The 288,358-nt window shown below is 42.0% G+C and overlaps 9 protein-coding genes across 11 annotated transcripts in view; 4 read left to right on the forward strand and 5 right to left on the reverse strand.

The window, feature by feature from the left end:
- The window catches only part of LOC308291267 (TOX high mobility group box family member 2-like), a gene marked incomplete at its 5' end in the record, with an annotated part of 113,437 nt that extends 87,614 nt beyond the window's left edge, over positions 1–25,823 (reverse strand). The window contains one exon of the mRNA XM_080733249.1: positions 25,719–25,823. Within this exon, the coding sequence (XP_080589375.1) occupies positions 25,719–25,823 (105 nt within the window). The remainder of the gene's footprint in view (positions 1–25,718) is intronic.
- Positions 25,824–109,279: 83,456 nt separating this feature from the next.
- On the forward strand, positions 109,280–109,588 carry LOC308291689 (ragulator complex protein LAMTOR4-like; the record flags this gene model as incomplete). The annotated part of the gene is made up of 1 exon (XM_080733798.1): positions 109,280–109,588. One exon carries the CDS (start codon positions 109,280–109,282, stop codon positions 109,586–109,588), a length of 309 nt encoding a protein of 102 aa, XP_080589924.1.
- Positions 109,589–112,338: 2,750 nt separating this feature from the next.
- On the forward strand, positions 112,339–114,428 carry wfdc2 (WAP four-disulfide core domain 2). Its single transcript, XM_080733733.1, has 4 exons — positions 112,339–112,452; positions 112,693–112,836; positions 113,089–113,226; positions 113,977–114,428. The coding sequence occupies exons 1-4, from the start codon at positions 112,350–112,352 to the stop codon at positions 114,108–114,110; spliced, it is 519 nt and encodes a 172-aa protein (XP_080589859.1). The 5' UTR covers positions 112,339–112,349; the 3' UTR covers positions 114,111–114,428.
- Positions 114,429–115,485: 1,057 nt separating this feature from the next.
- Positions 115,486–127,999, reverse strand: pigt (phosphatidylinositol glycan anchor biosynthesis, class T). 2 transcript variants are annotated; one of them, XR_013962306.1, is made up of 12 exons: positions 127,846–127,999; positions 126,233–126,410; positions 125,794–125,921; positions 124,305–124,405; positions 122,464–122,638; positions 122,196–122,293; positions 121,536–121,692; positions 119,802–120,002; positions 119,126–119,291; positions 118,624–118,707; positions 117,117–117,851; positions 115,486–117,030 (listed from the first exon to the last, which is right to left on the reverse strand). XR_013962306.1 is itself a non-coding variant. In XM_080732520.1 (11 exons), exons 1-11 carry the CDS (start codon positions 127,859–127,861, stop codon positions 117,602–117,604), a joined length of 1,554 nt encoding a protein of 517 aa, XP_080588646.1. In that variant the 5' UTR covers positions 127,862–127,999; the 3' UTR covers positions 115,486–117,601. The 2 variants fall into 2 exon arrangements, 1 of the variants encoding a protein (XP_080588646.1); XM_080732520.1 differs by having other exon boundaries at positions 115,486–117,851.
- A 1,434-nt stretch (positions 128,000–129,433) lies between these two features.
- Positions 129,434–177,809, forward strand: phactr3a (phosphatase and actin regulator 3a; the record flags this gene model as incomplete). Its single annotated transcript, XM_080732654.1, has 11 exons — positions 129,434–129,542; positions 159,141–159,305; positions 161,446–161,613; positions 163,189–163,413; positions 164,622–164,850; positions 165,337–165,581; positions 166,892–167,045; positions 176,290–176,345; positions 176,785–176,846; positions 177,107–177,247; positions 177,690–177,809. The coding sequence occupies 11 exons, from the start codon at positions 129,434–129,436 to the stop codon at positions 177,807–177,809; spliced, it is 1,674 nt and encodes a 557-aa protein (XP_080588780.1).
- Positions 177,810–179,281: 1,472 nt separating this feature from the next.
- sycp2 (synaptonemal complex protein 2) lies at positions 179,282–207,786 on the reverse strand (the record flags this gene model as incomplete). Its single annotated transcript, XM_080732655.1, has 29 exons — positions 179,282–179,456; positions 180,359–180,415; positions 180,938–181,016; positions 181,566–181,624; positions 182,276–182,375; positions 183,007–183,101; positions 184,606–184,790; positions 185,297–185,437; positions 185,581–185,638; positions 185,974–186,258; positions 188,592–188,738; positions 189,443–189,583; positions 191,033–191,161; positions 191,369–191,512; positions 191,698–191,762; positions 192,363–192,525; positions 192,979–193,042; positions 197,369–197,499; positions 198,007–198,446; positions 199,255–199,321; positions 199,754–199,887; positions 200,073–200,178; positions 202,272–202,376; positions 205,390–205,435; positions 205,573–205,625; positions 205,742–205,884; positions 207,348–207,382; positions 207,508–207,602; positions 207,685–207,786. The coding sequence occupies 29 exons, from the start codon at positions 207,784–207,786 to the stop codon at positions 179,385–179,387; spliced, it is 3,441 nt and encodes a 1,146-aa protein (XP_080588781.1). The 3' UTR covers positions 179,282–179,384.
- Positions 207,787–212,979: 5,193 nt separating this feature from the next.
- Positions 212,980–214,856, reverse strand: ppp1r3da (protein phosphatase 1, regulatory subunit 3Da). Its single transcript, XM_080733170.1, has 2 exons — positions 214,763–214,856; positions 212,980–214,450 (listed from the first exon to the last, which is right to left on the reverse strand). Exon 2 carries the CDS (start codon positions 214,415–214,417, stop codon positions 213,506–213,508), a length of 912 nt encoding a protein of 303 aa, XP_080589296.1. The 5' UTR covers positions 214,418–214,450; positions 214,763–214,856; the 3' UTR covers positions 212,980–213,505.
- A 651-nt stretch (positions 214,857–215,507) lies between these two features.
- On the forward strand, positions 215,508–219,628 carry fam217ba (family with sequence similarity 217 member Ba). 2 transcript variants are annotated; one of them, XM_080732490.1, is made up of 4 exons: positions 215,508–215,987; positions 216,079–216,178; positions 216,303–216,367; positions 216,466–219,628. In XM_080732490.1, exons 1-4 carry the CDS (start codon positions 215,878–215,880, stop codon positions 217,883–217,885), a joined length of 1,695 nt encoding a protein of 564 aa, XP_080588616.1. In that variant the 5' UTR covers positions 215,508–215,877; the 3' UTR covers positions 217,886–219,628. The 2 variants fall into 2 exon arrangements, with proteins under 2 accessions (XP_080588616.1, XP_080588617.1); XM_080732491.1 differs by lacking the exon at positions 216,303–216,367.
- A 147-nt stretch (positions 219,629–219,775) lies between these two features.
- On the reverse strand, positions 219,776–225,232 carry ttll9 (tubulin tyrosine ligase-like family, member 9; the record flags this gene model as incomplete). Its single annotated transcript, XM_080733709.1, has 14 exons — positions 219,776–219,846; positions 220,137–220,261; positions 220,772–220,885; positions 221,317–221,513; positions 221,604–221,662; positions 222,185–222,272; positions 222,381–222,421; positions 222,669–222,759; positions 223,683–223,751; positions 224,205–224,390; positions 224,551–224,662; positions 224,755–224,847; positions 224,948–224,994; positions 225,218–225,232. 14 exons carry the CDS (start codon positions 225,230–225,232, stop codon positions 219,776–219,778), a joined length of 1,308 nt encoding a protein of 435 aa, XP_080589835.1.
- Positions 225,233–288,358: the final 63,126 nt, after the last annotated feature.

Genomic DNA, 288,358 nt, shown 5'->3' on the forward strand with positions numbered 1-288,358 from the left:
AAAAATAACATCATACCGGCTCAAATGAAACCATTTCACGCAGACGGCCATGAAGCTGTGACAGTCATAAAACATGTTAATACGCCAATAAACCGATCGGCCTGAAATGTAAAGAAATCAGAAAACAAACAATGCATGTCGCCCGTCGGGTCTTGAACAAACAAACCCCTAGAAAATCAATTTCCTCCCCCACAGGACATCCACCGCATGCTAGCAGGTTTTACAGCCACCGCTGAAACGTATAAAAGCACACCGAATGTTTTGAATCTGCCCTGCTTGTCTCACAGCGCAGTCTGAGAAGAGTAATTGCATTAAGTTGTTGGAACTGTCTGGTCTGGTCTATGAAGGTTACTGGATATGTTACTTTACATCAGGAATTGATTCACCAAAGAGATATTTTGAGACGCCGGATTTTGTGAGACTGAGGTTCAAAGTTAAAATTGACAAACATGATTTCTTTTTTCTTTTAACGACGCAACACGTTTCTGGTGAGGAAACGTGTTTCAAATTCAAACCATATATGTCAGCTTATATCCCTTTCAGACTGACACGTTGCAGTGGACTGCACAGTGCGTTACTGTTAAAACTAAAACAATGAACTCCATCGTTCTAAGCCTCTGGTCTCTTCTTTCAGCTGTAGTGTAAACCAGATTCTGAAACACTACACTGTGGAATGGAGATCAATAATATTGGATGTAAACAGGCTTCTGTTTAGCTAGCAGTCATATAGTGGCCTACATATTACATAAGTCTCCTTTTTTATGGTGAAATCTATGACATTGGCAGCGTTTTATTTATGAAGCCCACGTAGCAACAGCAAATGGATTACAGTACAATACGTAGGTACCATCATGTACAAGAATGTACACGGTACCAAGGTACAGTAAGATGTTTTATACAATACACCGCATCTGCTCGGTTTGATTAACTAAACCCCCTCAGCCTCTCTGTAAAGTGTATAAGGGAGAAGCAGGAGAGAGAGAGAGAGAGAGAGAGAGAGAGAGAGAGAGAGAGAGAGAGAGAGAGAGAGACCACACTAATCTCATTACTCTCTCTTCCTGGCAGACAGAATATTCATTTCTCTGTGGCAATCGGCAAGAGGGAGGTGAAGGAGAAGAAAAAAAAATTCAATCACACATCCCACCATTTCATTTTCCATGTAATTAAATCAGTTAAACGTTATAAAAACATGTAAACTCCGTCAATGACTTTGAGCCATTTGCATTTTTAATCAGGCCAGATTAATTCTAATAAGCGAGTCTGGGGCTGAGGCGATGACGGAGAGGGCTTATTGTGTGTCTGTCACACTCGCTTAATTCTGCCATCACGTCCCACATCCTATTATGCTAATTGGCCTTTTTATTAGGCTTTATTTCTCAATCAACAACCAGCCATGGCTATTAAGTAATAATCTCTGATTAGTGCACTTTCCACCTTGAGCACTGTCGAAGTTTTCGACAACATTCGGCCGCGATTAGTTGAAAGATTGGGACCAAAGCTCTCATCACACCTGGCTATACCAGTGATTCTCAAATGTAATTCTTGAAGGTTCTCCGGTTTGATATGCATTATGCTGCACACATCCTCATTTGATTAAAATAAATGTCTTACTATAGTCAATCTATACTATAAAAATCCTCAGTGTTAATTTAAGTAAGAGTGTGCAACACTCTCAGGGTTACATACATAGTTAGTATCCATTTGGTTAACAACTATCATTTAGCTGGACCCCCTGGAACCCCCTCAAGGACCCCTGGGGGTCCCTGGACCTCACTTTGAGAACCACTGGGCCATGTGCTCAGAATAGCAAAGGGAAGGTCAAGAGGCCACTTATAATGAATGGTAAAACCTGGCAGCGAGAATAAAACAAACACCACAGTTTGTGGAAATGGATATTGTTGCTCGACATAGCCGATACATTCAGCCATTTCCTCTCCCCGTGTCTCTCGAGAGCCATCCGACAATTCAATCTCAGAAGAAACTAGGATTGTTATCTGGTAGGAAGATACCGCTACGAGCACGCAGAGGACGCGTCTACAGATCACATAGGGTACGTGTCACAGTCCAGAGACACCGCTAGCACCAATGAGAATGAGCATTTACATGTAGAGCTATTCTGATACACAGAGCGGGAGCCAGTGCCCTCGTGCTATTCCTCGCCATACACACTTGCACAGCCGATGTAGGTGTAGCATGCAGGCTACACAAATTACAGGAAGTATTATGAAACCAACATCAACCACAAATACCCTGCCGTATTCTGGGGCTGAACATTCGGCGAGAATCACAAGCCTACGAGCTTGTAGATCGGCCATTTCAGCGCAGGGATTTGGTGTAGAGGGAGGGGTCCAGTAGGGGGACTCTGGTCAATGACGTATATATGGGTTTAAGTGGTTAAGTGAATCCATCAGCCAATGAATTAAATTGGACTCTTTGAGTTCTGTGCCCAAGATAATCATGATAATCATATCATGACTGACTTTGTAATTATTTATGAACTACAGTACAGTTTCATTATTATGACATCAGTTCAAAGGAAATAAAAACTAATCTCCCACATCCTAAACCTCGCCGAGCGGCAAACAACAAGTACCTGACAACCTCAATCATGCCTCCAAAGTGCTGCCTAAGCAGCAGTGGTACCAAAGAGAGGCGCCCACATGTAAAACTCTGGCAATCACCATTATGTCCTCATTGCGGCTCATGCAAAGAACTAGGACAGAGAGAATGCCAGCCTCTCTCACCACTTGTCCCACTGCGGTGTCAACTGTGCGGTCAGGGACATTTTCAACCAAGTCACAATGCAGTAACTCTAATAGCCATGTGGTATTTCTTTGAAATAGTGTCTGTGTCAAACAGGAAACGTATCTTCAGCCTTTTAGAAACACTGCAACGACAGTTATCTTGCGGCCGCAATCTAAATGTAAAATAGGGTTAATATTTCTCAAAAGAGTGTAATCAAACTGAGTACCTGAGACGAAAAAGTCCATATTTTAAGATTTTGAATATAGATATTTTTTTGATTTACCAGACTGTAAACCACAAACTAGAAGTTCTTTTGTTAAATTATTAATGCACTCCCCCCTCACTTTGTTGATTTTTTTTTTTTTTACTATATTAGGAATTATAAGACATAATACTAGTTTGTGGCTTACGGTCTGGTAAATCAAAAAATATCTATATTCAAAAAAGGAAAAAAAATATGGACTTAGACTGTTATTCGTCTCAGGTATGTAACCATGAACACTGGCAGGAAAAGGTGAAATTGGAGAGAAAAGGTAGAACTCCTCTAGCCTTGACAGAGTGCATCACTATGCATGATATTTAAAGGGCTTCATTCAAAAAATAACTCAAGAACGTCAGACTTCCATTTGTTTGTTTTGGGGTTGGGGATGATTAGCAACATGGGTTCTAATCTTTCAGCAGCACAGTATCAACAATAACACAGCCTTGAGAAACAAGGACTAGAGATGAAACAATAACATCAACAACAATAATAAAAAAAAAATAATAATTTGGTTTATCGTCTTTTTAGAGTGTATTAATTTATTGTACCCAAATCTAACATGCAATATTGCTCCGACTTCCATATTTGCATACTTACAGTAATACTTTGCAAATTAAAAGGGGTTTTAACACTATGGACTCCCAACAGATTTAAATCCACCCTGGGAAAAAGAAGTGGGAAAAAACGATAAAAAATGCATATTAATATTATGCAATTTATTTTGTGTCTCTTTGTGTCTGGTTTGGAAATGTAATTTCTCCCCAGAGCAAGCAGACAGGCTCTATTAGCTCAGTGGTAAAACTTTCAGCACTTGCACAGGGGACCCTGGGTTCAAATCCGGGGTAGAACAGGGAAGTTGCATAGTGCAGCTTTAAAAGCAAAGCAAAGCAAAGCAATTGTCCTCTTTAAACAATCTCCCCATAAAACTTTACAAAAGGGCCTTATCACCCAGTACGACTCTTATCAATTAAACATTTAAATTGGCGTACGAGTGTGTGGCTTTTCACCAGGACAACACTGCTACAGTGCATAAACAGAACGAGAACAATTTAAAAATCTATCTAAAGATGTTTTTTGCAAATTTTGCCGATTGATAAATACATGAACGAGAATCTCTTTGCGCCTTGCTATGTAAAATCTATTTTCAACTGAACTCACTTTCAGACCTTCTGAACCACTTAAGGTGGTTGCACACTACTGCGTTTTCCGGGCCGAATATCGGAGTGAATTTCGGAGCACGCAAATAAAAAAATCACACCCGTGTGAACTGAGCGGTGGTTGTGGAGGCTACGCAACAGCACTACTGTGTGTCACAGTGTGTGTGTGTGTGTGTGTGTGTGTGTGTGTGTGTGTGTGTTTGAGAGAGGGTGTGTGTGTGTGTGTGTGTGTGTGTGTGTGTGTGTGTGTGTGTGTGTTGCTCACCCAGGGGTGTGCGTGCATGCGTGCGTGCGTGCGTGCGTGCGTGAGTGCGTGAGAGAGAGTGTGTGTAGGCCTATTGCAGTTGATGCTCAGGCTAGACTCAGCAGCACCCTCTCTGGCCACCAGTGGTATTAGGCTACATACACACATACATACACGGATACACGGATACACGGATACACACACGGCCATGCTATGGAGCGGTCTACCACCGCTCAAAAATCAACCTCACGTTATGTCAGTCACGTTTGCACACTGCCGCCCGTTTCGCGCACCACTCGGTCCCTTGCTCTCTCTATCTCTCTCTCTCTCCTTGCCCTGAAAAACGCATTTCGCAACGAAAAACGCCCTTTTTTTTTCATTTCTCCTTTTAAGGGATCTTAGATTTAGAATCTCTTCAAAAGTATAGTACATACGTGTACTGTACCTGTACATTTGCACTTTCTAATGTGAACACACATACACACAGACAGACATACACACAAACACCCTCAGTTTCACTTTGCTTAAATGTTCTGCATTACTGTGCAAGTGTGTCTATTTTATGTTCCTCTCTTGTCTTTAATTGTACCAGTCTTTGTAATACATCTCTTTGTTGAGTTGAGTAGTTTCTTCCAACTCCGTTGCAGTTCCTTCATTTCTGTGATCTAACAGTATTTTCTATGAACCCGCCTCTCCTTTCTTTTGTAATCGGACCTGTACTATCTGTTTTCCCCTCCATTTTATCATTTTTTAATGTATGCACATAAATTGAAGCAGAGTTAAAAGCACATTTTTGATTGACACAAAGCTTCCAACAAACAATACTCAATTGTTTACCAGTGCAAACAAATACTGTACAGCCTCTTCGTCTCAACACATGAAAAGCTCAAGTGTAGCTGTCATATCGTCGCTGTTGGCCAAGTAAACTCTTAAATCTTAAAAAGGTAAATTAATGCCCTACTTGATCATACTACAGTGTCTCTAAAAAAGTATCAAAAATAGCAGATCTACAATCTATAATGTGTCACATCATGATGCGTTCTGAGCTTGTCTCTGCTATATTTTTTTATTTGAACCCTGAAAGTAAGTTTTGGACATATGAGGTTTCCACCTGACAGCAAAGCTATTCTTCTGTTAATCTTTGTGTCATAAGAAGTACAATCAATGAATTTGTGAACTGTATATGCATGCAGGTGGGGAGTACACACTAAAAGGAATATAGTACCGTACCATGCAGCAATTATGGATTTGCTGTAGGTGTTTTCAGTACTCTAACATTAACATAACATACTGTACACTCGATTGTCATCTTAGCAACTTAAGCCCTATATACTTTGCTGTATGAATAACTGCAAAAAAATAACTGATTCTACAAGCTCACGATGTGTCACATTCCGTTTGTACGAGTTTGTAGATTGCAGATAGCTGCAGATCTGCTATTTTCACTATTTCTTTTTACAATTTGAATTTGGTTTTCGCCTATGCCGACATGTCCAGAATAAGGGAAGTCAGGTTGAAAGTGGTTAAGGTGTAATCAACTGTTGTGTTTTAATGTCTCCCTTCATTACACTATCATGAATGGACAGTGGACTTTGCAGTGATTCCAGTGGAATTACCAGAGGTGAGGTACTGGACTCAAATTGGAACGCCAAGCCTGGGTTAGATTTGAAAGGTCGGGGAAGAGGTATATAACCAAGGTTTAGTAATGAATGTGTGTGTGTGTGTGTGTGTGTGTTGGGAGGAGTGCAAATTATTTCAACAGGAGGCACCGTGCTGCAATCGTAGATTGGGACTTTAAGGCTTACAGTGGCTGGCTCTCCTCTCGACAAAGTGCTTCATCTCACTCATATTCTTGACTGTGAAAGGCATCGGCTAAATTTAGCCGTGGAGAGCGGTGGGCTGTCAATGCTGATTCAGCTGGACAGGTACAGGGAAAGTGTATTAATTTTCTCGTAAGAGAGGAAAGTGCTTTTCAACGTTTCACTACCCCCTCACATCGCTTATATTCCTGTACATTAACGCCTCTTTTTCAGAAGTCCCTATTTTTTTTATTGTTTTTTATATTGTATTTTCAGAGAGACAAATTGATTGATTTTCTCCAACCCAGACAGACAGCCACAGATCAGGCCAAACATTGAGGCTAGATAGATGAAACAAACTTGACATGTGTTCAGTAAGGATATCAAACAGAAAAAGCACGCAGTTTCTAATCTCTCACTCGTGTTTTATGTCACCAAGTTCTCAACAGTCAGTGCACAGTCATAAACAACCATAACACGTGCAATTTTCACCTACACCACACTTACAGTAATAAGTCAAGCTATTGTTAACCTCTTGCCTTTTTCAAGTGATGAGGCATCTCCATTTACATATTACTTGCTATATCTCTAATGGACTTAACCACATTTTTGATGAATTGAGTACACAGGACCCCAATGAAAACAAGCTTTCTTGGACTGTTAATAAAGTATTCAATCAATCAATCAAAAAACTTTAACCCTGTTTTGGGTGTGTCGTTGTAGGTGAAAGCTTTCACACATTTTCACAATAGTTTTGGGGAAATAGCAGATCTACAAGCATCACATTGTGATGGACGCACTTGAAGAGCTGCTGTTCTAAAGAAAAGAAAAATCTAAAATAGGGCTTAAGACGGTTGTAAACCTTTTCTGGATCAGGGCCCACTTGAAAATCTTGAAAGCGTTTACAGCCTACCCATTGGGGTCAGATGGGTGGGCCACGTGCATTTTCAGAGCAAGGTTATTTGAATGATTACTGTATGGAACTAACATAATATAGCCTACTTTCATTATTTATTTATTCATCACAATGAAAACACATTTCTCAATGTTTTAAAGAAATCATTACATAATATTTTTATATGTATGCTATATTATTACAAATAGTAGTGTTTTGCCAATTACTTGGGGGCCTACTTGCAATATCCTCAAGGCCCACCGGTTGAGAATGGCTGGCTTAAGTGGTTAATAATTTCCCTCTCATGCATATAGAAGGTGAGTGTTACTATGGGGATGCGGCACGTTTCACCGCTCCATTGTGGTGAGAGGGAACAGCTGTCTTTACCTTTGGCAGGCAAACACGCTCATTAAGGGCGGCCATGTTTGTTTTTGTGCCCGATACCTAGCCCTAAGCAAACACTGCCCTATCTCCTCTCAGCAGACCTCTCAGTCTCAACATTTCCTTCCCCATTGTGGAGGGAGGCCCTGGTGCATTGAGCCAACCGTGAGCTCCGGCCAAGATGCCAGTGGCTCCCAAAGAATGCGTGGTTAATTGGGAAATTTAGTCGAGGTTCAGGCTGCTGAAATGCCGAAATGTAGCTAGGGCATTGCAAAGATGCTATGAATGTTGTGTATGTGTTACATGCGTAATGTATGTCATTATGCCGTCTGATATCACATCTTGTGGTATGTTACAACAAAGCCTTCTTTGTTTCTTGTGTGGTGGAAAGTAATAAAGGGTTCATTCTTTTGGAGTGTTCATAGCGAACACTAAAATTGGGAGTGAAAGGTTTCATTCACATATTTTCTCCACTTACAGTGCTGTTCATGTTTTGAAATATAAGGCAGGTTGGATTCATAACAATTCAACAAAAAATCCTTTTAAGAGGCAAAATATTGAATGTCCTTCCATTATTGAAAACTGAATTTGTATGGCCACAAACCCAGAAGGCACTTAATACACAAAATGATAGAAACCCAATTTATTTATCTTTTTCGGGGGGGTTAATCTCTACCATTTTATTCATAGAGAGCATTTTTCAAGAAGAGTAGTAGCTGTCCTCTCCGAAATGCATTCACTTATTTGATTTCATCCCTTTTTACCGTTTGTCAGCCCCTAAGTCACAATGCATTGTGAAATGAGTCCCTAATGTGGAGTAATGAGGCTGTCATGGCAAAGCAATCTCTGCTTGTTTGAGTTTGACTCATGTCGTAGATTCAATTAAATCAGCTGAAGTCAAACTGGCCGCAGGCCAGATCGGTAATGGGTGACCTCATTCAAACAATGCTCTGACATATTGAAACAATAAGAGCAAGGGCCTTGAGCCAGTTGCAAAAGCAAACTCCACTCAACTCTAAAGGCGATATGCTAGAAAAATGACGGTGCGGTAACACAAGTGTTTGTGAAAAATTCATACGGTAACGTGTCTTTAGGGGTGCTTGTGCGCTCCGTCTCTCTCTCTCCGTCTTAGTGCCAATAATCAGTGCTTGTGTAACCCCTCATGGGGTTGTACTGTATGGGGCAATCTGTCACTTTTGGTCTAGGCGAACAAGCATCACAGTCAATTTTAATCTCAAATACTTAGCACAGTAGGCTATCATTTCTAGGTATAAATGCCTAAAAATGAACTTTGCTAAGCCAATCATCTGATATCTGATAGACGGAAGGTAAACAGCGCAGTCATTTATATGCCTAAGCGCATAAAAGCTCTCAAGGAAAGAATTTTGACGTTTCCTGTGTATATGTTAATTGCAAACAAAATCGCTGGAAGGGACGTGTTAAAACCATCTGACATATTTTAACACAGCTGGTCTACGTCTTTGCCTTTTCTTTTTTTGGAAAGGGTGGGGGGGTATTTGCCCACACAAGTCTAAACTGATTTATTTGGATGTTAAAATGCCTGGAATCTAAATCATGATACAAACACTCCCAAGGCTATGTAAACATAATCTCCCCAGCTCCAATCTACATCCATGTTCTGTAATATCTTTAATGCCAGGGAGGCAAAAGCACTTCTCACTTTAAGAAGGATCCCCACTTCCATTCAATTACTGGTGTAAGGCACAACTACTGCATGTCCAGGAGCTTACGCTGGATTTCTCACAACAACATTGACGATATGCTCCCTACTACACTATAAAATCCCATGTGTTCATTTAAAGATGCTGTAAGAGATATTCTTTTGTTAAATAGTTCTATATTCAGATATGTTGCTTTACAGTAATAAATACTTTTTCATGTTGGAATACCAAATTCATCCAAGGAGACCTCAGGAGAGATAACAGATACAGTATACAGTATAAACCAGTAAGACTCCCTAATCGGGAGATAAGCGACCGCCAGGTCACATACACAAACTTTAGAAGGCAATGGTAGGCAAGCAGGAGGGAATACAGGAAATGGGATCAACAGATCCATGTCATCAACATGGATCTGCCATGTTGATGACATGACTTTCGGCCTGATGGTGGTGCTAGATGGGACAGATGCATGTTGATGACATGACTGTAGAGATATGGTGTACCGCTTTGCATGATTTTAGGGCAAAATCTGTAGGAGCAGTGTACAAAAATGTGTTTTGCAAGAATCGGCCTCATGGTGGCACTAGAAGAGGGCCATGTGAGAAATTTGGAGGTTGTGGTTTGGCAGCCAAGGAGTGTGTGTGGAAAGTTTGGCATGGATCAGGGCAATGGTGGCGGAGCTATGAGTAGTGACGTGACGTGACGGACGGACGGACGGACTGACTGACTGACTGACTGACTGACTGACTGACTGACTGACTGACTGACTGACTGACAGACAGCCGGTGGAGGTTTTGACAGTAACTGCGACCTGAAGGTCGCAACAAGTGAAATAGAAAGTGATGACAATTAGCAGACAAAATTGGAACTGTAACAATTTAAACAGATGAATGGGTTCTCTCTCCTAATTGGTTGCAATTGGTTACCCAACTGAAAATGTGTTTTCTGTTTATTAATGCGCTTGAAAAAGGGAGACCCCTGTTGCTGAACAAACTCTGTTACTATCAGAATGTGGAGCTAAACATTTAATTAGTTTTAAGCAGCAAATATCACTTATAAGCATGTTTAACTCAAAGTTAAGATGATACTAAGGATTTGGCAATGGAGTCAGCCTACTTTCAGGTGTAGGCATTGTTGTGTTTTAACGCTTGACTATCATGGATTATGGACAGAGGATATCCCAGTGCTCTGTGGAATTACCAGATGTGAGAAGAGTGAAATCAAATTGAAACGCCATGCCTTAGTTAAAACTATTTTTCTATTTATAGGAGCTTTAGCTGCAGTTACTGTAAACAAAGAGCAGAGCAATGGAAAACACGTACACAAGCATGCACAGATGTGCATAGACACGCGTGCGCGCACGTACAGTAAATGTGTACATATGCATGCAAACACACACACATACACGCGAGTGCACGCGCGCGCGCCACACACACACACACACACACACACACACACACACACACACACACACACACACACACACACACACACACACACACACACACACACACACACACACACACAAGGAGACCGCACCTCATTAAGCAGCATTCCCTCTAGCCCTTATTCCATTAGAAATTAAAACTCAGAACAATTAAGAGGCAGATCGGTCGCAGCTCAGTGCACTGTTGTCCTGCTCTCAGGGCACTGAGATGACTTAATTACAGGCTCATCTGAAAGCTGTATAATGGTACCACTCTGGGGCAAACAGCAAATACCTGGCAACCCAGAATTAGCAACATTCAGCAATACCAATATTCAACATACGGTAGGACATGTCCTAACACCAGGCTGGGGGGAGGGGGGCACTGTAAACAAGGAATGGTAAACATTAAAAAAAAATACTGTTCGTTTTGTATTTATCATTTTTTTTTTTTTTTTTTAAACTTTGTTTTTTTTTATTTTTGTATATAGTAAAGCTTGTATTTATCATTTTAAAAATGAACAAAACTAGTGAAAATAGCAGGATCGGCTGTTTTCACTAGTTTTGTGCGATGGCCTTGTATGATGAAGCAGGGCTTTACTTAGCGAAAACCGGAAGAGGAGGGCTGAGGGCGGACCAAACGGGCCAACATCCTGTCATCCACATTCTATTGGGCGGTGCCCCCAGAGGCAAGTTCAAAAGGAAGAAAATAACAGCAGTGGGTGCAGTTTTTTCCTTTTTTTGCAGATGGGTTCCCAGATTGATATAGTGTATATATAATCTGCGACCATAGGTCGCAGATTAGTTTGTGAACGCTCACAGCTTGTCTGTATGTACTGTATGTATCTCTGTCTGTCTGTCACGCGAGGAGAGCTTTCCGTGCGGGAGGCGAAGGGAGACCTCTTGTGTAAAATAAAATAATAAACACTTCTTTGTTATTTAATGAAAATGTCGCTACACTAAAAACACAATTTTCGCTACAATAAATAAAATGATAACAAAGCCTATCCTTACCGAATGCAATTATTTTGCAGTGTTTTTTACGAGTTTAATACCATTATTTTGCATTGTGTTTTACGAGTTTGTCTTCTTTTTCTGCATAGTACAGTGTTTTTGTCTGTCATTCTATGTTATATATTTTTTAAAAGGACCCAGAAGGCTTTTTTGTAGTAACGGGCCACACGTAAATAAAATAAACACTATTTTCATAAAATAACAATTAAGGGTTTATTATTTTATTTTACGCATCGCCCGCTGCTACTGTGCTGTCTGCAGAGATGCGCTTGACACAAGAAGTCTCCCTTCGCCTCCCTTCTACATCGCGAGCCGTGACGTCATTCTTGGTCGCAACCCGCACGGAAAGCTCTCCTCGCGTCTGTCACGCCTGACACTGTGGTTCTAATGGGTTTGTCGCTCTGACATCATGCTCTGATGTCACTGTGATGTCAGGCGAACCACTCTTAACAGAATGGGTTTGCCGCTCTGACATCATGCTCTGGCTTCACTGTGATGTCACACTAACAAATCCTTTTTATACCCATATATGGAGTTACCTGATGTCATCAATGTTAAGCCCATATCTAACAGGACTTCATATGGGAATGCCCATATATGGAGGCCACATCGGCCACATACCACACTAACAGAATCCATATGGCCAAGACAGCCCATATCTGTGTGGCTGGTTCTACAGACAGGGATCTCCATGTATGGGCATAAAAGGGTATGATGTCAGATGTCATAGGACTTTCACATAATGAATAACTGAGTAAGCATTTTTGGGCTCTCACAGCATATCTCAATATACAGTACATGGATTTCCATATACAGTATGGGTACCAGGGGTCTACATATCAATGGGTAACTGGTCCGATATACATCACTGGCCGGATGGCCAAGACTTGGCGCCCTGAGGCGTCTTACTAGTATATCTATCAATTAGGGGGTCCTTGGCATGAAAAGGCGTGAGAACTAGCTGACTGGTTTAGAAGGCATTTTGTAGAATGGGCCTCAGGATTGTAATGGGTTAAGTGAAAAGTGGCTCAGTAGCGACCCCCTGCTGGCTACAGTGGGTTTAGTTCATCCATCACCCATCTGTAACTTCTCACCACCTTCCTCCTGTCACTTCTTTGCCCCGTCTAAATAAATGCACGACAATGCCATACATATACAAGTAAGCAAAGCAAAGCAGTAAGACGTGCTGTAAGGATAAAAGAATTAAGAGTAAAAGTAATATTTGTATTTGCTTCGTAGACTATGCCTGCCGATTGCCAGGGCACAAAGCACATTGTAGTTTATGTAACAATTGACAAATCTGCCCTTCAAGCTAGAGAAAGAAAGACGGGGGGGACAGAGAGTGAGACATAAGAGAGAGAGAGGTAGATGTGGTAGCTCTGTATACTTGCCGTGGTCACATGACACCATGTCCCATTATATTGTGATGTTGTCAGAGGGGGAGAGGAAATGAAATGCCTTGAAGCAATGTACTGTGTTTGTGCGTGTGTGTGTATGTGTGTGTGTGTGTGTGAGCAGCGAGCAAAAGCGTGTGCGTATGCGTGCATGTAACAGCATGCACACAGTTGCACACGCATCTCTGCGTAATTAACATACATTAAGGGTGTGTGTGTGTGCGTGCACAGGTGTTGTGCGTATGTGTGTGTGCACCAAAAATATTAAATGGTCACAAGCATGTAGATCGGCTATTTTCACAATTTCTGCCTCTAATATTTGACAATTTGGCCAATGTTTAATTTGTCATTTTAGAGGTATTAAAAGGTCCTTAAATTGTCAATTTAGAAATGTGCTACACACTTTATATTGGTTTGTTTACTGTTGAGTGAGAAAACAGTGTTGCACAAGTTAATCATCTGGGGACCCCCAAAATCATTTGGGGACCCCCCTGGGGGTCCCGACCCACAGGTTGAGAACCACTGACTTAAATGAACACTGAGTATTTTACTGTATCCACTGTGGTCCTACTGTACGTGGTCCTGGAGGGCTTCAGCATTTGTCTGAAACATCTAATTGGTCAACCAGGGAGTTCTTGCCATCATCTCTGTCCCATTGTAGCATCTGTTGGGCCCAAACAATAACTAGCCTCTGATACAACCTACACTCACGTTCAATATGGTGAGAAAACAAACGATCATGCCAAAGCACCATGTTGCTATTTGCTAAAATGCACACTAATATCGTCAGTGTTAACCGAACACTGGAAGTGCACAAATGTAACCAAAGAAAAATATTAACACTGAGGATTTTACTGTATGTGGCGACGGTCTGTGACTGTGCAATTTAAGTTAAAAATATGGCTTCCATGTCAACAATGAGCCATGATCTAAATTGTTAAAATGAGAGAATCTAATTATGTTACTTTGATCTTTCACGATTCATGGTGATTAAGAGAGAAGACTAGAATAGCTTAGCTGAAATAATTGAAGTAAAAATGTCTCTAAATGAATTGTGCACTTTTCACAAGTTTTGACACTTGCTTAACACTTTCCCCTGGCTGAGTGATTGTTTACTTTACTTTAAGTATTAACATCCAGCCTTCATAACTGATAGATTCACATAAACAACTGCAGGATACCAGATTGCTGGGAAGCAAGAATATTAAGGGAACATTCTTTTTCTGTCAACAAGTTGACAGCTTAATTAAATTATTGTCATAATCAGAGTAATAAAACAATTGCTTGTATGCAAACATGACTGTTGTTTTCTTGCAGTGTAGAACAGAATCTAGGTATTGTGACAAGATAGTACATGTTGTTTTGTTTTAATTTTTAAATAAGGGAAACCCTGCGGACAATGAATGCTGAAAGAAACCTTTATGTTTTCCACAAGTCATGATCTTAGTTGAGAATTTCCTTTGTGTGTGTGTGTGTGTGGTGTGTGTGTGTGTGTGTGTGTGTGTGTGTGTGTGTGTGTGTGTGTGTGTGTGTGTGTGTGTGTGTGTGTGTGTGTGTGTGTGTGTTTGTGTGTGTGTGTGTGTGTGTGTGTGTGTGTGTGTGTGTGTGTGTGTGTGTGTGTGTGTGTGTGTGTGAGTTAGAGTGTGTGTTAGAGGGGACCAAGCAGAGGGTGCTGCATGAATGGGCAGTCAGCATTTAGGGTTCAAAAGAAAACACCAGCCCAAGCTCCTGCCTGTGTGAAAACCAAGGCTATGGTGCTGTGTATCAAGTGCCATTGTTTTGGTAATAGTAAACCTGGGGCACTTGCCAGAAGGCATTAGTCATTCATCTAACAGGTTCCACAAAGCAAACCGCAAAGTGTGCCACTGCCAACTTCCTCTCATTGAATTTTGAGCACGTAAGCAAATTTGCAGATATTGCGCAGCAAACACTGATTAATAGCTACCTGAAGAATGGCCTGGACATGTTTATTTGTTGATTTGTTTTGGCTGGATATGGGAGTAGGGGGGGGGTCCTAACAGAATGATTGCCCGTGGTTGAACGAATGCGGGAGAGAATGGAGTGAGAGCAGGGGCGTCACAAGGGGGGAGTGGGACTGAGTAGATCTGCTATTTTTGAAAAGTAGTGAAAATGTGTGCAAATCGTTTGAATACATGTGTTTTTTAAGCGAACATTTGTACTGTAACTCAGATTTAGCTTCTGGGGGGTCCCTGGAACTAAATGTTTTGAGATGGGGGTCCGTGGCCAAATACATATCATTTTGGGGGTCCTTCACATGAAAAAGTTTGAGCACCACTGACATAGAAACATAGAAGGATTTGAAATATTCAAAGACTTGCGTTTTTCAAAAATAGCAGATTTACAAGCTGGCAGCGAGGCACTCAGTGCCGCTCTGTGAGCTTGTATATCTGCTATTGTTCAATAGTTAAAGCACAAAATGTGAGTGAATCCTTGTACCCAGGGCCCAGAATTTGGTGCGACACCCCTGGTGGAAGGTGGTTAGGAGGGGATTAAGGCGGAGTGCAATTTTTCAGCGGGGAACGCCATACGACATGATCTCTAATTACCCACAAAGCAGAGTGCAACCCGAGCCACAGATTAGGCGGTGTTATCTGGCTTAATAAAACATGACCATCTCCCACTGGTCCGTCCCGCAGAGTGTCTCTCCCTTTCACTGCCGCCGCCGAACCGCCTCAATGTGGCAACAGGTACAGAAGTCCAATAAGGAAGGGCTTCTCTCTGCTAAATAGAATCATAGCTAGTTGGAGTTGTTCCCCTTGATGAAATGTCAAAGTCAAACTCCCTGACAATGGCCCTCCTTTCCATTACCTGTGGGCTCTCTATTGAATCATTTGATTCTATCTTGAGCCGCACTGAAATAGAACGCCCATTACATTTTCAAAGGCTATTTTTAGGCTTTCTGACGTCACGCCAACCCTTTTCAGCCCTCCTCTCTTAACATGAACTTTTAGAAGCACTGTGAACTATGGCTGAAGGGCAGCTAATTGGCCGCCTGGCTAGTTCAGTTGATGTGGTGAGTTGCTGTAGGCCTGACAGGCAAGTCCTTTTCACTGCTCTGGATTTCCAGTCCCAAAACATTCCTCTTTTACCATCCTTCCTCTGCTGCCAGTGCTTGTTCATGTCCCCCATATTTGCACACATACTGCATGCATGTGCACACACACACATGTGCACGCACGCACGCACGCGCGCGCGCGCGCGCGCACGCACACACACACACACACACACACACACACACACACACACACACACACACACACACACACACACACACACACACACACACACACACACACACACACACACACACACACACACACACACTTCATGCCTTCGCACGCACACGCGTGTGCGCACACACACACAAACTCACTCACCTCATGCATGTGGGCTGTGCCAGTAAGTGCTGCTCGAGGCTATGGTTTTTCACTACTGTCTACTGTGTTATTAACAATTCTATAAAAAGATCTGCTCAAGTTTCCCTTTCCTGTGTGTTCGCGGTGTTAACAACCCCACCAAGTTGCTAGAGGATTGTTGAGGGCTAGTTAAAGAGAGACGGCCATCGATAGCAGAACTCTGATGGCATTGTCATAATTTCCAAAATCCCTACTTTTCTTTCCTCTGTTTGTTTTTCTATGCGACATCAGTCAGCAGTATGGCTCATGGCCAGCCCTGAGACTAAATAGGTCGACAACACAAAGAGAGGGCCTCCTCTCCTCTCTCTCATTCCCTATTTTTTCCACAATATCCATCACCTCCAACCTCTCTTTCCCTGTTTTTTCCTCTCTACAGTTCACCCCTCTTCTTTCTATTATTTTCTCTATCAGGCCCTCTCATGCCAACCCCTCCTTTCCTTCTTCAGTGCCTATTAATATTGCTGTGGTAAAAACATGGTGAACAACACTATGAGCTTCAACAGTGTGTTTATATACCACTTTCTCTCTCTGCCATTTCTCTCTATTCTCTCTCTCTCTTCCCATCCCTCCCTTTTCCTCTCTCCATTGCTATTCTTTTGCAATTCCATTGCAATGAGTAAAACATGGCGTCACCTCTCCCAACTATAAAAACTGGAACAGTCTCTCTCTCTACTGTGTCCATTGTGAATGAACGTGAAGCTCATCATTAGTGCTAAAAGAGGAAGAATGAGCCACAGATTGAAAACCTTGTCGCCTGCGTGGGCGCCTGCAGTCTCCGCTGACTGGATTGGACGCGTGCGATCATTGCCTCACACAGGCAATTATATCTGCCAGCTAAATATGTCACACATAATAAACACATGCTTCTGACAGACAAGGGACAAGGCAAGAAAGAGAGACGTGGCTCAAAAAAAAGAGGAAAGAGAGTAAATCAAGGTATCATTTGGATCTGTCTGCCCAGCTCTCTTCCTGAATGGAAAGCCCTATTAGTTACAATCACTGCCTGGCTTTTAAAAGTCATTGTGACACAATTGCATATTGCCATTCACAATCAAATAAACCTTCACTGTTCATGCCATAACACCTCAATACAATCACTTTTTTGGGCCTCCATAGATTTGAAGAGCTGGTGGAATTTTCAGAGCATTGGAGAGGCAACACCAACCAACCACCAGTTGTCTGTGCTGTTGTGACTTTAGATTTTTAATTGAACTTTTGTACGGGAACCGTCCCTTCAGGCCACAGAGCAAACATGGCACAGACACTGGGCTGATAATATTTGTAAAGGATATTCAGTAAAAACAAGGGAGGGAAAAGGGCCTTACAGTTCTGGCGAGGAGCTTGCCATGGCCCATGGTGTTTGCACAGGACATACCTCAGGAAGCCGAGACAACTGGGAATGTTTGTCCAGCTTCCAGCCTCTTCCAAACATACAGGGCTCAAAGAAGGAGCCCTGTGGCACTCCGGTCCCCATTATACTTTCCCCTCCATATTGGTCTGTTTGTTTGCCATGAGCTTGGGGTCTGGATGTGGGTTGCTTGGAGATATTAACATTATACAGTATGTGGTGTATTGGTTAGCCAGTGCTCCTTTGAGGATTTACTGCCATGATTTTTGCTTCAGAGAATAAAATTGCACTAGCGTCCATTGAATGCCTTGAATAGACAGAGCATCTGTCCGATAATCTGTAGCCTACTGAAGAAATGTAAAAAAGTGATAGGAAATCTGTATTGCAATTTGGAAGCACTTTTTTTTTGTTACTGTTTCCTCATCATCAAACCACAGTTTAATCAGATATATCATTAACATCCACACTTCTTATAATTGAATACAAGTCAACAGGTTCCAATTTTGCTTAGTTAATCTCTCTGGCCTGGAGCAAAACACAACAAAGAAAATACAAATACCCCTATTTCACTGCTGTGCAGTACTATTAGCACATCAGTTTTAACAAGCCGCTCTTTTGACTTCTTAGCACTCGCAACCATTAACAAACATAATCAACATTTAATAAAACACCCAGGGGCCCGTTTTTGCAGCAGGTGTTGGCACAGTTCTCTTTTTTCCCCTCCTCCTGCAGGTAGGATGAGAATGGCACAGGCCCGCCCCATGGGAAGGCCCAGGCTGACTAATGCAGCCATACCATAGAGGGTCTAGTAGTCTTAATTATGCTAACAGAAGCTATGGGGGATGCTCTACCTACCTACAGTACAAGCAGGCAGCTCAGGCTGCCAGGCCCGCTAATTAGCACATGGGAATCCCTCTCTCTCTCTCTCTCTCTCTGTTTTCACCTTTCCCTCTCTACCTCTTTGCCTCTGTCTCATGCTCCCTCTACTTTCGCTCTCACATTCAATTTCAAATACAAAAACTCAATTTAGTGGTCACACAAACCCAGACAAGAAAACGAAATGTTAGCTGTTATTTTGTATAGGCCTGTAAAGAAAAAACATCTATGTGCCTTTATCGATAACTGTACTGCTATATACGTACTATATGCTATATATGACACCGCTAAGTGGGTGGACAAGCTTGGGGGGGGGAAGGCAGCTATAATGAAATGATCCAATAATTATGAAATTAACATGTTGGTTTTCATCTTCATCATTCAACAGATTGAACGTTATGTTTTACTCTGAGTCACCTGGTCAAAAAATGTTAAAAATAAATAAACAAAATGTCTGCCATTATGCAGAGTCTGTGACACAGCCAATGTCAGAGGCAATTTCGTTTTTATTGAAATGATTTCAAACGGTCGGAATTCCCATTAAAAAAAATCTCCTCCGCGTGTCGGGGCAGGGGGAATATGATTTAGTGGCTGTTTTTGCTCTGCCCCTGCTCTCTGTGTGTCACTGCCCCTTACTGTGGTATGCATGGCCTTCCCCTGCACAGGGCTATGAAAGCAATTGTGATTGTGATTCCATAGTCAGCAAAACGCATGAATGGCCCTGAGTTAGAGTTGTGCGTGCTCGCGCACACACGCGCACACACACACACACACACACACACACACACACACACACACACACACACACACACACACACACACACACACACACACACACACACACACACAGACACACACACACACACACACACACACACACAGTCCCTGTACTGGGCCACTGATTACTTCAACCCATTTGACTCTCACTCATCCTTTCACTCTCTCTGTCTCTCTCTGATTCTCTCTGTCTTTTTCGCTCTTCCTCATGCTCTCTCTTTCACTCTCTCTTCGTTTCTCTCTCTCTCTCTCTCTCTCCCCCTCCCTCCCTGTTTCACTCTGCCTGTCAGATAGCACAGAGTTTGTCATTAGCTAATAGCAACAGCATCGCTAGGCCCTGGGACATCAACATATACACAGCGGCGTGCATTACTCAGAGTGCTTCAATTTCCAGACATAAAAGTGTTCTTTACAAAAGCCCTCCAGGTGCCGCGAATAACTCTTTATTTTAAGATGTATTTTTGGCATTTTTATGTTTTATTTCAGATAGGTCAGTGTAGAGCAGGGGTCTTCAACCGGGGGTTTGGGATCCCTAGGGGGTCCCCAGAGTTAATACAGGGGGTCCGCCAAATCTTTGTGTGATAGGATCATTATTTTAAATTAACAACTTTAACCCTCACATCACAACCACGGCCAGAGAGAGAGAGAGGATACATGCGAGACAAGATGGGGGTCAGTTTCGAACCCTCATGATCACAGGGAGCATACTGTAGGCCTGTGCACTAACTTGCTGAGCCGCCAGGCACGCCCACAAATAGATCTTTAGAATAAAGGTGTTGTAATGCAGAATACATATTAAAAACAATACATGAACAAGTCTGTTTCCTGTGCATGAGCTTGATTGAGATCAAAAGTAACCAGCAGATGAGCAATGAAACCTGACACGAGGTGATAAGGGAAATCTAATTGATTGACTATGTTAATTCAAAGTAATCGAACCTCCGCTGCTCAACATATACAAGGAGATCCAATAATAAAACAATGAGATACAGCATTCAAATAAAGCAGATCATTCCCCCGGACGGCCAGCTTATCTACGGTACAGGAGACCACCAAGAAACAAAGCCTGCTCTTCAGTCGTGCCCTATCTAAGCAGATATCAGTTGTTGGGAGGATATATGAGCTGGGTGGGGCCTGGGTGTACAAACACAGGCCCTGCTCTGAGCTCCATCCTATTGCCATGCTGTAGAAAGCATAGCGCATGAGCAGCGGCAGCCAGCACTGTTTGATTAAGGTATTCAAATAAAGCTGCAGACAGTGTGTACCCTTATTTCCCAGAGCAAACCGAAAGAGCTGGATGGACGAATGGAAGGGCCATGCTATAATTACAGTTGTAGCCTACATGTTGTTGTACGTGACAAAGAGCCAGTATAGGAGCCTGTACACTTTCATTTCATCTGTCCTCTGGTATTTCTAGAAACTGCTTTCTGTATTAAGTTGTAATTACCACGCTTGCTGCAGGGCACAGTGAGGTACGCTATAGTATGTAGTGTACTAGGTACCACAACTGTGTGCCATGTAGCATGTAAAGGTACTGTACAGCAGAGCGCAATAAAAAACGTGGCACAGTTTCATATTACCATCACTGCACAAAGCCATGTAGTAATGACAGTGTTTGATGTTATTTCTGGTCTGTGGGAGAGCACCACAGAGAAAGAGAGGGATGGAGGGAGAAAGAGTGAGTGAGAGACACACAGTCGTAGGGCATTGAAAGTATTGACGAGGTGTTTATGGGTCAGTTAATCGTCTCAATCAGCACTTAACGACTTTAACCCTGGCATTCTTATTTTGGGCATCTAATTATAGGGTACATTTTTTTAAATTCTTTGGAAACATTTAAAAAATATATACCGGTAGATATTTTTAATTTGAACACCGATAATATAGGGCTGAAGTGAAGCATCGGGGACTGCCCATAAGTCCGAAATCTCATTAGTCCTACATCTCATTAGTCCGAATTTAGTTAGGTTTAGGCATAGTTTTACTGAGGTTAGGTTTAGGCATAGTTTTACTGAGGTTAGGGTTAGGTTTAGGTTTAGGCATAGTATTTTTCACCAGGTTAACATCACCAGATTCTGACTAATGGGATGTAGGAACAATGAGATTTCAGACCAATGCCATGGCACCGAAGCATCTTCACTATTCTCTTTAACTGTCCCTCTTTTTGTTTTTATTCTCCAGACACAAGGTGGTCAGTGTAATTCTAAGCTAGTCGAGTGCAGTTTGCCTTCAAACGCTGACTGATTTAGACCCTGTGCAGTGTGCAGGCAAGCAGCTAGATTTGGACATTATTCAAAAATCAATGGCCAATATGTTATAGTGGGTATATTAAAATGAGACCTGGAAAATGGCCCATATATCCTGCATTCAAGATGTTTTCATCAATAAGTGAATGCACCGCCATCAGCTGAAGTTGTTCACATGGCTATTGATGATTGTACAGATAATGACCCCCTTAGATTCAATAAGGTGTGGAAAATTGAATCTTGCAAAGATAATGGTGATCATCTTAACACGCACATGTGCTTTGATGAAAGAACAAAAGGCCAGGTTCCAACTCCAAATGAGCAACTTAAATTTGACAAGGACTGAAAGTGGGGCATTGCCAAACATGTGTTCCCTGCCAGTGCAGCTAAACTTTCTAATTACTCTAAAAAGGTTTGCGACCACACATGGCCTTAATAATAAGCACACACAAGACTTATCATATAAAGACAGAAATAGAGGGAAATGCTCATGTTTTCCCATTAAGAGGTTACATACGAGTGTGCATGTGTGTGATTAACTCCCATTAGCATTGTTAATTTCTGAGCCATAAAGGGGAGATATGTTTTCTCAGTCTGCAAATTGCCTTTTATTTCTTTATGTTTTGCTACATACCGGAGAGAAGTAATTTCTCTAAGTTTCAAAGATAAAGTATGTTTTGGCTTGAGAGCAGGCAGAAAACCTCTTACCAAAACCTCTCTTTCTCATCATGCTGTGAAGCACGGTGTGATGCCTGTCAGTATGAAATGTGTTGTATGAATTAAATTACCTTAGGTACTCGAATGATGACTGTACCAACACGACATTCCCAAGTATGTTTGACCGAGAGCCACATCAACATTCACTGGTGACACACTAAACAAATTAACTAACAAGCCACGAACACTGACCAAAAGATGAAGAATTATTGTTGCTGAAGGGCAGAAACCTGACGTCTAAACTGTTACTTTTCAGAAACTATATTCCAATTGATCCAATGTAGTTATTATTTAGACACAGTTAAACAAGCTCTTGTAAACACGTTTCATTGGTTAAACAGATATAATATACATTTTACAGACTTAAGCGCTTAAAAATAGCAGATCTACCACTCACACTGCTTTGCAATGCAAAACATTGTGAGTTTGGAGTTGGTGAGAATAAAAAAATCGTTAAAATATGGAGATACAAGGTTTCTGACTTGTACAGCATCCATGCACAAAATATCGGTTGACCCTAAAACACTATAACTACTTATTTGCCTTGTTCCTGCTTCAAAAGCGAGGCATATGCGGAATATGAGCTGGGTGATCAGTGGCTTTCAGAGATGATTAGACGTGGTCTGATCTGATGGCCAGATATATTGCCTGGTGCCTACGTAAGAAATCAAATGCCCCTCTAATGTCAGCCAACCTGACAAGCAGTTGGAGGGGAGGAACTTGACTTAATGCTCCATGATAACAGGACACCACATGATCCCCCGTATCCCTCCAGTCTCATTTGCAATGCTAGCCAAGGTAGTTTGTGTTACACGTGTGATGATAGCAAATTATATCTCCCCTTGTGGGAAGAACACCATCCTAGTTCAGCAGTACATGCATTATTCTGTGCTCATTCCAACTTAAGTATTCTCAAATGAGTACGAGTCCCCCCCCCCCCCTTTACACAGTCACACCTGTCACCATACTGTATAGTACGTTCGCAGTTCACTTTCTCCCCGTAATAGCATCCTAATCATTTCATATCTAATTTCTTTTAGGATTGAGGCGCAGTGTGTGCGATATCAGCGTATTCTGGATTAAGTGCATGGATACTAATTCATTTGACCTACAAAAAGATATGCTATGTATGTACTTGTATGTGGAGAAGACAGCTACACAGGCTACTTTAACTCTGAGAGAATACACTATATGACAGGACCCTTAAACTAACATTCAAGATGTAACTGTGTTCGGTCCATTTGTGCATTTCATGTGCAAAAAGTAGCCTCTCAATACTCAGTCTGCATTATCAGAAATGGTCTATGAAGAAATATTTCATCTGTGATCTGTTGTGGCTTGCTGAGGACTGTGAACTGTTTTCCTTGTTCTAGCTCTTCACAGTAAACTCACCAGTGTTCATTAAACCCTGAGTGTAGCTACAAATGGTGCCAAACTCTGTCCACTCTCAGAGTTAAATTAACACTCAGGATAATAGTGTATTCCTTATTTGAATCTTAACCAGTTCTACAAAACCTGTCAAAAAAACAATTACAGACAAGCTTGCTTCATAAGAGGGACCTCAATTATTTTTCAAGAACTATGGGCTGATTACTGGAATTGCTTAATAGAGATTTTCCATTGCCCACGCTGTCTAAGATAAGCACATCATCAAGAGCATGCATTGTATCATTGCCTCATTGACACCAAGATGATCTTTGTCGGGGACAGCAAACCAACCTCTAAACTTCAGCAGAGAGCCTACTACATTTAAAGCCTGGTTGATTTGCAGATGTGCATTGTGCACATGGTAAGTGATGACAACAACATAACTCAATTCAAGGATCACACAGGCCAGAGGCAAAAGTCAGTGTAACAGAAAAAGACTGCTAATTGAACTGTTTTAGTCGTTTCAGTGTTTTTCAACATGTTTTCCTCATTTCAATGGACCTGACCTGCGCCACCTGCGCACTTTCAACAGAGTCAGAGCAGGTCACAAACCAAAAACCGCGGGGTGTCAAAAAAGAGAGTAAAAAAAGAGAAGGCATAAAGTGCTTATATCGGTTGGTCTGGGTTTTGTCCTTACAAAGTAATTAACACCACATTACTGGCACGCATCCATTTTTATCATTAAATTCGCAGTGGGACACCATGTTGGCTATAAGAAATCATTCAGCGGGAAGATGATGTTTGAGCACTGAGCGGTGTGGGGCAGTATGGATTCTATACAGCCCGTGGTATTCCACATAATAACCAGTGGCGGAAAGTAACTAAGTACATTTACTTAAGAACTGTACTTAAGTACAATTGAGGTATTGGTACTTGAGTATTTCCAATTTACAATACTTTTTACTTCTACTCCACTACATCTCGCATCTAAATATTGTACTTTTACTCCACTACATTTATTTGAAAACTAGTTACTTGTTACTTTGCAGATATCAATTATAATATTATAAAACATACATAAGCTTATAACGAATTTAGCCCTACACAACATGTGTTTGTAGATCTGCAATTTTAAAACATGTGATAGGCTACGATTACTTTTTGTACTTTAGGTAGCCTATATTTTAATGCCAACACTTTCATACTGTTACTCTTTACGTTTAAGTACTTTTTCCACCACTGCACATAACATAAGTCCCAGTCAAACATCGGGTGGGACCACTTATTGCCAGCTCGCTGCTACCACAACGGCACAGTATATGAAAGAGAAGAGAATAACATAATAACCACGTTGGTTAAAGAGGAAGAAAAGTTAGGCGGTGCATTTTCAAGAACAAAATGCAGCATGATTACAGGCTCCGGTCTAAACTCCAAAGTAATGACAATTGTGTTTTCGGGTCCAAACTAAATTAAAAAACAGGAAAACCTAGTTCATGTCATCTTGCTGGTTGACACTTGACACAGTAGTCCAGTGGTTCCCAAACTTTTTTAGCCTGTGACCCAAAAGATTTGTTTAATTGTTGTTTGCCTCTTTTTTTAATGTTTTGAAATAGTAATAGGCTAATAATTAAAAACAAAATGTAGAGACCCATCAAAAATATATCTACGACCCACAAATGGGTCCGGACTCAGTGTTTGGGACACAGTGTAGTTGTCTATTTTGGAAGAAACAGAACCTGTGCTTTTCTGAAACAAGTGCGCGCCTATGGATACACAATGTGTCAGACAGTCAGTCGGTCGGTCCGTGCATTTGCATTGCGTAAATGTTGAATGCTGTTGAATAAGATTCAGAGACAGGTGAGACAATAAGCCATGGGCAGCATTAGGCATTGTGCGTGCGTATTGAAATAAAAACACGCACCTCCTGCTACACAGGCTACTACTATTTACCTTGTTCGCGTGGTAATAGTCCAACGGGCTCAGACAACTTGGATCAGTCGGCAAAGAACATGAACCCACACTTGACGGGGGCGCAGGGTAAAATCTCACGTCCATCTCAGGATGAGCAAGTCTGAAGGCATGAAATCAGTTTCAGTGTCTTTGACTCGCTATTGTTTAACCATACGAAAAAGAAAAAAAAGAAAAAGAAAGACGGGGAGAGAAAGAAAGAAAGTGGGTTGAGTTTCTCAGCGCACTCTTCTCCCCTCACATCCGTTCGCGACCGAACTTCGGCACCAACTCTTGTGATGCAGTCCTTCTCAGAGCCGCCGGGCACCGCGACCACTTTCAGGATGCGAAACACTTGCACAGAAGCAAGAGTGCAAAATACACTGACGTGCACGTGTTAGCCAAACTAATCCTCTGTTCCGGAACAAATGTAAGCAAAACCTCCAACTTAAATCCTTGCTTATTTTTTGGGGTCTTTTTTTCACCTCCTTTCTTTCTTTTTGCAAACGCTCAACACGAGCCCATCAATTGTGAGCTTCTATTTCTCCCACTGGTTCTCAGTACTCCATAGGCTTTGTTATGGAGGTGCATGTTCTTGCATTGGTTCCAGTCAGGACAGAAGTGGGTGCACACTGTGCTTCCCTGTGCCATGCGACCTCTGCCGATAACAAACGGGAAAGAGGAGCGGAGGGAACAGGGAAAAAAGGGGGAGGGGAGAATGGTGGCTGCCTTGGCAACCGCTCTCCCCCTCTGCAACTGCGCGATTCTGATTAGCTGGAAATGTAGTAGTGCATGTGTGCACGGATGTGCATTATTATAAAGCGCACACTCTGCTTCTGCTGGCGCTTCCAAAAGGTTCCATTTGGCTTATTGTGCCAAGACGAACAGGAGGGAGGTTGGATAACTTGGATAGACACTCTCCCTGCAGTTAGAACATGTTTTTATGTGCTTTTTTATTTGCATATACATATAACTTAAACTTGTGTTTAATGCCGACAGCATCAGATTATGCAAAACCCATCCCAATCTACTGCACTGTCTGAACACACAGCCTAGGAATTTCAAGGCAGTGAGCAAAAATTACAGGTTTGGATAAGACTGTGTGCACTAGTCTCACTATAAAATTGTTTTACAGTATTAGCATATTCATATGCATATGCTAAACAACTCTGCAAGACAATTTTATGCTTTCAGTCCATACGCAGTAGATTTATGTCGTTGTTTCCTGTATTTTAATTCACTCAATTAGCCAGCTTGTAGGACTTGATTTCAATCACTCTAAAGTTGTTTTTGTTTTTCCAGTTGTGCTTGCATATAGCATTTTCAAATTATTTTTACACTAATACAGGCTTGTTTTGATCAAAATGGATTAAAAAAGGCTTAAAAACATGTACATTAAATCAGTAATAATGCATCCCCTAAGTAATTGCATTCAGTTCCATAAATACAACAATGTTATGAAATGCACAATCTTGTACATAAAAAAGTGTACAAAAATATGCCCTGGGTATACATGGAGGCTTAATCTTCTATTGTCACACAATTGCAAATGTGTAGGGATAGAGGCTGGGGTTGTGAGAGCTGCCTTTGACAGCTCACTGAATGTGATGGATAGCGCTCCCTTGCCCTGTGATGTGCATGCACATTTGATGTTGAAATGGCCTATCCATGGGACCATTGTCTTTCAATCATGTCAAAGCAAAGTAGAACAGAACAGAACACATTCTCTGCAGGTTGGCGTTATTACTATGCCACACTTTCAAGCACAGTCCATACAATCTTGCCTGCACACAAAAAAAGCTGTATTCTCCTAATGCACCATTTCAGGTGGCTAATTTGATCTCATCATCCTATGTGATAGTACACAAATATCAGTGGCTTCCTCTATTCATATGCTATATTCATAGTATGCTATATCAGGTCTTAAAGTGCTGCGTGCTTTTGCTGTTGTCAAGGAAGTGTGTATCTGAATAAAACAACACAATAACACAGAATGGGGTAATATTGCACCCTTATAAGATTGTAGCATCTGCCTGCTACTCTTTGCCTTGTAACTAGTCAAAAACAACAGAACGTGTTGCGATGTGACTAGCAACGCAGTAAGAGTTGAACATCAAAGTCATTAAACTAACCATTAGTGGTCTAACAATTTACTCCTTATAGGCCTATTACACTTAGAGGCAACATTGTGCATGAGCTTTCTTATGTTTTAGTACTGTATAGGGGTGCACCAGTTAAAGGGATAGTTCACACAACAAAATAACTTTTTTCCTATTTAATTCATGGATATTCTTTAGTTTTTGTCACACAACTAAGCCAATAATTTGATGACCAGCAGTGGTTCCCTATGGAGACACAAAGAGTCTCCTCAAATTATTGGCATAGGAATACGACAAAAACAAAAAAAGATATCCATGAATACAAATCTGCATGGGGTGACTGGGTGAGTATCATTTTGGGGGGTGAACTATCCCTTTAATGAAACACATTGATTTAATCCATTTCAAAAAATAAATGTAATTAAATAATTCATTTATGTAATTTATGTAAGTCGGGACTTGATCAACCCCGGCTGGGTCACCTGGGCGAGGGTGTATGATGTTGCGAGACCCGAAACACCCGTCGACCCCAGGCTACATCACTGATGATACGTCCCAGCTGCATCCTTGTGATGTTTTTTACACTATTAGTTCTATTTATAGTGGCTCATAGGAATAGACTATGTGACAACCAGGAATAGTTTGGTGACCACCGGAGACTCGGTTGACGGCCGGAATTTAGACGGCACCCGGGAGCAGTTGGGTTAGCGCCCCAGCCTGTGTCTTCCGTGAGGAAGAAGCCCAACAAATCCACGGTGAGGCCTTTAGGAGGGCCATTCAACTGCAGCAGCTGAATGGAATGTTTGGATTGGGGTCTGGTGCAACGCACAGGTTCTGAACCTGGTGAGAGCAGGAGAGGACCTGGTAAGACGTAGGAGGAGCCCGGCCAGGAGTCAACCCATAGAGCCTAGTTCTTCCACGCGCCAGAATGGCTCCCCAATCCTGGCAGAGTAGTTCCGGTGCTGCACATTGAGTGACCCTGTCTTTCCCTAATAGGACTGATCGTGGATAGCTACTGGGACGTAAGTCGGGACTTGATCAACCCCGGCTGGGTCACCTGGGCGAGGGTGTATGATGTTGCGAGACCCGAAACACCCGTCGACCCCAGGCTACATCACTGATGATACGTCCCAGCTGCATCCTTGTGATGTTTTTTACACTATTAGTTCTATTTATAGTGGCTCATAGGAATAGACTATGTGACAACCAGGAATAGTTTGGTGACCACCGGAGACTCGGTTGACGGCCGGAATTTAGACGGCACCCGGGAGCAGTTGGGTTAGCGCCCCAGCCTGTGTCTTCCGTGAGGAAGAAGCCCAACAAATCCACGGTGAGGCCTTTAGGAGGGCCATTCAACTGCAGCAGCTGAATGGAATGTTTGGATTGGGGTCTGGTGCAACGCACAGGTTCTGAACCTGGTGAGAGCAGGAGAGGACCTGGTAAGACGTAGGAGGAGCCCGGCCAGGAGTCAACCCATAGAGCCTAGTTCTTCCACGCGCCAGAATGGCTCCCCAATCCTGGCAGAGTAGTTCCGGTGCTGCACATTGAGTGACCCTGTCTTTCCCTAATAGGACTGATCGTGGATAGCTACTGGGACGTAAGTCGGGACTTGATCAACCCCGGCTGGGTCACCTGGGCGAGGGTGTATGATGTTGCGAGACCCGAAACACCCGTCGACCCCAGGCTACATCACTGATGATACGTCCCAGCTGCATCCTTGTGATGTTTTTTACACTATGTAAATTACAAACTTTTTTTTTTTTTCAATTAATCGAAAAATAATCTATAGAATAATCTAAAAGGATATAATTGATAGTTGCAGCCCTAGCATGGACCATGGTTGCTAGGTGTTCCCTGCAGCACACGGAGGGTTAACTGCATGGCTCAGTGCCATGGCTTCATGGGAATGGAATGTGGAGTGCTGTGTGTGCAGGGCTCCCTTCCCAGCATCCCTCAGTGCCCAGGCGCATGCTAATGATCAGTATTATTGAGGCACAATTGATGGGCTAGCAACCAAACAAGAGAAACTAATTACTGCTAAAGCTTTATTGTCCTTTAATTACAGAAGCTCTATGGCAATTAGCACCATACAAAGACACTACCCTACTTTAATCCTAAATAAATTTTACTGCAGATGGAAAAAAAAAAGAACAAGATGAAAGGTAGATAACATAATTTGTCTTTGGTTTCATTTGTCTGCTAGAGAAGAGGACAGGAATTATGATTAATGGGCTGGATGAGAGAGTCTTGGTACTGTACGTACAGTGCCACTTTGAAGGTACTAAAATCTACCCCAAAACAGAATCTAATTGTTAGTTCCATGGCTATCGAGAGCTAAGTCAATAGTTATGAACACAACAACTGTCGCTCATTGACCCCCTTCTCTCTCTCTCCTTCACACACACACACACACACACACACACACACACACACACACACACACACACACACACACACACACACACACACACACACACACACACACACACACACACACACACACACACTCTCTATCTCTCTCTCTCTGACCCACGGAATCGTGAAGATGTAAAGTAATTTAGAGCCCGTCTTTGGAGTTGCTTCAGTGACTGACAATGGATGGGAGGAGGATTGTTTGTTTCAGGTATTAACATAAGTGTAGTACAAACATTCGTGTCGTGTCGTGTCGTGTCTATGTCCATATCCCATGGTCAACAAAGTCATCATATTTATTAACAGTACATCTGTTACAAGTGCTACCAATAGTGGATAAGCTCTGATGTGATCCAGTTCTGACATTAGCATAACTTAGTTGTAACATTACATCTCTTGATTTAAGCATCATTAAAACATGAACATGCAGGTGCACCTAACTCCTCACTTGGTTGTGGGTCAGTGAAAAACTAAGTAAGCGTCTTGCAGTAGAAAAGCATTTGCAAAAGATGAAGTGACAGATTTGGCCTATTTCAGTAACTCTATGGCACTTTCTCATTGTCTCCACCAGCCGAAGGCTGAGGGAGAGTATGTTTTCCCCTCCGTCCGTCCGTCTGTCCGTGCGTCCGTCCGTCCGTGCGTCCTCGCAGTTTGTGAGCAGCTAATCTCAGTCACCGTTGGCCCGATCGCTGCCAAACTGAGCACACACACTCCCTGGATGCCAATCTAGAACCTCTGCCCCACATTTTTCAAATCAGCCTCATGGTGGCGCTATAACAGGCCGATTTGTGTGGCCTGGTTGTTACCAGCTAATCTCCGGCGCCGTTGGCCCGATCGCTGCCAAACTGAGCACACACACTCCCTGGATGCTAATTCAGAACCTCTGCCCCACATTTTTTAAATCAGCCTCATGGTGGCGCTATAACAGGCCGATTTGTGTGGCCTGGTTTTTGCGACCGTCAGGGAGCAGTTTACTATGAAAACCTCCACCGGCCGTCCGTCCGTCGGTCGGTCGGTCGGTCACACGTCACACGTCACACCTTTGCCCTGCTCATATCTCCGCATCAGTATATAGGGCTTGTTTGTTTATTGTATGACATCACGCCACATCATCAGCTGTGGACTCTGTGATGTCATCGTATCGCATCAGTATATAGGGCTTGTTTGTTTATTGTATGACATCACGCCACATCATCAGCTGTGGACTCTGTGATGTCATCGTATCTCCATATATGGCCATCTCCGTATATGGAGATATAAGTCGTCCATGCCCAAGTATGGGCTGGTGAGGTCAGACTTTGTGTGATGCGTAGGTTATCTCCATATATGGAGATTCAACATTCCAGGCAATGCTCTCTTCCCTGGTGAGAATTGCCCCTTTATATAGGGCTTGTTTGTGTATTGTATGACATCACGCCACATCATCAGCTGTGGACTCTGTGATGTCATCGTATCTCCATATATGGCCATCTCCGTATATGGAGATATAAGTCGTCCATGCCCAAGTATGGGCTGGTGAGGTCAGACTTTGTGTGATGCGTAGGTTATCTCCATATATGGAGATTCAACATTCCAGGTGTAACTATGGCTACCCGTATGACGTGAGAGGTGGAGGTTGTGATATTTGTGGAGATAAGCGACCAACGGTCGCTTATCTCCCGATTAGGGAGTCTTACTGGTGATATTGTTTTCTTAACGGTGTGTGTGTGTGTGTGTGTGTGTCTATGACTGGCCTCCATGTACTATGATAATGGCTACAGTACAACGCCCAGGATTTGAACCCAGGTCTCCCACGTGGAAGTCCAATATCTTAACCACTAGACCAGAGGGATACCCCTATGGTCCAGGGGAGATACATTTTGAGGCCACCAGGCTGAGGCAGTGAGTCACTCTGCTACATACAGAGTGTGTGTGTGTGTGTGTGTGTGTGTATATATATATATATATATATATATATACACTGTATATATTTGATACACACACACACACACACACACACACACACACACACACACACACACACACACACACACACACACACACACACACACACACACACACACACACACACCATACCCGACTTGCACTGTTCCAGACATTTCTGCATAGGCCTTCGCTCTAACTTCCGTCTACACAGACAGAAGTGGCTTAGGCTTTCACTGCAAACACTGTTATGAGCGAAGACCGGATGAAGTTAGCTAACAGTTAGCTATTAGCTTCTTTATTTTTTAGAAGCCCGATCTGAAGCTATTTTAGCCGCAAAAAAACGTTGCCGCTGCCCTGGGAACACAGTTCAGAGAAAAAGGTCTCTAAAGATGTGAGTTTGTATTGGAGTCGGCGGCGCGGGGCGGCGGCGTTAACCGATTACGGGCCGATGTAAACAGAATCGCAGCCCGGGGCATGGATGGAAAATTAGACCAGGGCTTCGTTGAGGCCTCCGATTAATTAATTCATTTTAATAAATATCCCGGACTAGATGGGATAGGCACCCCGGAATACGTCGCGCCGCCGACAGTATAGATTGAGTTTTTTTGGGGGGGCTCTAAATTTTATTCTAAACCATTTTCAATGGAATAAATCGTCGGACCATCTAGAATCACTCGTTGGAAAGCGTAGGACGAGCCAGGACCACCCACATCTCTACAAGCAGCTCAGGGTAAGTAAAATAGCAAAAAAAACATTGTATTGGATTGAAAAAATCCCGAACTTGTCCGGGATAGGCACAAAAAGGGTTAACATTATTAGTACTTTGGTAATGGGAACCAAATGGGTACAGCAAGTGCCCGAGTAGGAAGTCGGTCAGATCATCATTTTTGAGTGGTTCAAACAGCTCCTACATTTCACTTTGTGTGTATTAGTACGGATATGCATGTATGGATAGCCAAAATGTATTAGTATGGATCTCCATGTATGGAGATCCATGCTCATACACATAAAGTAACTGACGTCACTGACAGAATGGCCCATACAAGGAGATATGCACGTATGTCGTGTTTGCACCATTCACTTCACACTGGTGCAATTTTTATAAATCCCCATGGAGTACATTGATGTCATACTGACAGACATATAGACTGGCCTGGACTACATATTTGGACAATGGACACAGATAGACAGATGCAGAAATCTCCATTTTTGGGCACAGACAGATGGAGTTTACGGTACAATGGTTACCCTGATAACAGGTAAAATGCGTACAGTATAAGCAAAACCGGGTGGGGCATTGCATTCCCAACTTGCATTGTTGTAGACTGATCATTCCCGACTTGCATGGTCTCTGATTAGGTCTATATATGTCCAGTCCATCCAGTATTCGTTGTGTGAAAATCATATGACTCTATCACATCAGACATCATACATACAATCCCTCTTATGCCTATACATGGAGATCCCTGTCTGAACCTGTCACACAGATATGGGCTGTCTTCCTCCATATATGGGCATTTCCATATGAAGTCCTGTTAGATATGGGCTTAATATTGATGACATCAGGGATCTCCATATATGGGCATAAAAGAGATTCTGTTAGAGTGGTTCCCATGACATCACAACATACAATCCCTTTTATGCCCATACATAGAGATCCCTGTCTGAACCAGCCACACAGATATGGGCTGTCTTACTCCATATATGGGCATTCCCATAAGAAGTCCTGTTAGATATGGGCTTAGTATTGATGACATCAGGGATCTCCATATATGGGCATACAAGGGATTCTGTTAGAGTGGTTCCCATGACATCACAGTGATGTCAAAGCGTGATGTCAGAGCGGCAAACCCATAGACCACGCCTGACACTGTGGTTCCCCTGACACATCACTGTGACATCACAGGTGACATCACATGTCACAGCGATGTGTCAGGGGAACCACAATTATGCCCATATATGGGGATCCCGGCTCAGAGGATCTAACATCACTGATGTCACATGTGATGTCACAGTGATGTGTCAGGGGAACCACAGTGTCAGGCGCTAGAGACAAACAGAGATACAGTCAAGCTGTGACCGTTCACATACTAAACTGTGACCTACGGTCGCAATTAAAATGCACACCACACTTGCAATTTCCAATTGCATCTTTACTTGCGCAAGCATAGCGCGCAAGAACTGCGATCGGCTGGGTATGTATGTACAGTATGTATGTATGTACAGTATGTACTGTAATACTGTATGTATGTCGGTGTCCTCTCTTTTTTAAGACAAGCCCAATCAGGAACCAGCTGCCACATGTTCATTAGGTTGTCTGATTTCATGGAAGGAGCTTGAATATCAAATATTGTTAACACGGGTTTGTGCCGTCTGTAGATATTTTGGCTAGTTTTCATGGATAATGTTCACACAACACACAGCATGCTGTGCGCAGTTTGCGGTATAACACATGCTGTACTTATGCCATCTAGATAAAATCATGCTTTACATGGAAACTACATGCCTTTTGGGAGCTATAGTAAGATATGTTAATAGAACTCTCTCTCTCTCAAGGCAAAACACAAATTATAAAAACAAAACCTTTCATCCCATACACAACATAAACAATATTAGTATCGTAATTCTCAGGATATATACGTGATGAAAAACATACAATGCACTAAACATGACATTTCAGCTCTATTGTGTTTGTTTTCTTTAGCATACACACAGAGCTAGGGGTTTGTCACCTTCAGGCGGCTGCTACCCGTGACTTGTAAATAGACTAAGCCCCATGCTCCCCCCCACCCTTTTTTTTCTGCCTTTGTATTTGATGTTATGCCTTTTCTGCTTTTGAAATTGATATTATCCTAGATAAAGTACTATGTTCTATCCGTCTGTCTTTCAATGTTATATGAGATTCCTGTGGAAATAAGCCTCGGCTTTCTAAAATCTCCTTTTAGTTGACCTTGTACCAGTGATTTCTATTGCAATCTTCTAATAAATTCTTCAATCAATCAATCAAAGCTCCTCAGTCCTCACTGAGCAATTAGTCTGCAAAATCATCCTGGAGCCTGAGTTCTTTGTTTCCTCAATGCACTGGACTGTGCATTCACAGAGCATGCCGATCTCTCTTTAACAGGATGTCCCACTGAGTTCTGTATATAACACTAATCAGTATCAAGAAAAAAAATCACAAGATGCAGCAAAATATCAAACGAAAGAGCTTGTTGAGTCTGTGAAAGTGAATTCTTCAGAGTGCTTTCAAGTGTGAGGGCGAAATGAAGATGAACTTGTTCAAGGTTAAGTGTTCTTCATTGATTAAGAATCCACACGCCAAAGGTTTTATGACAAAAGTAAACAGAGTGACAGCAGGCCTCCTGAGTGGGTTGAATCGTTTGCATAAAAAATATAATTTGTCACTTATGCTGGTGGCACAATGGAGCATGAATCTCCCCAAAACAGAGACATGGAAACTTGTCATTACCTGAGGCGTTTTTCTGTCTGCAGGGTGGACTACCTGACCCTTGACCCATTAGCCAGGTCATGAGCGATTCCAACAGGGCATGGGAACCACTCATGTGGCTACAGTGAGTCAACATTCGGTTCCAAGAGGACAAACAGTGGTTAGATTTTGTTTTTGCCTTAGTATATTTCACTAGAGCATCGGACAATTGGCTGTGGTTCTAAATAATTTTTGGTAATGTACAGTATAGGCTATAACATGAACTATTAGAACCATCGTCTTTGTGTCTGTTTTCCCATTGGTAGCGACCTAATGTTTGGATGATGTCCTCAATACAGCTCTATTCACAAGGAGGCTGTGACCTACATTCCCCCAGGGGTCAACAGCAGCTCCCGTTCTCAATTGCAGGACATGTTGGCATAGGACTTTAAGCCTGTGACATATGAACCACTAAAAGATTATATCCATGTGTGGCGTCTCTCAATTTATCCCATACATGGAAAACACCGAGTCAAACAGAAGCCAGATATGTATACAATATTGTGTATCTGCCTGTTTGACCTAACATCGTGGAATGACCGAACATCCATGGATGATTTGGATGACACCATATAACATATGCTCATGTCATCCACCTTACAAAAACTAAAATCACCCTCAAGCATAATTAAGGCAAAACACCAAAAATAGTTAACGGTACACAAGATCAACCTATGATATGAAAATAATAATAATAATAGAAAACTGTCTGTGATACCCATTCATTCTGTACATCCATGAGAAACTAGAGCTGAAGAAAGAGTAGAAGCATGTGGAAAAAGAGACAGCTGATTTGTTAGTCTGACCACGTTTCATTTTGCACTTCATTTCAGGGAAATTCAAGAGACCACTCTAATTGCCTATAGCATTTCAGCTCTCATTTGAGGAAGAGTATATTACAGTCTGCCGGAGCTTAACTCAATGTTTTTACATCATTTAAAATACTAACACTGGCACATGGCGATAATGTCAAGCGAGATAAGGTTTCATGTTAATACGAACACCATTCATATAAAAACCCAAGAAAGATTGGTCTTCTGATAACTGGTGCTTGTTCGACTCGATCAAAAGAAAATAGGCTAAGATAGCGTATTGCTTTGGATCGTTTCGTTTTTGGGATATTAAGTATTTTTTTCTAATGCAAATAACTGTGGCCATGTTTTGTGTTTTTTCTACAAAGTTCAGTACATGCCATCATTTGACATTTGCTGCTGACAATTGTTTATCATTCATTCAAAGATGTGCCTCATTCCATAAAGAACCTAGAGCATCCAATCATGGCTCTTTTCATATGAGCAATTAGGAGTCTTTTTGAGGAGCTCAAATTATAGATGGTTTTACGCAGTGTGGTTCATACTTATCTATACTATAATTTTGCGAATGTCTGTCTGAGTGAGTGAGTGAGTGAGTGTCTGTCTGTCTGTCTGTATGAAACAGCGTTTCTCCTCGGTGGCTGGAGCAATTGATCTGAAATCGCATCACCATCAGCATATGAACACACCTGACATAACTGTGAAGCCCGTTTGTCACTTTCACAAATCGTATGCTGTATAATAGCATTTTTATGGTGTATCTATATCTATTTAGCCTACAGTACCTTTTGTGACCACACATGTTAAGGGAGGGGCGCTGTTGTTCAGGCCATGCACAATCACACACAAACCCACACACACACACACACACACACGGGGGGGGGGGGGGGGGGGGGGGGGAGGAGTGTGTGTGTGTGTGCAGGCGGGCAGGCGGGGGGGGGGGGGGGGGGTTAGCCATTAAACGAAACGGGTATTTCTTACATTGATGCTCCTACATATTATCATGCAAGCACCAGTTAAAGTTACTTTCCATCCCTCATATACTGTATGCACAGTGCACATCCCATAACCCACACACTGCACATCATTTTGGAGCTCATATCTTTGAACGGGTAAGGGCTAGTTATATTAATTATACTGATGTACTACTATCACTTTCTAGCATTTTCCCAGACACCTATGTTCCAGACGCGATCTACTCCTATGGAATCTCTATCATGCATGGTGGTGGAATGATGCATTCGTGTCTCGTGTTCCATCCACTGATTAAATGAAGCATGCTTGATTTTTATCTGGACGGAAGGACAATGCTTCTCCTGGCCTCTATCCAGATACTGGGGGTGCAAATAAATAAATAAATAAATTAAAAAAACAGAAAAAAGCTGAAAGATACAGGACAGATTTCATGCAACCGAGAAATGGTTTGAGGGCCACGTTTTGAGATATATTGTAAATCCAAATATACTGTGTATTGATCATAATACGGAACAGATGTTTGGTGATATTTCCTTGGGCTTGGTGTTCCATGTTGTGACTTTATTCTTCCCAATCCCCTCTTTTCATGGTGATTTGGAAGGGTTGGTTATATGGAAGCAGTTTACGAAAAGTCAATCGGTCAAGAAGGCTGGTTAGTAGACCACCTAGTGTTTACAATTCAGCCAAAAGTTAGCCTAAAACTTTATTTCGATTTCCAGACAAGTGAAACACAGAGGAAAAGCTGCAAGGTCAAGAGCCATGCAGCAGAAACAGAAATGAATTTCAAAACAATTCCTTAAAGATGTAGCCTACTTTAAATCTCAATGGTCTTTGTACATAAAACATTGCTTAGTTCGTGTGTACGCACGCACGCACACACACCAAAAAGATCTTCTATCTTATTGTGAAGGACAGCCAGTTGGATTGATGATTTCAGATGACAAAGCTCATTAAACTTGTCATAGAACCGGCTGTTATCCTTGTAGCTATCAATTGGAGCACCCTGTAAAGCCTGGATTCATTGAAGTTTTAATAAAAGGAGCTGAAATGAAACTTTGGCACAAGAGTCACTTGAGTTACAGATTGAATTCAGTATTGGATGACAAATAATCCAATTGAATGTACCCAAGTCACATTCACAGTTTAGACCTGCTGTTCACAGTTGTGTTATAATGAATATTCACTTTGTAATCTGAGTCCATAAGTGTGTTTGTGCGGACATGAGCAGCAGTGATTAGGCCTACAGCACAGGGTGGGGAAAAATGAAAAGAATGAATTGTATGTCAAATTTAATGTAAAACAGTTCTTGTGCTAGTTAAGTGGGGGACAAATTATTTGAAAATTCACACCATGCAAGCACCAAATCTCGTCATTACTGTTTAATGGCATATAATCCAGAGCTTTGTCATTTTTGCACACTCTAAATAGAGTATTAATGCCATTGGGCAAACGCTTAAGGGCCGTTCACACTGAGCTATAACTCACTAACTATAACACTAACTAAAATAATAAGAAAATATAGTTTTAAAAGTCGATCTAAGTCAAGTGGATGGCAGAGTTCACAACAACTATAAAAAATATATACAATAACAATATAGTTATAGTGTGAACGGCCCTGTGTAACATGCTGTACAAATCTGCCTTCCCCAGTATGTTTCCCCGATCAGAACCCAAACTACACTCAATATTTGCCCATGGTGTTGATTTCTTATGAACATCCTCACCTCTCTCTCTCTCTCTCTCTCTCTCCCAATCTTTGTGCCATCACCGCCATGAAACGGCTGGGAGATTTTTATAGAGGTGGTTACTGGTTATGCAATTTTTGTCCCATTAAAGGGAAGGTGTCATGAGGTCTGAGTGCCTTATGTAAGAACACTTACACTAACAGACTTTGGCTGTAGCATCATGGTATGCTAGACAAGAAAGAATACCTTCCCATTGTTGGTAGATTGAAGATTAAGGCTGCGTTGATGCCATCTTATAGCAGTCATTGTGGCAGGATCAGGACTTCCTCGTTGCGATGGGCCAAGTTGAACCAAAATGGATGTATATCTCTCTGTGTTGAACATGAATGCTGGAACACATAAATGCATAAATAAAATATGTGTGTCACGGGATGTGTTGCTCAACACTCTTTGAGAACAACAATATCCTTTTAAGGGTCATTTTACTGAGGCTGCACGTATCAAATTCGTTCATCCTTTCTTTCTTTCTTTCTTTCTTTCTTCACATATATCTTTATTCTTTACAATCACATTATCTTTCTTTTTCAATCACTCTTGCTAAGCATTAATGTGCATGAGCATACACATGAACACATGGTGTGTGGCTGCGTGCACGTGCACAACGATACACACAAAGCGTGCACACGCACGCACAAAGACACATTTTCAAGGGTGAGAGGGTGTTACAATGCCATTACCACTGAACACAGAGGCTGGGGAGGGGGGGGGGGGGGCAAATCCATCAGATTTGATGGCATGGTGATGTAGATAATGTTTTCTCTCTCCGCTCAGCTCAGAGAAAAGAAGCCAGATCAGAAACACTTTCTCCATCTTTTCTCTCACTGCATTTTGAATGATAAAAAGCAGCACAGTGTCTGACATGTCTCTTTGTGTACAAACAGTGTGCCCTTTACCTATAATACTGATTGGCCCATGCACCATTACACGATTTAATGGCAAAAGAATAATAAAAAAAGAAATACAATACTCTCTTCATGAGCTACACAATACCGGTACAGTAGCCATACTCAACGGAAAGGGACATGATTATTCAGTCGTATATCTGTTTGCGCAAATACGACAGACAAACCCTCAAAAACCGCTGAATGCTACGGTAATTTGCCACACAGAAACATCGGAAAACAAATGCGTTCAGGAAATGTAGATGGGTTTTTAAGGTCTGAAAGCCACAGCTGCTTGGCAAGCAGAAGCTGGTTTCTTTTGTCTTTTATCTTCTTCTGTAATGCGCACAGGTGCTGCTTAATTCAATTGGAGAACGTTGCCATGGTTTTACATTAATATATTTCCATGTTACCATTACGACTGTTGTCATGGAGATGATAGGACCTATTTGAACTGAAAGCAGAGATGGTTTGGATGGTTTGTATGGGGCTATTGCACTCTGCTTGTCTCTCGCTCTACCCTAGTCTCTCTCCATCTCTCTCTCTGCCCAGTCCCCCTCTCCTGTTCTCTCTCTCTCTCTCTCTCTCTCTCTCTCTCTCTCTCTCTCTCTCTCTCTGCTCCATCACAAGTCACATGGTATGCAACCAGATTTAAGGCTTGACTTCACCATTTGTTCCACCCCCCCCCCCCTTCTTTTTTTGTTCTAACTCAGCAGATGATGAATTTCAATCATACCAGGCAACCTTCACTTTGGGTTAATAAAAAACGAATCTTAAAAAAAAAGAAAAAAGAAACATGCATTGTGGCCTTGCACTATGATGCACATACCAAACCTCCCTCTCTCTCTCTCTATACATATATATACATACACATATAAAGAATGTGTGTGTGTGTGTGTGTGTGTGTGTGTGTGTGTGTGTGTGTGTGTGTGTGTGTGTGTGTGTGTATGTATATATATATATATATATATATCAATTTGATTGAATGTACTTTGAGTCTCCAGAGAAAATGTCTACAGCAGAAAATGAACCGTCTAATCAAGGTACAAAGGTTCTGCTGAACAGGAAATGGAAATTTGCTTGAGAAAAAAAAAATCCCCACTATGTAAAACACTCACATTTTTTTCCAACATACTACTACCAATGCCTAATCGAGACACGGTTATACCAATTAAAGTAATAGCATACTTTCGTAAAATCAATACCACTCCCCTGATCTGTAATTGCTTCTTTCAATCAATTTGATGCATTTTCTAGAACAAAAGGCAACGCAGGGGTATTCAATTTACTCAAGCAATGCAAAGTTGATGGAATGCTTGTATTGGCCATTAAGGCATTGGTTGTTTGCTTTATAAGAATGCCAGTGGAATATCTTCAGAGTCAGGTTCAAAGTCACCTTGTTATCTGTGGATTTTTGTTTACCACGCCACTGTAACTCATTAAATCAGGAAAGGGGTAGGAAGAGTGAACGTATTAGTACCCTGCTACATTACTGGGATTAGATGCAAAAATATATTGCTATGCGCGGTAACTTTGCTGAAAATCATTTTAGTGTCTGATAACGAGTGTGACTACAATAACATGATCTACTAGCAGCTAGAGGGGCACGAACACCCAGAAAACAGCACACAACTACAGTATAAATGTACACATACAGACATTACATGTCTGTACATGTACATTACAGGCACTTGAACATGCACGCACTCACACACGCACGCACGCGCGTGCACACACACACACACACACACACACACACACACACACACACACACACGTCTACAGAGTGTGCGCGCGCGTGTGTGTGTGTGTGTGTGTGTGTTATATACACACACTGTATATGTAGGGTAGTCAAACGATTACACATTTGTATCAGATTAATCAGTTTAGCTGTGATTAATTATGATTAATCCCCATTAAAAGAAATGCCAAAAATAGGCCCATTTTCTCTGTATATTGTTGTGGGAAAGGAAAGATAAATGAAGGCAAATATATTTATTTTATCTTTATAACAAATATAAAAACCAAGAGTGCACCATTGGTTGTGCTACTGTAGGAAAGAGTATATCGAGATATACGTAGCCTTACTTACTTACAGAAGTGAGAATGGAAGAGAGCAGGGAAGGGTGTGTGTGTGTGTGTGTGTGTGTGTGTGTGTGTGTGTGTGTGTGTGTGTGTGTGTGTTTGTGTGTGTGCGCGTGCGTGCGTGCGTGCGTGCGTAAGTGCATGCGTGTGTGTGTGTGTGTGTGTGTGTGTGTGTGTGTGTGTGTGTGTGTGTGTGCCTAAGTGCATGCGTGTGTGTGTGTTGTGTGTACATGTATATGAAAAATTGGGCTATTGTGGGAACTTTGATCCACCAGCAAGTGATTCAATGAGAAGTCAAACGTGACCTACTTTTCTTTGCATTAACACTTCTCTTTGCCAAATTCTTCAACATATTTTAGGCACATACTGTAACCCCTCAGAAGTATTCTAAAATAAAATAGTTTCATTAGAAATGGGATACACCCGGTTCTGTTCATCTCGCTCTCTCTCTCAAGCACACACACACCCGCACCCACACACCCACACACACACACACACACACACACACACACACACACACACACACACAAACCCATGTGTAGGCTGCCATCATTTTCCCTCTTTTTTTCCTTCTATTTTTCTGCTGATAATGAAAGAAAAAAAGTCTGATATGAAAACTCAGGACTCTACAGCACAGCGAACAGTATTCTGCTATTCTTACACAAACACAATTTGACAAGAGGGGTTACTCTTTCCACGCACTGACAGTTCATTTCGGACTAGGAAAAACGTCAAAAATGTTTAGTCACGGCCGAGTGGACTTAATTACCCTCCTCTAGGCTGGCTCAGAACTCAGTGCCACTAATGGTCCCGAGCTACAGATAAAATTCCATTTACAAGAATGTTGCAGCCACAGGATCTGATTTAGCCAATATGAAATATTTACTCAGATGTAATTAAAGTGACAATTGCTTAACGTCCTCACCTAGAGAAAAAAAAATCACACCTTGTTGTGAACTGAGTGGTGGTCAAATAAAAAGAGTCAAATACATGGATTGCAAGGTTGCTCATGCTCAACAGTGGCGGGAGACAGACGGACGGCCGGACGGACGGACGCATTGTGATCTTAAATCCAACTATTTCCAACTATTATTTGTTTATTATTATTTTGACCTGCTTTAAGAAACTCGGCTAATGATGGACGGGGTGGACGCATTGTGAGCTTGTAGATTAGAGCTGGGATCGGGCCAATTTTTTCTGTCAGTTCTGAACCCGTGTGGGCCGTGTCCGACAGTTTTTTGTCCGACCCGAATCGACGTCCGAGCATTAATCATTAAAATGCGTCCGACCCGCGCCGAGGCCCGAACCTTATGTTTCCAACGCTTTTTCCCCTCCTTTCTTTTTCTTTGAGGAAGCCACTGATTTACACTCACAAGCAAACTTGTTCTAATGTGCAGTGCATGGCATGCAGCGTACCTGCTTGTTACCCTTAATGTGAATATTAAGCCACAATGTGGCTTGTGAAAGTATTTAAATAGTAGGCTATGTTAGATTATTAAATAATACAAATAATAACGTGCGCTGCGCTGCAAGTTTCTGCGCGAGGCGTTGTGAGCTTGTAGATCAGCCACATTTTGTCACGGAACACGCCGTGATGAAGAAGTATAAACCAGGATTTACTTGGGTGATGTGTGTTGAACGGACGGACGGACGGAGCTGCAGTGCAGAGTGCACACAACAGCGCCGAAAAATAATAAAAATCCAATGCGAGGTAAAGTAGTGGGAACACAAGCAGGGAGCTCCATTCAGCGGCACGCCACTTCCAATCAGAGTTGTCTCCGGCTGCAACATTAGCGCGAGCAGCCACACACACACACACACACACACACACACACACACACACACACACACACACACACACACACACACACACACACACAGGAGTTGCACGCTGCGTGCATCAGAGACAGTGAAAAAACGTTGTGCGTGCTGTTGCAGCCACCCAGTCGCGGACATTTGTGTGTGTGTGTGTGTGTGTGTGTGTGTGTGTGTGTGTGACTGTGTGTGTGTGTGTGTGTCTGCGCGCGCGCGCCCTCCTTGCTACGTGTGTGTCTACAGTGTGTGTGTGTGTGTGTGTGTGTGAGAGAGAGAGAGAGAGAGAGAGAGAGAGAGAGAGAGAGAGAGAGGGTGTTGAGTCTGCCTGCTCAATAGCGCCCCTCCTTTAACGTGTGTGTGTGTGTGTGTGTGTGTGTGTGTGTGTGTGTTTGTGGTCTGTGTGTGTGGTCAGGAGAGGTATGGCTGGCGACAGACATACACGGCGACAGACATACACGGCCAGTAACATCGTGAAAGCGAATTACAGGAGTGGTGTGACCACCACTCAATAAAAGGCAGAGAGCTAGAGAGAGAGAGAGAGAGAGAGAGAGAGAGAGAGAGAGAGAGAGAGAGAGAGAATAATGCCTAATGTATGCACAGTCGCATGCCGGTGTCGCGCACCGAAAATAGCAGACCTACAAGCTCACAACGTGTTGTGGATGTGGTGCGTTGTGAACTTGTAAGTTGGCTATTTTTACAATGCAACGGCTTCGTGTGATGGACTATGAATCGGGCTCAAGGAAGAAAGACTATTTGGTTATGGGTGGAAAAGGATTATTAGACTTGCAGATAGGGTGAATGAGGTATGGTATAGATCAGTTGTCCCCAAACTTTTTAGCTCAAGACCCAATTGAGAAATAAAATTTGCCCGGGACCCAAACTAGTGAAAACAGCAGATGTACAAGCTCAAAACACGTCGCTTCGCGCCGTGTTGTGAGCTTGTAGATCGGCTATTTTCACTACTTCTTAAACATTTGTTTTCTAATTTATGGAATGTTTTTAAAATAACAATTCAAAACAAAATGTAGGAAACAAAAAATTAAGGGACCCATAAAAATGTGTCCGTCACCCACAAAAATGAATCTGTGACCCACAAATGGGTCCCGACCCAGTGTTTGGGAACCAGTGCTATAATGATGGATCAGGTACAGTAACCTTCAGTGTTAATTTAACAGTGTACAAATGTAACCAAATGAACTTTTACAGGTTTTACGTGGCCCTTCCATTTGTGCACTCTCGGATGTTAAATGAACACTGAGGTTTTACTGTGGTGCTGGGGGATGATTAATATTATGTTGTCATGAGTGACATTTTGCCAAGTCATTCTAGCTGAGTAGAGGTGATGATGAAAGGCAGCCTAATCTGCCAATATAGTATATGAATCTGTGATTTTGGTGCAAGACAGTTATTCATGGGTTGCATTTGTAGTCCTAAACGGCCATGTTGAGGACCAACACAGGTGTTTCTATTTGTCTGATTGGCATTGAACTAATGTTCTATGCCAATCAGAACACCTGTGTTGGTCCTCAACATGGCTGGTGTAGGACTACAAATACAACGCCCCACCCAGTTATGCAATACCCATTGTGCCTGTCTGTCTGTGTCCCTTTTATGCCCATACAGTATAGGGCAGGGGTCTTCAACGTTTTCAGGCCAAGGACCCCTTAGTTGAGAGAGAGATGAAGCAGGGACCCCGACAACCTTTTCATGGATTCCATATCGTTTAATCGTTTGACAGCACAATCATCAGTGTATTTTGGATTCATGTTAATTTGTGTTTTCAGATATTTAACCACTTGAACTGTCAATACTTAATAAACTTGACCTTTCACTTTGTACTTAGTCTGCTTTTTTCCCCCTCTACACCAAACCTCTTTGCCAAAAATAGCTGATCTACAAGCTCACTACGCCTCGCAGCGCGAGGCGTTGTGAGCTTGTAGATCTGCTATTTTTGGCTAAAGTTCTCCGAATATGGATGCTAGGGTTCAAGTAGTTCTAAAAAAGGAGGAAAAAAAGTTTCTATCACACAAAGATTTGGAGGATCCCTGTTGTAACTCTGAGGACCCCTTAGGGGTCCCGGACCCCCTGTTGAAGACCCATGGTATAGGGAGTTCCATATGTCCAAATATACCAGGATCCACGCCAGTCTATGATGAAATGACGTCAGTATATCGTGTTTGTATTCGACTTCCCACTCGGGGGAACACTCCTTCGGGTCCCTGGCGAAACGCACGTTTGAAGTAAATCGGTCTGGCTGTTTGAGGTGTGCTGGTGGCACATTCACTGTTGACAAATGTTGAGAATTTATAGATAGGATGTGTATTTGACCTGTGTAACTTTTTCAAATAAAGATAACGTATTTTCGATATTATGCTTCACTGGTATATTTTACACAATAACCATTACACATAAATATGTCCCCCCCCCCCCCGCCCCCAAATAAATAAATGAATGAAAAATAAGTATCGCCCCCCAAACTACCCACCCCTACCCCACATGGAGCCACATAACATATAGTGTTGCAGAGCCGAGACCAGTTTGTGTCATAAGTCATGCTGAAATTGAAATGGTCACATGACCATGATCTTTGTCAATAATGTATTTTTCCCCCCCGGAAAATAAATTAATAAATAAATGTAGGGTATTTCTCTACAATGAGACATCTGCTAGGATGAATGGCTGATGGCACAAAATGGAAACAATTTGCAATAAAGTTTAAATGATAGCATGGTAATTTACGTCCTTGGTTGACAAGATGACAGCATTATTCCAGAGTACTTATTATTTTAAAGATGATAATGAAGCACTGACCTTCAGGTAAAGATCTTTGTCTGAATATACAAAACAAGGCACTCTATGCAGTAAAATAAATAACTAAAATAACGTGCGCGAATGGACCATTATGGCTTTTTGTCTATTTCCATTTGTAAACTCTCCAAGTTAAATTAACATTCAGGATTTTACAGTGTAGGTAGGCCATGGTAAAACACAGTGAGCCCTGTGGATGTATGACGGTACTCACATACAGAGGATCATCAGGTTAGCAATGGACCATTGTCTGTTGAAGAACATTCCTAACTGCAGAATCCATCACAGGAAAATAAGTTCATATGCATCGCTGCTAACATAATGGCCTTGAGAGCCAAAGAGAAAGGTTCGCCTAACATACGACAAGGGCCAACAGAAAAGAGTCCGTTGACATTAATGAAAATGTATGCCATTAAAAACTGGTAGGAACAAGGGTTGAGTGGAAGAAGGGGCATTATTTATTAACAGGAAATGGCTAAGTGACTGGCTGTTGGTGGTGTGGGCTATTTTCATACCTTTTCCATGCATACACACAATGTTCTTCCTCTCTGACTGTGCTTTACCTCCTGAAGCAGAATGTAAATATTTTCTATTCCAGTTCATTTTTTAACTCTTTAGCATTGTTATTTGCAATAATGTCATGATTATTTTCTTTTTAACTGAGGCTCATATGAAAAAACAACAAACAAAACATATAGTACTGATCTGCTTGTGGATCTGTCACAGATGTTACAGGGACTTATCTGTCCATAGTTACTCATGTATACAGTATTCTGTTCACAAATGAATGCCAGGTACATCATGGGCTCAAGAAACACAGCAAGCCAAATGGCGAGTACAGTGGCCGTTCCTCCTCAGCTCAAGTCCATATTCACCTCAGTGGGACTAACATACCCCCCACCCCCCCGACACACACGCACGCACGCGCGCACACACACACACACACACACACACACACACACACACACACACACACACACACACACACACACACACACACACACACACACACACACACACACACACACACACACACACACACACACACACACACACACACACACACACACACACACACAGCACTGGCCCCATCATCCTGCCTCCCTCCCCCCTCTGCTCATCTCCCTTTGCTTGTAACCTGAATTCACTACTGCAGCCGACCAATCGATCACTGGGAGTTCTTTTTTTTTCATCCCGGCAATTTTCCTCTGAGGAAAGAGGGAATAATGTGAGCTAACAGTGTGGAAAATCAATGCTCCACTGGCATAGAATAACTTGGGAGTCTGGCTAGCAGAGAGTGCTGGGCTCCATGAGGCCTCTTTTGGAGATAAAGCCACCCTGCGTCCCTTTCTCTCAACTGGTATGATAGCAGCCACCCCTGCCGGGCCAACTCGGTTGCAATAGTAGGTTAACATCGTTTTATTCCTCAAATCCTGTGGCTTTATGAGGTGGGGGGTGTATCAGGCTGTGTGTGTGCGCACATGCGTGCGTCAATGTCTGTGTGTACTGTACTGTATGTAGGTATGTTTATCTCAGTATCACACCGTATCAGAAGCAAAGTCCTCATGTTGTGTCCTCTGTAAAAACAAGAATATGTTCTTATGCTCAATCGGAATGATAGGCAGTGACCCGATTAGTTAACATAAGGCGTATACAACACCTGATAATGTAGAGTCCCCGTTTGATTCCCAGACAGATCAGATCATCACCATTTTCTGCAGGTCACTCCCATACTCCATTGTGTATTCCTTGTCTCTCTCTCCACTCTAACTATTCAATGAAGGCTAAATAAAAAAAAGAAAGAAGAAGAAATGTAAGAATGACAGACACTCAAACTCACCAAAGTTAGTCCACAACTGCAAGGATTGCATATTTGTAGAACAAGATGTTTGCTGCCACTCAAGTTATAAGCCACAGGCGCATGCAAGATTACGCAAAGTCGGATTTTGAGAGTGTGAAGTAGGTTTCATAAGCAACGAGATGAAGCTTGACACTCTATCATTTCTATCATAACGGTATTGTCACAGGTACGCCACAAAGTGTGCATTTGTGTGGGTGTGTATGTGTGTCTTTCAATAGCATGCAATTTTTTCTTCCACACCACCTACAGCACACCAGTGGTGCTCAAACTTTTTGTGCTCAAGGCACACCAGTGGGCAAGTCAAAATCTCAAGGCACGCCTGTGTTCATAGCAAAACAATTGCCGATCTACAACCTCACAGCATGATTCATGGTAACACGTTGTGAGCTTGCGTAGATCTTCCATTTTCACTATTTTAGATAATTAGTGGGGGAGATTTCTGTTTTTTTAAATGTATTATTTGCACTTATAATGACATCTTCAAAGGTTCAAAGTGGTTATAAAGGGGTATAGAATTGGACTGATTGGGAAATGAGTGAGCACAAAGCACAGATATACACTAGTAAATCTAAAAAAAAGAAAAAACTTTGTTAATCTAACTATTAATTTACCGAATGTAAAAGTACGTCTGACCGTCTGTCCCCGCAATGGTAACAGCCGCAAGCTGAAACAATGCCCAAAATACTAAACAGTGTTGCCACCATGGTAACAGCCTCAAGCTGAAACAATGCCCAAATTTGGAGATGAGCATGCTGACATCACTGATACTAAACAGTGTCGCCACCATGGTAACAGGTATTGCACAACTGGACGTCAATGGTGACTGTTCTGCCCAACAGGCACCGGTCTGGGTTCTCCAACATTACTTCTGAGACTCCTACATTCAATCCCTCATTTACTGTGCATACCCCCCGGGCACAGGACTAGTATTATGTAATTGTCACAATAATACATAAGGCACACGGTCGGACAGGTCACACAGCACACTAGTGTGCTTCAGTACACCCTTTGGGAACCACTCCCCTACTCTGCCTACTTACTGTATGCTGTACACTGACCCACTGATGGCCTCAAAACGGTAACAGGAAAAGCCGACCTAAAACAAAGTCGACCCAAACTCGTTTCCCAACGGGTCTGTGGCCTTAAGCTAGATGCAGAATAGAATCTTTGCTTCTGGGGGTCCCTGGAACAAAATATTTTCGATGGGGGTCCGTGGCCAAATACATATCATTATGGGGGTCCTTGACATGACAAAGTCTGAGAAACAATGATAGCAACATACGTTTTTTCAGGAAAACTGTTAGGATAGAACTGTTAGGACCACTATCAGTGGTTAAGGACCCCCAAAATGTGTTTTTGGCCGCGGACCCCCATCTCAAAATATTTTGTTCCACGGATGGACCCCTATCGCAAAATATTTTGTTCCACGGATGGACCCCTATCGCAAAATATTTTGTCAGGGACCCCCAGAAGCAAAGATTAGATTTCGGTCTATTCTGCATCTAGCTTAAGGCCAAAGACCCGTTGGGAAACGAGTTTGGGTCGACTTTGCTTTAGGTCAACCTTTCATGTATTCCTCAAAACTTACTGATCATCACTTTCAGCTGAAGTAAACACACAACTTGTATACACAAACAAGATGTCAGAAAGTAAATAAATAAAATTCATACTCTGAAACTCCACCCCAACGGTACGAATACTGTAGGCCAGTGGCTAAATGTACTAAAGATGTCAAATTTCAATGAAGTTTTATGTGGTATTATTTTGACAGTGGTGGAAGGTCCAGCATTTTCTTTTTTTTCCTGCTAAACCACAATAAAAATCAAGCTAGCTGTCAGTCTCTTCATTAAGAACTTCATGTACTAACAAAGCACAGATCCGCCAGGGAGCTACCAGTCACATTGCGTCTCGCCAATTACACTTTGCATGATTCTTTCTCCAAATTAGGATGAGCCAAGATGGAAAATTATTCTTGGCATGTCAGAGGACCCTAATTATACATCGAACAAATGGAAATATCATTAATGTTGTGTTCTTAATCCACCGCTATACAGAGAAAGACAAAACACACCGACAGCTATTTGGCCTGTGAAATGAGTGCCCAACAGTTTTCCATAATGAACTAATCATAAACTCTATACACACATACTGTAAATGTGCCTGTTCATTGAAGTATTTTTGTGTCTGGGGCCCCAACATTGTCACATACTTAGGACAGGACAACAAAGTGGCCTATTTAATCATGCGTGATACAATAATGACATCATGGTCACTACCTAGCCTCTTGGGGGTCCATAAGAATAAACACCATTGTGTTGCAGGAAGTTGCCAATTGTGTTGTATACGCTTTGAAGAGCATAACTCAACCAACTCGCTGTTAAAATAGGAAAAATACAACCAAAAGAGACTGGAAAGGGGAAAATATTGCCCGTCACCCCTTTTAAGCGTCAATGTTTTGTTGAAACCAAAATACAAACATCTGCCAGCACCTACTTCCATATGCACTGCTTGATATTCACAAATGCATGACACAATGAGACAAATATAATTTTAAAGGTAACTTTAGATATGTTGTGCATCCACAAATTTGACTTTATTGGAAAAGCAGTAAAATAACATTACCATAAGCTTGGTGCAATGCATGCATAATAGATTGTTGTTTTCACTCTGCATATGGTAGGAGCTGGATTCGCTTCAAAGTGCACCATATTTGCATGATTCGATGTGAGGGATTCTGGGATTAGAGAACACCACTTCCACCCCCCATTCACTCAGTAACAGAAAGGTATCACATTCCCACAGATGGTGGGGGAACATTGTGAAAATATTGCCATTACTGTACAAAAGAGTAAACACGTGAAATTGAGAAAACATTGCAAGAAGAACATTTTTTTCTCTTTTTCTTCTTTTACCATTTGTTCTGATGCTTCAACAGGGGAAATGTTAAATGTCAAAAACCTGAATTTTCAACACATTATGTGTGTTGACAGTTTGGTTAACTTTAAAATGCACAGTTAGATAATGACAATGTGTTACAGAGTGGACAAAATGTTGACTGCAGTAAAATGTTTTTTTTTGGCTCAGTATTAAAGCACTCTTGTCTAACTGAAAGTAAAAGTTGCAGCTTATATATATATATATATATATATATATATATATATATATATATATATAGTGTGAGTGTTTTCATTTACTGCTTTCTATTGTTTTAGCAATTTTGGTATTTTTATTTCAGTGGGTGGGGGCATGCGTACAAGTGGCTAAATATGTCTTTTTAGACACAATAAGACTGCACTTTCTTTGTTACTATTTACACCAGCATCTTGGGAATGGGCTTATTGTGTCTAAAAAGACATATTTAGCCACTTGCATGCAAATCTAAATAGTTAAAATCACTAAAACAATAGAAAGAAGTAAATGAAAACATTTTAACACTCATCCTTTCTTTTCTCTAATGACCATCTAAAATATGAACCCTTGTTGTAAAAAAAAAAAGTTTTCCTTTAAGTACTTCTAATGGAGAGAAAACAAAAAGACGAAACAGAAGGCAGTTTTACAGAGAGAGAAGGCATTACAGACTGCAACAGCATTGGGTGCTATATATACTACCTATCAATGAGTATCTGATTCACTAAGCCGAATAGGGGTGAAAGGTTAGGAAAGCTTTGGGCTGAATGGCACCCTCAGATATGGTAACGTCTTTGACTGACTGATTGATTAATTGATAGATGACTTTATTAACAGTTTGAAAAAGGTACAGAGGTACAGTTATACAATAATGCTAAAAGCCATGGGGGCTTAATTGTTTCCAGTGCACTGTGGTCCTATCCACCTCTTTCCGTGGGAATTTACTGGAGAATGTTTTGCACCACACTGCACCACACTTCCGGTTAACAGCAGACATACAAGCTCACATCGCGTCGCAGATGCAGCCGTTGTGAGCTTGTAGATCACACTCGGCTGCGGCGCCGGAAGCTCCGTCCAATTTCTGCGCAATGCACGATGGGATGTTGGAAACTTGTGGATACAGTATGTATTCAATTTGTCAAGACATATAAATAATACAGTACATACAATACAATCCAGTACAAGAAATCAACATTACTATGTAGATTGCAATGTTTAATTCATAGATTCAAACCATGATCCAGCCCTACAACCCCTCCCGCTCACTCAGATCAGCCAACACAGGGAAACTGGAAGAACCTTCACTAAAACATCCGGGCAAAGCTCCACACATCCCAGACTCTTCTCCTTTCTGGCTCCCAAACTATGGAATGGACTCCCCATTGCAATTAGAACTTCAGACTCACTCCCAATCTTCCGCCGTAATCTGAAGACTCACTCCTTCAGACTCCACCTTAGCCCGTAGCACTTGCCGTCGCACTTACCCCAGCCTCCTTGCAGGCTTACACAAAGGCAAAATGTAATGATACTGTAGCATGTTATGTTGATACATTAGATGTGTGTCATTGCTCTGCTGACCTGGCACCCTATAGTTTCAATGTGCAGATTTCTTCTTCTACTGTTAGACTGATGATAGGCGCTTGGTTTACTTATCCTAGATAACTATCAGCATTTCATGTTTTACCTTGTATTATCCTTGCTTACTGTTAATCGATCTGAATTACGAGCGTCTGCTAAATGCCGAAATTGTAAATTGTAATTCTCCAACCTTTTGAATTTCTAGGACCCCCAGTTTGACAGGCATTGGCCATTAGATACCATTTGTTATCTCTGGGACCACAATTTACACTGTGAAATCAGATTAACTGATCAGTTACAGATCCAAAGGGTCCATTTGGACCCATGGTGTGATAAGCTGTTCTGATAGAAATGGAATAAAACAAAATGGCACACAAAGCCATTTGTACCACTGTAAGCACAGAAAATTTCCAATCTACGTTGTGAAACTGTAGATCTACAATAGAGCCAATACGACACCGCCATACGAGAGAGTATAAATTAAGCACGATCCAGTCTCGCGTCACCTCCTTATTTTTGGCAGCATGCAATCTGAGAGGAAGTGAGTTGAAGGCATATGTCTCAGGCAATGGGATTTTCACATCAGTGTGTACTTTCATGCAAATTACATGCCCATCAATGATGAGCTGTCCCTCTTCTCATTGGATAACCAGATTATAATTTAGATCGGGTCGTCCATCTGTTAGGCACTCGCCCACGCACAGCACCAAGCATATAGGAGGAATGAGGCTGCCTCATCGTTTTTCCCAGACATCTCACAAGAAACAATATCAGGGGACGCGGTCAAAAAAGCGCTTTTTTGTGTATGCCTGTCTCTGGCAGTTATGCCATCTATTTGTGTTCATTTGTGCTGTTTCTTCCCCAAAATGAAAGGATTTGCAGTGAGAAGACACCGGGTGAAAACAACACAGGCCTGTGAAATATTGCCCAAGAACAGGCCCCATAACAAGTCCAAATTTGATGGTGAATCAGGGTGTTTGACGGAAAAGACCCTGATTCAGAATGTCACAGAAGATAACAAGGGATATGATCTTGTGAATACAATTTGTTAACACAATAGATAAAGCATCGGGCTGTGTCAGTTGCATATGTATGACATACTGTATGTAATCTCAAATAACCAAAATCCAGGACTGTGTCAAGGAAAAAGGTTATTAATCTCACATGGAGAAATTCATTTTCACCCTGCAGATGGCTCCTACGATGGTCATGATAAGCCTCTATACAATATTAAAGTATTAGTGTTATTACTGTATGGTCATTTTAGCTTGGAATAGGAGGACTAATGTTCATCGAGTCTGAGTACACCATGCTTTAATGGAAGAACTATTCTCCATAAAATATTTTCTACACAACATAGTTTAAGGTGTATTTGTTTAATTTGATCCACAAATAAATGTTCTATAGTAACTCTTTTCTTGAAGTTGTTAGCAATGGCAGTTTTGTTGTGTGTACTTCAACACTGCAGCATTAGCATAGCATTTACAATGTATTAAGAAAGATGCCAACACAAAGATCATCTCCCATCGTACAACAGCTACCACCGAAGGTGCATTTGAACATGGTATTTAACTTTCCATAGACACCGGAATTTCCCATGGGGATAAATAAAGGTTTATCTCATCTATCGGATCTTGCGACTGCGATTGTGCAGGACAGCTCACAGACATGAATAATATCCCTACAGTTACAGTTACAAGTACAAGTCTAACTGTATGAATGTATGCAAAATGTTACTAAAATAGAACAGATCAACCATCCCTGAAAGAAAATGAAGGTTTAAAATAGTTTAAAACTACAATCACTACATCTAATCATTATCATAATGATTATATTGTTTCTGTCAGGAACATTGTATTTCCAAATTTCTATTTATATTATTGTTGTCTCCGCCAGGCCGAAAGATGTTTTGCACCCTGTCCTTTCGTATGTCCGTCCTTCCGTTTGTGGACAGTTAATCTCTGGAACCGTTGGCACGATGGCGGAAACTGTGCATGCACACTCCCTAGGTGCCAGAGCAGAACTTCTGCCCCAGATTTTTCACATGGGCCTGTTATAGCGCCACCAGGAGGCAGATTTGTGCAAAACACATTTTTGGACAGTACTACTACAGATTTTGTCAAAAATATCTCTTTGGTCATTACAGGGGAATACCACTCATTTTCAACATTGAACTTGTCATTTATACCTTGTTGTTGTGTGGAAATAAGAAAAAAGTCCCCCCCCCCCTTCTGTGTTGCCTAGAACTGGAGGATTGGGGACATGTACACTGCAAGCCAAAGAGTACATCTTCATGATGTCACTGATAACATCTTCATGATGTCACTGATCACATGAACCCCCAAACAATCCTCCAGTTCTAGGCAACACAGAAGGTGGGGGAGGGGGGAATTTTTCATTGATAGGACAGTAGACAGGAAATGGGGAGAGAGATGGGGAGTGACACGCAGCAAAGGTCGCCGGGCACGGGACCCAAACCTGCGACACGCTGCCAGACATCAGAGCCTACTGTATGTGGTATGCGCCTGGACCGCTAGGCCAGCAGGCACCCGCACCATGCGCTTTCTGCGAAATATTGCATACACATCTATCTATCTATCTATCTATACTATCTGTTATAACGCCTCCTGCAGGTCGACTTTTGTAAAACCCAATTTTTTGGCACAAAATGCCTCAAATCGTGAATGCAGCGTTTGATTGCCGTGAAAGGCCTGGCCACAATCTGACCTGGCTTCGAAGAGCACTGCTTCTAGTTTAATTTCTTTTAATTCATGCTCTGCTTTGACGTACAAGAGTGTTAAATAAAAGTAGCGAAAATAGCTGATCTACAAAGTCACAACATGTCACAATTCGCTATATTTTGGAAAAATTCTGAAAGGTAAAGTAGTTAAGTCTAGGTTTTATAAAATATTTAACCAATGAAACGTATTAACAAGAAATTGTGACTTAACTACAGTGTTGGGTGTAACTTACGGCGTTACGTAGCGCCGTTAGGTTTGGTGGTAACGGAGTAGCGAGTTACTTTTACAACATAGCAGCAGGATCGTTACCAGTTACATTTTCCAAAAATAGCGGCGTTATTTAGTTACATTTAAGACCTATATTTTCCTGTCCTTTCTGTTGCCACAAAGGGAAAGTAATCCACCTGACACATTTGTGCTGTTTCCTGAATGAATGCGCTCCTCAGTCCACTCTGTCAAAGGAGACATGCACAGGTCCCACTCGCCACTGACTGTTAAAAAAGGTGACCGACCAGAAATGTGTTGCAGTCTGTGGTGGTTGCGTAGTCAGTCTACAGTTTTATATAGGTTGCCACTTTTGGTGTAACACCGGGTGGCGACAAGGGAGAACTATCTGTGCTCGTGTCTTGTTTACATTAATTTACAGTCGTGCATGGCAGGGTTTGAGAGACAGAGGGGTTGCCTTTTAGTAAGGCTGAGGAAGTATTCATACTATTTTTGGATTTACTGGTGAAAGGGGGTTCAACGTCAATGAAAATCGCCATGGTGAAGTATAGCAGTTCCCGGTAGGCTGTTTTATGTTTACCAAACGTGGGTTTTAATTGTCGGTAACGGAAAAGTAAACTAACAAGTTACTTTTCTCATTTGGTAACGGAGTAACGTAATTAGTTACTTTTTAATGGCAATAACGATGTAACTTAACGAGTTACTTCAAAAAGTAATGATACCCAACACTGCTTAACTACTAATAACTATCCATTATCCGTTATTTTCTCAGTTTTACAGAACACAGGGTCTGCACATACAGTTTCTGCCAGAGAGCAACGATATGATTCAGTGCAAAACATCTGCATTCTAACCAGAGAGAAATGAACGACAGACATGACGTAACTGCTGCAGTAGTCATGTTGGCAGGGTGGTAGTGGATGGAACATGAGGTCTTGTGATGTTCTTGACCTAACATGGTCAGGACAGGGTCATCAGCTGACAATCAGGTGCTAGCTAAATATTTAGAAGGATGAAGACTTCCTGCTGGGCTGAGGCTTAGGGCTACATCTTCCCTCAGTATCTGTCTGCTTGTCTTTTTTTATCTCTTTACCACCACCACCACCCCAACACGCACACACACAGACGCACGCACGCACACACACACGCGCACGCACACACACAGTACTGTACATACAGTGATGCTTTCTGTCCTGCACATTCCTCTGATGCACCACAGTTGTTCTCTCATGTGCAAATTATCTCGAAGCATCTAAGGATTTTTTATAGAATGTAAGAAGTTGTACAGTGAAGAGAAATGTGTTCCTGCTGCACCTTTTAGGTTTCATTTAAATGTGACAATTGTTACTTTTAGAAACAGAGGTTTTGCACATGTTTCACTTTGACAAGAGTCCTATTGTTCAGTTACTTTCCTACAGCTTTGAGTAATGAAACCAGGCTCCTCTCTACACATTCTAAATGAAACCTCTCATATAATAATTGCACATATTCAAATGACTGTTGGCCTGAACATAGTGTGTAGCAGAATCCTTGCAGAATAAATTCCACGATCAATTATTATGCTTAATGAAATGCAAGCAATTAAAGTAAAAGCCTGATCAAATTGTCCCTGACTGTCAGTCAAATACGTTGACATGCAATTGAAAAAGTCTTTCTCTTACACTCCGCGGCCCCTGTAATTTGAATCCATTTAAAAACAGATCAAGTTTCCGGTGACAACGGGGGGGAGTAGATGATACTTAATCAACTAATTGACACAACAAAGACCTTTTCTAATGTGTGCCTTCAATAACATCTGGCTATCTCATGTTTAATGTTAAATTATTCACAGCGGCAACTTCTTTTTTTACAAGCAAACTAGCCGTAACGTAACATTATGGACAGCTTATAATTGGGTTGAGAAAGTCTTCAAGTGGCAAAGGTTAAAGGTCATCAACAGTCAACTTCAGGTTAATGCTATCCACAGTGGTCACATAAAAAAATAAGATAAGCTAGTGTATGTATACTAATATAAACTGAACACAACACAACTCCATTAAATTAAACTGAAATTAAGAGTACAGAACCAAACTGGATCAAACAAACTATAAGCTACATTATATAAACTATAAGATACAATTTACATCAAATCAAACTGAAATACATTAAATTTAACATATCCAGTGAACGGAATGGAGGTTACTGTATTTGTTATACAGTAGAAATTGTGGCTGTTTTTATTGTTGTCAGGTTGAAACGGTCAGCTTCAGTGTTAGATAGATAGATAGATTGGCTATAAAATTTGATGCTATTACGCACCCATCTTCCAGGATCAAAGGTGATACAAAAACAACAGAGAGAATTGAATACAATTTAATGGATTGTAATTTTTTCCTGTGCTGCATGACACAATGCCACAATTTCCTCAAAGCTTTTTTCGAAGGAGCAGACAAGAGAAAAGATTGGGTAACAGAAAAAGGGTGTGGTATAATATGCTCTCTTTTATTTGAATGTGACAAACGTATACAGGCTTAAGGTGTAACCATGAACCCCTTTCTACTATTATTGTACAGCAGAGAGTGGGGAGGGTCTTGCATACTATAGCTACAGGTCATTATTGCCCCACAGATGAACTAAGTGACAATAATTGAGTTAAGAGGGGAAACAAATGATGTCACGAGTGCATGAAGTGGAAGGGGCCCACTGATTTATTTTCCAAAACAATACATGCCAGAGCAAATCAGTTTTAATAAAAGGAGGTGGAGGTGGGGGGGGGGGGGGCAAACCACTGCCCTGATTCTCTAGGCTGTACTGGGAGGGTGACTGTGCACGGATGATCACTACACGTCCCAGTGCCCAAGTATGACGTAAGAGAAAAAATGGCCATCATCACTTTCATTCGTGATTACTGGTGAAACAGTTATCGCAAAGGCTGGGAATACATTAACTTGGGTTACATGTAAAACCCCTTATCATGTATCAAAGCAGTATGTTGTAATTTGGAAAAGATCAAACCCTTTTTTTAACATAACATTACAACATACATTCTGAGTGATATGCTCTCTTATCTACTCATCGTAAAAATCTGTGTGTCCTGAACTTTCCATTGCCAATTAAACATAGTATTGACTTACTCTTTATTGTTTTTCTAACCCACTTTATATCAAAAGACTTCATAGCCTTATCTGACGAGTCCTTTCATTGCGTATTCCCTCATACTGTGTGACAATAAATACGTAATTAACTACAGTATAATGTATATAATTACTCCAATTTAATCATGTACTGTGCAAACTAAAATAATGAGTAATAAAAATGTAAGTACAAAAGTTATTTCTGCTTGGTCAAAGGCCAGCAATGGAGATTATGTTTTTGGAGCTGTGTGGAGCTCCCTATACGTGGCCGTGTGTGTGGGTCTGTCTGTTTGTCTGTTTGTCTCCGGGTATGTAGCCTGCAGTAACCTTTTCTGGCCACACATGTTAAGGGAGGGGCGCTGTTGCACACACACACACACACACACACACACACACACACACACACACACACACACACACACACACACACACACACACACACACACACACACACACACACACACACACACACACACACACACACACACACACACAGCTCCACTTCGAACAGAGGTTCGATTTTTTCCTGTCTGTGTGGCTGTATGTCTGTCTGTCTGTGTGTGTTAGTGTCCACAGCTATTCTGGCAAACAACTACACTGATCAGTGCCAACTTTCTTATGCAAACTACCAGTAGCCAAAGTCAATCTCTGCATATTTATCAAATCAGCCTCATGGTGGCGCTATATCTGCCCAGTCTCTAAGAACCATAGGCCACGCTCATCTCTGCCTAACTACATTTCCTGCCACTTTTTGCTACTCCTCCTACAGGCTTTATCCAAAACTGGTAGACAGACACATGCATTCATCGTATTCCAACAGCCGGACGGAGGATGGACAGGGTGCAAAACATACTCTCTCACCATGCCTTCGGCCCGGCAGAGACAATGAGTATGAAGGTGCCAGCCATGACAATCCAGACAGGAGTTTTCAACATTATCTTCTTTGGGACAACTTATTTGGGAAGTGCTGGATGGACCGACCAACATTGCTGCCCTTAAAGCTCTGCCACTAGCTAGTGGAGCTAAAAATGTGACACAAATGTGATGAATTGTCCCAAAACTATACATTATTTTTAGGAGAGAATGCAGCTCCTGCTAGGCTACCAGTGCATACAGCACTGAGCTGCCATGGTGAATACAGTAGTATAATAATTACAAAAACAGGCCTGAGTTGTTGACATTCAACTATTCGATACTCAGTACCTCCTATCCCGGAAAAAAATAAATAAAGGAGAAATGATTACATTGACAAAGGTTCTGTCTGCTCTTGTCCATTATCTGACGAAAGACTTCACAGAAGAGAGACTAATTGCGCTGGGGATGAAAGTGGCCACAATTATTTCCCTATAATGGCACAGATGCATCCATTTCAAAGAGAGGCTACAAGTTTACTTGATTAAGCTTGAGTTGAGTGTCTTTGTGTGTGTGTGTGTGTGTGTGTGTGTGTGTGTGTGTGTGTGTGTGTGTGTGTGTGTGTGTGTGTGTGTGTGTGTGCGCGTACGCGTATTTGTGTTGGAATGAGCCATTATCTTTAATCTTTAAACTGGGAGTTTGTGAGTGTACTGTACTTATATTTAAGCGTGACTGTTTTTATGATTTTGTAATGAAATGTCTAAGGCAATTATGTAGAATCTGTACTCTGTACTAATATGTACTCTTCTTGAATGATGATCATAGATACTACAACAGCTACAACTACATCTACAACTGATTATAACAATGCTCCACAGAGCAGGGGGCTTGCTGGCAAAAGCCCAATCAGTTTTAGTTTCGATTCCACACTGCAGTACAGCCAGAGGGTCTGTGCCCAATGATATTGGGCTGTGCTCCAGCTTATGCAAGTTTGAAAAGTCTAGTATGCCAACATGAAGCAAACTGTGTCTTGAAATAAGCAGTAAAATGTTCAGAACAATCAGAACAACTGAGCCGGCCGATAAGTCAGCCCAGCCAAAAGGTTTTACAACATGAACTACAATATCTCAACATAATTGCTTTTACCCCAGCCCATTCAGGCCATGTTGTCTAGCACAGGGTTTGTCTGTGTGTCCTTATTATGCACATGATATCACAAAATGGAACCACTGTGCCAGCCATGAAAGCTTGAAATGCCCGGTGAAGTCAAAGTGAAACTTGGATCATAGTTGAAAATGTATTCATGTAAAACATTTTATTTAAATGTTTTAAACATTATTCTTGTGAAGCCTTTTCATTAAAGTATTTATAAAAATCACAACTTCCATTTGGCCAATAAGGCCGTCACCACACTAGGACATACAGTAGGTTTGATACTGAACGCCGCATTTGATTTGTTCAATTTTGTTCACTAACTGAAGATAATACATTTTCTGCTTCCTTTCACCCGACAGCCAGGAGAGCTTAACACACACAGAGGTTCATGCTACCGTGCCAAGTTCAGCTATCAGCTGAATGGACGACCTGATCAACAAGTAGGACGGCACCAATTGTGTTCCTGACCAAGCCAAAGACACCACTGCCGGGAAGCGAACCCGGGCATCAATGGTGGTGGACAGACAGCTTGGCCTCTATGCCACCCGCCCTCACTCGCTTTTTAAATCTGATCTCGCCACATCAGGTTTAAACTTAACTTTGGGCTGCATAACAAAAAAGAAGGTGTCCTACTTTTACTGTATTGTACTGCAGACCTGCTGAGGCAGTAGCTTTCAGTTGGTGAAAAGTTTCCCAGTCTGTAGGTGTGTGGTAAAATGTGGCTCATGTTGAATAATAAGGTTACAAAATGACTCATAATCCCATATGACTCATGTGGCGTCTTGAAGCCATGGTGAGGTTCTCAATGTACCCCGATCCCAATGCTGATTCTGAATCAATTCAGTGTCGTTGAGTTTTGGAAGTTCAGATCCTTCCAGTACAATCAATCAATGAAAATGTATTTATATATATATTTATTTATATATTTATTATTTATTTCATACTTAAATGCATTACCATGCATGCAACTTGGAACAAAGGATCCGCCATGAGAATAGTCACACCAAACAAATATATATTTTGCACACATATGGGGTGCTACAGCAATCTTACATCTGTGTTTAACACTTAGCACACTGGCTGCCTAACCCGGCTTAAGTCGTGTTAACTAAAATCCAACGCTGGATGGCGCTGTTCGCTAGCCTATGGTCACGAATATTTTTGATTCGGGGACATCATGAAGTAATTGGCACCAGAAATGCCTCTCTTTTTTTAGGATTTAAAAAATGCAGGGTGCAGTGAGATTTGCTGTATCTTTCACAGGCATGCTCGCATCGGATAAGGAATATTTTCAGATTCTAGCAGACCCGTGGCACAGATGTGTGCAACAGAGAATATTCAGTGATTTTTCAAACATAGGTGAGAAGAAAAAAAAGCGCTCTAAATCCCCAGCAGTCAACGTTTTTAACTTGATGATTGCTCTGATCAGCAAAATATAGGACTATAATCAGGCATGCCTAACTGTTCAGATAGTTTGCTTAAAAATAAGGAATATGCCCACATGGTACTGTACATTCACATCATGAATAACATTTATTTGAGAAATCATAGCAAAACATACATACTGTATGCACTGCAGACTGCCAGACACACAAAGCTATAAACATTGATAAGTTCATCAATATCTTAAAACTATAAGATCAGGCCACCACATCAGTCATCTTCCTCCAACTTCATCATTATCGTCATTTTTAGTTGATAACATGGTCAATCGATAGTATCCTGTTTATCCATTGTCAGTGTTTTAAAGCCTGAAACACCCCCCAACAAAACGCGTGAGAGCCCGCTTTGTTCTCCTTGAAACCATATATCATAGAAAGCCTAGTGTAAAATAATATGTTTTTAAATTAGTCTTCAAACATTGAAAACAACTTGCTAAATGCCACAGTAACTTAATCTCCTAAAGTAGATAGAGCAGGATGTAATATACAGAATCAGGTTAGTCACTTAAACCCTTTATACTTTGTAAAGTAATACTTATTTGACTTGGGCTGGCTCTGTACTTGGACCGCTATTTTTTTCACACCACACCCAATCTCTTCACCGAAAATGAATGCACAGCCCCAGAAGAAGGATGCTAGGGTTCGAATGGTTAGATTTAGTTATGTAGCTAGGAGCCATACCCATCTGTGCTTTAAAAGTAATCAATAACATTTTTAATCGATTCCAAAATGCACAGGAGGCCAGGGTCAGTGTGATGTTTTCATGTTTTAGTGCCAGTTAAAACTCCAGTTGCTTCATTGTTGCAAACGGGCAGATCTCCACATTTTTATTTAATATACATTATTTATTTACTGTTTTTTTTCCCATAAATGAATTAACTACATCATACACATCGCATTGATGCGTTATGAGCTTGTAGATCAGGTATTTTCAAAATAATAAAAAAGGAACTGTTTTGGACATGGTTTCCACCCGACAGCAATGTCATTCTGGCTCATCTGAAGGGCATTGCAGGGCTATTTTTTTGCCAATGAGTAGAAAGAATTATAGTAATCTAGACTGGGATGTTATGAATGTGTGAAGGACTGTGTGAAGGACTACTGCCAAATGTGTGGTACGTTATTTTTTTCTAGATTGATATTTCTATGCATGTATTGATGTTGATGTAATGACATATTACCTTGCTATTGTATTGATGTATTACCTTGCTTATATTAAGTCGCACTGCATTAAGAGCGACTGCTAGATGCTTAAATTGTGGTAGAGAAGGCAGATTTGATGTGGTTTATTTGCCTAAGGTGCAAGCATGATTGCACAACTGATTAAACTCGAATATCCAATGTGAGATTATTAAAAAATATATATACTTTTACAGTGAGCAGTGATGTACAGTGATTAAGAGGAGGAGTGTTTGATTATCCAGGTCAATTAAAATGTCTTACTGGCATTAAGCTGCAGAAATATTTTGGGACATCCAATTATGGATGTCCATCAAGGAGTTAAGGAGAAAACCCATTTCCTTAACCAAGCCCTATACACTTCATTGTACGACGAATAGCAAACATAGCTGATCTATTAAGCTAACAATGTGTCGCAATGTGATGTGTTGTGAGCTTGTGCATCTGTACGTCATGCCTGTTTTGGGGGAAAGGAGAGCAGCAAAAAAAGAAAAAGGAGGAAAAGTGAAAGAACAAATTTAAAGTTTAGTGAATAGCTCATGCCATTTAAAGAACACTTGGCCTCTCTTCTTCTATTACAGGGCAGTGCATTGTGGGAAGGGGATGATGTCCTGATGTTCTGATTACTTGTTATGGTAAGCGTTTTCTATTGTTCCCCAGAACCCAATTATAGAACAAAGGCATGCCTATTGAAAAGGGTTTGAGCTCAGGAAAATGTATGGCCACAAGGAAACACAATGTTAATGTGTGCTGCACTTTCAATTGTTGTGCGACCTGCTCCAACACACACACACACACACACACACACACACACACACACACACACACACACACACACACACACACACACACACACACACACACACACACACACACACACACACACACACACACACACACACACACACACACACACACACACACACACACACACACACACACACACACACACACACACGGCAAAGACATGCATGCACACACAAATACCCTGCATACCCACAGTCCCACACACATGCATGCCAAACACACATATACTGTATTCAGTACACATCTTACTTTAAATAACATGTGAGAGCACATTATGTGTGTGTGTGTGTGTGTGTGTGTGTGTGTACGTACATGCATGCGCACTATTTTCTGGGTCATAGAGGGGGGAAATGCATAGCTTTTGAGAAATAAGTTATGCCTTTGACTTTCCAATAAAGTGTATACACATACACATACTGTAGGATACCTAATGATGTAAAAACAGACTTGTGTGGTTAAACTGCCATTTGAATGGAAAGCACTCTTTGATGTTCCTAATGTAATTTTAATTGCAAATCAACCCCATATGTGCTCTTTAGAGTGCTAGTGTACCACATTATAAAAACATTTGATCATATTTCTCAATTGCTGATCATGTTTCTTTCTTAAATTGTTCTGATGAAACATCCAATTACTCCCTATATATCTCATAAATATACAACATATTAAATGGATCATTACTCCCAACACTGCCCCCCACGAATAAAAAAAACAAGATCTCTGGTTGTAACCTTTGTGACAGCCATATTCCCATGGTGAATATAATAGGAGTGGGAGCCCAGATATTGATATTGGACAGAGCTATTGATGTTTTCTTGGGCGACATGTGCACAGCGGGCGCACACAGTGTTGACGCCATACTTGAGAGCCGATTCCTTCTGTATTTTCAGGTCACTGGCTTTAATCAAACGTAATGGGGTGGAGGTGGTAAATTATGAATGAAGAACCACTCCGAGGATGACAAGGATTATTCATCCCCACTACCACCTCTCCAGGCAGGGAGGCACAGACAAGAGGATGAGGGGCAGAATTACTCCCAAGGTGTAAATAAGTAGATTATGGGCAGGACAACTTTCAAACATGGCATCCCTTTTGGGCATGTCATTATTGTCAAAAAGTAGCTTAGCGGCGTGTTGAGAGCTTGTAGATCAGAAATGTCCGTCGGTGTTGTTTTTAAGCCATAAGGGGGGCCGCAGCTAGACTAGAGGCTGTGGCTATTTGAAGGCCCTTGGGATGGAAAAATTTGAACCCATATTCTAGATGGTGATAGGTGACACATGATGTGTTAAGAGAAAGAAGAGGATGATGATGCCGAGGGATGCTATAGGACAGGGGTTCTCAAACTTTTTTAGGCTGTGACCCCCAAAATAAACATATTTTATCTGGGGACCCCCACCCTGACAAGCACGTGGAATTGAAGGTATTACATTTAATGTGACTCGGTTCCACAGATAAATATTGTGAAAATTGCAGATCTACATGCTCACAACGCCTCGCAACGCGAGGCGTTGTGAGCATGTAGATCGGCTATTTTCACAATGTTCACCTCTTGCTTACTTAATATTTCACCTCTTGCTTACTTAATATTTGACAGTTTGGTCAGTTTGGTTTAAAACGGTCTTGAAAAATGTCACTTTATAAATGTGCAGATACCCTGTATACACTTATGTTGGTTTGTTTACCGTTGAGTGAGATTTTCTTTTTTACATTAAGCTAATCATCTGGGGACCCCACAGGATAATTTGGGGGCCCCTCAACCAGAGAACCAGGATGAGGATGGTTAAAGGTCATGAAGGTGAATGTATATAGGCAGTGAATATGACAATTATATTGACAGAGACAATGAGGATTGGAGCCCCATGACTCATTGTCAGGAAAGTCAGCACCACTTCCTCCGCTGTCACTTTACCAGTTTGTTGTGAAACCAGAAAGTTATTATGCACCATAACGGTATCATGAATTCAAATTTAAAAGCAGAATGTGTCTGGTGACTTCAGGGGCCAGCCCCAGGGCAAACAACAGTGCTATAGAAAGTTAACAGAGCTGATTTTACAGTACGCTTGTTGGTCATAACTCTCTTGGACTGGATATACAAATATGCACAGCTGCATTTTACAATTTACAATTGAGGTATTTAGCAGAGGCTCTTATCCAGAGCGACTTATAATAAACATGGTAACTAATCACAAACAAAGAATGCAGACTGCAGAGTGAACAGCGTAGTGCCTCAAGAAAATATTATACCAGGCAAACCATGAACCTAGCATCTGTGTAAACAAAATATGCTATCTAAATAACAATCTGTACATTAAAACTATATGATATCAGGTAAACGATGAACCTAGCATCTGTCTAAACAATATGCTATCTAAATAACAATCTGTACAATGACACTATAGAATACCATGTAAACAATGAACCTGTCATCTGTCTAAATAAAATGCTATCTAAATGACATACATTCACATTTCAAATATTATTCAACCGCTGACCTTTAAACTGAGCTTCAATCATGGTCTCACTACTATGATCAAATCATAATTCCCTCATTGATGTCTTGGTAACTTCTGAACAGATAATACTGTATCTCTCAGGGACTCAATGCCCCCCCCTCAATGACTACTGACCACATGATGACAGTGGACATGTGATGGTGAGCAGGTGTGTCCGAGGACGACTGAGGGCCGGATAGGAAATGCTGATGGATCGAGAAATCAAGAGATCGCTGTTCATCTCTGCGATTCCTCCAACACCAATGACTTCTACTGCCTCGCAGGCTTGCATGGAAAGGAGGTATAGGAGGAGGCGGGAGAAACGCACGGTGGGAATGGGGAGCAGGGAACGGGGTCTAACTCGAAGAAGACAAGGGGGTTGAGGGATCACATTGATGTGTGGAGAACAGAGGAAGGGATGAGGAGAAAGAAAGGAGGTACTGTTGGAGAGGAGGGGGAGTTGAAGGGGGAATGAGGAGAGAGGAGGAAAGGAGGGGGAAGGAGAAAGGGAGCATAGAGGGGTCCAACTCTGGCATAAAAGTAAATTCAAATGCATTATTCATGGCTCTCTGTGTCAAAATATCATTTACGTGTGCTGTGTTGACTCATGGCTCGTAAAATGAGAAGGACATGAAAAGAAAGAAGGGGAGGGAGCAAATAAACAACTCAGGAGGCTTTCGCTCTCTCTCTCTCTCCTCTCTTGGCCCGAAAATAAAAAGGAGCCGTGGTGTGCTCTCTCCCGACTTATTAGGTATCAATTATTTATTGTGCTCTCTGTTTACGATTCTTTATCTGTGTAATAAGTAGGTACCTTGTCAGAGTGAGTCTCCTATCCATCTTCAAAGTCAGCTGGTTTGAAAGGGATTTGAAAAGTACCCCCCCACAAGTAAAAGTATCCTGGAAGTATAAAACCTCAGCAAATAGTTACTGACCTTTAAAGTCCAATATACTACAAGCTGAAATAGTAATGTCGTTCTGCCCACCTCAGGTTGACATTTTTCAGATCATCTCTAATCCCCCAAACAATGGATATTTGTTTTTGATTGAAGAAACTCACTCAATTGCTTTTCACAAATCTAAACCAAGATAACCAGCTGTTCGCAAGTTTAAGTGATTTTTCTATATAATGAGAACAGCCGCTGACATCATTGGTCTCTGTTTGGGACCATTTTGGTTTCATAAGTATATTAACACCACAGCAGCCCCTAGAGGTATACAATGGTACTGACAGTGTTGGCAGCATATTTTCCAAACTAATGATCAGGAAATGGTTAGGAGGAGCAACAACCTAGATTGGGCCATTCTCCCAAGGCAGCATCAGGTTAGGCGGAAAGTAAAACCGAGCAGAACATAAAAGTTAAGTCAGGACAAGGTCAGTGCAAATTACGGAATCTCAGCTACATTTAGGATATACAGTATACAGTAATGGTTGACACATTATAATGATATATATGTATGATAATTAAGGATGTTTGTACTACTATAATTAATCCACTTGCAGTTATACAATCATGAACTGCTCGTAGTGTTGCCAAATTATCTAATCTAGGTCAGCCGGAGCTATATTTTCCTTGCATCTCTTTTAAAAACATCATATCATATGAGGGCACACAAACGTGTGTCTCAGTGCTAGTGGTGGAGATAGATAGGATCTTCTCCATATACCTTACCCCCACATCCCTCCAACCACCAATATCTGTATGCATGGGGGTGGGAGAGGGGGTGTAGGTGGATGGGGTAGGAGGGTGGGGGTTGGCGAGTGGGGCACATATGACCTGCTCCAGTTTTATTTTGATTTATAGGGCCGGTGGAGAGCATCATCACAGAATCGCTTCATCTTCTCTCCTTTATTACACCACATTTGTTTTCATTTTACTTCCCAAGGCCGGGCTGAATACATTAGAGATTTCCCATGGGGCCGTGGGGCCTGGCCAGCTCCCTCAGCCCAGGGTAGGAGACAGTGGGGATGACGGGAGAGATTTTCTGAGCATGCTTCATCATTAGTGGCATCAAGATTGTTCTTGACTTCGGAATATTATCATAGGATCGTCATTACTCTTGGTATTAGTGGCATATGTAAATAGATTGGTGGTCAAGCGCATTAGCAATAATCTCTATGGTAACTAAGTGATAATTGCTTAATTGTAGAAGAGGCAGGTATTAGGATTGACCTTTCATAAGAAATTACAGCACAATCAACCAATTGGGGAGTGGGGGAGGAATTTCTAATCATAGGACAGTAGGAGCCACCAATTCCAAAACAACCCATTCTTATACCCAACCTGAATCTTTCATTTCCAGCACCACAAATAATGTCCCCTCCACATAGGCTGGTTCCTTAGTAGTGCAGCCCCGTGCATGCCCTATATCCCCAATTCCCACTCTTGGTGATTTAGATGAGGCGGCCCTCTATAGAGCCTAACAGTCATTTGAGGATGCCTGGGGGTAAAGTGGAGCACAAAATCAGATTCAGTTCCAGGAAGATAACTACGACTAGAGCATTAAGGTGGAGATAATATGGCAATTGGGTTTAGCATAGAGAGGTCAAAAGCAGGCTAATGCACAAGTGTAATACATGATTGACTATGGGCGCCTGGAGGAGGGGGTTGGGCACGCTCAGGTCACAAGGTCAAAATTCAGACTTGTTTTGGGTGGGTCTGGAGACATTACGAGCAAGAGGCATGGAATTATGGCTATTTATCAGGTTTGCAAGATGAGGTATGAGAATTCTGTCATAGCTTCTCATCATTGCATGAGAAACATACACACATACACAACATACAATCTAATTGTATTCAAATGAATGTTTGCTCTGACGTCACTGTGATGTCAGGGGAACCACTCTAACAGAATGGGTTTGTCGCTCTGACAACATGCTCTGACTTCACCGTGATGTCAGGGGAATCACACTAACAGAATCCCTTTTATGCCCATATATGGAGTTCAATATTATTATTAAGCCCATATCTAACAGGACTTCAAATGGGAATGCCCATATATGGAGGCCACATCGGCCACGTACCACACTAACAGAATCCATATATGGCCAAGACAGCCCATATCGGTGTGGCTGGTTCTACAGACATCTCCATGTATGGGCATAAAAGGGATTCTATGTATGATGTCAAATGTCATAGACGATTAGACGTCATAGGACTTTCACATAACAAATAACTGAATAAGCATGTACAGTATGGGCTCTCACACAACATATCTCCATATACAGTACATGGATCTCCATATATGGGTACCAGGGGTCTCCATATATGGGTAACTGGTCTGATATAAATCACTGGCCCAATGGCGAGGTTGCTTGTTCCCCTAAAGGGCGAGGTCGCTTGTCGTCCTGAGGTGTCTTACTAGTACTATACTGTATACTACCGTTAAAACTTTAACCATGTAAGCACTGTTTTATACTTATACACATCGTAAGATGGTGTAGAGTGGATCTACAATGTTGTGAGCTTGTATATGCTATTCTCACAATTGTTCTCATTTCTATTTATTGTTTTGACATTGTTTGAAGATTTCTGCCAAACAATATGGACGCCAAGTTCAAACTATTTAACTTTAATCTAGCTGACCAAGAAAAAACATAAAAATATTGGTCAGTCCTAATACTAAACAATCTTTATTTTTTTTGTCCCTTGCTTGCATTACACGTGTACATCCAGAACCAGCGGTGAAAGCGATACCATCATCATTATCTCAAGGACATACAGTTAAACCTAGCCATGCTTTGTTACATACAGTAGAGGAGGGATATTCGACTATGCCATGATTGGATTCCCAAGGGCAGAAAAAAAGAAGGAAAAAATAATACGCTGGAGAATGAGGAAAGAATGATTGGGCTGGTGGGTGGGGTGAGTGAGCTGGCAGAGGGTTGAGGGAGTTTGCAAGGTGTGATGAGAACACAAGACAAACTGTACAGTGTCATGGAAGAGGCCTGTGTATGCATGTACACTAAGTACATAAGCCACGGTTGCAGGATACCGCTCATTGCAAGTTACGTCAAGGAAAACCTTAATTTAAAACATGCGGCTTGACAATTACTATTGATTATTGTGCACACTATAAAACCCTCAAGTGCTGCTTTTTCCATTTGCAGCGGCAAGTGTAAAATGAACACTCTTTTACTGTGTACATGTATGCGACTATGCGCGCGCATACAGTATGTACATGCAGATGTCAGATAGCATAACACATGAAAGTAAATGAGGGCGCATGCCACTCATTCCTTGGACTAAATCAGCAGACAGCTAGGATTCCATTGGCTGCAATGCTGCCCATAAGCCATACTGTACAACACGTTCTTGGACATGTAAATTGCATGGCCCTTCCATTCCTGGGGGTAAAATTACTCCTCACTGCCCCCTGTATAATAACCCTCTGGATTCTCTCTGTTTCAGGGTTTTGAGGGTAGCTGTCAATCAAGTTGGAGCAAGACAGCATACATTTACATAGTGACACTGCACAGCTCCATATTAAACCCAGTTCGGATTCATATTTTATAAAGATAGAAAATGTATGAAAAGTAGAAGAATAGCAACAATAAAGATTAGATATTGGTTGATGTTATTATCTGGTAAACACTAATACAATTTATGAAAGGATTATGTGAAAATGATAGGAGTAATGCATAGCCTATGGGCAAGACCAGCAACCAGGCACCACTTTTATTCCAAATAGAGACTGCCACCCAGTGGACTTAGATAGTAACACACATGCACTACACCTCCCATGTATTATATTAATATCTACCAATTTAAATGGAGATACTATTTGTGAGGGCCCTGAATAAGCTGACAAGAATGGGCTTGGCACAGCATTTACAGTCACATGATTACAACCAAATAAGGCTGTGTGTAAGACAAACCTAATACATAACACCTGCACAGAACTAACGGCATAAAGGACAAAGGATTTGATGATTTCTTCTTTAAGAATTATCATCATCTGCCATCCATGCGTGTTTGTCTTGGACCTTGCTGTTGATGTAATAAATCAATTGTTTCCTGCTTATACCATAAACCACACAAATAATGCCAACTTATTGTGTTTTCAGCTGATACACTATGACAGAGTGCAGAAGATTGCTTGCGTAGGCACTGTCTTATCAAGATCAGGGGGCTGAATCAGAGAGACAGGACAATCTCACAGCTAGGAGAAGAGGAACAGACTTACATCTGAAACCTAATAGCATGCAAACCCTGCTGTAATATCTCATATAGACACGGAAGCAAAGTGTGTATCTATCTCCTGTCTGTATCTTGTAATGTTAGTGGTTTAAAAACACGACTCTGCATTTGTTCTGATGTTTTTCTCAACAACGCATATTATCTCAAGTAGCACAGTAGTACAGTTGTATACGAGGTCATTTGAATGTGGTGACAAGATGAGTGCTGTTAAGGAGACAAGTGTGATGCAGGAGAGGGGCTTGGATTAGGTCAATTGAAAAATACAAAATCAACATTGCATTATCATTACTATTCAAGTTCGGGTTCGGGTTCAGTCATTTTGGTAACACTTTCTATCAAGCCCATGGCTATAATGCCTTATAAACATACTTTCAGAGTGCTTTTTATGCTTTATAACAATAATCATTACAAATTATAAAGTATTTTATAATGCTTAAATGTATATGCTCTTAACATTGTATGTTTACAGATATCCAATCCACTTTACTTATATGGAACATTTTACAACGCAAGATTACCAAAGCGCTGCAGAAAAGAAAAAAAAAGAATGCTAAATACACAAGAAAAGCAATAGCTAAAATACAAGACGCAGCAGCATCAGCAGACAGTGAAAAAAGCAATACCATACATTAGTACACAAAAATGTGTACTAATGTGGTCACGCTTGCGGGTTCCAGTTAAGAGATGCGCCGCAGCAATTTGGACAAACTGTAAATGTGCAATGGAGGCTTGGTTTAGTGCATTACAGTAGTAAAAACGTGTAGAATCACTAAAAGAGAACACAGACTTGATTTGAGCAAGCAGCTTCAGATGATATAAGCTGAATCTGAACACAATCCAGCTTTTATCGGTTTGTCAAGTTTAAGGCAAGATTAGAGACCACAGGTTTAACATAAGGTTACAATTACAAAGAACCCAGGTCACTGGTTACAACACCAGGACCACTAGGCCCAACCATGACCTGTTTTACTTGAGACAATCAAAAAGAAGCGTCAGGTGTTGCTTTCCTTTTTCAGGGGCATGCAGATTTGCAAATCGTCCGCTTAAAGGCGATAGGAGATGCCATGTTTCTTAAAAATGTGTTCCAGGGTTAGAAGATATACTGTGTGTAGGGAGAAAAGTATAGGCCCAGGGGTCGAGACTTGAGGGACTCCGGAAGACAGGGGTGTGGAAGACAGAAACATACAGTAAGCATAACACTTTACTGTATTTGGTCAACTATCATAATACTTTATAATCAGTGATGTTGCTAGGTTTTCAATGTAATGGGTCCCGGGGCCCATGGGTGGTCTTGTATATGGGTCCCCATCAAATGTGTCCTTGTCCCGGGGCCCATGGGTGGTCTTGTATATGGGTCCCCATCAAATGTGTCCTTTTTGACCAAGTGCAGGGTTTAACTCGTGTTTGATCTTATTGTTATAATTATGGCTATACTGTAACCCATTTAGACCGGGAACCCCCATTCGTAACTACACCTTTCAATCCGGGAACCCCTTTTGGGGTGGTTGTTTCTATGTACAGTATAGCAACATAAATTTTTTTGTAATTTATGAATAAATATTTGTAGTTTTTCTATAAACTTAGGTCAGGATTTAGGAGGCGTTTTTAGAATCGCCTCAGGTCTAAGTGGGTCAAATGTATCTGAATTAAATAAACAAATAAAGTAAATGGCACAACAAATTAAGTCCAGAACCAACGAATCAACCACATACAGATAGATAATTTGTTTTGAATTGGAGAGGTTAGTGGTTGTAAATGGTTGTAAAAGTGAATTACATCTTGTAAACCATTTCAATCTCGACCCACAAATGCGGGGATGGTAAAACTATATGGAGATTCTCTGGTTTTTGAATTGAGTAAAATAAAAAAAATAAAAAAACACTGTGTGGCCCCTGGACGCATAGTGTGTTTAATAGGATCTACTGAGGCGTCGGACAAGCTGGACGCACGGCTAGCAACATCTCTGAAGATATGCTTGTGTATTCATATATACTTTATTTTAATAAATTCCCGGCTGGAATCACGGGATGAATCAGAGAATAAAAAGGGGTGCAGGTTTGTTAGGATTTGAACAGAGATATGTCTGGTAACATATTAACAACACTAATAATACTAATACTGACAATCTGTAATCTTTCTATGTTTCCATGTCTATTTATTATGCTGTTTCTCCGAAGGAGGCAATAAGAGGGTCTGTCTGTAGCTAATCTTACAAAATAATCATTTATTTCTCTTTTTTTCTCTGCCTTAAATCCATGACCCACCTGACTCCAACTAACTTTGCTAATCTGGGATGGCTCAGGGTAGAAGACAGGGTTAATCAAATAAAAATGGTATCTAAATAGTCAAAGGGGCAGTGCCCTAAAAATACCCTTATACCTATCTACTACTTCTCCAAAGACAGAGACAGCCACAATACTATATGCTCTTTTCTTTTCCTGTTGCTCTTTTGCACTCCTTTATTTTTTCATCTTTTTTTTACGTCTTATTATTATTTACACCTTTTTAGATTATTATTATTATTATTATTTTTAGATGTGGTTGCTGTTATTATTATATTGTTTTTTGATATACGACTGCATTGTCTGAAGGATGCCAAAAAAAAAAAAAAAATTTTACTCTTATGTACCTGTACAAAAGACGTAACAATAAAGTACAACCTTGACCTTGACTATAGGAAACGACAATGATCTGGTACTACCCAAATATAGAACAAACATGGGAAAATGCTCATTCTATTACTCTGCCCTGACAACATCCATTAAAACATCACTGGTTTCTTTCAAAATTAGCCTGAAAAAACATCTATCAGGACACCACAAGACATCAACCTGGCATCCCTTTTTAGAGCATGTCATTATAGGCTAAATTAAAAAGAAACAATGGGCTGAGTTTGTAGATTATCTATTTTCGCCATTTCATCAACGGTCGTATGACATCCTTTATTCAACTGGACTTAAATCTTGGATGCAAAAGCTTCTGGAAGGCAAGAACATTGTCCCACGCTAGAACTATCTTCAGTACAAGGCAAACAATTCTTGATTCTGTCAATGACTGAAAAATCACTTTCAACCTGACATCCCTCAACATTTTCCAAAATAGCTAAAAAAAATCATATATACTGTAAGTCATACAAGAAATAGCAAAACTGTTTAACAGGGTCAGAACATGTTGTGATTATGGGTCAACATGAAGGCACCATTTAAGTATATTTTGGTCACCACACCCTACGGTAGGCTGTCTCCCCCTTTTCTCAGAAGTGATGTCATTCCTCCCTACCTTGGGCACTGACTTATTGACCTCAAGGACGTCACTGGAGACATGGTACAATCTATTTTAGTAGCCTCCGTGCAGTTTGAGGGGTGGGCAGAATAATCATGGAACTTTACAAACGTGTTAATGAGAGGAAATAGACACTCGTAGACTTCCTCTCAAACCTTGGATTAAAGCATCACTCCCCACAGGACTAATGTGAGAATTCACAGACATATAAACTATCAGTCTTGCGTTTCCCTGGACCGGACTGACTATCTCTCAGGACTTATTGATGACCCCTTTTATGTCATAATGTTCAAACATTGGATTATTCCTTCCAACTCAGCGTCATTATTGTAACTGAATGTATGACAAATTAGTTTTGCTTTTCAAGGGTTCAAGTGGTTTTAGTTATAATAGAATAGGGTTCAAATAACCGCTGACACTACTGTGTGACACAAGCTTGTCACACGTCTCTCGGACAGCGGACACCAGGAGCAAGACCTCACATCTCCTCACATGATGCGTATGCCGTTCAAACACACCAAAGATGGTCTTCTATCCTGCAGCTCTGGACCAAAGAAGGGCATCTTTCGCCTAGTCTATTCTGGAACCTGCATATTGCACCATCACGTCACATGGGCCGGCTCTATATAAGCCTGGATGCTCCACAACACGCCCTGAATTTAGTAGGGGCAAACACCAGCAAAGCACCAATTCTACTACCCCCAGGCTTTGATGACTCCACTCAACAACTCTGTAAAACGGCTCGCACCAGCAAAGACAGCTCGATAAGTTATGAGTATTGTCAACCTCTGACAGCAATCTCTCCTGACGACCTAAAATCCTACAGACGACAACAGTCTGCTGCTGTCTTCCTAAACCACAGGTAACTAAAGCTTCCGTTACTACTGTGCTTTCCGCTCATACACTCATACAATTGCTTAACAATAGAGATCCTTCCCGTAAAATTTGAATATTGTGTGAAAGTAAATTTTCTTGAAAATTTCATATATTTCTTGAAACTTTCATATATTCTACATACATTGGACATTCAGTGAATTATTCCAAACCTTTTTTTGTTAAAGATTTAATTTTATGGCATACAGCTCAAGAATATCAAAAGTCCATATTTCAAAATATTACACAAGACCACTCAAAACAAGGATTTATATTAGAGAAATGTCAACCTTCTGAAGTCAGAGTTGCTGGAAGTCCAGTGGGAAGTTTCCGAAGTCAGTTATGATTTGTGGTGCTAAGGCATCTGCAATGCTTTTTTACACAAAATTCAATTTTTTCGAGAAGGATCTGTACACTTGTCATTTCCCTCCCGCACATACTTGGGAGATAGAAAATTAGATCCAAGGTCACGTTTCTCACGTTGACTGAATGTACACAGTGTGTAGTCAGTGTGTGGTGATGATGCTGACCTCTGTCTGCTCGGTGTAGGTTTGGGATCTCTCCATCCAAAACAGATCCTAGCACTGCTCTCTGCCGTCACCTTGAGAGATCTTGTTCAGGAGCTTGGAGCACAAAAGACAAAGAGAATAACAGGAAGGAAGAGTTAGGTTGGATAGAAAGGGCTGTGTGTGTATGTGTGTGTGTGTGTGTGTGTGTGTGTGTGTGTGTGTGTGATCCTGACCTCTTGTTCCTTCTGTAGATACTGATGAATCATAAATCATGTGATACAGAGCAGCAGGTGTCGACGAGGTTCCCTGGATGTCGAAGAGGCCCATCAACTCTATCACACAATCAGGTGTTGTCACGTTTCCCTGGATGTCGAGAGGAGGGAATCGCGACAGTCCCTGGATGTCGAGGAGAGCCATCTACTCTAGCACACACTCAGGCGTGGTTGAGGCTCAATGGATGTGGAGAGGAAGGCATGCGTCGTCGACTCGTCGAGGTTCCCTGGATGTCGAGAGGAGGGAACCGCGACAGTTCCTGGATGTCGAGAGGAAGGCAGTCGTCGTCGAGGTTCCGCAGATTAAAATTACATTTTAGGCATTTAGCAGACACTCTTAATCCAGAGCGACTTACAATAAGCAGGTAATACATCAATACAATAAGCAAGGTAACTATCACCCGGCCCGTCAACTTAATCACAACCTCAGGTGTCTTCGCGTTTCCCTGGATGTCGAGAAGAAGGAATCGCGACAGTCCTTGGATGTCGAAAGGAGGGCCGTCTACTCTACTACACACTCAGGCATGGTCGAGGTTCACTGGATATCGAGAGGAGCCCAGGCGTCGTCGAGGTTCCCCGGATGTTGAAAACAGGGCAGGCATTGTCGAGGTTCCCTGGATGTCTAGGAGGGAATCGCGACAGTCCTTGGATGTCGAGAGGAGGGCCGTCTACTCTAGCACACACTCAGGCGTGGTCGAGGTTCACTGGATGTCGAGAGGAAGGCAGGCGTTGTCGAGGTTCCCCAGATGTTGAAAACAGAGCAGGCATTGTCGAGGTTCCCTGGATGTCGAAAGGAGGGCCCTCTACTCTAACACACCTAGGCGTCGTCGCGTTTCCCTGGATGTCGAGAAGAGGGAACCGCGACAGTCCCTGGATGTATAGAGGAGGGCCGTATACTCTACCATACACTCAGGCGTCGTTGAAGTTCCTTAGATGTCGAGAGGAAGCCAGGCGTCGTCGAGGTTCCGCGGATTACAATTACAGTTTACAATTAGGCATTTAGCAGACACTCTTATTCCAGAGCGACTTACAATAAGCAGGCAATACATCAATACAATAAGCAGGTAATACATCAATACAATAAGCAAGGTAACTATCACCCAGCCCGTCAACTCCATCACAACTTCAGGTGTCGTCGCGTTTAGCTAGATGTCAAGAAGAGGGAATAGCGACAAATCTTGGATGTTGAGAGGAGGGCAGTCTACTCTACCACACACTCAGGCATGGTCGAGGATGTCGAGAGGAGGGCAGGTGTCGTCGAGGTTCCCTGAATGTTGAGAGGAGGGCCCTCTTCTCGAACACACCCAGGCGTCGTCGCGTTTCCCCTGATGTCGAGAGGAGGGAACCGCGACAGTCCCTGGATACAAAGAGGAGGGCCGTATAGTATACTCTACCACACACTCAGGCGTTGTTGAAGTTCCCTGGATGTCGAAAGGAAGGCAGGCGTCGTCGAGGTTCTGCGGATTACAATTACAATTTAGGCATTCAGCAGACGCTCTTAATCCAGAGCGATTTACAATAAGCAGGCAATACATCAATAGAATAAGCAGGTTATACATCAATACAATAAGCAAGGTAACTATCAGCCGGCCCGTCAACTCTACCACACACTCAGGCGTGGTCGAGGTTCACTGGATGTCGAGCGGAAGGCAGGCGCTGTCGAGGTTCCATACATTTAGAAAACAAGGATGGCGTTGTTGAGGTTCCCTGGATGTCGAGAGGAGGGCCCTCTACTCTAACACACAATCAGGTGTTGTCGCGTTTCCCTGGATGTTAAGAGGAGGGAACCGCGACAGTCCCTTGATGTAAAGAAGAGGGCCGTATACTCTACCACACTCAGGCGTCGTTGAAGTTTCCTGGATGTCGAGAGTAAGGCAGGCGTCGTCGAGGTTCCGCGGATTACAATTACAATTTAGGCATTTAGCAGACACTCTTAATCAAGAGCGACTTACAATAAGCAGGCAATACATCAATACAATAAGCAGGTAATAAATCAATACATTAAGCAAGGTAACTATCACCCGGCCCATCAACTCCATCACAACCTCAGGTGTCGTCGCGTTTCCCTGGATGTCAAGGAGGGAATCGCGACAGTCCTTGGATGTCGAGAGGAGGGCCGTCTACTCTACCACACACACTCAGCGTCGTTGAAGTTCCCTGGATGTCGAGAGGAAGGCAGGCGTCGTCGAGGTTCCGCGGCTTACAATTACAATTTACAATTAGGCATTTAGCAGACACTCTTAATCCAGAGCGATTTACAATGAGCAAGCAATAAATCAATACAATAAGCAGGTAATACATCAATACAATAAGCAAGGTAACCATCACCCGCCCGTCAACTCCATCACATCCTCAGGTGTCGTCGCGGTTCCCTGGAGGTCGAGGATAGAATCACGTCAGTCCTTGGATGTCGAAAGGAGGGCCGTCTACTCTACCACACACTCAGGCATGGTCGAGGTTCACTGGATATCGAGAGGAGCCCAGGCGTCGTCGAGGTTCCCCGGATGTTGAAAACAGGGCAGGCATTGTCGAGGTTCCCTGGATGTCGAGGAGGGAATCGCGACAGTCCTTGGATGTCGAGAGGAGGGCCGTCTACTCTAGCACACACTCAGGCGTGGTCGAGGTTCACTGGATGTCGAGAGGAAGGCAGGCGTTGTCGAGGTTCCCCGGATGTTGAAAACAGAGCAGGCATTGTCGAGGTTCCCTGGATGTCGAAAGGAGGGCCCTCTACTCTAACAAACCTAGGCGTCGTCGCGTTTCCCTGGATGTCGAGAAGAGGGAACCGCGACAGTCCCTGGATGTATAGAGGAGGGCCGTATACTCTACCATACACTCAGCCGTCGTTGAAGTTCCTTGCATGTCGAGAGGAAGCCAGGCGTCGTCGAGGTTCCGCGGATTACAATTACAGTTTACAATTAGGCATTTAGCAGACACTCTTATTCCAGAGCGACTTACAATAAGCAGTTAATACATCAATACAATAAGCAGGTAATACATCAATACAATAAGCAAGGTAACTATCACCCGGCCCGTCAACTTAATCACAACCTCAGGTGTCTTCGCGTTTCCCTGGATGTCGAGAAGAAGGAATCGCGACAGTCCTTGGATGTCGAAAGGAGGGCCGTCTACTCTACTACACACTCAGGCATGGTCGAGGTTCACTGGATATCGAGAGGAGCCCAGGCGTCGTCGAGGTTCCCCGGATGTTGAAAACAGGGCAGGCATTGTCGAGGTTCCCTGGATGTCGAGGAGGGAATCGCGACAGTCCTTGGATGTCGAGAGGAGGGCCATCTACTCTAGCACACACTCAGGCGTGGTCGAGGTTCACTGGATGTCGAGAGGAAGGCAGGCGTTGTCGAGGTTCCCCGGATGTTGAAAACAGAGCAGGCATTGTCGAGGTTCCCTGGATGTCGAAAGGAGGGCCCTCTACTCTAACACACCTAGGCGTCGTCGCGTTTCCCTGGATGTCGAGAAGAGGGAACCGCGACAGTCCCTGGATGTATAGAGGAGGGCGGGCCGTATACTCTACCATACACTCAGGCGTCGTTGAAGTTCCTTGCATGTCGAGAGGAAGCCAGGCGTCGTCGAGGTTCCGCGGATTACAATTACAGTTTACAATTAGGCATTTAGCAGACACTCTTATTCCAGAGCGACTTACAATAAGCAGGCAATACATCAATACAATAAGCAGGTAATACATCAATACAATAAGCAAGGTAACTATCACCCAGCCCGTCAACTCCATCACAACTTCAGGTGTCGTCGCGTTTCCCTGGATGTCAAGAAGAGGGAATAGCGACAAATCTTGGATGTTGAGAGGAGGGCAGTCTACTCTACCACACACTCAGGCATGGTCGAGGATGTCGAGAGGAGGGCAGGTGTCGTCGAGGTTCCCTGAATGTTGAGAGGAGGGCCCTCTTCTCGAACACACCCAGGCGTCGTCGCGTTTCCCCTGATGGCGAGAGGAGGGAACCGCGACAGTCCCTGGATACAAAGAGGAGGGCCATATAGTATACTCTACCACACACTCAGGCGTTGTTGAAGTTCCCTGGATGTCGAAAGGAAGGCAGGCGTCGTCGAGGTTCTGCGGATTACAATTACAATTTAGGCATTCAGCAGACGCTCTTAATCCAGAGCGATTTACAATAAGTAGGCAATACATCAATAGAATAAGCAGCTTATACATCAATACAATAAGCAAGGTAACTATCAGCCGGCCCGTCAACTCTACCACACACTCAGGCGTGGTCGAGGTTCACTGGATGTCGAGCGGAAGGCAGGCGCTGTCGAGGTTCCATACATTTAGAAAACAAGGATGGCGTTGTTGAGGTTCCCTGGATGTCGAGAGGAGGGCCCTCTACTCTAACACACAATCAGGTGTTGTCGCGTTTCCCTGGATGTTAAGAGGAGGGAACCGCGACAGTCCCTTGATGTAAAGAAGAGGGCCGTATACTCTACCACACTCAGGCGTCGTTGAAGTTTCCTGGATGTCGAGAGTAAGGCAGGCGTCGTCGAGGTTCCGCGGATTACAATTACAATTTAGGCATTTAGCAGACACTCTTAATCAAGAGCGACTTACAATAAGCAGGCAATACATCAATACAATAAGCAGGTAATAAATCAATACATTAAGCAAGGTAACTATCACCCGGCCCATCAACTCCATCACAACCTCAGGTGTCGTCGCGTTTCCCTGGATGTCAAGGAGGGAATCGCGACAGTCCTTGGATGTCGAGAGGAGGGCCGTCTACTCTACCACACACACTCAGGCGTCGTTGAAGTTCCCTGGATGTCGAGAGGAAGGCAGGCGTCGTCGAGGTTCCGCTGCTTACAATTACAATTAGGCATTTAGCAGACACTCTTAATCCAGAGCGATTTACAATGAGCAAGCAATACATCAATACAATAAGCAGGTAATACATCAATACAATAAGCAAGGTAACTATCACCCGGCCCGTCAACTTAATCACAACCTCAGGTGTCTTCGCGTTTCCCTGGATGTCGAGAAGAAGGAATCGCGACAGTCCTTGGATGTCGAAAGGAGGGCCGTCTACTCTACTACACACTCAGGCATGGTCGAGGTTCACTGGATATCGAGAGGAGCCCAGGCGTCGTCGAGGTTCCCCGGATGTTGAAAACAGGGCAGGCATTGTCGAGGTTCCCTGGATGTCGAGGAGGGAATCGCGACAGTCCTTGGATGTCGAGAGGAGGGCCATCTACTCTAGCACACACTCAGGCGTGGTCGAGGTTCACTGGATGTCGAGAGGAAGGCAGGCGTTGTCGAGGTTCCCCGGATGTTGAAAACAGAGCAGGCATTGTCGAGGTTCCCTGGATGTCGAAAGGAGGGCCCTCTACTCTAACACACCTAGGCGTCGTCGCGTTTCCCTGGATGTCGAGAAGAGGGAACCGCGACAGTCCCTGGATGTATAGAGGAGGGCCGTATACTCTACCATACACTCAGGCGTCGTTGAAGTTCCTTGCATGTCGAGAGGAAGCCAGGCGTCGTCGAGGTTCCGCGGATTACAATTACAGTTTACAATTAGGCATTTAGCAGACACTCTTATTCCAGAGCGACTTACAATAAGCAGGCAATACATCAATACAATAAGCAGGTAATACATCAATACAATAAGCAAGGTAACTATCACCCAGCCCGTCAACTCCATCACAACTTCAGGTGTCGTCGCGTTTCCCTGGATGTCAAGAAGAGGGAATAGCGACAAATCTTGGATGTTGAGAGGAGGGCAGTCTACTCTACCACACACTCAGGCATGGTCGAGGATGTCGAGAGGAGGGCAGGTGTCGTCGAGGTTCCCTGAATGTTGAGAGGAGGGCCCTCTTCTCGAACACACCCAGGCGTCGTCGCGTTTCCCCTGATGGCGAGAGGAGGGAACCGCGACAGTCCCTGGATACAAAGAGGAGGGCCATATAGTATACTCTACCACACACTCAGGCGTTGTTGAAGTTCCCTGGATGTCGAAAGGAAGGCAGGCGTCGTCGAGGTTCTGCGGATTACAATTACAATTTAGGCATTCAGCAGACGCTCTTAATCCAGAGCGATTTACAATAAGTAGGCAATACATCAATAGAATAAGCAGCTTATACATCAATACAATAAGCAAGGTAACTATCAGCCGGCCCGTCAACTCTACCACACACTCAGGCGTGGTCGAGGTTCACTGGATGTCGAGCGGAAGGCAGGCGCTGTCGAGGTTCCATACATTTAGAAAACAAGGATGGCGTTGTTGAGGTTCCCTGGATGTCGAGAGGAGGGCCCTCTACTCTAACACACAATCAGGTGTTGTCGCGTTTCCCTGGATGTTAAGAGGAGGGAACCGCGACAGTCCCTTGATGTAAAGAAGAGGGCCGTATACTCTACCACACTCAGGCGTCGTTGAAGTTTCCTGGATGTCGAGAGTAAGGCAGGCGTCGTCGAGGTTCCGCGGATTACAATTACAATTTAGGCATTTAGCAGACACTCTTAATCAAGAGCGACTTACAATAAGCAGGCAATACATCAATACAATAAGCAGGTAATAAATCAATACATTAAGCAAGGTAACTATCACCCGGCCCATCAACTCCATCACAACCTCAGGTGTCGTCGCGTTTCCCTGGATGTCAAGGAGGGAATCGCGACAGTCCTTGGATGTCGAGAGGAGGGCCGTCTACTCTACCACACACACTCAGGCGTCGTTGAAGTTCCCTGGATGTCGAGAGGAAGGCAGGCGTCGTCGAGGTTCCGCTGCTTACAATTACAATTAGGCATTTAGCAGACACTCTTAATCCAGAGCGATTTACAATGAGCAAGCAATACATCAATACAATAAGCAGGTAATACATCAATACAATAAGCAAGGTAACCATCACCCGCCCGTCAACTCCATCACATCCTCAGGTGTCGTCGCGTTTCCCTGGAGGTCGAGGATAGAATCACGTCAGTCCTTGGATGTCGAAAGGAGGGCCGTCTACTCTACCACACACTCAGGCATGGTCGAGGTTCACTGGATATCGAGAGGAGCCCAGGCGTCGTCGAGGTTCCCCGGATGTTGAAAACAGGGCAGGCATTGTCGAGGTTCCCTGGATGTCGAGGAGGGAATCGCGACAGTCCTTGGATGTCGAGAGGAGGGCCGTCTACTCTAGCACACACTCAGGCGTGGTCGAGGTTCACTGGATGTCGAGAGGAAGGCAGGCGTTGTCGAGGTTCCCCGGATGTTGAAAACAGAGCAGGCATTGTCGAGGTTCCCTGGATGTCGAAAGGAGGGCCCTCTACTCTAACAAACCTAGGCGTCGTCGCGTTTCCCTGGATGTCGAGAAGAGGGAACCGCGACAGTCCCTGGATGTATAGAGGAGGGCCGTATACTCTACCATACACTCAGCCGTCGTTGAAGTTCCTTGCATGTCGAGAGGAAGCCAGGCGTCGTCGAGGTTCCGCGGATTACAATTACAGTTTACAATTAGGCATTTAGCAGACACTCTTATTCCAGAGCGACTTACAATAAGCAGGTAATACATCAATACAATAAGCAAGGTAACTATCACCCAGCCCGTCAACTCCATCACAACTTCAGGTGTCGTCGCGTTTCCCTGGATGTCAAGAGGAGGGAATAGCGACAAATCTTGGATGTTGAGAGGAGGACAGTCTACTCTACCACACACTCAGGCATGGTCGAGGTTCCCTGGATGTCGAGAGGAGGGCAGGTGTCGTCGAGGTTCCCTGAATGTTGAGAGGAGGGCCCTCTACTCGAACACACCCAGGCGTCGTCGCGTTTCCCCTGATGTCGAGAGGAGGGAACCGCGACAGTCCCTGGATGCAAAGAGGAGGGCCGTATAGTATACTCTACCACACACTCAGGCGTTGTTGAAGTTCCCTGGATGACGCGAGGAAGGCAGTCGTCGTCGAGGTTCTGCGGATTACAATTAAAATGTAGGCATTTAGCAGACGCTCTTAATCCAGAGCGACATACAATAAGCAGGCAATATATCAATACAATAAGCAGGTAATGCATCAATACAAAAAGCAAGGTAACTATCACCCGGCCCGCCAACTCCATCACAACCTCAGGTGACGTTGTGTTTCCCTGAATGTTGGGAGGAGGGAACCGCAACAATCCTTGGATGTCGAGAAGAGGTAGCCTGGCGGGGCCCGACGTTATCTGTGTTCATTCCTTCCACAGTATAACGTCTGGCCTTTGGCCTATTGGCAGATTGAAAAGTGGGCGGGAGTACTTGCCTTGACAGACAGACTCCTCTAACCAATCACCATCTCTCAGCCAGTCGGAAGAACGGCAAACAAAGACGTCTTTTCGGCCGATAAACTCCACTAGCGCATCCTCCGTGTTGCTTTTTAATAGTTGTAATTGATTCCAACTCTGAAATAACTGCACTTATTGGTTGTTTTATGGTTAGAGCGTTAACTGTTACACTTTTTGCATCGCGAGGGCAGCCATTGTTGTTTTGAAAATGCTGCAGCCTGCAGCATGCATCTACGTCACCGTCTACACATGGACCAATCAGGGAAATCTTTTCACTTGTCAGGAAGACTACGTTTGTTGTGCAGAAGCATAGTGCGGAAGCAGTCACTGATTGGCCCCGATCAGAGAATAATCGGTATACTCGCTGCCAATCAACGGAAGTCCAGACGTTATACTGTGGAAGGAATGAACACGGATAACGTCGGGCCCCACCAGGCTAGAGAAGAGGGTCCTCTACTCAACCACACACTCAGGCGTGGTCGAGGTTCACTGGATGTCGAGAGGAAGGCAGGCGTTGTTGAGGTTCCGTGGATTACAATAACAATTTAGGCATTTAGCAGACGCTCTTAATCCAGAGCCATTTACAATAAGCAGTCAATACATCAATACAATAAGCAGTAATAAATAATATACAATAAGCAAGGTAACTATCACCCGGCCCGTCAACTCCATCACAACTTCAGGTGTTGTCGCGTTTCCCTGGATGTCGAGAGGAGGGAATAGCGGCAGTTCTTGGATGTCGAGAGGAGGGCAGTCTACTCTACCACACACTCAGACATGGTCGAGGTTCCCTGTATGTCGAGAGGAGGGCAGGTGTCGTCGAGGTTCCCTGAGTGTTGAGAGGAGGGCCCTCTACTCCAACACAGCCAGGCGTCGTCGCGTTTCTGTGGATGTCGAGAGGAGGGAACAGCGACAGTCCCTAGATGTAAAGAGGAGGGCTGTATACTCTACCACACTCAGGCGTTGTTGAAGTTCCCTGAATGTCGAGAGGAAGGCAGGCGTTGTCGAGGTTCCGCGGATTACAATTACAATTTAGGCAATCAGCAGACGCTCTTAATCCAGAGTGACTTACAATAAGCAGGCAATACATGAATACTATAAGCAGGTAATACATCAATACAATAAGCAAGGTAACTATCACCCGCGACAGTCCCTGGATGTAAAGAGGAGGGCTGTATACTCTACCACACACTCAGGCGACGATGAAGTTCCCTGGATGTCGAGAGGAAGGCAGGCGTCGTGTAGGTTCCGCGGATTACAATTACAATTTAGGCATTTAGCAGACGCTCTTAATCCAGAGCGATTTACAATAAGCAGGCAATACATCAATAAAATAAGCAAGGTAAATATCAACCGGCCCGCCAACTCTATACCAACCGCAGGTTTCGTCAAGTTTCCCCGGAGGTCAAGGAGGGAATCGCGACAGTCCTTGGATGTCAAGAGGAGGGCCGTATACTCTACCACACTCAGGCATCGTTGAAGTTCCCTGGATGTCGAGAGGAAGGCAGGCTTCGTCGAGGTTCCGCGGCTTACAATTACAATTTACAATTAGGCATTTAGCAGACACTCTTAATCCAGAGCGATTTACAATGAGCAAGCAATACATCAATACAATAAGCAGGTAATACATCAATACAATAAGCAAGGTAACCATCACCCGCCCGTCAACTCCATCACATCCTCAGGTGTCGTCGCGTTTCCCTGGAGGTCGAGGATAGAATCACGTCAGTCCTTGGATGTCGAAAGGAGGGCCGTCTACTCTACCACACACTCAGGCATGGTCGAGGTTCACTGGATATCGAGAGGAGCCCAGGCGTCGTCGAGGTTCCCCGGATGTTGAAAACAGGGCAGGCATTGTCGAGGTTCCCTGGATGTCGAGGAGGGAATCGCGACAGTCCTTGGATGTCGAGAGGAGGGCCGTCTACTCTAGCACACACTCAGGCGTGGTCGAGGTTCACTGGATGTCGAGAGGAAGGCAGGCGTTGTCGAGGTTCCCCGGATGTTGAAAACAGAGCAGGCATTGTAGAGGTTCCCTGGATGTCGAAAGGAGGGCCCTCTACTCTAACAAACCTAGGCGTCGTCGCGTTTCCCTGGATGTCGAGAAGTGGGAACCGCGACAGTACCTGGATGTATAGAGGAGGGCCGTATACTCTACCATACACTCAGGCGTCGTTGAAGTTCCTTGCATGTCGAGAGTAAGGCAGGCGTCGTCGAGGTTCCGCGGATTACAATTACAATTTAGGCATTTAGCAGACACTCTTAATCAAGAGCGACTTACAATAAGCAGGCAATACATCAATACAATAAGCAGGTAATAAATCAATACATTAAGCAAGGTAACTATCACCCGGCCCATCAACTCCATCACAACCTCAGGTGTCGTCGCGTTTCCCTGGATGTCAAGGAGGGAATCGCGACAGTCCTTGGATGTCGAGAGGAGGGCCGTCTACTCTACCACACACTCAGGCGTCGTTGAAGTTCCCTGGATGTCGAGAGGAAGGCAGGCGTCGTCGAGGTTCCGCGGCTTACAATTACAATTTACAATTAGGCATTTAGCAGACACTCTTAATCCAGAGCGACTTACAATGAGCAAGCAATACATCAATACAATAAGCAGGTAAGGTAATACATCAATACAATAAGCAAGGTAACCATCACCCGCCCGTCAACTCCATCACATCCTCAGGTGTCGTCGCGTTTCCCTGGAGGTCGAGGATAGAATCACGTCAGTCCTTGGATGTCGAAAGGAGGGCCGTCTACTCTACCACACACTCAGGCATGGTCGAGGTTCACTGGATATCGAGAGGAGCCCAGGCGTCGTCGAGGTTCCCCGGATGTTGAAAACAGGGCAGGCATTGTCGAGGTTCCCTGGATGTCGAGGAGGGAATCGCGACAGTCCTTGGATGTCGAGAGGAGGGCCGTCTACTCTAGCACACACTCAGGCGTGGTCGAGGTTCACTGGATGTCGAGAGGAATGCAGGCGTTGTCGAAGTTCCCCGGATGTTGAAAACAGAGCAGGCATTGTCGAGGTTCCCTGGATGTCGAAAGGAGGGCCCTCTACTCTAACAAACCTAGGCGTCGTCGCGTTTCCCTGGATGTCGAGAAGAGGGAACCGCGACAGTCCCTGGATGTATAGAGGAGGGCCGTATACTCTACCACAGGGGTCTTCAACAGGGGGTCCGCGACCCCTAGGGGGTCCGCGGAGGTACTGCAGGGGGTCCGCGAAATTATTGCTTTAAAAAAAAAAAAGGTTTAAATTTTTTTTTTTCACATTTATGTTAAAAAATAAATCATGATTCTATCCGATTTGAATAGCTTGAATACATGATTACTATGCAATTGACAGATTGTTGATATTATTGACATTGGTTCTCAGTTAATAAGTAGTATGTTTAGAAATGATAGTGGTACGGCCCACCCTGCTCGCTGTAACTTGTACATGTTTAAAATAAAAAATATGTCGTAGCCCCGACCCCCCCACCCTACGAGGTGGTAGGGGGTCCCTGCTCCATCTCCCCATCAGTTTGGGGGTCCCCGGCCTGAAAACGTTGAAGACCCCTGCTCTACCATACACTCAGGCGTCGTTGAAGTTCCTTGCATGTCGAGAGGAAGCCAGGCGTCGTCGAGGTTCCGCGGATTACAATTACAGTTTACAATTAGGCATTTAGCAGACACTCTTATTCCAGAGCGATTTACAATAAGCAGGCAATACATCAATACAATAAGCAGGTAATACATCAATACAATAAGCAAGGTAACTATCACCCAGCCCGTCAACTCCATCACAACTTCAGGTGTCGTCGCGTTTCCCTGGATGTCAAGAGGAGGGAATAGCGACAAATCTTGGATGTTGAGAGGAGGGCAGTCTACTCTACCACACACTCAGGCATGGTCGAGGTTCCCTGGATGTCGAGAGGAGGGCAGGTGTCGTCGAGGTTCCCTGAATGTTGAGAGGAGGGCCCTCTACTCGAACACACCCAGGCGTCGTCGCGTTTCCCCTGATGTCGAGAGGAGGGAACCGCGACAGTCCCTGGATACAAAGAGGAGGGCCGTATAGTATACTCTACCACACACTCAGGCGTTGTTGAAGTTCCCTGGATGTCGAAAGGAAGGCAGGCGTCGTCGAGGTTCCGCGGCTTACAATTACAATTTACAATTAGGCATTTAGCAGACACTCTTAATCCAGAGCGACTTAAAATGAGCAAGCAATACATCAATACAATAAGCAGGTAATACATCGATACAATAAGCAAGGTAACCATCACCCGCCCGTCAACTCCATCACATCCTCAGGTGTCGTCGCGTTTCCCTGGAGGTCGAGGATAGAATCACGTCAGTCCTTGGATGTCGAAAGGAGGGCCGTCTACTCTACCACACACTCAGGCATGGTCGAGGTTCACTGGATATCGAGAGGAGCCCAGGCGTCGTCGAGGTTCCCCGGATGTTGAAAACAGGGCAGGCATTGTCGAGGTTCCCTGGATGTCGAGGAGGGAATCACGACAGTCCTTGGATGTCGAGAGGAGGGCCGTCTACTCTAGCACACACTCAGGCGTGGTCGAGGTTCACTGGATGTCGAGAGGAAGGCAGGCGTTGTCGAGGTTCCCCGGATGTTGAAAACAGAGCAGGCATTGTCGAGGTTCCCTGGATGTCGAAAGGAAGGCCCTCTACTCTAACACACCTAGGCGTCGTCGCGTTTCCCTGGATGTCGAGAAGAGGGAACCGCGACAGTCCCTGGATGTATAGAGGAGGGCCGTATACTCTACCATACACTCAGGCGTCGTTGAAGTTCCTTGCATGTCGAGAGGAAGCCAGGCGTCGTCGAGGTTCCGCGGATTACAATTACAGTTTACAATTAGGCATTTAGCAGACACTCTTATTCCAGAGCGACTTACAATAAGCAGGCAATACATCAATACAATAAGCAGGTAATACATCAATACAATAAGCAAGGTAACTATCACCCAGCCCGTCAACTCCATCACAACTTCAGGTGTCGTCGCGTTTCCCTGGATGTCAAGAAGAGGGAATAGCGACAAATCTTGGATGTTGAGAGGAGGGCAGTCTACTCTACCACACACACTCAGGCATGGTCGAGGATGTCGAGAGGAGGGCAGGTGTCGTCGAGGTTCTCTGAATGTTGAGAGGAGGGCCCTCTTCTCGAACACACCCAGGCGTCGTCGCGTTTCCCCTGATGTCGAGAGGAGGGAACCGCGACAGTCCCTGGATACAAAGAGGAGGGCCGTATAGTATACTCTACCACACACTCAGGCGTTGTTGAAGTTCCCTGGATGTCGAAAGGAAGGCAGGCGTCGTCGAGGTTCTGCGGATTACAATTACAATTTAGGCATTCAGCAGACGCTCTTAATCCAGAGCGATTTACAATAAGCAGGCAATACATCAATAGAATAAGCAGGTTATACATCAATACAATAAGCAAGGTAACTATCAGCCGGCCCGTCAACTCTACCACACACTCAGGCGTGGTCGAGGTTCACTGGATGTCGAGCGGAAGGCAGGCGCTGTCGAGGTTCCATACATTTAGAAAACAAGGATGGCGTTGTTGAGGTTCCCTGGATGTCGAGAGGAGGGCCCTCTACTCTAACACACAATCAGGTGTTGTCGCGTTTCCCTGGATGTTAAGAGGAGGGAACCGCGACAGTCCCTTGATGTAAAGAAGAGGGCCGTATACTCTACCACACTCAGGCGTCGTTGAAGTTTCCTGGATGTCGAGAGTAAGGCAGGCGTCGTCGAGGTTCCGCGGATTACAATTACAATTTAGGCATTTAGCAGACACTCTTAATCAAGAGCGACTTACAATAAGCAGGCAATACATCAATACAATAAGCAGGTAATAAATCAATACATTAAGCAAGGTAACTATCACCCGGCCCATCAACTCCATCACAACCTCAGGTGTCGTCGCGTTTCCCTGGATGTCAAGGAGGGAATCGCGACAGTCCTTGGATGTCGAGAGGAGGGCCGTCTACTCTACCACACACACTCAGGCGTCGTTGAAGTTCCCTGGATGTCGAGAGGAAGGCAGGCGTGCGGCTTACAATTACAATTTACAATTAGGCATTTAGCAGGCATGGTCGAGGATGTTGAGAGGAGGGCAGGTGTCGTCGAGGTTCCCTGAATGTTGAGAGGAGGGCCCTCTTCTCGAACACACCCAGGCGTCGTCGCGTTTCCCCTGATGTCGAGAGGAGGGAACCGCGACAGTCCCTGGATACAAAGAGGAGGGCCGTATAGTATACTCTACCACACACTCAGGCGTTGTTGAAGTTCCCTGGATGTCGAAAGGAAGGCAGGCGTCGTCAAGGTTCTGCGGATTACAATTACAATTTACAATTAGGCATTTAGCAGACACTCTTAATCCAGAGCGACTTACAATGAGCAAGCAATACATCAACACAATAAGCAGGTAATACATCAATACAATAAGCAAGGTAAACATCACCCGCCCGTCAACTCCATCACATCCTCAGGTGTCGTCGCGTTTCCCTGGAGGTCGAGGATAGAATCACGTCAGTCCTTGGATGTCGAAAGTAGGGCCGTCTACTCTACCACACACTCAGGCATGGTCGAGGTTCACTGGATATCGAGAGGAGCCCAGGCGTCGTCGAGGTTCCCCGGATGTTGAAAACAGGGCAGGCATTGTCGAGGTTCCCTGGATGTCGAGGAGGGAATCGCGACAGTCCTTGGATATCGAGAGGAGGGCCGTCTACTCTAGCACACACTCAGGCGTGGTCGAGGTTCACTGGATGTCGAGAGGAAGGCAGGCGTTGTCGAGGTTCCCCGGATGTTGAAAACAGAGCAGGCATTGTCGAGGTTCCCTGGATGTCGAAAGGAGGGCCCTCTACTCTAACAAACCTAGGCGTCGTCGCGTTTCCCTGGATGTCGAGAAGAGGGAACCGCGACAGTCCCTGGATGTATAGAGGAGGGCCGTATACTCTACATTACACTCAGCCGTCGTTGAAGTTCCTTGCATGTCGAGAGGAAGCCAGGCGTCGTCGAGGTTCCGCGGATTACAATTACAGTTTACAATTAGGCATTTAGCAGACACTCTTATTCCAGAGCGACTTACAATAAGCAGGCAATACATCAATACAATAAGCAAGTAATACATCAATACAATAAGCAAGGTAACTATCACCCAGCCCGTCAACTACATCACAACTTCAGGTGTCGTCGCGTTTCCCTGGATGTCAAGAGGAGGGAATAGCGACAAATCTTGGATGTTGAGAGGAGGACAGTCTACTCTACCACACACTCAGGCATGGTCGAGGTTCCCTGGATGTCGAGAGGAGGGCAGGTGTCGTCGAGGTTCCCTGAATGTTGAGAGGAGGGCCCTCTACTCGAACACACCCAGGCGTCGTCGCGTTTCCCCTGATGTCGAGAGGAGGGAACTGCGACAGTCCCTGGATGCAAAGAGGAGGGCCGTATAGTATACTCTACCACACACTCAGGCGTTGTTGAAGTTCCCTGGATGTCGCGAGGAAGGCAGTCGTCGTCGAGGTTCTGCGGATTACAATTAAAATGTAGGCATTTAGCAGACACTCTTAATCCAGAGCGACTTACAATAAGCAGGCAATATATCAATACAATAAGCAGGTAATACATCAATACAATAAGCAAGGTAACTATCACCCGGCCCGCCAACTCCATCACAACCTCAAGGTGACGTCGTGTTTCCCTGAAAGTTGGGAGGAGGGAACCGCAACAATCCTTGGATGTCGAGAAGAGGGTCCTCTACTCAACCACACACTCAGGCGTGGTCGAGGTTCACTGGATGTCGAGAGGAAGGCAGGCGTTGTTGAGGTTCCGTGGATTACAATAACAATGTAGGCATTTAGCAGACGCTCTTAATCCAGAGCCATTTACAATAAGCAGTCAATACATCAATACAATAAGCAGTAATACATAATATACAATAAGCAAGGTAACTATCACCCGGCCCGTCAACTCCATCACAACTTCAGGTGTTGTCGCGTTTCCCTGGATGTCGAGAGGAGGGAATAGCGGCAGTTCTTGGATGTCGAGAGGAGGGCAGTCTACTCTACCACACACTCAGACATGGTCGAGGTTCCCTGTATGTCGAGAGGAGGGCAGGTGTCGTCGAGGTTCCCTGAGTGTTGAGAGGAGGGCCCTCTACTCTAACACACCCAGGCGTCGTCGCGTTTCTGTGGATGTCGAGAGGAGGGAACAGCGACAGTCCCTAGATGTAAAGAGGAGGGCTGTATACTCTACCACACTCAGGCGTTGTTGAAGTTCCCTGAATGTCGAGAGGAAGGCAGGCGTTGTCGAGGTTCCGCGGATTACAATTACAATTTAGGCAATCAGCAGACGCTCTTAATCCAGAGTGATTTACAATAAGCAGGCAATACATGAATACTATAAGCAGGTAATACATCAATACAATAAGCAAGGTAACCATCACCCGCGACAGTCCCTGGATGTAAAGAGGAGGGCTGTATACTCTACCACACACTCAGGCGACGTTGAAGTTCCCTGGATGTCAAGAGGAAGGCAGGCGTTGTGTAGGTTCCGCGGATTACAATTACAATTTAGGCATTTAGCAGACGCTCTTAATCCAGAGCGATTTACAATAAGCAGGCAATACATCAATAAAATAAGCAAGGTAAATATCAACCGGCCCGCCAACTCTATACCAACCGCAGGTTTCGTCAAGTTTCCCCGGAGGTCAAGGAGGGAATCGCGACAGTCCTTGGATGTCAAGAGGAGGGCCGTATACTCTACCACACTCAGGCATCGTTGAAGTTCCCTGGATGTCGAGAGGAAGGCAGGCTTCGTCGAGGTTCCGCGGCTTACAATTACAATTTACAATTAGGCATTTAGCAGACACTCTTAATCCAGAGCGACTTACAATGAGCAAGCAATACATCAATACAATAAGCAGGTAAGGTAATACATCAATACAATAAGCAAGGTAACCATCACCCGCCCGTCAACTCCATCACATCCTCAGGTGTCGTCGCGTTTCCCTGGAGGTCGAGGATAGAATCACGTCAGTCCTTGGATGTCGAAAGGAGGGCCGTCTACTCTACCACACACTCAGGCATGGTCGAGGTTCACTGGATATCGAGAGGAGCCCAGGCGTCGTCGAGGTTCCCCGGATGTTGAAAACAGGGCAGGCATTGTCGAGGTTCCCTGGATGTCGAGGAGGGAATCGCGACAGTCCTTGGATGTCGAGAGGAGGGCCGTCTACTCTAGCACACACTCAGGCGTGGTCGAGGTTCACTGGATGTCGAGAGGAAGGCAGGCGTTGTCGAAGTTCCCCGGATGTTGAAAACAGAGCAGGCATTGTCGAGGTTCCCTGGATGTCGAAAGGAGGGCCCTCTACTCTAACACACCTAGGCGTCGTCGCGTTTCCCTGGATGTCGAGAAGAGGGAACCGCGACAGTCCCTGGATGTATAGAGGAGGGCTGTATACTCTACCACACTCAGGCGTTGTTGAAGTTCCCTGAATGTCGAGAGGAAGGCGGTTCCCTCCTCTCGACATCAGGGGAAACGCGACGACGCCTGGGTGTGTTCGAGTAGAGGGCCCTCCTCTCAACATTCAGGGAACCTCGACGACACCTGCCCTCCTCTCGACATCCAGATGTCGCGAGGAAGGCAGTCGTCATCGAGGTTCTACGGATTCCGCGGATTACAATTACAATTTAGGCATTTAGCAGACGCTCTTAATCCAGAGCGACTTACAATAAGCAGGCAATACATCAATACAATGAGCAAGGTAACTATCAACCGGCCCGCCAACTCTATACCAACCTCAGGTTTCGTCAAGTGTCCCCTGATGTCGAGAGGAGGGAACCGCGACAGTCCTTGGATGTAAAGACGAGGGCCGTATACTCTACCACACTCAGGCGTCTTTGAAGTTCCCTGGATTTCGAGAGGAAGGCAGGCGTCGTCCAGGTTCCGTGGATTACATTTACAATTTACAATTAGGCATTTAGCAGACGCTCTTAATCCAGAGAGACTTACAATAAGCAGGCAATACATCAATACAATAAGCAGGTAATACATCAATACAATAAGCAAGGTAACTATCACCCGGCTCGTCAACTCCATCACATTCTCAGGGTGTCGTCGCGTTTCCCTGGAGGTCGAGAAGGGAATCGCGACAGTCCTTGGATGTCGAGAGGAGGGCCGTCTACTCTACCACACACTCAGGCGTGGTCGAAGTTCACTTGATGTTGAGAGGAAGCCAGGCGTCCTCCAGGTTCCCCGGATGTTGAAAACAGGGCAGGCATTGTCGAGGTTTCCTGGATGTCAAGAGGAGGGCCGTATACTCTACCACACATTCAGGCGTCGTTGAAGTTCCCTGGATGTCGAGAGGAAGGCAGGCGTCGTCGAGGTTCCGCGGCTTACAATTACAATTTACAATTAGGCATTTAGCAGACACTCTTAATCCAGAGCGACTTACAATGAGCAAGCAATACATCAACACAATAAGCAGGTAATACATCAATACAATAAGCAAGGTAACCATCACCCGCCCGTCAACTCCATCACATCCTCAGGTGTCGTCGCGTTTCCCTGGAGGTCGAGGATAGAATCACGTCAGTCCTTGGATGTCGAAAGGAGGGCCGTCTACTCTTACCACACACTCAGGCATGGTCGAGGTTCACTGGATATCGAGAGGAGCCCAGGCGTCGTCGAGGTTCCCCGGATGTTGAAAACAGGGCAGGCATTGTCGAGGTTCCCTGGATGTCGAGGAGGGAATCGCGACAGTCCTTGGATGTCGAGAGGAGGGCCGTCTACTCTAGCACACACTCAGGCGTGGTCGAGGTTCACTGGATGTCGAGAGGAAGGCAGGCGTTGTCGAGGTTCCCCGGATGTTGAAAACAGAGCAGGCATTGTCGAGGTTCCCTGGATGTCGAAAGGAGGGCCCTCTACTCTAACAAACCTAGGCGTCGTCGCGTTTCCCTGGATGTCGAGAAGAGGGAACCGCGACAGTCCCTGGATATATAGAGGAGGGCCGTATACTCTACCATACACTCAGCCGTCGTTGAAGTTCCTTGCATGTCGAGAGGAAGCCAGGCGTCGTCGAGGTTCCGCGGATTACAATTACAGTTTACAATTAGGCATTTAGCAGACACTCTTATTCTAGAGCGACTTACAATAAGCAGGCAATACATCAATACAATAAGCAGGTAATACATCAATACAATAAGCAAGGTAACTATCACCCAGCCCGTCAACTCCATCACAACTTCAGGTGTCGTCGCGTTTCCCTGGATGTCAAGAGGAGGGAATAGCGACAAATCTTGGATGTTGAGAGGAGGACAGTCTACTCTACCACACACTCAGGCATGGTCGAGGTTCCCTGGATGTTGAGAGGAGGGCAGGTGTCGTCGAGGTTCCCTGAATGTTGAGAGGAGGGCCCTCTACTCGAACACACCCAGGCGTCGTCGCGTTTCCCCTGATGTCGAGAGGAGGGAACTGCGACAGTCCCTGGATGCAAAGAGGAGGGCCGTATAGTATACTCTACCACACACTCAGGCGTTGTTGAAGTTCCCTGGATGTCGCGAGGAAGGCAGTCGTCGTCGAGGTTCTGCGGATTACAATTAAAATGTAGGCATTTAGCAGACGCTCTTAATCCAGAGCGACTTACAATAAGCAGGCAATATATCAATACAATAAGCAGGTAATACATCAATACAATAAGCAAGGTAACTATCACCCGGCCCGCCAACTCCATCACAACCTCAGGTGACGTCGTGTTTCCCTGAAAGTTGGGAGGAGGGAACCGCAACAATCCTTGGATGTCGAGAAGAGGGTCCTCTACTCAACCACACACTCAGGCGTGGTCGAGGTTCACTGGATGTCGAGAGGAAGGCAGGCGTTGTTGAGGTTCCGTGGATTACAATAACAATTTAGGCATTTAGCAGACGCTCTTAATCCAGAGCCATTTACAATAAGCAGTCAATACATCAATACAATAAGCAGTAATACATAATATACAATAAGCAAGGTAACTATCACCCGGCCCGTCAACTCCATCACAACTTCAGGTGTTGTCGCGTTTCCCTGGATGTCGAGAGGAGGGAATAGCGGCAGTTCTTGGATGTCGAGAGGAGGGCAGTCTACTCTACCACACACTCAGACATGGTTGAGGTTCCCTGTATGTCGAGAGGAGGGCAGGTGTCGTCGAGGTTCCCTGAGTGTTGAGAGGAGGGCCCTCTACTCTAACACACCCAGGCGTCGTCGCGTTTCTGTGGATGTCGAGAGGAGGGAACAGCGACAGTCCCTAGATTTAAAGAGGAGGGCTGTATACTCTACCACACTCAGGCGTTGTTGAAGTTCCCTGAATGTCGAGAGGAAGGCAGGCGTTGTCGAGGTTCCGCGGATTACAATTACAATTTAGGCAATCAGCAGACGCTCTTAATCCAGAGTGATTTACAATAAGCAGGCAATACATGAATACTATAAGCAGGTAATACATCAATACAATAAGCAAGGTAACTATCACCCGCGACAGTCCCTGGATGTAAAGAGGAGGGCTGTATACTCTACCACACACTCAGGCGACGTTGAAGTTCCCTGGATGTCAAGAGGAAGGCAGGCGTTGTGTAGGTTCCGCGGATTACAATTACAATTTAGGCATTTAGCAGACGCTCTTAATCCAGAGCGATTTACAATAAGCAGGCAATACATCAATAAAATAAGCAAGGTAAATATCAACCGGCCCGCCAACTCTATACCAACCGCAGGTTTCGTCAAGTTTCCCCAGAGGTCAAGGAGGGAATCGCGACAGTCCTTGGATGTCAAGAGGAGGGCCGTATACTCTACCACACTCAGGCATCGTTGAAGTTCCCTGGATGTCGAGAGGAAGGCAGGCTTCGTCGAGGTTCCGCGGCTTACAATTACAATTTACAATTAGGCATTTAGCAGACACTCTTAATCCAGAGCGACTTACAATGAGCAAGCAATACATCAATACAATAAGCAGGTAAGGTAATACATCAATACAATAAGCAAGGTAACCATCACCCGCCCGTCAACTCCATCACATCCTCAGGTGTTGTCGCGTTTCCCTGGAGGTCGAGGATAGAATCACGTCAGTCCTTGGATGTCGAAAGGAGGGCCCTCTACTCTACCACACACTCAGGCATGGTCGAGGTTCACTGGATATCGAGAGGAGCCCAGGCGTCGTCGAGGTTCCCCGGATGTTGAAAACAGGGCAGGCATTGTCGAGGTTCCCTGGATGTCGAGGAGGGAATCGCGACAGTCCTTGGATGTCGAGAGGAGGGCTGTCTACTCTAGCACACACTCAGGCGTGGTCGAGGTTCACTGGATGTCGAGAGGAAGGCAGGCGTTGTCGAAGTTCCCCGGATGTTGAAAACAGAGCAGGCATTGTCGAGGTTCCCTGGATGTCGAAAGGAGGGCCCTCTACTCTAACACACCTAGGCGTCGTCGCGTTTCCCTGGATGTCGAGAAGAGGGAACCGCGACAGTCCCTGGATGTATAGAGGAGGGCCGTATACTCTACCATACACTCAGGCGTCGTTGAAGTTCCTTGCATGTCGAGAGGAAGCCAGGCGTCGTCGAGGTTCCGCGGATTACAATTACAGTTTACAATTAGGCATTTAGCAGACACTCTTATTCTAGAGCGACTTACAATAAGCAGGCAATACATCAATACAATAAGCAGGTAATACATCAATACAATAAGCAAGGTAACTATCACCCAGCCCGTCAACTCCATCACAACTTCAGGTGTCGTCGCGTTTCCCTGGATGTCAAGAGGAGGGAATAGCGACAAATCTTGGATGTTGAGAGGAGGACAGTCTACTCTACCACACACTCAGGCATGGTCGAGGTTCCCTGGATGTTGAGAGGAGGGCAGGTGTCGTCGAGGTTCCCTGAATGTTGAGAGGAGGGCCCTCTACTCGAACACACCCAGGCGTCGTCGCGTTTCCCCTGATGTCGAGAGGAGGGAACTGCGACAGTCCCTGGATGCAAAGAGGAGGGCCGTATAGTATACTCTACCACACACTCAGGCGTTGTTGAAGTTCCCTGGATGTCGCGAGGAAGGCAGTCGTCGTCGAGGTTCTGCGGATTACAATTAAAATGTAGGCATTTAGCAGACGCTCTTAATCCAGAGCGACTTACAATAAGCAGGCAATATATCAATACAATAAGCAGGTAATACATCAATACAATAAGCAAGGTAACTATCACCCGGCCCGCCAACTCCATCACAACCTCAGGTGACGTCGTGTTTCCCTGAAAGTTGGGAGGAGGGAACCGCAACAATCCTTGGATGTCGAGAAGAGGGTCCTCTACTCAACCACACACTCAGGCGTGGTCGAGGTTCACTGGATGTCGACAGGAAGGCAGGCGTTGTTGAGGTTCCGTGGATTACAATAACAATTTAGGCATTTAGCAGACGCTCTTAATCCAGAGCCATTTACAATAAGCAGTCAATACATCAATACAATAAGCAGTAATACATAATATACAATAAGCAAGGTAACTATCACCCGGCCCGTCAACTCCATCACAACTTCAGGTGTTGTCGCGTTTCCCTGGAAGTCGAGAGGAGGGAATAGCGGCAGTTCTTGGATGTCGAGAGGAGGGCAGTCTACTCTACCACACACTCAGACATGGTTGAGGTTCCCTGTATGTCGAGAGGAGGGCAGGTGTCGTCGAGGTTCCCTGAGTGTTGAGAGGAGGGCCCTCTACTCTAACACACCCAGGCGTCGTCGCGTTTCTGTGGATGTCGAGAGGAGGGAACAGCGACAGTCCCTAGATTTAAAGAGGAGGGCTGTATACTCTACCACACTCAGGCGTTGTTGAAGTTCCCTGAATGTCGAGAGGAAGGCAGGCGTTGTCGAGGTTCCGCGGATTACAATTACAATTTAGGCAATCAGCAGACGCTCTTAATCCAGAGTGATTTACAATAAGCAGGCAATACATGAATACTATAAGCAGGTAATACATCAATACAATAAGCAAGGTAACTATCACCCGCGACAGTCCCTGGATGTAAAGAGGAGGGCTGTATACTCTACCACACACTCAGGCGACGTTGAAGTTCCCTGGATGTCAAGAGGAAGGCAGGCGTTGTGTAGGTTCCGCGGATTACAATTACAATTTAGGCATTTAGCAGACGCTCTTAATCCAGAGCGATTTACAATAAGCAGGCAATACATCAATAAAATAAGCAAGGTAAATATCAACCGGCCCGCCAACTCTATACCAACCGCAGGTTTCGTCAAGTTTCCCCAGAGGTCAAGGAGGGAATCGCGACAGTCCTTGGATGTCAAGAGGAGGGCCGTATACTCTACCACACTCAGGCATCGTTGAAGTTCCCTGGATGTCGAGAGGAAGGCAGGCTTCGTCGAGGTTCCGCGGCTTACAATTACAATTTACAATTAGGCATTTAGCAGACACTCTTAATCCAGAGCGACTTACAATGAGCAAGCAATACATCAATACAATAAGCAGGTAAGGTAATACATCAATACAATAAGCAAGGTAACCATCACCCGCCCGTCAACTCCATCACATCCTCAGGTGTTGTCGCGTTTCCCTGGAGGTCGAGGATAGAATCACGTCAGTCCTTGGATGTCGAAAGGAGGGCCCTCTACTCTACCACACACTCAGGCATGGTCGAGGTTCACTGGATATCGAGAGGAGCCCAGGCGTCGTCGAGGTTCCCCGGATGTTGAAAACAGGGCAGGCATTGTCGAGGTTCCCTGGATGTCGAGGAGGGAATCGCGACAGTCCTTGGATGTCGAGAGGAGGGCTGTCTACTCTAGCACACACTCAGGCGTGGTCGAGGTTCACTGGATGTCGAGAGGAAGGCAGGCGTTGTCGAAGTTCCCCGGATGTTGAAAACAGAGCAGGCATTGTCGAGGTTCCCTGGATGTCGAAAGGAGGGCCCTCTACTCTAACACACCTAGGCGTCGTCGCGTTTCCCTGGATGTCGAGAAGAGGGAACCGCGACAGTCCCTGGATGTATAGAGGAGGGCCGTATACTCTACCATACACTCAGGCGTCGTTGAAGTTCCTTGCATGTCGAGAGGAAGCCAGGCGTCGTCGAGGTTCCGCGGATTACAATTACAGTTTACAATTAGGCATTTAGCAGACACTCTTATTCCAGAGCGACTTACAATAAGCAGGCAATACATCAATACAATAAAAAGGTAATACATCAATACAATAAGCAAGGTAACTATCACCCAGCCCGTCAACTCCATCACAACTTCAGGTGTCGTCGCGTTTCCCTGGATGTCAAGAGGAGGGAATAGCGACAAATCTTGTATGTTGAGAGGAGGGCAGTCTACTCTACCACACACTCAGGCATGGTCGAGGTTCCCTGGGGAACTTCAACAACGCCTGAGTGTGTGGTAGAGTATACTATACGGCCCTCCTCTTTGCATCCAGGGACTGTGGCGGTTCCCTCCTCTCGACATCAGGGGAAACGCGACGACGCCTGGGTGTGTTCGAGTAGAGGGCCCTCCTCTCAACATTCAGGGAACCTCGACGACACCTGCCCTCCTCTCGACATCCAGATGTCGCGAGGAAGGCAGTCGTCATCGAGGTTCTACGGATTACAATTAAAATATAGGCATTTAGCAGACGCTCTTAATCCAGAGCGATTTACAATAAGCAGGCAATATATCAATACAATAAGCAGGTAATACATCAATACAATAAGCAAGGTAACTATCACCCGGCCCGCCAACTCCATCACAACCTCAGGTGACGTTGTGTTTCCCTGAATGTTGGGAGGAGGGAACCGCAACAATCCTTGGATGTCGAGAAGAGGGTCCTCTACTCAACCACACACTCAGGCGTGGTCGAGGTTCACTGGATGTCGAGAGGAAGGAAGGCGTTGTTGAGGTTCCGTGGATTACAATAACAATTTAGGCATTTAGCAGACGCTCTTAATCCAGAGCCATTTACAATAAGCAGTCAATACATCAATACAATAAGCAGGTAATACATATATACAATAAGCAAGGTAACTATCACCCGGCCCGTCAACTCCATCACAACTTCAGGTGTCGTCGCGTTTCCTTGGATGTCGAGAGGAGGGTCCTCTACTCAACCACACACTCAGGTGTGGTCGAGGTTCACTGGATGTCGAGAGGAGGGCAGGCGTTGTTGAGGTTCCGTGGATTACAATAACAATTTAGGCATTTAGCAGACGCTCTTGATCAAGAGCGACTTACAATAAGCAGTCAAAACATCAATACAATAAGCAGTAATACATAATATACAATAAGCAAGGTAACTATCACCCGGCCCGTAAACTCCATCACAACTTCAGGTGTCGTTGCGTTTCCCTGGATGTCGAGAGGAGGGCAGTCTACTCTACCACACACTCAGACATGGTCGAGGTTCCCTGTATGTCGAGAGGAGGGCAGGTGTCGTCAAGGTTCCCTGAGTGTTGAGAGGAGGGCCCTCTACTCTAACACACCCAGGCGTCGTCGCGTTTCCGTGGATGTCGAGAGGAGGGAACAGCGACAGTCCCTAGATGTAAAGAGGAGGGCCGTATACTCTACCACACTCAGGCGTCGTTGAAGTTCCCTGAATGTCGAGAGGAAGGCAGGCGTGGTCGAGGTTCTGCGGATTACAATTACAATTTAGGCAATCAGCAGACGCTCTTAATCCAGAGCGATTTACAATAAGCTGGCAATACATGAATACAATAAGCAGGTAATACATCAATACAATAAGCAAGGTAACCATCACCCGCGACAGTCCCTGGATGTAAAGAGGAGGGCTGTATACTCTACCACACACTCAGGCGACGTTGAAGTTCCCTGGATGCCGAGAGGAAGGCAGGCGTCGTGTAGGTTCCGCGGATTACAATTACAATTTAGGCATTTAGCAGACGCTCTTAATCCAGAGCGACTTACAATAAGCAGGCAATACATCAATACAATGAGCAAGGTAACTATCAACCGGCCCGCCAACTCTATACCAACCTCAGGTTTCGTCAAGTGTCCCCTGATGTCGAGAGGAGGGAACCGCGACAGTCCTTGGATGTAAAGACGAGGGCCGTATACTCTACCACACTCAGGCGTCTTTGAAGTTCCCTGGATGTCGAGAGGAAGGCAGGCGTCGTCCAGGTTCCGTGGATTACATTTACAATTTACAATTAGGCATTTAGCAGACGCTCTTAATCCAGAGAGACTTACAATAAGCAGGCAATACATCAATACAATAAGCAGGTAATACATCAATACAATAAGCAAGGTAACTATCACCCGGCTCGTCAACTCCATCACATTCTCAGGGTGTCGTCGCGTTTCCCTGGAGGTCGAGAAGGGAATCGCGACAGTCCTTGGATGTCGAGAGGAGGGCCGTCTACTCTACCACACACTCAGGCGTGGTCGAAGTTCACTTGATGTTGAGAGGAAGCCAGGCGTCCTCCAGGTTCCCCGGATGTTGAAAACAGGGCAGGCATTGTCGAGGTTTCCTGGATGTAAAGAGGAGGGCCGTATACTCTACCAGACATTCAGGCGTTGTTGAAGTTCCCTGGATGTCGAGAGGAAGGCAGTCGTCGTCGAGGTTCGGCGGATTATTTAAAATGTAGGCATTTAGCAGACGCTCTTAATCCAGAGCGATTTACAATAAGCAGTCAATACATCAATACAATAAGCAGGTAATACATATATACAATAAGAAAGGTAACTATCACCTGGCCCGTCAACTCCATCACAACTTCAGGTGTCGTCGCGTTTCGATGTCGAGGAGGGCAGGTGTTGTCAAGGTTCCCTGAGTGTTGAGAGGAGGGCCCTCTACTCTAACACACCCAGGCGTCGTCGCGTTTCCCTGGATGTCGAGAGGAGGGAACAGCGACAGTCCCTGGATGTAAAGAGGAGGGCCGTATACTCTACCACACTCAGGCGTCGTTCAAGTTCCCTGGATGTCAAGAGGAAGGTAGGCGTCGTCGAGGTTCCGCGGATTACAATTACAATTTAGGCATTCAGCAGACGCTCTTAATCCAGAGCGACTTACAATACGCAGGCAATACATCAATACAATAAGCAGGTAATACATCAATACAATAAGCAAGGTAACTATCACCCGGCCCGTCAACCTCAGGTGTCGTCGTGTTTCCCTGAATGTCGAGAGGAGGGAATCGCGACAGTCCTTGGATGTCGAGAGGAGGGCCGTCTACTCTACCACACACTAGGGCATGGTCGAGGTTCACTGGATGTCGAGAGGAAGGCAGGCGTCGTCGAGGTTCCCCGGATGTATAAAACAGGGCAGGCGTTGTCGAGGTTCCCTGGAAGTCAAGAGAAGGGCCCTCTACTCTAATACACACACTCAGGCGTCGTTGCGTTTCCCCTGATGTAGAGAGGAGGGAATCACGACAGTCAGTGGATGTAAAGAGGAGGGCCGTATACTCTACCACACACTCAGGCGTCATTGAAGTTCCCTGGATGTCGAGAGGAAGGCAGTCGCCGTCGAGGTTCCGCGGATTACAATTTAGGCATTTAGCAGACACTCTTAATCCAGAGCCACTTACAATAAGCAGGCAATACATCAATACAATAAGCAGGTATTACATCAATACAATAAGCAAGGTAACTATCACCAGGCCCTTCAACTCCATCACATCCTCAGGTGTCGTCGCGTTTCCCTGGAGGTCGAGGAGGGAATCGCGACAGTCCTTGGATGTCGAGAGGAGGGCCGTCTACTCTACCACACACTCAGGCGTGGCCGAGTTTCAGGAAGGCAGGCGTCGTTGAGGTTCCCCAGATTTTGAAAACAGGGCAGGCGTTGTCGAGGTTCCCTGGATGTAAAGAGGAGGGCCGTATACTCTACCACACACTCAGGCGTTGTTGAAGTTCCCTGGATGTCGAGAGGAGGGCCCTCTACTCTAACACACACTCAGGCGTCGTTGCGTTTCCCTGGATGTCGAGAGGAGGGAACCGTGACAGTCCCTGGATGTAAAGAGTAGGGCCGTATACTCTACCACACACTCAGGTGTCGTCGACGTTCCCTGGATGTCGAGAGGAAGGCAGTCGCCGTAGAGGTTCAGCGGATTACAATTACAATTTAGGCATTTAGCAGACACTCTTAATCCAGAGCGACTTACAATACGCAGGCAATACATCAATACAATAAGCAGGTAATATATCAATACAATAAGCAAGGTAACTATCACCCGGCCTGTCAACTCTATCACAACCTCAGTGTTGTCAGGTTTCCTTGGATGTCGAGGAGGGAACCGCGACAGTCCCTGGACGTAAAGAGGAGGGCCGTATACTCTACCACACTCAGGCGTTGTCGAGGTTCCCTGGATGTCGAGAGGAAGGCAGGCGTCGTCGAGGTTCTGCGGATTACAATTTCAATTTAGGTATTTAGCAGACACTCTTCATCCAGAGCGATTTACAATAAGCAGGCAATACATCAATAAGCAGGTAATACATCGTCGAGGTTCCCTGGATGTTGAGAGGAAGGCAGGTGTTGTTGATTTTTTTTCATTGTTGTATTGTTTAAAACTTTTTTCTTTCCCGCTAATGTTTTGCTTAAAACTGTTTTTTTTTTCTGATGATACCTAGTACTGTCTGTCATTCAATGTTATATGAGACATAAGCCATGGCTTACCTGAGTTCCCTTTTAGTTGAGGGATGTCACCGAATAATCAATTTTCGAATAATCGATCGATTAATCAATAATCGATTGTAATATTTCATAATCGAAAATCGAAAAAGTTATTAATATTTTTTCCAGTTTTTTTTTTTTTTTTTATATACAATTTTTTTGGCTTAGTTAGTTAGTTTCAACGAAAATATAGGCTAATAATAGTATTAATGATAATAGTAAATGTCCATTGATTTATTATTCACACCAGCACCAACTGTAAACTGTGTAGAGTGAAGGAGCACAGCAGAGTGCCAGCTGCCTGTGCTACACACTCCCCTCCCCCGTCTCAGACACAGGTGTGATTGATTCAGGCTTGATTGTTTGGTAGCCATCATCAAAGAAAAGGGAAAACAGCGCCCTCTGTATTGTAAGCATCACAGAATCTGTTCTTGAGAGATTAGGGGAACAGTACACTGACACACTAAAAAGAAAGATGAAGAGTAGTAGTTAGGCTACCAATTACCTGAAGAGCCATGTTGTACATATGTAAATGTGCATTGAAATCCAGTTAAAAAAACGAAAAACAGAAGAAAGAAAAACGTTTTTTTTTTTTTTTTTTTTAAATGAAAAAAATAATAATTAATAATCGATTTTCGATTAATAATCGATTATTGCTATAGAATAATCGATTTTGATAAAGGTCCATTTCTGACATCCCACCAGTGAAAGTGTACTGTCATGAAACCGTACCTTTCCCTTTGCAAACTTCTAATAAAAACTTCAATCAATCAATCAATCAACACTGCATGCTCTCATTTCAAGGATAGTCCCTCTCTCACAGACACACAGGCATGCATGCACTCACTCACTCAAATGTACAAGTAGTCCATGGGCCAGACGGGTTGTCGGTATCAAAAAGGTGGCAAAGGTTACCATGCATTTTTGAAAAGCTCTATATCTGTAGATTATATTTTGGTATGATAACCCTTTCTTAGACCCAGCTAAATTGGTGTTATCAGCCGCTAGAGTTGGTCCCATTAACTTTACATTACAGGGAAAAAAAGCAAAAAATTAATCTGCTTTAAGTAGCATAAGAGGGGTCAAACTAGGGGGTTTTCATGATGCTGAATCCATTGCAAGCATCTGTTTAGCACGAAAAACATTCCTGGGGCTAAAACAGCCCCCACAAAAGTGATGACTCATCACTTTTCATCACTAAACCATAGTCTTTTTAGCCCAAGGAATGTTGTTTGTGCAAAACAGATGCTTGCAATGGATTCAGCATCATGACAAACCCCTAGTTTGACCCCTGACACCCCTCTTATGCTACTAAAAGCAGATTATTGTTTTGCTTATTTTCCCTGTAATGTAAAGTTAATGGGACACCAACTCCAGCGGCTGATAACACCAATTTAGCTGGGTCTAAGAAAGGGTTATCATACCAAAATATAATCTACAGATATAGAGCTTTTCAAAAATGCATGGTAACCTTTGCCACCTTTTTGATACCGACAACCCGTCTGGCCCATGGACTAAAGGGTGCACTGCCCAGATTCAAAAAGGTTTGAAAACTCCTGAGTTAGAGACCGGACGACTTAAGTGATATCCCAACAACAACATGCTGCGAGTCAGTGGCATATGTAATTTATCTTTTTTTTTTTTTCAAATGAAAACACTCGATAGCGATCACCAAAACTCCAACATAACCAAAACAGTTATATTGACACGCGTCAAACGGCAGGATGACAGCTCGAGTGACTTCCAAATGACAACATGTCAGCTTTTTTCCAAATATAAACACCAGCTAGCTAAGCTAGCAAAAAAACAGTCCATTTAAATTATCCACAACGAATTTAGTTAGCTTCTTAACATGTACATTAACATATTTCATGCTACAATCAATGTTTGTAAATTGTAATAATTAAATATTAAAATATCGTCTAACACAATTCCGTAAATATCGCATTTTGAAGAAAACCAACTTACCTCGGTCAAACTGGTTGAAGACGCCAGACGGTCGATGAACAAACTTGAGGTTGACGTCCAAAAAAGAAAGAAAAGCCAATAAACGTTCAAACTGCAGAAGTAGTGTTGAAAATGAAGCGACGAGACGAGTCTGTTGGGTTTGAAAACAAGCAGAAACGTCTACTGTCGAGCTGTGGTGATGCGAGCGTGACCGATGCCAAAGAGTCTCCGAGAGTAAGATGTACCTGGTCCGAACCTCGTTCCGTTGCCCGTTTCAAACAAGCCTAGACACGTCCTCTGTGTCGGAGACTCGGAGCTGTGGTCGTGATGCGACACCAAAGAGTCTCCACCGAGAGTAAGATGGACCGAACCTCGTTCCGTTGCCCGTTAGGTTTAAAACAAGCCATAACACGTCCTCTGTGTCGGAGACTCGGAGCTGTGATGACACACAACTGACAACAAAGAGCATCTGATGGACCCGACCGAACCGTGTTGCCCGTTAGGTTTGAAACAAGCAGGAAGTCCGCGTCGGAGCTGTGGACTGGTGATGCGACTGACACCAAAGAGCCTCTGAGAGCATCTGAGAGTAAGATGGACCGAACCTCACCAGACACCTGTGGCCTCCTGGCTCCTGCAACGCCATTGGCCCGCTGCTCACTTCGAATGTAGACACGTCAGAGCCCTCTAGAGACACGTGACTTGGTACGACCAATCAGCATGCGCTTTACCAATACTTTTGTACTTTTACTCAAGTACATTTTGAATTCCGGACTTTTTTATATTGCAGTACTGATACTTTTACTGAAGTAAGAGTTGTGAGTACTTTTTCCACCACCGATTTTATTTATTTAATTTTATCTTTCATTTTGACTTTGTTTTCAATGTCAAGTTAAGTTTTAGGCCTAATTATTTACCAACCCCTAGGTAAACAATTAAATCGAAAGTGTGTGTGTGTGTGTGTGTGTGTGTGTGTGTGTGTGTGTGTGTGTGTGTGTGTGTGTGTGTGTGTGTGTGTGTGTGTGTGTGTGTGTGTCGCTGCAGGCTTGTGAACTGTTTTTTTGACCATCGTGGGCGTGGCATAACAACAACAAGCTACAGAAAGTGATTGTTGCGGGAAAAGCAAACGTGAAAGTCACGTGAAAACACGAAAGGAGGAAATAAAACACAGAGGACAGAGCCAACTTTCTCCCTCCTGCAGCCAACTTGGATCCAGGAACTTTAACTGAGAATAACGATGGCTGCTGCATTGCCACAGGGTCTGGAGCTGGAGAGCATCCCTGACCAGCTTGGATACCTGGTGATGAGTGAGGATGGCGTGTTGGCTTCTGGAGGGGAGTTGGAGAACGACGAGCATGTGGCAGGGGTCATCATGCAGATGGTCCGAACGGCCTGCCGCTTCCCGTTGCAAGGTTCTGCAGAACCTCCCTTCAAACGCATGTCAATCACACTAAAAGGCTTTGTCTACGTAGTGACAGTGTCTGGTCAGAAAGTGTTTGTGGTAAAGCGTCAGAACAACCACCAGCGAGAGCCTGAGATGGTCTAGCGGCCAGCCAGAGTGGGAGTCTGGGAGATGGCGAAAGGAATGGCTCAGTCTCATTGACCTCATGGCTCATACAGGACTATGCATGGCATTGCAACAGGCCATGTTTTGCTCAGGACATTTACAGTTGGAGGATAAAGTCAAGATCATAACCGACAGTGACTGATTGTGGGGATGTATACCATCATGTACTGGACTATGCCCAACTGTCTGTGTATGACATGCAAGTCATTTTACTTTAAGTCATTCATTGTTGAGGTTCTGTCGATGTGCAGGCCAGGGCTTATGGCTGCACACTGCACTCATGCTCAGTCCTGCAGAATTGCCTAGCAGCTGTAAATGGGATGATTCATGGTGCAACATTGTTTGTCAAGAGTTTGTTCTAGTCACCATCTGTTGATCTTGTGTTTGTACAAAAGCTTTGACTAGTATTATTGCTAGTGTATTGTGACCCCCCCCCCCCCATCTCATCTATTCATTGCTTTATGGTGTATTTTGAGATATGCTTTAAAATTATTGAGAGTTGTTGATGAGAGTTGAAATAAATCTTGTTTAAAAAAAAAAGTCCAAGAGGTTTTATTTTTGCTTTTGATACTTTTACTTAAAGGACGACTTCACCACTTTTCAACCTATCTTCATATAATTGGTCCTCACTAATGTTCATGATAAAATAGCACATTTTCATCCTACTCTGCCTGAGTCTCATAAGGGCTTTTGGCAGTTCAGAAATCTGTCTACCAGTGACATCATTGATGGGGAATTGAAGTTAATAGAAACCGTAGTCTTTCTATTCCTGAAAATGTACTAAGCGAATAATAAAATCCAAATATTATTTTGTTTTTTAAACAAACTGACCAAACCCAGTATTGCATGGGTAACCTAAACCAGTGGTTCTCAAACCTTTTCATGTCAAGGACCCCCAAATTGACACTTATTAGCCCACAGACCCCCAGTTGAAAAGATAAGTCAGGGACCCCCATAAAAGAAGATTTTTACGGTTTGACATGCATTAGGCTGTGGACCCCCATTTAATGGTATTTCTATCTCTGAGACCCCAATCTACATGTAAAATCTATGTTAATTGACTGTATTTATCATGTCCCTAGGAAGAGTTCCTCTCTCTGTGTGGACAAACTGTCAGAGATTCTTGCCACTAGTGACGATCTCAATGTGACCAAGGAGGAGAGGGTGTTCTGTTTGAGGCTGCCATGTTGTGGTTAAACAAGTGTCCTACTCCTAGTACACCAGGAGAGTTTTTGAAAGGGTCAGTCACTTCTCTGTTTCACCTGATTTTACCTTGGAGAAGTCAAAGTAATGTGTCTAAAGCTTAAAGGAATGCTGTTATGTGAGTAGGGGCGTCACAATGGGGGGGAAGTGGGACTGAGTTACTAGGGCCCAAGGTGGAGGGGCCTGGAATTATTTTATACTTTAGCTATTGAAAAATAGCAAATCTACAAGCTTGCAGTGCGGCACGCACTCTGCTATTTTTGAAAAGTCGTGAAAATGTGTGCAAATCTTTTTTAAGCGAACATTTGTAACTCAAATTTTGCTTCTGGGGGGTCCCTGGAACTAAATATTTTGAGATGGGGGCACGTGGACAAATACATAACATTTTGGGGGTCCTTCAAGTGAAAAAGTTTTAGCACCACTGACATACAAACATAGGTTTTAAAAAAAAAACTTAGAAGGATTTGAAAAATTCCAATTTTTCACTATTTAAAAAAAATAGCAGATCTACAATCTCGCAGCGCTGTGAGCTATTTTTCAACAGTTAAAGCACACAATAATTGAAGTGAATCCTTGTACCCAGGGCCTAGAATTTCGTGCGAAAGCCCTGAATGTGAGTCCATGATGCTCTTTATACCACACATGACTACTGTGACCAGTGCTAGAGAGCTACTGTACCACTTGAAGATAACACTAGATGGCAATAGCGGGCGGGCTATAAAAGGTATGTAACAGCCTGTATAACACAATTATATGTGTTATACAATTATTTTTTGCTAAACATTGCTAACTCCTTATTTTTGTGTGGGGTTTCAAGGCCTGATTTAATAAGCTTTTTTATGGCAATTGCCTACTGTCACTTGTAGATGAAATATGTGCTTTCTGAATTTAGTTCCATCATTCCAACTTAATTATTGACATTTGACAACTATCCATTTAGTCAATAATGGTAACTAACTATACATAATTATGCATTTGAAAATAAACCATTCGTCATCCATCATTAACTGCAGTATCGCTGTGCGGAGCATCTTGAAATGCAAGTATACAATGAGTGGATGTTCCTTTTCTCTCTCTCTTACAAATTACCTCTGTTACTTGAGTTTTCAGATACAGTATGGTGTACTCTACTGATATCTGGGGATCCAGGATATTACATGAGTTTCATTACAAATAACATTTCACCTCAACATTTGACAAAATGGTGTTACAATACAAATTACTAAGTGGTTCCTGTGATGTTTCCGTAAGAGCTTTGCTTTTAAAATGGCAATGTTGATAGGAAGAAAAAATGTTTGGAAAGTAAAAACACAAAGACACAAAGAAAAGAAAAAAACAGTAATGAACCATATCCTCCCCTGGGGTTCACAATTCCAAGCAGCACATTTGCTGGGCATTTGCTGATCAACAACCAACAGTAGTTGAATGCAACTTGACAGGCACAGGGACCCAGTATTTTGTGCATTGCCCACTCTGCATGTTGTATTGGAGCATTTGTCCAAAGACAAGTATTCTTCAGTTGGAAGTAAAGCCTGCAATGGAGATGCATTCCTCTGCAGTTTGTGCATTGATTTTTGCACTATGTGGTTTTGCATGTTTGAATATAGTTTTCACTGCAGAAGCTGATGGCAATTCAACAGGTAAGTTACTAGCATGCATAACTCCTAATGAAAATACAAACTTTATAACGGTTGCATTAATATGGTGAGTCTATTGTTTTAGTTTGCTGATTTGTTTGGCTTTGCATTGTATGACATTAAATGTAGCCTACTTCTACAGCTTACCAATGTTCATCATTAATACAGAACTGAACATGATCCAAGTTTAGCTTTGCTTGTCGTGCTACTCTCTCATTTTCTCTCTTTCTGCCTCTGTACCAGTGATTCTCCCCAAACCAGGTCATTGTCCTAGACGTATGAATGTGATCCCATCAAAGAAGGGGTGTGATTGTGATGAGGACTGTCCTGAGGACCACAAGTGTTGTACCTTTGACTGTGGAGCGGTCTGTGTGCCTCCTGCTTTCTGTAAGTTCTGTAAAATGTTTTCTCATTGTCAGGTGTTTGACACCTCAAAATCTCTGGGCCAATGATACCAGTCATAGAGGTTAAGCCCATAAGGCTTGTCAAATGTGCTTCGCCTTGGCTTTGCTTTCTTTGAAGGGCAACAGAAAAGGTTGCAATGATTCAGTCAAGCTATTTGTCCACTCTATATCTGCTTTTGCTTCCGTTTCAAATTCACACATTTATGATGATTTGGGCATTTCTTTTCTCCTCAAGCAAAGCCAGGAGTGTGTCCCCGCAGACACTGGGGCTCTGGGATGTGTGCTGAGTACTGCTCTGATGATAGTGATTGCCCCAGTGATGAGAAATGCTGCCACAATGGATGTGGACATCAGTGCATCGCACCATACAAAGGTTGGATTTGGGCCAAATTGACAGCAAGAATGTTGCACGTCTCTAATATCTGCTGCAATGAGAGACCTTTTGTTTCTATGCAAAACAAATGTGCTGTTGGTTAACTAGAGAAATGGCTATTGTTGCTGATGGGCGGAAACCTTGTACGGTATGTTCAAAACTGTTACTTTTCAAGAAATGGAAACGCTAACCTGTGTTCTAATGGATTCAATGTAGTTATTACTTGTTTGTTAATACTTTATAAAACCCACAGACAGACTTAACTAATTCCAACTTGGCGTCCTTATTTTGGGCATATGGTTATAGGAGATCATTTTTCAAAAATAGCAGATCTGGGCCCGGATGGCTGGCGCAGCCATCTGGGCACCTCGGCTGGTAATCCAGCCTGACAGCTTGTTGCTGATCCCGACATCCTTTACTGTGTGTCACCCCCCATCTCTCTCCCCATCAGTCTACTGTACATCTATCAATAAAAGGCAGAAAAAGAAAGAAAAGAAAATAGCAGATCTGCAAGCTCACAGCACTCATCGCATCACGACTCATAGTGAGCTTGTAGATTGGTTGTTTTTGCTACTTTTACATCGTGACACTGTCATACGACCAAGTTTAAAATATTGCGTTCATTCATGAAAAAAACATAAAACTATGAAATATGGAGATACAAGGTTTCTGACCATAAAGCAACGTAAAAATGCGAAAATCTTGAGATCTTGTAACAGACACCGTGCCTCTTGCTTGTCTTGTCTTTAGTGAAGCGAGGTAAGTGCGCACAACCCCAGGGGACGCCCATGTGTGCCGAGTACTGCTACCATGATGGTCAATGTCCTGGGGAACAGAAGTGCTGCCGGACAACCTGTGGTCATGCCTGCAGCGAGCCTTGCTGATTGGACGATCAGCACTGACTGACATAGATATGCTTTATTCTGTCCTCCACTGATCATAAGTGAGCATTTGTCATCATTTATGGAGGATAGGACAAGTGGGGAAAAAGACACATTATGTATCTTACTAACATTTCAATACAACACTTTTAAAAGTCCAGTGGGTAAGAGTGAACGCTGTGACACAAAAACAGTGGACAGCACAGCCAAACAGTGACAGCATAATCTTGAACTTTGATTGGAAATGTACTGTGTGCAGTTTTGGTACTGGGCGTTTTGTATTTCTTGTTTGTACTTCAAGTAATAAAATTGTTTGTAGGACCTATAGATTTCCTGGTGTATTTATGACTTTGTTGTTAAGAGGTTTTCAGCTTCACAGCTGCCTCATATGGGATTTTTTGGGCAGGAGCTTTGCTGCAAAAACAAATGATGAAATGGGCCAAGAATGCAAAGTGAAAATTGGAAGCAAACCAGGCTGTTTTTAGATGTGGCCAAACAAAGAATTGTGCTGTCCTCATGTTTCAACATTTTTGCACCATTTCCTCACACATCTATAAATGTCCTCTACTTGTAGGACAAAATAATTATAGGTAGCTATTCACAATATCTTGCATTCCTTTTCAGTGACAAATTTGAGTCTACCTTATATGGTTAAAAATGTATACATGGCATTTTATTGTTATGAATTGCGGGTGAACTTAATCATCTATTGACTATATCTAACCACCAAATAGATTCTGAAATGTGCCGTTATGCTGTTTCCTGTAATATAATGACTATATTTAAAACCAAATAGATTCTGAAATGTGCTGTTATGCTGTTTCCTGTCTGGGCATACCTACTTGCCTGTAGCGAAAACATAGTTTGCAGCTAACTAGACCATCATTGATGTGGAATGCAGAAGGTTTTCCCCCCCAAATAGTTTTTCTTCCATTCCACGGTAGCACTGTACATGTGCAAGAGGAGAAATCGCTGACTAGCCAAAGACAGAGACTTCTGTGTTTGTCCGCCTCTAGGTCTGCCAGAAGTGGGGCCAAGTTTATTTACACACACTCAGGGACAGTAATACAGATTTCAACTCTTCTGCATTTCAGAAACAGTGCAAGGAAATGTGTAATATTTTGTTCCTTTATGTTATCCATTAAATATGCCCAGACATGAGCCTATAATTTGAATGTATTTATAAATCCAAATTCATATTGGATTTGAGTTTTTGGGGTATTTAGCATGTGTACTACTAATTCTGGCATTGCCAATGTGACTTTCAACGACACTATAGTCTCACATACAATATATTCATGTTCTTTTGTACAATTCTATTAACAAAACTACAACTATCAATTTTGCTTTTTGAGTTTATTTTAAATAAAGCCGTTTATTGAAAATCCAATAATACTCCAGTTTCCCCACAGCTCTTAACACATTCTCAGAGTGGTTAATAATTTAATAGCAATGAAATAAAGTTTTATGGAGTTTTGGTTAACAGAAATTCATGGCAATCTTCACACACTGCTTCTGAATTCTGAAAACAGAACTAGGTGAGAAGTGGCCACAACACATGCTGAAACTGCATCAAACTGAACAATGAGCAAATCAGTAAACAACCAGATACAAGCAAAACAATAAAAGGCAGTTTGTTAAGGAGACATTTTGCCAATCTCCACATTCAATCATGCATTCATAAATAGGCTCAAGTGTCAAAAATGTTTTAATAATTGTGGATAATTAGATACCTTTTTGTATGCACTGGGCATCTTCGACGAAGCAATTCAAACCCCACAAATACAGTACCTCCCATAATGCAAAGGTTGCTGAGGTGTATGCTCTTTTGTTATTTCACAATAAATATATGGTATTTTATTATTATGTACTGTGACATTAACATTTGTCAGGGACCATTGTCCAGTGAAGCAATAATTCCCTTGAGGTCATGCTTTAGTGTGATTATCAAAAGGTATTACTGGCTATCCTGTAACACAGCTTAAAAGTCAAATATGTTCAAGCCCTTGCTGTCGACGATTTAGGAGGACCTGCATAAAGTGCTTAAAGCACAAGGACACTTTGGTATTGGTATGGGAAGGGTTATGCAGTTAGTCATGATTTCAACAAGTCCAACAGTAAGATAAAGACCTATATTACCCGGCTTGTTTGAATGCTTGATTCTGATTGGTCAGTTGCTGAAATCAGCGGTCTGTTATTTCTGGATAACAGACCGCTCCGCTCTATAAAAGACGTTATAAAAAGAAGTTATCAGTCCGTCGGGATGTTATATATGGACACCCCCGCGGAGCCAGTATTTATCCCTTACATAGCTCCTTTGCACCATTGATGTATAATCCAAAAATGATGTCCTCATTGGCTTACATTGTACAGTAAGTCACTCTTTTAGCCTGTAAATGCAAACAATGCCGATTATGCCAATACAGAACACCACAAAACCCAGTATGACATTGTTCTTTTAAACCTTCAAACCAAACTAGGTTTTGTGATATAGTGGCAAAATCTGCTTTGAGTTTGTATGTGTGCCAAGAGTGACTTTGAGTTTCGCCATGCAATTTTAAGTCAAAAAGGACACCATTCATTTCTAATCAACTGTAGATATCTTGCCAATTGGAAAAGTTACACTATGACAAGCACAGTGCAAGAAACAAGCAGTTATGTATTCAAGATGGAGAAAAAAAACAAATACCTCTACCAAATTATTCTTGTGTTTTAGCTGTATGAGATTTCATTTTCAATCAATAAAATTTCAGGAAACTCCTGAAACCTTGTATTTATTTCATGTCTAGCATTTTCATTTCCTTATTGACTTATTTACTGTTCCTATTTCAATTACCCAAAGTGCAAATAAAACATACGTATAATGACTTTCTTTTCTCTCTCCTTCTTTTTACATGATTTGTTTGTTTTTTACTACTACTACCTAGCCTAGTTCCAGACCCTGAATCGCTAGCCACACCCCTTTAAGTTTTTTGTTTCGGCGAATTCAGGCTGAGTTTGGCTAACTACTACCAATAACCAGCAAAGAAATGGCATCAAGGAAATTATGGCTATAGTAGAGTTATGGCTTCAAAAGCAGATACTGAACAATATTGATGACACAAACAAACTAAACAAAAAACATTCAACCAGCATTGAGGTTTTGTGTTCTTCTAATATCGCCCCCATTGCAAAAAAGAACAAAGCTTTGGGTCCATCCACTTCCAACAGTAGAGCCCTTATCCTTCAGTCCACATAATCAGCAGTATCGATACTTCTTCCCTACAAAGAGGCGGGGAAATGTGCTAAATCCATTTCCATCCAGTTCAAAATAAATTTCCGTGTCTTCTTTTAAAAAGAAAAGAAAGTTTGGATTTAAAAGTTTTTTTCTTAAAAACTTCCCAGTGCACAAAACAGTTATTCCCTGAATTTTAGAATTGACCAGTGCATTAGCCAAATGGCTAACCTCCTTAGAAAATGGGGGTCGGGGTCTGGTTTGCATGTTTTTCTTTGTTTCAGATTGGTGGTACTCCCCTCATTCTGCGGATGAAGTTGGCTATTCGTTTGGCTAGACCTGGACTGGGCTCCTCGACCTGGAAAGTACGAGTAAGCAGGTTGTAAAGGGAGCCATATCCTACGGCCACCACAGTGCAGGTGAGGCAGATGACGTTGTAAGGCATGCTAAAGTCTGGAGTGGGAAGGTTGACCAACAGAGGCTCTGTGTAGACACGCATGAAGTAGCTGGACTCTTCTTTACAGGGGAAACTGTGAAGGAACATGATGGAGGAGAAGCAGAGTGTGAGGGAGCAGCAAGGGTTCAACACGCTGTTGAAACATTCTCAATAGTGATTCACACAACATTTGGAATGTGTAGACAGTAGATACTGGTGGTAAGTAAGTTTTGTATGTGTCTATGGAGATAACATAACTCTAATAGACCCCCAGGTGTGGTTATAATATGCAAATATGTCTTCCCTGTGTATTTTTGGATTCTTCCTGAAAGCTGAAAGCCACTGAGTCAAAAGGCCCAATTGAAACACACCGATTTAATTACATCATTAAATCACTGACCGCTTTACCACGAGTTTCCCCAAGTTATCCCATATGTCCAGGATGCCAGGCCCGAGTTTCCCAGAGTTTTGAGCCATTTTTGGAAACCTTCTAACTACTAGGCAAAAATTGCATGTTTAACCCCCATACCAACCCCATCTGTCAAACATGGCAGCTTTACATATGATGAAAACATAATGGCTGCTATCTCATGAATGCCTGAACGGATTTCCAAGCGGATTTTTTTTGTTTGAAAGCTGTGAACAGCGTGCACACATCTAGGCATGGGCGTGCAATATCCGTGCACTATGCACTAACATGGAAGTCTATGGAGATTTGTGGCATCCTGGAACTTCAAAGAGATTTTAAAAATGCAGCGAATGAGTTAAAAAAAACTATTTAAGAGGAGAAAGACATTCTCAATAGTGAATAACAACATTTGGAATGTGTAGACAACAGTGTGTCAACAATGTACAGCTATTCTTACAAGCTGCTGAAGAGCGGGCGTTCCTGAGTGGCGTTTGTATCCATAGCAACAACACTGGGCACAAGAGCGCTGATGACAGAGGACCTGAGTGAGAAACGGACAGCTTTCAGTCATTATTCTTGTAATTTTAAAATGGTACCTAAAATTACTACATCTTAAACATGATTAGACATTCAGATTTAAAGACTCAATGTATGTTTTCCATTTAATTTCTAAAGCCGTTAAAAATTATTCAGTTGTACACGGCCAAAATGCACAACGAACAGGATAGGCCACAACAGATGTCTACCCATTTAAATAGTCAATAATTAGCCCAAATGTATTCATGGGACACCAAAAATCGTAGTTTATTTCATCTATTTTCACATTTTTAGCAGAACAGCTGAACTATATATATATATATATATATATATATATATATATATATATATATATATATATATATATATATATATATATATACACATACATACACATGTATATATAAAATGTAGACACACACCCGACATAGAATCCGTGGTTGGGGTCAGGGGTGTATTCAGTCCACTTCAGCAGAGCCCTTTCAAACTCCACAGTGACCTCTGTGACAGAGTTAGGAGGCAGCTGGATCAGCATCTCCAGGAGGTGTGGTCTCAGACGGTCCTTAGACGGCTGGTAATGGATGTAGCCTGGTACACAATTGATGTCCATTTAATACTATATTAGACAGTACTTTGTAATGGTTTTGAAAAAGTGCTGTACAATAATGACTTCAGTCCATACTGCCATGCCACCATCTCATAGTAATGAATGTTGTTGTTATACCATCATCATTATTCGTTTTAAAATGGATTAACAGAAGAGAGAGAGAGTGAAAGACAGACAGACATGGTGTTTCACTAGGCAAGGGAAACAAAGCTTTACACTAACACGGTTCATGTACTCCTCCTTGTGGTTAAAATTTGAAAGTGCACACAAATTTCCTCATTTCCAAAAACAAACACATGTATTATAGAAAATCCTCTGTGTTCATTTATCCATTTGTAACTACAGAATTGCACAAAATGTAACCTTATGGATACATTTGGTTACATCTTAACAATCTGAGAGTTAGATTAACACTGGGTATTTCACTGTGTTTTACTATATTATATGAGCATGCCTGTGCAGGTTATGTTGGGTTTACTGGAAACACTCACTGGGCTTGTTGTCTTTGCCTTTGCTGGTGACGGTCAGCGTGTGGATGTAGAGGCGGAGGTACCAGGGCACGGTGTCCAGCAGCAGCACAGGGAAGGCCCTGTAAGGGTGGTGGTTGTACATCAGAGTGTGGATCTCCCCCGTCTGCAGCCCATAGCCGGCCACATAGCGTTCAGCGTGGAGGAGGGGGCGCAGCATGTCCCCTGCACGGGACGGTGGAGATGAGACATTAAGTATTATTCAACCTGTTCTGTTGTATTGTTACTATACTGTGCATGCCTTGCAGAAACAAACTTTACAGTATTATCCGTATTGCTTCCAAGATCATCGTGACTTCCCACACCCACAGTTGCTGATATGAACAATAAGGCCATCACACGCTTAGCACTTTCAATAACAAATGACACTGATGACTGATCGTCCCCTGTATCGCTACTTCGACCTCATGCCATCGGGGCGAAGATACAGAACTCTGAAGTGGAAAAAGGTTAGTTTTAAGTAACAGGAGTTTTGTCTTCTCGCCTCGGCCATTGCTGCACTTAACGAACTGCCCCGCCCCGTCGATAGGATGGGTTTCTGTGTACAGTGGGGACCTCATATTTTGTCTTTGAAGAAGGGGACAATAAAGATTATTATTGCGACCGTAGGTCGCAGTTTAGTATGTGAACGGTCACAGCTTGTCCGTATCTCTGTCTATAACGCCTGACACTGTGGTTCACCTGACACATCACTGTGACATCACTGAGTGTCAGGGGAACCACTCAAACAGAATGGGTTTGCCGCTCTGACATCACACTCTGACTTCACTGTTATGTCAGGGGAACCACACTAACATAATCCCTTTTATGCCCATACATGGAGATCCCTGATGTCATCAATATTAAGCCCATATCTAACAGGACTTCATATGGGAGGCCACACCGGCCACATGCACATACCACATTAACAGAATCCATATATGGCCAAAACAGCCCATATCTGTGTGGCTGGTTCTACAGACAGGGACCTCAATGTATTGGCATAAAAGGGACTGTATGTATGATGTCAGATGTCATAGACGTCATAGGACTTTCACATAACGAATAACGGAGTAAGAATGTTCTTGCTCTCACAGCATATCTCCATATACAGTATATGGATCTCCATATATGGGTACCAGGGGTCTCCATATATGGGTAACTAGTCCGATATACATCACTGGCCAGATGGCCAAGACATGGCACGATGTCGCCCTGAGGCGTCTTACTAGTTATTATTATTCAAGATTCAAATTGTTACATAGACATGAGACAAGCAAACGTAAGTAGTGAGAACAACAATAACAAAGAAAAAGAGCAACTATAGTACGAAAAATGGCAAAGTGTATATTATAGATTATAAGATATAATGTACATTATTACATTGAAGGTGCAGTGTGCATGGTTCCCTCGTCCACTTGTGGAATTATGATCTATATGCATCTGTGTACTAGGTGCGCAGTGTGCAGTGATTATTTAAAGCTAGATTTATAGGCATGTTAAAGGATAACATGGGAGCATGTTGATGTTTTAAGGTATAGTAGTCTTACATTTGCTTGCTATCCAAAGAATTTTGTGCATTTGGAAAATACTTTCAGAAGCATCTTGTTAGTCTAACTAGATGGATATTTTCTATTCAGGTATCTGAAATAAACCTAACATAACATTGAAACATGTATTTCAAATACAGAACAGAAATACTGGCCATATTTTACTCACCATCAGTGAATTTCCAACGCAGCAGCATGTTGAGTGAGCGCAGGGAGCCAAAGGTGGATGCCTGGGTCAGGTCGTAGACTGCATAGGTCCTCCTGTCACCCAGCACTACAGCCTGGCTCAGCAGGGGAGTGGCCGGGGTCAGGTCAAACTGCTCCCCCTGCAGCCCATACACAGCATTACAACTAAGAACATGCTCATACCAAAGCTCTTGCAAATTGTGGTTCTAAAATCAATATTTTTCCAGAGAATTGTTAGATATCCATTGCATATAACTTAAATTAATTTCTTTTGGACAATGGGAATTTGTTTTATTTGTATCCATATTTGCCTATTATACAATGATGATAAAGTGAAATTGTTTGCGACCGCCAGGTCGCAGTTACTATCAAAACCTCCACCGTCTGTCAGTCTGTCTGTCACACGTCACACTTTTGCCCTACTCATATCTCCACCACCGTTGCCCCGATCGATGCCAAACTTTGCACACACTCTCCTTGGCTGCCTTCACCCCTCATTTCTCACATGGCCCTCTTCTAGAGCCACCATGAGGCCGATTCTTGCAAAACACATTTTTGGACACTGCTCCTACAGATTTGGCCCTAAAATCACATTGAGAGGATGACGACAGCACAGTATCAGGGGAGTTCAGTCACCACTAACCTGTGGGTTGTCTGTGATGTCGATGTAGACTTTACTGGAGGAGGCCAGTGGGCAGGCGTCTGTCAATGTCCGAGAGAACATCTTGAACAGAGACCACTCTGATAAAACGAAGACATACATTCAAAGTCAAAGAAGTAAAACATGTGTATAACCCACACTACAAATATAAGACTATCCTGAATCAATACTGCTGAATGTGGACACTACAATTCTATATTACATTACTGAAAGATTACACCAGAAGAGTTCCTCCAGTGCCTTCTCTCACCTCGCTTGCCCTGTCCTGAGGTGTGCAAATCGAAGACCACGTTCAGTGTCTGCCGGAGCTCCCAGGATGTGCTTTTGCACTGCCAGTCCTGACATACAGGTCTGATGTGCACGGCTTGCGAGTGGAAGCTACTATGGAAGAGTTTCTCTGACTTCATCAGGACAGCCAGACCAGCCTGGATGAGGGAGAAGAATGAACAGTGCATTTTTAATAGATGGTTCGAACGCCATGTGAGTCTGATGGCTTTAAAGACTATGACTCTCACTCACTGTGAGGGGCTTCGTTTTTTTTCCCTTGAGTGCAGCATACATTTTGAATTGTTTTCAATGGGAGTGACACTTATTTACACCACCATGCTATAAACAGCAGCATTGCAACGAGACACCGAATTGTCTATTCTGAAATAAGCCATGCACACTTGTTTGTTTATCTGGCCATCTAGAGTTGAAAATTCAACTTTGGATAAAAAGCTATGCTCATCTCTGAAGAATCACTCTACCCTCAAGTGCTCCCAGATGAATGTTTTAGAAGAGAGCCTTGCCTTGAAGAAAAATTGTCTAAAGTGGCATCAACACATTTTAAGTGCAGGGCCTGCGAAAATGAAGGCAAGGCTGCCTTCATTTTCGCAGGCTTGTGCTCAAATGCGTTCTGCTTGGCACTTTGTAATGTGGTTCTAGGAAAGCAGATTACATGTTTAAATCCAATGTTTTTCACCACTGAAAAGGCTTGCATGTCACCCCAACTGCACTCGTTATTTCTTGAACGCATTGTTGGCCATCTTTTTACCGGACAGAGGGGGAAACGAAAGGTAATGCAGACTAGACTCTACAATGCAACATCCTACCAGACTTTTTTCTCACTGTCAACTCGTTTGTCGGCTCAATTCTTCCCTGTCGGAAGCATGCCTGCGTGGAATGCACAGAAAAACAACAACCTCCTTGTGGCCTCCCTTGGACGTGCGCATGTGCGGGAGTAACATAATAAAATAGCATTGTGATACGACTTGTCATTTCGATTCATTTTCAATACATAAATTATCGTCATATATCGAGTAAATATCTTGGTAAATACTGTAACATACCCGTAATTGCCGGACTATAAGCCGCGGCTTTTTCCCCATGTTTTGAACCCTGCGGCTTATACAACGGTGCGGCTTATATAAAGATTTGTACAGCTAACGGCCAGTTAGTTAGTTTTACAATGGTCTTTAACAAGGATTTATAATAGATTGATACAGCTAACGGCCACCAGGGGCACTCTAGCGGGAAGCAGGAAGGACACCTGCGGCTTATAGTCAGGTGCGGTTTATATATGTAAACGTTTGTTTTTTCCCCTAAATTTAGCTGGTGCGGCTTATATTCATGTGCGGCTTATAGTCCAGCAATTACGGTAGTTGGGATTGATTCTGCCAAATAGGCTGCTCAGGTTTTTAGGCGCTTCTTTCTGCCATAATGTGAGGCACTGCTGCTGCAGAATGTTGTGTATTGTGTTCAATACAAGGCAAGTTGAAAAAATAAAGCAGTTTTTAATAGTCTGTAAGCTATGTAATCACCGGTAACAGGGCGGACAACGGTTCAGGTCTGGATTGGATTTTGAGATAATGCCAGGTGACAGGTCGGACCCAATTGGACCCATTGTAACAATATAACATGTAAGCCGATAAATAGATTCTCTCCTGATTAGACGACACACACACACACACACACACACACACACACACACACACACACACACACACACACACACACACACACACACACACACACACACACACACACACACACACACACACACACACACACACACACACACACACACACACACACACACAGTATATATACCTTGGTGCCACATGGCAAGAGTTTCTTCCAAGGGGTCAGATTTTCAGTGCAGACAATCTCACGTGGCAGGGTGGCATAGCGAAGGAAGCTGTGATCTGTGACTGAATGGAAAATCCCACAAAATATATGTACTATATAAACATCATGCAATGTGTGCTTTGCGAAAGGGAGCTTAGTCAGCTTACTATACATTTATATTTATTAATAATAATGTTTATTTTAAAAGCATCTTTTATCTGTATGGGTAAACACTTTACAATATTGTATGTGTGTGTGTAAACTAACAATCACATGTCAGGGTTTCCTGCAGGAAAAATAACTTGGCCAGGGGGGACTCAAAAGCATGCACACCGGAAAACCTTGCTTAATTAATTAATTAATTAATTAGCTTAATTAATATGACTTTTTTAATTAATTTGTATTATTAATTCTTATTTTTGCCCCATTAATGAGTTGGTGTGAAAAAGGAAAATACAACTACATTATGCTATCATTATTCACATTTATTCAACATTGTGTAGCAAAACCAGTTTAGCTACTTTAACCCTGTACATCTGCTATTTGAAAATAGCTGATCTACAAGCTAACAGCATCACACAGCTAAACGCTGAGAGCTTGTTTATAGGCTACTTTACATTTAAGTACCTCTACGCTCTTATTGTGTTTTGAAGTCCACCGACCGGCTCTTATTTTGAAGCCTATAGACCGCGGTAACAGGTACCTAGCTTGCTGATGATGACCAGTGATCGGACGTTATACTATCGTCGGTAGCGTATTGGCGCTGCTATTTTTAATCTTACACATTAAACAAATGTAAATAGTCAAGCTTTTCACACGGAAGGCTTTATTAAGCAGAGCACCCGCACAAAGTCCTGTGAAACTAACTCACGGAGTGGTGCGTGCTTCTCTTGCAGTGTAGCCTACACAAGTTCACAACACAACACATCCCTCCTGTGCTGGAGTTAAATAGTTAAAAAGTTTTTCTACGTGAGTCGCGGGTAACGGCCAGGATTTCTACCGTGGAGGAAAGGCTCAGGGCTGCATTGTGCCTAGCCACCCTCTCCTCCGTGAGGAGAAGCATGCTTGCGGGCGGCGGCACAGCGCAGCGTAGTGTAGGCGAAATGTGACGTCCATCTACAGTATAGTCCCAAATCACAAAATATACTATAGTGGTTTTAAAAGAAATCTATATATATTTTCCGCGCACCGTTAAAGCCCCGGTGAACACTCTCCTGTGACGGTGGGCTGCACTGGACATGTGTGTGTGTGTGTGATGAAAACAAGCATGCACTGGTGACGTTTAGGGCTTTTCGCTATGCGTCTTGGCCAGACGGTAAAGATTTCAGGACAGGCGCACGCATCGCCTGGCTTATAAAGTGCTGCCGGAAACCCTGCATGTATGTGTCAAGGAGAGGGGTAGGGGGTGGGGACTGGTTTATGGAAAGGGATCTTTTGTGACGTGTCAGATGTATGTGGCCTTGGAGCTTACCATTTCCTACACCTAGTGGTTTGAAGGAGGCGCTAGGCTGAACGGTGTTGGTGGAGTCAATGAAGTTGAGTGAGGCACAGAAGATCCCTGAGAGAACATTGGTCAGCTCCTCCCATGCACCATCCACACTACAGGTAAGAAGAGTACAATGTTCAAAAATAGACATGATATACCAACATCTTTGTTGAGACAATATCGGCTGGTGAAATGAAAGGAAACTAATGGCTTCCCAACTTGTAAAAGAAAAAATGGTATGCTTTGGAAATTTGTCTACAGTAATGTAAAATATGAATTCTAGTCAAGGCGGGGTAAACCAGAAATTGACCCAAGACTAGAACCCTGGTGGACCCCAGTAAGCTAAGTACCGGTATATAGGGTTTAAGTTGTTAATTGTTCAGCCCAACAGGTTCTTTCGATACACTGAATACACCATACTCACTCAGTGACTGTGTCCTGGAACCACACCCAGAGCTCAGCCCCAGGCGGGGAGGGTAGGAAGGGCTGCCCCCACTGCATAGTCCTCCAGTAGCCCTGGGTGAAGGAGATGTGGAGCTCTCGAATTGAAAACTTGGAGATCACCTGGCCCAGCGACTTGGGGAACAGACGGTAGTGGGAGACTGCAGGAAATAAAAATCACATGTTGTATTTCGTTATTTTTAGACACCGCTGATGATTAATTCAACAGCTACTATTATTGTGTGATGGATGAATAAATAAAAGGGAGCAGATGATCAAAGATTATTTGATAACGGTATTCAGGAATGATGTGGTTAACATTCAGAAAAGCTGCTGGGTGTGTGCGGTGTTGTATTGCTCTTGTCACGTGGGTAGTACCGACGACCCATATACTTTCTGACCAGTGTCACACCGCGGCCTCTCATGCACACAGGCATACATTGATGCCAAACAACCCCCAAGTTCACCCCTCAACAAAGCTTTAGTGTCACAATAGGGTGATATACTGTATATTATACATTAAACAGGCATTGACACTAAGGCTTGCCCACCTGCCCCCGGCAGGTAGATAAAACGTCAGGGCAGGTAAGTTTGCTTTCAGGTTGCCCGACCGGGCAAGTGCTCATTTGAGAGGGGACACGAAGGACAACACGAGATATCTGTCTAAACACCTGAACATGGCCAGTGTGATCTGTCTTCTGGTCTGTAAAATGTAGAATTAGAGCACTATTTACCTATAATGTGCTGTTTTTACTGTGGCTACTGTGTGAAACCATAGACATAATTAACCATAGCTACAGTATGTAGGTATTTGGATTTGGAGGTATTGAGGTGTGACATTTTGTATCGCACAGGCCCAGAAAGTATAGAAATAAGTGTTAAATTGAGCAGTTATTAAAATCTTTACCTATCATTTTATAATGGACGATTTACTTTTCGGGCAAGTGGGCTTGACCTTTGGGCAAGTAGAACATGACCTGTACTTGCCGGAAGGGCAAGTGCATCTGAGACCTTAGTGTCAACCCCTGCATTACTGCACCAAATTAAAATAAATGGGTTGTAGTAAAGTAATTCTGAACCAACAGTATTGTTACTGTAGCTCAGTGGTTCTCAAAATGTTTCATGCCAAGGATGCCCAAATTGACACGTATTAACCCCGCAGACCCACATTTGAAAAGGTATGCCGTCCCCTATCAGAGAAGATTTTTACAGCTCTAGCAGTGATTCCCAAACTTTTTAATTTCAATGACGCCCAGTTTGGCATGCATTAGGCTACAGACCACCATTTAATGAATGACATTTCTAGCTCTGACACCCCATTAATTGAATTGTATGAATTGCGAAAAAAGGGACCCCAATTTAAACAAGCCCAAAAGCTTTCTTGTGGTCTTTATCCTTTTAGCTGACCTTGTATCAATGAACTGTACTGTCCAGTACATTTTCCTTTGCAAACTTCTAAGAAGGTATTAATTTATAGCAAAATCAATGTTAACTGGAACTCCCACAAGGACCGCTGGGGGTCCCCGGACGGCGGGCCGGACCCCCACTTTGAGAACCAATGCTGTAGCTAGCTGCTCAGTGCTCTCACACACACACCTTTATTTCCCCCCATGAAGTCTGTGTCCCATATGGTGCGGAACTGGAAGCTGGCATAAACATCCCCAGAATGAAGCGGCCTGATGACCAACTCCTCCTGGAAGTCGTCTTCAGTCGGCAGTGCGAATGGCAGGGGAGTGACTTCAGGTTGAGCGGTGGCCTTGTTGTTGTCGCTGGGAGCATCGTCGGGAGTCGCTGCTTCCTCAGCCTCGGCTGCTATCCATTCGGTGGTCGGCCGGCTTGTTTCGGCGGCTACTGGCGTCTCGTCTGCAAGCTTATTCTCCACAACGCTGTCCGTCTCGCCAACGGGGGCCGTTTCTTGAATGTCTGCGACAACAAGCGTTGTTGTTAAATGACAAACAATGAACAGTAGAGCCGGGAAGCTGCACCTGCACGCAGCCATTTTTACACTGATATCAGTAATCGTCTACTTCCTTATTGAAACGTCACGCGCCCCGGTCAACCAATGGGCTGCGGAGACACCGTTGGTTGTACTACTGTGCATTTATGACTGGACTCAAAATATATATTTTCCTTTTTTATTTTCATAGTAACACAAAGACAATATCTGCATCACCACCATATATTATAATAATTTTTGAATAATTATTATGTGTTTGCACTTTAATTTCTCACATTAAATGATATCTAATCTGACCATAATATAATACCACACACAATAATACATTTGTTGTGCATGTGGGTGTGGGAGGGGGGGGGGGCTAGACACGGTGGACTCGCCTGTTGGCCGTAATGCATAACTAAATTGACCAATTAGGCTACCACCATTTCTCGATTCATTTATCACAGTCGTGTCGTGGTACTCATTTCAATCAGGCATGTCATACTCATCGACCTAGTCTACCTATACACCTCCCCCTATGGAGTGAATCCTGTCAATTTGACGACATAATAGATGGTGGTGCAGGCAGACAGACAATTTAGTAGCTGGTCTTTTGACTAGTACGTTAACACCGACTGGACACAGCTATAGGGGCGTCATTTGGGTCATCAGGGGATGGCAATGAATGGCCACCAATAGTGTTCACATTTTTGCCTCAAATAAATTCAGTTATTTTATGCATATTTTATCCAACTCATCACAATCGATGCCTGGTTCTCTACATGTGACACTTGTTATAATTCTGATAAGTGCATGCCATATTTTACTGTATGCAATTTATACATTATGTTTTCTTCGTCTTCTTTTTCCCCCTTCGCTATAAAATAATGTGTGGGTCTATGGTAACTTATTTTTTTTGCCAACCCCTATTTCTTTCTGAAATTACGCCTCTGTGCATCAGTGGTTGTTGGGCATGTTGTTGGACGGACACAGACGGGCATCATCACCAGGGGCACGCATCACCCCTCCCTCTCGCATCCATCCGCGCACACACACATACACGCACCGAAACATACTAGGAATTTCAGCTCCAACCACCATGGCTCCCTGGTAGATGCTCTGAGCGGCTGTTGTCAGGTCGAATTAAATCAGCAGTTTGCTCGCTGCTTCCTTCTGACCCTGTTTTGCCTCTGCTGTAGGGTTTTCAATATTTGATTCAGAATTCCTCTGCTCCTCCATATCCCCATGGCTACATCAGATGGAATAGAGGGCTGCTGTACTCTTCAACGAGGCAGATCTCAAAGTGACCCGAACATACTCACCGAGTCTGCCATCGATTTAGTGCACACCACAGGTAAGCGAAATATTTATCTGTCCGGATATTTTGGGACGCTAAATATGCAATGTTTCATTGTCGCTCGTTTGGCGATGCATGCAGCGGTTACCAAAAGGCATCCTTCGCTGGCATCGCTGCCAAATGGGATGGACACCGATGGATACTCAGCGTATATGCTTCACACACACCGTTTGAAGGAAAATAGGCTGGCTTGCATGGGAGATTGGAATACGGAGACGCAAATTGGAAAGTATTGTGCTGCTATAGCATGTCTGTAATCTGTTATACATGAATGAATGAATGCATGATGCGCCCTTCCAGAATTGAGCCTCAAATAAGACGCCTGTGTTATGTATAGCCCATTGGGTTGTTATGACTGCAAGAAGTGCAGTTTTACAATCAGCATTTAGGCCGTATATTTATCATCATTAATGCATATAACGCCGGATTGTACGATTCCCCCTTATTTGACCATGTGGCGTGGTCCAGCATTCTCAGGGTGAATGTCTAGACGCAACGTTATCTGGTCTGTTATCGGATCAGAACATTCGCCGTGGGTACTGGGTAGTGGGTACACGCACAGGCTGCACAGCCAGCCTTCCTCATTTAGGACTCAGTCAGGAGCCACCGTGATTTCGTTTTTTTTTTTTACTCTCATCAAGTCATGGTCCTATGGCTATGGCTATGGCTTGCATGGTCACTGCAAGGCATTGACAATACTGCAGCCCATGGTGAAGAGTGTACTGTGTACAGTGCTATGATCAATGTCTCTGCCTTCCACGTGATGGGTGCAAAGACCTCCAATTCCATGCAGCCACGCACACACGGAATCGATTCAGTCAGCATAGCATGGAGGAACATGCAGGTGTGTGTGCTGTACGCCCTTGTTTACAGTAGCCTATGTCTCACTGTGGTCCACTTGTCATCCACATTAGCCTATGCATTAAGAGTCTAAGACATAAATAATCCATCTTACAAAATAGCCTATACATGTTTCTCACACAAATTACTGTCTATTATGATAGTTATTTTGTTAATAATAATAAGCACTATGTCAGCCTGCCCTGTAGTACTGTACTTGAGGTCTATTTATGCTCAAACTGTGTGGGTTTAGCACCATTCACTGCTTACACCCACACTTGACAAGTTGTACACACATGAAGGGTGCTTGAGTGAATGATTCAGAAACAAATGTTATTCATTTCTCTATTGTTCTCTAGGAGCCTTTTTGTGTTTTCTCCGTCTTTGAAATAACACCTGTCTGCACTCATCAACCTTCCATAGCACATTCCTAATAGACCCTTGCTGTTCTTAAGCCTCCAATGGCTGATTTAATTCGCACATATCTGGATGTGATAATGTCACACCGGGCCGCTGTCACACCTGATTAAACAACACAGCAACCCTGACAGGACTGGCCACACATCCCCAGCAATGGACGCTGAACCCATCCGGGAGATACGGCCATCCAAAAGCAACATGTCGCACTCTTGACTGTGCCCAGTATCAGCACCTAGGACCATCAATATGCCATCTACCTCACATGCAAATACCACTATGGCTTCATGATGACAGATACAGTAAATACAGTTGTCATTGACAAGGACAGTGTCAGTGTCTGGTGACCCAAAGTACACATTGTCCACCCCCTTCTGTATGGATCATCATTGTGCTTGTGTCTGGGGTGCTAGTCTTTGCCAAAGGATTACTAAGCCTTTTTTCCCCCTTCAGCACAGTGGCCTTTTGCAGCTGCAGTGGCTGACACTGTATTCATCCACTTTACTCAACACTGGTGTGAGGAGTCAACAGGAACACAAAGACACAGCAATGGGAACTATTGCGGTGTATCTGGCCTGCATTTTATCTTGTTGATGTTAAAGGTTGAGAATTGTTCAAAGGATTCATATTGAATAGCGTTGTTTACGTACAGTAGGGCAGTGTGTGCGACAATTAGTAAATCATGTGATATAGATATTAAAGTCTGGCAGTAGTAAATATGGTAAGTCCCCCACTGTTTGTTCATGAGAGAGGCCTTCTTTATGCCTGCTAATAGAACGTCACATGCGCTCAAAGTGGCAGTTAGTCAACACAGAGTGTCGAGTAAGGTAATGGTGCGGTGAGGACACCTTGAAACCTAGGGGACAGAGTGAGTGCCCAGGCAGGGATGTTCCTGTGGCTTTATTCCAGAGAGATTCCTGTATCTTTAGTATCACCACAGCCTTTGTACACAGCTCAGGAGAAACTGGTGGTGGCAAACATTTACTGTTTATAGATTTGGAAATGTTTGCATGCTGCTGAACACAAGGTTAATTCAATTATGAATATACGTGCCAATATGTTTTAATTGTGTAATTACATTATATTCAAGATTTAGGCCAGTATAAATATAAGTATTAATATTTTTGCAAAGGTGATGAGCAAGAGTGTTGTGCACAGTACAGTTTCGATATATTGCTGGCTTCAGCAACTGGTGTTTGTGTGTGGTATGGGTTGTTGGGGTTGAATGTTTTTTTTTTTTTTTTTTTTGCAAGCCAATATCCACTATTTACATTTGGGTAAAGTAGGAAAGATCTACAAGCTCACAATGTGTCACGATGTGTCACGATGCGATGCGACGCATTGTGAGCTTGTAGATCTGCTATTGCATACTGATGATCAAAAGGGATTTCCCCTCATGAGATGGACACCTCTGCATAAATGAACAAGAACATGTGTGCCATTGCATTTTGTATATACTCCAATGTTTCATATACTAGTAAGAAGCCTCAGGGCGACAATTCTTGGCCATCTGGCCAGTGATGTATATCGGACCAGTTACCCATAATACCCCTGGTACCCATATATGGAGATCCATAACTGTATATGGAGATATGCTGTGAGAGCCCAAACATGCTTACTCAGTTATTCGTTATGTGAAAGTCCTATGATGTCTATGACATCTGACATCATACCATTTTATGCCCATACATGGAGATCCCTGTCTGTAGAACCAGCCGTTAGTGTGGTATGTGGCCGATGTGGCCTCCATATATGGGCATTCCCATATGAAGTCCTGTTAGATATGGGCTTAATATTGATGACATCAGGGAACTCCATATATGGCCATAGAAGGGATTCTGTTACTATATATAGTGTGACATCACAGTGAAGCCAGAGCGTGATGTCAGAGCGGCAAACCCATCTGTTAAGAGTGGTTCCCCTGACATCACAGTGACGTCAGAGTCAGAGCGACAAACCCATAGAACCACAGTGTCAGAGCGACAAACCCATAGAACCACAGTGTCAGGCGTGACAGACAAACAGAGATACATACGGACAAGCTGTGACCGTTCACATACTAAACTGCGACCTATGGTCGCAATAAACACAATTTGCTTATCTGAAGGGAAGGTATTAGGCAGCTACTGTCCACCTAGTGACTACACCTTTCCCAAAGTTCCATCATATACTGTATATCCTCCTAGGCCTATCACAATCACAACATAATTGCCTGATCACAATTAATTTAACTAATCACAATTGTCTTTGCATAATCTTTAGAATTGTTTATATTATCTGTATAAACATATCTGGGTGAAACTTTGTCGTATTGTCATATTTCCATCATTATTTCCATATCGTTTACGCTTGTTTAAATAGACGATCTATAACTTACAGATTGTAGATTGCTTGTAGAACAAGCTTTTCGCTATTTCTCAAATAATTTAAAGTATGTCGGGGGTTCAATCCCCAGCTGAGTCATACCGTAACCAAAGATTAGAAAATGGTACACAATGCCTCCCTGCTTGGCTCTCAGCATCAAATGTTGGATTGGGGGTTCCTGTGACTAAGTGTGACTTGCTAGTGTCACTTGCTAGCGTCATGTCCAGGGGGTGTACTTGTATATCAAACTGCCTCATGCTACAGAAACAGGAGATAGTCTCCTGACCTCTGGGCCACATGGCTCAGAAACCGTTGGTTCCCAAGGCTAATTACTTACAACTATCAAACAACAACGAATGATGACGAGTTACAAATCAGTTATTTTACTCACTCGACATGGTTGCACAATGGAGTACTGTATAAATTAGGGTCTTGTCTCTTAAGGTTTCATTGTCATCCTCCTCCACCCATCTTGATGATAGCTGTATAATCCTCTCAGATCTGACACTAGCACCGTCAGCACAGAAGACATACTCTGAGAAGAGCACACAGCATTTTACTGTGCAGATATCAGTGGAGCTCCCTAATGAAGAAGTTGTTATCAAATTCTATAAACCCTCCCATGGGCCCTTGATGATGACTCAGCCTTACCAGAATAAAGTAGTCTGGGCAAAGCCTTTCCCCTTTCTTCTGAGTCATTGATGAATAAAGTGGTGGATATCTGACTCAGTGTCTGTCTTGTCTTGTATTCCATGCTTCCTGTCAATCTTTTCCCCCTTCTTCAGAACTTTCCCACTTTTCTCCTAATGTAGTCGTTGTGCCTTGTACCATAGTCCCATGTCACTGCTGTGCTGTGTTTGCCGACCCCTACCGGTTGGTTCATTAAGGAGGGTGTAGACAAGCTTGTGCCACCTCTGATACACATGAAGTTGCCGGCAACTTGTTTTCACCAGACAGTGAGGGGTTTCTCCATGAAGATGGCACGGTGCATAGTATACTATTCTTCCTGTTCAGGTCCTCTGGTGCTCTGACACAGAGCTGGATTTTTCATATATCCCGGTTTTTCAGATATCCACATAGAAAAATATCTAGGTCCACACAGAGCTGGATATTTCATATATCCCTGTTTTTCAGATATCCACATAGAAAAATATTTAGGTCCACACGACAAAGATATCTACGGTAGGTCTAACAAGCACACACACAGTAAAGTCTTCAGAGATATCTGGGTTCCCTGTCTACACCGATCCAGTGAATCGGATATTTTTCAATCTCTCCACTTATTTATTCGGTTTAAAAAATATCCAGTTTCACAGCCAAAATATCCAGCTGCGTGTGGCTGCAAACCCCAACAGCACAAAAAAATGTCTAGCTTCAGAAATATCCAGCTCTGTGTAGCCATGGCCTTAACCTGTATTATTGCAGTGACAGAGATCACCTTCTCCACCTACCTCCCACCCCCAAACACGGTCAAAACAAATATTTGGTATATCATCATTACAACTAAATAAACAAGGTCTGAGTCATAAAAGGCTTGAACGATAACTGGTTTTAATAAATAACACCATAAAAGCTATGATGTGTTTTAAGACACTTCATACTGTCGGTAGGCTAACACTGTTTTGCCAGACTACGACACGGTCGTTAAGCAGAGTATAAATGAGCCATATAAGCTGCTCAAGGGTTCAGCATAGGCCCAATCACCTTTGGTCGTAAATCTAGATGTAGGGGTAGCCGGCTGAACTGGATATTGCAGGCTGTCCCCTTGTTCATTTCTCTGACAAAGGCAAATTAAGATGATAAGAAGCTTATTCCAATCCAATCCAATAAAAACGTAACACACACCAGACACTTTCGTTAGGCGCGGATCACAGAATACGACTATAAAACAAAGAACAAATATGTTGGACGCTGCAGCTGCATATGCATTTTTCTCTTTATTTGAATGTCTTCAAGATCTTGAATAAACGTCATAAAATAAGACCTGTGCTCCTCGGAGCACAGGTCTCCACCAGGTAAGGTAGGTTATTGCGGGCCAGCAATGTTCAGAATGCAACAATCAAAGAATTACAAAAGTCTGCATCCCGGTGGCACTAAAATTGGGCAATGTTGAAAGGGTGGCATTTGTTCCTCAATGTAGTGCTTTGCATCCAAAGTTTCATCGTAATCGGACGCTGCGTTCATGATTTGCGACATTTTGTTCAAAGTGGGCCACCCCTGCAAACTTTAGATGTCAATCTGAGCCAATCAGGATGGAATATAACAAATCAAACAGATCCGTCTTGATCACATGAGATCATGTGTACTGATTTGCATGACATTTGAATAAAATCTGAAAGAGTGAAATCCAAAAAAAATGTTTTGCATATGTCAGCCTCCTGGTGGCGCTATAAAAGGTTTTTCTTTGGCCTCTAGTCTAGGGAGTGCACATAAAATGTTTTACACAGACTGTGCACAAATCAGCCTGTTATAGCACCAGCATGAGGCTCATTTGAACATTTTGAAGTGGCATTTCTTCCTCTGCCTAATGGGAACTTTGGAAGCCAATCTTAGCCAATCAGGATGGAATCTGAAAGATCTGAAAGACTTTCGTTTAGTTTAATGACTATCGAGATACTGTGTACCGATTTGCGTGATGTTTGGATACAATCTGTAGGAGTACTGTCAAAAAATTAGTTTTGCATGGCCTGCTGAAAAAAAAAATGCATATGGAGCTGGCGTGTGCTACACATTTGATCTGATTTCCCTGCATTAATTATCGTAAACAAAGGCTACATAATTGTCATCTAAGCTGCTCAAAATCCTGTTTGCATCCCTATCTTGTATTATGCATATTTGTTGTCCATCTCCTTAGCGTAAACATCATCTTCCAAAACCTTAGTTCACATCCGTCAAGAGCAGAAACATTATGAAGAAGGTTATTGTCCACTATCCCCCTTGGCCCTGTCCTGAAACAAAGATGGTTGATGTGCATATTGCTAGACTACGCGATCTGACTAGAATCTCATTACAATTTCATGAAAGAGAACCTGTGGCTTTGCGGACCTTACATGCAAGCAGTGTTGATAACCAGTGAGGGCAAAGCATTCACTCTAGTCTGTCTGTTTCACACTCCAGCTGGCAGCCAATATAAGCTGCACGGTCACTGCTGTTAATAAACTCAAATATATCCCTGCCTGCTGCAGGGACAGGCTGACGTGAAGTCACACCTTTCCCTCTGGCCCACTGAGTTGACGGTTGCACCGATCTAATGTGTGTCTCCATCATGTAGAATCTATCTATCTATCTATCTATCTATCTATCTATCTATCTATCTATCTATCTATCTATCTATCTATCTGTCTATCTATCTATCTATCTAAAAATACATAGCCTACATACATACATACATACATACATACATACAGTAAATATACACAACACACACTGTACATACCTACTGCCTACCTACAGTTTTCCCTTCTCATACTCATACAGGCTCTAATCTAGGTCCTTATCATGTACCACCTCTCCATCTCCATCATCACTGGTTTATCTGTTATGCATTCATTTCCCCGGTGGTCCATTCCCACTCTCATGGGTTCCGTCAACCTCCCTTTGTGATCTCAGCGTGTCTCCCTGGCTCTGCTGTGCCCCTCACGTCGGCAGCAGCTAACTCAGGGGGGGTGACCCGCACCACACTGGCACTGTATGCCATGGCAGGGTAATTGATGAGCCACGGGCAGGATGTGACTCATCACTTGCTTGGCTAAATGAAAAGAGCATGGGCGCTGAACAGAGGGAGGGGAAGAGCAAGTGCTGCTCCAAACCCCTATCTCTTTCTACCTGTTTACTGTATAAGGTTTTATGTGTGCAGTAACATGTATACTGTACAAACAATCTGAATAAGAATGGCGAATGGGATGGATGTATAGACGTTTTTAATAGATGGATACTTGAAGGCTAGTTGTTAGATACTTGGATTTGATTGCGATAAAGAGACAAAACAAGCTATGCATGCAGAAAGAATCACATGTAAAGGGTGTATAGGCAAGCAGGATATCAACGGATATGAGCTTCACTCTTGTCTAGTCACCTGGCTGCAACCACTCAGCCCTCGTCAAAATTAACCACTTCCAACCTTGTCATTCATGTCATTATAGGCGAAATAAATACATCCGGACGTGTTCAAGTTCACAACTTATTGTGAGCTTGTAGATTGTCTGTTTTAGACATCTTTTGAACAGGGTTTAAGTGGTTAAACGTTTGCCACTCTCACACTGTCAGATCATGACCCATCTGTCATGGCCAGTGTGAAGGACCAATGAACCAGTCAGCAGGGCCACCTGTTAGCAGTGGCTGCAGGAGGGCTTCATTTCCTCCTTCAGTCCTGAACACTATGGCAAGGCCAGCACACTTCCCTGGAAAAGGTATCTATATAGGAGAGTGGTTACTTGGTTTTGCAACAACTTTTGCTGTCAACAGTATGAATGGTTTCTTTTTCTTTTTTATTGCGACAATCAGGTCGCAAGTTACTATGAAAACCTCCACTGCCTGTCTGTCAGTCAGTCCCTCCATCAGTCCCTCCGTCTGTCCGTCACGTCACGTCACACTTTTGGCCCTACTCTTATCTCCGGCACCGTTGCCCCTATCCATGCCAAACTTTGCACACACACTCCTTGCCTGGTAAACCACAACCTTCACCCCTGATTTCTCACTTGCCCCTTTAGGAAATGCTACAGGGCTAATCGGTTAATCAGTTGTAGGCCCATGCTAAGCTTTTTTCGAAGTATTCTGCCAGGATCTTACTGTAATCAGTTCTGCACACTGTCATTTAATGTTTAATCACGTGTAATGTTTAGATCAAACACCTTCTTCAGGCAGATTTACCTGTTCATGAGTTTGATGGTAAATATTGCTACACAAATATAGAATACAAGGGTGCTGATGAGGATAGCAACCATCAAGGCATGTGTCGTGGAACTAGAGGAGTTCTTCTATAATGGTTGAAGCTGCGTCTTGGAATCCAAGTTGGAAGGAGCGTGCGTTATTTGTTCGGCTTAGGAAATGTGGAAGTCTGTCCATGACTGCCTTGACAAGGCAGAGTAATGGCTTTACTACGAATGGTTATGTGGCTGGCTTGAAATCAGCAAATGGGGGTTCAATTCCTCTCTTTCTCGTTATTCATATTTGAACAAAGGCAGGCTCTGATGCCTGAAGAAGGTCTTTGACCGAAATGTAGCGTGTGATTAATCGTTTTTCCTTTATTGAGCTAGTGAAGACAGTGCAGGTCTTTTTTATTCTGTTCTGCCATGCCCCAGACAGACAGACAGACAGACAGACAGACAGACAGGTGGGCAAAGTAATTGTACTCATTGGCATTTGGCAGAGGTAAAAAGCAATCGTTTTGTACATTAAGTGCCTTTCTTTAAAGTGGGCAATAAAAAGTCTTCATGTCTGTTCCTCCCACTACTTTCTCTGATTTGATCCTAACAGACACACACGGAAGCTTTGTTCTTCTAACACAAGCCACTGTAGACATCAGCCCATCTTGCCTGTCTGTTTGTAACATGCTGCATGTTGAATCCAGGACCAGTGAGTAGTGAATGAAGATAATCTGCATCTGGATGGTTCACTGAGCCTAGCTCACTGTGGGAACCCAGTTCACACTGTTGTTCAGCTGGCCATGAAAAGAATGGAGCACAACAGTGACAGCAACATCTAGAGGCCTACGGTATATCATCCCCTGGTCCCTGGTGCATGTTAGAGCAGATTAGGCATTTTACAGTCTGTAAGCCATGTGTTGCCACTGTGTGTGTGTGTGTGTGTGTGTGTGTGTGTGTGTGTGTGTGTGTGTGTGTGTGTGTGTGTGTGTGTGTGTGTGTGTGTGTGTGTGTGTGTGTGTGTGTGTGTGTGTGTGTGTCTGTGTGCCCTGCCCTGTACCTTGGTGTGCATATGCACTCATGCACCTCTGGTGTGCATGGGTTATGTGTGGACATGCTACAGAACCAGTACATTTAAGTCTGCACATGGTCATCCACTAGCAATGCACCTGTTGGACTGTATAGTGGAATGAGCTGAAGAAGCAGTCAGACAGTTGGGCAGACAGCCCCCTTGGAGACCAAAGAACTAGGACCTGAGCAATTCTGAACACCTGTCAGACGCTTCAGCATTAAGGCACCAGGTATTGGTAATGGAGCTATTTAGCCTTTAACAGTTCAGGTTAAACGGAGCTCAGGAACTCACATTCTGCATGCTCCTTGGGAGGAGAAAGAAGACCTGTGTAGGAAGAGGAGAGGAGAAAGAAGATATTGTAAGAGAAAGAAGATGAAAGGAGAGGAGACTGAAGTTAACCCATTTAGGCTTAACCTATAGTCATATAATTAGCCTACAAAAACAAATATGTTGCCACATACTGTACATGTACTGTAAGCCCCTCCCATAAGCTAAAATGTGTTCCCGGCCTGAATGTAAGCGTTAAAGGAGGAAAGCTACAGTAAGCAGAGCAGATAGAAAGGGGGAGGTGGAGGCATGTTTTGTTGAATGGAAGCCAAGAAGTTGTACTCATTGCTAACTGGCCGTGGTAGGATGATGTATTGTAGTGTCTTGGTGGCAGAACATTAACAGTAAAGTGTGGCCTGTGCTTTGGACAGCCCATGAATGAGCAGCATTATTTTCTGTTGATTCTGTTACGGGAGTTCAAAATGATGCAATTTAACAAAGTTGCCTGTATTTCCATCAATGTTCTCTTCAGTCATTTCCCTTTTCTATTAGTGATTAGAATTTAGGCTGCTGTAAGGTAAATAAGCATGCACAGATTGCACACACAAACCGGCCATGCATACACATACAGTATGCGCACGCACGCACGCACGCACGCACACCCACCCACCCACCCACCACAGCTGCTCTATATAAGTCCATTGTCCCTCCCTCTCAGCTGACCTGTGAGATTCTGTCAGTGATAGATGCAGCAGGCAGAGGGTAGCCTTCTGGGCCCCATCCCCTCTAAATGCTTATGCCTGGTTCGGAATGAACATAAGGGAATAGAGGAAAGAACACTTAGAGCAGGGTCAGAGGGTTACAGAGTTGGGGAAGGGGAGGCAGGGAAACAGCAATGTGCCCGAGGTAGCCTGCGTGCACAGTGCACACCACTCCAGAGTTGGTTGCCAACATTGAATCACTGCAGTGAGAGTGAGAGAGTGGTGAGAGGAGGCCCTCCTTGGAGTGACTGCCTGGCTGATAGGCACTTACACTTTATTGAACGTCTCCACGAGGCCCTCTCCAGAGATGGGTAAATTAAATACATAGATCGGATGACAGGACGAGAAGGAATACAGTAGTGAAAAGGAAATGAATCAGGCCTATTCATTGTCTCGCTGGACGGCGGTGTGGGAGTCGGAGCACCTGTTTGTGCTTCTCTTTTTATAGTAAGAGGAAGAGAAACTGAGAGGGAGAGTCGAGAGCAGAGAATCTAGGAGTGTCTGTGAAGGTGTAGAGCAGTGGTTCTCAAAGTGGACTCTGTGGGTTCCTTTAGGGGGGGTCTAAATTGACCCATACAAGTTAACTCTGGCATTTCATTTGTACACTGTCAGAGTTAAGGAGAGACCTTGAAATTTGAAAGTTTGAGAAACACTGGTGTAGAGCAGTGGTTCTCAACCTTATATTTGAACCCACACCCCATGAGCATTAAGAGTTGAGGCCTTACATTTAGTTTAACATGGTTCTATTGTGAAAATAGCCGATCTACATGCTCACGCAATTTCTACCTCTATTATTTGACAATTTGGCCAATGTTTAATTTGTAGAGGTATTAAAAAGTCCTTACATTGTCACTTTAGAAACGGGCAGATACCCTCTGTACGCTTAATCTTTGTTGGTTTGTTTACTGTTGAGAGAGAAAAGAATGTTGTACATTAAGTTAATCATCTGAGGACCCCCCCCCCCAAAATAATTTACCCCCTTGGGGGTCCCGACCCACATGTTGAGAAATGAGAACCACTGGTGTAGAGAGTGAGCAGAACTGATTTCAGCACCATGGACAGCGCCCATGCAGTGGGCCTGCTGAGCTAAAAGGCAGCAGTGTGTTGGCTATACAGATAAGTCTTGGCTGGACTACAAATGCCTTGGCTCAGCTGGGGTTTTGACCAGTCAGGGATGATGTTAGGCCAGGGGTATTCAACGTTGTCAGGCCAAGGACCCCTTAGTTGAGAGAGAGAGATGAAGCAGGGACCCCCACAACCTTTTCATAGATTCCATATATAGTTTCCTTATTGTTTGACAGCACAATCATCGGTGTCATTTGGATTCATGTCAATTTGTGTTTTCAGATATTTAACCACTTGAACCGTCAATACTTAATAAACTTGACATTTCACTCTGTACTTTGTCTGCCCTTTTTCCCCTCTACACCAAACCTCTTTGCCAAAAATAGCCGATCTACAAGCTCACAACGCCTCAGGGTGCGAGGCATTGTGGGATTGTAGATCTGCTATTTTTGGCTAAAGTTCTCAGAATATGGACACTTGGGTAGTTAATATAAAAAAGGTTTCTATCACACAAAGATTCGGAGGACCCCCTGTAGTAACTCTGAGGACACCTATGGGTCCCGGAACCCCCGTTGAAGACCCTTATGTTAGGCTTTTGTTGTTGTCTTTTTTACCCTGAGAGCACAGTACTTTGTCAGGAAAGCAGCACCTTCAGATACAGCCACAACTATGGTTTGGCGTATATACTCTCCTCAAACTACACGTTCATGAAATCCACAAGCTCCAATCTAAATCCATTAAAAAATGCTATGGCAAGTTTGACCCCTTTGGTGCCCGATTGGACAGCACAGGCAGGCTCCAGACGCCATAGCCTGTGGTATATGGTTTATGATGATGTGCAGCAATTAATTAACTTCTTCTTCAGCACTTATCCTACTATTCTTCTCCTACTACTACTTTGCTCAGACCTGTAGCGCTACCATTATTAGACAGTATCGCTTTCATTACCTCAAAGTCCCATCGGCACAAAGCTGCTGCCTGCATTGAAGTCTGTGGACAGAAGGACTCCAGTCAGTGGTGTGTTGACGCACAGCTCATTGCAGACAGTGTTCCTGGGGACTGTGCTCCAACTACAGTCACTGCCAACATGGATATGATCTTTGCATTACTTTATTTAACCTTTTCTTCTTTTACATTTAGTAAGCAATGTTCAATTGCGCCGCCAAATAAATATGAATCTGGGGGTCCTTGACCACTGGTGTTGTGTGTGTGATTAGTATCTTTTCTTCCTTGTGCACCTCCCTCTGTCGTTCCTGCCTGGAGACCAGCATGCTCTCCCCTCCCTGTAGAGTGGAGAGGGACCCAATGAAAGGGAACTGCCTGCAAACCACACACACACACACACACACACACACACACACACACACACACACACACACACACACACACACACACACGCACACGTGCGCGAGCACATACAGTACAGCACATACGTATACGTCATACATTGACACAAACCTACGCACATAAAAATACACATCATAGTAGGTGCACACATGGTGGGTGCACTGTCTCACACTCTCTCTGTCCAACAATCTCTCTGTCATGCACACAGTTAAGTATGTTTCATACAGGATTTCAGGCATTGACCTAAATCAGTGGAAATAACAGGAATAAATTACACCCCACCTACACCCACCTGATAGATACGGTAGCTGCACGGGTGTCGCACCAAATTCTGGGCCCTGGGTACAAGGATTCACTGCGGGCCCCCCATGAATGTTCTTCAAAGGGGGAGGTTTAACCCATTTACACTGGTAACGCATTATTACGCATTATTGTGTGCTTTAACTATTGAAAAATAGCAGATATACAAGCTCACAGCTGTGAGCTTGTAGATCTGCTATTTTTGAAAAATTTTGAAAATTTGTGCAAGTCCTTAAATATTTTTGAGACATTCTATAATGTCTTCTAAATCCTTCTAAGGTTTTTTGAAAAACATGTTTCTATGTCAGTGGTGCTCAAATATTTTCATGTGAAGGACCCCCAAAATGATATTTGGCCACGGACCCCCATATCAAAATATTTAGTTCCAGGGACCCCCCAGAAGCAAAATTTGAGTTACAAATGTTCGCTTAAAAAGTACATACCGTATATTCAAAGATTTGCACAAATTTTCAAGACTTTTCAAAAATAGCAGATCTACAAGCTCGCAGCGCGGCACTCGGTGCCACGCTGTGAGCTTGTATATGTGCTATTTTTCAATAGCTAAAGTATAAAATAATTCCAGGCCCCTCCACCTTGGGCCCTTGTAACTCAGTCCCACTCCCCCCCCCCCATCCCCTTGTGACGCCACTGAGCGCCGGGATCCGGAACCGAAGGAATCGGTTCCATCACATGGAACCGTTTCCGGAATCGCTTTGCCACACCGTCAGAGCTGGCATGTGGGCTTCACGTCTGCTATACAATTACAATACCGGTGGTTCTTAAACTTTTCAATGACCGCCCATAACTCTGAGGTAGAGTGTACAAATAGACGAATGGTTCCATTTGTAAATGGTTCAAACGGTTCCACAACGCGTGACTGTTTAAGCTATAGACCTATTTCTCAGAGCGGCAGTTATATCTGCGGGGCAGTCCTCTCCTGACGGACAGATGTAATTGCAACCGGGATTTGAACTTGGGAAACCAAATAAATACTGCACAACACAGAGGTGAGCCCTTAACCAGAGGAGGGCTTAGGAGCTTCAAGCAGGGCTTTTACTTTACTAGAGTATTTCTTTTCTTTTTTTCTTTTTTTTTCAAATATTGTACTCTAACTCCACTACAATTTTTTGAAAACCTTAGTTACTAATTTCTTTGTAGATTTACAAAACATACTACATGAACCACTTCAGCTCATTTTGGCCATTTGAAAATAGCCGATCTACAAGCTCCCAAAGATTTTTATAAATTTTATTTATTTTAAAACTGGTGAAATGGGACATTCTGTATAAGTACTTTGTACTTTTGGTATATTTTGAAAGCAATGCTTTTGTACTTTTACTCAAGTACATTTTTATTACGAACATTTGCTTGTAAGGGCACATTCACACTGCACTTTTATTCTACTATGAGGGCGGAAAGGGAATTGTAGAAAAGAATATACAAACTTATTCGGAGACAATACAACATGATGTCGCAATGCGGAATGAGATCACAATTGACTATAAGAATCGAAGAATCAGGCCTACTTTATCAGATCAAGTTTAGACTTTCAGAAGATCACACCACAATATTGGAGATCGGACTATAGACTAGAGACTAGAGATTACAGATTAGACTAGATCTGAGATTATTCAAGGAATATAAAGGCCTTGGCCCCCCAGCCTTATGTACTGTATATGGTTGTTGTCGAACGCGACTGACTCGCATGGCTCATACTTAATAATTATCAACCTTGGCGGGCGAGTAGCGCCCATATTCAATATAAGCCCTACATATTGGATTCTACGCTACAGGAATGGAGCTTTTATTTGCAGAAATCGGCAAATGGCAGCAAACCGCTCCATTCCCATTGAAATGTGAATGAAAGTGCGGTGTGACCATGCTCTAACAGAGTGTTGCAGTGTTGCTTTTGCTTAAGTAAAAAAAGCATATTGCCCTATATGTTATGTGCCCTAACCACTTGGCTATTGTGTCACTCCTTTAATGGGCTTTTAATAGACACACATTTGCTGTTGTTTGGATCACAATTGTGATATTATGGGAGGGTCCCTCCAACTACAGTGTCACGCTCCTACGTTTTAGTCAGCAAGGGTTTACTTGCACGTACCCTGGCATCCATATTTTAGTTGTCATTGTAGGTGAAAATGTTCAGCACATGATGCGATGCAATGCTTTGTGAGCTTGTAGATTGGCTACTTGTGATTTATTTATTTATTTAATCTAGAAAACTTTGGAAAATCTTTAAAAATAGTGCTCAAGAGGTTAAAACTGGTCGGAGTGAATCGCTTTTATAGCAGCATTTGTCAGTAATAAGCTGAAGCTGCCAATTGTAAGACTAATGTGATGGATTGCAAAAAAAAAAAAAAAAAAAGAAAACATGCAACAGACAGGGCAAAGCAAGACTTCCATTACATGATTGGAGAGCTTTTCCGGCCTGACTTTATATGGCAGGAACTTATTAGCACTTTGTCTGAAACAGTGATTCTCAACCTGTGGGCCTAAAATAATTGGCAAAAACCGGAAGATCTTATATTGATAATGTACCATTGATATGAAAATAATTATGTAAAGACATTTTTTTAAAGCCTTGAAAAATAATTTTCCATTGTGATACAGATAAATGGGAACATAAAGTATACTACGTTTGTTCCATTGATCTAAGCCGGAACACAATCAATTGATTGATTATTAAAATAAAGCCATAATAAAGCCACAGATGTGCCGCAAACACTTCAGAGATTTTCAAGTGGGTCCTGATCAGTGGTGCAATAGTGAGTCAATGTTCGGGGGGGTCGCTTATGTAGAGACATCCCACGAACGTCGCTCAACACCTAAGATACAGGTCTATGGATATGCATATACAGTAGGCTTGTTTCTTTGTTAAAACATCCTGTTGTGACACTAAAGCGTTGGCGAGGTGTGAACTTGGGGGGTTTTGGGATCAATGCATGTTCGTTTGCGTGAGAGGCGAGACCCCTGCTTAGAAAACATATGGGGCGGCGGGGGCGTCCGACCCAAGACTATTACAACACTGGCCTTGATCCAGAGAGGGTTTAGAACCACTGGACTAAAACTTAAAGGAGTAAATTATTTGGGACCCATGCAGAGCTCTAGATTACTCACGCCAGAGTAATCAATAGAAAAAAAGTCATGTTGGGGTGAACTACTCCTTTAAGCACTGAGGCTGTGTTAAGATCAGGCAGTCTATCAACACACTGAGGCTGTATTATAGATTGTGATATGATGTCTCCAGCCAGGCCGATGAGTGCAAAGTTTCTCACCAATCAGTCCAGGGGTGAATTGGCCCTGTATAGCGTCACCATGAGGCCGAACTGAAAATGTAGGGTGCCATTTCTTCCTTGGCCTAGCGCAGGGGTCTTCAACAGGGGGTCCGCGACCCCTAGGGGGTCCGCGGAGGTACTGCAGGGGGTCCGCGAAATTATTGCTTGAAAAAAAAAAAAAAAAAAAAAAGATTTCAAAAAATGTTTTTTTTTTGTTTTTTTGCCATTTTCCACATTTATGTTAAAAAATAAATCATGATTCTATCCATTTTGAATAGCTTGAATACATGATTACTATGCAATTGACAGATTGGTGATATTATTGACATTTGTTCTCAGTTAATAAGTAGTATGTTTAGAAATGGTCGCTGTAACTTGTACTTGTTTAAAATAAAAAATATGTCGTAGCCCCGACCCCCCCACCCTACGAGGTGGTAGGGGGTCCCTGCTCCATCTCCCCATCAGTTTGGGGGTCCCCGGCCTGAAAACGTTGAAGACCCCTGGCCTAGCGGGAATGTGCATGGCGAGTTTCACGGCACTCGGACACTGCATTCATGATTTGAGGTATTTTGTTCAAAACGGGCCACTCCTGCAAACTTCAGAAGCCAAAATCAGGATGGAATATGACAAATCCGACAGATCCGTCTTCTCTTAACCACATGACTATAGAGTTGACGTGTACTGATTAGAGTAATTTGAGTATGGTGTTGCTATAACAGGCATAATGAGTGTGTGTGTGTGTGTGTGTGTGTGTGTGTGTGTGTGTGTGTGTGTGCGTGTGTGTGTGTGTGTGTGTGTGTGTGTGTGTGTGTGTGTGTGTACACAGTCTGCACACACATATACACTACAAATATTTTGTGTTCATGGATACTGTATGCGCACATGCATTTGTGTGTCAGTGTGTGTGCTTCTTTGCTCTGTGCACTGTGACTATTGACAAGCAATGATAATGGACTATTGTGGTCTGGATACAAAACCGCATGATGGTGATGGAAACATGATGGAAATTGCCTTTAATTGCTGGGGAGGGATTACATGTGACAGTCTCCCTATTTAAGCTAGTGTGGCTTGGAGGTCTACATGTATCTGGGAAGCCACCCACTAGTCCTCATTCTCAACACCAACATATGGTAACAAACAAGGCCCTCGGGTGTTTCTGATTGGCTGCTGGCCTCGCTGACATCACTTCACTCTCTTGGTGCCAGTAGCCCACACATTGGTTGTCAGTTGTCTGTAATCACTCTGCTGTAGCTTGACCTTTGTAGGGCCTTGCAGCTTTACAACACAGTACTTGAAAAGCATTGAATGGCCCTGGATAAGGATAAGCAAGATGTGGTTGTTTTGGTGTTTATGTGTTGGTGAAGCAATCCATATGACTGACATTATTGGTTCTGTTAAGTGATAAACAAGTGAAATTAGAAGCGATGAAACAAATAAATGAGCAGATACAATTGGAACTGGAACACAGGTTGATAAATGAGCGTTGTCGGGTTCTCTCTCATGATTGGATGAAATGTGTAACCCACTCGGAAATGTATTATCTGTTATCTCAACGAACGGAACAATGATAATAGAGAATAGAGCTTCAACTTTTTTTCTTTCCTTTTTCCCAATTTCTTTCAGGCTTTTCTGCCTTTATTGATAGCACAGTGAAAAGAAGGGAAAGGAGTCAAACCGGAGACTCGCTGTCAGCTATCAGAGCCTACTGTATTAGGGTATGCACCCTAACCTATCCAACAGCCCCAAGCTTTAACCATAGACCTTTTGTTAAAAAGGGTACTTTGTACCAAACAATTTAACTTACAGCACTGCAACTTAAGAAATGTGGTATTGTGAACTAACTAACTGGATGCAAATGGACGACAATGTCTTTATAATCATTTAATCAAGTTTATTGATCAGTAGTTATCATATCAAAACCATGCCAAGGACAAAATAATATTTAGACTCAAGAAATATGTGAATGTTTGTATCTCATCTGAACAGACAAACTAGACAAGTTGTTCAGAGATAAGTTGACTGTGAAGACTTCCATTCACCTGGTTCCACCAGAAAAAAGGTACCCCTTCTAGATAGCCCTTAAACTAAATCAGATAGCCCTTAAACCAAATAATTTATTATGTCTTGAAAATAAAGTACACTGCTTTTATGTCCGTTCCCCTCCGTTTTATTTTTTGAGTGCTCGGATCCGCCTTCTCTTTTTTCAAATAATTTATATACTACGACAAAGATCGGTTATTTTCATCGAGTGACATGGTTGTATGACAATGTCTCAATAAGGCTTTCGTTTCCTCTTAATCCTTACAGTTCAAGTTTTACTCTGTGGCTCTTCACTACTGGACAATGAAGGAACACGTTTCTCATTAGTGCTCTTTTGCCAGTCTGGTTCCCATTCATTGCTGGTGTAGTATCTGACTCTTTCACACACTTTATCTCTCCATCTTCTTCTGCCTCCGCCTTCCATCGCCTTCTGGGCCTGTCCCTTCTGCTTCTCCTCTACTTTGCTCTTCTCTTCCCTCTTGCTAGTTAGTCGTGTGTCCTGACTGTGGAAGGGAGGGCCCCCCTCAGGCAGTGGCTCTTGCACAGATGGCAGCGCAGTTGCAGTGCCAGGGGGGTAAAGAGAGGAGGTTAGCTGGCATGGTAGCGGGTAAGAGAAGGTGTCTCGTTCAAGGGCATGTTGTCAGACGCCCTCTTCTTATCTCATGCGGAGGACAGTTGGGTGAGCGGCGCGCTGAACTTTAGGCTCTGTGGGATATACGTAGAAAGAGGGAGGGCTGTTCTGGTGTTATTTTTAGCTATGATGATGAGGCCATTGGGACACACAGATAATGCCAGCAGAGATATGTTTGTCAAAAGAGCAATGACAGCAATGTTGTTTTGCTGTGGTGGTTGATTTTTTTGAAGGTTTGATGACGTTCAGCAGGTAGAGTGAAGAGACAGACAGTGGCGGTCCTGGCAATCTTGATGCCCTAAGTGGCATTGTGCAAACTATTAGCCTTATGAGAACTGCTGCAATGACCATTACATGTAAGTGCTGCTGAAATCAAGTTTTTTGTGGGGGGCACGGTTGCGCAGTCGGTAGTGCTGTTGCCTCACAGCTAGAAGGTCCTGGGTTTGTTTCGTGCCAGGGACGCTGTGGGCGTGTTCTCTCCTCCTCGTCATCAGTGCCCATACCCTAAGTGGGGTTGGCAAAAGGGCCTTTCTGTGTGGAGTTTGCATGTTCTCCCCATGTCTCCTAGGGTAGGTACCCTCGCAAGAAACATGCAGTAATCCTGGTCTCTATACTGCCTCCCCCTGGCCAGCCAGGGCGCCTGATTGAGGGAAAAGGAACTAAACTGGTTGGAATAACGTGGTCCTTCCACGAGCTATGTCCAACAGGGGAAACTCCCCCCTGTCAGGTGAAAAGAAGCAACTTGGACTCCTCATGCATAAAAGGAAGCATGAGGTCAGTCTGTTGTCTCCCCAAGTTGGCAGAGGGAGTGTAGCGCCCAGGATTACATTAGATGATTTATACAAAATTATTTTTTAAATCAAGTTTTTGAAGTTATTGTTTTTTAAACTGGCTCAGATGAATCCATCATAAATTTCTGCATGTTATTTTAAATGGTGTTGGAACAACAGAAGTTCAGGAGAGAGAGAAACACACCATGACTCCACCCCCTCTCCACCTACCTGCTCTCACGCCACCTACCTGGCCTACCTGGCCCTTAGCTCCGCCCCCCAGTCATCTACCTAGCTCTATTTATCCTCACTCTAACTTCCCAGAACCCCTCTTGCTTTTTCGTAAGCTATTAAGTGAAATTTCAGCCGAGTGACAGATAGGCATTTATGTACTACAACCCCTACTTTGTTTTAAATTCATTTCCAATTTTAGCCACCTATTCATAGTATAAACGGTATAAATCAGTAAAAGTATTAATGTTTTTGTCTCCGCCAGGCCGAAAGGCATGTCCGAGACTATGTTTTGCACCCTGTCTGTCTGTCTGTCCGTCCGTCCGTCCGTCCAACCATGTGTCCGTTTGTGTGTGTCCGTTTCCTTCCGTCTTTGTACAGCTAATCTCTAGCACCGGTAATGGAAAAAATTGTCTATGAACAGGTGGCTAGATATCTTGAAGAGAATAAACTGATCTACGAGTTCCAGTCTGGCTTCAGAGAGTCCCATTCCACAGATACATGCCTCATCTATTTGAATGATTACATCAAACGTGAAATTCACGATGGCAAATATTGTGGCATGGTCATGCTGGACCTCCAGAAGGCATTTGACACCGTCGATCATTCTATTCTGATCGAAAAACTCAAAGCTATTGGTCTTGATAGCACAGCAGTGAGATGGATGCACTCTTACTTGGTGGGGAGGGAACAGATGGTGGAAGTCAACGGAACCCTGTCCCCCCCCCTCCCAGTAAACTGTGGAGTACCTCAAGGGAGTATACTAGGACCACTGTTGTTCTTAATATACGTAAACGACATGTCATCTGCTTGTGACTGCAATCTGTTTCTGTTCGCGGATGACTCGGCTCTCCTAGTCTCAGGCAGAGACATTTTGCAGGTTGAAAAGGCCCTTAACTGTGAACTTAACAAGATCTGCACCTGGCTCAATGACAACAGACTCTCAATTCACCTAGGCAAAACTGAATGTATCCTCTTTGGATCTAGTCAGAAACTTAGCCTAGTTGAGAACTTCACAATTAAAGTAGGTGACACTGTGATAGAAAGAAAAAACCACATCTGCTACCTGGGTTGCATCCTGGAGGCTAACCTATCCAGTGAAAAAATGACCACCAAGGTAATCAATAAAGTCAATCAACGAATTCGCTTCTTGCAAAGAGTTGCCCCACTGATCAATATTAAATCCCGAAAGACACTAGGAGGTGCTCTTATTGGGCCCCTCATTGATTACGGAGTCCTTGTCTGGTATCGCGACGCCCCAGCTGCCTTAAAGCTAAAGCTCCAAACAGCCCAAAACAAACTAATTAGGGTTGTGCTTGGTCTCCCTCCTCTGACCCACCTTACCGAGCATCACCACGAAAGCGTGGGGTGGCTCAAAGTAGCTGACAGAGTACAGCATCTTGCAATGGGCCTGGTGTACAAGATACACTACACCTCCAAGATTCCCATGTACCTGACAAACTACTTCTTAAAGGTCAAGGATGTTCACGATCATAACACCAGAGGCAGCTCCACTAATCATCATCAGCGTAGATTTAACACTAAACAAGGCGCTAACTCGTTCTCCTGCTATACCATCAACATGTGGAACGCCCTTCCACAAGCCCTAAAGGAGAGCAAATCCCTAGCCTCCTTCAAAATTGGTATGAAAAGTCACCTTCAGACAGCAGCTACCCGTGACTTGTAAATAGACTAAGCCCCCATGCTCCCCCCCCCCTTTTTTCTTTGTATTCTGCCTTTTGTATTTGATGTTATGCTTTTGAAACTGATATTATCCTAGATAAAGTACTATGTTCTATCCGTCTGTCTTTCAATGTTATATGAGATACTTAAAGTGTGGTTCCTGTGGAAATAAGCCTCGGCTTTCTAGGATCTCCTTTTAGTTGACCTTGTACCAGTGATTTGTACTGTCATGAAACTGTACTTTTTTCTATTGCAAACTTCTAATAAATTCTTCAATCAATCAATCAAAAACCATTGGCACGTTGGCCTGTTATAGCGCCACCAGGTGGCCGATGTTTGCGAAACATATTTTTGGACAGTACTCAAACAGATTTTGTCGAAACATCACACAAATCTGTACGCGGTATCTCTATAGTCATTAAATGAGATTCTTCATATTCCATCCTGATTGGCTTCCAAGGTTTGCCAGAGTTCTCCGTTTTGAACAAAATGCTTCAAATCATGAACACCGAGTGTGATTTCCGTGTAGTTTTACACACATATTCCCACTTGGCCAAGGCACGAATGCCACAAAAAATGTTCAAATCAGCCTCATGGTGGTGCTATAACAAGGTGATTCATGTTTTTACCTATAACTGATCAGTGTAAAACTTCACACTCCCTAGAGGCCAAGGAAAACCTTTGCCCTGCATTTTTCACATTTGCCTTTTTTAGCACCACCAGGAAGCCTTATGTAAACTTATGTAAAACCCATAAAAAAAAAAAAATATATATATATATATATATATATATATATATATATATATATATATATATATATATATATATATATATTCAAATTTCTGGCAAATCGGTACACATGATCTCTATAGTCAATGTTATCAAGACAGATCTGTTCGATTTTTCATATTCCATCCTGATTGGCTAAGATTCACATCTGAAGTTTGCAGGAGTGGCTTGTTTTGAACAAAATGCTGCAAATCAAGAACACAGTGTCCGATTGCGGTGAAACTTTGCATGCACATTGACACCACATTGAGGAACAAATGCCAACCTTTTAAAATTGCCCTATTATAGCGCCACCAGGAGGCTGATTGCAAAACATTTATTCTATTTTACTCCCACATAATGTGTCCTAACATCATCCAGATCGTTACACATTATCTATAGCAAGCATGATCAACACAGATCTGTCAGATATTTTGATTGACGAATTCCGAACATTGCTGGCGCACAATAACCTACCTGATCTGTCGGAGACATGTGCTCCTAGCAGCACTTGTTCTAGTTTTGTTTTCTGTTATGCTTTTGTCACAATTGTGTACCTGTTGGAGGGGTTACAGAGAGTGTGCCCACTGCAGAGGCTTGGCTGCATATACTGTAGTGTATTCTATTCTAAGAACTGATACTGGACAGATGCAAGTATTGTCAAATAAAGTTCTACCCAATATACAGGTACTGTATTGTTGCTGAAGTGTAATTTGTAAAGGACAAATAACATGTAAAATATTTCTTTGGCAGACTATGCTCAGATATTTTTCTATTTGGCAGTGAGGAATTATATATATTTCATTGCTTTAGTGTGCGTGTTTGCGTGTGTGCGCGTGTGTGTGTGTGTGTGTGTGTGTGTGTGTGTGTGTGTGTGTGTGTGTGTGTGTGTGTGTGTGTGTGTATGTGTGTGTGTGTGTGTGCGTGCGTGCGTGCGTGCGTGCGTGTGTGTGTGTGTGTGTGTGTGTATTGTACTAATTGTAGGCTACTGTAGACAATAAAGATTTTGTCAACACTAATGTCACCAAAAGGTGCTAAACAGACAAATTAGACAGATTAACTCCACTAGCACGTGTCTTGTGTGTAACTGCAGTTGTAGGAAGCTGGCACACATTTTGAATCCACCCATTTATACTTTGAATGAATACATTTGAGTTTAAGGTTGAACTATTGACAGGGACACTATTGACCGGGACAATGAATGATTCAGTCAGTTTATACAACCATTCTATGTGATTGTTGTCAAAGTGTGGCCTTTATGCTGTAGTTCTTCTTGTGATTGGCTAAAGATTATCTCAAAATAAAACACCCTGCCTGCGGTTTGTAAAGCATGTTATTTTAGTATTTCATTTTTGTCTCATACATAATTCAAGAAGTCTCCTGGAAGATAATTTAATGCAAGTTATACGTTTCAACTTAAACGAATGTTTCTCATGATGACATTAATTTCCCATCGATAAGCTCTCAGCTGAGCGCACCTCAGGTAGCCAGGAGGAGTGTCAACATAGCAGACCTTTGTTCACAGTATACTGTACAGTACATGCAAGCGATGGTATTCTGTTGTCGAATGTGCTGACAGCGTGGTTAAACGGGGTGGGGTCCCTGGTGACACACACAGACATGCTACATAGCTCAGTTGGAGGCTACAGTAGCCTACTTACTTACTGAATAACATTACCACAGTACACAGTTTTCCCTGCTACATCAAGCCATGCTTTAGTCTACAAAGTGCAATTAACGTGTTTGCTCTTTGTAGAATGTATTTACATGCATACGTTCGTTCATGCATTCATGCACAAGGTAAATGAAATGCCTCAGTTCTTTTTATGCCGGGAATATCAGCTTTAATCTTGCATAAAGCCTTTAAATACATCAAAAAGCTTACAGCATTACAGTACAGTGCGCGTAGACTTGTGTTGGTGGGGACTGAGGGCATTACAGCAAACAGACTAATGGTGCTCTGCATCAACATGACACATGGATTTAATAAATCCAATTTGTATTAGCATATTAATTAGAATAGCACAGCACCGCCGCATGGTTTCCATTCATGGTTATCTGACACACATTTCACTACGCCCTCATTTTGTGGTTACAAAAAAACATCACCATGTGCTTCACCCAAATCTTGTCCCTCACCCAGACTCCTGTCATTTTCTCTGAACCATCTCCCCTTCTTTGAAAAATGGAGAGTTATTTGATATACATTATAAATAGCTGCGCCCTGATTGGACGGGCACAGATTCTCCGGCAAGCTCTTCCGTATAGCAACAGCCCCCTCCCACATCTCTCTCCTCCTCCTCCTCCTCCCCCTCTCCCTCTTCTCCCCGGAATCCCCCCTTTTTTCCCTCTCTCTCTCTCAATCCCTCCCCTCTTTCAAATCGCAGACAGTCCACGTCCTCCTTGCTGCCTCACCCCCTACCCACAATGCACCGGGGCCGGCATGGGGTGGCCATGAAGCAGGAAGCTTCTCTGCTTCCTCTCTCCTCTTATGCCAGATCTATGCTCTGTCGCTGTAACATAGCCGACGTACAAGGTGGGCTTGTATATCGTCCGTGTTCAGCGTGCCACACCGCCACGCGTCGAAGCATACATGAGGCTTTAGCGGCACACACACACACACACACACACACACACACTCTGCTCCTGCTGGCTCCCACTGCTGCCGCAGCATCTGGATGTGGTCGCCATAGCAACAGTGGTGGGCCTGACCCCTCCTCTCTTCCCTCTTGCTCTCCCTCCATTCGCACACACTATACACACACACACACACACACACACAGACACTTCTACCCCCCTTCAATCACACACACAAACACGCGCACACAGGCACGCACGCACGCACGCGCACACGCACACACGCACACACACACACACACACACACACACACACACACACACACGCGCGCGCACACACACACACACACACACACACACACACACACACTCCCCTCCACCCATCCTCCATGCCATAGTCTCTCTTAAGCTTGTTTCTTCTTTCCCCTCCGCTATGTGTTTCTCTGTGACTGGGTTGGTTTCCTTAAGGCTTGACCTGGATTCTAGTGCTCTACTGTATGTCCACCATGCTTTGTGTGCGCGTGTGCCTGTGCGTGTGCGCGTGTGCGTGTGTGCAGTGTGCGTGCATGAGTGGATGCGTGTGTGAATATGAGGCAGTGTGACTGCACACACACACACACACACACACACGCACACACACACACACACACACACACACACACACACACACACACACACACACACACACACACACACACACACACACACACACAGTAGGTGGAGCCTCAGGTAGATGGCCATGCGGTCAACTGCCCCGTTCCAGGTGGTTTTAGGGTCAAACTCAAAAACCCAGAGACGAGCATCCTCCCTATATCATTATCTACCCAATGCTTTCATGGCCTCATCACACTATACTCTCTCTGTCTTCATCGCTTCCATCTCCCTCTTTCTGCTGTCTGCCTATGTGCTGGAAGAAGGAGAAGAAGAAGAAGAAGAAGAAAATAAGAGGAAGACGTGGGAAGATACTTGCATGAAAATAGTACTGCAACTGTCAAGTATTATCAACGGATCAACATGAAGATAATCTAATTTACTTTACTTTACTTTACTTTATTTGTTTATTTAGACGGGACAATGCATATTAATGAACACTACATGAAAGCAATGTAAATAAGCCGGAATTAGCAAGAATGCTAAATTTCATCCGTAGTCCCCACATGAAGACAAAACAATACATACCAACAAACAGTAACCCTACATTAGGAGAGGGCGCCTAAGAACATACATACAAATACTATTTTTCCTCAACCAAGAGAAAAACAACAAAACAACACATATTACTAACAGTACCCTACATTAGAAAAGAAAAGTTAAAAATATACGTACATGACATGAGCTGTACTCTTAAAACTATACATGGTCACAGGTTTGATTGTCAACTAACCATTTTTTTAGATTGAACTTGAAGGATGGAAATGACAAACAGTCTCTTATTGTTAGAGGTAGGTCATTCCAGATTGAACATCCCTGCACTGAAAGGGTGTTTTTTCCAAAAGCGGTTACCCGGTACGGTACTTCGCAATCCCCTCTAGTGATTGCTCTAGTATTGAGTCCTCTATCGGGCTTCCTTTTTATGAATTCCTTTAGGGGAGGTGGGCATAGACCATTTAGGGTCTTATATATGATACTGACCTGTTTAAATACCTTAAAATTAGCGAAACTCAAACTCAATTTAGTCTTTTATAATTGACTAAATTATTCTGATAGGGATATTTTCACTTTCAAAAAATCTTTTTGTCATTCTATCGTCTAATCAGGCTCTTGGGAACACCCAGGACAGTTTTTGAATTTCTTCATTCAGTATTTAGATATTTTATAATTAATTTCTCCCCTTCCAGGACCTTCCTATACAAACCCATTATAACTTCAAACTCCATTTTAACCATGATAGATTCAATGAAAACAATCATCCTTTTTTCTGGTGACTCCTGACACCCTCTGAATAACTTTTTTCATTTATTTTTTATAATCCTTTATTGTATTTAATAATTTTCATTTCCCCAAAAGATTAATAGAAATCAATGAAAAATGTTATCGAAAAAGCACGGCCTGCTCACGTATTCGGAGGGTGTCAGGAGTCACCAGAAAAAAGGACAGGTGTTTTAATTGAATCTATCATGGTTAAAATGGAGTTTGAAGTTAGAATGGGTTTGTATAGGAAGGTCCTGGTAGGGGGAAAATGGGGGGAAATGAATATCAAATATCTAAATACTGAATGAAGAAATTCAAAATCTGTCCAGGGTGTTCCCAAAAGCCTGATTAGACGATAAAATGACAAAAGGTTTTTTTGAAAGTGAAATATCCCTTTAAGCCCTATTTTATACTTTGTTATACAGTAGTAGTACAATGGTGTTGTGAGAAAAAAGAATGCTAAAATAGAAGATCTACTAGCTCTAAAAAATATCATTAACATTTACTCCCCTTCTAAATCGATTATTTTATTAATATCGATGACTTTTCATAATGTATTAAATTGATTAGTTCTATTACTGATGCACATGAAGAGGAACAGGCTGAACCCCACCCTCTCTCCTCCCTCACTGCCTGCACTCAACAACACACCCGGAACCAGACTGCAAATCCCTCCCCAATGCAGCCCCCTCCTCTCCTCTCCTCTCCTCTCCTCTCCTCTCCTCTCCTCTCCTCTCCTCTCCTCTCCTCTCCTCTCCTCTCCTCTAGAAAACCAGCTCGCCTCCTCAGCTCAATTTGTGAACAAAGATCTTCAGCGCCGTGGAGGCACTTGACGTCTCACACTGACGTATGCAGCTCTTAAACACTGTCTATTTGTTGTACGTGTCCTTCTTGATTAGTTGCGGCTGTACTAGGGCCAGTTGTGCACGTTGATTGAGCTGTAGGCCCACACTGTTACATTATGAGTCACAGCCTTCGTCCACCAAAACCCCAGGTTCCTTTACAGGGAGAAGAGGGTTGTCTCCATGTGGTGGGGGATTTAATTGGAAGGGTTTGCACTGATATCTCAGCTAGCTGAAATAATATGCACTGTGCTCCTAAGCATTGCATAGATTGTGTACAGAGTCTTTCCTTTGTTTACTCGCTCTCTCTCGGCCAGAAAGTCAAGGAACACGTGCACAGACAAACACATCAGCACACTACACAGACGAGAGCAAGCCTGACAGACAGCCTCAAGACCATCATAATAACCACCACCACCATCATTGCACCACCATCATTGAACAAAGGAATCTGATTGACATGCAACCGTACACAGCAATATCCAGAGTGTTAATTTGACTTATTTTTTAAATGGGCCCTTGTGGGTCAGTCTTTATATTCTCAGAGTCAAATTAACACTCTGGACTTTACTGTGTAACTGTGCTGTGTTGGTTGTGTGGAGGCATTGTGATACTTGTTGAAGTAGCCTACCACTGACTGCAGACATATCCTGTCTAGAGTCACTTTTCAAACCCTGTGTTTTCTAAGCGTGTTTGTTGTTTCTCATCCAGGTTTAAACCACTTTCAACATGATTGACGACGACGTCCATATTTTGGGCATGTCAATATACTGTAGGTGAAAATGTTCAAAAGATATTCATTGTACGATAAATGGTTCAGTGCTGCGGTCAAAGGATGTACTCGCACCTCGCTGATGGGTGACGCACGAGAAGTAAAGTGAACACGACAATGAAATTATCAGAGCGTCCTTCAATTCACCAGGCTGCCTATACCGGTATATGATAACACTTCTTACTAGGAGATGCAGAGAGATCGGCACACCTGTTGTGTTTTCCACATGGGAAAGGTGGGCTTCTGTATTTGACAAGGCTCTGTGTATTCTTATGGGACGCATATATCGGGACGTTATATGTGTTTGTTTTGGTGTGTCGCATACAGCATGGCTGCATAGTTAATAGGATGCATAGGGACATAACATTCTCAAGGGAGTTTTCCATGATTCAATCACATCATTGTAATTGAATCAGTGCACACAGATTCCATCATGGTTTATTCAGTGAGGTGGACTTTGTAATGATGTTCTTTTTTCTCTCTCTTTCTTTCACCTACTCCTACTTTTCTTCTCCACGTCCTCTCCCCCTTTCCCCCGATTCTCTGCATTCAACCTATCATAACCCCAACCCTCTTGCTACCCCCACCCTCCTTCTCATCGTACTCCTTTTTTCCTTTTTACCCCGGCCCACTCTGCCTCCCCCTCCCCTGCTCCATCTTAATCTGACACCTCTCCTTTCTTTCATTTCCTCCATTTTCCCCTTCCTCAACACCCTCCTCTCTCTCTCTCTCTCTCTCCACCCAATCATACCCCTCTCTGGCTCGCTCTCTCCTCGTCTGTCTCCTGGCTGCAGTGGAGGCGATGGACCAGCAGAGGGTGCTGAGGACAGGTTGCCTGGTGTCGGGGGTCCACACTCCACCCATCCGACGCAACAGTAAGCTGTCCACCCTGGGGCGTCTCTTCAAGCCCTGGAAATGGAGGAAAAAGAAAAACGAGAAACTCAAGCAGAGTGCAACAGGTACTGTAGGACGAGTAGGCATGGTGGTGGTGATGATGGTGGTGTGCATACCTTCAGAAGTCTGCCATGCGCGTGTGGTCATCATGAGCAGGTGTAAACTAAAGTAACTAAATGAAGGCTGCAGCGTTAGTTTATGCAGGACACAAGAGTCTTTCCCTGCCCTGCTCGTTTAATCTATTATACAAAAAATTACTTTGGGGAAAGTTATTGAACTTTTGCTTTTTTCCTTAAAATAACAGAATTCGGGAAATGACAAACTCACATCACGTGTTAAGACAGGACATGTTGTGAGCGTGTACTATTTCCACTAGTTTCATGCGACACTAAATACAGCTAGTTAGTTAGTCAATTATAAAAGATCATTTTGAATTGCTTTGTGTTGATTCGTTGATATATATATATATATATTGTTTTTACAAATGATCAAAAAACGACCTTCTTAATGATTCGATTAATCAATAAGTAAATAATTGATAGTTGCAGCCTTACAAAGTCCACTTGCAGGTAGACTTGCAGGGGCTGTTCTCTCAACTCATCAGTAGGAAAATGCAATCCAAAGTGCATGTGCGAGCATGTGCATACACACTCTCTAATACAGTACGATCCCTTTCACGATTCAGGTCAGGTATAATCAGTGGTTTATGATCAAAAATACATGGCTGCTCATGCTCCCAGTCTTTGAATTATGTTCGTTCGCATCAATTTCTTATGACCCTTGGTGAGCTGTTGCCAACATTCAAGCTATTTCCTAGTCTTTAAAGTGCATAGCACAGTACCATGTAAAGGTTAAAAAGTGTCAATAGGAAGCAATATCAGCGGTTTACCACGGATGCCACTGGTAGAGCGGCCACTTGGGAAACGGAAGGTTCCCGGTTGGATCACCGGCTCCGCCTAGTGGGTTACTGTCGAAGTGTCCTTGAGCAAAACACTTAAACCCTAATATAAGTGCTCCCGAAGAGCAGGTTGGTGCCTTGCATTGTGAATGTACTGCACATTATCAAGCGCTTTTGAAACAGCACTATATAAGACGCACTGCACTGTTTCATGCAAACACTTTGGTTTACAACAGCACCACACGATGTTCTCTTTTTTTAACAGACAACAAGATCTCCCTGGGAAGAATACTGCAGGATAAATGAGAACCTTTTACAGTAATTGCTACTGAGTCAGTCAAGGTGACTTGAAAAGTAGAATGACACGGTGGATGAGGACATAACACCTTAGGGAATTGGTTACCTTTTGTGGTCACCTACTTCACTGTACAGGAAAATAGAGGAGACCCATGTAACTCGGCTTGTAAAGGTGATTGTGGAAATGAGTTGTAGGAGTGCCATTTAATGCTGTATTTGCATCACATATACAGGTACATTAGCATAGCAGAGGAATCGCAGTTTGAGGTGATGGCCTCTGGAGGTCTCTTTAGACTGCATAAAAGATAATGGTTGCATTTATCCTTACTGCAATTTGATTCCACCATTTGCACATCAGATGATACTGTAGTGTTTTATGGCTGTATACATTCTATAGTACAGACTTTTGATTTGGGCCTGATGAGCGGTGGGGTGGAAGAAGTAAATCGTTTTAATAGAGTAAAAGTAGCAATACTACAATATAAAAATACTCTGTTACGTGAAAAGCCTGTATTCAAAATGTTATGCGAGTAAAAGTACAAGTAGTGGCATCAAAATATACCTACAGTACCAATGTAAAAGTAGTATGTCAAAATGTATTGATTTTCTTCCAAAATAAATAAATCTGCTATTTTCAAATAGCTGAAAAATAAAATAAAAATGGCCTATTAAAGTGGTTAATGCATGTTTTGTATTAATAATAAAAATCTGTCATCTGACTTGAGATGTAGATGATGACTGATGCTAGGTTCTTGGTTTACCTATGATCCTAGATTACTGAGGCACTAGACTGTCTCTGCATTTGCTGTATGTGTTTATCTTGCTTACTGTAAGTTGTTCTGGATAAAGATAACAATTTTAAAATAGTAGATGAGTCGAAGTTTGAAACATCCAAAAGATTTAAACACTCAAGTACAGTAACTTAAGTAAAGTACGTGAGTAAATGTACATAGTTATTTTCTTCTTCACTGCAGCGACTAACCCCACTTGGTATTCCTCCACCCCCACAGATGTAGCATTGTCCAGCAGTCTCCTGTGCCACGACCACGGCTCTCCCTCCCACGGCTGCTGTTCAGATGGTACGGTCCTGCTGGGGGGTTTCGGGGGACCTCTGGCTCCTGGCCTCGCGGTCAGCAGTGTGGAATATCTGGGCCCTGACGAGGAACAATCCCCGCAAGGTGGGACATCCCAACATTCTCATAGGGCTAAAGGGCCGTTCCGACAAGGCACTATACCTATATATTTGTACAACTATATACTGTATAACTCTAAATATATATAATAAAAAAAACTGTTCTTCTAAAATCTAAGTCAATGTTTCTCAAACTTTTACATTTCAAGTTCTCCTTTTAACTCTGACAGTATACAAATGGAACCAAATTTGGTTCCATTTGTATACTGTTAGAGTTACAGACTTGTATTGGTCAATTTAGACCCCCCTAAAGGAACCCACAAAGTCTCTGGAATCCACTTTGAGAACCATTGCCACCCACTAAGTCAAGTGGGTGGCAGAGTCCACACCATAACAACGACGTGGTGTGTGATGCACAGAGCGCTACGTATTGTAGCGCTAGCCTGGCATGGCCAGACTAATATCACTGCGTAGATATTAGTCTAAAAGACGCCCCATATTTGCATACTGGGCCCTGATTGGTCCCTCACTACTTTGGAGGGAGTGAAATCCAATCACAACTGAGCAGTGCCAGACCAAATCTGTCGAAGGCAAATTTTCTTTGCAATGGCAGATTTGTCTAGTTTCCAGCCAGGTTATTGTAGCGCCGGCCAGTGGTTGTCAAACTTGTTCTCATCGAGGACCCCCAAATTCATATATATTTGGCCAAGGACCCCATCTGAAAATGTTTTGTGTCAGGGACCCGCAGAAGAGAAGATTTGTGTAAATTGTGTTTAAAAAAATAATCTAAATTATTCAACATTTCCCAAACATTTTTTTATAAAGTGATTTGTAAACTCTCTGAGTTTGGATTTTACAGTGTAGATTGGGGTCCCAGAGATTTAAAAAAGAAAAAGTGTGTGTCCGTGGTCTAATGTGTAATGTTAATGTAGTCCTTGAAATTAAAAAGGTTGAGAATCACATGTTCTAGGCATGTACCACTAGAGGGCAGTAGAGACATCTCAATGACTAAGGGTGCAGTGGTGGTGGACAATAATACTGCTTTTAAAAATAGGTATTCATAGGCACAAATTACAAAGTTTTTAATGTCAGTGCAATGTTAATGTGTAAAGTGTAGACAAATTCACCCAAATATTCAAAGATTTCACAGAATAAAACATTATAGCGGTAGTGGAAACAGCTGATCTACAACAATCTACATTACACTTGTGTCACATTGCGACACACTTTGAGCTTTTCTAGCATATTTTCTTTTCAAAGATATTTGGTAATAATATACACAATAATGCATGCCATCATCAAGAAGAAGGAAACACAGCAGCAGTGAATGACACCTCCTTTCGATGGGAAAATTATGATAGTTTGTTTTTTCAGGCCAATTTTGAAAGAGACCTTTGGCCTGGTACACATCCTCTAATGGATGGTGTCAGGGCCTATATAGCTTCCACATTTTGGAGGCAGAGTAGTCAGTTTGTTCTAAATGTGTTTGGTCAATGGAGCATTTAGGGTTTAAGTGGCTAATGTCAACCCTAAACCCTAAAAGGCTTAGGTAAATGTTTGTGTCACGCACACACAAGACATTTTAACCCACGTCCACAATTTACACACATCTTTTCTCCAGCCGCTGCCCCTCCCCAGGACTGTGAGCGGCTAGAGGAGAGCGCGCAGCAGTCAGAGGAGGAGGGAGAGGAGGAGGAGTCTCCCCCTGGAGGGGAGCTCCTCTCGGAGGGTCTGCAGGAGCCAGGAGAGTTGATAGAAGAGAGAGCGGAGGACAGCATACCTCCGAGAACATCCCCGCCACAAGTACCTCCAAGACCGCTGCCCCAGCTGAGCACTGGTGGTGAGGGTGAGTGAGTGTGGGCAGGGGTGTCGCACCAAATTCTGGGCCCTGGGGACAAGTCAAGGATTCACTGCGGGCCCCTCATGAATGTTCTTCATAGGGGGAGGGGGTTTAACCCATGGACTGGGAACGCATTATTACGCATTATTTTGTGCTTTAACTATTGAAAAACAGCAGATATACAAGCTCACAGCGTGGCACCGAGTGCCGTGCTGCGAGCTTGTAGATCCGCTATTTTTGAGAAATCGTGAAAATGTGTGCAAGTCTTTGAATATGTCAAATCCTTCTAAGGTTTTTTGAAAAACCTATGTTTCTATGTCAGTGGTGCTCAAACCTTTTCATGTGAAGGACCCCAAAATGGCCACGGACCCCCATCTCAAAATATTTAGTTCCATGACCCCCCAGAAGCAAAATTTGAGTTACAAATGTTTGCTTAAAAAAGACATATAATCAAAGATTTGCGCACATTTTCACGACTTTTCAAAAATAGCAGATCTACAAGCTTGCAGCGCGGCTGTGAGCTTGTATATCTTCTATTTTTCAATAGCTAAAGTATAAAATAATTAAGGCCCCGCCTCCTCCACCTTGGGCCCTAGTAACCCAGTCCCACTTTTCTGCCCCTTGTGATGCCCCTGAGGGTGAGTGTGGGTGTGCTGTTCCTACTTGGTTCCATTTGTACTCCGTCTGAGTTGAAGGAACACTGTGTGAACACACTTTAAGCTACAATGTACTAAGGGTACAGTACATACCGGTACTCAATATAGACAATATCAAATCAAACCCAATCTGGGAACCCATTCGTCGGTAAAAAAATAAAAGGGAAACAATATTTTGTTGCCTCCGTTTTTGCCTTTGGGGGCACCACCTCCTTTTTTTTGTGTAGAAACAGGCACTCGGTTTGCCTCCTCCCCTTTCTTAGTCCATTTCCTCCCGGGTGCTCCTGTGTTTATTACCATTAACAACTACACCACATGTTTATGGAAGTGATGCTGACAGATTCTGCTCTTAACAAAATTGCAGATTCTTCAGTTAGCAGAATCTGTCTTCTTGAGAGATTAAATCAAACCTGATGAGACTTATAAAAAGCAGTTTAAGATGAAACTAATGTCACTGTGTTGTTTTGTGCCATGTTAATTATTTCTATTTCATTCTATTCCCCTGGCCTGCATAGATTCTTTGTTTATTCTTTGTTTCTCTGCTCAATTATGTCTTAGATTCAGGTCCATCATCACTACCCACGCACCTGCCCAACTCCTACCTCCCCAAGGAGCCTCCTCCAAGGCCACCAGAAAGCCTGGCCCCAATGGTCCTGCCACTTCGCGGCCCCCACTCCAACCCCTCAGGGTCCCCCCACCTAGGCAATATGATGCATCCTCCTATGCCCCCTAGCTGCATCATGGAGGAACTGCAGCGAGCCTTCGCTTCCAAGAATAGGCAAGAGAGGTGAGCAAAGCAATCCTGACTCATCTAGAGTGATAATTACAATACACACAGAAGCAGACAGTTATGAGTAGTGCTGTCAAGATCATAACATTTTACTTGAAGATTAATTGTCATACAAATAATTGCGATTAACGATTTTTGGGCATTGAACATTGGAACGAAGACAATTTATTTTTTGTTTGGCTTTTAGACTTTGTAAACTGAATGACAATGACTGGTACCAAGAAGCAAAAATTAACAATCTAGTTTGGCCCAAATAGGCCATATTTTATAAATGTTTCCTTGCAACCTTTTTTTAAACAAATTTGGGAATAGCTGTATGTTTGTGTTATGATTCATTTTGAACGGCTAGGTATAATGTCCTCCACACAGTTGCTATCTCACTTAGTAATGAAACCCTTCACACCCCCCAACACTGTACATCGACCACTTATTTAAATCGTTTAATTGACCACTCTGCCCTCCTCTCCTCCTTCTTCCCCTCAGTGTGCACGAGGGGTGTGAGCCGGGCTCCTCCCCGCGGACGTGGTGCTCCGACGGCTGGCTCTCGCGCTCCTGCAGCTCGGAGAACCAGCAGCCGTCCGGCTTGTTGCCGGGAGGCTGCGGACCGGCCGACTGGCCCCGGAAGGAGGCTGAGGAGAACAAGGAGAACGTCAGGCTGGACCTGTGCTTCTCCAACTCCTCGGGCCTCCCCGCTGACCTGGACGGCTGGAACGACTCCGTCATCTCCGGTGAGGACCAACAATGACACATGAGTCACCGCGCTGCAGGTGGCCCAGATCACCTGGCTTCATGAGTCATTCGACATTTGGCACAATCAGAGTCAATCTTTGTTGTCACGTCACAGGTTTACAAAACAGTAGTAAAAAAAAGTGGGTGAATTATGATTGGTACATTTTCCATTCATTCTCCTCACTAGAATGTGTGCTGACCATATAAGGACTTCCACCATGGTCCGTGTTACGAGCATAGCTAGATTCGGTTTTCAGAGGTGGCCAGCCAGTCCTCGACCAATCAGGGTAGAGTATGGCCGTAGTTATGTTATGTTATGTTTAGTTATGATGGTCAAAATAAAAGTTTTGAGAACCACAGTCGCTCTGAATTAAGAACGTCTGTAAATGCCTAGATTGTAAACTACTGAACTCATTAAATGCCACAGTCTCGTAGTAAATCAATATCATACATATCCTGAAGCTGGAGACCTACCGATATTCAGTGATTGGGTTTAATGATCAAAAGGAGAACATTATAATAGTGTAAAAAATCTATAAAAAAAACTAAACATTTCCACGCTGTAAGGCCAGTAAGGGACAAGATGACCCCGGCCACTTTCATTATCACTGAATACACCTTTAAGGTGCAAAGTGTCCGCACGTGTCAGGTTCTACCACACTGGTATAATCCGCAGGGCAGTGGTTTTCAAACTTGTGATCAAATGTCATGGCCTACCTGTATTCATAGCAAAAAAAACACAGACCTACTAGCTCACAACACATAGAAATTTGATGTGTTGTGAGATTGACGATAGGCTATTTTCGTAATTATTTTATTTGTGAAACAATAATACAAAATGGGAAATGAGTAAGTTCTGATAGGCTATACAGTAGTACATTGAAAATAGTGTATAACTTTTTCTATAGTTTTTTATATATATAGTACTGCAATATTATACATATTGCAGTACTAATGTGTGATGATTTTTAATCTTTCCTCTAAAGTACGTCATTATAGATATGTTTAGGATAAGACGGATAAGAAATACTGTAGGAGGTCCACACTCAAAATCTGCTTCATGATCACATAGTCATTTTGCATGCTGTGCTAAATATCTAATAAAAAAGGAATCATCAAGCACATTTTGAGTGCAGACCTCCTACGACGGTATCTTATGTTTGTATCACACATCCTTTAACTTGGGTGAGAAAAGAAAGTGTACATTTAAGCTCTTTGTCCTTCCGAGTAATATCTTCAGGGGACCACTCATGACCCATATTTATTTGTATGCATGCGTGTCTATCTTTGTCTCTGTGTTTGCATACAGGCACACTTCCTCGCAGGCTAAGGAAGGAGCTGTTGACTGTCAAACTACGGAACCGGCCCAGTAAGCAGGAGCTGGAGGACAGGAATATCTTCCCAGCAAGGAGTGACCAGGAGCGCCAGGAAATACGCCAGCAGATAGAGATGAAACTTGCCAAGTAAGTGACGTCTTTACCAATTAGTTCGTTGAGCCTCAGAGTATCACAGGAGCAGTTTCACTCCAAGGGCCTGTATCCATTTTGAGAAAACATTATATTAATCTTTTATTGTTGCAACCATAGTCACATTATAATAAAAAACGCCACCTTATCCCAGCTCAACAGAAGAATATAGCTGACCTGTTCAGACATCAGAATGATGTTGCAAATGAATTCCGTCCTTGTCTGACATAATTGACCTATGACATCTATGACATCTGACATCATACAATCCCTTTTATGCCCATATATGGAGATCCCTGATGTCATCAATAGTCACACTTGCAAATGAATTCCGTCCTTGTACTTTTATGGCCATATATGGAAATCCCTGATCAATCACCCAGCCGTTTGCTGACACCCAGGTGGATGCGTGCACCCGCCGCCCATGTGCGCGACCCTGCCCTAAACTCGCTCGGCACTTCTCGTCCTTAGGGCGAGGTCACTTCTCTCCCTTAGGGTGTCTTACTGGTAATTCATATATTGAGTATCCACAGTAAACATGTGAACTGTTTTTCAATCATTCATTTTATTTATGCCCCGTTCTTCAAAACATACCTTATACCTATATACCTTCATAACCTATTTAACTGTTGTGCTATAAAGAAAATTGTAAGACAACAATGGCAGACATTGGGCAGGGCAACATTCCTTTGGGATCAATGGACCGAATTTATATAGTCCACAAATGTAATTGTAACAGTTGGCCGTTGGCTGGCTCCAAAGAATTGACGTCCAAGAAGGCAGGTTTTCCCCTCTAAAAAACTCCAATAGTCCCACTCCCATGCAAGACTGTATACAGTGTAGGCCAAGTGTATTCTCCAATAAACAAATACGATTGGTCAAAAATAAAGTTTCAAAAATAGAAAATAAGGCAAAATACTTGACAGCCAAAAGAAGAAGAAGAAGAAGAAAAAAAAAAACAGGAACTCAAGAACTGTATAGCAGGCAATGCTTTCCCCCCCCCCCAAGGCCCTGTCAGCTCTCCACTGGTGTTGTTTACTTGTTAGCCCCCAAGCCAAACATTCTCCCACTCACTACTTCCAGCCTCCATTATATACCAGGTGAGACCCAATCATTAGTAATTGGCATCCATCAACTCAAACAAGGCTAAACATGGCCCATGAGTTAGGCGATCTACACAATTACCTGTTTTCCATACAAACTCGATGTGCATTTCCAGGCGTCAATAATTCCCCCAAAATGACAATAAAATGATACATTATTGATAAGAACAAAGCCTACAACAATAGCCATTGAACAGACACGCCTCCAAGCCGGCTTGATGACAATCAATCATTGGAAGCAGCTGTGTAGTGTGTGCTTGCAATGTCCCCTTTTAAGCCCCTTTTCCACTGACATGGCCCCACACCACACCACTACACACCTCCCACTTGTGCCAGGTTTTCCACTATAAGGACCTCGGTAGAGTGGTGTGAAAGCGGTACTAAATGTGGTACTAAAAAGTATCCAAGTAGGTCTGAGCGAGGCCAAACAGGTTCATAATGACTGATGACTCTAACTTTTCATTTAGACCACCAGGATATAGTTGTAATACATGATAATAGATGTGTTATTATAACCACTATTATATTCTATTATAGTGTATTATTATTATCATAGTAATACATTAATAGTATATATTATAATCACAGTTATGTTTAGTTATGTACAAGCTCACAGCGCGGCACCGAGTGCCGTGCTGTGAGCTTGTAGATCTGCTATTTTTCAATAGACATAATTAAGGCCCCTCCACCTTGGGCCATAGTAACTCAGTCCCACTTTTCCCCCCCTTGTGACGTCCCTGTTTGCTGCCGCGCCGACCCGCCGGAAACTCGCCAATCATTGTATTTCCTCTACAACATAATAATACTAAATTTGGTGATTTGATATTCATGCATTTTTATTTACTTTAAAGTGTGTCCTTGCATTGGACAATCAATTTGTGGACTGTGAAAACAAGTTTCTTTTAACTTATCACAGTAATTGTGCTCTTGACCACTCTCAAGATTAAGAAAACATTGCTGAACTGACATTTTGTACTTTTACATATTGTTTTTTTTTTTTACAAATGGTGGATTATCAAAATAAGCCTATTAATATAAAATGTACTTGGTTTCTGGTCTGAAACAACAGACTTAAGTCAGGTGTTTTGTTTCCTCACATCAACTTGGTTGGTAATGGAAATATAATATGTACAGTATCATAATGTTACTAATAGAATCATTACCTGGTCCCTGCAAATGCATCTCTCTATGTTTACATATACAGTATTAATGCTACTTGGTTGACTTATGAGCACGGGGCAGCAGAGAACATGGATCTGATCAGATCATGTTTGAGCAGGTTGAAGCTACCCTAAGCTTAGTGGCCTTCATACTGTACACAACACCTAGCCTAGTACTGTAGGTGGTGGATTTAGAGTGGCGTTGAGAAAGAAAATCCGATCTGAAAAGGATTATCTCCTTGTTTTGCAACAACTTAAATTATGCCAGATAATCTGACATTGTTTTGAAGATTTGGATTCAGGCCAGTCCTGATCCTGTTGTGTTTTGGGAGGAACGTGATTTCAGCCTTATGGGCTTAACCGGCTGATTTAGCTAATCAAGGTCTTCACTGACTTGATTCACAAAGAAGGGTGGAGGTTTGTGATGACTGATCACACTGGTGAAATAGTGGTTGAAATCCCAAATGCTTTTCTTCCAGTACCTGCATTTCTGAATACAGCATTGTAACAAGAGCAAACTACTGCATCAATGGCCAATTGGGTACACAAAGTATAAACCTTGCTTTGAGGAAGACTTTGTCTGTACAAGAATTCTATTGATTTATGTAATGTACCTCCCTGCCCGAGTGTCCGTACATTCAGGGAACATTTTTGTGCCTGGCAAACATAACCGAGGGACACGTTTTGAGCCACGCCTGACTAAGATCATCCAGCGCGTGCAGACAGGGGCGTCACAAAGGGGGGGGGGGGGGGGGGGGTGTCTGAGTTACTAGGGCCCAAGGTGGAGGGCCTTAATTATTTTATACTTTTGCGACTGAAAAATAGCATATTTCCAAGCTCACAGCTTGTAGATCTGCTATTTTTGAAAAATTGTGAAAATGTGTGCAAATCTTTGAATATATGTATTTTTAAGCGAACATTTGTAACTCGAATTTTGCTTCTGGGGGGTCCCTGGAACTAAATATTTTGAGATGGGGGTCCGTGGCCAAATACATATCATTTTGGGGGTCCTTGACATGAAAGAGTTTGAGCACCGCTGACATAGAAACATAGGTTTTTCAAAAAACCTTTGAAGGATTTGAAATATTCAAAGACGGCACTCAGTGCCACGCTGTGAGCTTGTATATCTGCCCTTTTTCAATAGTTAAAGAACAAATTATTGCATAATAATGTGTTCCCAGTCTAAATCCCTCCCCCTATGAAGAACATTCATGGGGGGCCCGCAGTGAATCCTTGTACCCAGGGCCCAGAATTTGGTGCGACACCCCTGCATACAGATATACCATCACCAGACCTAGATGTCTTCCCACCAGTGTCACACTAGTGTCAAACCAGGGCACACCCCAGTGTTATGCAACTAGCCGTGCAATAAAGCACAGACAAGAGCGGATCGCCTCCACCTTACAGGGCATGAGAATCTATCATCTGTCTCTGAAACTGCTTTTTGCCTTTGAGGGCTATTCCTAGATCTGTCAGGCCTACGAAGAGAACACGTCACAAGATGCAATATTGTGAATCGTAACAAGTGGACACTCACGGCAAGATGAAAACAAACATCTTATGTAAAAGGGAGATTGTGCGGCTTGCATAAGTCCAGAGTGTCCAGGGTCAAAGTGCCTGTGCTCAGAACACAGAGGGGTTCCTTTTCAAGCACAGTGGTGAGACCCACAGCTGTGGAAAGGTCAGCATGTGTGCTATATAGTCCTCAAAATCACACTCTGGAAGGCGGTGTGCTGGGCATTAGTTCACAGTTAAACAAAAAAAAGCGAAAATGTTAAAAGCCTGGAATGTTTTGTCTCCCAGAAATGCTGGATTACTTTATTATTCACTATACAGGGAATTGTTAAAGGAGCTATAGTCAACTTTTAAAATAATGTTTCGAAAATATTTTATAAAAAAATAAGCTTCATATATGTGTTTCAATTCAAAAATTACCACAAAAAGCGTAAAATAATAATAAAATAATCGTTTTGGCCATTGTCGGGCCGACACTTTGTTTACATCCTAGTCTAACCCTATCAAAGAATAGACTAGAATGTAAACAAAGTGTCGGTCCGACAATGGCCAAAATGATTATTTTATCATTATTTTACGCTTTTTGTGGTCCTTTTTTAACAGAAACACATGTATGAAGCTTATTTTTTTATAAAATATTTTAGCATATTATTTTTATTTTAGCATCCGTTTTCAAGAAAAGGTTGACTATAGCTCCTTTAATGTACTCTGTTCATTGTAGTTGAATACAATTCAATACAAGTACTGAATACATTTCTTAAGGTAAAATAAAACAACACAGTAACCCCAGAATTCTGGGCATTGAACTGTATTTTATGCAAATAGCATCATAAGGACTGTGTTTTCTGTCGCTAATAATTCCCATTTGGGGAGATCATGGTGTGATTGTTGGACAAACACGAAAACCTTCACAGTGGCCAAGGGTATGTGGAGATTGTGCTGATGGTGTATGTGTGAGGGCACAGCAGTAAACAGAGTCACCGTGAAAGGTATCCTTTTTCAGTATGCTATCATTGTTTTGCATGCCCTGGCCTGCGCTGTCACTGCAGCCTCCAAATATGGTCCGAGATTTTATCTGATTTACCTCTAGACCAGGGAAAGTTCTCATTCTACCGCTCTGCCAACGGAATGTGGAATGCCCTGCCACCATCCCTTAAAGGATGTGTAACACTGGTTTCTTTCCAAATTGGCCTGAAAAAACAGCTATCAGGAGACCGAAAGGGGAGGTAAATGTAATTTTCCCATCTTTTGTACATACTAGTGTTTGTATTTGTTGATGACGTGTATTATTTATTCATTTTGTAAGATTTTTTTGGGGGGCTTTTATGCCTTTATTGATGGGGCAGTAGACTGACAGGAAATGGGGAGAGAGATGGAGTGACACGCAGCAAAGGTTGTCGGGATCGGGACTCAAACCCGTGAAACACACTGTCAGGCATCAGAGCCTATGTGGTATGCGCCTGGACCGGTAGGCCAGCGGGCGCCCCTATGATATGTATTATTGTGTTAATTGTGTATGCTATGTTGATGAAGTGAATACATAGGGCCACAATGGAAACAAGTCCCCAGGATTTCTTTTGTGTTATCCTTTTAGCTTTAATGACTTACTGTACCATGTGATGTTTTACATTTCTAAGAGTGTACAAATGGTACCTTTTACACTCTCATAGTTAAATTAAGGATTTGACTAGACTGCGGTCCCAGAGATGAAAGAGGTTCCTTGCCTATATGCATATCAAACTGTGGATTCAAAAGGACACAAAAAGAGAATCACTGCTCTGGACCATGCATGACAGGTCATCCAGTCTCATCCTATCTTGCACTCTGTCTCTGTGACACAAATGCCAGAAATAATAGTGTGTACTCCAGCTTGCCATGTTGTGTTTTGGAGGCACACTGCACTGTTTTGGGTGAGGGAAATCCTGGCTAAATATAGACGCGCCGAAGACGGTGAAGAGGAGGGAGAGCTTAGCGGAGGAGTAAAGCCTATTTCCCCTGGGTAGGCTACTGGTGCTGAATGACAAAACAGTCCATCACACGCCTCTGGATCTCCCCGGATGACTCCCGGCTTAGATTCAATCTCCTGTATTCTTTATCCTCTCCCCCTCATCACAAAGGAGGGGAACTGCTGCTGCCATTGCTGCAGTGCAAGCACAATGTGCCACGGATGCTCATGGCACATGATGACACCTAAGTTGTGTTGTGTAGCCATTATATCAACAGTGAGATGACCTTTCTATCTTTAGAATTTTGTGCTGCAATGGCGCTTCAGTGTTGCTATTAATAGCCTCTGAGACGGTTGAATTATGCATCTCCGTGCACTCTACTTCTCACGACGTGCCCTCTCCCCACCCACACATATGTGTTGTTAGCATTGGGGGAGGGACCAGGAGAGCATACATTACTGTAGTTGGCAGACGAGAGCTTTGCAGTGTGGCAGCTATATTGTGGCAGCTATATTGTCTCTACTTAAAATAGCGATCCTTCCACCCACTCACAGCTTTCTCATTCCGCCCTTGGCTCACATTGTCTGGAGTTTCTATTCAAGTAAATTAGATTCGAGTGCATCGTGAATAGCAAAGGGAACCTCTTATGCCAACTGAGTTTCTACGTCATTGTGGTGCACTGGGAAGTAACGTTTTAGTCCTCATGTTTGCAGTGAATCGCAGGGCATTGGGAATCAGTTTAGCTGAAAAGAATTATGCCGCATTTCTCTGCGTGTTTCAAATAAACCATGAATGTCTTCTATACCGTAATAGTAGATACAGCATTGGAGAAATACAGAGTGGAATATTTAATGATTCCTGATTCCTTTGGTTCTCTGAAAGAGAAAAAAGGTATTTGTTGCTAAAAATAGCACTGGATTTTCTGAAGCACAGCTCTCTGGTACTGCTAATGAAAACCCCACTAGCCGGTTGCTAGGGAGAAGTGGGGCGCTTCAGAGAGAAGAGACTGTTGTCTACAAGATTTCCAGGAGAAATTGTTGTTGCTAGGCAACTCTGTGACCGGGTCAATAATGTGCTGGAAGTCGTGTCCACTGGGGCTTTGGGAGTGACTCTCCATTTCAACTGTTGAAAATTTAACAGTCACTGCCGTCTGAGCACTTTCACTTACAATTGTGCCTGGGAGTTGCTGAGAAAAGAGGAGAGTTGGGTGGGTCAATTATTTATGGCATTTAGGGATAGCAAGGCTATATATATCTCTTTCTCTCTCTCTCTCTCTCTCTCTCTCTCTTTCTCTCTCTATATATATATATATATATATATATATGCTAAACATCACATTTTCAAATCAGGTGAGAATACTGTCACTGATAATACACATAGGACATCTCAAGGGGTTATTCCCAATAAAGACATTTCTATATTTTAATTATATGCCAAAAATGCTTGGCTCAAAACCTTTTCTCTATCGTTTCTTTTCTGTGTGGAATTGCATTTATCATGAGAGAGTTCTACTGGGGATGCTAATGTAATCAGTTATTCCAATCCACACACTACTCACTACACACTACTAGTTACTGATGTGGTAAATTACAAAGACTGATTACTTGACTGTCTTCATTAGACAATACATTATACTCATACTAGTCTTTGCCTGTGGTTGTGTACTGAGGTGAAAGTATCGGCTTGTGGGATAGCAGGATTTAAGACGTATCAGTGATGTCAGTCATCTCCAAATTTGGTAATTGTTTCAGCATGCAGGTATATCAGATTTGGGAACGGTTTAGTGTCAGTGATGTCAATCATGAAGTCATCTCCAAATTTGGGCACTGTTTAGTATCAGTGATGTCAGTCATCTCCAAATGTGGGCATTGTTTCAGCAATCAGCATGCGGCTGTTACCATGGTGGCGACACTGTTTAGTATCAGTGAAGTCAGTCATTTCCAAATGTGGGCATTGTTTCAGCAATCAGCATGTTGCTGTTACGTGTTACCATGGTGGCGACACTGTTTAGTATCAGTGATGTCAGCATGCAGACTGTGGGCTGACTGATGTCAGTCAGTGATGTCAGCATGCAGACAAACAAAGACGAACAGACAGACTTTCGGTATATTAATAGTTTCTCTGGCAAGCCCAGACGTACAAAATACACTACTACTCTACACATACCGGTATAAGCTTCACTGGACACTGTTCTGTAGTCAGTGGCTCATTCACTCTATTGTTAAATAATACTATGCATGATGACTTCGATTAAGACAACAATATTTGCTGTTGAGTTTGTAAATAGTAATTTCAAGAATTAACTGATTAAATGGATGGTTGGCCCCCTGACTGCCCCACGGGCTCTGGCTCTGTAGGTAGGTCTATATGACCTAAACTTTGGTCTTTGCAACTCACAGCTATAAAGTGCAGAGTACTAGGATGTGTAGAAGAGAGTGGAGTGGATAAAAGAATCCATGCTGTGAAGCTGCATGCTGCAGTCTCTGGCCTTTCCAAACCTGGAGGTGTGAGCCTTGTTCAGCTGATATATTATTGATAATAATACGGCTTTGAACAACTTACGTGCACTGGTGATTCAGAGCACACTTTTGATTTTGGAGACCTTTTTTATTTTGAGTGAGGGGACATACCGGTAACCACATTAAATCTAAATTGAAATGTGTGTAATACTGTAATATAAGTGGTCGTAATAATGGGGCACATTACAATACATTGAGAGAGTGAGCTTAATGTAAATTAAATGTTCACATTTCATGGATCATAAAACATGGCAAGCCAAGAGATCAGCTATGTTATGTAGTCTAATTCTCAAGTGTGTGTGTGTGTGTGTGTGTGTGTGTGTGTGTGTGTGTGTGTGTGTGTGCGCGCGCGCGCGCGTGTGTGAAATGTGTAAATGCGAGTGGAAATAAAATGGATTGGTGCAATGAGGGTTTTAATGTTTTCCTGTGCAGTAGGCTACTACCAGTGCAGATAAGGGAGTGGGAGTGGGAGGGGATCTGGGGATACCGTGGGCTACGTGTGTGGGAGCCCCGTATGCACCGCCTCTTAATAGATTATGCATGCAGTAGCCGGGCAGGAGAGACGCGCCCAGCCAGCGTATCACGACCCGCTTCTCAAAGCGTTTGTAGACAGTGTGTAGTGGGAGACTGGGAGAGAGCAGAGCAGCAGAGAAGCGCTTGTGTCTACTCTACTACACTGGACGCCTGGAATCTGCAGCAGCAGGCAGCGTTATCACTATCATCCTTATCTCGACGGAAGTCTGGAAGTGGTGTGTTTAGCGTAGGGAGAAAAGTCAAAGGAGAAGCAAACAGTCAGACAGTATAAGGTGCGACTCTGTAACAATCCAGATGTGGGGAGCGCCTCTGCCAAAACATCACAGTCGGGGTTTGGATGCTAAATGGAGACATAGCGGTGGCTTTCTCTCAAGAACGAGTGTAGTGAAAAAAGTGCAGCCGGTTTAAAAGGCGGATTGGAAGGCAAACATGGTTCAAAACGTGGTTTTGGTGTTCTTTCGCAGGAGACTGAGCCAGAGACCAAATGTTGAGGAGCTGGAGTGTCGGAACATCTTAAAACGTGAGTTGATGATAGTTTTTTCTCTCTGATATTTACATAACACCCACCCCCTGACCTGAACAGATCACTATTTCCAATAGAAAAAAGCGCATAAAAACATGATTAACACCACACAAGCACACACAATATCCATGCAAATCTTAAAGAGAAAGCAAGATTGCAAATTATTGTTTTCTCAGTAAACCTAGGTGGGGCTGCATTTACACTGATTACCCTTAGGCCTATTATAAAAAGAAGGCATTGCCATGTAAATCCTTTTCTAATTATTATTAACTGAGCATATAAAGTGGGGTAGATGACTTTAAAATACATAGTAATGTGAGCATTATGTAGTGTCTTCAACTTAACAACCACTCAGTGGCAACCAAATGGTCTACAAGAATTGACTTTCAGACTTTGTATTTTTCACTTCACTAATATTTGTTTCTTCTTTTTTCAGAGAGGAATGACCAGACAGAACAAGAAGAGAGGAGGGAGATTAAACAGCGGCTAAATAGAAAGGTACCACTTAATGTTTTGTTGTTTTTTCTTAATTTATATTTGTATACAAGTTTGATACTTTTTATAAAGCTGTTCAACTTGAAAAATTGTTAAGTCAACATATTGCGTAATTTCAGAATCAGAATAATCTTTGTTTCTAAGCCTACCCTGTTTTATTTATTTTACACAATCTACACATCTTGCATGTGAGCATAGAATTGTGTCATCCAGACCCATCAAAGGATGCAATTGCAACTAATTTCTTTGTCTTTATTATTCAGCTGAACCAGCGACCCACAGTAGACGAACTGCGTGACAGAAAGATTCTGATCCGCTTCAGTGACTACGTGGAAGTGGCCAAAGCTCAGGACTACGACCGCAGAGCAGACAAGCCCTGGACCCGGCTCTCGGCAGCAGACAAGGTGTGCTTTTGTTTTCGCAAGACGACCTGTGTGCGTGGCCGTGGTGTCATGTTTGATGTTTTGCCAACAGTGTTCAAGATAATAACACGCATCTGCTGACAGAACTTATCTTGTAATTCAGGTAATTCTCCACATAATCAGACTTATCGCCAAATAACAAGGCTGATCAATACAGGCTGTTTATTTTTAGACTATGCAGTTTACAGAATTCTACAAACTGTCAGAACTGCTGCCCATAGTTCATCAGCCCAAGATATAACCGTTATCAGCTACTTCCTCAAATCTATATCTCTCGACTTTTGGGCTGTTGCCTTGTTTACTTGTTTTCCTCTTTCTGCAGTTACTGTACCTCTTGCCAGTCCAAAGGTCACAGTGACTGTTGGATCTGCATGCACTTAAGGGATGCTTTAATTGAATGCATGTTTATTCGCTGACCCTGCAGGCGGCAATCCGAAAGGAGCTGAACGAGTTCAAAAGCACTGAGATGGAAGTGCACGCCTCCAGCAAGCACCTAACGAGGTCAGTATTTGGGAGTGACGAAGGCGACGGTGCATGCGCATAGTGTCCTGGTGTGTTTGGGAATGTATGTAGTAGGATGTTCTATTCTGGGCTGCGGCATTCTAATTTTAGCTCTCCCAGCAAGGACCAAGACGCTAAAGATAGATGGGTGTGTTAAATGGGGACAGAGGGGGGAGGGAGGACCATGTTCTCCAGAGCAGGTTAGGTAGAACATAATATATGATAAATGCTGTGGCGTCCTTGGCTAAGCTTGCTTGGAGAAAGGGGCCCCTCGCTACGCATTGTAACAGTGACCCCGAGGGAGGGAGGGAACTATACAGTACACTCCCGTTTAATGGCCATGCTAAAAATAGCTCCACTGGATTGATTAATAGCTGCAGCCATATAACTGTGGGTGCGATGAAAAAAGCGCCTTCTGCTCTCCCGGCTTGTGCTTCTTCTAATCCAAACCTCTCCTCGACACTCTCTCTCTCTCTACAGGTTCCACCGGCCGTGAAAGTTTCTTCTGTGAAGAAATGCTGAGTGCAGACTTTTTCTTTTCCCACAAGCAGCTAGAAGCTGCGTGGATGGTGATTGTTTCAAAGAGAGCCTGGAGCCTTCCTTTGTCTCCAGGGTGTCGTTTAGGCATTATTTTCCAGCAACCCTGGCCTTCATCTCAATGGGGACAGCGGTGTGTGTGGGGAAGAGCGAGAGGATGGACAGTAGTGTTTGTGGGCAGCGTTGTCCTGGAGACCGCTGCTGTACAGTACCGTCTCCCTATAGGAGCTGCCGGGACCAAGAGGACTGTAGAGGAAACCTCTGACTCTCAGGGCGAGAGCGGGGAAAAACAACAATCTTGTCATTCAGTCGGTGTTGTTTTTTTATTACTATTATTATTATTTCATGGACTCCTTTGATGAGGCAGCGTGAATCCGTATAGTGGGAGAAAGTTGTGCATGTGACCAGCTTTTCACCTTTTCTTATTTGATGAATAATGTGTCACTTGGACTCTGTGGGACCCGTGCAGTCTGGGGACAGGGCAATGAATTGGGGATGAATTTGATATTAACTGTATATACAGTGAGTCAGTCTGAATGGGACAGTCAATGGCGTCACGGAAAAGAGAAAAATACCTTTGTAAGCACTACTTGTCTTCAAAATACAAGTTTTTTTCTTAAGAAAACAAACAATGTGATGTCTTGTCTTTAATTATTCATAACTTCACATGAAAGAATCCATCTATATAGAAAGAAATCATTCATTCACATAAAGACAGCCAAGACAGTTAAAATACAAATAAATTAACACAAACGTATATATTATATATTATATAGTCTACTCTACTCCATCAAATTTAGGGCATCTCAGCTAATTTTTAACCTGAATCCTATTGTTGGACTGTAAGGAATGGATAAACTCTGTCAATCTACATGAAACACGTTTTCCAGCAGAGATATAAGACATGTTTACAAATTTTCACTCCCTCCTCAAAATAATGCGATATATGATTCAGGTAAAAAAATGGTATGCAACAAAAACTTATGCCTACTTTAACATGAAAATGAACGATATAATTCATGTAAACTTGAAAGTGTGAACACGTGAAATACTGATTTTCAAGGTACTATATTTGCTCATCTCAAAACATGGCTCCACCAGGCAGGAACAGCGCTTGCAGTCCTCTTTTAACATTTCGGAGCTCATCTTCATGCTAAAATGGCACACAAGAGAACACACAATAAGCCCGTAAATCATTTTAGATTCCCCCACACAGTGTCCCAAGGACCACCATACACAATCAAATACTGTACTGTATGTAGGGCTTTTTGTTTAGCTCTCAGCAAATGAAGATGGCCTAATGCCTGGTTTTACTTGGTTGTGAGTAAAAAGCAGATCTACAAGCTCACAATGGCCCTCATTTATCAACGTGGTGCAGATCAAATTTTTGGCGTACACCGAAATTTAGGCAAGTGTCGCCATTTATCATTTCAACTTGACTTTGACGTTGGCGTAGGGTATGATCAAATCTCACGTCAGGTTCTGAGGTGGTGTAGGATTCATCTTACACCTCTTATTCCATTGTAGACATGCGGGACAGCATTGTCTAACTATCTGACAAACGCGCACTGCGCCGTCGGCGATAGTGGGTTGAATTAATATATTCCATTTGTGACAATGACTGGTGTGGTGTCACTCATAGGCTGCAACTGCAAGCTTACTTTACAGAATAAATGGTAATAATGGTTCCACATGTGAACCAAAATGTTGCTGGGCTTGTTGGTGTGTGGTCTGTGTGGGACTGGACATGGGAGTGAACTTCTATTGGCTTTCCTTTCGTTGTTAGGACGTATTCGGGTTGTTCTAGTCGTAAAATCGTTTCGAGAATAATTAAGGGCGTGTTATTTAAATTTCAGCCTGCACATTTATCAAGGCTGAGATCAAATGTACGCCAGGTGTGTCTATTTAGGAGGTGTTCATAAATGCCACTTGAACGTTGGCCTACGCAAAATTTGGGGGAAAGAATACAATGTTTTTTACACTCCATTGATAAATGAGGGCCATTGTGTCATGTTTGGTGTGCGACATTGACATTCACATGTGACATCAACTCACCATATCCTTCAAAAGCTTGTCCTGGACCGACTTCATGTCTTCCCTCATCAGGCACATCTGAAAACATCAGAGACGTGGTGAGGTTTTGAAGGTTGGGATACAGAAGATGACAGTCCGGGACAACCAGGAGGGGAGAGTTGACACAAGAGACAGTAGATAGATACTAATAGATATACGGTATGTCGTAAAGGCCACTCAAAACAGAGGGATGTGACAGACAGGTTGATGGGCAGTGGAGAACAACTCTATTTAAAAAGGGAGATGAGTTCAGCATTGAGTTGTGCTAATATGGTGATTTTCATGGCTTGATGTAGACATCATATAGCTAAAACTGTACGCTCAGTGCTTATTCCCCTCCTAAACTTGTTACACAACTTCACTAAGACATCAGCACAATATGAATTTATTGTGGAAACGAATACCAGAAATTAGTAAGATACTGTATATTGTGCATCCCTGCAATCTTTCACCCCAAAAACAATCTGAATGGTTAATTTACAGACATAAACCTAATTGACAGACTCAAGTGGAGAGCATTATTGAATGTTAGCTGTGAAGATCAGGCCTTAAGATTCAGACCTGGTTGGTGAATGTCTTCTCCTCATATTCCACACTGTGACACACATCGCCCTGGAGTGTGGTCTTCAGGTTCGTAAGCCTAGAAGAATGTGTCATACAACCAAAGGTGATGAGAACAGGTAAGAAAATAAGAAAATGTAGCATTGATGCACAAGATGATTTTTGCTTTAAAATCAACCAAAAAACGGTGATCACAGCGATATCCCCCATGACATCATGAATGAGTCGTGTGCGTTTACTGGTACAGTAGATGAGTGGCACCCCATAATAAGTCTCCCAATTATAGCAGGACCATGATTCACTGATGACTATAGATGGGTGACTGCACGATAGTTAGAATTAAATACAAAAGCAATTTAATCAGTGAAATAAACGCTGAAGGATAATAAGAGAATAATAAGTGAGTATGACCTGGTGGATTTAAATAGGCAAGCTTCCGTACATAAATAAAAAAATCGAGTAAGACAGTATATAGGTATGGGCTGCAGGCGATGGCAGCAATTGGGATTTGGGGTAAAACACAGGGAAAGCAAGCTACTTTCATGGCAATACTGCATACAAACAAGCACAGACAATTGAGACAAACACAGGCCTTCAGTTTGAGGACTGGAATTGTCCTAACTCTTACCTCTGAGTTCCGCTTTCATGGTAAGTATGGAAAGCCGTGGACTGTTTTTTCCAGAACGTCTGTTAAAGATTAAGATGCTGATTAAAGTCTAGGCAAAAATGGTGAGTGACAAATCCATTCTATTTTTAAGTAACTAATGCATTTTAAATGTTGTTTCAGTCCACATTCACTTGAGCTGTGATTGAATTGTTTTTCTCTTGGTGACAGTGTGTGTATGTGTGTGAGGGAAAAGGAAAATTTGATGAGAATAAGAAATCAATACAGAGAAGGAGAGATTACAGTAGGGCTGGGCAATTAATCGAAAATGTATTGAAACCGATATTTAGAACCAGTAAACAACTTAATGTTGATCATATAGCTTATAATCGAGAAGCAGTTTTTTAAATATATGTATTTTTTATTCTTATAACTCAATGAATCAACATAGAATAATCCTTATAAATTAGATTTTTATAAATTAGATTTTTATATCAACTAAATCTATTCTGTCTAGTCTGATTAACCACTTAACCCTGTAGTATACTTTGTTGAACAACAGTGGCGTACAATTTCTCTTAACATAGCTGGTCTACAAGCTCAAAACGCGTTGCGATGGGAGCTTGTAGATCTACTATTTTCATTAAAATAATCATTCATTAATCGTATCGTTTTGATATTGATTATAAGTCATATGGCCCAGCCCTATATTATAGACTAGACTGCAGCCCTACAGTGAGTTCTTTCTCCATGTTCTTCAGTGTAATGGCATCCTGCTCCAAGTTGTTCATCTCCTCAACAAGAACCTGCTGCACATTCTGCAGCCTCAGAGTCCTGTACAGCACAGATACGTGGATACATTAGATCAACAGAAAGACAAAAGTCAAAATAAAGGAATAAGGAAAGAAGAGGTGTTTGAAGCCATCAGGAAAATGCTTGTAATTAGTCTTAGCCCCTTAGCGTTGAGCCTATATCGATGGCAATGAAAGCCAGTCTTTCCCTCTGTGCAGCCATCGGTCGATCCAACACTTTGGTCGCAGAAATACTCAAAAAAAAAACGACTGTTTTGATTTACATGGAATTTGCTGAGCACATACTGTACTTCCAGGAGGAGGAATATTACTAAGTTTTTGGTGGCTCCATGGCTTTCCTCAATCATATTTATGCCAACATTTCTACATATGCACAAGATATCTCCCAAAATTGTGAAAATAGCCTATCCCTATAGCATACAGATGTAGTTCTGCTATTCTCACTATTTTCAAATGTTTTTTCAAAATAATAATAAATGCCTAATAAGATTAGGCACAAGGGATAAGGCAAGATAGGGCCCGCAATCCTTTTTTATGTCCAATTACACCTACCTTTAATTAGAGGCTGTATTTCATTATTGAAAAGAAAACGCAATTTGGCTGCTAAAATACTGAAAGATTTCCAACTCTGATTATAAGGCATGTTAAGTCACCTGTATTCACTGGTTTGCTTGGTGAGGGAAGACATGTGCTGCTGGTTTATCTTCAGAGACTGCTTGGTGTATGACTGTAACCGCCTGGAACGGTTCTAAATATAAACACACAGTATAGCACAATCAGCATGCTTTTAAACACTTCCATGCGATAGAGGTATAAAAAAAAAAAAAAAAAAACAAGGCTTGAGTCCGTGAAGATGTGCCGTGGCCGTGGGTCCCATTTTTGCTATTTTCAGGATGCTAAAATGCCTGTTGTGCAGAGTGCAGTGGCCTACCAGCCAATAATTAGTCCTGGGTGTGTCTTGGGCATTACATTAAAAGAATAAATCAGTGTCGACCTTTAAGAATGAGGCACAGTGCTATTTAGGTGGCGAGATCAGAACAGCACAGTTTGTTTTCCTAGGGACAAAAACCAATGTCCTGCATAAAGTGAAGCACAGAAGTTTAAAATCTATTAATGATGTGATATACTGAAGTCAGGAGATGCAGGTTAACTAAAATAACATGAAATATTGGGAGTGTGCTCTGTGCCGAGCACGATAAGGAATACCAAGAGGATGCATTCTTACTGTACATGACGAGAGGCAGGTAAGCTGTTTGAACAATGAATAAATAAAATGGCCGGCTATATACGGAAAGTGCTTCTCTCTGTGTCTCTACATCTCTCTCTCTCTACAGTGCGCACAGAGCGTGCAGAAAGGTCCGACACTTATATTCCAAGCAATAACATTTGATTGACTGGTAAGGATTTCATATTTCATACACTGAATTAATTAACACACACTTTGCTGGTGAACAGCAAAGTATTCGCCCATACCACGCCTGACTTTACAATCAACATACCTCCATACGCAAACTTTACACCTGCCGCTGTATCTAACAACATCACAAAACAATTGTGTATGGGAAAGATATGATAGCACTGGCGCTAATATCAGTTTTAGCGCAGGTCTAGCGCCGGCCACAGACCAGCCTGTAATGTAATGTTTGAGTTGTGCTTGTTTGTCCATTTTCTGTGTGTGACCGACATCTTGTTTGCCTGTATGAGTCTGAATTGTTGTCTGTGTGCTTGTCACTTAATGCAGTGGTTCTCAACCTTTTCAGGCCACGACCCCCAAAATAATCATATTTTAACTGGGGACCCCCCCACCCCGACGAGCACTAAGAGTTGAGGCATTACACTTTGTATAACACGGTTCTATTTATGAAAATAGCAGATCTACATGCTCACAAGCATCTAGATCGGCTATTTTCACAATTTCTGCCTCTAATATGTGACAATTTGGCCAATGTTTAATTTGTCATTTAGATGTATTAAAAAGTCCTTAAATTGTCACTTTAGGAAAGTGCAGATACCCTCTATACACTTAAACTTTAAGTTGGTTTGTTTACTGTTGAGTGAGAAAACAATGTTGCACATAAGTTAATCATCTGGAGACCCCCCAAAATAATCCCCCCCCCCCAACCCACAGGTTGAGAACCACTGCCTTAATGTGCATTTGGTTGTTCTTTTACACACTGTGTGTGTGTGTGTGTGTGTGTGTGTGTGTGTGTGTGTGTGTGTGTGTGTGTGTGTGTGAGTGTGGAATGTCTAACCTCGTACTTCACCTTCAGCTCAGAGCTAAGCTGTCGGCACATTGAGCCCATGTTACCGGGGTTGATGTCTGGCATCTCTACATCCACGTCCATGTCATCATCTTCCAGCTGTGTCTCCCAGCGCCTGGAGCTCACCATGTGCGACACCTCCTGAATCACCTCACCCTCAGGAGACTCATCGGTGTCTAGGGGGGGTTAGAATGGGAATGGGCGTAGTAGATGTGAGGCACGGGATAGGATGAATGTAGTAAAATATACTTGAATAGAATTACATTTTTAAATCAAGAGTTCAGAATTCAAGTACTACAGTAGAAAATACATTTTGTATTTGTAATATTTGTGGGTCAATTTCAATTATACTGTATACTTTACAATGGAAAGGAGAACACCATAAAAATGCTATTCATTATAAGTACTTTGCCTGGCTGGCCCACATCTGGGCTTGAGCGTGGGGCATGATTGCCAAAATAATTGGAGTATATGCAAAATAGCAAGTAATTCTAACACCTGTCGATTTAAATTATTACTTCTACTGTCTGTATTAAGAGCATTTACTGGATTCAAATTACAGTACAAGCCATGTTTAAAACAGAATCTATCAGGGTCACAGGTGCATCCTGAAAGGGTGGTACTAAACAGCTGTTGACAGATGTCATTCCATGCGTCATAAATACGGTTGACAAATCATTACTGGACTTGAACAGCTTCCTGGGCTTTATCCTGGCTGAACACTGTCCTCGATTCTTGACCTTCCTCCCCTCTTCCTTCTCCTCTTCCTCTGAGCTACTGGATACATGTGGCGCCGGTGCAGTTTTGCGCTTGCAGCTAGGTCCTACAGCAAGAATGAATTATATCAGTTCATAACCAATTGTAAAACATCACTTGTTGTACTGTCTCTGTCTGGACATATCAGCCATTCTATTAACTGGCCAAGCTGCCTTTGCTTAAACATTGATCTGAACAGAAACGATTCACCTGACACATGACTCTGCTGCTCGTCAGTGCTTTTCTCCATGTCTGAGGAAGGTGTTTTCTGTCAGGACACACAGTGATGAGTCAGTCATTTTGGTTGAACTGCTTTAGAGTTACTCAAGTTACCAATGACTAGTTTTTCTGAAATAAATGTCCCATGAACAGTTCTGGTGACAGCTTAACTCTACCCAGCCCTTAAATGGGAGTTGTGCCGTATCTTCAATCCAGCCTAATTATGTAGTATTAATCCCCCTTTGTTCATTGTTATAATGTTTGTGTGTGTGTGTGTGTGTGTGTGTGTGTGTGTGTGTGTGTGTGTGTGTGAACAAACACCATAATGACGGAGTGTGCAGTCCTCACTTAAGTGAAAAGAACAGTCAATTAAGTAATCTCTACCTCCATTTTCTTAGGCAGAGTCATGGCAGCAGTGACCGAGTTGATTTCCAATCTACCGACGGGAACTGACGTTTTGTTGGAGGAGAAAGAAGACTGGCTCAGTGACACCTGGGACACAGACTCCATACCGGAGCCACACTGGAGGCTCTGGGAAAGCTCCACCTGGGGAGGGGAAGGCATGACTGACTTGTCCAAGTCCAGGGCTGTGGAGGCCATGGGGGGCAGCGAGCCCTGGGAGAAAGGAGACATGGGAGCTGGGGACTGGGTCGGCTGAATTGGGCTCAACTGATTTCAGAGAAAGAGAAGAGAGGAGAAAGAATGACGGACACAGAGAAAATGTGGTGGGCGATTAGTGAGGATATAATCACTATGGCTGTCGCCAATTAGTGATGGTTAAATTATGAGGATAGTCGGACATTAAGCGGGAGAGTTGGACAGTTCGGATGCTATTTTCTGCTCCCTCAGCTATTAAATAGGTCACTTCAATCAAGCCGCTATAACTTTCCTACAAATAATTTGTCAATTCTTTTCTAACATCATATACATAATTATATTACAGTCTGGCCAAATAAAGAGGCAGAGTAAGCTATTTATCCTCTATGGGTCTTCAGTTACAACCCCCCCATATCTTTAAGCCTTAGCAGTGTCCATTTAAATTATCTCCTGTATCCCGACCAAGGCTGGATTTGAACGTTTCAAGAAGAGTGCCATTTTACCTCGGGAACAAAAGGTCTCAAGGCGGAACGGGCTGCTCGACCTTTGGGGGCGAGGGAAGGACGAAAGGGGAGAGAGTGGTAGGGTGCAGCCTTGGATGTCTTCTTCCCTGTACCGTAGACAGAGGAGGGTTGCAAGTGTCCCTTACTGGTGATTGGGGAGAACCTCAGTTTAGGCAAGTCCAGGACAGGAGAGGGGGAGGGCTTGCAGGGAGTGGTAGCGATGGCAGGGAGAGGGGAACCCAGCGGGCTGAGGAGAGGAGGCAGGGCCTGGGTTGGGGTTGACCCCTCGGCAGCTGTGAGCAACCAAAATAAACACAGATGTTCAGCACAGCTGGCCTCAGGAGGTGGAGAGATGCAGTTTTCTGTGTTTTTGTCTTATAGTTCTTTTTGTAAAAAAAAAGGCGAGTGAAGGACTTCTAACAAATAGGCAAAAATGCATTCGGTGCAGATTACAAGGCTTCCTCAAGCATTTACAAACATTAAGTGTCACATGGGCCATTCAATAATATCTGTGACAGAGGTTGCGTTAGGCCGATAAATGCCGGGCGGTTTTGGTTTTTATGACAAAAGTGGGAAAATAATTCGCAGGCAGGCCAATGTGTTTGTTTTAGGCAATGTCATTTCAAGCTCAAATGAGTTATTTAGCACCAGAACGCAAGTTACACTATACTAGTGTCGTTTATGACAAATTACAATGGCCATTTCCTATTACAAATGTTCGGTAAACTGTAATCATGCCCAGCACATGACCAGAAGTTGGCTTCTGATCTGTGGCCACTGTGACGTAATACCAAATCATGTAACATCCATAAAATACAGAAAATTGGCCACAGCCAATGGGGTCACAATAATCTAACTAAAAGTGTGTTTTTCCACAGCAGGCCTTACATCTCATCTTCTGGTAAGCATCCCACGTGAAAGAGGTCTGCATTTCTTTGATGGATGGGATCTTTTTCTTCTCAGTTTTCCTCTGTGTGATGTGTTTCTACAGTATATGCAGAGGTAAAGAAATGACGTGTAACGTTTTAACAACAATATAGCATATTATGTCCCACAAAATTATAAAGTTACATGTTTAAGCAATAACAATCATCCTTCCATAAATGTATAGACTAAATAGTGCTGCTTTGACCAAATATCCAATAGGTTTAGGGTTAGGGTAAATAAAAAAAATCCCACTTTAGCAGAAGTATATTACAGAAGTAAATTATATTCAGAAGATTCATACAACTTATAAAGACATAAAAGGATGGTAGCCCCCTAGATTTGTAGTGGGCACCTGCTCTGATGCTGACTGGCTGTCAGTATTTGACCCCAAGAAGGTATCAGAAAACCGAAACTACAAACATGGCGAAGTGTTGTCAGTGCTGCCATCTACAGGGTGGAATTTACAACCTGGTTGTACACCTTCCAGCCCGCCTAAAAACATGACTTTTATTTACTTTGTCACTCTCCATAGTATTGGCTAGACTGGGGCTACTAAGCTCCCTCCAACATATCACGAAGTTACACTCTCAAATAACCCTCACTCACTCCATTCCACTTTGGTTGTTCTTCAAATGTGTGAAGTAAGCAGCCGTCATCGAGTGTATTTTTGTATTATTATTATTCAAATAATTCTGCAATTTCCCTATGAACAGTACCAGTTCCTGATACAGATGCCAGTAACCCACACTAATGGCCTGGGGAGGGTGCAGACAACATGCCTCCTCTGAAACATGTAGAGTCGCCAAATGCTTATTCTCACCTGACAGTGATGAGTTTTACAGCGTAACACCCTTATCTCTCTCTGTCAGTCGTAAGAAACAAACCCCAGTCTTCACAGTGGTTCGCAATTACTTTATCCCTGCTCTTCCCAGACACTCCGTTTCATTACTATTTAATAAAGACTGAATTAGAGACCTTGGGAGAGGGTAGCTGTTCAGATTCTGACTGGCTGTCATGGTCTGATTCCCTGTAACCTTTGGTGGGTTTCTTGGTGGCTGCACTCTTTCTCCTCTTTGCTTCAGCCTCTTCACCCATCTTCTTACTCTTCTCCATGACATTCTTCTATTGGAGGGCAAGCGAAGAAGTAATGGGAGTTTACAGAGTATAACCACTGTTATTATATGATAACATAGCATATATCACCTCAAATAATCTTGTTAAAATGATAATGTGGAAGCTAGGCATCCCAGACTTCTGCATGACAGTAGAAAGTGTAGATAAGAGTAAAATACAACAGCTCATTCATTAAAAATAGTGCAAACTTTATCTGATAAAGTTGTATACAACAACCTAATCCTTTAAATGTAAAAAAAAAAAAAAAAATATATATATATATATATATATATATATATATATATATATATATATATATATATATATATATATATATATACACACACACACACTGTATGTGAAGACATAAGAAGAAGGTGGGCTCCTACATTTGTAGTGGGCGCCTGCTCTGATCGGCTGTCAGTGATTGGCTCCCTGCAAGTGGTGCGGCAAAATGGTTTGCTGGGGACAGAGTTATTCCTCTTCTTCACCTCTACAGCTTCCCGCCAAGTCTTCTCACTCTTCTCCTGCTGGCCCAAAGCAACATCAACATTAAACATGGAAACAATGCCTTCAATAGCAGGCTATGAACTCATTAATTATGCTCATAATCATAAAAATACAGACTGTAGTATGATGTAACTGTAACACAATTGAATCAGTTGGCTCAAACTCTTAATATAGAGGGCTTGAGAAAGGAGTAGGGCCTCCACCTTGGGCCTGGCTGGCTGTTCTGATTCTGCCTGGCCTTCCTGGTCCCGCTCCCAATAAGTCGGGTTGGGTTTGTTGATGGCTGTGCTCTTTCTCATCTTAGCTTCAGCAGCCTCTTCATAAGTCTTCTCTCTGACACATTCCTATTGGAGGAGAAGTGAAGAAGGAATGGGAGTAGGGATAGGAACCAATAAAGAAATGGAGGTTCCTGGGTAACCAGAAACATAATTTCATTTCGGTTCTGCATATAATTGCGCTCGCTTTCCATAGATAATTATCCAAAAGATGATGCGATATTGTTTTGGTAGGCTACAGCATTGCAGGGCTGGCGCACATTGGATATTACAGACACATTTTCATACCCTTCTCGGACCTCAAAGAACTTTAAAGCCAGAAATGGAAAGCATTTTATTCAGTTTCTTGTTGCGCCAACGACGGCTGGTTTGTGCTGTGTGGGTCACTTCGTTTTGACTTGAGATATCCAAACAAACTTCAATATGAAGGACGGCATGTAAAATTTTGTCAACAATCTCTGCACCTTTGGAGTATTATACAAGTTAACTTTGACACTTGTTTCCATCGATCTCTTCAACTCTCTCCACTACAGTTCAACTTAAACGCAGCAGTCTTGCAATGCATAGCATGCCCAATTTATGATTAGCAATAGGAATGTGTTGCGCGTAGATTAACTTAGCAGATCTCCAAGACTACAATGCGTTGCTTCCGCGCCACCTTGTAGGCTTGTAGATCAGGCTTCAGTAGGAATGCACTTTGACAAGCAAGACCAAAAACAGAAGCTGTGACTGGTGCAGTTTATTTCTGCGGTTTGATCAACTGGTCTGTGATGATTCCCGCTCCTGCACACTCCTGTTGACTTTTATTCCCGTCCCGTCCCAATCACGGCATTAATAAAAAGAAAAATCCATCCCACGGGAATCCCGTGACCTGCAGGAATTCCCGACAAATGTCATCCTCTAGAATAGATCTAACAAACAGGGTCTAACTTATGTGATTGCGTTACTCATTCACGGGGCTTGCCAGGGCTTATTTAAGGGAAGATTATTTGCTGTTTTGCAGAGTTCAGACAGGCTTTTATATGTGTTATTGTCAGTAGTAAGTACAACACTACTGCCCTGGGGCAATACAGAATATATATTTATAAGTAGGAGAAAAAAAAACATGCGGCTATCTATCACTGTATTATTACAAATGGAAAAACTTTGAAATAAAGGAGGGGATGTGGAATAAGAGGAAGGTGGGCTCCTACATTTGTAGTGGGCGCCTGCTCTGATCGGCTGTCAGTGATTGGCTCCCTGCAAGTGGTGCGGCAAAATGGTTTGCTGGGGACAGAGTTATTCCTCTTCTTCACCTCTACAGCTTCCCGCCAAGTCTTCTCACTTTTCTCCTGCTGGCCCAAAGCAACATCAATATTAAAAATGGAAACACTGCCTTCAATAGCAGGCTATGAACTCATTAATTATGCTCATGATCACAAAAATGCAGACTGTAGTATGATGTAAACTGTAACACAATTGAATCAGTTGTCTCAAACGCTTAATATAGAGGGCTTGAGAAAGGAGTAGGGCCTCCACCTTGGGCCTGGCTAGCTGTTCTGATTCTGCCTGGCCTTCCTGGTCCCGCTCCAAATAAGTCGGGTTGGGTTTGTTGATGGCTGTGCTCTTTCTCATCTTAGCTTCAGCAGCCTTCTCTCTGACACATTCCTATTGGAGGAGAAGTGATGAAGGAATGGGACTAGTTCTTCATTTTTAGTGCTATTAATAGTCAAGAATTTCAATCTGAACTTCAAAAAGGAAATTTTAACCAAACACCTTCTACAAGAACATCCTGAGGATATGAAGTTCTTAGCCTGATTTCATTCTTGTTAAACGGTAGTTTTAGCTGACTTAAATGGAGGGAATGGCTTTTACCTGTTCTGAATCTGATTGGCTTTCATCTGTGTCCAGTTCTCTGTAGCTCTTGCGGTTGGTGGCAACAACAGTTCTCTGGGGCCTATAGGACACTGCTCGCTTCCCCATCCCATGATCTGCAGTCCCCTTCATCGAGGGTCTCTTCTAGTAACAAGATAACAGTGACACCTTGTGGCTGATTGCTAATATCAGCCACAAGGTGACTAACTTGAACTGTAATACTGAGAACATCAGACTGATTCCATTGTGTGCTTTCAACTGTTATTATACTTATTGTACTGTTAAAAGATAACACATCAGAGAACAATATATTAATGAATACACTATACCTCATTCTGTTTATACTTCTCCATCACAGGTTTGGGAGATGGATGAGTAAAATCTGGGCGCTCATCTGTAAAGTTTGACAGCAAATTTCCCTTTAGAGAAGAATCATTCATTTCCATATACAGTGTAATCATCTTGTATCAGAATAAAGGAGAATACAATCCTTTCTTGTCAAGCCTTCAAACAATTATACATAACTGTTGATCAGTGAATCACACTGAAAAAGTACATGGATATACAGTATGCACAGGAGTCATTAATGCTGAAGCATATTGTCAGGCATTGTGTCTGGCAGAAACCTCCTATCTTCATATTTCAAATGTTTATGTGTTTTACATTTTGTCATATAAGAGTGTCGCACAAAAGTAGTGAAAATAGCAGATCTAAAAAAAAAGGAACGGTTTTGGACATACAGTACGAGGTTTCCACCTGACAATGATGATATGAAGCAACAGAACAGTGAGAATTCATTCATTTAATTCTGTACTCTATGTGAATGAGTGGGGTTTTAACATATTTCTGTAAGTGTGTGGTACCAGCATGAATGTGTTAAACAAATACAATGAGATATACTGAATAGTTTATCAAGGATATAGGTGTAAGATATGTCTGTCTGTTTCAATGTGAGGGGATGTTGTCCAGAGTGAGTGTCTGGTGTGAAGCCTACATGTAGGGTCAGGTGCAGGAGCTCTGGTCTTTGATGGCGGCTGCCTGGTGTAGTCAATGACTTTGGGTTTGGGCTTCCTGCAGGAGTCCTTTACCCAGCTGACCTCTGTCCCAACGTCAGTGTCGGTGTCACTGAACAGATGCTTCTTCACATTCCGCTTCCCCTGTGGTGCACAAGTGAGGGAATAATGAAGGAATATTTATGGCAGATTTTCTATACATACTTCCATTTTTTTTTATGGAAGTATGTATTAATTGTTTCTGCCTATAGGAATTAATAAATAATTACTTGATTTGATTGACATGACAATGTCATATGATATGATAGGACAAAAAATAAAACTGTAATAAAATAGTTTAAATAAACTTTGAGCTTCTGAATATGGTTATAAGGACCCAATACCATTAGAATGGCATTCTCCATCAAGGAAAGTAAAGACATGCATCCTATCCAATTGCTTTACTATGCTAGAAAGCAAGATGTATATTTAAACTTGAACTATAAATTGATTATTGGTCTGTTTATCTTTAAAGTCTGTTTATTTTTCGAACAACTTAAGTCTTCAAACGCACACAGAACCACAGTCATCTTGATCCATGCGATAATAAATGGATACCTTTGCTAAAGGCTGTCCTTTCTTTGTTGTGCTGAGGTTCTCGAAGTGACTGACCTGCAAGCCACTGTTGAACAATGAGATTATTAAATTAGGCTGTTTTTTTGTTAGATTTTTCATACACATAAAGATGCAGTTGTAAAATCTCAGTGAAAGCTTATGGGCTCCTTCCAGACCTACCTGCTCTCTTTGTCAGAGGACTTAGTGGACTTTCCCTCTGTTCCCTAAAAATGACATCAAAAGAGAGTATTCCAATCAGGTGTTATAGATATAGACCAATGAACAGTAATGTAATAAAGAGTGCCTATTTTAACCAGATGTAAATAGCCTGCCTCGCAAAGTGCAGTTATTTGCACAGTCTGTATTTGTGAAAGGTCGTTAGGGTCAGGCAGGCTAGTGTCAACATATGTACAGTATGTACACAGGGGTTTACTTTAAACAGTTGATGTTCCAAACTACACCTGGGTGCATATATAACATGATGTGTTACTTTGAATACCTGGGTGCAAATAGAAGCAGCCTATAACAAGGTAAATGTATACCTTTAACAAACATTCTTTCTTTGCTGTTGTGGGTTGTGATAAGGGGTCCTGGAAGCCACTGTTGAACAACATACATTATTAAATGAGGCATTTTTTGTAATATATGCATGTTGATTCATCTCAGCGAAAAGCTTATAGGCTCTTGCCCGGCCTACCTGCACTTTCTTGCAGAGGATTCAGCTAACTTTATTCCTGGTACCTAAAGCACACAAAAGAGAGCTTACTTTTTAAGTACTACATATGTATTCCAATCAATCAGGGCAATGAGCTCTTTGCCATGACTACTGCAGCCAATAACAGCCAGGGGGGGGGGATATAGATGTAGAGATGTAGAGAATGTATAGAGATGTATAGATGTAGAGAACTGAACAATGCTGTAATACATTTTACGCAAATACTTACCAGCGTATCACCACGGAATGCAAAAACATCATCTCTGTAAAAGAGCAAAGAAAATGTATGCAATAAGACTTCAATTAGTTGAACGTTAACAATAGACCTCATATCCGCATCTGTAGAACTACACTACCTTTGTGCGTTAGAGGTTTTTCTGGGGTTGCTGAAGGATTTCAGAAACACTGGGTGAGGTGTTTCCTTCTACAACAAAGCAAGACAAAACACAAACATGTTGTCAAATTATGTCATTAAACCAATGTAGTATACATGTATATGCTTCATTACATATTACATGTACATATACATATTACACATCTCAGCATGACTTTTAGTCAGATAGCATGTCACATTTAAGGACTGCAGTTTCCTAATCTCCTTAGGGTGGCTAACTAGGCAACTACACATGCCTAGGAATTCCAGGTGTCGACTAATAGACGGGTTTCTTGTTTACAAACATTGAGACTAAATGCACAGCTGACTGTATCATGTAATCAATTCCGTCCAATCCCCAAACCTGTTGTTTCGGGGAGCTCTGGTTTCATTGGCTAATTTTGGTACGGACCCTGCGCACGCATCTAGTTTTATCAGTGTAACGTGGACCAGAAACCCGTCTATATGGACCCTTTTTCTAGATGTGGTTATAACGTGGTAAGCTGCAGCTAAAACTTTAAAAGCAGCACTGTTGACTTTTACAGATGTGAGAGCCAACCCCTTTGATTGCGAGAAAATCAAACTAATTTTATTTTGTTTTATCACTTGCTTATCAGGGCTGTTAAGAAAGGTGAGTTGCTGGAGTGTCACACAAGTTTAGAGTTACGCACCCGTGGTGCAATGGTTTAGAGTCTAAAGAACTGCATCACGAAAACACACTGGGATCTGCCTGAAATTTTGGGTAATGTGTATTCAGGTTTAGGTGAAATTATACTTACTGTAGCAGTTGGCAACCAGCTATTAAACACTGACCTGTTAAAACAATAAGCAGGGGGATTATACAGTAGCAGGGTGCTCATTCTAGCCAGATATTCGTTCTTCCAACAATGACATTCAACATAACCCACAAAGTGGTGCAAGTACTGACAGCTAGCTACAGATAGTTCCATGCCTTGTAGAGCTTATTGGGACATAACATTTGGAATGGAGAGTTACATACTAGTCAAGTCGCTTGTGTTATTTCGTTAACATTTTCAGGGGATTATGAAAACTATATACTGTATGTTTGGAAACTTCAGAGTATGACAAATCAGAAAATCCATGATTCCATTTTCAAAATCCCTAGGGGATTTTGAAAATGTTTTGAAATTTGTGTCTCATTCACTTACTATACACTATACTATAAAGGAAGAAAATACCTAAAAAAAATCCCTCTTTTTTAATTTTTTTTATATATATATGATTCTGAATCCATTGCAAGCATTATTTTGTTTTGCATGAAAAACATTCCTTGGGCTAAAAACATCCCAAACGAAACTGTGAAAAGTGATGACTCATCACTAAACCATAGTTTTGTCCGTCCGTTTTTAGCCCAATGAATGTTTTTCGTGCAAAACAAATTGCATTTTTTTTTTAGAAAAATGTCAAACCGAAGCAAAGCACAATTAACGACTGCGGGGCATGGCAATGTAGTTTGTGTATTTTTGGGCAGAGTACCTGCGGCACAGCAGTAAAATTAGTTGAATTAGGGCACAGTCACACAAGCGTGACAGAAACAGATGTGTCCCATTCACTTTTTTGTACTTTTTAAAAGTAATTGTTTCTGTCTTTTCTTGCCTTTATTGATAGCCACAGTGTAGATAGGCAGGAAACAGGAAGAGAGAGTACGAGAGTCATAAGTAGCAATGTCTGCTTGCAAAGGTCTGCATGTTTGAGCATTCCCTTAGGCTGAATATATTAACATAGCAGGGTTTGTGGCAGGTTCATTCAATCATGGCAAATCAAATGACCACTTTTCATAAATAACGTTCCACTTTTCATTAACTTTAACAGTATTGAGCTGTGCTCAGTGCAACAATGTACTAGTAGGGTACCAATAATTTTTCGAAAGGGCAAACTGATGTTCTTGGTAGGAACAAAGAAATACTGTTAATGTTAATGTCCAGCACTGGTCCTTTATGAAGCATTTTTCACTAAAGGAACAACACACAACAAGCCACACCATTACACACACTGCCCTCTCCCACCTGGAGAAGAGGAACTCCTTCATGAGAATGTTACAGTTCAGCGTTCAACATCATAGTCCCTTTCAGACCCAGAAACCTAGGACTCAACCTCAGCCTATGCTGACCTCACGACAGTTAAAGGCCTGATCATTGAAGACAATGAGACCGCCTAGAGGAGAGAGGTGGAGAACCTGACACAAAGGTGCCAGAACAACTTGGCCCTCAACATCATATAGCGTCATTCCCACCGGTCACGATAAAGATAACTTTATCATTAAGGATAATTATATCAGCGGACTCTGCGTTCACATCAAATAATGTCGGCATTATCATTGTGCTGTGGACGCTAACCCATCCACATGAGTTGAGAACGATTTTTAAAATGAAATCTTTATCTTTATCATGTCCGGTGGGAATGACACTTAAGACCAAAGACCTGATCAAGGACTACAGGAAGCCGGACAGAGAGCACAAGACCCCATGTACATACGTAGTTGCCGCGGTAGTGGAGAGGGTAAGCAACTAAGAATTTCATGTCTTCCACATTACTGAAACTCACTTGGGACATACACACTGACCAAATGACAATGCTTCTATCTCAGGCGATTGTTGATATTTTGTATGGCCCCTTCCCTTCTACAGAGGTAACACAAGAGCATCCCGACTGGCTTCATCACTGCTTAGTAAGAGAACTGAACTGACCTCAACTGCAAAGCAATGCAGAGGATCGCACGGAAAGCCGTGCACATCAGAAGATGAGAGCATCCCTCCAAACAAAGGACATAATAATAATGTCAGCAGCGTGGAAAACTGTTGTAATGAGGCTATCTGTATGTTATAGTATGTCACTGTGTCCGTGTATGTATTCTCCAGAGGGAGCTGCTGAAATGCCAAAACAAACTTGAAACATAGCTGCAGTACAAAGCTCAACTATATGAACTCTAGGTTCACTTTTTATAGAAGAGAAAGCACTGCAAAACAGAATGCCTCCAACACTCCAGATTAAACAAATGTCTCAAGGTGCACAGCTCAACAATATCGTGAAACTGAGAAAACAGCCAGCACACAATAAATGTCCTTTTCACAGTTTTATTTACCTTTCCAGGGACACAGCAAAGGACACGTTTCAACAGATCTTCCTTCTTAAATAATAATTACATATGAAAAGGACAATTATTGTGTGCTGGCTGTTTCATAAGAGAATAAAATTCTAAATACATTACCCTTGCTGTGTTCACTGTTCCCTTAATACAGCATCATTACCAAATTACAATATGTAATCCCAGACCCAGTACTTACTTTTTAACAGGTTTAGGAACCCAGTGTGGAGTGCCAGCTTTTGTAGCGGCTATAACAGCGGAGGAGGTGGTGGTTTTATTATAATGGCTGGAGATCTCCCTCACCATGCTGTCTGCCACCGCTGAAGCTCTCTGGGTGGAGGCAGGGAAAAAAGATGAGGCACAACAGACACTCATATAACAGGAGCAAAACCTTTCACACAGAAACCAAACAGTTTCCTTTTCATAAAAAGCTCATTATATAATGTAGCAAGTCGCTCTTTATGTACATATCTTTTTTGCATTAGTACTGTAGGCAATCCTTTGTTTAACATCTACACAGTACAACCAAATAAGTACATCACAAGTCTCAATATCCAACACACAAGCCAATTACCAGACTGCCCCACTATGCTGCTGCTGGTTCCCTCGACTTGTTTAAAATCGACTCACTATATTATTTAGAGGACATTTATTATAGTTCATGTATAAATTCATGTTCCAAATTTATGTTAAATTCCTTTTTGTACCAGGACTTGATCTTGAATAGACAGAAACATATTTCATGTGTTAACGTATAATGGGGATTGGGCATATTATTCCCCATCTCTTCTATTTCTGTGGAAAAAATGTTCCCCTTTGCAAAACCGTTTCTCATACCTTCTGTTTGCTGGAGATGGTCTCAGAATCTTTAGCCTTGGTGCTGGGTGTTTTTATATCCTGCAGCACTTTGGTTGAGGTGGGCTTCACTATGGCTTTTGTGGGGGTAGGATCTGACACCAGAGCCTCCTGGTGTTTAGTATTTGACCTTTTGGTCAAATGCTGTTTCTCTCCTTTCTGTTCCTGGGGATTTTTAAGTGCACACCTTGAGGAGCCGCTTTTGTCAGCAGAATCTTTACAGAGGGATTTCTCCCTTGTCTGTGGTGTTGTTATCTTGGATATGGATAACTTCTGAGACTCAGTTGATTGGGTCAACTCATTGAGGGCCTTCTGCAGGCGCTGGGTGAAATCTTGATGAATCTGCTTTTGGCTGAGTGGAGGTGATGTTCTTTGAGCTGACGAGGGAAGCTGCCCCTGTTGCTTCAAACTTGGCCTGGGTTCTGAGAAAGGGAAGACATAAAATATAAATGTAATAATGTTACCCGGCAACCTGGAAAGTAATACCAACAACTCTGATGTAGTGACATTACTTACGAAATCCTTGCAGAGAATTGTTTCTTTGCGTCGGCATCATCAACATCTCTGAAACTGATTGTTTGCTCCAGTGGGGCAAGCTTCTACACGCACGCACGCACGCACGCACGCACACACACACACACACACACCACCAATCATAACATGGTAATTTAGCAGGTGATTTATAATATATTATGTAGGCTATACTGCTGCAGTACTTACACGCTTATTTGAAGTTTCATGTTGGGTTGGGAGTCAGGCACAAAGCTCTGATCTAGAGGCAAAGACAAAATGGTCATTAACTGACAAATTAATAAGGGTAAAAAGTGATGACATTCCCTAAGTTCTGGCCATTTGAAGTGTTAAACACTGCTGCAGCACCCCCTATGGGTGCAAATTAGGATATTTGGTGTGACTATCTTCATGACACACCCCTGAACAGTGTTTGTTCGGTGTGGATTGGTGCGCCTTGACAGCATTTAGCCCCAAGATCCGCAGGCAGAAGTAAGCTGGGTTGTACAACGTTGCCCCTGGGGGCCCCTGACACAGTGAGCAGATTTGCACACACAATGTGGCCCCTGGGGTGACTATTCTCATGCCAGACCCCTGAACAGTTTTTGTAAACGACAGACCACTCTCTGGTTCTAAAACACAACCATAATGACAAAATATTAAAATAAAATAAATGATCTGGCAGAATTGTACTGGTACAATGGTCAAACCCGTCAGTACCAAGAGGCCCCTGTTCTTCCTCCTGCTCAGCCAACACCGTCTTCACTACTTCCGCCACTGGAATGTGCTGTGGGACAGGCACAGAAAGAAAATAAACAGAGGCATTAAACAATACTGCAAAATAACAACGGATGTAGATGATACCATCTCACTTAAACGGTAACTTAAAGTAATTACAATAATGGTTTGTTGCTTATACTGTACCCTTTGGCATTGATCTACCTTTTTGCTCGGTATCGGTTTGGAGACTTTGCTATGCAGAGGAGTGTCAGTCTGAAACAGAGAATGTCAAATCGAGACTATTAGAGGTAATACTGATGGGTTTGGTTTGGTTTAGTTTAGTTTCATTTATTCAAGCGCAGTCTAGTCTGGTCTGCACAATAATATAACATAAAAGTTTTTATTTTATTTTTATAAATGCTGCCACCAGGAACCGAATAGGGTGGGTATCACTTGCTTCATTAGTAGGTATGATGTGCAGTCTTGAACTGTGTCCTACCCGCTGTCTCACACTTTCAGTGATTGTGCGGCTAGGAGTCATGCCGTGACCGGAGGTCATTCCCTGCACTCCTGGGTTAAACTGCTCCTTCTTCTCACTGGAACGCGTCATTTCCAAAGTACCCTTTACCTTCCCTGTGTTCAGTAAAGTATTAGGTAAAGTGATAAAACACAACAATTTGAAATGACATGTTCTTTGTTACAAAAAGAAAAATAGTTTTTTGTGAAGCAGGTTGTACACTACAGTAAATGCAAATAAATGTTAATTGTGACATCAGTTGCGGAAGAGAACAACTTTACAGGCACATTCTAGAACCTACTTCCTGGCAAAATGGCTGAGAATGGACTGTTGCTGGAAACACTCCCTCTGCTGCTACTGGTGATGAAAGTTGTGGACTCTGAGATCCTCTTATTGACAGGCGTCTTCTGGCAGGAGAAATGCGATGTCTTTAAGATAGAGTTTAATATGCTCTGGTGAGCAAAATTACCTTGCTAGTTAATAAATGTGGCATCACTATTATTAGGCAAGGAGAGGTAAGGCATGTCTCGAGGACAGCCTACTACTACTTTTATATTATTATATATATACAAAATATAATATACAGAAACATTTAATTCTGTGATCAATACCTTGGGTGGAGGTGGGGGTGGTAGCCAGAGGGTGGTGCTGTTTCTCTCTCTTTCTTTATCACCTCCAGCAGCAGATGCCTGGCTCTCTGGGACTGTCTGTTGCATGAAGGTGATGTCATATGCAAAGATTTTGAACACACAAAAGGCCCTAGCTTGTGCGTCGCCTAATCGTATTAGCCATATTTTACTACAGTATTTTGAAAAACATTTTAAATAGTTTAACTAGCCAATCTACATCGACACATTGTGAGCTATTTGAACTATTTTAAAATCTTTTTCAAAATACTAAAAGAAATGCCAAAAAGGTAAAAATAAAATAGGGCCACACATTATTGTGAAAAAGATTTTCACACCTTTTCCACCTAAATGCACAGAAGATGTCATATTACCAATCAGAGTGTAAACCCCATGTGTCAGTAATTACTTTTCAGAAACAATGTTTTCAGTGGCAGTTGTATTGTTTGTGGTCCATTATATATTGACATCTCTAAAGGCCCTTTTCACTTCTGGTGGCTGGGTATTTATAGTGCAAATACAAAATGGTTGAGCAAGGCAAATGTTTACCTGGGAGCAGGAATCATCCATTATAATTTTAACCGTGGTCTTCACAACACTGCTTTTTTTTATCTAAAAGGGAAAGAATCAGGTTAATGCAAATCAATAAAATCTCACTAGAAAATATGACCTCGTTGAAAATTACAAAGTTTAAAAGGAAGATGCTCATGAGTGCCTGGAACTGCAGCAGGGAAGCAGCCAACAAAGCTTACACATGATGCATCAGTGTGAGACAATAAACCATTCTTTACCATTACTATATGTCAATACTATCAAATGAAGCCAAAAAACACTAACTGCAAAACTAATGAAATTGAAAACAAATGTGTCATATATGCAAGCATGACAATTATAGCATGTCATGTCATGTCAGTCTGAATTCTACCTTGTTCTTGAGAGACCCATAGACATTGCAAGCAGCCTGCAAAATGTCCAGGGAGGAACTGAAATGAATGGAGAGACTGGTCCCCTCCAACACCCCTGTGCACACCGGCTCCAAAAGCTTAAGCATCAAGACAGATGATTTGCCCTTATCTGAGAATTGACAATTTACAAGTCAGTTGTTTTATTTTACCACATCCAGTTACACATTCACTCATTATGTTTGTACACTCATGCAAAAAAACAAAAAACAAAAAAAAAAACATCAGATTGGCTGATGAGTTTTTAATCAAAGGACACCCAAAAAGGGCATGTTATATTGTTGATGATTAGCTTTTTGGTTGTTTTCTGCATTGTACACTCATGCAAAAAACAAAAAAAACAAAAAAACATCAGATTGGCTGATGAGTTTTTAATCAAAGGACACCCAAAAAGGGCATGTTATATTGTTGATGATTAGCTTTTTGGTTTTCTTCATACTTGCTTATGTGAGGATCTTACAAAGCAGATAAAAAACAATGTTTATCCAAGCAATGTCTTTAGAATTATTTTTACAATTTATGCATTTAGCAAGCAAAGTTCAGACTTGAGTTCGGTAGAACGGTATTGTGAGCTTGTAAATAAGCTATTTTCGCTATTTGATGTACAAAGAACTATATAGGGTTTAAGTGGATCAATTCTGGTCAATGTTATTGAGTTCTGGAAGGTGCTATACAAGTAACATCTTAATTATTTATTTTACCTGCAATGGTGTAGCTTTCAACTTCATTTTCAGATATGCATATTGTGTCCCATTCACCCTTTTATGTGATGGAAGAACACAAGCAAAGAAATTCATCAAATGTATTCACCAGAAAATAATAGCTACATTAGCTGTTGTACAGTAACAAACAGTATCTGATACTTGATTCTTGATTCTAATTGATGTAAATTGTTATCCCTTCAATCCCTACCTCTGCTTCTGTGTCAGCTAAACAGTAGTAAAAGGAGATGCTCTGACTGCCCAAGTTGAAGTCAATCCAGAACTTCTCCAGCTTCTCATCAGGAGGTATCAGCAGCTGACAAAACAAACACTACTTTCAGCTACACCCATGCTGAGACTGAGACATCTAATTACAGATGGCTGCTGAACACTTTGTCAAGTAAAATAAAATCACATCTATACTATAATTTTGCGAATGTCTGAGTGAGTGAGTGTCTGTCTGTCACATCGTTTCTCCTCAGTGGCTGGAGCAATTGATCTGAAATCGCATCACCATAAGCATATGAACACACCTGACATAACTGTGAAGCCCGTTTGTCACTTTCACAAATCGTATGCTGTATATTACCATTTTTATGGTGTATCTACTATCTATTCTGCATCTAGCATGAGGCACATCCATTCTGCATCTAGCTTGAGGCAAAATGTTTAACCAGCTCTGTGTGTGTGTGTGTGTGTGTGTGCAGGCAGGCGGGTGTGTGTGCAGGCGGGTGGGCGGGCGGGCTGGGGGGGGGGAGACAGTATCTCTGTAGCCATTAAACGAAACGGGTTTCTTACATTGATGCTCCTACATCATGCAAGCACCAGTTAAAGTTACTTTCCATCCCTCATATACTGTGTGCACAGTGCACATCCCATAACCCACACACTGCACATCATTTTGGAGCTCATATCTTTGAACGGGTAAGGGCTAGTCTATACTATAATTTTGCGAATGTCTGAGTGAGTGAGTGAGTGTCTGTCTGTCTCAGCGTTTCTCCTCGGTGGCTGGAGCAATTGATCTGAAATCGCATCACCATCAGCATATGAACACACCTGACATAACTGTGAAGCCCGTTTGTCACTTTCACAAATCGTATGCTGTATATTAGCATTTTTATGGTGTATCTATATTAGGGATGTGAATCTCGACCACTGAGGCGATACGATACGCATCACGATACACTCCCAGCGATACGATATAATTGCGATACATTGAAATCTTGCCGATACGATACATCACGATACACCCCTGACCCCGATACGATGCGATATGATTCACGATATTTTGCGATACACCCCTGGTGCTTACGATGCGATACGATTCACGATTCGGTGCGATTCAACACAATGCAAAGGATTTATATTAAAGCCCATGTAAATTTCCCCCCCAAAAAATTACTAAAAATGCATTACATTTAATTTCCAACCAATTTATTGTTTCACTGTAGTACTAGGCTCTGTCTAACAAGTACTAGGCTCTGTCTTATTGAAATCTGGGAGAACACTCCTTGCTGGCTGGTAAAATTGTTTGATTAATACTATATAATTATATCATTATTATATATCACTACATCCTCAACAGGTGGTCAGGGACCCCTAGGGTCCTCAGAGTTATGTGAGGCGGCCAAATATTAATAGTTCGTTTTTACAGTTTCAATTGAACCCTAGCAAGTAGCAACCCTATGGGGGAACATTAGCCAATACATTAACACTTATTGAGGGTTTAAGAGATAATAATTCATGGATTATAATGAATAACATAAATCCATCATATTAATAGAAAAGATAATGTGTGAACAAATAAACACAACATAGTAATGTATTAATGTCACTGATGAAATAGTGCTGTCAAACAAGTCTCTGACAAGTTTTAATCTGCAACAGTTTTATATAATAGCCTACAGTAGTCTAAAATAGCCTACAGTGGGGGTCCCTGCTTGATCTCTCTCTCTTCTCAGTTAAGGATCCTTGACCTGTATTATTATTATATTGTATGAATATAATCTAGGATTTTGCCATTTCTAGCCAAAATGTTTCAAAACGTAGATATTTGAGTCACAACGCATCGCGTTGTGAGCTTGTAGGTCTGCTATTTAGGTGCGTGCGCGACACCGTCGAGCTGCCAAGTATAAATCAGGCTCCAGCCTCTCTTTGCAGAGGGAACAGCAGCAGCAGAAGAGTGTGCTGCCTGCAGCTACAGTAATAAGTTGTGAAACAGTGTCAAATACTTTGTTTTAATCGCTAGCTGCACGCCCAGTATCGTTGTTGTAGTTCATACGTGTGTGTAGTTAAAGCGTGGAAGCTTCTGCTTTGTTTAAATCAATTCCGTCGCAGACTCGACAAGAAGAACAAACGGGTGTGGAATGTGGATCATAATATCACGCAGCGTGCTCCAGTCAAGTGACACAACAACGGATCACATCAGCGAACATTGGACAGGGATGTTATAAAGCTAAACGTGGTACTAATCTTGCATGTTTAACCAGTGGGCTCACGAGTGCTGTCTGTCTGTCTCTGCATTCCGTCAGGTCGGGTGTTCACTGCGCTCCGCTGAGCAGCTCAGTGCTGCAGTAAAAGACGCATGTCTGTAGAGTGCTTTTTGGGGGGAGGGCTGATGGGGCATTCAATGCGCCTCGGAAACACAGTATAGAATGAAATACTATTATGCAAAAACCGATCCAACCGTGGAATGTACCGATCCAAACACTCACGATACGATACATCTCGATTCCAGCCGTCGATTGTACCGATCCACCCTGAATGAACCGATTCACTCGTATCGCGCACGTTTGTATCGCGATTACGATCCGTACCGGTATATCTTCGCATCCCTAATCTATATCTATTTAGCCTACAGTACCTTTTGTGACCACACATGTTAAGGGAGGGGCGCTGTTGTTCAGGCCATGCACAATCACACACAAACCCACACACACACACACACACACACACACACACACAGGGGGGGGGGGGGGGGGGGGGAGTGTGTGTGTGTGCAGGCGGGCGGGCGGGGGGGGTGGGGGGTTCTGGCCCTGTTACAGATGTTGTCCAAAAATCATGCAGATCGGTACACAGTATCTCTGTAGCCGTTACATGGAACGGGTATTTCTTACATTGATGCTCCTACATATTAGCATGCAATGCAAGCACCAGTTAAAGTTACTTTCCATCCCTCATATACTGTGTGCACAGTGCACGTCCCATAACCCACACACTGCACATCATTTCGGAGCTCATATCTTTGAACGGGTAAGGGCTAGTTTATATAATGAATTTTAAATACCCTGACTTTTAACATCGTCACAACAACCCCAGCTGATACTTACCTCGTCCTTGCCCAGAAACGCCTCCAAACAAGGATAAGAATAGACTCTGAAGGCCAAAAGGAAAATATATGAATGTATCAGAATCAGACTGTTGCTTTAGCATGTTGTGCTCTGACAAGCCAACTTAAAACAATTAATATTTAACACATGACAACAAAGGAACGATACCCTTAATGTATGTACCTTCTTTTGTCTCCCTGCATCCCATTCACCAGGTTCAGAAACTTGCGGCAGTCCTGAAATTTAAAAAACAAACAAATAAACTAACTAACAATGTAACTGGCCAAGATCATTTTAGTAAAATACAAATGCAGGCAGAGGTCACATTCTTGGCTGAACTGCATCCATTTACCGTTTCAAACTCTGAATCCTTTATATTTATGAAGGCACTGGACACATGCTCCATGGTGAACCATTGGCCAGCCAGCTCTGTCCTCTGACCAGGAGTAGTCATTCTGCACAGTGACTCCATCAGTGCTATCTGCAAGTCATAATCTGGCACAGGCAGGTTTGTTTATTTCAACATGTTGGTAATTCTTAGTCATAAGGTAACTCTCCACCAGACTACTTCAGACTGCTACAGACTGGCAGTCAAATGAAGTCAGGAGATCAGTCGGTTAGAAAGTGTGAAAGAAAGTTGCCGACACAGACAGACGGCTACTATGGTGTAAAAAATTGCTTATGGCTTGTTGTCTTTTTCAACAACAAACACATGAATATACTCAGCTTAAGTCATTTGAGAAATGATAAAGATAACTACTGCACTGCAGAGTGCTTAGGGCATGGGCACAAGGTTATCTGTATTTATACTGTATATTTATACTGTATTTTGGTGTATGTCCTTTGTATTTAATGTTAATTAAATAAATAAACACAGTGCCTACTGCAAGCAACAGCGCAATGCGCACACAGCAGTATAATTTTGCTTCTACTGATCAATATAATATAATAAATAGCTAGACGCTGAACCCCTAATTGCTCCCGATGTGCTGGTTGGTGCCTTGCATGGTTTCCTCCACCATTGGTGTATGAATGGGTGTGTGAATGGGTGAATGTAATGCATAATCTATGTAAAGCGCTTTGGAATAAAGCGCTATATCAATTCATCATTTACAATTTTATTTAATTGTGTATTTAATGTTAATTAAAACAATAAACACAGAGTGTGCAATGCGCACACGACCGTATCATTTTGCTTCTACTGATGATCAATATAATAAATAGCTAGAATGATTAGGAAAAAGCGTAAACCTGTCGTTTCTGTTCGAGTAGCCTACTGTATGATACTCATTGTGTACGCATGAGCCTTGCACATCCACAAAGTAGGCTAATCCAACGATTCATCATCATAATCATAATTTTCAATTGATAAAATGGCCAATCTATTCTCCCTGAATATCCATTGTCCTATGAAATAGTTGGATAATGAGCACTCAGGTTTGCAATGATAAAACAAAACTCAAGTGAAACCTATAGACTACCACTGGATGCTTCAGTGATTTTACAGACCTTTTTCCCCCTAAAGAAAGGTTAAAGATATATACGTTTAGTTTTATTTCAAAGAAATCTGACAGCTGAAAGCTGGTGTTTGAATGAGATGTGCCACACATACGCTTGTGCACCGTCCCACACTTTGAGATCACATGCTGCCTTGGCAAAATTTAAACCATGGATATATGCTCTATATTATTCAGACAAAATAAATATACCGCAAGCACTACTCTGTATTGCATCCCCGCTACCCCTCCTAGCTGCCAACCAGGGATACATTTTCAGTCACAAACGCTTTCCAACGATTACCGCCACCGACGTTGGTGTGGGTGAGAGCTACCTTTATAATCATTCACTGCAGGCTGTCCAAATCAAAAGAGCATGACACAAACACTACCATGGTTACTATTAGGGAATATGGGTTTTAGTTCCATAGTGGCTCTCCATTTAGAAATTTAAATACTTACCCCCACAATCCAATATGTGTCCAGCCAGCTTGGCCCTGTGGATGTTAGGAGTGGGAATAAGGAAGTAGAAAAATGTATACAAGTAATTATGACAAATAATAAACCATGTGTACACAAATATCCGTCAACAACTGTCTAAAAACACATTTCCATCACATACATGATGTCTGAGGCCTCCTGAGATGACAAGATCTTCTTTTCATTCTTCAGTTCCACTGGAATCTTGCCCAGAATGATATTGAGCTTGCGAATAGCCTATGTGGAAAATGTTAGCATTTTAATCATAAAGTAACCTTATACAATACATAATAAGGTATACTATATTGTTGGCCAGCACCTCTTTCTGGATGAGAATGTAGATTCTGGGGTCTGCAGCCAACTGGCCAATAGGATACAGAAGGAACTGAGTGATTTCATATGTTCCTGTGACAAAAGACATGTTTACTCAATGCTGTACACAGTATTGAAATCAATGTTAGTTTAAATTCAAGTTTTCAGCTCATTGTATGTGATATTGTAGTAGTTTCCTACAGTGTACTTTATGAGATCAAATAATCTCATTTGAACTCATAAGTGCATTCAAAACAGTGTGCAAGATGCACAAACGTGTCAAGCCTCACTAACTAAATAAAACTGCAGCTAGCTTAAAATGAAGACATTGGAGTCAACTTGCAGCAGTTAACAAATAAGCACATTAATTTCCTCTGTTGGTATCAAGGTTCTTTAGCTTGGATTTCAAGAAACCATTAGCTATCCTAGAGTTGGTTGGAACCTATCACAGCACTAAACAGGTTTCTCATATCCATTAGGCCAGACTAGACCTAATAAGATATACACTAAACATATACTGTGCATACATTACAAGGAGGCAAGATAAAAAAAGAAATCTGATACAATAAGAATGCAACCATACCCTCTTTGCTTGCCTCATGGACAACCTGCAAAGGAGGAAAACATACTGTTACTTCACTGACAACAAAATGCAATGTTACAGACAGTATGTTCTCCAGTATTTCATCCTACAATGTTGCACTTTAGTGCAGTGCTTCAGCTCACCATTAATGAATCAAAGAAGTCCTCAGCTACGTTCAACAACATCCCATCCCTCTTTGGGCCTCCCTGGATCCAGAGGTGCCTGCATTTTTCAAACCACTGCACCATGTGCACACAAGAAGAACACAATTCTATCAACAGCTTGCAAAGTACATACAGTACATACTGCATAGACACAGTGATGTTACTAGGTTTTCAATGTAATGGGTCCCGGGACCCACAGGTGGTCATTCAAATGGGTCCCAGAAAAGTTTTATGAGTCCTCAATATAAAGTTTACGCGCGCAAAATGGCGTCGGACGTCGGTGGAATCAAAACATTGACGTTTCTATCGCCTGTTTAAGACTTTCTACGTGGATTTTATTTGTGTTAACGTAGGGTAAAGTAGGATGCTTTCACCCATGAACAATGGTGGTGTCTGTGGATTTTTTATTTTTATTTTATTTTACACGCGGTAAATTATTTTAACATGGACTCCAATGGAGGCGCATCCCCGGGACCCCAGGACCATGACATGAATGAGTCCCTGGGTGACTTGAATGAGTTTTTGATGCGGGATGCGCACGTAATGACATCACTGTAGACATAATAATAATGGATTTTATTTATGATGCACTTTACATGTGTCAATCTCAAAGTGCTATAAGCATTTGCATACAAATCATCACACCACTATAAAAAGATCCATGAAACCAAAACAAAACATGTATGCACTAAGTAGACATTAAGGTAACATGTGTACAGCTGTTGCTTGTGGTGAAATACTTATCTTTTTGACCAGGTTCTGAGCCACCATGCCTGACAGCCCTTGACCTCCAGGTAGGGACAAGTTGTTTCCATATTTGGATAGGATACTAAGGGCCAAACTGACATGCTTGGTATCCTTCTGGTCTAAAGCCTATACAAATATACCAATAATGAGGAGACATTTTTTAAGTTCCAAGATTTTGCACAAAGACATAACAATGAATTTGCTGAGGCAACTCACACAAAGGCATAAAAGTGAATTTGCTGAGGCAGCTCTAACCTTATTGACAAGTGTGTCCAATCTGGCGAAGAACTGTTTGGAGCATTTGAATGTGGTTCCCTCATTTATGTCCTCTTGCAAGAAGTCATCCAAGGCTTGGTAATCATTGCTCTTCAGCACTTGATTAATCAGCTTCTCCAACTTCACATGAAAAAGATTTATCATTATTTCTGTAGGCCTATATTATGATTCAGGAACCTTGACATTAACGTTAGCTAGATGTTTAGCAAAGTTTGTTAGTTGCCAAGTTATGTGAGGGCTCTGTGTGAGCAATATTATGCGTTTTACAAATTCCATACCTGTTGGTCTTGACTGGATGGCATGTCTCTCTTTGAGAATGATCTCTCTCTACATTCACTGTCTTCCAAGCTCTGCAGTATATTCTATATCAGAAATAGAGAATACTATGGCAGTGGCAGTGGTGAAAAGTAACTAATTACATTTACTCAAGTACTGTATTCAAGTAACATTTTTTCTTAGGTACTTTTACTTCCACTCCACTACATCCCAGAGACAAATATTAGTAGCCTATACTTTTATTCCACAACAATTATTTGACAACTTTAGTTAGTTACTTTGTAGATTTGTATTATTATTCAAACAAAACAAAGTAGATCTGCCATTTTCAAAAGAAAATAGCAGATTTCATGTGAAACGGGACATTCTGCATAATCATGAGTACATTTTGATACCAGCCTACTTTTGTAGTTTCACACTCAAATACATGTTCCAGAGGTTACTTGTAATGGAGTATTTCTACATTGCAGAATTAATACTCTTAAGTAACAGATGTGAGTACTTTTTCCACCACCACCAGTAGATATTGTTTTTGTTAACGTACGGTATGTTGAAAACAAGTGTAGCTAGCTTATCCTCGATATCTGGACGCCAATGTTTAATTCATCAAAATGTAACGTTATGGATCCGATAATTCGACATTTTTGTCGATGAAAATACACCGACTGAAGTTTTAAAACTAACTGCAGTTATCTAGTTATATTAAGGAGTCAGAGTTCAAACGATAACTCACATTAATGGGTTTAGTTGGTCTGACGATGGTCGTTAATTTTAGCCGGATTCATACTTCGCCGTACGACAGCAGCGCGCCGAAAACAGCTGATCTACAAGCTCACCACGGGCTGCGGGATAAACGGCACTGAGCTTGTAAATCTGCTATTTTCGTCGTGCGACACCGTCGTATGACGTAACATAAAATACTTGACATGAACGTACTAACTACTTTACCTGTGTGTGTACAGAAGTAGATTCAATTCAAATCACGTCAATTCAGAATCTTTGGTGGTTAAAGTCAAATGATGATGTTTAGGAGTAACATTGTGACAAATAAGCGTCTTACATATAGCCAATTTATATCGGTTTGTTATAAATTGTTAACAAATTTAACTAGTCAACATACAAGGTTCCAGAGAAAACGTTGACATTGACGCATGCGCATGTGGAAGCGCGCGAGTTCCTTTTGCACTATGACGTCGATGTTAATACTAGATCAATAATAATAAATAACAACTAAAGTTACTCAAATGTTTTACTAAAGTAAAAGTATCAATACAGCAATGTAGAAATTCTCTATTAAATACCAAAGTAGGCCTATAACATTTTCAAATATATAAAATGTCTAAAAATCCTTTGAAAATAGCAGACCTACAAGCTCACAGTACATCACATCGTGATGCTTTGTGAGCTTGTAGATCGTCCTTTTTCAAATGGCCAAAATGGTTTATGGGGCTTAAGAGTGATTAATGTAGCCTATGTTTTTGAATAATAATAAAAACCTTCAAAGTAACTAGTAACTAAGTTTTAAAATAAATGTAGTTGAGTACAGTATTTGTCTCTCAGATAGTGGAGTAGAAGTAAAAGTAGGCCTACTGGAAATTGGAAATACTCAAGCAAAGTATACTTCAAAAATATACTTATGTACAGTACCTAAATGTACATGTTTACTTTCCACCACTGATGATAATAATAACAGTAATAGTAATAATAATAATATATTAGAAGTAGTAATAAGTAGTAATAAGTAGTAATAACAACCTTAATGGTAGGGCAAGTGATTAATTTAGTAGTTTTTTTTTTAAATAAGTGTTACTAGTCCTGTGCCCAGGGGTGTGCTTAGTAGGCCTATATTAGGGATTGAATGTCCCTGAGGAGTCTCAGAAGTAATGTTGGAGAACCCAGAACGGTGCCCATTGAGCAGAATAGTCACCATTGACATCCAGTTGTGCAATACCTTGTATCCGTCTGTCTGTCTGTGTCCCTTTCATGAGCATACATTAAATGGAGATCTCCTCTCTCTGTCTGTCTGGCTCTTTTATGCCCATATATGGTGTTCCGTGTCCATGGCAGTGATGTCATCAAATTTGGGCACTGTAGTGATGTCAGTCACCTCCAAATTCGGTCACTTGTTTCATCATGTCATGTCAGACAGACATTATTTAGGAATTGTTTCAGCATGCAGCTGTTACCATGGTGGCACACTGTTTAATATCAGTAATGTCAGCATGCAGACTGTTTCACACGTTTATGCCCATAATATGGTTTTCCGTGATGTCAGTCAGAGATGCCGGGCATTGTTTCAGCATGCGGCTGTTACCATGGCGGGGACACTGTTTAGTATTGGCGGCGACACTGTTTAGTATCAGTGATTTCAGCATGCGGACATGCAGCAGACAGACATTCAGTAAATTAATAGTTAGATATAGCTCTATATTATTCTGATTGGCCTAATCAATGCTTGCTATAGTATATAGTTTGTCCAGTAACAGGAGTCTCCCTGTCTCTCCAGCTCTTTGATAAACAGAAATAAAATCTTCAGATACCATTTTATCCAATCAGTGGGGAGAACAGAACTCACACAGGATACAGATCAAACAAGTGAAATTATAAGTGATTAGCTACACAAATAAATTGCACAAAATTGGAACTGGAACAATATAAAATTAAATCTGGAAAATGCGTAGAACAGATTAGCTGACATTGGCAACCCACCTGAAAATGTATTTTCTTTAGAGAGACAGGGAGACATCTGTTACTGAACAAACACTCTATAGTAATGATACTATTCAGAACATTTAAGCTTTCACCTTTTAACAATAATGTTTTTGTTTTAACCAAGAAATAACACTTAGCCTGCCCTACCCTACTTTTAATGAATAATAATGTGCCAATGTGACAGTCAGAGGACTTCCAACATGCCTATGGGCGAGCGCACGCACGCACGCACGCACACACGCACGCACGCACGCACACACACACACACACGTCCTTGTGCTACTCTAGAAAAAATAACAATACAATGTTTGTTATATTAGTAATTGTGTTTCATGTTAGAATGGGATGTCACATGATCATCCTGCTTTCAACAGCACACATCATTATTATAATGTGTTGTCTTGGCAACATGGAGCATAACATTTGTTTGTCAGGCACAATTCACCAAGCAAGAAAACAATACACTGACTGATATTATTCATTTGTGTGCTTTAATGTAAGAAACATATATTGTTCATTTTCGTATTATTATTGGCCATGCATGTAAAAAAGATAAAAATACTTAGGCCTATTGCATAGTTTGGATGTTTGGCTTTATAAAGTTCCCCTTGGAACTATACTGCATACTTCATCAATCCGTAAAGTAGGACTATAGATTAAAAAAAAATTGTATGTAAAACCTGGGGGGGAAAGTGCATTGTTTAGTAGTGCTACACACAATGGACTATAATCAATTACATTTAATTAAATGCAAAGTTACAATAAAGTGCACTTTTCTGCAGCCCAATAAAATATAATTTGTGTATTCTGGTGACAAAAGTCTCAAAAGTTAACGTCAAATATTATTGCACTGGCACTATTTCTATTGCAGTGATTTGGCTACCTCTATCTAGGATTATCAGTAGTTTACCCTGTGTCTAGAATGTGAGTCCTCCCTATATCAGTGCAATTAAGCATTAACAGTTAATTACAGCATACTGTATAGGCTAACTAACAAAACATGTATTGAACTAATGTTTGTCAAAAGGTGCCTTTTTCCCTTAGCCACATTTTAAGTTTTCATCATCATCCTAAATGAAATGCACCATGCTATCCGCACATTCTTTTGGCACAGCCAACTTGTAGCTATGGCAGAGTAATTTATAGTTCTCTCCATCATTGTTGTCCCAGTATTCAGTTCCATGGACTTTGTATTGGATAGCAAACTCTAACACTGCTCCCGGCTGCAGGAACGGTGGGACAGGAAGGTGGAAACGAAAGCTGTCACAGCTGAGCTGCAGGCCTCCTCTTTCGTCCCAGGGCTTGGTGGTGGTGGCTAACCAGGAGGCCTTAGTTTCGGTACAGCTCTTCCACTCTGTGAAGGAGTAGCGAACAATGACCTCCTTCTCATATCCCAGATTGAGGACCTGAGTAATACCAATGATGGCCAGTTCACAGCACAACACTTTCTCCAAACACACTTTCTGTCGATGGAGACGGTTCAGAAACTCTGGCCGGTCACCGGGCTGATCAGCAAAGACTGGCTTCAGGTATGGCAAGGATATCTCCAAGCACCTTTTATCTGCCAATTCTGCTCCCATACGTAATCTAAAGCTGACATGCTGTGGCACAGATGGGTCCTCTCCAGTTCTGAAGACCCTGATGTTTTCCAGGTCAAGCCCCAGAGAGTCTATGAAACGCACACCAACTCTGGAATGCTTCTTCCTCTCTGTGGTGGAGGGGAGAGAGCGAGTGCGCCTTCGAATTATGGGTTTCGGCATGGGTTCACAAGAGAGACCTTGACAGAACCGCAGTTCCTTCTGGGGAGAGACCCTGGGGGCTGGTGGACGAATCAAAACTGGTTTCTTGACAGCATCCTGTTTGTTAATTATTTCTTTCAGATTTATGGGCCTTGAAGTTGAGACATTGTAGGAGCAAAAGAACTGGTGGCCAGATTTACTTGAAGGAATCCTGTCCTCTCCAATACACCACCCTCTGTCCATTTTCAGTGATAGTGGTACCAATGCTACCTAAACCTATAAAGAAAGTTAAGCGTCATAATCAGTAACAACTCAGTGATTTCTACATCTTTCCTTACCAAAAACTGGTGGAATTAATAGTAATTTCACAATATTATGTTTAAGTTGTTCAGTTGACAAGAACCTCAGGCTCATCACTCACTAACAGGGAACAGAGAAAGGCGTGTAGTGACTATGCAGGGGTTAACTGCACTGCACGTTACATAAATCAAATGCATATTATATAGCGTTATGTTTATCTACCAACATGGTGTGTGAAATACATTTCTTTATTCGTGGTACAGAATTATTAACATTGCAGCATCTCACCATGCAAGGATATGTCGTTATTGTCAAATATTTTGCAGGCTGAAGTCGAAGCTCGATCCTCCATTTACAGTTTCACTCACTGCCTTGAGTCACCAAGGCTCTCCTTCCGCACACTGGCGCACAGATACCAGATATATAAAATATATTCATGGTAACAGGAACTCATCACAGTCGAACGCTGTCGTTAGAGCTCAGCAAATGTGCAGTGCGCGCAGCTACCACCAACGGACCAGAATGTCTTTGGACTTGGAGTTGATGGGAAATTGAGTCATTTAATCCATGACAGTTGAGTTTAATCGGGTTATTGTTCTTTTTCAAACGCGAAGTGGACTCTTCCCTCATGGTAGCGATACAGTCAGTGCGTGTAAACGAATGGTAAAGTGTCTAATCTACAGTGGGGTGTAAAATAACTAAGTACTACTAGTATTTACTTTAGTAATTTACAATTTTGAGGTAAAAAGAATGTTACTTTACTTGAGTATTTCCATGTGATACCAATACTTTTGTACTTTTACTCAAGTACCTTTTGAATTCCGGACTCTTACTTGCAGAGTATTTCTACGTTGCAGTATTGATACTTTTACTTGAGTAAAACTGAGTAGTCCTACTTTTTCCACCGCTACTATTCTATTTCGGGTGAAACTACAGCTGCACTACAAGCCCCATAATGCACCTGTGTTGCTGCTGCTGTGAGGCTGAGCTAGGCTGGCAGCCAGGGAGCCAGTCAGCAGCAGGTAAACAAACCCATTTGACAGCAGAGGGTCGTGTCAAACAAAAGCAACCTACGCTGTGCGGCCGTCTTGCATTTTTTATGCCGAAGAGGATGACAGTGGAAAACATAGACACGTTTGAATTTGCCGTTTCATTGAAAATATTAGCATTTGCGATTGAACACGACTCGACGACAAACCACTAGAGAGCGAACAGGGCTTTATATACGTACGTGAAGTAGGAAATCGACATCTGCGCATGATGCACTGCAGCACTTTGATGAAAATGGACGTGTTTAATATCCTAAGAATAGTGTCCGTCATTCGAGACGTGGGCTGGGTTCTTTAGCTAGAGCAGTGTTTATTTGTACTGGACTGAAAACAGTCCTGCCGTCCCGCAACTACATGATGGGTCCCATCATACAGGAGCGCACAGCATCCACGACACTCAGACGTGTCGTTTCCAAAGAGAAGATTCGCGTTAAAAACGCTGAAAATACCGGACCAGTGACCAGGTACTACTCATTTAATCATAATATCTGTAATTTGACTTTGGTTCAGACTGAGACAAGAGGTTAACAAGTAACAACCACATCGTTTCCCTAGTGTAAAGAAATGTAGCAAGGTGAAGAAAACAGGAGCCCAGCTGAAAAATGGCCTCCCAGGGCCAGGTCAGGATAAGGACACAGTGTCAACAGTCCAGAGGGTGAGTAATTGTTTGCAGACATTGACTGTGAAGTCTGTGATATCCTGTTGGGTCTATTCTTCTCAAGAGTCACTGATGAATATTATATATATATTATATATATTTCAAATCATTGTTTATACAGGGTACTCAATCCAAAGGAGGGAGAGTAAAATCGGGCACCACACGAAATACAAGCAAATTATCCAGGTATATGTTGAAAAGTGATTTGAACTCTTAATAATTACTATAGTTAAAACCCCAAGTCTATCCTCAAATTTGATTTTTCTACCTCTCTGTTCCTTCAGTCCTCAAGAAGAAGGAGCATTTAAACCTAAACTCCGTAAACACTTGTCCACACAAAGGAAAGAGGAAAAAAGAGAACCGCAGCATATCTCACCATGCAATGAGCTAGACCCCAACCGGGGTGGAATGGGAAGTAACCGCCGGGCCCTCTCCCTGCCACTCTCTCCAATAGCTGGGCTGCGCCAACTGTCACCATTACCTCTAACACAGTCGTCAGTCCCCACCACAGAGCTACTTCACCAGCATTACAACCAGAGGGAAGATGATACTGACAGTGCCAGTGACCTATCAGACTCTGAGAGGTTGCCTATTCTTCCCTCCCCCTGTACCCCCTGCACTCCCCCTCACCTCAATCTCCGGGCAGAGGTCATCAACACCAATGACTTTCCACCGGACTTCCCTGGACCCCGGGGGGCAGTGGGCGATGAGGATGAGAGCGAGAAGCCCTCCTACAGCTACCCTGACTTCCTGCCCCCTCCGTTTAACAGCTGGAGCTTGCGTCAGCTTGCCGTGTTCCTCCACACAGAGGGCCGGGGTGCTCCTAGGCCCAAGCCTGTGGGGCCACTAGAAAAATACTTAGAGAGGCTGCTGCAGCTGGAGTGGCTTCAGATCCAAACGGTACAGGCAGAGAGTAGCCGCCCCCCTGGTTGCCGTCCAAGGCCGCTGGGCTTCCCCTCTGCTACAACCCCCCATCCACCCAGGCCTCACACAGCTCCCCCCACTCGGATCAACTCTCCAAAAGGTGTCCGGCACAGCCAGCGAGCCTTTCCCTTTGCTCATGCTAACAACCCCCCATCACCTGCTTCTGCCCAGCCCCAACACTCCCGCTTCCCAGTGTGTCCCCACTGTCACATCCGCTACCCACTGTGCAACGGGAGTTGCTCGGCCTACGCCTACCAGCGCCACTCACGGCTCAGCCCACTGCTTGAGCAAAAAAACAGGGCCGGGGCACCGGCCAAGAGAAGCAGCAGCGAGAGTCGGGCCAACTCCTCAGAGGGCAGGGCCACAGGAGGAGGTGGAGCCCAAACACCTGTTAGCCCTTCAGCAGGAAGAAGTCACCTTAAACACATGCAGGCGGTGGGAAATGTACGCAAGCCATCCCAGGAGCCATGTGCTAATGCTAACATCAAAAGTCAGGTGAGGAAAAGCCGTGTCAGAGCTAACTCTGAGACAGATGTGAAAAAGGAGTCTGCTGGTGCCAAAGCCGCTAGCGTGGAGAAACGTGTTTGCTCTGGAAGTAAGCGAGAGGTCAACACCGTCAAGAGAACAGAAAAGGACTGGCAAAGAGCGGAGGGAGGAGGAGGTCAGGCTTCTAAAACCAGCACAAAAAGAGCTGCTAAAGAGCCTTCTTCTCTCTCCAAAGCAACACTAGGCACCAAGCTGAATGGCAAAGCAAAAAATGTTCACTTTCTTGCTAAATAAATGTCAGTTTGCCCACAGCGCTTTACTTAATAGTTACTTGATAGAGGAGCTTAAAATGTATGCTTGAGTGTGTGTGTGTAATCAGTGTATTACTAACATGTTATAACTGTTGCACAGCAGTCTAAATCAGTCAGTTGTTTGCAACCTTAAAACGGGCAACATAAAGTAATAAACCATTATGGTAGAGATAAGATCATACTGTAAATCATACTAAGGCTCTTTAGAACAGAATTATATACAAGTAAAATGTTAAGTACTTCTAGAGTTGTGATGCTGCACTGTAACAACATCATTTTGACTCTTGAAGACTCATTGTGATCCTTTACACACAACTATAATAGGACTCTCATAGGATGGCTTCTGCGCAAACCGAACTTCTTTGCACTGTGTCGTTTTTTGTCAGTATGCTATTAATGTTCAAATAGGTATGAATTAAGCATTTATCTTTTGAAAACATACAACTGATGAGTAAGAATCTAAGTAATCCTTAGTAAAGTTGATCATTACATTTTTATCATTAAGTAAGATTTCATAAATAGTGGAGTTGTTTTTGATGTTGGAATGTATTCGTTCTTGAATGTTCTTAGTATTTCCTTTGGATGTAGCCTTTCTCTTTGACCTCTGAAGAGACCTCTTCTTTGGTGCTTCATGTTTCAACTTTCAAGATGTTTGATTATCACTTGCAGAACAAAAAGAGGTGTGACTGAGTAATGGCGTTGTATTGTAATGCATTTTCTTTTGTAGATGTACTTTGCTTTGGTTTGGATTTTTGCTTTTAAGGGCTTTCATGTTTCGATGGATTTGAATTGTAGTCTTTGACAAAATTATTTTGTTTAGAGCTGGGGGCTCTTTCCTTTGTTCAAGAAAGAATGTTACGAATGTAAATGCATATTTTTCCAAATGTTTTATACAACTTCTATTTATGATGTGTTCTTGTGTTGGACTTAAAGGAGTAGTTTGCCCCCAAAATGCCTTTTTTTTCTATCGATTACTCACCCCATGGAGACTTGAGTTCAATAATATTTTTTTTAGTTTTTGTCGCATTCCTCTGTAATAAATTTGCCCCCATTGATTCCGAATGGAGACAGAAATGCATTTGTGTCTCCATCTGGAATTAATGGCGGCAAATCTATTATAATCAAATAATTGTCTTAATTTAAGAATGCGACAAAAACGAAAAAATATTATTGAACTCAAGTCTCCAAGTAATCAAAGGGGGAAAAAAACATTTTGTGGGTGAACTACTTTAAATTCATCAATTATGTTTACATTTACATGTGCAAGAGGAAAGATATTAAGCAAAATAGCTGAATGTATATTTTTTTATATGTCTATTGTGCTGCATCATGTGTTGTCCAATCATGATTTCAAACAGTCTAGTACATCATATAGCAGTTAAGCTGTAATAAGGAAATTGTCTTACATATTACCTTAGTATTTGACTGCATACTTGAATAGTCTCTGTAATATTGTGTTTACATTGAAATATCTTAATTTATTGTAATTTAACATGCGCACAAGATTCATGGGAACACTACACTGTTTTAAATGATGTGTATTCAGACTGCATTTCCTCACTAGACATTCACATAAAGCGTCAAAGCCATAGAACAGGGCAGGAGCTGCAGTCTTACTATAATTGTGTATAGTATGTTGACAAGCACGCAAAAAGATTGTATGTATTTTCTCAATGTTGAATGCGATTATTTGTAAGGCCATAGAAATAAATATGTTTTGCACTCATTTGGCATTGAACAGTTTATCAATCAAAAATAGAACCTCAGGTGAAAACGATGCTGTTGAATGATGGTTAAATATAACATTTGACATAAAAGATCACAGTTGTAATCAACTATTGCATCATTTGATTGCAACTGTAAGAATCAAGAATCACATCTTCTTCTGTCCAGGAAACGGTTTCAGAAACTGTCGGAGCTGCTTCTTCCTGTCATTCACACATCCTGGAAGACAGAACAACCACTCAGATGTGTTGTAGTAGAAGCACAATAGCATTTTATCACCACTAATGGTCTGCAAATTATGGAAAACATCAAATTAGTTTACTACTTTTTTACAAATATTCTGCATCCTTATTACATGCTGTGGTACATTGGGAATAGAGTTGTAAATGCAACACACTGCAAATTTCAAAGTCGATTAATTCACGTCTTTTACAGCTATGGTTTTCTTTTCTCCCAAGTTGTCCAACAGGCTCTTTTTGTTCACTCAGTATTAGCAGCAGTCAGGTTACCTAAGTGAGTGTTGACAGTGAAACTGGAACAGCCCAGTGCTTCCATGTTGATATCCTCTCTGTAAACAGGCCCATCGTTCCACATAAGGTCAAACCCACCCACCCTCTTCTCCTTGCCAGTCAGCCTATTAAGACAAAGAACCATAGGTAATTAGGACAGAGGCGGGCATGGCTTCAATTCTTCATGACTGCTTCCCCTCGTTCTCTCGGATTCTACCAACTGCTTTCTGTTTGAATTGCTCTCTTCATCTGGCTTGAGTGACAGAAAGGGGACAGAGGTTTTAGTGTGTAATTTATAATTTATAATTACGACTTTTCTGTCTGTCGTGTCCATGAGAAATGTCTCTTTTTGTTCTTCATAACAGATATACTGTGTCCCAGTTGTTAAAGGTTTGGTCACTTCTTTAAAGATAATTTTAAAAGCAATTTTGCTTTATTTAGACAGTACAGTAGAGTGACGAAGGGGGCAAAAAACTGTTAATAAATTAAGTGTAATGTCTCACAGGGATTTCTATTGGATGGAAAGCCTTTGCAGAGTCAGCCTGAGAGTTCACACATTCAGTTTGTATGACCTGAATACAGGAAAACACAATGGCTCTACTGAAACAGGACATCCTTTGTGTTATTTACAGTACCTTCCCTCCATATCCACTATGTGTAGTGTGTCTTCCAGCAAATTATACTTCATCTCATAGTCTTCCTGGCTGCTGGCTGAGAGTGACGGAGAGGCGTTCACTTCAATTAACCACCTACGGAGAATAATATATGATGGCAGATGAGATTAATGAGATTCATTTAAACATTTACATAAGTTATTACCCAGCATTAAACCACTTCACCAATGATGAGCAATATAGTAGTCAATTGAGTAAAGCTTATATGGTGGCAAGGGAGTTGGTATTTGCAATTGAAATGTCAATTAAATAACATGTTTGTTGTTATTTATGACATGGCCATTGCATAACTGCAAGGTTTTCCAATAAACAATTGAGATGTATGACATAATTGGCAGGGTGTGGACTGGTATTATAGGTGCCAGTCCACATTATATTATCATTATATATTTACTGCTTTGCCTGATAGGAAAGGTAAGTGTTTGTTAATATATAGGTTGTATGCATATCGTGTGCGTGCATGAGTGCATGGCATGCGTGTGTGTGTGTACTGTATGCACGCTTACGGTTTTAGGTCCTCGTCCAGTAGGATATCATAGCCATAGAGCTCAAAGCAATGCTTGTCATTTATAATGACCTTCTGAACACTCTGCAGGCTGCAGACAAAAATATTATCTATGTCCTTGAACAGAGCTTCAACTGCCTCTGTGCCGTGTTTAGCAGTTAGGTACCTACGAAGCTGGTGCATCTGCCACTTACATCCCTACAGAGAAACGAACAGTAGTTAAAGAAGCTGTCAAAAGCATAACAGCAACTGTGATGTTATTATAAGTTGGATTCTTGAATGTTACACCTTTTCAGGATCGTAGTCTGGTGCAGTTTTTTGAACCGCTACATTGGTCAGGTGCACATCTGAATAGAGGCGTTAAGGATGACTTGGGAGCATATTTAAATTTTCCCTATGGGTAGGATGTCTGGTTCCTGAGAAACTCAGTAACCTGTTCAATCTGGACTATTCGTCATTGTCGGGAAGAAACCTTGTATCTCCAATTTTTTTGGTAAAGCAAAGCCCTGCTTCATCATACGAGACCGTCGCACAAAACTAGTGAAAACAGCTGATCTACAAGCACACAATGCGAGGCGAGGCTTTGTGTGCTTGTAGATCGGCTGTTTTCACTAGTTTAGTTAATTTTGTAGATGATAATACAAAATGAATGGTTTTGGACATACAAGGTTTCCACCCGACAACAACGTATTGCAAAAAAGACTATTTCTTGAGTGTTTCATAAGAGAGCTGCAGGGACTGCTGATTGAAAGACTACTTGAAATTCTAAGTATTCTTAATGCACATTGTAGAGTAAGTATATAAGTATTATCTGTTCAAAATGAATGGTGCCTAAAGGGCTAGTAGAGTTAGACAAAGAAGCAGGATACACTGGTCATCAATACTGCTGAGGGAAAATCGTGTACTGGAGAAGCGGGCAAAGCCATCCCGATACAACCAGGCCTTCAAAGGAATATACTGAAAGCAGGGAGGGAAGACACAGACACACATAATGGTTATAATTTGCCATGGGGTGGTGTATCATAATAGTATGAGTCATCACAAATTACAAAGTTCCACCCTTACTGATGTTACGAGGACATAGACTCTCAAATCGAATTTTCTGCCTGTGGGTAGATACAAAAATAAACATTTTAAAAATACTGCATGGGTGACAGCCTACTTCATAAATCTGTGGAGACGCATTGTGCGATACCACATTTTCTTTGCTGCTGCATTGTCTTTATTTTATTCTAATGTAACGTTTTAAATTAATCCATTACCTCTCATTACACCATAGCTTTTATTTATGAACATTATAAACATTATTGTCTGTAAAGCACTTATGAATCCTGCTACAACAGTAAATCGTACCATTAATAAGGTAGGGGTTTTCTATATAGCGTTGTGCCACGTAGCTTTCCACTTGGGTCTCATCCTTCTGCTCCTCTGAACGGGTGCCATCCTGTGTTGACACATTGTGTGTGTGTGTGTGTGTGTGTGTGTGTGTGTGTGTGTGTGTGTGTGTGTGTGTGTGTGCATGCGCGCGCGTGTGTGTGTGATTGTGTGTGTGTGACAGAGACAGACAATGACAGTGAGAGAAGAAAACAAGAGAATGAAGGAGTAAAAGGGAGACAGAGAGAGGACGAGAGAAATAGAGTGTGATTAAAAGGAATTCTGTATCCTTTCTCTCTTATTTCCATACTAGTATTATATCTTATTGTTATATATTGTTATTGTTAGCACAGTCTGCAGTGCATATCACACCAACATTTTGTTGCTTGTAAGTTTGTATGGGCGAGTAATAACATGAGCTAAAAGGATTAATTTCTCAGACCCTTCCGTCCCGTTCAGTAATATCTACTGTTGTGTATAGGGATTTAACTTAAATTTTGTTCATTTGAATTAGAGCATCAGTTAAAGGCATTAAATGTAAACTAGAAGTCTAGTCAGGGGCCAGCCAACTCGGGAACGATGTAAATAGGGAATGAATGCTCCACCCTTTAATGCAAACCCCATTATACCTGTTGTCATAGGACCTGTTTTGACCATCTTGCCTGTGTCCATTTATGCCCATATATGGAGATATCTGTATCTGTATGTCTGCGTCCATTTTATGCCCATATATGGAGATCTCTGCAGACACAGTGCCGGTTCCGGAAAACACTGATGTCAGACATCAGCTCCGCATACGGAGATTCTGAACCTTTCGTGTCGGTTCCGGAAAACGATGTATTGGGTCGGGTCGATGCCAGGCACTGCACTCCCTGCTGCGGCGGGGAACGTGCGTGCCGAATTTGAAGCCGGTGGGACGAACGGTTCTCGAGATACGCGGATTACATACATACACACACGCAGAGACTTCTCGCATTTATTGTAAGATGTTACCTTTTTCCAGTCCATGATATCTTTTAGTTTTCTGAATAGGAAAATACCCTTCCCTTGAGATCTTGCCACCTGAAGAAACATGCAGTAAAATCAAGTTAAATGCCACAACTAAATTCAATTCCATTTTTTCAATTCAACTTTATTTATATATTTGTATATCCAAATCACAATATGGCTTCTCAAATCACTGTACATATATTGCAGTCCAGAGACCCTCACCTCAAATAGACACCTAGCCTACAGGTCTGTAACTCTGAATTATTTGGCTATACGGCTGCAGGACCAAGCAGATACATAGCCACATAGAGCTATGGCATCCATATTGTATATACAGTAGCTGGAGTCTAAATAGGCCGTGGCCAAATAGGACGCGGCAGCCGGCATCTAAATAGAGATGCTAGAGGGCACTCTGGGCTGCCCTGCCGTATTTGACGAAGTTGGGAGTGTTGACCGAGCTCGAGCTGCGGTATTTGATAAATTAAGATGTGTTGTTGTTTATGGCTGTATCTCCCACTGCCCTACCGGTTTCATGATCCACGTGCTGCCAGGGCTTCGTTTGAACTCCTCTACAAAGAGGTGGTACTCGCTGGGAAGTTCAAAGGTGCGGGGGAAGAAGTCACATTTGGCCGCTTCCAAGCGCCCAGCTTCCCTCTCAAGGGTTTTACGATACCTTTTCAGGTTTTTCACCATGAGGTTCTTTCGTGTAAGCTGCAACATGAAAGAAAAATACATAGACAAATGACTAATTGTTATGACCATGTTATTTCATATCTCCATCCGATATATTTTTGAAACATATAGGCCTACACCTGAAATGCTTGTATTTTCTCTATATAGTGTGTAAACCTATACAGTGCCACTGACCTACCTCATAGTGGTTGCGAAAGTGGCATATCCTCACATGTTCCTCCATATAAGAGTGATCAAAGTTCTCCCTCAGCCAGCCAACATCACACCAGTTAAAGTCCCACTCTCCTTCACTGTTTTAAATAAATACATGAAGAAATAGATTGATTTATTTTATTATCAATATGTGAAAGGAAGTTGTAACAAGATTTTGTTTTACACTTACTCCTTGACCTCAATCCAGCCTGGTCTTTGCCGTAGAACATCCTGGATAGTAGGTAGCACACCACATCTATAGCGCACACAGCCTCTCCCTTCCCTAGGGCAAAATCAAGAAGATACATTCTGTTTTCTCCTTACAGATGTCCAAATTCATTATTTGGAAACTGCTTTATATGAGCAATTGAATTCAGACTCACCGCTCCCCTCTCTTCTGGTACCCATATGGACCTTTGTATCCAGTAGTCTGCAAGGTGAAGAATAATATTGATAAAATAAAAGACAGATGATATGATATCATCCACAAGCTCCAGCTGGCTAGTAGGCGACCTACTTATTTTGAACTAGTTTTTGTGAAGTTAGGTCACTACTATCAGGTGAACTCATAAGAGCTACAGTAGCCTACATTAGATTTCGCCTCCCATCAAATTACCATGATAAATGCACCAAACTTTCAAAGTTTGACTTACCTTATTCTTTGACATACCCGGCCGGTAGCGGTAGACCTATGGCTATGTGTAAACGTTTTCGGTCATTAAGTTTAACTAAGACGTTTAAGATCGTTAATGCAGAGGTTAGGAATGGATGCTTTGAAAGTTGAGCAAGACAACATTGTTGTTGTAGTCAAGGGTAACCAAACATCGTCTCGTAAAAAGTATGTCCTATGTCACTTTCCGTAGTAGCCTATGTGAACTTACACAAAGCAGGATGGTGGCGAGGTTACCATGGTTACAGAGTACAGACCATACAGACCAGTTACACAGACAGGCTCTGTTGTTAGCAAGGTAGGTAGGCTACGTAAGACTTGTTCTCCATAACCCTCATTCAGACATGCAGTCAGTCCATGTTGCAGTAGGTCAAATCATTGTTGTAATGCACTTGATAAAGACCACAATAACTAGTAGGCTATTAATTAACCACGCACTTCCTGACACTGTAATGTAATGATAGCCCCCGAAATGACATTTCACGGCAAATCAAGTCATTGAATGAACCCGGATCCAAATGCATTAAAATATGCATTTCATTTAATGCTATTAATTATATTCTGGGGGTGAACAATGTGAAATATCTCACCTGGCTATCTCACAATATCTCTGTGTTGAAATAATACAATAAAGAATATTTTGGTGTAATACAAATTAATCACCACTTGGTGGCAACAAAAACTCATCTGACTGAGAAGCATTGTGAAGAATGAAAATACTGTAAAAGCTCAATGTTTGAGCTCACTGTGCCCTTTCACTCTTTTATGGCCCTCTCACTCACTGAAATAATGTTCGCCCTTCTATGTGGTCATAGTTGGATGACCCTCCTTGTCACGGGTGAGCCTGTACCACCTGCCTAATTCCAAACATATACAGTGCCTATACCATGTTTCTTCCCAAAATATGTGATAGGCTACAGTCGCAATCCTCTCAATGCTTATCTCAACAGGTAGCTCTTTGATTTATAAGGTTCAGTTAATCTTGACCTCAAGTCATGATTTAATCTTTTCTATATTGTTTTGGTGGAGGTAATGGTGTAACATTCCTTAAGCTTATGCCAATAATACAATAACCCAACCACCTTATCTTTATACATCAACAAACTACTTAAACATTAGGGAATTATGAATGTCTTTACAGTGAGAAGTTCCTAATGATGTGATAACACTTAGCTCAGATTCCTGTGCAAAGCTAAATAAATGGTCTGACCACCACGCTCATTATGTTTAGATCATTCCTTCTCAGCCACCCACCGTTAATAAAACACCCAGCAGTATTTTACACCGACATACAGGGGCGGAGAAGTTTCAATATTCAAATGGGTGCCCGTCTTTGACTTGAGTAAAAGTACAAAAGTATTGGTTTCAATAAAAGCAAAGTAGCCCACAAAAAGGAAAAGCTACGGTATTTAGGCTAAATGTATTTAGGCTACATCAATTAAATTAAATTCAAAGGAGCTTTATTGGCATGAGAATAGTTTACATTGCCAGAGAATAGTTTACATTGCCAAAGCAAGTATCCAAAATAAGTTGGAGGAGAAGCCTACTACAGCATTAACAGATTAACAGTAGACATTATCTCAGTTTAAAAAATAAACTGTGGGTGATAAATCAGCAGTTTTCATATACATTGAAGTTGCTGCTATTAAAATGTCAAACTATTATTTACCACACACACACACACACACACACACACACACACACACACACACACACACACACACACACACACTGTCTTTCAATACTTTTCGGTAATCATGACATTTTGTGAGAAAACATTTACATTGCCAAAGCAAGTGTCAAAAAATAAAATAAAAACAGTCTCTATAAGGGAGAACAAGGAACATACTGTATGGGGGAGCATTAACAGAGCTGCATCACAGACAGACAGCCAGGATGTTGGGGCAGGCTTTGACGCTGTTTGGGACAAAGCAAAGGTGTGAATTCGGCCGAGTGCTAAAAATGTTGTTTGGTGAGAAATTCAATGGTTTCATAGCTGGGTGCTTTAGCTCTCAGGCACCCCCTATATTTTCGCCCCTGCCGACATAAATAATTTGTACGGGCACGAGTTAAGCTATAGATCAAATTCTTAGGTTTGGTGTTTAACTTGGCTACTCGGTGTCAGCTTTTTATTTAGGCTATAGCCCACCTCCTGGCCTGGGGAACACGTGTGGATGTACCTGCCTTTTAGATTGATTATAATATCAAACTTCTTTATTATTTTAAATTATAGCATTGCAATAACAGCTTACACGGTTTGATTCAAAGCTTGATATATTCTTGCTTTAATATCATACGATACTATCTGAAATTTAATTTGAAGATAAGTTTACATTTTGTGGCAACGTCTGAACATCCTATATTAAAGAGCAATTATGGCATATAGTCACATTATCCATAAGACATTATTTTCAAGCAAAGCCGCTGGATAAAGGGCTCCATTTTCCCTATCAAAGTACATTAACATCAGCAGCCTGTACAGGCTTTTGAGAACAAATGTGTTCTTTGGCACCCTTTCTTTTTATCAATTAGCCCGGCCCCACTCAATGTTCCAAAGCAGGTCTCACGTGTCTCAGTATCAAGTATGGCACTGCCTCATCCATTGTTACAAAGTCAAACCAATGTCCATAAATGACACTGGTTTGATTCTGTAAATACATTAGGCCACTGTTTCTCAACATCAGGTCTGGGGACCACCTAGCCTCGTAAACCACTAACTTTCGGATATCTAGAAAGCTCCAAATGTCAATGCGTTTTCCGGAAGTTGGTGGTTTACAAGGCTAGGGACCACCATGGGTCCAGGTGAACCTTTACAGGTCTATAGGCCTAACTCTGGCATTGTACAAACTGAACCAAATGGACCCTTACGCTCCTTACACTGAGGATTTTTAAATGTAGAGTAGTGTCACAGAGTTACATCAAACTGGGGGTCCTATAATCTTATGTTGCGTCACGACAACCACACTGGTTATCATGAGACTGACACAATATGTCCATATATGGGCATTCCTAGATATGAGATATAGATTGTGCATTACATTCACCCATTCACAAACACATTCATACACCGATGGCGGAGGAAACCATGGCACCAACCTGCTCACCGGGAGCAACAAGGGTTCAGAGTCTTGCTCAAGGACTCTTCGACATTAACTCAGGGGGAGCCTGAATTCGAACTGGGAACCCTTCGGGAACCCTTTGTGCTCTAATGACGGTTTCTCTACCCCTGAGCTATGCCGCCCCCGACTGAGTCACTGAGTGACTGACTGACGCACATCAGCTGCAGGTTTTCATAGTAAATGCGACCTACAGTTGCCATTGCCTATTTAGATTCACAGTGATGACATTGAAACATTATATCTGATAGAATATTAGCCTATATATTGTTACTTTTTTTTGTGTGTGTAATAATTTCAAATTTCAAATTCATTTAAACTAGGCCTATTAAGTCATTTGTTTGGGGACACATTGGGACCTCGTCCAGACCCCACTGTTTAAAGATATGTCATTAAATTATGTCACAACTGAACACATTACAGCATAATCTGTAAGATACAATAAGCCTTCTAAAAGCTGGTATTCAGACTTTTATTTACTGTTCAGGTATTACAAATTCCACCTCATGTGCACATGTGGTGAGGATTTATTTGGAGAGATATTTGTTTATTTTCTCTACTCCAAGTCTTTTCTCTCACCTCTTGGATTTCACAAACATCTGTAGAATTCCATTTCTTAAGCCCCAATCATAGATAAAACACCTGATAATTATTTTTGTCTCTGAACAGGCAGATGTATTCAATTTGTGTCCAGGCAACAGCTTTTTATTTCATGTGTTTCCTTTATTTATGCATATAAAATAAAGCAAAAGAAAGATACATACAATATGTAAGTTGCAAGTGAAAGTAAACAGAGACAGTTTCACACATACTCGACAGCAATGCATCAATAAACATCTATAATTTACACAAGTCTAATAAGCAGTATAGTGATACAACATTACTGTACAATACAATACTGTACACACACACACACACACACACACACACACACACACACACACACACACACACACACACACACACACACACACACACACAAGAAAATGCTATAATAAATATGATAACTGAGTTGTGGGATATCATTGCAACATTGTAGGTTTTTTGTTCTGAAAAGCAGACAGAAGTGCTAGCTTATTAGTGTGGTTGCCCTAACAGGGCAACACACTATAGTTATGGGGAAACTTTATTTTTTCTAGATATATATATATTTTTTTTGGCACGTTTCACCGGCCACAGTTTTTGCGCCACGCACTCACACCATTATGTCAAATCGACCGGCTTTATCAGGAATGGTGTGCTTATATTTTGCTAAGAGACATGTTGTATCGTTTAATCAGGGTCGTACCCAGGAATGAGAGTCAGGGTAGGCGAGATGCCAGCCGAAATGCCAGCGAAGTGCCACCCAAAATGCCAGTACCTTGCCAGTTACTTTGAAGATAACAATTATGACATTATAAAACATATAGGCTACATTAACCAATTTAGCCCTATTTTATACCTTGGCTATTTGAAAATAGAAGATCTACAAGCTCACAATGTGTCATGATGGACACGTTGTGAGCTTGTAGATCTGCTATTTTCAAACCATTGATTCCGGATGGAGACCCAAATGCATTTGGGTCTCCATCCGGAATCAATGGGGGCACATTTATTCACTGTAAAAAATAAAAGTTGAGAAAACTCAAAATTTTAAGGCAACAAACTTCAGAAAACTTTTAAGTTAGACAATCAAACATAAAACTTTAAGTTTTGCTTAAATTGGTTTAGTTGGTGTATCTTAACATTTTAAGTTGCTTCAGCTTTTATAATTTTTGCTTAACTTAAAATTCTAAGTTGCCCTAAACTCAAAGGTTTTCTGAAGTTTGAATTTTTTTTTTTTTGAGTTTTCCCAACTTTTTATTTTTTACAGTGTTGTTATCAAATTATTGTCTTAGGAATGCGACAAAAACTCAAATTATTGAACTCAAGTCTACATGGCGCGAGTAATCAATAGAAAAAGTCAGATGCTTTCCCGGTTTTAATGGGTTGAACCTGGCATCCCTATTTTGGGCAAATTATCAACATTTGTAAACATTTTTCTGTCAACATTTTCTTTTTTTAATCAAAAATAGTGAACAAAGCAGATCGATGATCTCATAATATGTTGCAATGCGACACATTGATCTACAAGCTCACAATGCATCGAAGAATACTTATTCCAATTTACGTGCAAGTATATACAAACACTAACAGCATTAACAGACAACATGTTACACACTAAATATGGTTCTAAAGTAGCATTAACAGTTACAGTATTTCAGTTCACACATAATCATAGGGGAACCAGAAGAGAACCTCTAGTGGCAGCAGTGCTATATAGAACCTCAAAAGGAGAGCAAATCCCTAGCCTCCTTCAAAATTGGTATGAAAAGTCACCTTCAGACAGCTGCTACCCGTGACTTGTAAATAGACTAAGCCCCCCCCTTTCTTTTTTTTCTGCATTTGTATTTGATGTTATGCTTTTGAAACTGATATTATCCTAGATAAAGTACTATGTTCTATCCGTCTGTCTTTCAATGTTATATGAGATACTTAAAGTGTGGTTCCTGTGGAAATAAGCCTCGGCTTTCTAGGATCTCCTTTTAGTTGACCTTGTACCAGTGATTTGTACTGTCATAAAACTGTACTTTTTTCTATTGCAAACTTCTAATACATTCTTCAATCAATCAATCAATCAATCAATCAAACACCCCATAGAACCACTGAAGAAACAATTTGATGTGATATGGCTTAGAGTTTTCATAAGACAAGAAAGGAAAAGAATATGCACAAATAATGAAAAGGGGGAGGGGGGACAATGTTATTCTGATTAGCATTTTCAGTCAGTTTCAGTTAGTACTATTGAAGCCAAGGTTGATATGAATCAGGAAAAAGTCACTCTTCATTTATTTCACATCAACAGAGGATTTCATAAAATTCTCAGTGATATTTGATATTCCAAAAGAGAGCAAAAATAGTTTCTGTCAGGATCATTATTAGCCTATATAAAATGTTCTTTATGATTGCTGATAAGCAATGGAAATGTAGTCTATCAAATACCAATTTGCATAATCATATATGTTTGCGTATAATAAGCCAGAGACCAAGTGTGGGAAGTTTTGGTATTAATTAAGGTGTCAGATTGCCTGATTGGAGATAATGTCATGGTAGTTTTGTAGAGAGAGAAAACATCTGCTTAATAATAGGGACCAGTCCTGCAACAGATTCTGTATGGTTTTCATAATCTACAGACATTTCGTGGGGCTGTAGGCAGTGCAGGAATTTCATGGAGGCCATGAAGGCCATGGCCGCTGTTGCCCCTCAGTTTGGCCTTGTGTCCCTCAAACCAAAAGCATGACCTGAGGCCACAGTGGCCTTAATGCCCCAGCTGACTGTACCAATTTCTCCTCTGTCTCTTTCAATATGTAGACAGTAGAGTAGACACTGGTGTCTCTTTCTTGTCATGTAGACACAAGTGTCTTTTGTTGAGAATCTGAAATCTTAACTCCTCCGAGTAAAAAAAAAATCAACAAATTCTTTCAATGGACTAAACTCTTGTTTTATTTTATGTCCTTCCTGCCCTGGTATTTGGCCTTTGTGCCCTCAACAAATTAACAACACCAAAGGCCAAGTGGCCGTGCCCCTAAAATGATGAAATTCCAGGCCTGGCTGTAGGTAATGCAGCATAGATAACTTCCTATAATTCCACATTTACATAAGCTGTTGAGTTCTTGATGTGAGCTCTTGCTTTGGCAAGTATAAATTCTTTATATCATTAGATTAGAATGTAACTACATGGTTAGGGTTAATTTCTAGATTCCAGGATAATTTGGGTGAAGTTTGTCTATTAATCTGTTAAACATTTCCAAACAAATAACTTCTGCTGTTCCCAGATACGTCTATATGTCTACTCAGATACATAATCCTCATCATATGATGTTTTCTTGTTTGTTTGTTTGTTTGTTTGCTTTCCTTCTGTTGAAGTTGTAATGGATGGATTTTCAACATTGAAGAGATCACCTGGGCCTGTGTATGTGTAAATAAGCCGAAAAGCTTACTAGGATCTCCTTTTAGTTGACCGTGTACCAGTGAACTGTACTGTCATGGAACTGTACCTTTTCCTATGCAAACTTCTAATAAAGTCTTCAATCAATCAATCAATCAATCAATCAATCAATCAATCAATCAATCAATCAATCAATCAAACTTTGTTGATCCAAATGATCTTTGTCAATTGCTTTGATTCAAGCACAGAAGAGAGGCAAAGGTACACTACAGAGTAGATCAACCCAAAAACTAACAAAAACATCCACAACGTTTGGCTGCTTGTCTACTTAACGTGTCATAAGTAGCACAAATCAAGTAGCACACAGGATTAAAAACTGTCTTAAAAAATTAAGATGATAGAGAAAACACGTTGGAGTGTCAGGAGCCCAAGCTCATTTAACTGCCAACAACTCTTTTGGTTTGGCAGTCAAGCCTTAAGAGAATTCACCAGTCTCCAATAGAATATTTCACTAGTGTGTTTATGCTGTTGGTTAACCGCCCATGTGTTTTTATGCAACATGATAACATGATTTATCAAGCAGAGTGGTGCAGCGGAAGCGTGCTGAGCCCATAACCCAGAAATCGCTGGATAGAAAAAACTACTTCTGCTATAATAAATGTTTATTGGGCGGCAATAACTGAATCTGTGGAGAGCCGGTCTGGGAATCAGACCTCCCGGTTGGTAACCGGTCACTTTGCCAAAAATCCAACTCGCCAAATTGTCCACGCTCATTGGGCAGGCTTGTCAATGCTCCTGGATTTGCCAGTATGATTGGCAATTACATATACTATGTTAAATATTTTCTGATGGAGGACCCCCAGATTATAAGTCATTATTAAGGATGTCTTACTTTGCTTCAGTCATCAAAATCTGTACACCTACATTTGGCATTTTAAGGCTGAAATTGTACCCATGCTGTAAAGCAAGCCTGATAAAAGTATCAAACATGCACAAAATTCAACAGAACACAGGAAAATATATATCTGTTAAGAAGTTTGGGGGGGAGGACCACCAGACCCCTGTTGGGGAGTTCCCCACACCCCCTAAAAAATACATCTCCTGGATTCTGGGGGATTCTTGATTTGGCGATTTGGATTTTTGGCAAAGTGACTGGTATCCCTCCCGGTTTGCCCCCTGGCCAGCTCGGTCCAAGTGTCCCTGAGCAAGACACATACTGAGGCCTACCCTACCGCTCCCTGTGCACTTTATTATGTAGTGCTCAAATACACAAACAACAAAATGGGACTCTATTATTAATATTATATTATATTTGTATTTTTTTTATAAACAAAACCACCAAATGAATAGCAATAACCTATACGTCATGTTTCGGTAGCACTTTATAATAAGGTGCCATTAATAAACACTTATTAACAGTTAATAAGATACTTATTAACTTGTTATTAACTCTAATAAGAACGTTATTAAACCTTAATAAACACATAATAAACTATATAATAAGAGTCTTATAAACATTATTAAACTACTTATAAGATACTTATAAAACATAATATACTTAATACTGCCTAATAAAAGATTAATAAGAACGTTTTAACAACTTAATTAGACATGTATACAATGCCTAATTAAACATTAATAAACAACGTATAAGTCATCTATAAACCTTATTATATGAGTTATACATGTTAATAAACGTCTAATAAGAAAGCCAATTCACGTTAATTAAGACCCAATAAACTATACGAAAAGATCCCTTACTAACGGTTAATTAACAACTTATAAGTAACCAATAAGCCTTATTATATTTTAATACAGGTTAATAAACCATCTTAATTAATATCAATATTCTATCAACTATTCATAAGACACCTAATTAACAATTAATAATCTACTAATAAGATACTTATTATATCATAATAATTATTAATAAATGCATTATGAATACTATATAAGAATATATACATTGTTAAGATACTTAATTAACAACTATTTTAAGTGGAATAATATTGTATAAACATTAACAAGTACTAAATAGATTTCTTATTAACATTGAGACAGTGCATGATTAACATTAATACATTCTTTATTGAGCATTCATTAACACATTAATTAGGCATTTTGTGGGTACCTGTTGTAAAGTGGGAACATGTCTTATAAACATCAACAAATCCTTAATAAAGTGTCTTATTAATGTTGAAACAGTTTTATTTACTTCAACAAATCGTTAATTAGGCATCTATTAACACGTTAATTAGGCATTTTGTGGGTACCTTTTGTAAAGTGGGAACATGTCTTATTAACATCAATAAATCCTTAATTAGTCATTCAATAACATGTTAATTAGGCATTTTGTGGGTACCTGTTGTAAAGTGGGAACACGTCTTATTAACATAAACAAATCCCTAATAACATGTCTTATTAACATTGAACGTGTATTATTAACATCAACAAATCCTTAACAATGTGTGTTAACATTGAACGTCTTATTAACATCAACAAATCATTAATTAAGTATTCATTAACACATTAAATAAGCATTTTGTGGGTACCTTTTGTAAAGTGGGAACATGGCTTATTAACATCAACAAATCCTTAATTAGTCATTCAATAACATGTTAATTAGGCATTTTGTGGGTACCTGTCGTAAAGTGGGAACAGGTCGGATAAACATCAACAAATCCTTAATAAAGTCTTATTAACATTGAACGTGTATTATTAACATCAACAAATCGTTAATTAGGAATTCATTAACACGTTAAATAGGCATTTTGTGGGTACCTGTTGTAAAGTGGGAACATGTCTTATTAACATCAACAAATCCTTAATTAGCCATTCAATAACATGTTAATTAGGTATTTTGTGGGTACCTGTCGTAAAGTGGGAACATGTCTTATAAACATCAACAAATCCTTAATAAAGTGTCTTATTAACATTGAACGTGTATTATTAACATCAACAAATCGTTAATTAGGAGTTCATTAACACGTTAAATAGGCATTTTGTGGGTACCTGTTGTAAAGTGGGAACATGTCTTATTAACATCAACAAATCCCTAATAAAGTGTCATTGAAGGTGTATTATTAACATCAACAAATCGTTAATTAGGCATTCATTAACACCTTAAATAGGCATTTTTCAGCTACATGTTGCAAAGTGGGAACATGTCTGTAAAACATTAACGACTTACTATTTATCTTTCTTTTCACTTTAGGTCAATAAAAGGAGGTAATTAATTCTTAAATGAAGGCTGTGCACAAACAGAAGTAGTAATGTTTTAGGGCTAGCGATTCCTTTGCAGCTTATGTAATATCATTCCAGTTTATGTACAACTTCTTCCTCCTCCTGCCATCGCTTGAAGACAAAGAGCTTGAGGAATTTGAGGCAAAGGTGGTCGAGTAGCTGGACTTTGATGGTGACTTGACAGAGGTTGGAGACTCATTTCTTGATGCTGTAAAAACAAAATGCAAAATGTACGTAAATAGGAGGTTAGGCATTTTAGACATGTTTTGTTCATAAAGGGGATACAGTGCACTTATTGTAAATAATAATAAAAATAAATAAATTAATGCATAAATAAATAGGAGCAGCGCTCTTCCGAGCACAGGTCTCCAATGTGATAGGCAAATGTGAAAAGAGTGCCATATCATCTGTGGCCTGTCATGATTTGAGGCATTTTGTTCCAAAGATGTGTTTTGCTCAAATTGAGCTGCTGGTGGCGCTATAACATTCCAATGTGAAAAGGGTGGTATTTGTTCCTTGACCTATTGGGACTGTACGTGCAAAATTGCACGATAATAACAAGCTGCTTTTATGATATAAGGCATTTTGTTAAAAACGGACCAATCCTGGAAACTTTGGAAGCCAATCTAAGCCAACTAGGATGGAATATGAATTATCGGACAGCTCAGTCTTGATCACTTGCCTATAGCGATACTCTGTACTGATTCCCATGATATGAATTATCGGACAGCTCAGTCTTGATCACTTGCCTATAGTGATACTCTGTACTGATTCCCATGATGTTTGGAACAAATCTGAAGGAGTAATTAAAAAAAATATGTTTTACATAAGTCAGCCTCCTGGTGGCACTATGAAAAGCAGATGTGAGTGCCCATACAAAGTTTTACACTGATCGGTGGAGTTATTGGTAAAAACACGAATCGGCCCGTTATAGCGCCTCCATGAGGCTGATTTGAACATTTTTAAATGGCATTTCTTCCTCTGCCTAGTGGGAATGTCACTCAAATCGCACTCTGTGTTCATGATTTGAGGCATTTCGTTCAAAAGGGAGCACACTTGCAAAAGCCAGTCTTAGCCAATCAGGATGGAATTAGAAAAATCTGAAAGACCTGTTTCGTTTAATGACCGATTTGCGTGACTTTTGGACAAAATCGTTAGAAGTACTGTCCAAAAATGTGTTTTGCACACATCCGCCTCCTGGTGACGCCATAGACCTTATTCACATTGCGGCCATCTTGGATCACATGTCCACATGGGGTGGCAGCCTGTATTACAATCCATTGTAAACAATGGAGCGATGGTCCCAAAATATGAGTTCTTTTCAACCAATTTCTTTTGACCAAATCGACAAATGGGCAGAAGACAATTTGGATTAAATAGATGGGTACATCCACAATATTCATGGCAGTTAGGTTCCAATGTTACTCTGTACAAAGACTTGCTACCGTATCTGTGCAGACTAGTGCTTGCTCTGCAATCATATTAACTTACTGTATCATGATTTTTGCATATTAATCAGAAACAAGAAATTGTTAATATGATGGCGGAGCAAGCACTGCAAAGACTGCAAGTCTTTGTACACATTAAGGTTGCAACCTAACTTGAATATCGTTACCGTGGATGAAATCAATCCAGTTACTGTAGACCTTCTATTTTAAGCTCACATGTCTCACATTGCGAGCTTGTATATTTACTATTTAAAAAATATTGAGGAAATAAAAACTAAAATATTTTGAATATTTTTGAAACATTTTAACAACACAAATCTGTGTGGAGGTCCCTGGCACCACATATTTTCAGATGGAGGTCTGCGACTGTGGACAAATATGTAAATCTGGGGTCCTTCATATGAAAAGATTTGGGAACCACTGGTTTAAAAATATTAGAAAGTAAGCCCAATAAGCAACTACACTATTTTCCAATACACAAATTGCTTATTATAAGCAGACATGGCAACACAAGTTCATTCAGAGCCCAGAATGCCCCTACTGACATTTTAATGCAAAGACACAGGAAACCCAATGATGTTTTTCAGCCTCTTTCAGGATATGAACAAGAAGCCAGGGGGCGGGGCCAGGAATAAGGTGAATAACAAGCCCATGCTAAAAAATTGGGGCAGAGGTTCTGCTCTGGCACCCAGGGAATGTGTGTGCTCAGTTTTGGCCTGGCAGAGACAAAGGGTTTGCAAAAATCTGCCTCCTGGTGGCACTATAACAGCAGAAGTGCACAGCAATTTTTCATCTTCACCTTCATTTTTCATCTTCCTGCTGGACGGAAGCGCAGCAGGACCATTTTAGTAATACATTTTGAAAATGAATAATAATAAAAACAATCTAAGACATTTTAAGTGTGCCTGCAGCTAGCTAAGTGTGTGCAACCTTGTGTAGTGGTTGGTGTTAGCATTAGCGCTATTATTTTTTGTTAGCATTAGCGTTAGATTTTATAACATTACCATTTTTTGCATTAGCTTTAACATTATCGTCTGTACGACAAACGGTTCATGAGATATAGAGGCACTTCCTGTTTGACGAAGGGCACTTCCTGTTTGGCAAAGGAAGCACCAATTAAGGTTAAGGACTCTTAATAAAGTCATATGACACCACCCACGCATCTGTACGACAAACGGTTCATGATATAGAGGCACTTCCTGTTTGGCGAAGGGCACTTCCTGTTTGGCGAAGGAAGCACCAATTAAGGTTAATAAGGACTCTTAATCAAGCCATATAACGCCACACACACGTCTGTACGACAAACGGTTCATGAGATATAGAGGCACTTCCTGTTTGGCGAAGGACACTTCCTGTTACAGAGGGGGAGGGGCTTAATCAATTACAGCTCATCCCTATTGGCCGGACAAAGTCCAAAGTCGTGTGTGCATTTTAAAATTCAAATCACGTTGCTAAGCAAAAGAATGGCAGAGTTTTGTGGCGCCAAATTCTCCCATTCAAAGTCAATGGGGTTTTTGCACTAATCATGTGACGGTTTGATTTTTTTTAAACCGGTTCGGTAATTAATTAAAAACCGGACCGAACCGGTAATACCGGATGATGACCACTTGGGGGCGCAGATAGAAGCGGACACATTTATGGTGCCCATTTAGCCATTAATTATAACTCTTGTAGAGTCCTCATAATCAACAGCCACCTGTTATTTTATATACATCTATATGGATCTTCTCAGTGAGATGTCTCCTGTTTGTACTATTACTGCTTCTGTGGAATGGGGGAAATGCTCTCTGCCGTGTTTGTGTTTTCTCTGCTGTACAGAGAACCAGTGAATTGGGTAAAAAACAGTGGATTGGGATTGCTTGTAGATCAGCTACTTTTTGTTTTGATCCTAGAGGGACGTGCCGCCCCTCTACGAATCCGGGAGGGCAAAGCACAGGCGGTCGTGGTGGTCTGCGGCCCCGGCGGACCACCAAAGGGACGGCGCCGCCACGAAAACGCTATAATCAATCAAACAGCTAGGCTAGGCTACATACATACTGTCTCAGATAGCATACATGCTTGGCTAGCTTGCTTCCTCCGTGTTGTAGTTGAGCCAATAAAGGTTATTTGACCACGTTCACCACAACGTAAATCGTCGCTATTGTTGTAAAGACGCAATGAAGACCTGTGTGCCAGTGTGTGGCTTCTAACACGTTGTCCAATGTCCACCGCATCTATAAACAATAGCGCGTGTATCCAGTTGTTATTGAATGAAGAGGACAGGGGGAGAGGAGGCGGGGTCGCTGTCTGAGCAGCCAGTGAGCTGTCAACAGTAGCAGATCTGCGCTCCACTGACACTCAGTATACTGTATACACAAACATAATAAATACAATAAAGAATGAATTTAATGCTGTCGGAAAATACACGTGACGCCGTCAGCAAACGTTTACATTTGTAAAATATATTTTAATTGGATACTTTTCTTTTTTTTGTTTTTTTACTCGGTTTAGTCGGTATTCATAAACTGAACCGGTATCATCAAGTAAACCGGATCGAACCAGTAAAACCGGAAACCGTCAGACTATTTAGCGCATAGTTTTTTGGCGAATTATGTCGCCATCGTAAGGCGGATCGGAAAGAAAAGTAATAGCACCCCATTCCCGGCCGAGCCACACGTTTTGATGCCGTAAATTGTGCGGAGGTTATTACCTGCCGAAATTGTGTGGCGACATTATAAGTATGGCGGATCACAATAAGTGTTTTGCCATTGCATTGCATGGCAGGCACACTTAATAATAATAATCCAGCAACAATTTCATGGACCCCCTGCAGTACCTCCGTACCCCCTAGGGGTCGTGGACCACCTGTTGAGGACAGGGGTGTCGCACCAAATTCTGGGCCCTGGGTACAAGGATTCACTCACATTTTGTGCTTTAACCATTGAAAAATAGCAGATGTTCAAGCTCACAGCGCAGCACCTAGTGCCACGCTGCGAGCTTGTAGATCTGTTATTTCAGACAACATTTTTCATGGGGACTTTGAATATTTCAAATCCCTCTATGTCAGTGGTGCTCAAAAGCTTTCATGTGAAGGACCCCCAAAATGTAGGGATGAGGCCGAATATTCGGCACCGAAAATTTTCGGCCGAAAATGGAGAAAAATGCATTTTCGGTTTTCGGCTGGATAGCTTTTAAAACCGAATAGTTGAGCACCGAATAGTGTGAAGAACAGGGGTCCAGTATAATATCTCATAAAGCATCCGCAGCACAGCAGCATCAGTAAACATTCTCTCTCTCTCCCCCCTCCCTCACTCACTCACTCCGTCTCGCTCGCATTCACTTCACTTCACTTGTCTGCGCAACTGCTGGCTAACGAGTGTAGCCTATGTATGTCATTGCGACATGTCGCTCGTTGTGTAAGCTAAGCTTAGCTCCGTGCCAGGCAGCGTGCCTCCGCCAAGCTCGTTAAAGTGTTCATTGAGCAGGAGCAGAGCCTCCGCGATTTTGATTGACAAAGATAGCAGTTAGTAGAGTGCTGTTTGTCAATTCTTTGTTGCTACAGAGCATAGCACCAATCAGTGCTAAGGGCTAACAACAACAATGCATAAGGATGTACGTCTCACTCTCTGTCACTGGTGTTAGTTGTCGTGTGGGTGTTTGTCAGCGAGCGTCTCGGTTTGGCCGCAGAGCTCATGTTCAACCTCTTCCAGAGAGAGATGGAGACACACACTGTGTGTGTGCGTGTGTGTGTGTGTGTGTGTGTGGGGGGGGGGGGGGGGGGGGGGGGCTATAGGCACATGACTAGTAAAAAAGATGTGAGATGTAGGGTCCTGTCTGGACTCTGGAGTTAGATGGATAGATGAGGGACAGACGGTAGGAAGAGTGGGCACTAAGGAGGAGTGGGCACCTTGATATCAAGTTTTAATATTTCTATAACTGCTAAAAAAAAACAACATACAATCATTTGGGCATAAAGAATAAGTTCAATGATAAATGTAGGGCTGATAATGACATACGTGATATGGCATGTTCAAATCATGTAATCAAAAAGTTAATTTTGAGCCCTGATAATGGTGATTATTATTATAGTTTTGTATGGTTTTGACATAATCACGTTTGCCATAATAAGGTAGCTTTACAACAAATGGTACAAAAATTAGTAATAGCCTACAAAATAAATTATATACATGTATTATTCGGCTATTCGGTATTCGGTTTTCGGCGGAATGTTTCCACTATTCGGTATTCGGTTTCGGCCAAGAATTTTGCTTTCGGCACATCCCTACCAAAATGATATGTATTTGGTCACAGACCCCATCTCAAAATATTTAGTTCCTCCCAGAAGCAAAATTTGATCTAAAAATGTTACCTTAAAAAATACCCATATTCAAAGATTTCCACACATTTTCATGAGTTAAAAAATAGGAGATCTACAAGCTTGCATCGCGGCACTCGGTGCCGCTCTGTGAGCTTGTAAATCTGCTATTTTTCAATAGCTGAAGTATAAAATAATAAAGGCCCCTCCACATTGGGCCTAGTAACTGAGTCCCCCCCCCCCCCCAATAGCAATGACTGTGCAAAAATAGTAAATAGAATAATACAAATTTTAAACAACAGTTAGCAGGTTGAAAACCTGAATGTGAAATACCCCTCTTCTTTCAGGAATAAAATCACTACTGTAAGTAGAAAAAAAGCAAAAAAAAGAAGCAAAAAGTAATATTACCTTCTCAAAAGCTCCAAACTCAGTCACTCAGGCACAGGTCTAGCAGCAGGTTAGCACATCACAGTCCAAACACAATCTTCTCATCCCACGTTGCCAGAGAACTATAAGTGAAGCTCTGGTTGTTGTCTGGATTGTCCAATGCAATGTCCAGTGCAATGAACTGACTCTAAACTCACTGAGCTTGTTAGCTTTAGCGTTAGCTTGTAGCAAAACAAAACAGTCTCTGAACCTCGTGAAGAAATTCCTCTTGTCTTGCCAAACGTGCAGCTTTTCCTCCTCCCAGAAAGTTGTGTAAACACTCACAGGACTCCAAACTACAACTGGTTTGTGCACAGCAAACACTTTGAAATGATATAATACAGAACGTCTCACTCTGAATCACTATTCACTTGTCTTCATGTTCCCTCTCTCCGCTCACGTGATCTCTCTCCCTCCCTTCACGTCCGGGCTGTGTTACGCTGACAACTGTCCCTGCAGAGTTAACCCCATAAATGCTGATACAGATCATAACAGGAAAAACATTGCTTTTAAAATAAAAAACAAAACAAAACAAAACTCCTAATGAATTAAGTATGAAATGCAGATTACGTTTTTACTAAAACACATCACACTTTTTAAAGGCTTTAATGATCAAAGCCTTAAACTAAACCTCATTTAAATGTTTTTAATACTATTTAAAGCAAACCATTTTTACTTCAATACGTTTATCTGAACACTTAGTAGGCTATAGTACTAGTTTATATGAATAGCCCGTTACTTTGTAGATTTAGATTAGTATTACAAAACATACACTAACCATGTAGAGTAGCCTATATTTGAAATTAGCCCATCTACAAGCTCACTGTGCGCTTGTAGATCAGCTATTTTCAAGTATTTGAAAACTTTTTTTGCCCAAGACTTTTGTAGGCCTAATTTTACTCAATTACAATAACTATTTCTATATTGCAGTATTGATACTTTTAATTGCGACTGTCAGGTCGCAGTTACTATCAAAACCTCCACCGGCTGTCTGTCAGTCAGTCCGTCAGTCTGTCTGTCACACGTCACACTTTTGCCCTTCTCATATCTCCGCCACCGTTGCCCCTATCCATGCCAAACCCCTCAATTCTCACATAGCCCTCTTCTAGCCACCATGAGGCCGATTCTTGCAAAATACATTTTTCGACACAGCTCCTACAATGTTTGCCGTAAAATCATGTAAATCTGTACACAGTATTTCTAGGCTCATGTCATCAACATGGGTCTGTCTCATTTAGCGCCACCTTCAGGCCGTTTTTTTTAAAACACATTTTTGGACACTGCTTCTACAAATCTTGCCCTAAAATCACGCAAATCAGTACACAATATGTCAAGACTCATGTCATCAACATGGATCTGTCCCAATTAGCGCCTCCTTCAGGCCGATTTTTTAAAACACATTTTTGGACACTGCTTCTACAAATTTTGCCCTAAAATCACGCAAATCGGTACACAATATGTCAAGACTCATGTCATCAACATGGATCTGTCCCAATTAGCGCCACCATCAGGCCAATTTTACATGCGACCTGACGGTCGCTTATCTCCCGATTAGGGAGTCTTACTGGTTAAGTAAAACATTAGGTTTCGTATGAAACCCTTGTTGCGACCGTCAGGTCGCAGTTACTATCAAAACCTCCACTGGCTGTCAGTCCGTCTGTCTGTCTGTCTGTCCGTCACGTCACGCCACGTCACACTTTTGCCCAACTCATATTTCCGCCACCGTTGCCCCTATCCATGCCAAACTCTGCACACGCACTCCTTGCCTGCCAAACAACAACTTCCAACCTCTCACATGGACCTCTTCTAGCGCCACCATGAGGCCAATACTGGCAAAATACATTTTTGGACACTGCTCCTACAAATTTTGCCCTAAAATCACGCAAATCGGTACACAGTATGTCTACACTCACGTCATCAACATGGATCTGTCCCATTTCCATATTCCCTCCTGACTGGTTACGATTGCCTTCTAAAGTCTGTGTATGCGACCTGACGGTCGCTTCTCTCACGATTAGGGAGTCTTACTGGTTAAGATATAATTGTTACAGTATTCGCCTAAAACGATGGAGAATGATTCGTCCACAGGTGCTGTGACTCATAAAGTTCTACGTTCCGTTGGTTTATCCCATCCACCGCCGACTTCTGTGCTTAAGCCGGTAGGATTAGCAGTGCTAGCCAAGCATTTGTGTAGCAGCTAACGGCTAACCTAGCCCTTCCCCTGTATACTACCTAAAGCTAACAATATGTTGAGTGCCGAAGAAGTAGATTTCTCCTAGCCTCTTCGCAAGTGTGGAGGCATGAAACCTTCTACACTCAGGGGCTATATGGTGGCTATTAATGCTTGTCACCTAGGTGTCAATGGTGATATGCCCTCAAAGGCCCTTTGTGGCCTTGTTTAGGGCTGGTGCCAAGCGCACCAGTCAGACGGCCAGGTCTCTTCACGGCCTGGGATTTAGAGGTGGTCTAGAGGGGTTTGAGATGAGGCCCTTTCGAGCCTTTGGGGAAGGTTTCTTTGAGACATCTAAGTCTCAAAACTGTGCTCTTATTGGTGTTGACTACAGCCAAAAGGGTCAGTGGACTGTATGAGGTTTGCTAACAGTGACCGTAAGGTTCTGCTTAAGCCCGATATCCAATTTGTACCAAAGAACAGGATTGCGACTAGGGACCCGGTCGAGTTGGTCGCCTTTCACCCTCCTCCTTTTGCATTGGAGGAGGACTGGCATCTGCATTGCCTCTGTCCAGCGAGGGCCTTGAAGGCATACTAGTTAGTTGAGGACTAGGAATGAGAGACAGTCATCACGTCTGTTTGTCTCCTTTAGCAACTCTCCTAAGAGAAAAGAGGTGTCTAAGGCCTTTAGTTCTAGGTGGATTGTGGAGGCTATCAGGGAAGCCTATGATAGTGCTCAGGTTCCTCTGCCGGAGGACTTTTAGGCACATTCCACCAGGGGGGTGTCGACCTCGTGGGCCCTCTCTCAGGGGGTCTCCATGGAGGTTTGCATGGCGGCCAATTGGGCATCGCCATCTACGTTTGCAGCTTATTATCACCTGGACGTGGTTCCCGCGTTGTTGGCGTACAGTCAGTGTTACAGGTGGCCTCCTCTTCTTAAGTGACAATGGTGGTACAGTCCTTTCACTTTTTCCAAGTGGCAATTGGAATGGTGGGTACAGTCCTTCCAATGTTTTCCTTCCATGACCAGTGGGTTTGTTTGGTCATTACCTTATAAGGCGGACTTATTCTACTCATTGGTTATGCAGCACATTTAGTCTATTAGGTCCTTATGAGGCAGGCATGTCAGGGTCTCTTGAAGCCACGTCCAAGGAGGCGTGGTCTTCACCATGCAGGTGGGTATTTGGGTGATCAGGTGTTGGTCGTCGTCGCTTCTGAGAGTCTATGGATCCCATAGGAAGGAATATGAATTGAAAGTGTGACAATAAAGACTAGACATAATGTGTATCACTTTGTGTGATTTTAGACAAAATATGTGGGTGCAGTGTCCAAAAATGTGTTTTAAAAAAATCTGCCTAATGGTGGCGCTATATGGGACACATGAGTGTAGACATACTGTGTACCGATTTGTGTGATTTTAGGGCAAAATTTGTAGGAGCAGTGTCCAAAAATGTATTTTGCCAGTATTGGCCTCATGGTGGCGCTAGAAGAGGGCCATGTGAGAGGTTGGAGGTTGTTTTTTGGCAGGCAACGAGTGTGTGTGCAGAGTTTGGAATGAATAGGGGCAACGGTGGCAGAGATATGAGTTGGGCAAAAGTGTGACGTGGCGTGACGTGACGGACAGACAGACAGACAGACGGACTGACAGCCAGTAGAGGTTTTGATAGTAACTGCGACCTGACGCTGACGGTCACAACAAGGGTTTCATACGAAACCTAATGTTTTACTTAACCAGTAAGACTCCCTAATCGGGAGATAAGCGACCGTCAGGTCGCATGTATAAATCGGCCTGAAGGTGGTGCTAATTGGGACAGATCCATGTTGATGACATGAGTGTAGACATACTGTGTACCGATTTGCGTGATTTTAGGGCAAAATTTGTAGGAGCAGTGTCCAAAAATGTATTTTGCCAGTATTGGCCTCATGGTGGCGCTAGAAGAGGGCCATGTGAGAGGTTGGATGTTGTTGTTTGGCAGGCAAGGAGTGTGTGTGCAGAGTTTGGCATGGATAGGGGCAACGGTGGCGGAAATATGAGTTGGGCAAAAGTGTGACGTGGCGTGGCGTGACGTGACGGACAGACAGACAGACGGACTGACAGCCAGTGGAGGTTTTGATAGTAACTGCGACCTGACGGTCGCAACAAAGGTTTCATACGAAACCTAATGTTTTACTTAACCAGTAAGACTCCCTAATCGGGAGATAAGCGACCGTCAGGTCGCATGTAAAATTGGCCTGATGGTGGCGCTAATTGGGACAGATCCATGTTGATGACATGAGTATTGACATATTGTGTACCGATTTGCGTGATTTTAGGGCAAGATTTGTAGAAGCAGTGTCCAAAAATGTGTTTTAAAAAATCGGCCAGAAGGTGGCGCTAATTGGGACAAATCCATGTTGATGACATGAGTCTTGACATATTGTGTACTGATTTGCGTGATTTTAGGGCAAGATTTGTAGAAGCAGTGTCCAAAAATGTGTTTTAAAAAATCGGCCTGAAGGTGGCGCTAAATGAGACAGACCCATGTTGATGACATGAGCCTAGAAATACTGTGTACAGATTTACGTGATTTTACGGCAAACATTGTAGGAGCTGTGTCCAAAAATGTATTTTGCAAGAATCGGCCTCATGGTGGCTAGAAGAGGGCTATGTGAGAATTGAGGGGTTTGGCATGGATAGGGGCAACGGTTGCGGAGATATGATTAGGGCAGAAGTGTGACGTGACGTGTGACAGACAGACAGCCGGTGGAGGTTTTGATAGTAACTGCACCTGACAGTCGCAATTAAAAGTATCAATACTGCAATATAGAAATACCGTAGTTATTGTAATTGAGTAAAATTAGGCCTACAGAAGTCTTGGGCAAAAAAAGTTTTCAAATACTTGAAAATAGCGGATCTACAAGCGCACAGTGAGCTTGTAGATGGGCTAATTTCAAATATAGGCTACTCTACATGGTTAGTGTATGTTTTGTAATACTAATCTAAATCTACAAAGTAACGGGCTATTCATATAAACTAGTACTATAGCCTACTAAGTGTTCAGATAAACGTATTGAAGTAAAAATGGTTTGCTTTAAATAGTATTAAAAACATTTAAATGAGGTTTAGTTTAAGGCTTTGATCATTAAAGCCTTTAAAAAGTGTGATGTGTTTTAGTAAAAACGTAATCTGCATTTCATACTTAATTCATTAGGAGTTTTGTTTTGTTTTGTTTTTTATTTTAAAAGCAATGTTTTTCCTGTTATGATCTGTATCAGCATTTATGGGGTTAACTCTGCAGGGACAGTTGTCAGCGTAACACAGCCAAGGAAGATCAAAGAAGGAACGGACACCAACGTCATTTTCGTCATTTCAGGCTCCATGGGACGCCGCCATGACACTTTGGCCACCCAAAATTAACATTAGCGTCTATGAGCACTTCGTCACTTCCGCCACCCAAAAGTGGCCACCCGGCGTGCCAACTTCCGGGTGTTGTCTGTTCCTTGTAGATATTCCTTGAACACAGCCCGGACGTGAAGGGAGGGAGAGAGATCACGTGAGCGGAGAGAGGGAACATGAAGACAAGTGAATAGTGATTCAGAGTGAGACGTTCTGTATTATATCATTTCAAAGTGTTTGCTGTGCACAAACCAGTTGTAGTTTGGAGTCCTGTGAGTGTTTACACAACTTTCTGGGAGGAGGAAAAGCTGCACGTTTGGCAAGACAAGAGGAATTTCTTCACGAGGTTCAGAGACTGTTTTGTTTTGCTACAAGCTAACGCTAAAGCTAACAAGCTCAGTGAGTTTAGAGTCAGTTCATTGCACTGGACATTGCATTGGACAATCCAGACAACAACCAGAGCTTCACTTATAGTTCTCTGGCAACGTGGGATGAGAAGATTGTGTTTGGACTGTGATGTGCTAACCTGCTGCTAGACCTGTGCCTGAGTGACTGAGTTTGGAGCTTTTGAGAAGGTAATATTACTTTTTGCTTTTTTTTTTTTTACTTTTTTTCTACTTACAGTAGTGATTTTATTCCTGAAAGAAGAGGGGTATTTCACATTCAGGTTTTCAACCTGCTAACTGTTGTTTAAAATTTGTATTATTCTATTTACTATTTTTGCACAGTCATTGCTATTGGGGGGGGGGGGGGGGGGGGGGACTCAGTTACTAGGCCCAATGTGGAGGGGCCTTTATTATTTTATACTTCAGCTATTGAAAAATAGCAGATTTACAAGCTCACAGAGCGGCACCGAGTGCCGCGATGCAAGCTTGTAGATCTCCTATTTTTTAACTCATGAAAATGTGTGGAAATCTTTGAATATGGGTATTTTTTTAAGGTAACATTTTTAGATCAAATTTTGCTTCTGGGAGGAACTAAATATTTTGAGATGGGGTCTGTGACCAAATACATATCATTTTGGGGGTCCTTCACATGAAAGCTTTTGAGCACCACTGACATAGAGGGATTTGAAATATTCAAAGACCCCATGAAAAATGTTGTCTGAAATAACAGATCTACAAGTTCGCAGCGTGGCACTAGGTGCTGCGCTGTGAGCTTGAACATCTGCTATTTTTCAATGGTTAAAGCACAAAATGTGAGTGAATCCTTGTACCCAGGGCTCAGAATTTGGTGCGACACCCCTGTCCTCAACAGGTGGTCCACGACCCCTAGGGGGTACGGAGGTACTGCAGGGGGTCCATGAAATTGTTGCTGGATTATTATTATTAAGTGTGCCTGCCATGCAATGCAATGGCAAAACACTTATTGTGATCCGCCATACTTATAATGTCGCCACACAATTTCGGCAGGTAATAACCTCCGCACAATTTACGGCATCAAAACGTGTGGCTCGGCCGGGAATGGGGTGCTATTACTTTTCTTTCCGATCCGCCTTACGATGGCGACGTAATTCGCCAAAAAACTATGCGCTAAATAGTCTGACGGTTTCCGGTTTTACTGGTTCGATCCGGTTTACTTGATGATACCGGTTCAGTTTATGAATACCGACTAAACCGAGTAAAAAAACAAAAAAAATAAAAGTATCCAATTAAAATATATTTTACAAATGTAAACGTTTGCTGACGGCGTCACGTGTATTTTCCGACAGCATTAAATTCATTCTTTATTGTATTTATTATGTTTGTGTATACAGTATACTGAGTGTCAGTGGAGCGCAGATCTGCTACTGTTGACAGCTCACTGGCTGCTCAGACAGCGACCCCGCCTCCTCTCCCCCTGTCCTCTTCATTCAATAACAACTGGATACACGCGCTATTGTTTATAGATGCGGTGGACATTGGACAACGTGTTAGAAGCCGCACACAGGTCTTCATTGCGTCTTTACAACAATAGCGACGATTTACGTTGTGGTGAACGTGGTCAAATAACCTTTATTGGCTCAACTACAACACGGAGGAAGCAAGCTAGCCAAGCATGTATGCTATCTGAGACAGTATGTATGTAGCCTAGCCTAGCTGTTTGATTGATTATAGCGTTTTCGTGGCGGCGCCGTCCCTTTGGTGGTCCGCCGGGGCCGCAGACCACCACGACCGCCTGTGCTTTGCCCTCCCGGATTCGTAGAGGGGCGGCACGTCCCTCTAGGATCAAAACAAAAAGTAGCTGATCTACAAGCAATCCCAATCCACTGTTTTTTACCCAATTCACTGGTTCTCTGTACAGCAGAGAAAACACAAACACGGCAGAGAGCATTTCCCCCATTCCACAGAAGCAGTAATAGTACAAACAGGAGACATCTCACTGAGAAGATCCATATAGATGTATATAAAATAACAGGTGGCTGTTGATTATGAGGACTCTACAAGAGTTATAATTAATGGCTAAATGGGCACCATAAATGTGTCCGCTTCTATCTGCGCCCCCAAGTGGTCATCATCCGGTATTACCGGTTCGGTCCGGTTTTTAATTAATTACCGAACCGGTTTAAAAAAAATCAAACCGTCACATGATTAGTGCAAAAACCCCATTGACTTTGAATGGGAGAATTTGGCGCCACAAAACTCTGCCATTCTTTTGCTTAGCAACGTGATTTGAATTTTAAAATGCACACACGACTTTGGACTTTGTCCGGCCAATAGGGATGAGCTGTAATTGATTAAGCCCCTCCCCCTCTGTAACAGGAAGTGTCCTTCGCCAAACAGGAAGTGCCTCTATATCTCATGAACCGTTTGTCGTACAGACGTGTGTGTGGCGTTATATGGCTTGATTAAGAGTCCTTATTAACCTTAATTGGTGCTTCCTTCGCCAAACAGGAAGTGCCCTTCGCCAAACAGGAAGTGCCTCTATATCATGAACCGTTTGTCGTACAGATGCGTGGGTGGTGTCATATGACTTTATTAAGAGTCCTTAACCTTAATTGGTGCTTCCTTTGCCAAACAGGAAGTGCCCTTCGTCAAACAGGAAGTGCCTCTATATCTCATGAACCGTTTGTCGTACAGACGATAATGTTAAAGCTAATGCAAAAAATGGTAATGTTATAAAATCTAACGCTAATGCTAACAAAAAATAATAGCGCTAATGCTAACACCAACCTCTACACAAGGTTGCACACACTTAGCTAGCTGCAGGCACACTTAAAATGTCTTAGATTGTTTTTATTATTATTCATTTTCAAAATGTATTACTAAAATGGTCCTGCTGCGCTTCCGTCCAGCAGGAAGATGAAAAATGAAGGTGAAGATGAAAAATTGCTGTGAACTTCTGCTGTTATAGTGCCACCAGGAGGCAGATTTTTGCAAACCCTTTGTCTCTGCCAGGCCAAAACTGAGCACACACATTCCCTGGGTGCCAGAGCAGAACCTCTGCCCCAATTTTTTAGCATGGGCTTGTTATTCACCTTATTCCTGGCCCCGCCCCCTGGCTTCTTGTTCATATCCTGAAAGAGGCTGAAAAACATCATTGGGTTTCCTGTGTCTTTGCATTAAAATGTCAGTAGGGGCATTCTGGGCTCTGAATGAACTTGTGTTGCCATGTCTGCTTATAATAAGCAATTTGTGTATTGGAAAATAGTGTAGTTGCTTATTGGGCTTACTTTCTAATATTTTTAAACCAGTGGTTCCCAAATCTTTTCATATGAAGGACCCCAGATTTACATATTTGTCCACAGTCGCAGACCTTCATCTGAAAATATGTGGTGCCAGGGACCTCCACACAGATTTGTGTTGTTAAAATGTTTCAAAAATATTCAAAATATTTTAGTTTTTATTTCCTCAATATTTTTTAAATAGTAAATATACAAGCTCGCAATGTGAGACATGTGAGCTTAAAATAGAAGGTCTACAGTAACTGGATTGATTTCATCCACGGTAACGATATTCAAGTTAGGTTGCAACCTTAATGTGTACAAAGACTTGCAGTCTTTGCAGTGCTTGCTCCGCCATCATATTAACAATTTTTTGTTTCTGATTAATATGCAAAAATCATGATACAGTAAGTTAATATGATTGCAGAGCAAGCACTAGTCTGCACAGATACGGTAGCAAGTCTTTGTACAGAGTAACATTGGAACCTAACTGCCATGAATATTGTGGATGTACCCATCTATTTAATCCAAATTGTCTTCTGCCCATTTGTCGATTTGGTCAAAAGAAATTGGTTGAACAGAACTCATATTTTGGGACCATCGCTCCATTGTTTACAATGGATTGTAATACAGGCTGCCACCCCATGTGGACATGTGATCCAAGATGGCCGCAATGTGAATAAGGTCTATGGCGTCACCAGGAGGCGGATGTGTGCAAAACACATTTTTGGACAGTACTTCTAACGATTTTGTCCAAAAGTCACGCAAATCGGTCATTAAACGAAACGGGTCTTTCAGATTTTTCTAATTCCATCCTGATTGGCTAAGACTGGCTTTTGCAAGTGTGCTCCCTTTTGAACGAAATGCCTCAAATCATGAACACAGAGTGCGATTTGAGTGACATTCCCACTAGGCAGAGGAAGAAATGCCATTTAAAAATGTTCAAATCAGCCTCATGGAGGCGCTATAACGGGCCGATTCGTGTTTTTACCAATAACTCCACCGATCAGTGTAAAACTTTGTATGGGCACTGCTTTTCATAGTGCCACCAGGAGGCTGACTTATGTAAAACATATTTTTTTAAATTACTCCTTCAGATTTGTTCCAAACATCATGGGAATCAGTACAGAGTATCACTATAGGCAAGTGATCAAGACTGAGCTGTCCGATAATTCATATCATGGGAATCAGTACAGAGTATCGCTATAGGCAAGTGATCAAGACTGAGCTGTCCGATAATTCATATTCCATCCTAGTTGGCTTAGATTGGCTTCCAAAGTTTCCAGGATTGGTCCGTTTTTAACAAAATGCCTTATATCATAAAAGCAGCTTGTTATTATCGTGCAATTTTGCACGTACAGTCCCAATAGGTCAAGGAACAAATACCACCCTTTTCACATTGGAATGTTATAGCGCCACCAGCAGCTCAATTTGAGCAAAACACATCTTTGGAACAAAATGCCTCAAATCATGACAGGCCACAGATGATATGGCACTCTTTTCACATTTGCCTATCACATTGGAGACCTGTGCTCGGAAGAGCGCTGCTCCTATTTATTTATGCATTCATTTATTTATTTTCATTATTATTTACAATAAGTGCACTGTATCCCCTTTATGAACAAAACATGTCTAAAATGCCTAACCTCCTATTTACGTACATTTTGCATTTTGTTTTTACAGCATCAAGAAATGAGTCTCCAACCTCTGTCAAGTCACCATCAAAGTCCAGCTACTCGACCACCTTTGCCTCAAATTCCTCAAGCTCTTTGTCTTCAAGCGATGGCAGGAGGAGGAAGAAGTTGTACATAAACTGGAATGATATTACATAAGCTGCAAAGGAATCGCTAGCCCTAAAACATTACTACTTCTGTTTGTGCAAAGCCTTCATTTAAGAATTAATTACCTCCTTTTATTGACCTAAAGTGAAAAGAAAGATAAATAGTAAGTCGTTAATGTTTTACAGACATGTTCCCACTTTGCAACATGTAGCTGAAAAATGCCTATTTAACCCTCTAAGGCCCGAATATAGAAATACTTGAAATAAAAAATTGAAAAAAATCAGATGGTGTTGTAGGAGTCCTATTAAGAGGAAAATGTAATGTTTTTTTTCAAAAAAATGTTTTTGTAAGGTTTTATAGCCATAAATCAAAAATCATAAATCATGCTCTAATTTACATATGGGGGATATTTTTCACAATAATAACATGTTCTAGACATTCTAATGATCACCAAAAAAAATAGTACAGGCATTTTACTTATGTTTTTGTGAGGAATAGCTTCCATGAAAAAGTGAGATGTTGTTCGTCAAAACTCTGGAATGTCAGCGGGTGTGGCGGGTGTGAATGTCAGCCCCTGTGGGGGGTATTTATATGCAAATATTGTGGCCAATGGCATTGTAATACTAAACAATAGAATCCAATGGTGATGTTTAGGTGGTAGGGGGAGCTAAAATTAAATGATTTAAACCTTTTTTTGGATAAAATACAAACGTTGTAATATTACAACTGTGGGCCTTAGAGGGTTAAGGTGTTAATGAATGCCTAATTAACGATTTGTTGATGTTAATAATACACCTTCAATGACACTTTATTAGGGATTTGTTGATGTTAATAAGACATGTTCCCACTTTACAACAGGTACCCACAAAATGCCTATTTAACGTGTTAATGAACTCCTAATTAACGATTTGTTGATGTTAATAATACACGTTCAATGTTAATAAGACACTTTATTAAGGATTTGTTGATGTTTATAAGACATGTTCCCACTTTACGACAGGTACCCACAAAATACCTAATTAACATGTTATTGAATGACTAATTAAGGATTTGTTGATGTTAATAAGACATGTTCCCACTTTACAACAGGTACCCACAAAATGCCTATTTAACGTGTTAATGAATTCCTAATTAACGATTTGTTGATGTTAATAATACACGTTCAATGTTAATAAGACTTTATTAAGGATTTGTTGATGTTTATCCGACCTGTTCCCACTTTACGACAGGTACCCACAAAATGCCTAATTAACATGTTATTGAATGACTAATTAAGGATTTGTTGATGTTAATAAGCCATGTTCCCACTTTACAAAAGGTACCCACAAAATGCTTATTTAATGTGTTAATGAATACTTAATTAATGATTTGTTGATGTTAATAAGACGTTCAATGTTAACACACATTGTTAAGGATTTGTTGATGTTAATAATACACGTTCAATGTTAATAAGACATGTTATTAGGGATTTGTTTATTAATAAGACGTGTTCCCACTTTACAACAGGTACCCACAAAATGCCTAATTAACATGTTATTGAATGACTAATTAAGGATTTATTGATGTTAATAAGACATGTTCCCACTTTACAAAAGGTACCCACAAAATGCCTAATTAACGTGTTAATAGATGCCTAATTAACGATTTGTTGAAGTAAATAAAACTGTTTCAACATTAATAAGACACTTTATTAAGGATTTGTTGATGTTTATAAGACATGTTCCCACTTTACAACAGGTACCCACAAAATGCCTAATTAATGTGTTAATGAATGCTCAATAAAGAATGTATTAATGTTAATCATGCACTGTCTCAATGTTAATAAGAAATCTATTTAGTACTTGTTAATGTTTATACAATATTATTCCACTTAAAATAGTTGTTAATTAAGTATCTTAACAATGTATATATTCTTATATAGTATTCATAATGCATTTATTAATAATTATTATGATATAATAAGTATCTTATTAGTAGATTATTAATTGTTAATTAGGTGTCTTATGAATAGTTGATAGAATATTGATATTAATTAAGATGGTTTATTAACCTGTATTAAAATATAATAAGGCTTATTGGTTACTTATAAGTTGTTAATTAACCGTTAGTAAGGGATCTTTTCGTATAGTTTATTGGGTCTTAATTAACGTGAATTGGCTTTCTTATTAGACGTTTATTAACATGTATAACTCATATAATAAGGTTTATAGATGACTTATACGTTGTTTATTAATGTTTAATTAGCATTGTATACATGTCTAATTAAGTTGTTAAAACGTTCTTATTAATCTTTTATTAGGCAGTATTAAGTATATTATGTTTTATAAGTATCTTATAAGTAGTTTAATAATGTTTATAAGACTCTTATTATATAGTTTATTATGTGTTTATTAAGGTTTAATAACGTTCTTATTAGAGTAATAACAAGTTAATAAGTATCTTATTAACTGTTAATAAGTGTTTATTAATGGCACCTTATTATAAAGTGCTACCCATGTTTCTTTTTCAACATTAGGCTACTTTTTTATCGCCTTCAAAGTGACAACCTTAATGTATCTACTGTATATTATTATTTGTGTGGTTGCTATAGGCAACACACTATTGTATTCAGTCTGAGAATCTTTTGCCAGCTAAAGTGAACCTGTGTTTTGTAAACCTTTTGAGTGATGTTGTAAGGTTGCACAACAGAAAAGTGAAGATTTTTCACAATATCTACTGTAAATGGTAAGACGGAATTAATTTCCCAGTGGATTCCTCGCGACTCGCGTCAGTGCAACCACTCTTGCAATTTCCCAGAATTGCACCATTCTGGTTATATATTGTATTCAGTACGCAAAATTGTCATCTTTAATGCAGTATTTCTTTCTCTGACAAGCCCTCTAGGATTAACACACTGTAGCTGCACCCGGCCTCATCATCAGTGCTGCTCACTGCAGTGCATACCAGAGTGAATTCAGGGTTATACCACGGTCAAGTTCAAGAGGGGAGCGTTGCTTTATCCTGACAATAAGGGCTGACCTCAAATCACAACCATTAAAATCTGTGGCTTTTTTTGACAGGGAGGGAGATTATGTTTTCACCCTAGTGTGTCTGAGCCTCGAGGCGCTAATCTCGCAAACCACTGGCTGCCAGTAGGCCAAGGAAGATGTGTGTGTGCGCGAGTGTGTCTGTGCATGCGTGCCTGTATGTGTATGTGTGTACCGGTATGTATATAGTGTGTGTGTGTGTGTGTGTGTGTGTGTGTGTGTGTGTGTGTGTGTGTGTGTGTGTGTGTGTGTGTGTGTGTGTGTGTGTGTGTGTGTGTGTGTGTGTGTGTGTGTGTGTGTGTGTGTGTGTGTGTGTGTGTGCGTGCGTGCGTGCGTGCGTGCGTGCGTGCGTGCGTGCGTGCGTGCGTGCGTGCGTGCGTGTGTGCGTGCATGCAGCATGCACTGTGCATGCGCACTGCTTCATAATTCATCAGTGAATAGTTTATACAAAATAATTGATTGAAATAAAATTGTTGATAATAAAACAAATCATTTTTTTCAGAAATAGCTGATCTACAAGCTCACAACATGAGTACACAACCCGTTGTAGTGCAACACCGTTGTACGATGAAGTATAAAATAAGACTTAAGTGGTTCATTCATTTGTTCCATATTATTATTAGTATTACCTTTATTAATATTATTATTATTATTATGCAGTTTTGCTGCTTGAAGTATTGAACAGCACCCTCCTGCCCTGAACACTGCAATGCCACTCACCTGGCCATAGAAAGCTTGCATATCCCCAGGCTTTGCACTCCTTTAATGTTTTCTCACAAAACAGTAGGAGGTCAAAGTACTCTAGGGGTGTGAAGACATACCTCACCTTTTTGTGTTACAATATCAATTCTCAGAAGTGTTCCTGAAACTCTCATGCTTGGTATTAAAAGAATAAAAGAAGAGAAAAGAAAAGAGAGAGAGAGACATTTCTGGATTACACTCCATTCATTACTGAGCCCATAACCAGTTTTACTCTGCAAGCTAGATCCTGCTCAGGTGTACATTACCTTTCACAAGACAGAAAGATAACTACAGTAGAATTAAGTTGAACCGGTTCTGGTTTTTATATGACTAGGGATGGGTATCGTCTGCGATACTTTTAATGGTATCGATTGCATGACGTCGATACTATCGGGTATCGGTTCACGTAAAAACGAACGAACCGCAGCAGCGGTAGAGCAGTTAAACTTAAATAAAAAGTATGGAAAATTGGGTATCGTATCGATTCAAAGGTGAACGATACCCATCCCTATATATGACAATATATTTGTGTTCTTTTATGACTTTCCCATTAGAGCAGGTAAATACACTTCTGCTAATCTAATACTGTTTGTTTGAAATGTCCTCTTTTATGCAACGTGGGAGTGTGTGGATTGATATAAGAAAGACATCCATAAAAACCTAACAAGATAAACAATAAATAAGAGTATCTGATGATGAGTGTAACAGGCTTGATACAACAGGCAGCTGCAATAACAGTAGTGGGGGGGAAAAGGCTTGCTATTCCTATAAACAAACTATTTTGACACAAGCAGAAAATAATTACACCTTTGTCATTTTAGGCTCAAGTCTCTTATAGATGAATAACTGAAAAATATATAAATAAATCATAATGAATGCATGCATGTCACTTAACCATAAAAACCAAACCACACACAGTCAACTCCCACACTACACTCTGCCTCAACAACTATGGTCAGGAGGGTGAAAACAGAATATGGTCTTAATTTGTGTGGAATTCTCTGGCTTTCCCAGCATGGGGAATGTGCTAAAGACTTGGGGTATGGCAGAAAACCATGGCTCAGGGGAGTATGGGAAGGATTCAATGGGTGATCATAACTCGAGACCAAATAAGGTTCACTGGATATCTCTCCAGGAAAATATATGCTGAGGACACTTAACCCTCAGAGAGATCAGAAGGTGTTAAAGGGACTTGAAGCATTATATAAATCCATCTCTTTTGTAGAGGCTGTACACCACTCCCTATGGCGTGTCTCACTGTTCTCAGGGATAATGTGTGTGTGTGTGTGTGTGTGTGTGTGTGTGTGTGTGTGTGTGTGTGTGTGTGTGTGTGTGTGTGTGTGTGTGTGTGTGTGTGTGTGTGTGTGTGTGTGTGTGTGTGTGTGTGTGTGGTACGTGGTACATGGTGTGTGCGTGCATGAAAGCAACATGTCTGATTCGCTGTAGTACTGTATGCAAGATACTGTACGTACGTTTGTGTGTGCGCGTGCTTGTGTGCGTGCGCATGCATGAGTTTGTGTTTGTGTATGTATTTGTCTCTAGAAACCCTCAATCCTTTATTTCAAGTCCTTAGATCAGGATTTTTGCTTAGCAGTTATTGCTTTACAATTTCAATTAGAGAGGTAAGGACAGAGAACATTTGAATAAAACCACATAAAGATCAAGTTTCTGGGGCTGGCCTACTGGTCCAGGCGCATTCCACATAAGGCATTGCCACATAGGCATCCCTGCTAGAAAAACCAGCACAGACCAGCACAATTTTCATGCTGGTCTGTGCTGGTCTATGCTGGTTTATGCTGGTTCATGCTGGTCTGTGCTGGTGCTGGTCTATGCTGGTCTGTGCTGGTCCCATGCTGGTTCACCAGCACAGACCAGCATAGACCAGCACCAGCACCAGCACAGACCAGCATGAACCAGCATAAACCAGCATAGACCAGCACAGACCAGTACAGACCAGCACCAGCACAAACCAGCACATGTTGTGTTTTACTGCTGGTCTGTGCTGGTGCTGGTGCTGGTCCAGCATAGACCAGCATCAGCACCAGCATGAACCAGCATAAACCAGCATAGACCAGCACAGACCAGCACCAGCACAAACCAGCACATGTTGTGTTTTACTGCTGGTCTGTGCTGGTGCTGGTGCTGGTCCAGCATAGACCAGCACCAGCACCAGCACAGACCAGCATGAACCAGCATAAACCAGCATAGACCAGCACAGACCAGCACCAGCACAAACCAGCACATGTTGTGTTTTACTGCTGGTCTGTGCTGGTGCTGGTCTGTGCTGGTGCTGGTCTGTGCTGGTCTGTGCTGGTCTAAGCTGGTCATATACAAATAGGGACAAACACCCATTTTAACTAACAGGTTCCAGTGGCACAGAGGATCAGTACTGGACTCAAGATCCAGAGGTAGTAAGTTCGAATCCCACTCACAATGTCAATAATAATGTCACAATCTAATATGGTCAAATACCCATGGAGCAGAGCATCAGAACAGGATTCAAGCACCAGAGCAAAGAGCAAATTAGCTAAACCTAAACCTAATTAGCTAAACCTAAACCAGCTAATAATACCAGCACAGACCAGCACCAGCACAAACCAGCAGTAAAACACAACATGCGCTGGTTTGTGCTGGTGCTGGTCTGTGCTGGTTCATGCTGGTTTAGATGGTGGGACCAGCACAGACCAGCACCAGCACAGACCAGCAGTAAAACACAACATGCGCTGGTTTGTGCTGGTGCTGGTCTTACTGCTGGTCTTGTGCTGGTTTTTCTAGCAGGGATTGATGCCGGACAGTGTCGCCGGTTCGATTCCCGATCCGGACGACCTTTGCCACATGCCCATCTCTCCCCCAATTTCCTGTCAGTCTACTGTCCTATCGAATAAAGGCATAAAATCAAAAAAAAAGAAGAAAAAGAAAATAAAAAAAATATCAAGTTTCCTCAAAATCTACATTCAAGTCAATTTATTATAACGTGGTATTTGACACATACAGCCAACCTGGAGCCAACACAATTGAGAGGAAATTGGGGTTAGGGGCTCTGTAAATGAGGTATATCTTCATAATATTGACCCAAGAGGAGCTTTGGCTAAACTCTTTCAAAATCCTCCACTGGCTACTGCCTTCTCTGGGAGGCATTTCATACAATGAACGTCACTATTTATATTCAAAAGCCTTGCTTTTCACAAATGACGTCTCACTATAGGATTTGTGTTCACAGAGTACCTCCGTTCACGAGGCGTTCCTGAAACTCCCATGCTTTGGCTCTGTGAAAGTAATGCGACTTTCAGTACTTGATTAAGTAAGCAGTATTTTTCCTTTTTTCTGTTTTACACATCATAATGGAGTCAGCCACACACACGCACGCACACACACACACGCACGCACGCACACACACACACACACACACACACACACACACCCACACACACACACACACACACACACACACACACACACACACACACACACACACACACACACACACACACACACAGAGAGATTTAAGGTTAATGCAATCTGATTGTAGTTATCAGTCTCTGTGCAAACCTTTTAGAAGGTTACTATAAAATCCACCAGACCTACATGTATCAAACTATCAAAACAAAGCCACCATCTACCAAGATAACCATAACCATTTGTATACATTACTTGCTCTACAAAGGGCTTTGCAATATCTGATTTACAGCAATCGTTACAATAAGTTAACAACTTAGGAATGGTAGGCCTAAAATTATGAGAAGAAGAGAACACAATTACTTTGATATCATGTTTTAACTGAAAAAGGCATAGGATACAACCTATTTATGTGTCATTAATCTGAGTCAGGAAAAAAATAATTACTTCACAGAGATATGAACAAATCCACAAAGCCAACTCGTCAGATCATATAGGTTTACAGGTGTAAAAAAACCTTTTTGTACAAGCTCAAACCTTTAAGGCAGGGGTCTTCAACAGGCGGTCCGGGACCCCTAGGGGGTTCTCAGAGTTATTACAGGGGGTCCTCCAAATCTTTGTGTGATAGAAACCTTTTTTCTCCTTTTTTATATGAACCACTTGAACCCTAGCATCCATATTCAGAGACCTTTAGCCAAAACTTTAGCCAAAAATAGCAGATCTACAAGCTCACAACGCCAATGCACAACGCCTCGAGCAGCGATTCTTGAAACCCAGTTTTTGTTACTACTCCTGCAGATTTTGTCCAAACCTCATGCAAATTAAATAACTTATACTACATTATCTCTGTAGTTGTGTGATCAAGATATATATCAAATTTCTCATATTCCATTCCAATTGACTATCATTGGCTTCCCATGTTAATGAATGAATTAAGTACTTACTCAAGTATAGCAGCTAATTTGCATATGTTGTCCTAGGCTAGAAAAAAACCCCAGACAAAAACATCAAATACACTACCACCCCAAAAAAGTATCAATGAGATAAATACATTAAAAACAGTAAAATAATTATGTAGAGTAAAAGGGTAAAGTCAGCACATTTATGCTGACTTCAGCCACTGCAAAGCTTTCTGAGTTTCTAATGTTTGTGGGTATTGCATTCCACTTCCCCATTACTTTATCCAAGTGAGTGAGTAAGTAAGTAAGTAAGTAAGTAAGAAAAGAAATATGATTATACCTGAGGGGCACTATTATTTCAAATTGGCAGTGTCCAAAATGGACATGGAGCACGTACTGAGGAACAAACATATGCCAGGTCATAACCTTCATAGTTATGCAGGCTCCATTACCTTTAGGGAGTGGGTGTACTTTTAGACTAATGCAAGCCAAACCAACAAGATAAGCAGATTGCAAGATAAATCACAATCTGCCTGGTGACCAAAGTGCTTACTTAAGTAGTACTTCACTAGGATTTATGCCAGGGTGTCTCTGTATAGGTCCATTTTGAATGGTTGCATTCAGTAGATTCATGAATGTTATGACCTAATCTTCAACTAATCAAAAACATTATGAGTGCTGGGTTAACTTGTACTTCACCTGGAATTATCCCAAGGATTCTCTGCACACTGTATGTCACTTTTTGTTGACTAGGCCTACATTCACTACTGTACTGTAGTGTACAGTTGCAATGGGCCTGGTGTACAAGATTCACTACAACTCCAAGATCCATGTACCTGGCAAACTATTCTTAAAGGTCAAGGATGTTCACGATTACAACACCAGAGGCAGCTCCACTAATCATCATCAACGTAGATTTAACACTAAACAAGGCGCTAACTCGTTCTCCTGCTAACATGTGGAACGCCCTTCCACAAGCCTTAAAGGAGAGCAAATCCCTAGCCTCCTTCAAAAATGGTATGAAAAGTCACCTTCAGACAGCTGCTACCCGTGACTTGTAAATAGATTAAGCCCCCATGCTCCCCCCCCCCCCTTTTCTTTTTTTTCTGCCTTTGTATTTGATGTTATGCTTTTAAAACTGATATTATCCTAGATAAAGTACTATGTTCTATCCGTCTGTCTTTCAATGTTATATGAGATACTTAAAGTGTGGTTCCTGTGGAAATAAGCCTCGGCTTTCTAGGATCTCCTTTTAGTTGACCTTGTACCTGTGATTTGTACTGTCATGAAACTGTACTTTTTTCTATTGCAAACTTCTAATAAATTCTTCAATCAATCAATCAATCACAGTAGGTATGATGACCAATGACACACTTCTCATCATTCATCACAGAAATGCAAATATATCCATTTCAGTTCGATGGTTTGAATTTAGTTTCATTTAACTTTTCTTACATTCAACTTAGTCTAGCCTTAATTTTTTCAGATAAAAGCTGAAAACTAACGCACACAGTCACTCACGCACACACTCACACTCACACACACGCTGTATAGTGTTTGTATTATGGTCAGTCCAGACATTCTACTCAATTTGTAGAATATGCGAGGCCAAAGTCATATTTCATAGACTTTGTCTAGGTTGGGGGCATCATGAAAATACTTTGTTAGACAAAACAACAGTGGAAGCTGGTACAACATACTTTTTAATTCCATGCATGCATGTAGTTTTCTTTCTCCTGTAAACCAGTTTTTTCACCAATAGAGGGGGCTCTTTCAAACAGAAATGCATGCAGTAACAACTGCCTAGGCCCTATGGTTATAGAATATATTAACCTGTATGAAACTGTATGAATGTAAAAGATAGGACTGACTTATGTCAAAAGGACAAAGGATGGAGTTTATCTTGCTCAATGGATGGATGGATGGATGGCCGACGGACGGACGGACGGAATGGACAGACAGACAGACAGGCAGGCAGGCAGGCAGGCAGGCAGGCAGGCAGGCAGACAGACAGACAGACAGACAGACAGACAGACAGACAGACAGACAGACAGACAGACAGACAGACAGACAGTCAGGCAGGCAGGCAGGCAGGCAGGCAGGCAGGCAGGCAGACAGACAGACAGACAGACAGACAGACAGACAGACAGACAGACAGACAGACAGACAGACAGACAGACAGACAGATAGATAGCAAGCAATCATGAAACACAGGACACTGTATAGCCTATAGGTACAAGTAATAGTTTTGTAGCACAATTCCACTCATGGGGCAATACTATGGATCACAATAAATATGCAAAGCAAATTGGTTCAAAAACATGGTATAGCTAATTTGGCCAGATAGCCTACAGCATTGATGATTTACAAATGATGCATGCCAACCGGACAATCTTATAAAAGTGATACAACTTTGAGAGAGATAAAGATAGATAGTCTTTTAGATAGTAAAATAGTTGCCTCTATTATTCACAAACTGGTTGACAGTAAAAATAGGCTTATGATTTTGGGGTGCCTTGGATTTCTATGAGAACTATTATAGGCTACTTAGTTAGAAAGCCACTCATCCACAGAGCACCCATTGGACAGTATAGATGTGGTGATCTCACTCAAATCTTAAAGGTGTAGAGGTATTTATTTGTTCTTTAAAATGAACACTGTAGGCCCTATACCTATACTCTCTTCTGATTGGATCAAATTGTTAACCCCTAGCTGTTATGCACATTTAATAATCATTTAATAGGCCTACTTGTAACAGAGCTTTATTGATACTTTTATTTATTGTGAAACATGTGAGTAGGTCTACTAGTAGCGTTTTGTTTTAACCATAAAAATATCACTGTCAGTGTCAGGTGCACCTTTCAGGTTAAAAAGATAGGCTAATTAAAAGCCTGTAACTAGACCAAACGGTCGTTATTATTCTGTCTGTCAGAGAGGGCGTAGCATGTCCCCAAGGAGGTGCGCATATCTTTGACACGCTTTGTGGAGGCGGACGGAGTGAGTTTGGCAGAACATGCTCATTTTGCACCTTTGGTTGCAGAGCTTGTTCACCAAATATGAAAGGGGCAGTTGTCACCGTCACTCGATCGAGGAGAGCTATATCTGGATTGTTTGAGATGCTTGCAACACATTCCTCCAAAATCGTGTAGGATATGGATTATATTGGAGATTAATTTAAACATGTGTGCTGCGTCTTTCTATAACGACTGATTTGGGGATTATAACATGGCAAGGATTATTGATACGAGCATGCTTTTCATGGGTCTGGCATTGCTTATTTTGCAGGGTAAGTAGCCTAACTTTTATTTGAGATTCTCAGAAATCACTGAGGGGGACACTTTACAATATTATGATGCTGTTGTTACCATTGGAAACAATTCATCAGTTGGCTAGACAGCTATAGCCTATATTGACCTTTAATCAGAATTTCAAATTTACTTGATTTAAAGTTCTACAAAAGTATTTTGCAGCCGTTCGCAACTGGTAAAAAACCTAGCCCAACCCTACCCTCCCTGCCCCTTCCTTGTATATACTTGTATACTTGTATATTCCTTGTATATACTTACTGTTTGTTTAGATTTACTGTATATTCCTTGTATATACTTACTGTTTGTTTAGATTTACTGTTTTCTTTTCTTTTTTTCCCCCCCTTTTCTTTACATATCTACTGCATAGTACTGTGTTCTATTTGTCTGTCATTCAATGTTATATGAGATAGGCCTACTTAAATGGTTTCCTGTTGAAATAAGCTTAGTCTTTTCATGGATCTCCTTTTAGTAGACCTTGTACCAGTGAACTGTACCGTCATGAATCTGTACATTTTCCTATGCAAACTTCTAATAAAGCCTTCAATCAATCAATCAATCAATCAATTGGCATCAAAATGCAGCCTACTTAAAGCACCAAAAGTAAAAAGTAGGCCTACAAAATGTTTGAAAATAGCAGACCTACAAGCCCACAACAATGCAGTGAGCTTGTAGATCTGCTATTTTCAAATAGCCTATGTATAAAATTGGGCTAAAGGTGTTCATGTATGTTTTATAATATCTGCAAAGTAACTATGCCTAGTAGTAACTAAAGTTTTCAAATAATTGTAATGGAGTAAAACTACAATATTTGCCTCTGAGATGTAGCCTGAGTAGAATTACAAAAGTACATAGACCTATACCTCAAAATTGTACTTACATTTACAAGCAGCCAATCTGGTTAGAGTGTAACCCTGGAATGGCTGAGTATAAGCTCATTGTATGGAGGTAATTTATTGCAGGTAGACTAGCTAGCTAATATTAGTCTATGCATGTTCATCTCTCATTCTGATTTGTAGTCTAGTAGTGCTCATCATACTACTCACCTCAATCTAGCTCTGCATATCGTGTAAATACTGACGTAACTGATCCAATAATTAATTATTGCAAATTGAAGTCAGCTGTTAAATGTTCGGGCAGAAAACAGCAACGCACCTATTAATGTAGCGCTGAAACATCACACCTCAGGGTGACATGCAAGGGCGAGGTCGCGCCAATTCTTGGCCATCTGGCCAGTGATGTAGACCTATATGGGACCAGTTACTCATATAGAGACCCCTGCATGATATAGTCAACAATGTTATGTCAAAACATGCCCATATATGGGTATTAGGCCTACCAAATATGGGCATTCCCAGATATGCCCTTAATATTGATAACATAATATCCTTAATAATGTCCTTAATATTGATAATATATAGGAATCTCCATATATGGGCATAAAACATATGTTAATTAGTAAAGCCAAGCAGGGCCTTGGCGAGTTAGGGCCTGGGTTTGATGCCTGGCGATCTCCATATATGGGCATAAGGGGGTACCCTAACAGGGCATCATCTGGGAATGCCCATATATGGACATTTTATTTATTTTATCCTTTATTAATATATATATATATATATATATACATATACATATATGGACTTAATATTAACATTTTCGGCCTGGGATTGATCACATCAGAAATCTCTATATATGGGCATACAAGAGATTTTGTTTCTAGGAATGACCATATGGACTTTCTATTTTATTTGATCCTTTATTAATAATAATCCATATACAATAGATGTTATGCCCATACATGGAGATCCCTATCTGAACCAGCCACACAGATAATAGCCTGATAAATCAGTCCGCACATTACCACCCCCTTTTTGGGTGGTGGAAGTGAAACGTAGTGTGTGAAGTGTCTGACGCTTGCAGCCAGGCAAACACAGATATGGGCCATGCCCATGCCATCTCGCCAGTGAAATATATATATATATATATATATATATATATATATATATATATATATATATATATATATATATATATATATATATATATATCAATGACATCAGGGATCTTCATATATGGGTAAAAGGGATACTCATATACACTGTGATATCACCTGTGATGTCACAGTGACAGTATATGTCACTGTGATATCACCTGTGATGTCACAGTGACAGTATGAATATCCAGGGTTAGATTTTTGATGAGGTGACATCACTTCCTGTACTGACTGAAAGACTGACAAGCTCATTCATTTGCATCATTGTGAATGTGATGTCAGAACAGGTCAGTGCAGGTGCAGATGGACGGACAGACATGAGCTGGAAGTTTTCATACTAAATAGCAACCGGTCGCAAAAATAGCAACCTATGGTCGCAACTAAAGTGTTCAAATAAATAACCCTTTAGTGGAGTAATAATATTTGGATCTGAGATGTTGTGGAGTAGAAGTAAAAGTATTGGATAATGGAAGTACTCAACCATGTGTGTGATTATTTGCAGATTTTGCATGTTATACGTAACGTGAAACAGCATTTTAACATTTTTATACAAGGTGTCTTGGCCTCGACTGCGGATTCCCTGATCAGAGCCGAAGCAGACACACCAAGGGAGGATCAAGTCTCTTTGAAGCGGCAGTCAAACGAAGTGTCTGGGTTGGCGGAGACCAAGTCAAGATCCAAGCGCTGCACATGTTATTCCTACAGAGACAAGGAGTGTGTGTACTACTGTCACTTAGATATCATCTGGATCAACACACCTGAGTAAGTTGTGTTTTTATGTTATGTATTGCTAAGTGTATGCCCCCCCCCCCCCCTCTCTCTCTCTCTCTCTCTCTCTCTCTCTCTCTCTCTCTCTCTCTCTCTCTCTCTCTCTCTCTCTCTCTCTTCGTTCTCACCATTTCTCCAAATTCTCCTGCTTCATTCTATGCCCTGTCTCCTTCCCTCCATCTGCTGCTCTATGGCCTTTGTTGTGTATTATCTTACTTTTTTGTTTCAAATCCATTAAAATGAATAGTCACTGTCCATGGTGCTGATGCAGGGAGGGCACTTAAAACCAAGCCTATCATACTACTGTATGCTCTGTACTCCACATTAGTCCTGTGTCATCACCCACCCACTCTGTCTAGAATCTCTAGATCAAAAGGTTAATTTCTTAGTAGCTATATCACCCTCAATTTGTAAGGTAAGAGTTAACTGTATTGTCTCCTAGTGGAAATGTGTCTTGGCCACAGTGCTACAGTACAGTGAGTTGCTTCACATACAAAAATAAAAATGCTGTTCATGAAAACATGAGAAGCATTTGACACGATGCTACAGCAGCAGCAGCAGCTACAGAGTTTCCTCACATACAAACGTACAATACAAAAGTGCTTATTTATTGCAGATTGTCATATTATTGAGTGCCGGATGGAGCACTGGATGGAGGCTAGATCAAACTTTGATTTGCACTTCAGCACACATAGTCTTCCTGATGGCAGAGGTTCATATTCAGAAGGGATGTTGAGAGTCTGCTCTGCAATTATCTTTGTTGCTTGTTTCATGACTACCTGTTCATACAGGCTCTGTGGCTCATTGGCTCTCTAACCCTATTGTACCTTCATAGCTGGGTTATTTATATGGGGCTTTTAAGCCGTGACATCATTTTGTAGGCAGAGGAGAATCTGCCCCCAGAGCATTTTCTGTCCCTCGCTATTTCAAAAAGCAACGACTAAAAAATAACAACTAAAGTATAATTCTAACACTTTCCTTTCAACAACAAAGAGAAGAAAAATGTGTAAATAGTAAAAATAGTAAAAAGATTCACGGAAACTGGGGGCAGAAATTCTCCTCTGCCTACAAAATGATGTCATACTTAACAGCCCCATTGGCAAGCCTAATCTTCATTAGCCTATCCTGTATCTGTCCAGGTATACAGCAGAGAACATTATACAGATCGACCAAACTTGTACTCTTTTGACACAAACTTCCAATGTCTTTTAATCACTTAATATCACACAATTCCTGCACACCCTACACTCAAAATGTATAAAAACTGTTTCCAACCGTTTGTACTGGGCATGGTGCCAATATGCAGTGGTAATCCAGTAAACTGTAAATAGCTGTAATGTGGGACTTCTGTAATTTATGCATCTATTCACATTCCAGAGACAATATGCTCCCATGAGTATAATATGACATTACAAACACACAAGTTTATGATCAAACATCAAAACACATACATCTAAAAAGCCTGGACCCAACTTAATCATACTTAAAGCGAGGAGACCTTTGAAATTTGAAAGTCATTTTATATTCCTTTTGTATATTGGACATACTACAGTTTGGTGGACATATATGAACGTTTCTAAGTTGCCTTCTACTGCCTTGTCAAAGGGCCTGGCAAGGTCTATCAAATCCAGGTAAATTGAAATACCACTACCTTGATGTAAAGAGGCTATGAGGTTTGATGGACAGAGTTCAGAGAGAACTCACCAGGTCTGTCATGCAGAGATTGGTAATAGTATACAGATGTGACAGAACAACGTTATGGGAGGCTACCAATTCATTATCTTCTGGCTTTGATCCTACTTGACATGGTTTGAGTGCACTATAGTATTATAGAGATTGGTGCCTACTCTGTATACTGAATAATGGTGACAGAGGTTCGTGCCTTGGGTTTAGTAGTAGTACAGTAGATCAGTTTGTGTAAAGCAAACCATATGTGCCATATGTAGATGGAAAGGGTCCACGCATAGGGTGGATTTGTTTTATCGCCACCTGTTTTTTCTTAATCCTTGAAGTGTGTATTTTAAGATTCTGCCAGGTAACAGGCTGAATTAATGCCCCATAATGTAAGTTATCTTTCTTACTTTTAGTAACTTTACATATACATCTCCCCTTGCCTCTGCTATTCACCTAAATGGTTTCAAGTGGTTAATGTATACCACCAGTAAGACTCCCTAATCGGGAGATAAGCGACCGTCAGGTCGCAGCGTGAATTTAGGGCAAAATGTGTAGGAGCAGTGTCCAAAAATGTGGTTCAAAAAATCTGCCTGATGGTGGCGCTATATGGGACATCCATATTGATGAGATGAGTGTAGACATACTGTGTACCGATTTGCGTGGTTTTAGGGCAAAATCTGTAGGAGCAGTGTCCAAAAATGTGTTTGAAAAAATCGGCCCGATGGTGGCGCTATATGGGACAGATCCATGTTGATGACATGAGTGTAGACATAGTGTGTACCGATTTGTGTGATTTTAGGGCAAAATCTGTAGGAGCAGTGTCCAAAAATGTGTTTTGCAAGAATCGGCCTCATGGTGGCGCTAGAAGAGGGCCATGTGAGAAATGAGGGGTGGGGTCTCCGCGTTGCCTTGGCGGACGAATAGGTACCGGCCCCGGCTCTCCCGGACACTCCTAGCCCGAGTTACGGCATTTTATGTGAGCTGCAGTGGAGGGGGTCCTCCACTGGGGGCGCCACCACTTTGGCATCCGTTCTGGAGTCGGTGGTCCCCGGGAATTCCCCGTGAGCAGCCCCGTTGGGGTGGTCATTTGGTCATTTTTGCACATTTGGACATTTTTTACATCTGGGGGTCCCCCAGGGACCTGCTCCGGGCAGGCAAGGAGTGCTCCGGGCAGGCAAGGAGTGTGTGTGCAAAATTTGGCATGGATCGGGGCAACGGTTGCGGAGATATGAGCAGGGCAATAGTGTGACGTGTGAGGTGTGACAGACAGACTGACGGACGGACGGACGGACGGACGGACGGACGGACGGACGGACGGACGGACGGACGGACGGACGGACGGACGGACGGACGGACGGACGGACGGACTGACTGACTGACTGACTGACTGACTCACAGTTTGTGGAGGTTTTGATAGTAAGTGCGACCTGACGGTCGCAATGATGCACTTTAACTATTCACCTAAATGGTTTCAAGTGGTTAAATGTATACCATAATATGATGCACTTTAACTTTATTAAATAATGTGCAGTATAGGTACCGGTACATCACATTATTTGAAATGGATTGTATGCATCTATAGGGTAAACAGTTGTAAAATTGGTGCCTACTGCCGCGGCCGCCCTACCTTAATACTGTTGACAGCTGCAACCCACAATTTAGATAGGTCACCCAGTCTGGCATAGATATTTGCTCTGCAGAGCACCCCCTTCTGGTTCATGATTTGTTTATCTTCAAATACCTATCTTCAAATACCTATGCCTATGTAAAGCACTTTGAATTGCTTTTATATAATTATGAAATGTGCTATACAAATAAGCTTGCCTTGCCTTCACAGTGCAGTTGACCGGACATTCGCAGTGAAGGTCTTTTCATTGCTCCCAGGGTGCTTTTTATTAACCTTTTCCTACCAGCGTACTGACAGATAGACTGACAGATGATTTTGTACTGCTACTGTCATTAACTTTGGCTTTGTCTTATACAGTGAAGACAGACAGAAAGACACACAGACAGAGCTTTATTGATCCCATGGGGGAAATTCGTCAGGGACACCACACAATACAGTTACAGACTTAAGAAGTCCTGCAAGATACATCAGGATAAAAAGAATCACACAAAAAAAAACAACACCATCAATAATGAACAATAGTATGAAACCTAAAAATAAATAAATACACACATTACATCCTTACATTATTGTACTGTTACGTCAGAGCTAATTAGTCTATTTATTGAGCAGAGCGACCCATCATGACATGTGCCTCGTTGTAAACATTCATGGCTAATGGCACAAAAGATAAACCAGGTCTATTGTAATTTTCCTTGGGATAGAAAGATTATACTGAACCTAACAGGGTTTCGACATTCATAAAGGAAGACTGAAGACATAGTCTATGCTGAAATTATAGTTAGAGTAGACAATTAAAAGTAAAGCATGAACAAAGACAACAACCACCACCACCATTAAAGCGACATTATCCTTATTTTCATGCATGGTTGCTCTACAGTAAGTCAATACTCACTATTAGGATTGTATTCGATTTGGATTAAGCCAAATGAATTTTGTGCACTGACATGATGGAATTTGCCCACATTTATCGCATCAGTAAGTCCATAAGTCCAAGTTTATTTTGTCCTCTTGTCCCCAGCTGCTTCACTGGAGTTCTACTCATGTTACGCACAAACTGTAGTTATAGGAAGCAGCTTTGAGGTGTATGTTTGTGTGACCTGACCCTTCATTCCCCTCTGGAGTATCGGCCCTGTCTATTGGGTTATAATAAGTACACTTATCCCAATTCCATGCATGGATTTTGTCAACAATTGTTTTACTGTACCACTCTGGCTGAGTAGTACACCAGATCTGTCTAAAGGTTTTTGAAATGGTATCAAAATAGCTAGCCTACCACTCTCTACAATATTTCTTGTCAAAACGTTCCACAGAACTGTCAAAACCTACAATAATGAGAACTGTCAAATCTCCTTGTCATACAGTACATTCGACTGTCTGTCTTCATATATATATATATATATATATATATATATATATATATATTAGGCCTGCAACGATACACAAAATTCACGGTTCGATTTGGATCGATATTTTGTGGTCACGGTTCGATATTTTTTCGATACAAAAAAATAATAAAATACCCCAGTTTTTTTCCCTTAAATGTATTCAAACTCATTTTCAACTTTCAACAACACCCATATTCTAGGGCAGGGGGTCCCCAGCCCTAGAATATATATATTATTATATACAGTATATAGTATCAAAATCAGCTTAACCACTTTAATCTAGGTTGTAGATCTTTTTCAAAAAGAAATCTAACAATGTTTAAATATTTTTGTTCATTCTAACAAATCTTGTATTTATCAGCACAAGATATTTTCAGATGTTAGTCCACTGCCAAATACATATTCATTTGAGGGTTCCTGATATGAACAGGTTTGAGAACCACTGTTCCATGGTGTATTCTTAGCAGCATGTAAAACAAATGCACCTAATGGAGTTACACTTAACTAATTTTCTGCTGTGCATTCTTAGCAAAACATCAAACTAAAGGGAGGTTATTGTAAATAACCTAAAGTTCTCTCTATAAACCCCCATTATCAAAATAGGATTGTTGCCAGATTTTGCGAGAGGAATAAGCAACCAGGTCTATGAAAACAAACCCAAGGGAAGTGAATATAGGCCATATGGACACTTTAAACCTATATATGTTGGCTATTTGAAAATAGCTGATCCGATCTGCAAGCTCACAACCACAACCGCCATTTTTAATTAGCAACTTTACATAAAAACAAGCCCAACGTCAATGTGGCTTATAATAATCAGATGTGGCAACAGATTCCTCTGCATGTCTCTCGCTAAACTGGCTCAGTGAGAAGGCAGGGGCGTCAATTGGGTATGGCAGGGGTGCAGCTGCCATACCTTGGCTACAGGGGAAATAATAAAAATGTACTTTTCATCGTGCCTGTTGCTAAGGTATGGCAACATGACTGGTGTCTAGTCATGTTGCCATACCTTACCTTTTTCTGAACTGACGCCACTGTGAGAGGAGAGGGTGCTACCGTATCGCCTGCTCGCATATTTGTCAGTCAGAGTCAGACAAGTGAGACATCATCACACACTGTGGACATGCCTGGGACCCCCTATATTTTACAGTCTATGCTGGGGACCTGCCTGGATCCCGAGGCTATGACTGCCCATGGATTTTGTGTTGGCAGTCTGACAGTAGTAGCTGCCGGCTACGATAGCTTGCTAATGCTAACGCTAGGCTAAGTAGCCAATTTAGCTACAGACAGTGCTCCGTAGAGACAGACAGAGAGAGAGAGTGTGTGTGTGTGTGTGTGTGTGTGTGTGTGAGAGAGAGAGAGAGATATCCTCTCGGTGCGTAAGAGTGCTATTATGTTTCTCCATAGCCAAGAAAGAATGCAATACATCTTCTCCATCCAAGTGTAACCGAGTTATGATTCACACGAGCTTCACCCGTGAAAAGAAATCCCCCCCCCAAAAACAGCGTCTGTCTCTCATCTGGTCAGTGCAGCTCATAGGGTGCAGCTGAGTGCACTGCAGCCATGCACGGTTCTCTCTCTCTCTGTGTGTGTGTGTGTGTGTGTGTGTGTGTGTGAGTGAGAGAGGAGCAGCAGCAGCTGCGGGCTGCTGATATATAATTAATTAATTATCGTTCGGTCGTTCGGTACGTAGCGCGTACCGAACCGAGACCCCTGTATCGAACGGTTCGATATCGGTTCATTTACCGTTGCACCATTAATATATATATATATATATATATATATATATATATATATATATATATATAATGTTTTCTTTGGAAGCAGATTGATCCTTCTTTTCCAACGTTGCATGATGTTTCACTGGCCATGAGCATAATTATGCTTTCTTTATGCAGTCACTCACTTATTTCCAGTCCAGATAATGAGAGGAGACTCATGGATTTGATGGAAAAAGTCATTATCAGATCGGCATTTGCAGTTCATCCTCACCTGTGGGTATTAGGCCTACAAATAATGATTGCCAAGCCACAGCTTCAAGGATTCAATCTAAATCACATCACATAATTTTTGTCCAAGACATTTTTTTTGGTCCCAAATGAAAAGAGACTGAAAAGAGAATAAAAATAGATAAACCAATCCAAGTTGTTAAAGAATAATGTTTGCGCACAACATAATCAGTTATTTGTTGTTAACTAAGCCAAGATAACTTGATATACCGGTAGTTCAATAGAGTTGATCTCTTTCTGGCTGTGGTTTTGCTTGGCAGGAAACAAATAAGATTCAGTTGCAGATATGAATGCACATATGCATGCACTCGTGACACACACATAATTGTTGTTGATATACTGTAATTTCCCCACACAAGCACATGCAAGCACACACACATCTCATTGTTGTTATACTTTAACTTCACCATGCTCACACGTATGTATGCACGCTATTCCGGTGATCCCTTGCATTTTCTTTCTTTCTTTCTTTCTTTCTTTCTTTCTTTCTTTCTTTCTTTCTTTCTGGGTCAGGATTCTGGAGACTTATAATCTTCATTGACCATGATCTGATGAATGGGTTGGGGTGCTTTGTCTGTAATGCTGTGACAGCGCAGTTAATGATCATGTCACACACATGCGCCGCCATAGTCATGGCACAAGTACATTCTCATGCAAATAATACAGCCTGGGGAATACAGTCCTTAACAGCAATGCGACGGTGGTGCACCTCCTGGAGTTAAAAAGGTCCAGCGAGTCCTCCACCCTTCGAGTCCTCCAAACCACTTTGTTTATCCCTGTCAGCTCGCACAACTCTGAAGCAGTCTGCTTCAACAACCCAAGACTGCATGCTGTTTATAGTATACGGTCACACTTTTCGTAACTTTGGGGGTTGTGGTTCAACCTCAAATTTATGAATTTTCTGCCAAGCGTGCAGCAGTTAGAAATCTGGAAAAAAGACAACTTTAACCAAAATGATTCCTTGGGGTTGGCAGTGAACCTTTAAACAATGCAGTCCTCATTTGAGTTCTTTGGCAATAACACTGACTGCAGGTTTCATGTGTACCACGATACAAAACTTGTTGCCTTTTCTCAAAGCAATTTTCATTTATTTCAGATGTAATTAGATTCAGTGTAATTTTCAATTAAATGCGTATCAAGCTATAAGAATGTTAATGATAGATAAACACAGATCCAGTTAGTTACACACACATATATATATATATATATATCACAGTTTTTTTTTTTTTTTGAGTTTCAGTGAAATTGAGAACAGGAGCGCTCGTCGTGCGGTGCAGGGCGGAACAAGCGGTCGCTTTGATCCACAACAACAACAACGACTACAACGTAGCGTCGACAGGAATGTAGCGCCTCACCCCACGGAGGTTAGGGTTAGGGTTAGGGTTAGGCATAGTTTAACTGAGGTTAAGTTTAGGATTAGGGTTAGAGTTAGGCATAGTAAGCTAATGGCTAAACACAGCTGAGCTAGGCTAGTAGATAAACAAAGAGGGGCGCAGATGAGTGACATCAACAACAACACAGTGACAACACAGTGAAGCTTGAGCCACAGTGAATGGCTGTATTGTCGCCATCTTGTGGCATCATCTGGGAATTACACAGGTGTAATGATAAGTGATTATCAAAGTGAATTGATCCAGGTGGTGGTAGGGGGGTGTGGTGAAATACAAAACGAGCGCTCTTACCCCAATCTAACTGAGTTACCCAAACTAACTGTAACATATATATATAGAAAACACACACATATATACATAAAACACACACACACACACACACACACACACACACACACACACACACACACACACACACACACACACACACACACACACACACACATATATATATATATATATGTGTGTGTGCCACCTTGCCTCTGTGTATGCAACTGAAAGCAAACCAGTGTAAAACAAGCAGCACTTAAAGGACCAGGTCACCTCTGGGACAACCAGATCTTATTTTATTGTTGTGTGGGACACGATCAACACAATCCTGAGTTATTTTTTTGTGTTCAATCTGTGTTTTTAGATATTTTAGTATTCCAGCTGATTTCAGCATGCTACTACTGGTCATATGATGCAAAATGCATCATATGACCAGTTGTAGCATGCTGAAATACTAACATATCTAAAAATACAGATTGAACACAAAAGATAATTCAGGATTGTGTTGATCGTGTCCCACACAACAATAAAATAAGATCTGGTTGTCCCAGAGGTGACCTGGTCCTTTAAAGCAGCCAAAAAATTATTGGTCCATTTGATTCAGACATTGTTTTGGCTTACTTTAGGCTACTGTTTATATATGAGAGGTGAAGCTGCATGTACATCTGAAATGTTTGTGTGAGTAATATGTTGTAAATGTGATTTTCTTTTTTTGTGAATTCAAGAAATGAAACACTTTCATACTCATGAAGAAAGTGAGGGAATGCTTCATCAGACAGATGAAGAAATTAAATTTGATAGAGAAGATCCTAAAAATGTTCTACTCTGCCACAACCCTAGAGCATCCTGCCAGGGAGAATGACAGGACCAGTGGTGTAATTGTCATTAAATGACATCACATGCACGCACGAGCACATGTGCCTATCCACCTGTTTCCGCGAGAATTTACTGTAGCATTATTTGCGGGACACTTGCGGTTAACAGCAGACATAGAAGCTCAGGTCGCGTCGCAGATACAACCGTTGTGAGCTTGTAGATAACTCTCGACTGCGGCGCCAGAAGCTGCCTGCACATTCTGCGCAATGCACAATGGGATGTTGGAAAGTTGTGGATAATGTATGCGATTAATATATATTTTTTACAAACATAATCTTAGCAGTTCATGATTATGCAAAATGAGATGCCTCAGGGCTTATGCACTGAACCAACCACAAAAATGCCCCAAGTCTGACCAAACCTGGACGTCTGGTCATCCTATTGCAAAGCAGTTTGTGTAGTAGCCAATACTCCCCACTCACATTTCTGTGTTGACACTGCTGTTGCATCCTACTGACTCACCTGCCAGTGAGAAGCCCCCACTGGGAGGACGTAGGGCCTTTGTCCTTCTCCTCCCGCTCAACACTCACTGCTGACAGGTGCCCATAGGAGTACATGCAATGACCAATATCATCCTTCCCGCCTGGCTTCCCTCCCCTGAACATGGGCCAATTGCGTTCGCATTGACGCTCGATAAGGCCAGATGTACGATGGTGGATTCGAACCCACAAGGGCAAGGACTTTACCACTGTGCCACCCGAATGCTGAAATAGCATTTTAAAGGACAACTTCGTTTTTTTTACAACAAGGGTTCATATTTTAGATTGTAATTAGAGAAAAGAAAAGGTGAGTGTTAAAATGTTTTCATTTACTGCTGGTGGCTAAATATGTCTGTTTAGACACAATAAGCCATCAATGTCTTTGTTACTATTTACACCTGCCCCCATAAGTCACATCTGCCCATGAAAGATGCATCTTGGGATTGGGCTTATTGTGTCTAAAAATACATATTTAGCCTCTTGCATGCATGCCCCATGCAAATCAAATCGTTAAAATCACTAAAATGATAGAAAGAAGTAAATAAAACACTTTATATTTTCATATTTTCTTTTCTCTAATGACAATCTAAAATATGAACCCTTGTTGTAAAAAATAAAGTTATCCTTTAATACTAACTAGCCCTTACCCGTTCAAAGATATGAGCTCCAAAATGATGTGCAGTGTGTGGGTTATGGGATGTGCACTGTGCACACAGTATATGAGGGATGGAAAGTAACTTTAACTGGTGCTTGCATGATGTACTGTAGGAGCATCAATGTAAGAAACCCGTTTCGTTTAATGGCTACAGAGATACTTGCAGAAGTGTTCTAAAGTGAAATAGATACCCCTTCAAGTACAGTACGTAGTAGGTGTGCCTTTAAATACAACTCAACGAACTCTTACTCTGTCTGCTTTTTGAGCGGTGGTCACACCGTCTCCTATACGTGGCCGTGTGTGTGGGCATGTCTGTCTGTCTGTCTGTCTGTCTGTCTGTCTGTATGTTGCCTGCAATACCTTTTCTGACCACACATGTTAAGGGAGGGGCGCTGTTGTTCAAGCCAGGCACACACACTCACATTCACACACACACACACACACACACACACACACACACACACGCACACGCGCACGCACGCACGCACGCACGCACGCACGCACGCACGCACGCACACACACGTGCAGCCTCCACCGCTCAGTTCACACAAGTGTGATTTTTTGTGTATGTATTGATTGATTGATTGAAGAATTTATTAGAAGTTTGCAATAGAAAAAAGTACAGTTTCATGACAGTACAAATCACTGGTACAAGGTCAACTAAAAGGAGATCCTAGAAAGCCGAGGCTTATTTCCACAGGAACCACACTTTAAGTATCTCATATAACATTGAAAGACAGACGGATAGAACACAGTACTTTATCTAGGATAATATCAGTTTCAAAAGCATAGCATCAAATACAAAGGCAGAAAAAAAGAAAAGGGGTGGGGGGAGCTTGGGGACTTCTATTTACAAGTATGGCATGTATGGCATGTTGCATGAGTAATGAAACATGAAGGCTACTGTTCTGCTTTCATTCATAATGTTGGATACAAATCAAACTACACACTCATGCTTTTGAAATCTGAAACAGTAACAGATGTTGATGATCATAAAATCCCCCCCTATACAGTATGGAATAGGAGAACCTGTTGAGGCCAGCTGCAAACCGTTACCAGCTCCCCATTTTCTTCTTACAACCCCTGGACGCTTACTAATGAAGAGGGAGCGAGAGAGCTCATTATATGCGCTAATGTTAGAGGGACATCATTAGATGCACCTCACACAGTGGTTCTCAAACATTTTCATGTCAACGAAGGACCTCCAAATGTATTCCCATTTGATACCATTTGAAAAGAAAGCCAGTGATCGCTATAAGAAAAAAAATGTCAAGATTTTATTTTTATTTTTTGATATAGACGATCTACAAACAAAAATATAATAATATGGGGCTTAAAGGTTTAAACTGTTACTCAATTTGCTGCAGACCCTTTGTGGATTTAAAGCAATGTCATTATGTGAAGCCCACACTTAGTCCATGGGCCAGACGGGTTGTCGGTATCAAAAAGGTGGCAAAGGTTACCATGCATTTTTGAAAAGCTCTATATCTGTAGATTATATTTTGGTATGATAACCCTTTCTTGACTTAGACACAGCTAAATTGGTGTTATCAGCCTCTAGAGTTGGTGTCCCATTAACTTTACATTACAGGAAAAAAGGTAAAAGAATTATCTGCTTTTAGTAGCATAAGAGGGGTCAAACTAGGGGGTTTTCATGATGCCGAATCCATTGCAAGCATCTGTTTTGCACAAAAAACATTCCTTGGGCTATAAATGGCCTCAGAAGACGATGCATGTATGGGTGTGCATTCATGTTAGTCGGAGGCCTTAGGGTTTTATTTCTCATGCTAATCAGTCTAAAAGCGCCAAATTTTGCACAGATGTAGCCCAGGGCATGCTCTAATGATTTAGCTAGGGCGCCCGAGTCGGTGACCCTAGCTAAATCATTAGAGCATGCCCTGGGCTACATCTGTGCAAAATTTGGCGCTTTTAGACTGATTAGCACAAGAAATAAAACTCTAAGGCCTCTGACTAACATGAATGCACACCCATACATGCATCGTTTTCTGAGGCCATTTATAGCCCAAGGAATGTTTTTTGTGCAAAACAAATGCTTGCAATGGATTCGGCATCATGACAAACCTCTAGTTTGACCCCTCTTATGCTACTAAAAGCAGATTATTTTTTTGCTTTTTTTCCCTGTATAATGTAAAGTTAATGGGACACCAACTCCAGCGGCTGATAACACCAATTTAGCTGTGTCTAAGAAAGGGTTATCATACCAAAATATAATCTACAGATATAGAGCTTTTCAAAAATGCATGGTAACCTTTGCCACCTTTTTGATACCGACAACCCGTCTGGCCCATGGACTAACTGTGAGTCGTCTGTTTTCAAGTGGGCCTCTTTTGGGACATTTGCTTTCATGTTAGCCCTGGAAACTGGGTTTTGATAGACTGTTTTGTGTTCCACTTTCTAGACACTTAGTTCCCTATGGAATATCCAGCTTTGGTGGACATCAGCGAATCAGGCGCGCTGCTGGAAGGATGCCCCTTGAACTTGAGGGGGCAAATCCAACTCATCGCTGCACGTGTGCTGCACTTGTTGGAGACTCTAAGTGCCATGATTTCTGTCTGTCAAGGTAAGTCAACCCTGCACACCTGTTAAATCACTGCAGTGAAATTCTCTCAGCGATCTCTGTACGAATAAGCTCTTTGCCTAACTGTAGTCCAATGTTTCAATAAGGTGGCATACCTGTTTCCTGTTTGGTTCATTTTACCATAGCTTTGTTTGATTGGCTATGGTTCAAATCTGCTGCTTAGCCAATCAAACTAAACTATGGGGAACAGAACAAGAAACAGGTGCATGCCATCTTCTGCCAACCTGAGTCTACAGTTATGCACAAGGCCCGTCATAGCATTTTCAATGAAATTCCAAATCTCTTTAATCTCTTTGCCCAGGCCTCTGTGGACCGTGCCAAGGAGAAGGAGGACAAGCACAAGGGGCCTTCTCAGATGGCGGAGGGGGATGGGCGATGGTGTACCACAGGGACACACAGGAGATGGTATACACACAAGAGAAAGAAACATGGGAGTGTGACATTACAGTCATTCCTTGTTATCATCATTCTTATTGGAACATCTTTTCTGTGCTCAGAATGAACTGGATTATTTATCGTTGACTTTGTGAAATGATTTACTCACCCTCTGCCTCATCACGTTTTTTTTTTACCAATTTTGTTGTGCTTTAAAGATTTCAAGAATGATTTCTTCAAATTGTAAAAAAAACAACATTTTGTGTATTTTTCCTCTGTTCACTGACATTTTTGATTGAGCCAGTGGGGATAGACTTTTTATCAGAGGTACTGTATATATACTGAGTGTGTGCGTGTGCGAGCGTGTGTACTGTATAATATGATTTTGCCATTTGCACATGACGTATCCTTCCAGTTATAAACCTTGTGTTTTCCCCATCTCCTTTGGTTATTGACTATACTTAACTACTTTTATTTGCCCAAATATGGAGTGACAGCAGGACGGTAAATATTATTAGGTTATGAATTGACAAAATGCATGAATTGACACTTGCAATTGGAAATTGCAAGTGTGGTCGCCTACTATATATAACAAGATAGCCAAATTGTCGTGTGAAGCTCGACCAATCCTCGAGCTAGCACAGCTGATATCCCCGTTGTCATCCCTTGGCTAAGGCTCAGTAATCTGCCTATTATCACCCTTGGTCTTGGCATTACAATGCGCATGCGCCAACACACGTTCAGAGGAATAATTTACTGGTCGTTCCCTCAGCGGGAATCCGTAACCCTAAAACAAAAATGTCGGGGGAGGCCCCTCCGTCTTAGTAGCGTCCTCAGTAAGAGCGCATGGCTAGAATTCCCAATCTGTTAGTCTCGAATCTCTGCGTGGGCGGGACCTTTTTTTTGAAGCGGTGAAAACCGCTTCCAATGAGTGGCTTTGTGTGTCCCACGCCCATATATGGTCATTTCAGTCCAGAATGAACAGGTTTTTTCAAAAACAAAATGTGTGTTTCATGTCCATATATGGTCATCTCAGTCCAGAATGAACAGGCTTTTTCATAAACAAAATGTATGTCACCTCATGTCCATATATGGTCACTCCAGTCCAGAATGAACAGGTTTTTTCTGTCCCGTACGTCCAGAAAATCAGTCCAGAATGAATAGGCACACATTTTGCTTTTTGAAAAAAGCAAAATGTGTGTCCCATGTTAATATATGGCCATTTCAGTTCAGAATGAATAGGTTTTATCTGTCCCGCCCGTCCGTCCGTCCGTCCGTCCGTCCGTCCGTCCGTACGTACGTACGTACGTACGTACGTCCATCCGTACGTACGTATGTGTGTAGTGTCCGTCCCGGTCTGATGATTGGATACTTTGAGGATTGGTCAAGCTTCACATGATAATTCGGCCCTCCAGATAAAATCATTAATTCATTCAGAATATAAAGAATGTATAGATCACAGAGTTCATAACTCTAGAACACATAGAATAAAAGTTCACCGCTTCACTTCGAACCGAGGTTTGATTTTTATTTCTCTGACTAATGGGGAGCCAATCAGAGAGGGAGAAAAGGATGACATCACTATATCATGGTATCGTGATGTCTGATTGGGCAAATGGTTACATCAGATGATGAGTACCTCGGACACGCCATCCAATATCAGAGGATGAGTAAAAACGCCAATAACAATAGTGTGTTGCCCTAAATGAATTTATCGATGTCTCATTCCATCTTCATTATTCATAAGATGGTGGTGGCTGCAGGTCCCTGCGCTACAATACTTTGTTTTGTGCAAGGACAGAAAAAAAAACATATATACTGTAGGTATATTTTACACTAGCCTATATGATCCATCCAATGCAGCATTGTGTTGTTTGCATTCCAAGACAATGGCAGATTTGGCCACACCCCCAAATACCCATACATGTACAGTATGTGTGTCTGAAAGAATGTACAGTTGTATCTTCCACAGGATTCCTTGATTCCGCTGGGAGTTTCATGCAGTATCTTCCAACTGAAGATGTTGTACATACAATACAGTATACAGTATCTAACAAAAATACACAAACTATCCTTTAATAACTTAATGTATATAGGACCTTTCGATTCATACTGTATATCACCTTTTATTGTAGGCTAACCTGTACAAATACTCGTTCAATTTGACTGGTTCTCATAAGTGAATTGTGTTTGCCAAAAATGTTTGTTTTCCACTTTTTGTTAAATTTGAGATTAAGAGCTAATTGGAAATCATGTTTGTTGTAAGTGTTTCTCTGTGCACCATTCCAATGTTGAAATGCTCAAAATGTCTGTGGATCTTGTATATTATTTTATATATTAATAGCCATACTAGACTATGTATTGCTATACATATACAATATACTGTACACTATGTGTCTATGTACGTGCCTAGTTATAATTGAAAGTTGGGGACATAGAAAATGAGGTGGACGGATGGGGGGGGGGGGTTAGACATGCTGGCCTCCACAAGAAGAAAATGTTCTCGCAGTGGGGACCCTCAGGATTCCTTTAGGCAGGTCTGTAATTCAGAGAGTTTCCAAATGGACTATCACTACTGTATGTTATTCCATTTGTACAGACTTATGGGGGTCCTTGAAATAAAAAATAAATAAATAAAAGAAAAAAGAAAAGAAAGAATAATAATCCACCCTTTACTTTACTTTATTTGTTTATTTAGACAGGACAGTACCAGTTCATGGACACAGAGATTATGACATATTTCATAATACAACATACAAGATCTTAGTGTAAACCAGCCGGAGTTAGCTTAAAGCTAAATTTCATCCGTTGTCCTCAGGACATAAAACAAGAAACAAAAAACAAAACAAGACTAACAAAAACAAGATCAGAACAGTACAGGGCGAACAACAACACAACAAAAACAAGGTGCTTGGCGCAACCGCGTGCCTAGTGCGACAAGGTGCCTAGTGCCAGAAGTAAATTAAAAACCACACAGGAGAGACTAACCTGGCAGAGTAATTCGTACAGTACATTTTCTTATAGGTGGTTAGCCATTGCTTCAACTGCCCTTTAAAAGCACCGAATGTGGGGATCTCTCTAATTGAGGCAGGGAGCTGGTTCCAATATTGGCAACCATTTATGGAGAGAACGTTTTTTACTAAAGGTAGTTTTTCTAAACCCAGCTTCAACCTGACTAGAGGTGTACCTTTCAGAAGAAAACACCTGTAGCTAACATTTCATGCAATATACTGTACATGTAGAGCCTTCAATCTTAACCACTAAAGCTGCTAATTTCACTATATGCTGTAGTACACACAAATTGCAAATCGCACAATCCATTAGTTAGTACCTATCCTCCCTATCTGGTTCAACACATTTGACTTATAGAGCACTTTTTATAGGTATCTGAAAGGGCTTATGAGACAGGGTGAACACATTTGTATTATATTTATTTTTATTTTTCAACTCGGTTAAGAGTTATACCGTTTCACATCATTTTATCAATTTAACAAATAATGATATCTACGGTATACAGGCCTACATAGGCAGTAGTTTATGTAAGCTGCAGCAAAGGTGCAGAGTGCGCGCAAGCACACACGTGCCCAATATTACAATTTATATAATATAGAATTACTAGTAAGACACCTTGGGGCGACAAGCGACCGTCGCGCCATGTCTTGGCTGTCTGGCCAGTGATGTATATCGGATCAGTTACCCATTTATGGAGACCCCTGGTACCCATATATTGGAGATCCATTGCTGTGAGACCCCAAACATGCTTACTCAGTTATTCGTTATGTGAAAATCGTATGACATCTATCACTTCTGACATCATACATACAATCCCTTTTATGCCCACACAGATATGGGCTGTCTTCCTCCATATATGGGCATTCCCATATGAAGTCCTGTTAGATATGGGCTTAATATTGATGACATCAGGGATCTCCATTTATGGGCATAAAAGAGATTCTGTTAGAGTTGTTCCCATGACATCACAACATACAATCCCTTTTATGCCCATACATGGAGATCCATGTCTGAACCACCACACAGATATGAGCTGTCTTCCTCCATATATGGGCATTCCCATATGAAGTCCTGTTAGATATGGGCTTAATATTGTGACATCAGGGATCTCCATATTTGGGCATGGGGATTCTGTTAGAGTGGTTCCCATGACATCACAGTGATGTCAAAGCGTGATGTCAGAGCGGCAAACCCATAAACCACGCCTGACACTGTGGTTCCCCAGACACATCACTGTGACATCACAGGTGACAGTGACCGTTCACATACTAAACACATCATTGTGACAGTGACATCACAGGTGACATCACAGTGATTGCGAGTGTCAGGCGTGACAGAGATATGGTCAAGCTGTGACCATTCACATACTAAATTGCGACCTATGGTCACAATTATTATTTTTTCAACTAAATTTCCATTGTCATTAATCAATGCTGCACGTGGGGATATAGGTAAAAGGGGGTGGGGGGGTAATAACGTCAGTTCAGGCCTCAGGGACTGTGAATGACTTATACTTATCTATCTATAAATGCGAGAAGTCTCTGCGTGTGTGTCTGTCTGTAATCCGCGTATCTCGAGAACCGTTCGTCCCACCGGCTTCAGATTTGGCACGCGCTTCCCCGTTGCGGCGCGGAGTGCAGTGCCGGGCCTCGACCCGACGCGCGGTTTTCCCGAAGCGGCGCGAAACGTTCGGAATCTCCTTATGCGGGGCTGATTGTTGACATCAGGCTGTTCCGGAGGAAATCGGCGCAAGCGCTGACTCATTGTGACATCACTTCATGAAAGGCTCTGACATCACGTACGCCACATGAGTCAACAAAAAATCTCTGTTAGTGTGTATGTATGTATATAATCCGCGTATGTCGAGAACCGTTCGTCCCATCGGCACGCGCGTTCTCCATATATGGGCATAAAATGAAGGCCCGTATGCGGAGCTGATGTCTGACATCAGAGTTTTCCGCAACCGGTACTGTGTGTGCAGAGATCTCCATATATGAGCATAAGTGGACAAAGGCAAACAGATGGTCAAAACGGGTCCTATGACAACAGGTATATTGGGGTTTGCATTAAAGGATGGGGCATTCATGGGGTTTGCATTAAAGGGTGGGGCATTCATTCCCTATTTCAAATTCGGCACGCGCGTTCCCCACCGCAGCAGGTAGTGCAGTGCTCGGCCTCGACCCGACCCGATACACGATTTTCTGGAACCAGCACGAAAGGTTCGGATTCTGATGTCTGATATCAGGATTTTCCGGAACTGGCACTGTGTCTGCATAGATCTGCATATATGGGCATAAAATGGATGCAGACAGACAGATACAGATATCTCCATATATGGACATAAATGGACACAGGCAAACAGATGGTCAAAGATCTCCATATATGGGCATAAAGTCGACACAGACAGACAGATACAGATATCTCCATATATGGGCATAAATGGACACAGGCAAACAGATGGTCAAAACGGGTCCTGTGACAACAGGTATAATGGGGTTTGCATTCAATTCGTCTCCTCCTCCATCTGTTTGTCTGTGTCCCTTTATGCCCATTATGGAGATCTCTGTATCTGTCTGTGCCTCCGACTGTGTTGCAGACACAGTGCCGGTTCCCCCTTTAATGCAAACCCCATTATACCTGTTGTCATAGGACCCGTTTTGACCATCTGTTTGAAAAAGCGACAGAGATCTCATATATGGGCATAAAATGGACGCAGATAAACAGATATCTCCATATATGGCATATATGGGCATACAATGGACGCAGAATCACAAAGATCTCCATATACGGGCATAAAAGGGACACAGACAGACAGATACAGAGATCTCGATATATGGGCATATAATGGATGCAGATAGACAGTGATCTCCATATATGGACATAAAATGGACGCCGACAGACAGACAGATACAGATATCTCCATATATGGGCATAAATGGACACAGGCAGACAGATGGTCAAAACGGGTCCTATGAAAACAGGTATAATGGGGTTTGCATTAAAGGGCGGGCATTCATTCCCTATTTACATTGTTCCGAGTTGGCCAGGTCACCGACTCGGGCGGCCCAGCTTCTAGTACTTAATAATAACCAATATTAATATGAAGCCATCCTCTCAAACATGGTGGGTTATGGGGAAACGTGGACTCCTGGGGACAGGATTAGACATGTCTGATATGGCAATGAAGAAGTTCTGCTGTATTGTTTTGGAAGAAAATTACTGTAGTGCAATTCCAATGATATCTATTCCATTTCATAAACAAGCTGAATGATACGTTTATTTTCTACATTTGTAATTTTTAAAGGTGTAAAATATGAAATGCCAGACACATCTTAAGTTTCACCTTAACCCTTCCCCACCCACCCCACCCCCAGAATGGTAATGCTCAACACTGACATCATTTGCACCAAGTCCATTACAGATAAAAGATAGCAGGTTCACTAAATGAATGCATCATCAGCTAGTGGGAAAGCGTGCAAAAGAGACCCCAATCTTGTTTAATTTTGCAGCTTTTTCCAAGCATCAAGCAATTTTAACAACTTCACAACAACCCTACAAAGTTGGTATCGTGCTGTATTACCAGGTCATTGCTTGAATTAGGACATCTTCACTGGAGAATATGGCTATTGTCCTGTCAGAGAAAATTGCCCTCTCACTACCAGCATTCCATCTTAAATCCAGTGATGCTTATAGTTGGTTATCACCAACAATGAAGAAGTTTGTTCTCTTCATCTAAATAGAGAGGTCCAGGGATGATGTATTTAATTACTGATTATTGAAGTGGAAGTGCAATGACCAGAAGTTAAAAATGAAATAAAAACCTTTTGGCTATAAACAACCTACACCACTCAGTCTTATGACTACAGTAGGCTAACGTTACGTCACCACTGCTTGTGTGTTTGGCGTGATGACGTGTAATGTCCCAGAAAACCTCTGATATTAAAAGTGACCACAAAGAGGGTAAGCAATAAGCTTCAATGTGTTCCCTAACCACCATACCAGTGTTACTACATACTGTAACTTTCAAGTGTCTATGAGTGGCCTCCAAGGCTGTGTTAATGTGTTTTTTCTGATATTTAAATAATAATAATGTGCACACTATTATGTGTATTATACTATTATAATAATATTAGTTGTGTTCAACAATGTATGTTCAACAAAGGTTTTCATTCTCCAACTGAGCACAGTTTAATCTGCTAAACATGGCTATACTCTTTACATTGCAAAAAGAATATTTTCTTCTATCCTTCTGTGCCACGAGAATTGAGTAGGTTAAGATTTACAACCTCCTGGTCAGAGGCAACAGCATCTGCAACTACCATTGAGTCCGACAAAATCCCTGCAGTCATGTTGTTTGAATGTTAACATGTTCAGAGTGTATATAAATTATTTTCTGCCAGTAGAATGCAGAGCTGAGTAGCCAGGTGCTTTCTTGCTAAAACAGTCTGAAGGTTAAACGTACACATGGTCACCTATTGTATTTAACCCTTATTTTAACACTTATTATATTCATAAAACTTCATTTGCTGAAACATCCTGGGGTAATAATACAGTACTTCAAGCCAATTGTGAGCTGGCAGATAAAATTCAACTACTAAATTACTTCAATTAAGCAGTTTGTCACATACATGTAAATACCTTGCAAAAACTTGGCCCATGAGTATCTAAGTATCTAACATAGTTATAGAGTTGTCTGAAAGCCACCTACAGTATGCCATTAGAGAGGTTAAATAAACTGGTTTACAAACATTTTTGCTGATTGTAAGTATTTTCAGTTCTCAGCTGATGTTCTTATGCCTACTATGAACTGTAATGCAATAAATAGCTGAGTCAAAACTGTACATTCTAAAGTTATCATTGCTGCTCCAATGCTTCCAATCATTTCCGCTTTGTTTTGTTTCATTGCTTTCCTTCAATGTTAAAGTGATCCCTGACTAATACGACAAATATGTCTTAATACATTATAATTGTCCTCTATAACTACAATGTAAAATTAAAAACACCTTAAATATTGTATTTCTTCCAGAAATAGCTAATCTTTCACTCAGTAGGGGAAATGCCTGTCGCAAGTTGATGATGTCATAAATGTCATGTGTCATTTTTATGGCATGCATGTGCAAAAAAACAAAACACAAACACATTTGAAATATTGATTTGATGCTCATATTAACCATAGG

This window comes from Nannobrachium achirus, assembly GCF_963921795.1.
Source record: "Nannobrachium achirus genome assembly, chromosome: 9".
NCBI classification, from domain to species: domain Eukaryota; kingdom Metazoa; phylum Chordata; class Actinopteri; order Myctophiformes; family Myctophidae; genus Nannobrachium; species Nannobrachium achirus.

Coding starts and splice junctions, on each gene's coding strand:
- wfdc2 (XM_080733733.1), top strand. CDS start 112,350: ATGGAGATGCATTCCTCTGCAGTTTGTGCATTGATTTTTGCACTATGT. Junction 112,837..113,088: donor CTGTGTGCCTCCTGCTTTCT/GTAAGTTCTGTA, acceptor TTTCTCCTCAAG/CAAAGCCAGGAGTGTGTCCC. Junction 113,227..113,976: donor GTGCATCGCACCATACAAAG/GTTGGATTTGGG, acceptor TCTTGTCTTTAG/TGAAGCGAGGTAAGTGCGCA.
- pigt (XM_080732520.1), bottom strand. Junction 122,294..122,463: donor CTCAGGACAGGGCAAGCGAG/GTGAGAGAAGGC, acceptor TCGTTTTATCAG/AGTGGTCTCTGTTCAAGATG. Junction 120,003..121,535: donor GCGTTGGAAATTCACTGATG/GTGAGTAAAATA, acceptor CGTCCCGTGCAG/GGGACATGCTGCGCCCCCTC.
- ppp1r3da (XM_080733170.1), bottom strand. CDS start 214,417: ATGGACAGAGGGTGGTGTATTGGAGAGGACAGGATTCCTTCAAGTAAA.
- fam217ba (XM_080732490.1), top strand. CDS start 215,878: ATGATGGGTCCCATCATACAGGAGCGCACAGCATCCACGACACTCAGA. Junction 215,988..216,078: donor AATACCGGACCAGTGACCAG/GTACTACTCATT, acceptor TCGTTTCCCTAG/TGTAAAGAAATGTAGCAAGG. Junction 216,368..216,465: donor AATACAAGCAAATTATCCAG/GTATATGTTGAA, acceptor CTGTTCCTTCAG/TCCTCAAGAAGAAGGAGCAT.